The 288,358-nt window shown below is 43.1% G+C and overlaps 2 protein-coding genes and 2 pseudogenes across 5 annotated transcripts; 1 reads left to right on the top strand and 3 right to left on the bottom strand.

Annotated features, from left to right (window-relative positions):
- The first annotated feature begins 97,392 nt into the window (after window positions 1–97,392).
- On the top strand, window positions 97,393–98,367 carry LOC114498995 (annotated as a pseudogene).
- A 19,628-nt stretch (window positions 98,368–117,995) lies between these two features.
- Window positions 117,996–215,657, bottom strand: TTC17 (tetratricopeptide repeat domain 17). Of its 3 annotated transcripts, XM_028515204.2 has the most exons (25): window positions 215,467–215,656; window positions 196,851–196,940; window positions 191,836–192,005; window positions 191,068–191,179; window positions 190,730–190,861; window positions 187,325–187,434; window positions 186,592–186,736; window positions 186,055–186,194; window positions 184,074–184,234; window positions 182,318–182,430; window positions 181,411–181,557; window positions 179,989–180,104; window positions 179,667–179,832; window positions 178,431–178,508; window positions 178,069–178,293; window positions 171,996–172,182; window positions 156,730–156,900; window positions 146,501–146,760; window positions 145,873–146,026; window positions 139,910–140,030; window positions 137,674–137,833; window positions 135,318–135,401; window positions 121,782–121,901; window positions 119,987–120,130; window positions 117,996–118,171 (listed from the first exon to the last, which is right to left on the bottom strand). In XM_028515204.2, exons 1-25 carry the CDS (start codon window positions 215,623–215,625, stop codon window positions 118,040–118,042), a joined length of 3,597 nt encoding a protein of 1,198 aa, XP_028371005.1. In that variant the 5' UTR covers window positions 215,626–215,656; the 3' UTR covers window positions 117,996–118,039. The 3 variants fall into 3 exon arrangements, with proteins under 3 accessions (XP_028371005.1, XP_028371006.1, XP_035885158.1); XM_028515205.2 differs by lacking the exon at window positions 156,730–156,900 and having other exon boundaries at window positions 215,467–215,657; XM_036029265.1 differs by lacking the exons at window positions 119,987–120,130; window positions 121,782–121,901 and having other exon boundaries at window positions 215,467–215,657.
- An 8,345-nt stretch (window positions 215,658–224,002) lies between these two features.
- On the bottom strand, window positions 224,003–247,638 carry API5 (apoptosis inhibitor 5). Of its 2 annotated transcripts, none has more exons than XM_028514705.2 (14): window positions 247,393–247,638; window positions 242,452–242,613; window positions 241,266–241,359; window positions 240,741–240,806; window positions 240,029–240,180; window positions 238,710–238,916; window positions 237,902–238,006; window positions 235,831–235,920; window positions 234,687–234,868; window positions 233,168–233,261; window positions 232,266–232,322; window positions 231,870–231,946; window positions 231,232–231,368; window positions 224,003–226,121 (listed from the first exon to the last, which is right to left on the bottom strand). In XM_028514705.2, exons 1-14 carry the CDS (start codon window positions 247,459–247,461, stop codon window positions 226,039–226,041), a joined length of 1,575 nt encoding a protein of 524 aa, XP_028370506.1. In that variant the 5' UTR covers window positions 247,462–247,638; the 3' UTR covers window positions 224,003–226,038. The 2 variants fall into 2 exon arrangements, with proteins under 2 accessions (XP_028370506.1, XP_028370507.1); XM_028514706.1 differs by having other exon boundaries at window positions 224,003–226,116; window positions 247,393–247,636.
- Window positions 233,268–234,680, bottom strand: LOC118501330 (annotated as a pseudogene).
- Window positions 247,639–288,358: the final 40,720 nt, after the last annotated feature.

Genomic DNA, 288,358 nt, shown 5'->3' with positions numbered 1-288,358 from the left:
GTACTAATGTATTTAAAATTAGAAAAAATCTTGTTTACTCTTGAGAATATATATTAATAGAAGACAAACATTGCAATCTATTTCTTTTTCCAAATGTGGTGTTGGTGGCAAAGCTAGAATGTACAAATTTGTATTTAGCTTACAACAGATTTTATGTATAATTTCTATAACTACTTCTTTCAGCCCTTTAACTGCATAAAATACTTCAAAGCATCCCTAAATGTTTGTTTAGACATTTAAGTGCATTTATAGTTTATCTGCTTTAAAACATCTGATTTTCATACATGTAATTTGTACTGTTTATGTAAGTAAAAATGCATTAATAGAATTACTGCCAAAAATTGAATGAGTTGCTAATATTCTAATATGCTCAAAAAGTTGGTCTGTCTTTTTTTCCTCTTGTTACTAGTATGACACAAACAAAAACTGAAAAACAAAAGACAGATTCTTGTCTGATTAAACAACTTGCTTATATTTACATTATGATCCTACAAAGCAATATTTTCCTAGCATGTGAGTATACCCCAGAGTTTAAGCTTCTCTGTCACTGCCCAAATCTTAATTAACTTTAATTCACTGGCCTGCTTATAAAGCAGTGACCAATCTCTCAAATTTTCACAATACTACTTTATTTATTATCACACATGTCCACATTTATGTTTAGGAATATTCTAAGTGTCTGAAAAAATCTCTAGTTCCTGATTTTGCTAAATATAATTTTAATTTTGTCTTGTCTTAAATATTCAGAAAAGACAGAAGATAGGGATCCTATTATCATGTCAGCCTGTTAGAAAGTGCAAAAAAAAGGGTCTTATTTTTTCCCTCAGAAGTTGATCTTTTTAAATGAAAATTTTCCAACTAATTTGTTTTCTTTAATTTAAAAATCTGGCTTTCTATAATCTTCATAATGTTGTATATCAGTTAGGATGAGCAGAGCTTACGTACATGTTTCTTCTTCCCTCTAATTGAAATGCTCTCTTTTCAACAGACACATAAATAATAGAAAATATTTCCTTACCCAAAGATGAAAAGTTTCACCTTTAAAAGAATATCCTCAATTCTTCAGGAGATAAAGCTTTTGGCATTTTCCTACAAAAATGAAGAAGATACAGGTTAATTATTGTAATCACTTTTCTGTGAAAAATCATAATATAGGATGATGGCTATTTGAATTTTTTGAGACTTCCTTTTAGACAGCAAGGCTTAAATATAATGAAATGAAATCCAAACTGCCCATTAAGAAAACCACCCTGTTTTAAATTTTATCACAGAGTCTTATAGGAAGGTTTTAATACTCTTTCAATATATTTGTCATTAACTATCCTTAAATGTTTTAAATGCTTTTTAACACACAATAATGCCTATTTAATACATAGTTTCTATGGCCTAAATTTCTAATAAATATGAAAGAGAAAAATATAACCCCTAAACTTTCTAACTTTCAAAGGCTTTTCTAGCTTCAAGTCAATTTCTCCAAAAAGAAATACTTAAAACACAAAATACTCTAAGATGGAAATATAAAACACTCCTAAGACAGAGTAAGATTTAGGGTAAATATTTTAAAACAGTTACTCTCTTTGCCCCTCTCCCTCTTTCTGCTCATAATTTTCTCTCCATTTTAATGCAGGTTTGCATTCTTAACTCATGTGCCTTCTCTCCAGAGAAAAATTATCTTCTGCTTAGAAATATTTCAGATTCCTTACATTTTCCCTGATTTTACATAAGGATCTACTATTTCAAACTCTAAACGGGGATGTGAGAACTAATTATGGTGTTTCTTCCCTGAATTTCTTTTCCTAGATATGTTTTCTAGTTTTCCCTCTATATAATTGTACTGTACCGCACTTGGCTTTTTTTTTTTTTTTTAACAAACCAACAAAATCTGCCCAGTGTTGCTCCCTGCAACACCCGAGGGCATATTCTGATTTTGTTTCTGTGTTTTGGTGCACATATTACCATCTAGCTAATGTTACCTCTCCGAACCCGAACATAAATATTTGCAACCCCCACCAGGAACCTGTGAGCTTTCATTCACCAGACCCTCGTTATTTTCTGTTCTTCGCCAGAACATCCCATTTGGGGGTCAAACACAGATGAATAAAGTTGGAGCACTTAAGTAAGTTAGACCAACAAGGAAGAATGCCAACCACAGACAGCACCTTTCACACCTTTGAAAGTATCTTGCTCATAACAAATTTTAAAACTTTAGAGCAATACAGAACCTATAAAATTTATATGCATGAGCACTAAAAAGTTCCTCTCCCTTAAGTCACTATCGCCTAGTTTCCATTTCCAAGCCCTGTTTTCAAAGGATGTGACCTTTCTGGTACAGATGATTTTGTAAGAGCAAAGTGCAGGTTTCTTTTGAGGGTAGGAGAGTCGGCCACTCACAGGCCCAACCGATGTCCAAGGCAGCTGCAACATGGCCTACCAGGTCTCCACCCAGACTCCAAGTCTGAGTTCTGCCTCTCCTTTCTCCTTGTCATGTGCCCCTGAAGGACTGAAGGTAAGTATGTAACTACGCTGTGCCTCAGTTTCTTCGTCTCTAACTCGATTCCAACACCCAACAACAAGCAGATGCTAAGTGGAAGCAGCCAGGGCAGTCAGGACCAAAAGGCAAAAAGAAGACAGACTTGAACTAGCATAGCATCCATCCCCGAGCCCTGGCCCTTTTCCTGAAGCCTTTCTCCCACAAGGGAGGTAGGTGGCCTGTGACCTCGGCCAAGGCAGAGGGGCACCGTACGGAGAGCCTCCGAAGTCCTCAACCCCTATGACAGTGCAGACAATAACACAGGCAGAAATAATAGCAATGCTTTTCTTTTTTAATAAAAAAAATGACAAACTAAAAGCCTCTTTCTAAAATACTGACATGGTAGGTAAATGCTTTTTTATAAAGAATAATACACAAGTGGGCTCAGAGCCATAACAACCTTCTCTTTGCTTCAGCCTCTGTGCTGTTGGCTTTTTTTTTCTCCACACAAACAGACAATCTAGTCCTCATTCAGTAACCCGATGCTATTGTTACTGGGGAGCAGGCACAGTGGGGAGCCTTTAACCCCCTGGGAGAAACTCCCTCCAACCCAACTCTGGCTGGGAGAATTGTACCGGAAACTCTGCAAAGCGTTTTTTAGTGTTCCAAATGAGGGTTCCTGCCCTCTCCCTTGCTCAGAACGCCACATCAAATTAACCTGACTCATTAGTTCCTATTAAGACCCTTGGTTATTTAAAAGAATGCCCTAAGCAGAAACTTAGTCGAAAGCCACTTTTTAAAAAGCCAAGATATAGTCATCCCAAACTGTCACAGATTAACAGATGAACATTAACTGCTTACTAGTTTCAACACCAGCTGCAAATGGCTTGAGTCTTCATGTGCTGGAACCATCAATGCTGCCAAACTCCCCCAAACTTCCTTTCCATTTTAGGAAACCAAGTTCCTAGAAATAATGAAAAAAAAAAAAAAGAATTTTCTTTGTCATGGGCTTTTTAAACAGTAGCTGCAAACCCCATCTGACTTTATTTAGCATAAAGTTAGTGTCCTCTCTCTCTCTCTCTCTCCCTCCCTCCCTCCCCCTACCCCCTTTCCCCTCTCTTCCTCTTTTAATTAATTTGGGAAAATCCACTGTTGTATCTACACTGCTTTCCTAGTAGGGCATCACTCTGAAGGTTAAGGAACTTCTCTCTTTCCCTTCATCCTTACTTGAAATCCCCCTTTCAGCACACCACACATTTCCCCGCTTCACTGTACTGTGCTACTGGCCAAATTTCACCAAATGCTGTGCTCATAAGAAATGTAAAAAGTAAAAGGAGAGGGTTGTACTGGAGGCCCCAGTACACATTTCCAAGGCCCCATTCACTCTATATGTGTCTGTGATGATCCAGAGGAACTGCAATAACTCCATATCAGCACCTGAATTTCGGTCCCATTTCCATGTGGGACTGACCGCGTTCCTCTGAACTTTTCGCCAAATTATAATATAACACGCATTTTCCTGCCTGTGTAGGCCAACAATCCTTCTCTTTGCTTTGCTTCTTCCACCGAATTCCTTCCTTTCTCTGAGAAACCATCCTGTATCACTAATAATAACTCCATTCTTTCCATCAAGACCACCACTACAACCAGCAGGCTTTTTCCAACCTTATCTCTTAATACTGTCAGATGTTCCTCTAAGTAAAACGATAGTGTCTACTGACCCAGTCCCTATCATCACCCTCATCCTCATCTTCACCTGTAACATTTACTGAGAACTTCCTGGTTGACGACAGACACTGCACATTGCATCCTAACAGCCTTACAATGCAGACGCCACTACCAGCCCCATGTTACCGATGAGGACACTGAGGCAAACCAAGGTTAGTCGGTTGCCCTGCAGGTGACCCTAACGAGTGAAGGATCCAAGTCCGAAAGCTACATATTTAGGGTACAGAGTTTGCACCCTTACCCACCCTGCTGCACTGCCTCTCTGATGAAATGCCTTCCCCAGGCCCTCCCACCGCTAAAACCCCTTGATTACCCAGCACTTGATCACCTCAGAATGTGGACTTTCCTAACAGATGAATTAGGCATAATCAGAATATCTACTTTATGGAGCTGTAAGAATTTAAAAAATTAATGTAAAGCACTCAAAACAGTGCCTGGCACAGAGTAGTTTGAAGAAATGTTAGCAGTTATTTAATGAGAGATCTCTTAAATTTGCAGATGAGGACCCTGAGGTCAGTACTTAGTAGGAAAACTAGACTTTGAAGTAATGCACCCTGTTCTTTTTAAAAAATTTGTTAATGCAGTGCTAACTTCAGAGACACACTTAAATTTTAAGACGTTAGAATAGCCTTCATCTTTTGTTTCTTGGTCTACGGTTTGATCTGTTGAACCATACTCCTCTGGCTAAAAAGCAAATTCCAAGGAATCAAGGACTCGGATTTGCCCATCCCCTCCTCCTACCACACAGCTGCACCTTGTCCTGGTTAATCAGCAGCACCTACTTTTTGGAAGGCCAAGTGTACCAGAGGTTTCATATGTAGTAAAAGTCATGTCCACCCTAAGTATAGGTTTAAAGTCATTTCAAATGGCGATATTGATTTGGTGAAACATATTTCTCACCAGGGGTCCCCTCCTTCACATCAAGCCCATTTTATATTTATTAATTGGAAAATAAATTGGTGTTGCAAAGGAAAGAGTTTCTTCCCCGTATGAACAAAACTGGCCCTGACCAGTGTGGTTCACTTGGTTGGGCGTTGTCCTGCAGAGCAAAGGGTCGCTAGTTTGATTCCAGGTCAGACACATGCCTGATTTGCGAGTTCCGTCCCCTGAAGGGGTGTGAGAAGGAGGCAGCCAATCATTGTTTCTCTCCCTCTCTTGCTCCCTCCCTTCCCCTCTCTCTAAAGGTAAATAAATAAAATTTAAAGCACTGGGGCTCGCAAATGTTGTATAGGTAACATTTACATTTTTAAATCAACGTGATGTATTAAATGTGATAACAGTATATTTAGGTCTGCATTTGTGTACAGCAAGAATTAAAGGACCTGAAGTCGACCCAATTGAACCTGGGCTCTCCCAGAATTTTATAATAAAAGGATCCCTTCACTATTAGAGGTATATTTTCTTTCTGTGGCTTTATGGTAATAAATGAATAAACACATGTTTATGATGAACAGGTGTTTTGCTAACATATCAAAAAGTATTACATTACTTGGGTAGAACACAGATACTGTAGTAATAACTGTTCAAAAGACAAAATAAAGCATTTTTAAGAGGCACATTAATCTGGTAATTCCAAAGACTAAAACAAAATCATCTTGGTCCAGTTTACATTCTCATAATTTATGTCATTAGCTTCAGACTTTCAGTTAGTTTATACCACAATCCTGACTACTCCAATTTCCTCTCAGATTCTTATCCAAGAATCCAATTTCTCAAACTTTTATATTTCTGTGACTTTCTTCAAGGAACATTTTACCTCACCCTGAGGTCAAAGCCCAAACTTTTCAGCATTTAGCTTAGGTAAATAAAAATGGATATGTCTTCATTTCTAAATGTCTATCATGCTTTCATTGTAGTTTCAGTTCTGCAATTTTCAATGCATTTTAAAAAATAAAATAAGTAGTATTTTTGCACAGGAATTTCATTTTATACTGGTTTATAAGTTACTGACCATACTCCAAAAACTAAACCCCCACTTCAGGACACTGAATTTGCCTATTAGTCCAGAGAAATTCTAATCCATGTGCCCCTTTTGTGCATGCACAGACGTATTATCTCCGTTAGTTTATTACAGAGATTTTCAAACAAAGAAAAGTGGAAAAAGTATAACAAACATCCATGCATACATCGTCTCTATTTAACAGTTATTAACATTTAATCATATTTGAAAATCTTTTTTTTTTGCTAAACTATCCTAAAAAATACAGATGTAGCATTTCACTCCCAAATACTTCGCTGTGCATGTATAAAAAGTAAGGACATTTTCTTACACAACCAGAATGCCATTATCACTCCCACAAAATGAACAATAATTTCCTACTACCCAGGCCATACTCTAATTTCTCTCCTTGCGATCCAATTTTCTTGATAATATCCTTAAATCTCTATTCTGTCATCAGTGACAGTACACATGTGTCCTTAGACAAAGCCACCTCTAAAGTGGCTAATTCTAACCAGTTCTGCAAAGGAAGCAATGCCCTCTCTGAACAGCTCCAAGCCCATTATCGGATGGATCATCAGACATCTTCTAATCTTGCCCTCATGCCTATTGGAGATGTCACATTAAATCAAACACCGATGAGAACTGTGATAAAAGATCCTGTGGAATTGCAAATAGATATTTTCCCTCAATAATCAGTGTGCATTGGAGAGCAAAAAAAGTGGAATAAGGAACCACAAAACCCTAAATACAGCCACTGCTTAAAATACGATTGTTTTCGGTCCTGACTGGTGTGGCTCAGTGGATTGAGTGCCAGCTGGGAAACCACAGGGTCGCAGGTTCATTACCAGTCGGGGCACATGCCTGGGTGGCAGGCCAGGTCCCCAGTAGGGGGTGTGCAAGGCTCAACCACGTATTGACCTTTCTCTTTCTCCCTCCCTTCCCCTCTCAAAAAATAAAGTGTTTAAAATAACATTGTTTTGTCTACTCATCCAGTACATGTCTATATAGCTCAATCTACACAGGCACAAAAGTTGTGATTTTCTATAGAATAAATTCACAGAAACTCAGGAAAAAATTACTTTTCCTCTGATTATTTAGTTAATTCAGTAAAAGTGAAATTATAATAACCCATGGAATAACTGGATTATTTAGATTTTTCTTGTAGTAAGAAGTGAAGAGGCAGGGGATCCAAGCTGGCAGTGGAGTACGTGCATGTTGCACTCACCTCCTTCCAGGACCAAACTGCAATTACAACTAAAATATAGACCAATCAACCTGAGTTACTGACTGAAAAACAGCTGATCAGAAGTCTTATAACCAAGGATTTACAGAGGAAGTCACATCAAGACTGGTAGGAAGGGCTGAGATGCAAATAGAGGGAATATACTGCAACATAATAAAGGCCATATACAACAAACCCACAGCCAACGTCATACTCAATGGGGAAAAACTAAAGTGTTTCCCTTAAGGCCAGGAGCAAGATAGGGATGTCCACTTTCAACAATCTTATTCAACATAATACTAGAAGTTCTAGCCACAGCAACTGGACAACAAGAAGGCATCCAAATTGAATAAAAAGAAGTGAAACTGTCATTATTTTCAGATGACATGATACTGTGTATAGAGAACCCTAAAGATTCCACCCATGCCCTGGCTGGCGTAGCTCAGTGGATTGAGTGCGGGCTGCAAACCAAAGTGTCGCAGGTTCGATTCCCAGTCAGGGCACATGCCTGGGTTGCAGGCCACAGCCTCCAGCAACCACACATTGATGTTTCTCTCTCTCTCTCTCCCCCTCCCTTCCCTCTCTAAAAATAAATAAATAAAATCTTTAAAAAAACTTAAAAAAAAAAGATTCCACCCAATAACTGCTAGAATTGACAAATGAATTCAGTAAAGTAGCAGAATAGAAAATAAATATCCAGAAATCAGTTGCATTTTTATACACCAAAAATGAACTATTAGAAAGAGAAACTTTAAAAAAGTATATTTACAGTTGCAACAAAAATAAATAAATAAAATACCTAGGAATAAATTTAACCAAAGATGTAAAAGACCTGTACTCAGAAAATTATAAGACACTGAAGAAAGAAATTGAAGAAGATACAAATAAATGGAAGCATATACCGTGTTCATGGACAGGAAAAATTAACATCATTAAAATACCCATACTACCCAAAGCAATCTTGCAATTCCTATCAACATACTAATTGTGTATTTCACAGAACTAGAACAAATATTCCATAAATTTATGGAACTACAAAAGACTCTGAATAGCCACAGCAATACTGAGAAAGGAGAACAAAGTTTGAGGAATCATGCTACCTGATATCAAACTATATTACAATGTCATAGAACTCAAAAAGCATGGTACTGGCATAAAAACAGACATATAAATCAATGGAATAGAATAGAGAGCACAGAAATAAACCCATGCCTTAATGGTCAGCTAATATTTGACAAAGGAGGCAAAAATATGCAATGGGGTAAAGATGGTCTATCCTACAAATGGTGTTGGGGAAATGGGACAGATATATGCAAAAAAAAATGAAACTAGACCATCTTCTTATGCCACACACAAAAATAAACTCAAAATGGATTAAAGATGTAAATGTAACACTTGAAACCATAAAAATCCCAGGAGAAAACAAAGACAGTAAATTCTCAGACATTTCTCATAGAACATTTTTTTTCTGATGTCTCTCATCAGGCAAAGGACACACAACAACAACAAAAACAAATGGGACGGCACCAAGTGAAAAAGTTTTTGCACAGCAAAGGAAACCATCGACAAAATGAAAAGACACCCCACTGAATGGGAGATCATATTCACCAAAGACACATCTGATAAGGTGTTAATGTCCAAAATTTATGAAGAACTTATAAAACTCAACACCAAAAAAACAAACAGTCCAAATAAAAAATGGGCAAAGAACCTGAATAGAAACTTCTTCAAAGAGGACATACAGATGGCCAATAGACATATGAAAAGATGCTCAATGTCAGTAATCATCAGAGAAATGCACATTAGAACCACAGTGAGATATCACCTCACACCTTTCCACATGAATATCATCAACCCATCAGCAAACAACAAGTGTTGATGAGGATGTGGAGAAAGGGAACCCTTATTTGCTGTTGGTGGGAATGCAGTTTAGTGCAACCACTGTGAAAAGCAGTATGGAGTTACCTCGAAAAATTAAAAAATGGAATTGCCTGATGACCCAGCAATTCCACTTTTTGGAATATATCTAAGAAGAACCTGAAACATTAATTTGAAAGAATATATGCACCCGTGTGTTCATAGCAGTGCAATTTACAATAGCCAAGATTTGAAAGCAGCCCAACTGCCATAAGTAGATGAGTGGATACAAAAGCAGTGGTACATTTACACAATGGAATACTACTCAGATATAAAAAAGAAGGGAATCCTACTTTTTTGTGACAGCATGGAGGGACCTATAGAGTAATATACTAAGTGATATAAGCCAGTCAGAGAAATACAAGTACTATATGTTTTCACTTATACGTGGAATCTAATGAACAAAATAGAAACAGACTCATAGGTACAGAGAACAGACTGAAAGCTGTCAGAGGGGGAGGGTTTGAGGGGATGAGTGAAAAATGTAAAGGGATTCAGAAAAAAAAAACACAAAAAAACAAAAACCAACCCTCATAGACAAGGACAACAGTATGGTGATGACCAGAGGGAAAGGGATGTGGGGGGAGGTAGAAAGGGTAAAGGGGGGATAAATGGTGACAGAAGGAGACTTGGCTTTGGGTGGTAAAGACACAGTACAATACGCAGAGGATATAGAATTATACGCCTGATAGCTATGTTATTTTCACCCCAATAAATTCAATAAAAATTGATACAAAACAAAAAAGAAGAAGAGATGTGCTGGGGGCGGAGAAGGAGACTGGGCATTGTTGCCCTGACAAAAAATTTTAAATCTTACCAGGGTGATAGATCTCTCTGGTCCTTTAATAGGAAATAATCGGAAGGATAGAGAAAGCAGGTAACCTAACCAAGATAATACTTTCTGTTTTATTTCGTCTGGAAGTGACTTGTTTTTTCTAGAAATGACCGAGCCTCCTCTATCTGTCTTTCAGAAACCGATGCAAACAAAGGGAGGTGGTCAAGGGTTTCGCAAACCACACACTTGAAACCGTCTCGAGGGCTGTTCTTCCATGCCTTTTAGAGCGAGAATGCAGCTTAGAACAGCTCGACGCTTTTTCTTAACCTTTACCTTTCTTACCTCCTCCTGCTTCCCAGAGCAACCTTAAAAATAGGTGCTATGTTATTATTTTTTAAATTATTATTTGTATTGTGTTGCAGATGACTAAATTAGTTAAAGAAATACAAATTTTTGTTTTTTCATTGAGGTAAAACTATATGAGGAAAAGATAAAGATAACTCCTCTTTCCATTGTAACCAAAGCGTACCACATTATGCTTTTCTATGCTGCTTTTTTCTTCTTTAATAAGGACAGGATAACAAAAGTATGAGGTAAAAATATTTACAGCTATTATCAGGATTGAATGAAGCACGCCCATCCGCACTCAGCTATGTGCCACCCCTTTAAGATCCTCGTCCTCAGAGACATGCCAAAATGCCTACATGCACATTTACAAAAATATATGCATAGAAATGGCTACATTTGATACGATAACTTATGGAGAGAAAGGCTAAGTGAACTTCTATTAAAATGAGACCAAAGGACAGCTTGGGAAAGCAGAATCCAAGCCAGCTCAGGACACACACACACACATACACTATAGAACTTTAAATGCCTCACAAGAAACGGATTTTTTTTCCTCTAAAAGTGTTTGAGGAACATGTATAAGGAATCCACGGGCAAAGCCAAAGAGGGATAGGGTGGGAGGGAGGAGGGGGTAGTTGGGGGTGGGAAAAGTGGTGGTGGGAAAATGGAGACAACTAGAACAACAACAACAAAATAAATAAATTTTAAAAAGTGTTTTCTAAATGAAATTTACAGTATAAGCAGTTCTGCATTATGCCACCCTTTACAAGCATTTAACTGTCCAAGAGTCAGAATGTCGGCATCACTGACCTAGTAAGTACTGATTGGTTACCCCTCCATGACTGGTAATAGAAACACTGGTCTTTGAAGTTGGAAGGTTCCTCGGGCATCATCTAATTCAATTTATTTGCTCTAGAGATGAAGATAAGAGAGGTAAAATGACTAATCAGGGCCATGCGGCTTGCTGAACTGTTTACCTGCTCAAACAGATGGCAAAGAGCTTGAAAAAGGAACTGCCGGATAGAAAGCAAGCCCCGGACGTGAGAGAGAACAACTACTGAAACTAAAAGATGATGAATTGTTCTTCCCGATACCTTTTCAGAAGGAGAAAAGGTTGCTTTAGAAAAGGTTGTTTCCTGTAACATTGCACCGAGTGGGGGCAGGAAGGCGTCGGCAGGGATGGGTATGTGGGAACGAACGCACGCACAGCCTGGCTGTCCATCTGGGCACACGCTGAGTGGTCTGCAGCCACTGCCACGGTCAGTGATGGATTTCCGAGTTTTTAAATCACCATAGTTTCCCTACACTCTTTACTTCTTCTATTTGCCATTTTTCTTGCTTTAAAGGCTTTATTTGGAAGAGTGGTAAGGGGAGGTAGCCAATGACTACCTTATTTATTGATTTTTCTGGAAAATTTTGGTGACGAAAGGAAAAGACTGTCTTTGTTTCAGAGGATGCTAAAAGGCAATCAGTCAAACCAGAAAAGAAGCTGCAGTCACTAGAAATTCTAATGAAACCGGTTCTAAATGCCATCGAGCTGGTGGCTGACACAGTATGTCCTTCCACACAGACCTAGAGAGAAGTGGTACCTGAGGCAGGGAACCTTGCTGGGCAGGCTCAGTAAACTCAGAGAATGGGACCACCAAGGGGTTTGAACCACCTACCACTGATCTCTTCTAGACCAAAAAAAACACATCACCTCTGTTGATTAGAATTGCCCAATACATTTAAATCTTAGAAACAGAGAAAATTGAACAAATACTAAGGACAAATGAAAATTATAGTAGTAACCTTCTCAAAGTTCATTTCGAGAAATGAACCAGACAATCCTATCACAAACAAAAATACTGCAGGTGACCACAACTTAAATACCAAGTCATTGGAGGACCCCATTAGAATCCTTTGACACAGCTTATTTGAGAAATTGTAATATTATAAAAATTATTATATTTTGTTAAAAAATCTGGATAATTTGTTCAATGCAAGGGGCTTACAAATACGCCTTGTCAGAACTGGCAGTTAACTAGATCTCTCCATCCACATTTCCCTAGAAAAATACGTCTAGGAAAATCAACTTCCAAATCCATCAACATTGAAAAAAAACTGGTTGGGTCGTGGGGTCATCTTTGGCCAAGTACCAGTTATAAACATAGACTCAGATATTGGGTGAAATGTGGTGGGGAGATGAACAGTGTGGGTTAGCCACAAAGCTGGATGACATTCTGAAATGATCAGATTGTATAGCCTGTAATACTTTTAATTAAGCCAGTCAAATAATGTTGAAAAGTCAACACTACTTGTTTGAAAATTACTTAGATGAACCTCAGAGCTTTATAAAAGAGGTTTGGGATACCTCTACCAATGGTTCACTACATGCAGTGTCACAGTTTAGTTAGAGCCGTAATTATGATAAATATGTAAAACCAGGTTCCCTGGTCCCAAGTAGCTCAGGCGGTTAGAGTGTCGCCTTAACACACTGAAGTTTCAGGTTTAATCCCTGGTCAGGGCACATACAAAAAAACCCAATAGATGCGTAAATAAGTGGAACAACAAATCAGTGATTCTCTCTGTCTCTCAATAATGCGTATAGGTATATTTGTGTGTGTGTGTGTGTGTGTGTGTGTGTGTGTATTCTCCAAAAGAATGTAAGTACATGCATTCATTCATTTCTCTGGCCACAGCTATGCTGCAGGTTGAGGAAGTTTAGAAAGCTAACACAGCTCTGAAGACTCGCTCTAACCCAGCCAAATTTGTACCGGGACACAATGTTTTTAAGTCAAAGTAACTTGAAAATTTGTTTGGAGGTAAAGTGGTCTTCTTGTCCATTTTCATTAACATTTATACAAGGTGGGGGAAAAGTAGGTTTACAGCTGTGAGTATGCAAAACAAAGAGTTTATGATTGTATTAATATTTATTAATTATTGTATTATTTTCTGCACGACAACTGTAAACCTCCTTTTACCCCACCCTGTATTTAAGCAACAACCTTTTTGTGTAGCTCATTCTATCTCTAACTTGTGAGTAGTGCTCATCTGAATACTCACCAACACTTAAGGACTAAAAATGCTTTTAAAATTCTAGTCAATAGTGAAGTGAAAAGTGATCAGGGCCAGGAGGTTGGTTTTGTTGTTTTTGTGGGTGGGGTTTTTTTTTCTTTTCTTTTTTCTTTTCGTATCGTTTGGATAGCAGAAGAGCCATAGTCATAGCTGCCAAGCACGAACCAATAACGATGTCATTCAGAATGCTTAAATGTTTTTTATTGGGGGTAAATCTCAACAGAAAGTTCTTCAGCAAAATGGGATTTCACTATAAAAACAAGACATGGGAAGCTGACAAAAATATTTAAGGAAAAATTTTTGTTTATGAGAGAAAAGAAAGTTTCATTGAGATGGGATCCAATTTCCCTGGTAACTTACAAAAAAGCATTAATTTGCAATATTTATTTTATTTGCCATGTTGCAAACATTTTAAACTATAATTATATATTTCTTTTTATATAGTGTTTTGTAAAAAAAATGTCATGAAGACAGAAACTTTTGACCAACATTAAGAGTTTTCAAACATTACTACTTGTGTTAGGTTAACAAAAGGAAAATTTTGCCAGTGCTTTTCAATTTTTTTCTAATAATACTTTTAAAATACAGATTTAAAAATTTTAAACAGTAGGCAAGATCAAAATTTCTTTTGGATTTATTATTTATCATGAGAAAGATTGTAAAGATTAGCATTACATCAAAATTATATCAAAACCTGAAGAAAAGAATATCATTTAGAATATCTAAAATATATTTTAGAAATAAACACAATTTACTTGTTAAGCTTTTAGTAATTTTTGCAACTGCTTGAAAAGACCAGAATATACATTTCTAATACTATGACATTTTAAAAAGTTAATGAAAAATTACATGCCAACAGATATACTATCACTAATGTTTTTAGTATCATAATGCATAACAGATAAATAGTAATAAAACAGTAAAATGCCTTTTTTGTTTGTATCTGTGGCTCTTATTTAATAAGATATCACTATAAAATTTTTTTGTTAAATTGCCACTTTATTTTAACTGAAATATATATATATTTTCTTAAATGCAGTTTTTTTGTAATCAAGTTAATTTTTTTTTTAATTAAGGACTAATACTTAGTCCTTTAGGGACAGGATTTATCCCTAAATTTATGTTAATGTTGCTACAGTTCTATATAGTCACTATGAACACAATTACTCTGCTTTTATAATGTCAATACATCTGTTTGAAAATCAGAAATCTGCACAGGGCTGTGTTGCCTTGGTGAGGCCTGACAACTGAATGTTTGTAAATACCAGGTAGCTAGAACTGAGTCATGTGCACGTTTTATACTCTCTAACACCAAGCCATCCCTCTTTGCCTTTCAAAACTGTGAGATTAATTAATTTATCAAGTAAATTGAAGTAAATGTAACTGGCTAGCCATGGGTTTGAAGGTTCTAACACTGCATTACAATTTCCCTCTCTATTGATTCTTTCTATGGTAGTTTTTATGTTCTCTGTAATAGCCATTATTATTACTACTATTATTATCATCATCATCCATAGAACATATAACATTTATTACTATGTCAATGCAAATACTTAGTTTCGTAAGAGATAATTATAAACCATATTGAGTTACATTTTACATCAAAATTGAAATCTGCTGCAGCTTTTTTATTTAAGTCTAAGAGCTAGTAAAATAGAAAATTAAAGAGTATTATTACCCTTTGAAAACGTTAGTTATGATACTACAAGTTTCAGATAAAATAAAAATAATCTGTCCTGAAGTCATTGTTTTAGAAACTCCTAAAAACTAAAATGCAAGAAAATTTCAGTATGCCATATACTTTCTGTTTCTTGCTTCTTGTTCATGTATTTGCATATAAAACAAAAAGGTATGATTTTATATGCATTTTATAAGCTAATAAAGGAATATCTGACTAGTTCTAGAATGTATACTCTATCTTTAGAATTTATAAGCAAATTGAAATAAATGGAAGGTTTATATTCTAACTATAGGATACAAAAATCTGAGTAATAAAATACCAACTTATTTAAATGCCTGCCATTCAAGGTAAGCATTTAAATAAGTTCGTATTGCTTTATGACTCTAAAAGGAGCTTAACTAAAGTAATTTAAAATTTTTTCATATTTAGTTAAGATTGCTTTTAGTTTTTAGAAAATATTTTGAAATAGAATTTCTCTCCAGAATCTATACAGCTCCATTGTTTTACAAATAGATACAATAGTTTTCTAATTCAATTTTTTAAAAATTTAAATTAAAAAAATCTTAAGCAATTAATAATTTCATAGTAATTCCTTGCTTTTCTTGGAAATAAAACTTCTAGCTAATGAAATTAGCTCATCTTTCTTTCCTTCAGTGTTTCAAATATTAGTATTTCAGGCATTGAGAGTTTAAGCTGTTTTTGAAAGCAAAAGAAGAGTTTTAAATATTTATAATAATTTTATTGCTAAGTAAAAATATTTGTAAATTAGAAAAAATTCATATTAAAATTTTGACATTGCCAGCGATTCCTTATGGGAGAAAATAAAGAATTACATTGTTTTATACTATCATATGTGAATTATTAATCCAAAATTATTTACTTTGGTCTTTTTAATACTTTTTGAATCTTGAAGGACAGATTTCAGAACCAAATTGACCATGAACTTCTATAGTTATCAATTTGTCTTCATCAAAATGTCCCTGCATGGCAAAATTTAAACATTATTTATAAGGCTAACATCTTCTTTTCCTAATGTGGTTGTTTCTTTTAAAATAAGGTTTGCATAAACATGTGGTACAATTTCCTGCATGCTTACAACATATGTATATGATTCCTAAAAAAATATTTTAGTCATATCTCCTTTTTTTCCTGAACTACAGATCAATTGCCAAATTGATTATTTGGTAATAATCAAAATTTAGTTTTTCAGATTATTTTAGAATGACCTATTTTTACTTTAACTCTGAAAATACATTAGGTGAAAAAAAGTATAGTTACAGCATTTTAAACAGTAACCATTAGCCTAACATTTAGTGATTAAGGCCAGTATTTTGTCACAGGCTTTATAAAAGCTTTATGTGAAGAGTTTACAATATTTAATTATGCCATCCTGAAAAAATCTTCAAGTATACAAAACTGTAATTTAAAAAATCTTAGAAGTTAAATTTGGAAAAATGTTAAGTTTCAGTTTTGTTTTCTTTTTATATTTCAGCAATCTAGTTTCATAGAGTTTAGGCTTTTTGTAAACAGTAGCCATATCATTTCTGATACTGGGAAACCTTGTTTTGATAAATTTTTATTTGTAGAGCTGTCTTAAATTTTGTGTGTACCTGAACTAGCCTTTAAAGCAGTAATAAAATTAATGTGATTCTGTTGAATCTATTGCTCAAGTCTATATGTGAAGAACAAGTGAGATAAATTATAAGCTTCTTTTTTATATTCACTTAACTAATCCTGGTTTACATATTGTGCTTCTTATTTTCTAATGGGCAAAGGTCTCACATATGACAGACCTTGGCAGCAGTAATTTCTGTCAATGATTTTTCAAATTTTGCTTTAATTTAAATATCTGCTATAATTCATGGACTATTACTCTATGCAATTTTTTATCTTGAAATTGGCAGGTTAGTTTTATGTGAATATTTACTTTAAATTTTAAAAAAATATATTCATAATGGGTTTTACAAATATTTTCAAAAGATCATGTATCTTTAGCAATGGGATCAATGTAATTACTTTTGAATTTCTGAACCTTTATAATTTCCTAGTCTGGCTGTTACTTTAGCATCTATCAATAACTACTCTAGTGTTACTTTAGCATCTATCAATAACTACTCTAGCGTGTACTACACATACTGGTAATAATTCCTTTATTTAAATTGTGTAATTCACAAGGATATACCACGTGAACAGAACCATAGGGGCATCACATCCAACTGAGAGCTTAATGAGTTTCTGTTATCTTCTGTTAAATTTGTAATCTCATCTGAAAAAGAAAGGTACCTTGAAAATTAGTCTTGAGAAAACTTGTTTAGGGGGACAGGAGAGTCATTACTACAATTCTCTATTCCTCAGAAAAATAACTTTAGATTTTCTTGAAGGAGGATTCTCCAAGGGTCTTACTTTCTTTTCCTTTAAAGGATAACTCGTACACATTTCATGGAGGTTGGATGCATAGGGGGGAAAAAAAAGAAAGAAATGTTCATGAAATTTCTTCCTGACTCAAATCCTAGAGCCCTCTTCAAACTCCTAGGGTGAAGTTTAATTATCAGGCGAGCTGATCAGTGAGAACAAACAATCCACGTAGTTCAGACTCCTCCAATCTCCATTTTTTAGTGAAAAAAAATTTTTTTCTTTTGAATTATCTGAATAACTGCTTCAACTCTTCAGTTCAATTTGCATGTCTAGACAGGAAACTAGACTGAATAAGACTTGGAAGGACCGTGATTTCTAAAACTGCTTAAAAAAAAAAAAAAGCCCACTGCATTTTGAATTGTAATTCTTACTATCTTCCATGTGTAACCTCCCGGACTGCTTGCATCTGAGGCCTTCCAGAAATCTCGTGTCATTTTAGGCAGTCGTTATGCAGAAATAAATCACATTTTAAAACTTACCAGGGTCTGGTTCACTTTTTGTCTTTTAAAAACCCACCACAGATCTTAATTTGGCACTTATATGTAACTTATGTGACTTATTTTCCCCCGAAACCCAGTTTTTGTGAACAAATAAAAATGTTTTACCTCTTTATAGAAAAAGAAAAAAAGGAATTTGGGTTTTTTAAATGCATTGCTCTTTAGCATTGTCAGGTAACTCTTAAACCTAATTACTTAGAGGCGACTCTTTTCAGAGGAGAAAAGGAATGCAGGAATGGTTTCACTTGTTAAATATAAGATTTTTTCACTTACGTTTTGCCGAAACCCTTTTTAAAAAAGTTACAAATCATTTCATAAGACAAAAAAATAGGCAATTAAAAAAAACATGTTTTCTGAGGAATATGCAAAAAATAAATCGAACGGTTTCTTTGTCATTCTTTCAAACGGCGAATGGCAGACTGGAAAGAGTTAAAAACATGATTGAATGAAGGTGGCGAAAAGATGCAGACTTCCAGTTATACGGTGAGCAATTACCGGGGATGTGGAGTCCGGCATGATGGCCACAGTGAACACGCTGTGTACGTGGTGTGTCTGAAAGTGGCTAAGAGGGTAAGTGCTACAAGTTCTCATCACAAGGGAAAAATTTTGTTTTGTAACTATGTGAGGTGGTGGATGTGAACTTATTGTGGTAATCATTTTGTAATATATGTCTGTCAAGGCATTATGCTATGTCCCTTCACTGACATAGTGCTGCATGCCCATTACATCTCAATAAAACTGAAAAATAAAAAAGAGAAAAATATATTATTTCTTTTCTTTTTTAAAAAGATTTTATTTATTCATTTTTAGAGAGAGGGAAGGGAGGGAGAAAGAGAGAGAAACATCAGTGTGTGGTTGGCTCTCACGTGGCCCACACTGGGGACCTGGTCCGCAACCCAGGCATGTGCCCTGACAGGGAATGGAACCGGCGACCCTCTGGTTTGCAGCCTGTGCTCAATCCACTGAGCCACACCAGCCAGGGCAGAAAAATATATTATTGACTCAAAAGCGCTAATAAATAAATGTCAGTTGACTGCTCCAACAATTGCTATTGCTATATGGATAATGCAAGACCTTGTCTGGAATCTTTCATTTTCAATGATTTTAAATAAATTACTCTCCCTCCAGATTAAAACCTGGAAAGTAAAGCTTTAGTGACAAGATCCAGGAAACCATATACCTCCTTGCATTTTGTGAATCAACTGGGCTTAAAACATTCCTCGAGCGGCATTATTTTCCCTTCTTGTAGTTACTGTCGAGACCCACAAAACAACTGCTGGAAAACACACTCTTTGGATCACGCGTGGGACCCATTCACCATGAATCATGTTGAGCTAACCAAAAGAAAAACAAAATTCAAAACAAAAAAAGGTTTTGGTTGTAAACCTTGTAGAACTGTTAAACCCAGTGTTGACATTCACGAGATGGCCTTTTAAAAAGGGTCCTTTCTTAAGCCATTTTGGTTTGGGCTCACCTCGATAAATTCTTACAGGCCTTCCTCTTTCCCCTACCCCCACTACCTGCCAGCAAAAAAATTTCCCAGCAAGAATCAATTTTCTAATAGAGATCAAAACAGTAAAAGAGTAAAGCCCCCTGTTCCCTAAACATCGTGGAGTTCATTCATTCTGCTATTTCACCCGATATCTCCCTTCCTGAAATAACCCACCTCTCTCCAAGGACGGAGCTCACGCAACGTCATAAAACCACGTGGGATCAGTCAGGGTGCACACCCTTTCCTGTGCAGGGGCAAAGGGGCAACACTGGAGCGCCAGCTGCAAAGCTGGTTCCGTGACTCAACCGGGGACAGCTGCTGTTTTCCGGAAGAGTAGCCTTTACAACTAGCTCCGCAGATGGAGATCCGCTAAGGTTACCCGTGAGTATGGAGACCATTCGGTGTGGATTTTCTAGCACAGCCCCAACTTCAGAAAACATTCTTCTTTTCAGTAAGAACAACTTGTTAAACTTGCACTAAATGTGATGCAAGTTTATAACTCTGAAAGGCTTCTCCTATCGACAGACAAATAATTTGGGGAAAAGAGATATTCATCAGATAAAAGATCCCCATTTCCAGCTGGGAATCGAGTTGTCATCATCAAGCCTCAGAATTTTGAAAATATTTCTTTTTAAGGAATAGAAGCATGAATTCTAAAATTTCAGTGTTCAGGCTCCCCACAGGGTACAGTGTCTGGTAATCAGAGTATGTGTTTACTTTTCCATTTTGAGGCATAGCGGTGACCACAGTCCCTTTACTCTTGATCTACCTATTATTATATATTCCTATCTGTCTACCTAATCCTACGGGACCCAATCACTTTAATCAATACCATCTGTACTATGGTGCCCAGAACAAGGAAAGCCAGTAGTTTGACTCTGTTAAGGAGCTGTTTGCACAAGAGATTCCATGTGGTTGGTCCATGTAGCCATGGCCTTCCTGCTGATGACGGAAGGGTTCTTGTTGACTCCCTGACGCAGCCAGCAGAAGGAAGGGAAGGAATGACCTCAGCCTTCTCCTCTGCTTCTCGGACCACCTGCCAACAGAGCTCTGACGGTGGAAGACAGACCCAGACAGCAGAAGCAGAGTGCTCACGGTGAGCTCAGCAGATCTGAGGAACCTACAGACCCAGCGGAAGGGAAAAAGTGTGATTTGGCTTTGGGGCTCGAACCCTTGGGTCTCGTACATTTCAGAGAAAAAGTGTATGGAACTGGAATGAGATCTTTTGAAAATCCTTGTAGGGTTTTGTGTGTGTGTGTGTGTGTGTGTGTGTGTGTGTTGTTGTTTGGGTTGTTTTTAACTGTAAATCTACAAAGCATTCTGATCACCATGTTTCTAAATTTACTATCTGTAAGGGTATGTTTAAATTTCTACTTGAAAATAGGAAAACTTGGACTTGTGTATATTTCATTGTGGTGGTAATTTAAGGAACATTATGTCTCCGTTTCATAGACTCTGATCTTCTTTTGTCCTACCAGCAAACAAATAACACTTTCTAGATTATTGGTAACCTACATCATTGTTCCCGGGGTTTTTGAGCTGAATTTCTGTGCAGATGTCTTCACAGCTTAAACAAATAAGCAAACCAATGCAGCTTGGCTCGGAGGCAACAAATACACCGGAGTTGCTTCTCTTTATCTTTTCTCTTTGTCCAGCCTTCTAAACACTGACACGATCTAAAGTGGAATGTTCATCCATCCTATCTGATTTATGTAACATATCCTATTTAATATGTTGATGGGGTGCTGTCAAGAAAAATACTGTATTCGGGAAATACTAAGTCGGTTGACATAGAGCAAGTAAGTGGTGGTGTGTCGGCACGTGAGAGCACTTTTCCACGACCGTGTCATGAAATTACTTGTCACTCTTCCCTTCTCTTAAATGATCTCATTATAACAATTGTGACACTTTACATGTGTATATAGTGTTGGTGTTTTCACAGTCATTATCTCTTTTGATATATGTTATTGATGATGTTATTATTAGTCCCACTTCAGAGAAATTAAAAGCTCAGTGTCTGAATTGAGAATGATGAGTAATCGAATCTTGATCCCCTTAATTTTCTGGCTCTATAACCTTGAGCATGCCTCAGAGCCTTTCTGAGCCTCAGTTTACTTATCTGTAAAGTGGGGATGTAATATGATTGTTGTGAGGTTTAAATGAATAAAAGTGCTGAGTATAGTGGTTGGTACATAGTAAGTACTCAATAAATGCCAGCCTTTAAAGAGAAGGTAAATGAAGCTTAGAGACATCGAGTGGTGTGCCCTTGATGTAGCAAAAGCCACGACCCAGGTTAGCAGACTTCGGAGCCAAGGATGAAGCCCTCTCACTTTGCTGGCAATGCAGCTGTTCCAAAGTGTGACTCAGCATTGCTTCTAACTACCTTCTGCCTACATATCGAACACAAAAGCACTTTCTCCTCTTAACCAGTGGACTTCAAAACCTTCCACAGATGGCTTCATGCAAGTTAATGGACACCTGGGCCTTGTCCTGGTACAGGAAAATGCAACAAGGTTAACTTATAAAAGCAAATCACTAAGAAAAAAAATATTCCACGAAGGGAGCTTCAGTAGTAGCTCAGTGCCCCAACAGGAAGCTGTTCCAAGCAGCAAGCTGGTGAGTGAGAAGGAGGAAAGCCTCAAGGTCTGCACATTGACATATTTTTGTCTATCATTCTAAACAGATATTCTTAGTGCACACGATCGGGCTATCGTGTTGGTTTAAAAGGGAAAATGCCTTGGCTTTCATGTATGGTAAGTGCCCAGAACTTCCGAATGTAGACACCAGTGCCCTTAAATCACCATAGATATATTCTTTTCCATCTTTGTTAAGAAAGCTTAGAAGTGCAACATTTCGGTACTATGGCTCTTTGAGTTTTCTAATGAGGCTCTCTCCCTTGGGTTCTAAGTGGGGCCATTGTCCAGAACGAAGTTCCTTGTTATTGCTGCACATCTCAGCTCCCTAGGCACTTTCTGAGTCACTTCAGTTTCATTTATTTACCCTTTGGCTGACAGCCTCTGATGCGTGTTTGAGCCCAGCTGATGTTCGAGTACGTCATAACCATAGGCAACGCAACTCGGGTCCTCCGCTTATAACCTCGCAGCCAGTGCCACTCCGTCTCGGAAGTCAATGTTCTAGGTTCTTTAGCTCTAACTTCCTAGTTATGTTCTAATCCTGGAATCCTCAGAAACTGATGGTGAGGTTTCAAAATTTCAAGCTCAATGTTTTCTTACATGGAACTTTGCCAGAAGTTTGCTGAGGGGGGATACGCTGTTTTGTTTCTGGAAGGACTAAAAGATGAAGAAAGATGGGGTATAAATGTAGACATAGAGCCAACATTTAACTTACCCTTCGGTAGGACATTTTTTGAGTTGGCTATTATTATACGGTTGACTTTCGAAACAATAGCTCTCAAATATTTAACCCAAAGTGCACAGGGCAACATGGCTCATTATCTTTGTTTGGTGAAGTGTCAGTCGGAAGATATCTTTAATATACACAGTGTAAAAGATATTTCTTAGTTTTATAGGAGGCATAAGTTGTCAAGCACCATCTGAAATTCTTCATGAAATAAACGAAAAACAGCACCAGGGTTTGAGATTCTTCTTCAATCAGCACAAGGGAAAACTAAACATTCTAACCCAGGATCTCTGAAGATGACATTTTTTTTTCATGTGGGAAAAATAATGACATTAATAAAATCAAAACTATCTTGATGTTATTAGTCTTAGAGGAAAATTCCCTGGAACTTAGGCATCTCTTTAGATTCTTTCTTCAGCAGGAGACTCCTTCCAAAAAGAAAAGAAAAATAACAATTATATAGAATAATTACAGAACTGTGGTTGACAAGAGAAAAGAAACACTGGTTTTCTGGTTTTAAACTGGGCCCAGGGTAAACCTGTCCACATTCAGGTCTTCCTAGTAGATAAGACGTTACCATTGCAAATGCAAACACCACCTATTTTGTTTCATAAACTGCAATGGCTAATTCGGTTCCCTTAGACATTACAAATAAAATATGATCACCCTAGTACACGGTTCACTTCATGTAAACAGATACTTAAGGAGCTGATTCACTAATTAGGAACCTTGCAAACAGCAGAGAGAATGGACAACGGCGCCTCCTGTCTGTGAGGACACAAGATTTTGTGACAGGGAAAGATGTCTGTGGAATGGGCACCGGAAGGCCCACACTAGCTGCAAGACGTGGGCCCTGGCGCTGCTTCCAGCCCCATTCATTGCTGTCTTCCTGCTGGGTGCCGGGTGACTCAGGGGCTCAGCTTTGGCACACACAGACTTTCTCCTCTGGATTTCAAAAGCGGTTTCATTAGACAGTCACTGAACAGAGTGGTTCATGACTCAGGGAGAAACTGCTTGGTGGCCAAAGAGAAATGATCTTGCCGTAAGAACAGCCTGTAGTCTATGATCTCCTTCCTTCCCGAGGTCTCCAAGATCACAGGAAGGACTCAGCCCAGGGAGACATCAGCGCTCAAGTAGAGAAGTGGAAACAAAATCCTAGAGAGACCCAGCGCCTCTAGTTTGGATCAGAATCCCTCCCCACCCTCCCAGCCTCCCCACCCCTAAGTCAGAAGCAGAACTAGTCTGAAAGTCTCGTAGTATGGATTGCTGATAACTTAGGGAAGTGATTTTTTTCCCAACAACTTCCTGTATCTCAAGGGAGATGGGTCATCACAATCACCACCTGGTTTCTCAGGTAGTCCAGATCAGGTGCTGAAAATCTCCCTGAGTCACTCGGCAAGTTTTGCCCATACTGGAAGGTCACTTGAATAGAAAAAAAGGTACTGGTGGCTGAAGTCAATGAAATGGAAGGTGCTAACGGAGTCCAGTGTGAAAAATCTGTGGGCTGACGGTACATCTCTCTCGTCGATGGTCAAGCATCTCCCACCAGCCCCAAATCCCAGCGAGGCTTTCGTAGCTCACCAAAATTTAACACTGGAATTGTTTTTAGTGGATGGAGGAGTGAGGGATGGAATAAAGAAGAGACTAACAAAATCCTTCCATGATATGAAAGCTGTGTAAAGATTTAAAATGTAGAGTTTGGGATGCAGACTGTCTGGAATGAAATCCCAGCTCCTACTATTAGCATGGCAACCTTGGGCAAGTTATCCTTTGTCCTTATTTCACGGTTTTCTAATTCGTAAAATGGGGGTAATACATGCACGTACCACAATGGGTTGTTGTGAAGAACAAATGCGTTAAAATATGTGAAACACGTAGAACAATGCCTGACACATGGTAAGCACTCAAAAAATTAGCTAATGTTTCAAGAAGAGTTTATTTTTTTCTTTTAAATTACTTTTATGCTGCACACTATCTTTTAAAATTAAATACTTGGACCTTTCAGTGTGTCTTCCCTACTCTTATATTTACTTGGCCTCCCTTTTTCCCCTGCTAGTACCCATTTGCTCTCACTGTCACTCTCACACACAGATACACAGAAGCACACAACCACTCTCACAGGAAAACCATTGAACCAGAGTGTGCAAACAACACCTTGAATTCCGATAGCACCGTTGACCATGCTCTTTGCCTAGAAAAAGTCATTTCTTTCCCATGCCTTTTCAAATATATTCCACTTCTCCAAGGTAACACTACAGTCATCCAGAAGGGACGGTTGTGAACAACTGGATGTGAATCAATCAACAGTGCTAGAGACTTACACTTCCAGCCACGATGGCATAATTAGTACCAGACTCCTCCTCCTGTTATAAACACGTATAAAACTGAAACAGAAGTTCTCACACTTTAGACAACAATCAAAAAAGGAACTCGATCCTGAAAAAGGAAAACACCTGATGCCAGCCTTGTAACCACCTTCAGTCTTCTGCCTAGAAGCACCTTCTAGACTGTGGTGCATAAAGGGGTAGCAGAGGCAGAGCTCAGTGATCTCACTGAGCTGATGGGGTAAAGAATGGAGTCCAGGGTTGCTTTAGGCAGCTGATATTTGTGCATTCGGTGCCAGAGAGAAAGAGGCTGAACACACACACACACACAGAGGAAGAGAGAGAGAGAGCTCTCGAAATATGCATAAACGTCTCCCTGAACCCTTCACTGCACACTCAGTTGTGCATACATAGGATAGAGCTCTGTGAGTCATGGCAGAGAATAATTACTGAGACACTGTCAGCTAAACAAGGATTCCAAAGATCGCACGGGGCTTGGAGACACTGGAGCACTGACCAGCCAGATTTGAGAGACCTCACTGTGCATACTGGACATTCAGTTGAGATCTCAAAAAGGAAAGGCTTAGGAGTAGGGCTGTTCTGGAGTAAGGGTTAGTTTATACTGTCCCTAAAAACTTCAAAAACAAGCCTCAAGAGGATCAAGCTGGCCTGTGAGCAAACTAAACATCTGACAGAACAAAAGTCAAGACTCTTTCAAAGGCAGACAAATCCAGTTTTGCAACAAGGTAAAATCCACAATGTCCAGTGTACACTGAAAAAAATCACTACATGTAAGGAGACAGAAAAATATGACCTATAAGCAAGGAGAAAAAAACAATTAAGAGAAAAAGACCCAGAGATAGCTCAGATGTTGAAATTAGTATACAGGACTTTAAAACATATCAAGAATTTGATGCAAACTAGACAGCCCTGGCCAGTGTAGCTCAGTGGGTTAAGCATAGTCCCACAAAGCAAAAGGTCGCTGGTTTGATTCCCGGTCAGGGCACACGTCTGGGTTGTAGGTCTGGTCCCTGGTTGGGGCGTGTGCAAGAGGCAACTGATTGCTGTGTTTGTCACACATCGATGATATTCTCCCTCTCTAAAAATAAATTAAAAAATATTTTTAAAATAAAGCAAATGACATAATAGGTGAACAGATAAAGAATTAGTACAAAAAACAGAAACTATAAAAAGGACCAAATAAAACTTATAAAAGCAAAAATTATTATACCTGAAATAAAACTTTACTCAGTGAGTTTAATAGCAAATTGGACACTACAGAAGAAGAAATCAAAGAACCTGAAGCACAGTGTTATAAAGACTAAAAAAAAAAAAAAGGAATAGATCCCAGAGACAATACAAAATGGTTTAATGCAGGTTTATAACTGAAGTCCCAGAAGGAGACGAAAGAGATATTGAGTCAGAAAAAGTATTTGAAGACCCAATGACCAACTTTCCTCCAACATTTGATGAAAAATATTACTGGGAGATATCAGAAAGTTAACAAAATTCAACAAGCAAAGATACAAACAAAATCACACCTAGATACATAGCTGAAGCTGAAGATATATAGAAGAATCTCTAAAATGGCCAATCACATATAGAAGAATAAAGTTTTAAATACTGATTTCTCATCAGAAATAATGAAAACCAAAATCCAATGGAATGACATTTTTTAAAGTACTAAAATAAAAGAAAAACTTGCCAACTGAGAATTCTATGTCCAGTGAAAATATCTTTGAAAAAATTGAAAGCAAAATAACAGCTGTTTTCAGATAAAAAAAGATTAAGCTTATCAATTACTAGCAGACCTGTGCTATAAGAAATGTTAAAGGAAGTTTTTCAGGCTGAAGGAAAATTACATACACCAAAGGCACCGAGAGCATCATATACATATGTGGGTGAATATAAGAATTTTGTTCCCCAATTTTATAATTCCTTAGAGGTAATTGCGTAAAAGTGTGGTTTATAAAAATACATAAAAATGTCACCTTATAAAATTCTCAAAATATGCATAAAATGGCACCATAATAATTCACAGGAAGTTATGGTAAGTTAAGAATGCAAATAATAATTCTTAGAGCAATCAGAAAAAAATGCAAGTCAAATAGATACAGTTAAAGCTCAAAGGGAAGATAAAATGGTCATAACAAATTCTAAATTATTAAAAAGAAGACAGCAAAAAGGAGCAAACACAGAGGGACACGTCAAACACAAGTAACAAGATGGTAGACTTACATCCAACTCCACTAACAATTGTGTCTAATGTAGATTGATTAAACACTCCAATAAAAAAGCAGTTATTGTCAGCCTGGAAACAGAAGCAAGCCTTAAACATATGCTAAAGAGTTTTGCTTTCAACATAAACAAACAGATTAGTTAAAAGGAAAAAGAATGGGTAAAGATATAATGCACAGACACTAATCATAAAGCTGGAGTTTGATATTAAAGTTAGATGATGTTAATGTCAGACAATATGAACAAAGATAAAAGAGAATATTTCAAAATGATAAGTTTATTCATTAGGAAAAAATAATAATCCTAAATGAGTATGTGTCTAATAGGAGTGCCTCAAAAATACATGAAGCACAAACGCACAGAACTAAAAGGAGAGATGGACAAATCCACAATTATTGCTGGATTTTAACTCTCCTGTCTCAGCAATTGATAGAACAAATATACAGAAGATTAGTGAGATATAAAATTTGAACAATACTATCAACAGACTTAGTCTAGTAAACACTTAGTGAACACTAAACCCAAGAACTTCAGAATACCTTTTTTTCAAGTGCTCAGGGAATATTCGCTAAGACAAAACACATATGGAGCCATAAAACAAATTTCAATAAATTTCCAAAAATTAAAGCCATATAGCCCTGGCTGGCATAGCTCAGTGGATTGAGTGCATGCTGTGAACCAAAGCATTGCAGGTTCGATTCCCAGTCAGGGCACATGCCTGGGTTGCAGGCCACGGCCCCCAGCAATCGTACATTGATGCTTCTCTCTCTCTCTCTTTCTCCCTCCCTTCCCTCTCTAAAAATAAATAAATAAAATCTCTTTAAAAAATCATATGTAGTATATTATCTGACCACAAAAGAATTAAGTTATAAATCACCAGCAAAAAGAGATCTAAAATATCCCCAAATTCATTCTATTTGAAATAAGTAAACATCTTAAAAATCATAGATGGAAAGCATATTTAAAATCACATGTAGGACACAGCTAAAGCAGTGCTGAGAGGGAAGTTTAGAGCTTTACTTAATTATGCTAGAAGAGAAAAAAATTAAAAAAAAATTTGAGAAGCTGGAAAAAGAAGAGACAATTAAAGCCAAAATAAAGGGAATAAAAATAATATTAATAAAGAACATGTATTTATAAAATAAAAGACATAAAATCAAGAAAATCAAATATTGGTTCTTCGAGAAAGGTCAACAAAAATGAATATGTTCTTTGCTAGACTGGTGAAAAAATAAACAGGAAAAAAATAACAATATAAAGAATGAAAGAGGGGCATCAGTATAGATCTCTCAAACATTAAAAGGACAATAAAAAATCCTTACGAATGACTTTATGCCAATAAATTTGAAATTTAGTTTGAAATAGAATTTGCGTTGTAGACACTGATACACAAAGAAATGGAAAACCCAAATAACCCTATACTCGTACCCATGTGGGAAAAATTAAAAACCTTCCCCAAGGAAAACTCCACGCTGAGACGGGCTCATTGGTTAATTATACCCAACATTTAAATATATAATAATACCAATCTTATATGAATTCTCTCGGAAAATAGAGGAGGAGAGACTATTTCCCAATTAACTTTATGAAGCTAGCATAACCCTTATAATAGCCAAGGACATGACAGGAAAGGGAAATTCTAGTAACTCTCTTAAACACAGACAGAAATATTTAATAAAATATTAGCAAACTAAATTCCACAATATGTAAGATTGATAACATACTTAAGGACCGAATAGAGCTTATTCGGAATGCAGTATTGGTTTCATATTTGAAAATCAATGTAATTCCCTATATTTACAAAATAAAGGAGAACAGTCATATGATCATTTCAATATATGCAGAGAAAGAACTTAACAAAATTCAATGACAGCCCTGGCTGGCATAGCTCAGTGGATTGAGCGCGGGCTGCAAACCAAAGTGTCGCAGGTTCGATTCCCAGCCAGGGTACATGCCTGGGTCGCAGGCCATCACCCCCAGCAACCGCACATTGATGTTTCTCTCTCTCTTTCTCCCCCACTTCCCTCTCTAAAAATAAATAAATAAAATCTCAAAAAAAGAAAAAAAAATTAAAAAATTCAATGACTGTTCATGAAAAAACAACAACAACCAGTTTTAGTAAACTAGAATTGAAGGGAACTTCCCTAGCCCCAAAAATAGCACTTATGAATAATCTACAACTAGCTGCCCTCACCCAGCTAAATTCTGAACAAGGCAAGCATGTCTGCTCTCACCATCTCTCAACGTTGTCCTGAATGTCCTAGTCAGGGCAATAAAGGCAAAAAAATGAAAGAATCAAAAGCCACAGAGTTTAAGGAGGAAAAAAAAGAGCAACCTGTTTTTATTTACGGATGAAACCAGTACTGGAAACAAGGGTCAGATCCAGTCACCTTAGTCACCATGCCATTGGTCACCAAACCACACAGCCACGTGGACAACTGCCGGGAAATCCCCCCGACATTCTGAGCCCGGCGTTTTGGAATTTAGGCCAAAACAAGGGCAAAGAGCACAGCTCTGAAGGAACCGTTTTCTGCCAGGGAAACGCCCGATGGCTGGGTTGCCTGGAAGAAAGTCGGTGACTTCGATCAGTCACATAAGCTCATCTGTGCCTCCATCATTTTCTCTGTAAAATGGGAAAGTTAGTCATTCCCAACCCTAAGATTCCAATTTTGACCCTGAATAGGCAAATATTTGTGCCCTAGACAAAATTACGGTGGCGAGAGGAATGCCCCGTCATTCCCAGGGCCCTGAAAGCACAGAGGACCTAGACCCCATGGGCTGTATCTCAGAAACATGCCCATGACACACCTGCTTCTCACCATCCCCCACTGTCATCTCTCGTTTGCCTTTCAGTTGGTCTCCCTGTTTACCTTCTTGTTTTCTTCAATCCATCCCCCACCATTAGTCAAAGAGATATTTTTCTTTGATAATGATTTTTAATTTTTCAATGACAGTTGATGTATAATATTAGTTTTAAGTGTACAACCCAGTGATTCGACATTTATATAACTTACGAGGTGATCGCCCTGACAAATCTAGTGCCTGCCTGGCAGCACACATAGTTACTCCACTATTATTGACCACATTCCCTATGCTGTGCTTCACATCCCCGTGACTGTTCTGTAACCACCAATCTGTACTTTCTAATCCCTTCACCTTTTTCGCCCATTCCCCTAACCCCACTCCTAAAGCCAAAGAGATATTTTTTTAAGACTAGGTCGGAGCATATCATTCTCCTTAAACCCTCCAATGGCTTGCTCATTGATCTTGGAATTAAAACCAAATTCTTCACCAAGGCTAATAAGGCCTAAAAACGTGGCTCTCCACCCAGGTTTCAGAGAGACCACTCTCAACCTCCCTGTCTGATGTGGACACACATACTCTGCCTTACTTAACTCTCACTTTAGCCGTTTTCATTTTCTTCATTCCTCGATGCAATTGGTAGTTTTCCTGTTTATGCATTCCTTACTGCCTTTGCCAGACCTGATCTCTCTATATCTTGCCTAAGTTGCCACTGGACCAGTCTGCCTCTGGATCAGCCCAGACCAAACGCTAACATTTCCCAGTGTACCTCTTAAAGCAAGTAAGTGCAACGGTGCCTTGCACAATCTATTTATTAAGCACCACCTAAGTCCTTGCTCTGTGGGTGCAAGAAAGTAGGACAAGATTCATACCCTGTTGGACTCACAACCCACTGATGAAGGCAGACTAATAGTAATAATTATTGTTACAATATTATAACATTCGAATGCCTAACATTTCACGAGTACTTTCTAGTCTTCAAGGTAATTTCCCGTGAACCATAACATTTGATACCAACAAAGAAGCTGTCTTTTTGTGTTATTATTTTTAACCAGAAAGGAGTCAGACAAAAGATAGAGGCGCTCTGATACCGAGGAAGGAACAGGGGTTTGGAATTCCCTAGAAGATCTACACTCATCACTTTAAAATATATAATAATAATAACAGTAATAACATAAAAGTAACTTTTTACTAAGAGCCGACTATGAACTCAAGCAGGACTAAGTTATGCCATACCATGAACTCAGAGTCGGTATATAACGGGCCACCGTGAGAAAGTAGCCCAGCCCCTTGAAATCTTAGTTTCTCATCCCTAAAATGGTAAAAAAAAAATTTACATGGCTCTTGTCAGAGTTCAAAATGATATACAATGGGTATGGCAAACGAGAGGAACTGGAAATATGAATTACTGTGTTTAATAAGTATCCCCCATCAGATACCTTAGAGACGCCTGTGGGCAGCAAAGGCACGTGGTGGCCGCAGCCCAGCTGTCACTTGCTCCTGGCCGGAGCCGCTGGGGTCCCTGGGGAGACCTGTATCCTGGCCAGCCCTGAATCAGGGAGGCTCCACACCCCACCCAGGAGTCTGCACTGCTAAAGGATTAAAACAAAGCAAAATGAAAGCACTGACAACTCTGCTAAACAGAAATTTTACACGGCAAACTCTTAGGAATATTTTTTTCACTTGTTAAACCAATGGATGTTGCTGAGCTGCCGCAAAACCGGCCCTAATCAAGAACTCACGGAGCAGTGCGGAGTTGGGGCAAGGGAGGGCCTCATAAAAGAAGTCATTTTCGCTGGCCTGGAGGGAGCGGCGGCCTGTGGGGTAATGAGATTACCCCTATGGGATGACGAATTCAAAAGCACAAGAAAACACGAAATATTTGGGATCCCATCTACATACAAAGTGGATTTACTTTTCTGGCACTGTTTGTGGTTGTTGCTCTTTCTTTTTTAATGATATTAAAATAACTTGTGTTCCCTGACCAAGTCCATTAAAGATATCAAAGGTTTTTCTGGAGTGGTTTCATGTGTCAGCAGAAGACAGGCTGGACGTTGTGGTCTGACATATTACGGATCAAATAGGCCGTCAGCATGCAGACAACAGGAAATCAAATACACTGGGTTTTAGGAAGGACCCAATTTCAAACTCTTAGAACACTGGACTTCTCTAATGAATTTCCAAGAAAACGTGCTCATTGTCTGCCTTGTGGCAATCTCTAAAGTGCTAAAACTATGCCCATGGGAGCAGAAAGACCATGTTCCTCTAGAAGCCCTTATATATTCCTGAGGTATCATTTATCAGTGAGTGATGAAGAGCAGGTAGACACAGCCTCGTATTGGTGCAGATCCATGTATACATTCCACTGTGGACTTCACTAGAATGAGAATAATAACCACTTTTAGGTACCATTAACCTGAAGATGTCCAGGAACAAAATTTTCCAAAGATCTACCCTACTGCTCATGGTCCTCCAAAAGCATCTAATAATGTCTTATGTGTCTTATTTCCTCAGGAGGAACTCTGTAAGGAGCCCCTATCATATACTAGGAGATATATAGATATAGATACACACACACACACACACACACACATAGACATATAGACAACGAGGGAGGCTTTATCTCCATTTCACACATGAGAAAATGGAGGTACAGACCACTCAGCAACTAAGTGTCAGAGGCGAATTTCAACCCACATCTGTCTCCACCAGCCTTCCTCCCAAGTGCTCTTCACCTTCTAAGTACGTCCTAAGACTCCTACTGAGCTAGTTGTCTGAAACCAATGGACTACAGGTCAGATACCTTATGCTCTGTGGAGCCCTGTCTGTGTGCCACCTTGCCTTGAATAACAGCAGTCATTGGTCACCAGTTACATGCCAAACATTACGTTGGATGCTGGAGATATGTAGATGCATAAGATACCCCCGGTTTCAAAGATCTCATCACAAAGTAAGGAACTCGGTCTTATGTCGGGTCTCTGCAACTCCCAATTGTTTTTTTAATCACTTATAGCTGAATCAACGCACCCAAACAAGAAGTGAGCAACCCGAGTGGCTGAAAGAGAAAAATCCATTGAGAAAGGAATCCTTTAAAGGAAAAGGGGTGGAAAAACCATATTTTGAATTTTTCTTTCTAGTAACAATTAGGAAATATGACCCTTATTTCATCCCACGCTACCAGTCCTGCAGACAGAAACAGATAAAAACATGTGGCCACAGGTAATGGACTTAAACTTTCCAGATAATTCCCATTCTGAGTCTATCTAAGGGTTGCTAATAAGGACCATACCAGAATCTTGATGATGGAAGTCATATGGTACAACCCTTTCATTTTACAAATGGGGAAATAGTTATACAGAGAGAAAATGGCTTGCTTGAACTGTCAGGGATGGTTAGTAGCAGACCTAAGATCAGAATCTATGCCTCCTTGTTGAGTTGGGGGCTGCCTCCCCTGACCAGGGCTGCGGGGTCTATAAGAGATTAAGTATATACTGAATTATAGTCATCATAGCTTCCATGCGTAAAGGCTTCCCCTGTTCTAAAAAGCTGTTGTACATATATGATCTCTACTATTCTGAGAGTCTAAACTTCCGAGGGCCCCTATGAGGCAGTAAGGGGAAATACTATTATTCCCATTTAATGATGAGGACAAGCGAGACTCAAAGGAGTCATAGGATTTTCCCAATGTCACCCAGCATGCAGCAGAGACGGAACATGGACTCGGGTTTTTATCTCCAATCCACTGCTCTCAGCACTCCTACACACTGAGTGGGGAGTAGGCAGAGAGAGGAAATAAAACACAAAAACCAGCTCTTTGGGGCCTTGGTGAATTGGCAGGACACGGTGCACGTCTGGCTTCCTTTGGAAGAAGGACCCTTCAGCAGAGGGGCTTTCTTAGGGAACTGCAGCAGACCCACTTGGGGAGCCTCCCCAACCTCTCGCCCTCTTGCTTTAACTCCCATTGCAGCTGCTTTTAATGTAAGGCCTTGCAAAGTGCTGCATGATTCGGAACAACTTTTCTGAAAAGCAATTTGGCGATAATTTAGTCTCAGAAGTAATTAGAGATTTTCACAAAGATTTAGCTACAAATATTTTCATTGCTGCATTACCAACAATAGCCAAAAATACTTTTTCTAAGTTGAAAATTTTCCAACAATAAGGGACTGGTTAAATATATCATGAGACATGCATGCATTATAGTTCTACTGAACTTCTTCAAATGATATTGTAGTGAATACATACTACGTGAAAAACTGTTCTTAATATGTTATGTGAAAATGCATATTTGAGGTGGTTTTTGTAAAACAAACAAACTATACATAGATACACACACTAAGGTATTATCTCTGAGTGGTAAGATTCTGGGCATTTTTTTTTCTTTTTCATTAAATGTGCTTTCCAACTTTTTCCAAAGAAAAAACATTGCTCTTTGAATTAAGAAAATGTTATTTTTACTTTTTTAAAAATGCGTATGTAGCTCTGGCTGGTGTAGCTCAGTGGATTGAGCACGGGCTGCGAACCAAAGTGTCGCAGGTTCAATTCCCACTCAGGGCGCATGCCTGGGTTGTAGGCCATGACCCCCAGCAACCACACATTGATGTTTCTTTCTCCCTCCCTTCCCCCTCTAAAAATAAATAAATAAAATCTTTTTAAAAAATGTGTATGTCATGCAACTCAATAACAAAGACACCCAAACAGTTCAACTAAAAAAATGGACACACGATCTCAGTAGACATTTTTCCAAAGAAGACATACAGGTGGCCAACAGGCCCACGAGGAGGTGCTCAACATCACTAGTCATCGGGAAAACACAAATCAAAGCCACCGTGAGACACCACCTCACACCTGTTAGAGTGGTTATTATTGACAAGAAATAATGTGTTGGTGAGAATGTAGAGGCAAAAAGAACCCATAGTAAAGAATTTGTGCACCGCTGGTCAGAGTGTAAGTTGATGCAGCCACCATGAAAAACAGTGTGACATTTCCTCAAAAAATTAAATGTAGAACTACTATATGATCCAGCAATTCCGCTTCTGGGTATTTATTCAAAGGAAAGGAAGACACTACTATATAAAGATATCTGCACCCTCATACTTATTGGAGCATTCTTTACCACAGCCAAGATCTGGAAGGGACCTAAATGCCCATTGATAGGTGAATGGATCAAGACAATGCGGGATATATGTATACATTGGAATATTAGTGAGCCATAAGCAAGAGTAAATCCTGCCATTGCAACACCATGAATGGGCCTTGAGGACATTACACTGAGTGAAAGAAGTCGGAAGAGAAAGACATAACTGTATAATCTCACTTATTGGTAGCATCTTAAAAAACCCCAGCCAACTCATAGAGGTGGGAGTAGGTGGACAGGCAAAATGGGCCACGGTGGCTGAAAGGTACAAACTTCCAATTATAAAATCAACAAATCCTAGGGATGTACAGCATGGTGACTGTAAATTATAATGCTGTATTTTGCACTTGAAAGTTGCTAGGTAGGACTTCCGGCAAGATGGAGGAGGTGGACTCACCGTACCTCCTCGTACAACCAAGATTAGAAAACCAATAATTTACAACAATAATTTACTATCAGAATAACACCCAGATCCGGCAGAGGATTTATCTGAATGGAAGTCGGGCAGCCAAGAAGCTGAAGTAGATGCGTTCATCCGGACTGGTAGGAGAATACGAGCCAGGCAGGCATGGGGCTGGCTCGGGTCGGCGGCGCGCAGAGGTTGGGGGAAGGTTTGGCGCGAAATCGGCGCAAAAGCCATCCGGGGGTGCAAGAAGGCAGCGGTGATCCCTGAGTATGCAGGCTGCGGCTGGCAGACCCAGAGGGGTAGCGATTGTGGACCAGGGCAGAACTCGCGGCCCAGAAGCCCAGACAAGGGTCTGAGTCCAGGGGAACGGAACTACTGCCATTGTTTTCTCCCGCCCTGCTCCCGCTCCCGCCCCACCCCCACATATAACGTCACAATCTAGTGACTGGGGTGCCCAGCCCTGGTGAGCACCTAAGGCTCTGCCCCCCACCGTAACAAGACCAACCAGACCGGAAAAAAAAAAAAAGGAGAGATAGGGGAAAAAAAATATGTTTTCAACAGAGCAGATCAGTCCCCCAGGACTCATCCTTTTGAGCGACCAAGAATTAGCCAATCTATCAGATGCACAGTTCAAAACACTGGTGATCAGAAAGCTCACAGAACTGGTTGATTTTGGACGAAATTTAGATGAAAGAATGCAGATTACCATAAAACAGATGCAGGAAGACACGCGGAGGAGAGCCAATAGTGAAAGGAAGGAATATGAGTCTCAAAACAATACAGTGGACCAGAAGGAAGATAGAATCAACCAAGCAGGAAACCATGATAAAATAAGAATTCAAAAAATTGAGGAAAAGATTAAGAGCATCCAAGACACCTTTAAACGTTCCAATATCCGAATTATAGGGGTACCAGAATCGGAAGGGGAAAAGCAACAGATTGAGCACGTATTTGAACAAATAATAAAGGAGAACTTCCCCAATCTGGCAAAGGGAACAGTCTTCCAAGAAATCCAAGAAGCTCAGAGAGCCCCAAAGAAGTTGGACCCAAGAAGAAACACACCAAGGCACATCATAATTACATTAGCCAAGGTAAAAATGAAGGAGAGAATCCTAGAAGCAGCAAGAGGTAAGGGGACAGTCACCTACAAAGGAGTTCCCATCAGACTGTCAGCTGATTTCTCCAAAGAGACCTTACAGGCAAGAAGGGGCTGGAAAGAAATATTCCAAGTCATGAAAGACAAGGACCTACATCCCAGATTGCTCTATCCAGCAAAGCTCTCATTTAGAATGGAAGGGCAGATAAAGTGCTTCTCAGATAAGGTCAAGTTAAAGGAGTTCATCATCACCAAGCCCTTATTTTATGAAATGCTAAAGGGACTTATCTAAGAAAAGAAGATAAAGAAAAGACATGTATAGTAAAAGGACAGCAAACTCACAAATATTAACAACCACACCTAAAGCAAAACCAAAAGAAACTAAGTAAACAATTAGAACAGGAACAGAACCACAGAAATGGAGGGCACATGGAGGGTTAGCAGCAGGGGGGTGGGAGGAGGAGAGAGGGGGAAAAGGTATAGAGAATAAGTAGCATAGAATGTAGGTTGAAAATAGATAGGGGGAGGGCAAGAATAGTACGGGAAATGTAGAAACTAAAGAACTCATAAGTATGACACATGGACATGAACTAAAGGGGGAAATGTGGGTGGGAGGGGGGTACAGGGTGGAGGGGAGAGAAGGGGGGAAATGGGACAACTGTAATAGCATAATCAATAAAATATATTAAAAAAAAAAGAAAGTTGCTAGGTAAGTAGATCTTAAAAGTTCTCATCACAAGAAAAAAATGTAAAACGATGTGAAATGATGGATGTTACTGTGGTAATCATTTCACGATACATGTTGTACATACACAAAATCACGCTGTACACCTGAAGCTGACATCACCTCATCTTTCCAATGGCCTAGTCATCAGCGTGAACCTGAGCCGCCGAATCCAAGCTGCCGAAGGCAAATGGTACGAAAAGGTGCTGAGTAGATGCTGTGTGTTGGGGTGGTGGAGCAGGGGGAGGGACTTAAATCCCTGCTGTCAGGGAGCTTACTACTGTCGGCCTCAAGTTATTATCTCCCAAAACCACCCTGGGAACATCCCACCAAATTACTTGCACAAAAGGACCACACTTACATGTGTGCATTGTAGTACAATGGGTTCATGTTGCTCCTCGATTCGAAAGGGTTCTTGTGTGTTTAAAGACACGACATCTCACACCCAAGATGTTACCTCACAAAAATGGCAATGGGGCACTTGCTGGGAGGCAAATGTGAACTTTGTAATTATATATCCTTTTACTATTGAACTTGTTACAATGGGCAGGTGTTAATTTTATAACTAAATATAATTCCATAAAAGTTTTTTAATTGTACTATCAGCTCCTCAATACAGGGGTGGGAAAATGTTGTTTTACAGTTGTGAGTACATGAAAATTTATTCTTGTATTGTTATGAATTATTGCATTCTTTTTCATACGAACACCTGTAGACCTACTTTTGCACAGCCCTGTCTTCCTGAGAGACTGAAACAAGAGAGATGGAATTGAAGTCCAGAGGAAGACCCTGAGTTAAGAGGAAGGAAGAAAGGTGGCATACAGAAACTTCTCCCCAATACTTAATGAAATAACAAAGCTCTCTAGTAGCAACTCACAAGGAAAGGGGCACAGCCCATGCTATAAGTAAGGCTCAGAAAGTGAGACGTGGCTAAAAGAGAGATGTCAGTAAGTCCTGGGGTGGAGTCGGTCCACGGAATGGTAGGTCTCCCAACTACATCCTGATTTCTCCAAAACTCTGGTGATCAGTCCAGCCAATCACGAAAATCCTCTTTCAAATTCCAAACCTGGTAAGAATCACACTGAGGATACCCCAGTGCTTTTCTTCTTCTCGGGGAAGTAGTGGAGACAGCTGCAAAGAGCAGACAAGGAGGCTGCCTCTGGCCAAGGGGAGGCCTCAGGGCTGTGCCCTGAACAGGAACTGAGAGGTTATCTGTCCATCAAATGGAGATCCACTCCCCACCCAAGCCAGAGGGTGTGAACTCCCATGCAAGACAACTAACAAAATCTCTGAAGGAAGACTACAGCTAAGCTGTCTAACAAAGCCTGCCTCAGGCGGGTCCTCCCTGCCTCCCGGCCTCCCTGTTCTCAGGCTACAGAAAACATCACAAAGCTCTTAAAGGTAGACTGTAAGGACCAACAAATGATACTGTGAGATGACAGTCAACACATCACTAATACTAGAAGAGTAAACAGATAGAAAACATAACATGGATATATATGTTCAAGGTAAAAATAAATAATATACCAATATCAATCAGCATATGAAACTAATATAATGTTACATGTCAATTATATCTCAATTTTAAAAAATTAATGGAATGGCACCGATGCTAAATATAATATCCAAGACACACACACAAACACAGCATGAAAAAGACTCTCGAACAGCCGGCCTAGAAACTGTAACTCCAGAAAGAGAAGAAAAACCCTTCACATGTGCATATAACTAAAGGAAACACCTAATTAAAAACTAGTACTTCGCCCTGGCTGGTGTGGCTCAGTGAATTGAGCATGGGCTGCGAACCAAAGCAATGCAGTTTCGATTCCCAGTCAGGGCACATGCCTGGGTTGCAGGCCATGGCCCCCAGCAACCACACATTGATGTTTCTCTCTCTCTCTCTCTCTCTCCCTCCCCTGCTTTCCTCTCTAAAAATAAATAAATAAGTAATCTTAAAAAAAAAAAAACTAGTACTTCATAAGAGGATAAAAACAACAAAAAGAGATGAGAAAAGAAATAGCAAATCTAGGAAACAATGCCAAAACAATAGTGTTAAAAATTAACATGTAAATAAAAATACCAAGGGACAGAAGAGACACAGCTAAAAATAAATTACAGTTGCAGAAAAAAGGAATCAAGTAATCAATGTGTACACATATTAAAAAGAAAAGCAAATCCAGAAAGCAAAGCCAATAGACATAGAGGATAAAGTTAATCAATAATAACAATAATAATAGATATTTTTAAAGCAGCAAACTCAACCAATAAAGCAGAAAAAAAATATGAAAAGACCTCACACAAGAAAATTTTCCTAAAAAAAAGCAACCTTTAAAATAGTGCTTATTATGTATCAGGCTCTGTTCCACACACTTTACGTAGGCTAACTCCAGTTATCCCAACCATTCTACGAGGTAGATATAATTATTTACATGTTACAGGTAAAGAAACTGAGGCACAAAGAGATTAGGTGACTTGGTAAGGTCTTGCAGCTAATAATACTAAGCCAGGTAGAACTGTTTCTGTCTATTGAAAAGCACATGCTAGGTTCTAGAAAAAATTGAACGTAAAACTCACAATGCAAAAATATAACATCCAGGATTAAAAAATAACTTTTCAAACATTCAGTCAGAAAATGTAAATCACCTATAATAGGAAATAATCATGCTGACAGCCTTCTCCACAATAATATTCAATGTCAGAAAGAAAGGCGAATAACCACAGAGATTTTTAGACATAAAGTGTGACCCAAGAATAGTATGCTTATTCAAATATAAAGGCAACATGTATAAAAGAATTCAATGAAACAGTATCAATGAATTATTCAGAAGAAAAAAATGTTTACAATAAAATCCAGCCAATTAAACAATAAATCCAAATAAAGAACCCAAGGATGGAGAAGTTGTGGTAAAAAGAATACAATAAAAAAAATACATATTAGACAATAGCTATGAATTATGGCTCCAGAAATAATGCAAAACTTGATAATGTGCAAATAATGTAACTAACAATAACAAAATAATGTAAGCGATATAACAATAAGAGTCAGAATAAGGGAGAAAGGGTGGGAGGAACAGAAAGAGCGCTTGTGTAGCAGGGAAGGAATCAATACTGCCAAAAACGGAATCATTGGGGCTAAAAAAACGTGACTACCACCTGTTAAGGTACTTCGTCATCTCTTTCCAACATTAGAAGGGATATGTTTTTTTTTTAAAGTGACAGTTCTATTGAGAAAGAAATGTTTACTTGAAGTTAACAATTCCTTTCATTTTGTCCTTTTAGTTTCATACAATGACATGCATTAATCGTGTTTAAAAGCATCAGTACGCTCTCGTGTTACACGTAATCGTATCTTGAGTGTCTATCTTCATCGATCCACCCACTGTTCTATTTATATGTGCTTAGGAAAAATCTTTTAAATCACGCAGTATTTTTTAAAAGCCTAAATTATCTTTAAAAGCAAAAACAATTAAGTGATTTTCATGTAAAGAAACAAAGTTATAATCACGGAATTGGGGAAGCTGGGTGAGACTTTGAAAGCCTCTGCCCCTGAACCAGTGCAGGTGAGGGGGTGGGTGGGTTAAGGGATGTTGTTTTTAACCAGCACGTTAGGTGTATGTGCTTGGGTGGGAGGGTTGTTAGTATTTTGTTTTAATGAATCTCATTTAATACTGTCCATTAGCTGTCATGCCTGGTCAGCAAAATCCTTTAAGTGTAGAAAATGACTGAGTTGAGTTTCTTTTTTTTCTTTTCTTTATTTGTGTGTGTGTGTGTGTGAGAAAGGTAAATGCAGAATTGGAGAAAATAACACAGGCATGCTGCCTGGTGTTAGACTAAGTATTTTATTTTTTTAAAAAATTTTCCAAGGCAGACACGGGATAAGGAACATGCACCCCTAGAATAACTCTCCAGGCCACAGAACCCATCTGCAAGCCCATCCCGGGTGCTGACTGCCTCCGGACACTGTTGAAAGTGGGCACTGCTGTGGTGGTGCTGATCCCACCTATTAAGTGAAAAATGGAGAAGCAAAGGTTTTCCCTAAAACCTTCAAAGTGGGTTTTGACTTCCGGTCAAGATAGCGGCGTAGGCAGACATGACTCACCCCTTCGCACAAGCACATCAAAATTACAACTAAAATATAGAACATCCATCACTCAGAAGCATCAGAAATTGAGTTGAATGGATGTCTGACAACTACCGAATTCAAGACACCATATCCATCCAGTCTGGTAGGAGGGGTGCAGATGCCGAATGGGCTCTTGCACACCCATGCAAGGTAGATACAAATTTGGGAGGGATATTCTGGGAGTGAGAAGTCCCAGGCCCACCAGCCCAGGGTTCCAGTGCCAGGAAGATAAGTCCCCACAACTTCTGGCTGCAAAAATCAGCGGGGATTGAGTCGGTGGAAGAAACTGCTGGAGCCCCAAGCAGTTTCCTCTTAAAGAACCCACATATGGACCCACAGACTCAGACTCACTCCCTCTGAGCGTCAGCACTGGGAAAGCAGCTTGAAAGGCACCAGTGGCACACAGGGAGACACTGAAGTGCCTGACATCAAGGCAAGACGAGGCCATTATAAACTCTCTAACCTCACTGGAACCTTTTCTAAACTCTCCCCCAGCAGAGCCACAAGCTGGTGCCACATCTGAGACTCCATCAACCTGGCTAACACTGTTGGGACCGCCCTGGAGATCCCCAGAAATTCCACCCTACCCAATTTACAGGCCCACCTGGGCTGCTTTTCCATATGAATGGCTGGTCTTGGCTCATGCTTCACAACTTACTAAATCCTCTCAAACAAGCAACACCTGGCCTCAGTGAGCCCCAGGCCCAGCACTAGCAGCAGCCAGCCTGGGTTCACAGCTTGGCTTTGCCTGGGAATCGCCAAGCCCAGCACAAGTAGCAGCCATCTCAGATTGCTTTATAGTTCAGGCAGGGTGGCCCTGGACAAATCACAGGTTGGAACTGACCTTGGCCTGCACCACATGGGAAACCCCAGGGCCAATGTACCCAGTGGACAGCTGCAGACCACATCGGAGCACCGCCACCCTGCCCCTGAACAGCTGATCCTCCACGGAAGGTGGAGGTTGGTGATAAGTGACCACAGCCAATCCTTGCAGCTGACTGGCCTGGGTAAATCCCTCCCATTGACCTGCCAACAGCAACCAAGGCTCAGTTATAAGAGGAGGGTGTACTCAGCCCACACAAAGGATGCACCTCAAGTATCCAGCTCAGGTGATAGGGAAGGCTGTGCTACTGGAACCTACAGGACACCTACTGCATTAGGCCACACTGCAAAGGCACAGAGTCAAAGCAGCTCTATCTAATACATAGAAACAAATACAGGGAGGCTGCCAAAATGAGGAGACAAAGAAACATGGCCCAAATGAAAGAACAGATCAAAAGTCCAGAAAAAGAGCTAAACAAAATGGAGATAAGCAGCCTATCAGGTACAGAGTTCAAAATACTGGTTATGAGAATGCTCAAGGAACTTAGTGATGACCTCAACAGGATAAAAAAGATCCTGTCAGAAACGAAGGAAACACAGACTGAAATAAAGAACAATTTACAGGGAAACTGTAGAGTTGATAAAGCTGAGAATCAATTCAACGATTTGGAAGATAAAGAAACAAAAAACAACCAATCAGAACAACAAGAAGGAAAAAAGAATCCAAAAGCAATGAGGATAGTATAAGCAGCCTCTGAGATAACTTCGAGTGGTCCAACATTCACATCATAGTGATGCCAGAAGGAGAAGAGAAAGAGCAAGAAATTGGATATCTATTTGAAAAAAATAATGAAAGGAATCTTCCCTAATTTGGTGAATGAAATAGACACCCAAGTCCAGAAAGCACAGAATCCCTAACAAGATGGATGCAAAGAAGCCCACTCCAAGACACATCATAATTAAAGTGCCAAAGGTTAAAGATAGAGAATCTTAAAAGCAGCAAGAGAAAAGAAGGTAGTTACCTACAGGGGAGTTCCCATAAGACTGTCAGCTAATTTCTCAAAAGAAACTTTGCAGGCTAAAAGGGATTGACAAGACATACTCAAAGTCATGAAAAGCAGGGACCCACAGCCAAGATTGCTCTACCCAGCAAAGATATCATCATTTATAATCGAAGGACAGATAAGGAGATTCCCAGACAGGAAAAAACTAATGGAGTTCATCATCACCAAACCATTATTATAAGAAATGTTAACAGGACTTATTGAAGAAAAAGAAGACCAAAGCTATGAACAATAAAATGGCAAAAATACATATCTATCAACAATTGAATCTAAAAAACTAAGCAAACAAGAAGAACACAGACAGAATCATGGGTGCAGTGAGCGTGTTGTTGGTTACATTATGGCAGAGGGGTGTGTTGGGATGGGTGAAGAGGTGTGGGGATTAAGAAGCACAAATAAGTAGTTACGGAACAGCCACAGAGATGTGACGTACAGCGTAGGAAATGGAGTAGCCAAAGAACTTAACACGCCTGAGCCTGAGGGAGTGGGGGGTGCTGGGTGGAGGGGGGCAAAGGGAAAAAAATCAGGACAACTGTAATAACATAATCAATAAAATACAAAAATATAAAATGGATGTTTGTTAAACATGGGGTTCTTTTTTCCCTGTGGGTTTTTACTTTTAAATCTTAAATGTTATACTGCGGGCCACAGGCATGGCAGGCAACGAATGGGTGAATAGCCAATGGAAAAGGGTTCAAAAACTCCTGCTTAGCTAACGGGCTTCTGAATGTATCGCTGTGGTCCACAGAGGAGGCGGGAGAAGGGAGCAAGGGAATGCTGGACCAGCTACTGCAGCTATAAAACAAAGTTGGTGTCCCTTTGTACTTTAAAATTGTTCCTGGGCAGCTTATTTTACCTTTGTTTCATCAAATAAACAAGAGGATTTTTCCGTGGGAAAAAATAAAATAAAATAAAATAAAATCTCCTCCGTTATTTGGCAAAAAATATGCCGGAAAAAGAAAGAGATTAAGTCCTGAGAGACGTGTAGGCTGTTGTGACCTGAGCCATCATTCATTCCATTCTGGTATTCTGATTTCCTGTTAAGACCTTAAGTAGTCCATAAAAGCTTCCGAGAGAAAGTTTCTAGAAAATCACACTGAGTCTTACGATCTAGAAAAGAACATCATTACCATTAGGTGGACAGCATCACAAAGAATTTTTATCCACAGCGGACTTATGTGTAATGACCAGAGAAACAATATTATAAAAAAATAAAATGAGATTATATGTGCTATTTACTACCAAAGAGAGTCCATTCCCAAAACCATCAAATTGTCCAAAGTGATATTAGAAATCAGATCCAGATTTTTAAACGTCCAGTTTTGGGGTCTAAGCCGTGACGTATACCTCCTTCTCTAGATACATATGCCAGTGGGCGGGGGGGGGGGGGGGCAGTAGATGTGACATCACAGTCCCACCTCCACACACACACACACACACACACACACACACACACACACACTACCTACTCGCCTGGTGACCCTGCATCATTCCACAGTCCTGCTGGGTCTTGTCCGCACACCCTGAAGGGGTTCCCGGGGTTCCCTTGCCTGACTTGTCACGCCTCAGCCTGACAGGGAAGGCACGACGCAGGGACATCAGAGCAGAGACCTGAGGTGCACGTGTGGGAAAAGTTTAAAAAGGAAGGGCAAGAGGACTGAGAGGAAGGGGACTGAGGGACTAGGATGTCCCTAAGGACTAAGAATACTAAAGAGCAGAAGGGGAGACTAGGTGGGCACGGGGTGCAAGAAAATGGAGCCAGAAGGGAAGAGAGCTGCAGGGTGGGGCAAAGCAGAATGGAGGTCCGGTTCCCACAGAAAGACATTTTCCTGCTGGCATGGACAGACATGGAGGTTTGAGAGGAGCAAATCAAATGCACTGAGGTCAGGTTTGGAGGGGAAAGGACCCCAGCTCAAGAAACTCGTCCACCCCTAGAGGGAGAATCTTGGGGGAAGGGGTGCCAGTCTATCGTCAGATGCAGTGCAGAAGGAGCATGGGTGACCCAGGAGATCAGACACATGGTGCACGTAACATACCTCTGGGACATTCGGACACCCAAGCCATGAGCCTTTTCCACCCAGGACGGACACTGGATCTCTCTCTCTCTCTCTCTCTATCTCTCTCTCTCAGTCTCTCTCTCTCTCTCTCTCTCTCTCTCTCTCTCTCTCTCTCTCTCTCTCTCTCACACACACACACACACACACACACATGCCCAGTAACTTGACTGCTTCTTGGAGAGACTTGACCGGTACTGGGTGCTCTAAATTCTACCGGGAAGCCCCACTGCGGCCCATGGAGCCCCTCAGACCACCAGGCTCCCAGTCACATAAATGGTGTCACCCTACTCGAGTTTGCATCCAGCACTGCCACAGACAAGGCCCTGGCTTCCTCTGAAGCAATACCAAAAAGGCAGGTCTTTCCTAATGACCAGAACTCCCTGGAGCCGGCTCGGCGTCCATGTTCTTGCTCTTCCAAACCACTCCCTAATACTGTCGCCACAGACCAACCCCCTAGAGGAAAGCCTTCAGTGGCTCTGCAATGCCTTCAACACCTAGTACAAAATCCTCTGCATTCAACGTCCTCTACCATCTGGCCCCTCTCATCACAGTTTTCTTTTCCTTGTCATCATCGCAACCACCCAGCGACCTGATCTATGGCCTGACATTTCCAGAATACGCCATGCACCCACCACTGCAGACCTTGGTTATGACGTGCCCACAGCCAGACAGGCCTTTACTCATGATCTTTCAAGCAAAACCCTCCTCATCTTACCAGGCACAGCTCCCATCAGAGTTAGCATCCCTTCCCGTCCACGCCACAGCGATTCGTGTTGCCCTTAGTTAGACTCCCTTCATTTTGCCTTGTCTACGCTGCTGTTTAGATCTGTCTTGATTGAAATCGGTCCTTACAGGCAGGAAGGAAGTGGACATTTACTGAACACCTGCTGTGGAGCCAGGCACCTGCATAGACATCGTCTAGCTCGTCCCCCTGTTGCTAACACGCAGCAGCGTGCTCACGCAGTTCAGGTGTTCATAAATGTTGGTTGTGTTACTCTACGTATGAAAAGATCACTGCGTCTCCTTCCAGAGACGTGAAAGAAATGAGAAAAAGAGTTAGACTGATCCACTCAGTTGGATGGCCTAGAGAAAGGGTGACAGGTATTTAAATATTGATAAGGCTGTCTTACAAAAATGCCCTAGCCAGAGAAGGACACCAGTTTTTTTCATACTTGTTTTTCTCTGCCCCACCCAGGAACTCGGAATCCCATCTCTTTTTGGCCCAGAGCCAGACCTCATCAGCCTAGATGGTTCTAATTCCAAACCTATGACTAATTGTCTGTGGACTTGTAGCAAAATGGTACCCCTCACTCTGCCTCATTTTTAACTTGCATAAAATGAGGAGTTTGAGGAATTTGGGCTGTGTGACCTCAAGGGTCCCTAACAGTTCCATACAAGGCTAAGATTCTACGCTGATCAGCCTACACAAAATGTCCTGGGAATCGGCTCCTTATTCAGGCCAAACTGAAAACACCAAAATATATGGGACGTTATGTAAAGAGGGAGATAGATCTCTTTTTCTCTCTCCTTCTGTGTGTGTGTGCGTGTGTGTGTGTGTGTGTGTGCTCTATGAATGTTTCCTCTGTGTGGGCATCTGAAGGAGAAGTGGAAAGCTATCAATCCATTCCATGAAAGTATATTTTCAAGAAATTTTTAAATGTATCCAAACAAATACCTAAATAGTAAAAACATCACTTGGATATACCCCCCTGGGGGGTTGCCATTTTTGCCATTGTTGTTGTTGTTCATTAGACACTAAAAGGGTTAATTTTAAACACGTTTCTGTTACAGTGGAGAATCTGGTAAAAAAAAAATCCACAGACCAATGGAACATTCACAAGGAAGTTCTCTTCATTTACATCAAACATCTGACTAATCATCCAGAAGAATCTTGTCGAATAAATGAATAAATAAATCAACAGTGTTGCATCAACTTCGGCAGGGGGAGAGGAAGCCTGTAACAGCTGATTTTTGTCAGATAATCGATGAAAGCTATCACTTCCCTCCTTCATCACCAGTTGATCTGAATTCAACTATTGTTTTCAAAACCATCCACTAGACTGGACTGTACCTCCCCTCAGGCATGTTTGGGTGAAAAGATGCAGTTTACAGACAAGGCCTGTGCACAGACAAACAGCAACCACCTTCAGCTTGATTTTGGTGAGGCCCACCACAGCCCTCGGCTTCCCCAAGGACACGCAGAGTCCTTTCTCCTCCGTCAGAGAAAACCACAAACAAACTCTTTGGCATTGCCAGGGCCAGGGTCAGACTCACCCCTCTGTTAACAGCAAATATTTACTTTCTGCAGTTCTGATATTTCCACCCAGATTGTTTCACCCAAAGCTGCCTAATGTCGGGTCTCACACGTGGAAATGCCACAGAGGCCCCAGTAAAAAGGCCCTGACTATATCAGTACATCAGTTTGCTGTAAGGGAAAGGTATTGGTTCTGCAAGGGGGGGAAATCTTAAAAAATAAGACAAAGGAAAAAAAAGGAGATCAAAACAAAAAAAAATTTATTGAGTATTTTGGAGAAAGGGGGGGTAGTATGATGTGAAATTCTGAAGAAAAAGAAAATATGCAGAAAGGAAAGGGAAAGGAAAAACAAGGAGTAATGTATATTCCCCAGTAAAATATATTTTCAGAGCAAACTTGGGACATGAAGAGAGCCCTTAGAAAGCAGGGGGCTCCCAGTTAAATGCAGCCAGTTCTCAGCTGTGGGAAGGCCAAGCCGCGCCAGTCTCCCAGGAGGGGCGCAGTTGAGAGATCAAGGTTGTTCAATCAGCACAGTTTTCAAAAAAGAAAACCAAATCAGTTATTAGAATTTTCAGCAAAAAATTCAGTAAAATATTTTTGAGATTCAACTTCCTCCTATATTTTAGTATCTTTTTAAGACTATTTTTTTCACTACATTAAATGCCTTTCTAAAGTATTTTATTTACTGAAGATTTCCCCCAAAGGAACATTTTCCTCCAAATCTATATTTTTAACATATTAATAAAATAGTCAACTTTCTTGTTTGGTTTTGTATAAACTGTTAGCATTTTTTCCCTGAAAGATCCTTTCCCAAAGTTGCATTTTTTTTTAAATTCAGGGTATTTAAAAATGATTACTACTTTTTCAAGGATTGTGCCATTATGGAGTAATTAAGATTTTAAAAATTTAACCATCTTTATGACTCAGGAAGCCCTTAATCCAATTACCAGGGTGAAGGATAAATCGACCTTTCTCCCTTTCAATACTGGTTCTAGTTTGGAAAAAAAAGAAATCTCCTTCAGAGAATACTGATTTCTATATTTACCAAAATACAGTGGGCAAATTTAATAGCATTCAAGTTTTAAATAAGCTCGCTATATCAGTTTAAAAAATACCTCTTGTACATAAATGTGGGGTTTATGTGTGTGAGCTGCTGAAGGAAGAGAGGGGCACAGAGAAAAATCTCCCTTGATATTTATATCATGGGTTTAAACCTACCTTTAATAGTCCTCTAAATTTAATTTGCTGTGGGCAGATTTTTCTTTCCTTTTTCTTTTCACATTTTACCTTTCCTTTCTTTAATCATCCTATTCCATATATTATTTTCTTTTTGGTCACTAGCAATGTTTTGGTAAAAAAATCATTAGCAAATCATGGCAGTACAGCAACACTGAGGCTATAAGTATATTAGCTATTGCTTTCCTTCTGAAGATCTCATGGCAGCTGACAAAGAGAAAAGAAAGTCAGTGCTTTTCCTCTCTTCACAGGATTTAGAAATTTGACAATTGTCATTTTATCTTATAGGATGCTGATGCTACACTATTCTAGAGAGTGCCTCTGCTGTATCATTACTGGGATTCCCCCATACTGAAGGCTGGAGACAAGGATCCTGTTTAAAGATGTTCTTACTGAGGGCTGCCAGGCCCTGAGACTGCTCAGGTCCACAGTCAGTCTTTTTAAGAAGGCAAAGAGGGCTCCAGCTTTATTTCAGACTCGAGGGTAACCTACTTTTGAAAAAAAAAAAAACTATCCTATGTCAAAACTCATGTCAATATTTAGTTTGTTTATGTGGCAGGCGCCACTGTAATTCTAAATGAAACAGAGGACTTTGTATCTCCCAGGGTACTAGTCAGCAGGCACGACTATGCTTTAACGCCAGGCTACCTTCGGATGCGAAAGGTTACGTCCTACCTTCCAGGTGAGAAAGATGGGCTAGCGTATCTGTTTGTGATAGTGTCAATATGTGCATGCGTGTGCACACACCCGCACACAAAAAACAACAACAATGAAGTTGCCAACATGTGGACGGACGTGGAGGATACAATTTCAGGGTTTTGATAACATCACTCGGCTGAGATATGGGAACAAACTCCCTGTATCTCTTTTTACCCTGGCCCCTCCGAGTCACTTCCTTGCTGTGACGTATTTCTCCCTCATCCTCTGAGGATATTTTAAGATCACAGCTGCCCTTCCCTACCTTCAGTAAATATATATTAGCCTCCAAGAGAGCATGACATCAAACTATAACTCTGACCCCCTTGAAGAGAAAGAAGAATTAGCAGGCATCAACCTCCCTGCCCGAGTACCAGAAAACCTCCATTTTAATAAAAGATAGCTCTATAAGCCATATTCCACCCCTCAAAGTTGCATATTATTAACAAGCAACAGAAAGGATGAAAAAAAACTTGTGAAGATGGACGTACATATGTATAATCATTTTAATCACCTCCTGCCTCATCTTCTCTTTTCTATGGCAGACACAGTACATTTAAATGCAACAGGTTGGTGGTTATAATGTAAGGTATGAGAAACAAAGATTTGTAAAATTTTGAAAAAAATGTAATTTGGAGCAATTCTGGGACCTGGGATTTCATACCTTTTTTAGATATATGATTTTTTGAATTATAATAATTTCTGGAGATTTTCACAAACTCTATTTCATTTTATTATGTCTCCTCAAGCAGCTGTAAGAATCTACCACTTTAACTTATTATAAAGCTCTCCTACATTTAAAGAAAAAAACCAGTAAAAATATTTTGCCAAAAAGCAAAGCAGTAAATAAACAACAGTCCTTATTTAGTGTCATGTTTAATCTATTCTTTTATAACTATTATAAATAAAACAATCTATTTTGATGTGTTATAAGATCTAAAATGTTATAATCCTTGAGCATATACAGAAAGAAAAAGAGATAAGAAAAAGAGATAAGAAAAAGAGATAAAACCAAGTACTAAAACATAAACTCTTGAAATTAATGTTAGTTAAAAAAAATGCTTTCAGTTTGAACTTGTGTCTGGAAAGATCTTTTGACCAAAATGATATTTCTCAGTAAAAAAGAGGTCTTATTTTCAGATTAAGAAATGAATGTATGAAGGGTAGAAGACAGTGGCACACCTCCCCCAAATAAACATATTAATAAAATTACATATCTCTGTAGAAAGTTCTATTTTATGCCACATGAAAAATGAATATTTTGTATGCATAAGTAAAATAGATATTGAGCTTTGGTGAAATGATCATCTTTACTGGAATAAAGTATCTTTAGTGCTATAGGCTCTACAGAAAATAAACAAAAAGAAACAAAATCTCATGTTAAATCTCTGAGTAGCTGAGGGGTAGCTTTCTGAGAAAGATTTTCAATCCTAAAATGAAAAACAAGTATAGTATTTTTAAAGGGTTCCCTCTTTTAAAAAGATTTTCCCTTCTCTCAGAATTCTAAATCATCATGAAAAAATAAATTCAAAAGCTAATAGTCCTCAATGATGCAAGAAGCTTGTATCTGTTTTTTAAAAATGTTTGTTATTTGAAGAGATAGCAACTGTTTTTCATGACTGCTTTATATTTAAATGCAAATATTTCTTGTGAAACAGGCTTTTTTCTAGGTAAACTTCGTAAAGGGTAACTTTGAGAGGGAAATATCTATGAATTGGGGGTTTTATAAGCCTACAAATATATGAAAATACTAGATTAATATTACAGGCTAAAGTGTTTTTTTCTTAACATTTTCATCTTAATTCTTTAACACCTTAATGAGCAAATTTTAATTCAGAAAGCTATCAATAAAAAAATTTCTTTCTTTTTAAAATTTTCTTATAAATGACAGCTTTTGTACTCCCTTACATATATATTATATGTATATATACATATAACTATATATATATAATGCATTTAATTAAAAAAGAAAGTTAGGCATAAGGAAATTCACTAGGGGCAATCTGTAGTCCTCTTTTATATAAATATTATTTCATTAACAGTGGTGCTAACGCTCAGAGGCGGTGGAAATCTAAAGGATAAATTTGTGATGATTATATCTGATTCACTCTTCCTTTTTAATTAATTTACAGCCTGCCAATTTACTTACTGCCCTTCAACCAGCTAAGAAGGAAAGAATTTTCCAGACAATCCCTTCTGGTTTATAGAACCCCCACTTCTAGTAAGTACGTTTTCTGCTCTTTTTCTTATCCCTGACCCAGTGCTCTTGCCACAAATGCAAAAGGTGAAAAAGAAGATTCCTTAATCAAAAAACAAAAACAAAAAACCTCCTCATTCTACCTTGAGAGAAAGATTAAAACTATGTGTTTACTTTTTTTTTTTCTTTCTACTAAGCTGAGATCTGGGCCTTAAAGATGCTTTGACCTGGGGAGCATGACTCCCTTACGGGTTAAGGCATTTGCCTGTTGAGGCATTTAAGGGTCAATGTGGAGTCAGTCATTACGGTTTGAATGCCCAGCTCTCCTGGGAGGCCAGGGAGCCCCGAGTAAGCGCCCTCGCTTCTCACTATTTGCTCAGCTCCGGACTGGTTCCCTGCCCACTTCACAGCCACCAGAAAATCTCAGTATGACCCCCTGCCCACTTCACAGCCACCAGAAAATCTCGGTATGACCCCCTGCCCACTTCACAGCCACCAGAAAATCTCAGTACGACCAACACTCCTTGACTTTAGACTCATATTTGACCTTACGACTCCTAGCGACTTAACCTTTCTACTTCTCTTATTCCTATTTCAACTCTCCCAACTAATCCAGGACTATTTCTATTCCCGGGTCTGCATGGACCTGTCTTAATAATAACAGTTAATATCAGTTGAGCTCATACTACAATACCTGCCTCAAGTAACTTACTGATATTTCATCTTCCCAACAATCCTACCAAACAGGTACTTGATTATCCCCATTTTGCAGATGAGGAAATTGATTCGGAGACAGAGTCCGCTCGGGGGTATTCAGCTGAAAAGAGTAGAACCGCAAAGTAAACTCAGGTCTCACTGGCCTCGAAGTCCAGGGCTCTCGGCCATTAGGTGTGACTGCCCCCTTTAACTAAGTGGCTTTTATCCTCCCCTTAAGAGGCTGCAAAAGAAGAGACGGCAAGGACCACTCTGTAACTGTGCTTGACATGCCCCCGAGCTTTCATGACTATTTTTTAAAAAGAGAGACAGAAGTCACTGAATAGAAGCAATGGGTAGGCTCTGGGTTAAAAGTTGAAATGTCTGTGAAGAAGGCTCCAGTTTCTATAAAAATTAAATAGAATAAATAAACAAAAACATCTTTTCTTTTCCCTTTGGAAAGGCCTTGAACGTGCTCAACAGGCTCGAGGGTACAAACGTGGCCCCTTGTTCCCAGTGTCACCCAGAAAACAGAGAGACCACAGCAGAGTCCTCCTGTGACCACCCCTGCAGTGTGCAGCCAAGGCTCAAAGGAAATGCGTGATGGGACAAATGAAGTGGATCAAAGGGAGGAGAATGAAGATTGGGGTTTTTTTGGGGGTGGACGGTGGAAGAGAAGCCAAAATAATTTAAAAGACTGTGAAAAGTGAAGCTGGAAGAAGGAAAGAAGGAAGATAAAATGCAGGGTGGGGCAAAAGTAGCTTTACAGTTGTTTGTATGGAAAATAATACAATAATGAATACATAATAATACCAGAATAAACTGTTTCCTGTACTCACAATTGTAAACCTACTTTTGCCCCACCCCGTAGGTACGAAAAGGAAAGAGAAAATATCATTGATGACAGCAAATAGCGTTGTCTCCTCTTGCCCTCCTATTTTGCCTTGCCCTTGCCCTTGGAGGGAGTCACACAAGCTCTGAGAATTTAGGATGGGACAGAAGCTGAAAGTCAAAAGGAAACGGCAAGTACCCTAAATGAATGGCTTTTTCTCCCCTCGAAAACCTTTTTTTTTAAAGTATAAAGAGAGTGATTTGCAAAAACAATTGTGATTAAATTCAACAGATTTTAAAGGGAATTTGAAAAGAAAGAATTACAGGGCAATGAAACTGCAAAGAGATAATCTTTGTGTAGGGATGCATAAAGTAGAGAAAAAGATTTTCCTATCAGTGATTCTGATTTGCTCCCAGCCGGGTAATCCTGGCCACTGGCAGACTATGGGGCAAATGGACAGATGCTTCCAGAAAAGATGATCTTCTGTCTGTCACTCAGGGACCAGCTCTGGACCTATGACTGCCGATTGTACAATCTGAGCCTCGTATGGCATGGCTATATGTGTCAAACAGGAAAAAACCTATCATAATAATAGTAATAATAATGACAACTAAGATTGATAGAGCACTGACAAGATACAAAGCACTTTTTAAGCCTAATCTCATTTAATCCTCACCAGAACCGATGGTTGCTATTATTATCCCCATTTTACAGATGAGGACATTGAGAAAACAAAAAGGACCAGTCTGTGTTTAGATGGATTTTTCTATACTTCAGCCTCAGCAGCAGCAATCTGCTGCTTTCTCACTGAAGTAGAAATTCATACACTTCACCCTCTCCTCCCACAACCTACTACAAAATCTTTGCAAACTCAGATCCTACTCTGGGCTTTTCACTTCTAGGGTCATTTCCCAGCTGTGACTTCCACTGGCTATGCGCCCTGGGTGGGCATCCACCTCTCGCCGAGAATGAAGTTTGCAGCCATACCGGATCAGTGCCACAGCTAGTAAATGCCCTTTGCCCTAACCGATAAAGCTCAGGCCTTCGCCATTGCAAGGAGGAATTTGGAGAGCCCTGCAGGAAGGGAAGAAAGAGGCTCTGCAAGACTGGGAACGAGGAAGAAGCCTTTGCACATTGACCTCTTCACGTCCGTGTTGGGCCTTGAAGACTCCCAATTCCTCCTTCCCCGAAGACCTCAGCAGCATCGCTTGCCATAAAGCCAGCCCCTTGCGGTGCTCTGTAGAAGCAGCCTACCACCCCGACAGGGCCAACCCCATTGGACCAGTCTACCAAAACTAGCAATCAAACAAGTGGACTGTTCCATTCCTTCTCAAGGAACCCCCGCCTGTCCAGCTGTGGTTTCCCCTGGTGCCCCATAGCACCAGAGGAAATCTGACTTTGCTACAAGCCCTGACATTGAGACCTCACACTGTGCGGCTCCAACACAAACCTCTCTTCCCTCCACGGAGTCACCCGACTTTGCCAAGAGCACTTAGCCTAAAAGATAAATCACATCTTCAAAACTCTGCAGCACCAGGCTAGGCTTGGTCATTGAAACCTTTTCATCTGCTTCTGTCCCTCAGCTCCATGCCTGCTTCACCTTTCAGTTACTCATTTTCTGTTTGACATTTATTTTCCCCATTTGCTAAGTTCCAAATATTTGCTCTCCAAAAAAGAGGGACTAAAATGCATGCAATAGAATGCTACTGATGGGGGGGGTGGGGGGGGGAGTGAGGAGCAGCTAGAAATCAAGATATGATGATGCAATCTAAGTTTCAAACCTTAATATTCTAAACTGTAGGTCTTCGAGACTAAATGGATTAGCATTTCTATTTGGGGTTCATGGAACCTAGGGAGCTCATGAACTCCTTAAAATGAATGTAAAACATCTGTGGGTATCTATGGGTTTTTTTTTTTTTTCCTTTTCTTCTTTTGTTTTTCTGGGATGAAGGACCATATCTTCATTAGGTTACCAAAGGGAGAAAAATGTATTTATATCTCCAATGCCTAAAATAAGGCCTTCTACATAGTAAGGACCCAATACACATTTGTTGAAAAAACATTCAACATTTGTTGAGTAAATGAATGGTTGAAGGGTTCAAGCTTTAATATACTTAATTTTACAGATGGAGAAACTGAGGCCTAGAAAGGATCATCTGCAACACGATGAACTTAAGTAGGCACGACCAGACAGAAGTAACTCTTTTAACTCTTTCCACTGCTAGCTAGTCCTGTTTTGCTTTTTGCCTTTTTGCCTGAATCGTATCTTTCACTCCATTTCATTTTCTTCCTCCCAATCCATTTCTTTCTGCGCAGAGAAACGAACCTTATTTCCTAGTCAGAAGCTGCCGGCTAGTACATGTCCCAAAGAGGAGGTGGGGGGGCAAACAGCGGGCAAGTCTATGAAAAAGGCCACTAGAATCATTTGTTTGCGACAGCACACACAGAATGGCTACCATGCCTGAGTACTGAGGACATGATTAATACACAACGAAATGGCTGTTATTGATGGAAATATGTAAAGCTGAAACAGTGAAGTTAGATCAGGCTATGGAGCAAATGGACAGAAGCTTCCAGAAAAGATGATCTTTTTTTTTTATCTGTCACTCGGGGACCAGCTCTGGTCCTATGACTGCCTATTGTACGATCGGAGCCTCGTATGACATTGCTATATATGTCAAACAGGAAAAGAAAAACCTATAATAATAGTAATAACAATGCCAACTAACATTGATTGAGCACTGGCAATATAAAAAAAGATTTTTAAGCCTAATCTCATTTAATCCTCATCAGAACCTATGGTTGCTACTATTGTCCCCATTTTACAGGTGAGGACATCTTAAGCTTAACACTGATCAGGCCAAGCAGCTGTCCTACGAGCAGGTGACCTGCAGCATTCTAAAAGCTATCTGCAGGACAGGGATCACACGGACTCCCCTAGTGCTTTGAAAGCTCTTTCTGAGGGCCTTCCTTGCTTGCAAAGTCATTAGGAAACCCTGGAAGAAGTCAAAGCAGACCTTTTCCTGCTGTCCTAACAGTTCACAATCAAACCCAGCAGGCCAGAAGGAGGAGACTCTTACTGCCTGCCGCCCAGAGAACAGAAATAGGGAGAGGGGCCTAGACTTCCCGGAGCTGCTCCTGGGAGAGGCTTTGAAAGAGACCAGATTCTGTGACACAGCAAATTTCTTGTGCTGATCACTCCCTCGGCACACTGAAGCCAGCGTGAAGGCTCTGAGGGCTAAGCCGTGTCAGAGGCAGGGACAGGGGCTGGTCTTCACCCAACGGTACCCCCAGAACGCTACTTGCTCACAGAAGAAACGTTCTGTCAACTCTTCTTCAAACCCTGGCATCGTAAACACAGGTCGTTTTGGAAGGGAATCCGTTCAAATGCCCTGGGTTGTGTTTATGGGTTCTCTGTACTGTTGGGTAGTGGTATAAAATATTTAGTGAAAAAGAAAGAATCCAGAGTGGACAATACACAACCTGGGTTCAAGCCCAGCTGTGTGACCTCGATAAAGCACTTAACCTCTCTGAACCTCTGGGGTTTAATTTTTTTTATAAAACAAAGGTTTCGGTTTATATATCCTGCCTAGCTCTGTTCAGCTTTTGCCTGCCACGTATTATACCTAGGTTTGAGATCCAGCCCAGTGACAGATTTTTTCCAAACATGACCAGAAGAGGTTACACCTCAGCCAAAATAAACGCCCCCCCCCATATTATTTTCTGAAATTTCTCTTGCCATTACAATATCAACTAAAGGGGGGAAAGGGTGAGATGTTAATCTCTTAGAATGAACAGCAACCCTATTGCTCTAAGACAGATTCTTATATTCAAAAGGGGAATGAAAAAAAAAGATAGGTTCAGCCAATGATTTGAAGACCTTGCCTTCACGTTCCATGGTGGGATTAGAGAGGATTCCGGTCAATTTATTAGTTGAGTTCCACTCTCACTATGGAAACATTTCACAAAACCCACGTGGCGGTCAGTGAGTGAGCAGAGCCAGCAGGTCTGCTTTGTCATGCTCTGAAGGTCTTCCACGCAACGTGCTTCGGGTGCGCACGAGCCTCGAGTTCTCCTCTAAGACTGCTAACAGCTCCCCGGGTTTTGCTCACATAATAGCCAAGGCTTAGCCACGTAGCTCTGTTTCTCCCTTCCTCACAACTCGAACAGCCCTGGGGGTTCAAACTTCCCTGCCAAGCGTTGAACTGAATTCCCCAACAAGAATCACAGTATGACACTGAAGCTCAGAAAGGCAGCTAAACAAAAGCTCTGTCACAAAGGACTTCACCGGTTAATAGAAAAAGTAAACGTATTTCGAGTTCAATGTGTTATCCTTATAAAAAAAAAAAAAAAAAAAAAAAAAAACAAAAAACGACAAACAAACCCCATGACCTGAAACTTCTATCTGTCCTACACGGAACTCCAGTTCAGGAGACATAACTCAATGTTTCAGTTTCCTCAGAGAAACTGAGCTTAGCAAACGACCAACTCTGCACCTCTCCTGGGCCCCTGAGAGGCCCGAAACAGCCCCCGACGTGGGCTTTGAGAGCGAACTGTGAGGCCCACTGAGTAAGGCCTGCACCCCTTAGTACTGGGGGCTTGGGAGCCTCCAGACACCAAGGCCCAAGTCCTGCTAGTGAGTAAGACAGGAAGGGGACCTGCCTCACGGGGTACTGTGTCTTTCTATATGACATCTATGATAGGTGCCTTCTTTTCCCAAAGACTAAGTCACTGAGGACAGTCCCCAGTGTTGGATCCCTGGCAGCTACAGTCCCCAAGTGGGGGCTGTCCAGACCGAGGGGCTGAGGTCTGAGGTATCTGCACTCACCTGCGACTCCAGAGCTCATTTGTCCAGACCCTTCAGCTCCTCTGACCTCTGAGACCCCCTCCTCCAGTGGCCACCCCACATGCAGGCCTCCAGGTGCGGAGACAGGTTTGACCATCTGAAAGGACAAATAGACGGGTAAGGTTACTCTGCTGGGTACTCTGGGGGCTGGGGCGTTATGCAGGAAATCGAGGAGAGGGGATGCTAAAGGGGAAGGAAAGGACAGAAAGACACATCTGGGCCAAGGGCTCCAAGGCAGGGACGCTGGTGCAGGGGAGTTTTCCAGGGGTACGCACCAAGCCTCCCGGTCTGAGAGGTCTCTGGGACAGAGGAGAGGGCCCTGGTCTGAGACTGCAGCAAGTGCTCCCCCCCAGCCTTTGACTCCACCCCTGCCTTTGACTCCAGCCTCAGGCAGAGAGACTCAAAGCAACCACAGGCCTTGGAGTGAGGAGAGAAGGGAAGAAAAGGCCAGGCGAAGGGAGGAACCCTGGTTCTAACCGTGGGTGAGGGGGGTACCCAGAGGGAGAGCAGTGCAGAAGCAGAGCCGCGGAAAGTGAGCCTGCGGGGGCAGCATGCAGAAGCCCCCAGCCTGGCCCAGCCACTAGAGGGCAGGTGGCAGAGAGGGGGCTCTGGGGTGCCTTCACCCCTTCCTTCGCTGCAGAGGCAGTCTGGTTTTCTACCACGAGCAAAAGCTGAGCTAGTCGACTGGGCTCCAGGGACCACGTTGTCCCAGCAGCTTCCAGGACACTGCCCGCTCCCCAGGGAGAAGCAGACTGGGGTGGGGAGGGGCCTCAGCTGCTCCCCCCAACCCCTTCCCTATAGGGACTCCAGGGGTTGCCATCAGATGCAAATGTTTGGAAGTTTCCATCAGGCTCCTGGTTACGTGACATAGCTTTTTTTTTTTTTCAAAAGGGATGTATTAGCAGTTTGAGGGGTCAAAAAGATTCACAACCCCCCCCTCCTTGGCGACCTTCTCCAGCAAAGGCCAAGTGGGGAGAATGGGGTGGATCAGCTCCCACTGGCCTCAGGCTAAGGCAACCGCCCTAAGGAGGGAAGGAAAGATACACAGAAAGCCACAGACTTTCACTCATTGTGAAGGGGGAGGGGTGGTGGGGGTCCTTTCCTCCGACCCCACCCACCCGGAATGAGACACCCCTCTGGGCAAGCCCTGGGGCCCGGAGGGAAAGTGGGCCGCCCCAGCTCGGCGCGGCCACTCCAGCCGCTGTGCCGCAGCAGCGGCTCCTCAAGGCAGCAACAGTTGTCTGGCGAGGCGAGGCGAGGACTCGCTCCAGGCGCACGACGCCGGCTTGGGCCGGCCGGGAGCTCCTGGGCTCTGCAGCCCTGGCCCCAAACCTAGCCTCTGTGGGGAACGTGAGGGCACCCGCGGTGCAGGACCCCCCACTGCCTGCCTGTCTGCTTGCTCAAGCCCCTCTGCCCAAGTTCACTTCTCTTCGGTCACCTCTCTCCCAAACCTGGTGGAGGTTCAGGCTTTTGGAGAGAGGAGGGCTTTCTCGCTGGGGAAAGGAGGGGGGTATAAGAAGCAAAAGACAAAAGCAAAACTGGAGGGACACAGGGTGAGGCTATTTTTAACCCAACGTGGCTCTTCTGCCTCTCCCTCCGCGAAGTTATCGCTCCACAGACGGCCCCAGGTGAGAGGCAGGGAGGAACCCCCCCCGGGGCTTTTGCTTCTGCTCCGTCTCCTTTGGCGGGTCGTAGAGACCCTTTTACTCTTTCAGAACACGCAATCAGGGAGGGGAAATCTCCTTTATCTGGGGAGGAGGACTCGGATTTAGCCCTAGAGCTTGGAGTCCTCGTCTTCTGTGCCTTCTCGCAGGCTGAGCTGGAAAGCGTGACTCTGTCCAGCACTGTCGGACTCCGTAGTCCCTTCCTGGCTCGGGAGAGGGTCGAGTCTGGGTGCTCAGCTAGCCGAGTGGGGAATGACGGTGGGCATTGAGTTTGCTGGAAGGACGGTGGTTGGGGTGCGGGGGAATTCAGGCCCTCCCCGAAAACGAGTAGCTTCGCAGCCCTCGGGTCTTGGACTCTCACATCCCTAGACGCATTCTCTACCCCTGTACATCCCTCTGGGCGCCCTTGTGTGTCTGGGTGTCCCTCTGGTCCAGTCCCTAAGGACGTCCCCAGTGTTTCTAGCTGGCGAAGGGCACAGGGCACAGAGCATGGCGAAGGCCTGATTTGTGCCACTTGTAACCAGAGTGGTCACGACTGCAGGGAGTGGACAGGAGGAGGGGGCCCGCAAACGGTCCCCGAGCCTGCAGGCTGGCCTTCCTCCCCAGGACGGGGTGCCTGGAGAGGCCAGACCGCCCAGCTGATGGGTCCAGTGCCACCGCATCTCTACAATCTCCTTCCTGCTGGGGTTTCCCCCCAGTTTTTTTTACTGTTTTGCCCCCTTCAGTGCTACTTAGTTTTGAAAAAGACTAGATGGGGAGGGACCCGAGGCTGCAAAATGCCCTAAATTAGGCTGGAAGCAGGTGCGGGGGGGAAGAAGGGACTCCGGGGATCGGGCGGTGCCTGGATTTTCCTTTTCGGAGCCACCTAATTCGCCGCGGCTCTCCTCACCTCCGGGTCCCCGGCGCTAGGACAGAGGGGGCCGAGGGCCTCCTGCTCCTCCCGCAAGGGCTTCCCCACCCCCACGGCACAGGGTTGGATCACTGGGGTCCAACAGGGCCAGAAAATGTCCTCAGCTGATTCACGTTCCAGGTACTGACTTGGTCCTAAGACCAGATCCTTTTCTTTTTTTTTTTTTCCTTTTTCTTTTCTTTCTTTCTTTTTTTAATTTTATTATTTATTTATTTATTTATTTATTTATTTTGCAGTGGGTGGATGGGGTTATTCGGGGCGTGGACAGGGGCAGGGGGGAAGACACAACTTCTGTAAACTTTTATTGCATTTTAGCTTCTTCCCACGTCTCCGAAAACACACGCACACTGCCTGCTCCGATTCCCCCTGTGATACAAAGTCGATTAAAAAGTTGGGGGCGGGGGACCTGCGCGAAGGACAGGCGGGTGACCAAAGAGCCTCGGGCGAGAGCGCTGGAAGGACAGAAGGGAAAGGATTAATTTTTCCGTGGAAAACGGGGACAGGGCTAGGGCAGGCTCGGACTGAGCCGCTTCGGGAAGCGGTGTGGGCTCCGGCGATGGCTTGCCGTCTTCTCGACGAGTGCGCCCTCCGCGAATGCTTTTTGGGGTAAGGGCTTCCGGCTATTGAGTTATGTACAGCAAGCCCAGACCGCAAAAAGATTCGCGAAGGGCAGAGTCTGCCGGCTTCTTCCGTCCGCCGCCGCCGCCGTCTTCAGCCCAGGATGTCTCCGAACCCCGGAGCCGAGGCGGCTGGGTCTCCCCAGCGCGCTCCAGCGCGGCTCAGCCTTCCCACCCTGCGCGCCGCCCGCCCTCGGCTGCCCCTCTCCGCGCCCCCGACCCAGCCCTGCATTTCTCCACACCGTCAGCGGTCCCCCAACTCAGCTCTCACGGCCTCGAGCGAGGTATGTGGAGGGCGAGAAGAGGAGCGCCGAGGGGGGATCAGGAATCCCGCCGCCCAGCCTCCACCCCTCTCCCGTCGCTCTGGCTCCCCGAGCTTCCCCGCCTATCTGTTCTATCACCCCCATTCCCTTATCAGGGCTCCGCCAGCCCAGCTGCAAGGTCGCGGATCTCTAAACAGGTACAGTTCGGATTCCCCCCGAAACCCCCTCCTGTCCTTCCTAGTCCCCCAGCCGAGGTTCCAGCCGTGACTACAGGCGCTGCGTAAAGAGAAAAACTCCCCCAGAGCACTAAATAAATACAGACGAAGCTGCCAGCTCATTGGTACGGACTAAAATCGTCACCCACCAATCAGGAGAGAGCTCACATTTTCTTTTTTTTTTTTTCCTTTCTTTTTTTTTTTTTTTTCCAGAACGGGGAGGGAGGAAAAAAAATATTTCCATTTCTAATTATTCAACAAAACCCAGACTGGAACACGTTATAATATTATTGTTGCAAAAAAAAAAAAAAAAAAAAAACTGGCCGTGACCCCTATTGCAGCCCAGGGAAGGGGAAGGGCGCAAGATACCGGGCAAGCGGGGTTCAAGAGAGCGACCTCTCCCAACGGGACCCAAGCCAGAAGATTCAGACAGAAAAAGATGAACATAAAATAAACCTAAAGTCCACGCTAGTCAGCCTGTTTCTAGAAATATGAGACTATCTCAATCCCACCCTCCAAAGTTCTGAGTGCTCAATAGGAAGGGTGAATATTCTCCCTCCCCACCCTCCCCCAAACCTGTCTAGATATCGGGCGTCCAATAGCCCACTCGCCTCAGGTGCCCTTGCATTGCTGCAGCCCCTCCCCCCACTCCCTACCCATTCTGCAGAATGTTGGAGGAACAACAAGGCTCGAACCCGTCACAGCCCGCTGACTCCCGTAAAGACAGGAGATTCCAGCATCTGCAGGGCAGGAAGGGGAGTAGGGGAAGGGAGGCTAGGGTGGAAGGAGGAGAGAGGACATCTCTTTCCTACGTTCACCCCCCTTCCCTCTTCCTTCTCTCCCTGCAGGCACCACCCCCCCCCCCCGCCACCTCCAAACCCAGACTTCAAGGGGGTGCCCTCCTACTTCCCAGGTAGCGCCCCTCTTCCCGTGGCCTCTTTTGCCCCGCCCACCCCTCGCCCCCCAGCCCCATTCGTGTCCAAGAACAGTGTGACCCTCTCCCTCCCCGGCCGTAGTCCTGGGAAAGGAAGAACACAGCCAAGGTGGGAAGCTGCAAACATTGCAATAACTTAGGGGGAAAGTTGCCATATTTGTTCTTTGCCACCCTGGAATCGACGTGCGGGCAGGCGCGGGCGCGCGCGCACACACACACTCTTGCTCAGCACGCCCGGGGAAAACGTAGCGAGACCGAGTAGTCACCGTCTCCTGTCGACCCACCCCCTTTGCCCATCCATCACCCTCCTGCCGCTCTGCGACCCACCCACCCTCCCACGGCCTCCCCTCTGCTCGGCGACCAACAGACGCACGCACACACCCTCCGAGCGTCGGCGCGCCGGCCGCGCCAGAGGGGGCTCCACAGGCCGCGCCTGCCGCCGCTGCGGCGCGGGGCAACAGGGAAAAAAGTTCTGCCTACCCGACCACTGAGCATACCGACCACCAGCCGACCCTTGAACCAATCCCCTTCCTCTTACCTGGGTCCGGAGGCCCGGGGAGTGCGCCGCTCCCGTCCGCACTGCAGCCGCTGGAAGGAGGCCCTCTTCAATGGGCCCCTCTCGCGCCCCTCCCCGCCCCCCACGAGTGTTTGCCCAGCGGCAAAGCGGGCTCTTCCAGGTAAGCATATAAGTTACTGTACTGTGTGGGAGGGTCACGATCTTGGTAATTGCGGCTTTCCGAGCTTAACCCCTGCGTTCCTGCCTTCCTCCAACTTGTTGAGGACTGTCGGGTCGCCGGCAGAGCGAGCGAGCGAGCGCACGAGCGAGCGCGCGGGCCGGGAGGGGATAGAGGTGCACCGGCCAGCGAGGGGAGAGCGAGGCAGCCAGCAGCGGAGTTCAAATGCCCCCCTGGCAGCGGTTTTCATTGGATAGGTCTTTCCCCCCACCCCCGGCCCCCCTGGTTTGGTGCCCCCCCCATCTCCCTTGTAGGGGACGTCTCCTGGCGAAGTCACGATTCCTTCTCAGTTCGGAATGAACTGTGACTAGAGCCATGACGAAGCCAGAGCGCATTACTCACTTTTTGCAGTCACGACTTGGGAATCCGTGCTGGTTCCAACCAAAATTACACCGCTACCATTGAATTATTTAATAGGTTCCAGTTCGGAGGGGTGAACTTGTGCATTGTGTCAAGCGACGGAGGAGAGGGACGGCGGCGAGGGGGGTGGTAATTAGGGCCCGGGACGTCCTTCTCCCCCCCGCCCCTTTCATGACACTTGGACACCCCCCAACCGCTCCACGTGTTGCAAGTGATTTATTGCGCTCCCACCCCTCCCGGCCCAACCGCTCCCACCCCGCAACCACGGCTATTTTCTGTGCAAATGTGGCAGAATTTGTAAACACGACCACGCAACTTGCGGGGCTGAGGAGCAAGGCTTGGGAAAGGCAACGAGTAGGTCTGGATGAATGACGAGGAAGCCGAGGGGTTGCGAGCAGCTTTGGTTTGAGCTGAATTGTCAAGACAAAGTGTGGGATGCAGCGTTATTTGTGTTATTCTCCACAACATCAGTAACAGCCCTTGTTACTATTATGAGTTGGCGAATACTCAGTCTCAGCCAGGGAATCTTCCCAGAGAGGGACAGTTTCTGAACTAAAAATAAATCAACCCACCCTTCCCCCCAACCCCCAGGGCTGCTCCTCGATGTCCTATATGGGGGTCAGGTCACTAAAGCCAGGGGCTGTTGCAGGATTAGGATGGGGCCGAGAGAGCAGAGTACCTGGGCTCTTCTCTCGCCTGAAGGCTAGCCCCCTCAGATACTTACCTCCCAGTCCTGAGTTTATTTTTTTTTTAATTGCATAGAAAATGTCCCTGCATGCACACAAGCTTACTGCAGATCCGTAAGACTGCCTCGTTTCCCCCACCGTCTACAGCCCACCCTGTGGCCAGTTTGAGGATACATTTTTATTCTTTCTCCACCTGGAGTTAATCAGTGTGGTTGTCTTTGTGTGTGCACGATAGTCACCCCCCAACCCCTGACCTCTGATAGCCTTCCTCCCTCTTCACCTGTCTAGCTACAGGTTTGGCCAAGGTGCCTGGAGCTGACTGTAATGAGCCTCACTCTAGGTGGAGCCCATAATCCCAAGGAGTTGATGGTCTCCCTGGTAACATTTGGCAACTAGGAGAGACCCCCTCCTCCCCGGTTTCCCTCAGAGCCAGTTTTCAGAAATCCTTTGGCTTTTGGTTTTAAGGCACCACGTGATGTTCCCAAGCCTGGCTTCTCTGCGCATCGCACCAGCAACTCCTGTGCCTTGGATTCTAATTCATTCATCCCACCAACTCATTTGGGGCTTCTGTGACTAGGGTGCGAAGGGGGAATAGTTAGAAAAGTGCCACAATGCACAGACACATCCTTACACACCTCAAAGGAATTACAGAGTGTGGGAGCGTGGGGTCATGAAGTGGGAGGGGACGAGAGTCCGAATAAAGCAACCTATAGCCTCTTATTTTGAGAGTCACCATCACAGGAGAGAAATCTTTCAAACCCACTGGCGGGAAGGTGTGGGAGCCTGGGAATGGAGACCCAGATAGTGCCTGGCCTCTGCGGTGAAAGCCGGTGAGGCACCGCTCTCCGTTCCTGGAGCGCTGGGCCTTGGCTCATCTTCATCTAACATTTGGCTCCCCCTCCTTAATTTTTTTTCCCTTCCTTCCCACTCACCCCTCCTTTTCCCCAAAGCTCTCACCGAAGTCACGACTATCCCCTTTGAATATCCTTAACTCCCTCCTCTCCGTGTCCTCCTCCCGCATCCAGGGCGGGGCTATCTGCAGCTGGCGCCAACTCGGCCCCCTGGCGCTCGGAGCTGAATTCTCCGAGGACCACGGAATTTTCAGCACCTGCCTTCCATGGACAGCTACCTCGCCCTGAGCCTGCCTGGACTAGGGTCGCTGTCCTCCGGATCCAAGACCGGACCAGAGCGCGCAGGGAAGTTTGTCAAAGGAATAGGGATCTCCCTCGCGTTATCTCTCAACCCCATCCGTGCAATTTTAATCCATATCTATCGTCTCCATTAATCTCGCAGAGAAATGGTCCATTAAGTCGTATCTGGGCACCCTTTAAGACCGAGAAAATGGGGAGGGGAGGGGAGCGGTCGAGATAACCGAGCTCCACAGCGCCGACCCATAAAGAGAGAGGGAGTTGCAGCAGCTATTGATTCAGAGATTCGTCAGGGTGATTCCCCGCTCTGCAAGAATTTCCCATCCCAGTTCCTATGCATGCAGCCCAAAATTCCTTGTGCACACACTCACAGCTATACCCCTCACCCTCCAGTCTGTTCCACCCCCCCTCTTGAGAAAGGGGTAAAAAAAAAAAAAAGCAGCCAAACAGAACCTCGGGGCATGCACGAAGTAAGCCTCAGCTCATACTCACAGTCTGCGGCATGCACATGACATAATGTTACTTACCCAAACGGGAACTCCTTGAGAGAGAGAAAGAAACATAGAGGGAGGAAAGAGAAAGTGGAGAGAGGGAGACAGGAGAGAGGAGAGGAAAAATCCAACAATTAATTTCCAGACATAGTTGGGGGGGTTGGGAACGCAGTGGTGTCCAGGTTTTCTTCCACCCGCGCTGGCTTTTTATCCCAGTGCAGCCCTCGGTCTATTTCTGGAACACGATCAAACCCTGATGCTATTTTTAGCAAGTGCTGAAAAAAACCTCCACACACAAAGGCATCTCGCTGGAACGTTTCATCCAAAACATTAAATGTGCATTAAGCGCCCCCTCCCCACTTTTTGCTGCACCACTAGGCTCGCTTGCATTACCGCAGATGTTTTTCAAAGCAGAAAAATACCCAAATATTTCTTATATTCTTCCTCCCTCCCATTAACTCCTGTCTGCTTCTGCCTGTTGCAAGCTCCTCGCAGTCTCCCTGAGCAGAAGGCTTTGGAGGGGTTGTATTCTTTTAGAGCCTCATGTCTCCATTGACCAGATTCCCTGTGTGTTGAGGAAGAGGGGGCTGCTTAGGCCCCTTCCCCAGAGGAGCTTCCCAAGAAAGCTCTAGAGTCGCGAATGCAATCCACGATGGAGTTTCCCAAACGAGGGGGGGAAATCCTCTGTACCCTTCCCACGTTTCCCACCCATGCTTTGCAAAAATCGCGCTGTGTTTGCAACACACCGCCTTTGGAGATGTATATTTTGAAAGCTGCATGTGTGTGTGTGTGTTCGCGTGTGAGTGTGTGTGTGTGTGTGTTTTGCGTTCTAGTAATTCACTACGAGGGGGCTGGAGAAAAGAGACTCAGGAAAGCAGCGCAGAGCAGCTGCGTTGAGTCTCCTCTGCCAGCCTGCGTCAGTCGGCAGCTACTGACGTCACGTGCAGATTCTCCTCTTTGGTGGGTCTGGTTCAGCCGGGAAAATGCTTCTGCTCGGAGACAGCGCTTTGTGTTCCGCGCAGCCACTAAGCAGGCGAGGCGGCCGAGGCGGGCGCCACCCCAGGCTTGGGCTGGGCAGCTGCAGAGGAGGCTGCAGCCTTGTCGTGCCGGGCCCCGAGGGCGTGCCTAGCTGGATAGCCCCCTTCCCAAAAGCCCTCCGCCGCCTAGTGCAAACGAGGCTTTGCACAGACTTGGCCGAGCGTCCTTTCCCTGCCTTTCCGCAACTGGCCGCTGTAGCAGACAGCTCTGGCTGTAACTCGATGAATTCTCTGTTTGTCGGGCGGAGAGCCGCGGCTCCTCGAGTGACGCAAATAACAGATTCTATGGCTCTTTCCCCTGCCCCCTTTCTCTCTCCCCCTCCTTCTTTTCCCTCTTCTGTTTCCTGCGCCCACGCATCCTGCTTGGTCTCCCACGGAATCAGCCAGCTACAGCTTCCCAGAGAGCAATAGTAATCCCAGTTACAGACAGACAGACAGACAGGTTCCCAGAGCAGAGAGACAAATAAAACTGCAATTAAACACACAGCCCTTTGCAAATGGCCAGCAGCGTTTAGGAGCTGCCCTGTGTGTGTTGGTGTGTGTGTGTGTGTGTGTGTGCACGCCCGTGTTGGGGTGGGGGTGTGAGGCGAGGGACAGGGAACAGGGCTTGGTGCTGCAGCTTTTCCTTCTCCTTGTCACCCCAAAAGGAAACACACCTCTACAAATACCCAGATGGCAGGGTACTGGTGAATACCTACTTCTGGTGAGTGGTAGAGGAGGAGGACATTCAACAAAGGCTGCAAATGCTTAGTCTGGAGCAACATAATCAGGACTTTTTCAGACTAAATGGTGGTTTACCCTTTCTCCTTTTCAAGACCAGGGGATCCTTTTTCTTCTTCTTAAAAAAAAAAAAAGTCCCTGAAAAATGAGCTCAGTGGATTAGTGCTATTTTTAAACTAGTTTGAATGGAGCTCATTTCCAGAGGGTGACAAAATGCAAGTGCGTGTGCGCCACGCCTGTGTGTCGCATCCAAAGCTGAGGTTTTCAGCAGAAGACATACTACACCTCGGCACGACAAAGGGTTTATTGATGGGTGGAGGGATGGAGGTGGGGAAAATTCCTGCATATTGGAATACCTGAACAAAATCTCATACACAGATCACCCTCCCCAAATCTACACAGCATCCCAGATCCGCCTGGCCCGGCTTCTGAGCCGGAGGTGGGGAGAGGAGAGGCCGAGAGCTATTTACAGTCATGGCTTGATGCACGGTTCATCTCCTTCACTGACCCTAATTATTGACTTTCCCCGACAATGGTTTTCCTTGCTGCCAATAAGCAGCTTTCCAAGGGTCACCACCAGGCTTTGAGGCACGAAGCCTGGGAGCAGTGACCATGGGGTTGTCCCTCAGCAGTGTGATCCTTAATACCCCCTCCTCCTCCTCCCCCTCCTCCTCCTCAGGTGCTCCTGGACCTTGTAACTTGCCTTGGAGATTTCGGGTTTAGTGGAGGCCCGTCTTGTACCCTCAATGCCTGGTTTAAGCCTTGCCTACTCAAGGGAAACTGAGGATGGATGCTTAGCACAGAGGACAGCCTCTGGCAGCCCATCAGCAGCTACCTACTTTTAGCTGCGTGAATGCATGCATGTGTGCATGTGAGAATGTTGCTGCAGTGGGGAGGCATGCAGTCAGGCAGGCAGAAGAAATATCAGTGCAATGTAGGTGGCCCTGGTTCTTCCACTGAAGGTGGCTTATCACATGGGATCATCGGATGAGGCCCAGCAGACAGGACAGCCTCCCCATCATGTGTCAGCAGCATTTCAATGACGTCTTCCGAAATTAATGCAAATGTCAGCCTAAACATGTTTTTTTTTTTTAAAGGCACAGAGTAGGTGTGCTTCTAGAGAGATGAGACTAGATGTGTGTAAGCATGAGTTTGCACTCACAGAAAACACATAACCTACATCAACTATATGGAGAAGACACAATTTAGCATAATGTGACCTGCTTCCTATGGTGCTTGGTTGCTATTGCGTCTGATGTTGAGACCAAGGCAGGTTCATTTAAGATCACTTTGGGGGTTCCCTAACAGCTTTCAGGAATACCTCAATCTAGCCCTAACAAATGAGGTAGAGTAAGAAATACAAGACTTTGCATCTCAAAACCTTGAGGTCAGTAGCCTAAATTATACTAACAGAACCTTGGCCACCTGGTGGACTCAACATCTCTGCCTACCCACCCCACCCCAAGAAGAGGCCCCTCTGCCTTGTCGCCATCTTGCTATCATCATCAAGCTGAGTGGTTAGATGGGAGGAGGGCTGGGGCCGGAGTGCGGGGGAGGAGATACCTAGGACACTCAGCAGAAACACTTGCAGAAAGGCCCACAGAGACAACATCTCTGTTTCTCATACTCATTACTCAGATCCTTTGGCACATGCCTGCACTGGAGCTGGTGACATTGGCTTTCTGAGCTGTCCCACCATTCTTTGCTAAGGGCTGGGATGCTCAATTCTTGTTGCAAGCCGTCAAGCTCAGGGCCAAGGGAATTAACAGACCAACGCAGAACCTGTCCAACTCATCTTCTGCACTGTCAACCGATTTCTGGGCATCCCAAGCATGGAGAGGACTTGCTTCCCCTAATACTCCTGCAGAGGGCCTGTGGGGGTAGGCTGTTGTCCCAAAGCCCTTGAAAAGAACTGAGTCTCTTCTCTTTCAGGAGCAGTGGATCCCAGGAATGTCCCACCCATGTCTCTGTCTCCTCTCCAAGCACCAAGCAAAATGCCAGTAGTTAAAATACTGGGTTTGGAGGAGGAAAAAAAACCTGGCTCCCAGGAAATCAACCAACAGTCTATCAGGGAGGAAGTCCAGGGAAGATTCCTTTTTGCCCAAAGGTATCTCCATCCAGGAGCAGAACTGTCTGATCTCAGTAGGGGATGGGGTAGGAGGAAAATAAACCAATAGTCTCTGAGAACCTACTATGTGCCAGACACTGTGCTTTTACATAAATGACCGATTCTATGGGTGTCATTATAATAATGTCACCTACCCTATTTGAGCTGTAGAGCACAGAGATCACTTCAAAAGATGGTTATGATTTTCCCATTTTAAAGTTAAGGAAGTAGATAACAGTTTAAGTGACTTATCCAAAAGCCTTAGAGCTTAACACTGTACAATTAGGACTCCAATCAAATTCAGGTCTGTGTGGCTTCAATACTTATGTCCATACCACTCCATCACGTTGCCTCTAACTTATCTTTTACATTCCAGTTCTGGGCTCCACCATTTGGGACTGGAGATGTCTGGGACCGTCTCAGTAGTGACCTGAATAATGAGACTGATTTCTTCCTTCTAAGGAGCCCTTTAGCCAATAGACATCCCCTGACTCAAGGTTCTCCACCTGAGAAGAGACACCCTCCATCCTCTACCTAGGAAAGCCCCAGCTCATCCACAACACAAAGGATTTGCCCAAAGCCAGCCAGTGTGGATCGTAGTTGCAGTGAACTTCATGCACATTCGGGCTGCTGCACCCAACCGTGTCTCCATCCTCCCTAAGGAAGCCCCTTAGCCGCACTAAGGAGGAGCTAGGAATTCCCCAGCCCGGCTTCTGAGAAGGTTGTCTCAAGGTGAGAGCAGCAGCAAATCTGCATTTTGTTTGGCTAGTCATGAGCCCTCCTTCAACCCTTTAGAAACTGGCATTCCTGATCATTTTGATTCTGAAAACTTGAGAGGCTAAACCATTAGCACAGTGGGGGGGGGGGGGTGCACCACAGCATGCATAACACAAGCTATCCCACTATCCCCTTCCCCTATTAATTATGTTTTCATCACTTACCCCGATCAAGAGGTATGTTCCATCCTGGGAAACATTTCTTAAAGCCAGCATAGTTATAAGTTTGAGGGTGATATTTTACCGGACCACTTGCATGCTGGAGCAAAGAGACTAGAATTTCATCCCCTCCCTTTTTAGTTGCCATCAGCACTCAAAAGTCTCAACCGTTTATCTACCTGAAAGCAACTACAATGTTCGACTTCAGAATAGTGAAGACAATATCTGCCCTTTGCACACCTCCATCATCAAGGAGCAAGCTCGTTCAAATGCCTTCCTCCCCTCCCTACTACCACTGTTAACTGCTGGACACCTTGGAGAACCAGATGATAGTTTTTCCCTTGCCTTGTGGATGGAAGGCACATTTGGGAGAATGGGGGCCTAGAGGGCCACCCAGGAATATCTAGAGTGGGTTTCATGGTGAGGGTCTAAGCAAAGACAAGGAAGCCAGAGCAAGCACATGATAGAGGGCTGAGGCTGAAGGAGTGGGGGTGGGGTGGGACTCGGGATGCCAGCATGCTTTAGTTTAGCAGAAGCTAAATAATAAAAAAAAAGATCAGAGCTTGAAAAGCATGGCTCACAGGGAGACAAGAACAGTCTGAGGGGTGCTTCAAGATATCTCCATGAGCTTGACCTTAATCTTGCGGTCAGTTGTCTGCCTTTCCTGATTTCAGTGGGCAGGGACAGCTCAATCACAAATTCATGAGGGGAGGTCTAGTGGGTCTGAATTAGGTGAACTTTGTATCCTTTTACTCTTAAAATCAGCCTTGCAAGTAGCCGCTGGTCTGCGAGGCTTGGGCCACTCTGTCTGATAGGCCAACGGTAAAGCATGGGCATTGCACTCCTTTCATCCCTTCTCCAGTAAACACAGGCTGTAGAACAGAGGCAGAAGGAACTAAGGTCTCTGCTTGGGTGGCCAGTGTTTTGTAGTGTAATGTTACTGGCAAGGCTGTGAGTTAAATAACAATTAGGTCTGAATCTTGTCATGAGAAGAGAGAACTTCAGCTCACCTGTGACAACCTGGCATCTTTCATTAGTTCTAGTTTACCTCTAAAAGTGGAAATAGATGTGGGGAGAGAAAATACACTTCCTAGGTGGAGTGGGTCTCCTGAGAACCACACTTTTTTTGTAGTGATTGTCTTTGGGAAAGACAGCACTATGACCTCAACCAATTCCAATTTGGTTAATCCCGGGGGGTCTGTTTCATTTTGTGGAGGCTTAGATTAACACTGTGAGGCTGGCTGGACTGAAAGGCATTTGAGTCAATAAGAACCAACAGAGGGCAGATCTTAGATTCTCACAGGGTGGATCTGGCTCGTCAGCACTGGGCTTCCAAGGTCAATGCAAATCACCCTAGACAGTGCTGCCAAAGGTCACTTACCTCACCATCCAGGAACCTGTGGCTCAGAAACCATGAAGCAAAGCCTTGAGTCTCAAATGAACATGTTTAGAGTGAAGCCATCACAATGTGGTCGAATGAAATGCAAATTTAATTGGAGGAGGGGAAAATTGAGATGATTCCATCCTGTGTTGAGGGGCATTCCAATTCTGAGGGTCATTCTCTTTCTCTCCTCCCTACCCCCACTTTCTCAATCACTCCAGACGGTCAGGAGGAAGCTCTTTCACTACATCTGAGGGGATTAAGGGCTTTCTGCTCTTTCCGTCTGGGTTCAGTTACATCACACTCAGATACCGTGGGTACCTGCACTGAGTGTTACTGCCCTGGCAGAGAGTCTTACAACAGCATTTTGGAAGAGGTAAGATTTGCTGCCCCTTTCCTGACCAGGGTGCTGGGTGCTGGGCGGAGTCTGGCACAAGACACAGGTCGAGAGAGGGAGGTAACGGTAGCCACCTGGGTGTAACTCAAGAGGGGAACTTGCCAAACAGAGAGCAAAGGCACTGCCCACGAGAGGGGCACCTGGGAGGAAGCACTCAGTGGGCAGGCAGTGAGTGGAGGAAGGATGGTGAACAGGAAGGGGGATTATGGCGAGGGTTAATAGGAAGACGAACGTGAGCAGCGACACTGCAGAAAGCACGAGGCAAAGGGTGAGGTGTGTCCTGGGTGTTTGAGGACTGCTTTGAAACCTCATCTGGTCTCCTCTTGGTCGTTGGCTCTCCTACAACAAGCAAGAATGAAAGGGATACGGTGTCAGCAATCTACATGCCATCACTCACAGTTCCCTGTGAGCGCTCAGCGCCAGGCTCTCCCCTCCCCTCCTTCAGAGGCATCCTTTTGGCTTCCCTGGGGGTGTCAGGGAAGAGACACAGATGCTCAAGGCTGCCATTGGGTAGAGACGCTGAGCCTTACCAGCAGGTGGCCAAATAAGAGTCCACTCCAAATTGGCAGGTCTGGACCAACTATTCCTCAAGAAGTCACATTTCTGGCAAAGTAGAGTTTGTGGTATTAACAGGTCAAACCAGAGAGACAGCTGCTTCTGCTGGTAGTTGGGGGCCATCAGGTTACATCATGGACAAATATTTTTAACCCAACCACTCTGTTTAGCATGGTCATGGTCCAGTTGCTCAGGAGGCACTGCAGAAAGCCCCCTCTTGCATCTGCTGTATTACCAACAGCAGGTACCATCCTGACCCCATTATGACATCACCCTGTCTCTAGGGAAAGAGGAAGCTAGTAGGAGATCTTGAGTTGGGGTGGGGTGGGGTGCTAGGTAGCATCTGGAGTGCCTGCTGTCCCATTGTGTAATAGAGACACACAGCAGTGGCTCTCTATTGGGGAGTGGCTCTCCATAGGGGATCCTATGGCTTACCCATATCTCAAATCCTCAGGAAGAATCCTAATTCCCAAATAAACGCCTGCGGGCTCTCGGTGTGAAAAGGAGTACGTCTTTGCACAGTATAGGAGAACTGAGATAATAGAGGGGATTCCCCCAGGGACCTAGGGGGGATCCCACATATTACCTTTAAAATGCGGGCTGCTGAGGGACCAGCCTTAAACCGGTAAAAAGATAAGAGGCTTGTGTGAATTCCTAATTCCCAAGTGACTCAGTATCAAGGGGCCTCAATTGTGAACCAACTTGAAACAGGGAAAGGAGGGACTCGGGACAGGATCTGGATGTAAATCAAGGAGGAGGTTTCACAGTCCTTATCTTCTGCAATTAAAAACAAACAAACAAAACAAAACATCTAGACCTCGATGTGAAGCAACACCAACCAGAAAGTCGGCAGTTAAGCTGAGAGGGGAGATTCTGGACTTGCCCCTGCCATTTGCTCCTAACCAACACCTGGAGCCCATCGCCCGGCATCTTCAGTGCTCCACGGAAAACAAGCGTGTCCGGCTACCTGCCCTACCTCCCTCACGGGATTTTATTTCTAAAAACACGAGTGTGCACATGTCCCACACATTCATTGTGGATTTGTACTGGACATTCTTCTGAGTCTCTGTGGTGGTGACTCTTTCTTCCACCTGGGCATCGCGGCGGAAGCACAGACTGGATGAGCATTTCCATGTCATTTATCTTCCCAGGGGCGGGGTTTTCTGGAGCAATCCCAGAGCCCACACGGTCTACTCCTATCAGGTGATGAGAGCAAGTTTTGCTTCCGATTTCACTTCATCCCTTGGTTCTTGCTTCTCCTGAGTTCTCTCTCAGGAGAATCCTAAGAACAATGAGGGTCGCTGACATGGTCTGCTAGCCTCTGGTGACACCAGGAATGTAATTGCTCCAGGTCTCGGCCGCCTCATGTGTACAGCCCTCGAGGAAGATGCTTAGCACTGTGTTGGCACCCAATCAATGTTAGATGAAATTATGGAGAAGGCAAAATAAACAAACCTCTGGAGTTTCATCTTCCTTGGTGCCTCAGGACACCTGATTTTCGCTTTGGTTCAGGGCACCTAGCTGCTCAGATACCTCAGGTTGATCCCCACAGGACAGGGCAGAATGACTGCTTTGGAATTTCTACCAAAGAGCCAGTAGAGGGAGCTCCGGAGTAGAACTGCTCTGCTGTGGTCCACATTTCCTTAATTTCTCTGCCCAGAGGCCACGGACTTTTTCTCTACGAGAAAACTGGAGACCTCAGCGAAAGACCTGAGCCCAGTCCTGCTTTCAGAGCACCAACGAGTTCTTGAACTTTAGAGGCAGCTTGAGTCCCATGCCAAGGTTCAACTTTTGGGCTCCGGTTCCAAACTGGAACAACACAGGCCCTATCGCGGCTGACCCCAGGAGATGTGGGGCTGAGGCTTCGAAGCGAACTCTTCTCCAGCCCTCGGAATTCTGCACAAGCTCCAGCTTTCTCGTCATCCTCTCCCCACAAATACCTATGTCATAGTCGCTAGAAGACCGTGTTATAAACTTGTTATAAGGCCTGGAGCTTGGCTACTGTTAGGCAGCAGAGTGGAGGAAACAGTCTTAGCCAGCTCCTGGATCCTTGAACCGCATCCGAGAAACCAAACGCTGGACGCTGCATTTCTCTCTGATAAAAGAGCTAAAATGGGTGCCCAATGGTGGCAACGCGGACTCAAAGCTCCGAGCCCCGCGCGGCCACAGCTCCTCCTCTGCTCGGATTCCTCGGTCGACCAGGTGGCTCAAACCTTTTTCTCTCATACTTCTGTTCTGGCTCACCGTTAATCAATGCAATAGTAGGAGCCCCAAGAGATGGTGGGAGATCTTTCCAGGCTTTCTTATAATTAACATTTGCTCCCAGTCTGATTCTGATTAGAAGTGGCCTCGTTTCTTTTAGGGTCCCCAAGGGGCTCTATGCCTCGCCTACTTACAAGGTGATACATAGCTCAGGAGGAACCTCAAATGAGGCAAGGACTTGCTATCAGGAAGGTTTAAAACATATGAGAACTTTTCTCCCCCTCCTTTTGCTGGCATGATAGTATTTATGGAGTATTTACTAACCTTAGGTACTCTGCTAAGAAGTATGTATACATTATTCCACTCAGTCCTTATAGCAGCACACTGAAACAGGTCTAATTGCAATTTCTATTTTAAAGTTGAAAAGCTAGGGCTTGGAGAGCTTAAATAAACTGCCCTAAGTCAGAAAGCTGGTAAGTATGGTAGCTGGTATTCTGAAACACAGAACAGCCCCTCTCTGGGCTGTAAGCTGGGTTCTCCACAACAGACAATGGTGGAGTTCCCTTCAGTATTAGGAGAAGTTTCCAAGGGTGAGGGGAACCTGGGCAGGGCCCACCCCTTGTGAAGCCCCAGCCAGGACCAATGGAGACACCTGACATTCCCTCTCATCCCATTGTCCCAGGAGGATCACCACCACCACCAGGATGAAGCAGTTTACCTTCCTTTTCTTCTCTCAGATGATCCCCTGGGACACCTGGCCAAGCCACAGAGAACAAAAGGGACTCATCCCATCTTTGGAAGATGTATTGGACTTTCATAATTTGGGGATGAGCTGGAAGACAAACAGCTGGGGACCTAGTTCAAAAGTAAAATTATTTAGGTCTCCTGTCTGAAACATAAGACTCTTTGGGAACTGCCATTAAAAATAATCAGTGGTGGGGAAGAGTAGGTAATGGATTTTACCAGCAGATCTCAAGCCATGGCTGCATTTGCCCTGATAGGTGCCTTTGCTGGGCTGTCTACGTCTACATCTGGTTAAGTCGGCCCCTTTGACACAGGGGATGCGACCAGGTAGGGAAGGCAGAGGCTGCGCAGCTAACATCACAGGAGGCGCTCCTCTTTCGCCAGAGATGGCAGGGACCCTGCCTTCAATCACCCTATGAGCTGGGCTGCTCCTAATCATCCTCCACTTCCTGAAGTCAAGAGAGGGAGGCTGCCCGTGAGAAGGTGGGGTTCTGATGACGGAGAGGAAAACACAAAGGAGCCACTGAACGCTGCGTGAAGAGCTGGGGAAACACTGGCTATAGGGAGAAGAGAGGACTCAGACCCAGGCCTGCCCTGGCTTGTCCTCTCATCCCCTCATCTCTAGGGCTGACACCAAATGGTGTGATTTATGGAATACCTTGCTGCTCTGAGCCGCCAGCATTAGCACATATACAGGCTCCAATTGGTTTGAAATGGTATGTGTGGTTACAAAGCAAAACACAACTTTGGTCTGGACAGTAAGTCAGGAGAATCACTAATGTTTGGATTGGCTCTGGGGCTCATGCCTGTGAGGAGTTCCTTCTGATTAGGGATTTGTGGTCTGGTTTACTTCCAGGCCCTGATGGGGATGCGCCAAGCCCTGGGCGAGGACAACCTTCATCCTGCTGCAACTTGCTTCATTTGCATCCTGCTAAAAGCCCTCCAGAGCCAAACTAGTTACAGAGCATGTTTTTCCTGAAATCCCCTGCAAATCAATGGCAGTCTCCCAAGAGGGTAGGGTATTAGGGACAGAGATGCCTGAAGAATGGGGAAATACTCATAATAATAGCAAGCATTTACTGAGCATTTGTATGTCAGGCAGTGTCCTGAGCACTTTATATGCATTCATTTATTCCTCATCATAACCTTAGGAGGTGAGGACTATTATTATTCCCATCTTACAGTTGAGGAAACAGGTTACTGAACTTGAATGGTTATGAGGTCTCCGAGCTCCTTAAGTAGGCAAGATTTTCATCTAGGCTGTCTGGCTCCTACTCTGAGCTCTATGCTAGATTCTCTTGTCTTAATGGAAGGATCTCTGAAGGCCCTGAATGAAAAGAGATCCACGTTGTGTATTTGATGTGGATGGCCTGTGCATGCTGGACATCCTGGAGGCTAATGGGCCCAGAGCAATCTGTTGTCTGATGCCTGAGCAACCACTGACCACTCCACCCCAAGGCTATAGAAGACGACTGTGATAACAGTACCTTCATCTCAAGTATGCCCACTCCTCCACAAGCCTGAGGAGCTCCTTAATGATGGGAATTATTCAACTTGCTCAGCAGAGCAGTCATGAGATTGCATACATTATGGAGCTGGTTGATGCTGATCCCCTTGTTTTAGGGACGAAGCCAAATGAATCCCCTAAGTTCACTAAGCTAGGGCCGCAGAGCCTGTACTGGCTTATTGGTCAGGCAAGGGTTTTGAAAAACACCCAGAGCTGGAAAGGGCCTTCCCAAAAGAAGAATATGAGTTTCTAAAGGCCACTTTCACCTTCACAGCACTATGAGTGCTATGGTGGCAAGCAGCAGCCATATCTTAGTTATTTCTGGATTTGCAGAACCTAGTATGGCCTGCTATCTAGCGAACCCTCCGTAATTTTTTTCTGAGCTCCCAATGTTGATGAGGCCTTGGGGTATAGGTAAGGGATCCCTTTCTTCTGTTCTCCACTGGGGGACAAGGTCATTGAAACACAAGATCTGGATGAGTAGATAGTCCTAATGGCCTCCAAGGAATCACTGAGGGACTCTCACAATGTCCCATGCGGATCTGGAACATCTGCCCCAGTAGAGAGAAGGAGTCTTGCCTCTAGGCCCCAGTGAGTCAAGATGCAGGTGATCTTCTCACCTTGAAGTCTTGAGGTCCAGACTGTGATAAACCTTGACCTGGCCCCTTTCTCATTACCAGGATGCATCCTCTTTCAGGACTGGAGGCTGCTGGGGCAGCGGGGGGAGGGTATAAGGGCTTTGAGCTGAAGTTGGAGCTCCAGGAGTTTCCCAGACCTGTTCCTGGCTGAGCAGGGTCAATAGAGAACAGTTCCTCTGGCTTGTAGTAGGGTATGGAGGAGAAAGATAGGTTTTACTTAGCATCTCCCAAGAAGAGTGTGAAAAAGTCTACGGGTGACTCTATCAGCTTCAGAAAAGGCAGAATCCGTCCGGGAAAGAAAGGCATATGGTGGAAACTCCACTCCTCAATATGCTGTTAAAAGATGCTCCCTGTCACGTTTCTGATGCTTCCTCTGGCCCGTGAATGGCCAGAGGTATAACAATAATAAAATACCAATAAAAGTAGCAATACATCAGACATTTGGTACGTGGCAGGCACTGTGTCAAGCCCTTTGCAAATGACTCAATGAATCATCGTAAGTCTTTGAGGTAGGTGCTATTATTACGCTCATTTTTAAGTTTCAAGAAACTGAGGCTTCAAGAACTGAAATAACTTGTCCAAAGGCACATAACCAACCAAATGCAGGAGCTAAGAGTTGACTTCAGGCCTCTTTGGTTGCAAAGCCTGGATGATTCACCATCAAACTGCACTCAGAACATTGTGAAAGTCCAGACTATGAAAGACCTAGGTCCACCTGTATTGCTGAGTGACATGGGAAATTTTAAAATGTTAACATTGCCTCTGTGCACACACATACACACAAACACGTGAATCACGTATGTAGAGCACTCCAGCGTGCCTTTGGATAAGTCACCTCACTTCTTATTTCATTCTCAAAGGGCTAAATACTCCAATTGTGCGGGTGAAGCAAGCAGGTCACAAAGAAGCTGAATAATTTGCCCCAAATCATATCTTCACTTGGTTGCCTGAATCTATGTGGTTTGATGCCAAATCCATGGCTCTTAATAACATGTTGCCACAATAATGAGGCATGCTCAGTCAGCTAGCACTTATGAACCACCCACCGCAAGTCAAGCACTGTGCTAGGTCACTCACAAACAGTAAATAGTTATTCATTGCTCGGTCTTCCAGTCCACTGACTGGGCTGTCACTGCATCACCTTCCATGTCTCGTAAAAGTTACACTCAAAAGTAAGAGTAATTCCTTTCCCTCATTTCTCTAGGTATTCTCAGTAGCTTGGTTCAAGCTGAATATTTAAAAAGGTGTTGCTGTCCTCTTCAGGACAAGGCAAGAATGAAAAACTAGATTAAGTCTAAAAAAATGCAACTCTCAAACTCCCTGAACCAAGCATAGAGGGTTAACAGTGTCTTCATCCTCTAGGTTGGATGCATTTGCAATGCCACCCTATTTCCACGGTAGCCCACCTCACATTTTGGAGGTGTCCTTTAGCTTTAGTCTTGAGAAGGTAGCTGATGAAGACAGGAAAGAGCCCCTTCCCATGGGGTCTATCGGGGACATAGGACTGTCTTCTTCTTGACCCTCTGAGCCTCGGGTGCAACTTCTCCCATATCAACATCAGTTGAATTTCCTGCCAAAGTCATTTCTCACCAAGAGATTCCTGGGCAGACATCAGAGCAGTGGCGAGACAAATGATACCTGATAGCAGTAAGTGCTAAATAATTAATACAATTATTCATGAAGCAAGTTAAACATTATTTTCTTCATTTGTAGATGGCGGAGCCTAAGTACACATCAAGCAGAGGATCTGCTTCGTGGAGCCATGCTCGGCAGCGACGGGTAGGGATTGGATGCATAATTTCTAAGACCTGGGCTCTAACCCAAGGCTTCAGCAGGCCCAGAGGAGATAAACAGATGAATTATTTCTTCCAAGCTGTGACACCATCACCAGGAGGTGGTAGACTGTTCACAGAGTGGGACTTAGAGAAAAAGAAAACACCAGTGGGTCAAAAATGGAGGCCTGCTGAAGTTTTTGGCTGCAGATGGATGATGATTCTCTTGATGAAGGAAGATGAGCAACAGGTTTCTTCTGAGTCTGGGATCTGGGTTGCTTCTTAACTCCTCCTGCCCAGGCATGTTACCTGTGTAGTACACATGACCCTGTGCACAGAAGGGCCTTGCACTTGGTTTAATATTCTGCTGTCATTGTCTTGAGATTCTTAATAACTTTGTCTTTGAACTTGTGTTCTTTAAGTGAAGTCTGTGGGTAGCGAAGACATGCATGCTATGCATGTTCGCCATTCCTTGCTGCCCGTAGCACCCAAAGAACAGAGAATTTCAGTGGAGCTCAGTGAGACTCAAAGCAAGTAAAAGGTAAGTCCATGACTCAGTAAGTGGCAGCACTGACCATACCTAGAGGTCATGCTGTTTGAATCAGAACCTACTTTGAAAGCAGAAAGGCGGCTATGGGATTCTATCAAAGACTAATGACCAAGGAGCCCTATCATATCATTTCCGACTAGTCTTTCTCCCCTGCATTTGCCAACCATCTGTGCTGAAAATGACGACGTAGAAGGAAAGGGAAAGATAAAGCCACCCATATACTTCCTTTTCCTTTCAGTCCTTCCTTATTCATCAGCGAGTTGAAGTCAGAGAGTGCTGGTAGGACGTGCGCATTGAGACGTGAAGTACCGTAAAGGCAGCTGGAGTTCATTTTGTTCAATGTTCCCATTGTTCTGGTAAGAACAAAATACATAGGCACGTACAATCTATGAAATACCAGTTGTGTAGTTTCAGTGATTCTGCAAATGAATTAATATTTGCACTTGAAACTATCACTGCACAACATAGAGTGGTAAAATTCATGCTAATAATTAAAAATTTTTACCTAGCATGGTATTACACAGCACATTTTTTTAAAAGAAAAAAATCACAAGTTGAGAGAGATGGTCAAAGAAAAAACTTTAGTACCTTTAATGGCACTTTTTCCTGTGTTTTGAGCAAGGGGGCCTACATTTTCGTTTTATACTAGGCCCTATGAATCATGTAGCTGGCCCTGGTCTTGTCCTTATTTTTCTGCTGAGAAAGGAAGGGGTAGCATTGGAGCTCATCCAAGGGAGGAAGGGACAAGGCAGACTCCATTCTTCTCATAGGTGGGGAGCCATCAGCTTGCGGTAATGCTTTCCAATGCTGAGTGAAGGGGGAACTGATACTCCTGAATGAATATGAGGAAACCCAAGGCAAATTCAGGTTCACCACATACACTCAGGGACATCAGATCCACCCCTAAACTGGATGTGGCATTTGTCCACTGGCACCTTCAGACTTCACCGATGGAAGAGGGTCCGCTCTTGCTTGCAGCTCGTGAGCTCACAAGTGGAGAGAATTCTGCACACACACACACACATATGTGTTGTGGTCTTGCCATACACATATGTGTGTACCCTGCATATGTGCATTTGCATGTGATGTGGGCTTGGGCACCTGGGTGAACCTGAGAGAGGTGTTTTTATGTGGACCTCAGGGGGCTGGCAGACGGACGAGAGACACAGTCAAAGTGAGTGTGGAAACGGTGTCCTGGAACTTGGTTCCTCAGGAGACCACAGCTAGGAGTAGAGAGGGAGACCGATGGGTTGGGGGGACTATGGAGGTCTATTTCCAGGACCCGATTTTTCCTGTAACCACTTTCCTCTCCTTTCTTATCAAAAGGAGACAAACACTTGTTGACTTAGGTAAAGAGCAGAAACAACTTCTTTCTGAGGGCCGCGACATGTGACCCTATCACCTCCTAGGCTGCGAAAGACTGCCCCCTGGCCCCCACTGCATACAAAACTGAGGGTGCCATCCCCGGAACTAGGACCGTTACGTGATGTGGACAGGACATGCCAGCCGTGCTGTCCTGGCTTTACTCCACACCAGCCGGTCCGCAAGGATGGAGCTGCCAGCCACTCCGCTGTTTTTAGTGGGACGGCGCGTTACAACGGCAGCAGGCTTTGTGCCAGGCTGTGCCCATCCTGCCTCCGATCCCATTCTGTGTAATCCTTGCCTTTGGGTTACTCCAGCTCTGGAACCATGACAACAGCATGTTGATTCTAATTCCCAAGCACCCTCCCAAATTCTCCCACCACCACCCCTGCTGAAAAGGATTCATGTCAATTTGATAACCCCATTGGGGGGAAAAGCTGCAACTTACTCCTTCAGAATCACATCCCCATCCAGGTGGTCTTCACTACCACCTGCCCAGTCCAAAGAATCACTGCCTTTACCTTCTCTGTATTTCCAAATGCATTTTAACCAGGCATGCAAATGATGCCCCCACCTATATCTTTAAAGACCCATTGGAAGGGGGGGGTATTCCCCCTCTAAAGACTTGTATTCTACCTTCCAGAAGTGGCTGCTCTTCAGAGTGGATGTGATTCAGCTTTCCTAGAGATCATTTGCAGGGGAAAAATACAGTACTACAGCTGAGAGTGCTGCCTGCTTCCGTAGATTAAAAAAAAAAAAAATCCTGCTCTCATACACGGAATTCCCAATGACGAAATCTGGCCAACACTGGGGGTAAATTTTCCCCATTAAACAGAAAGCTCAGGATGAAGAATGCAGGGCAAGAGAAGGGGGTGGGGACAATACCTTTTCAACCCTCTAGAGGATTTGAACTCTGGCCCCCAAGGTCAAATGGCTGATGTTCAAAATTCCCCTCTTTCCATCCCTCCACCTCTCTTCCCCAAGCTCCTTGCTAACAAAGGAGGACTCTCTTTGCTACACAACAATAAAGCCCTGGTGGATTTGCCCAGATTAAAGAACCCCTTGAAGTCTCTGTCAAAACTAATCTTCTCGGGAGAAACACTTGTTGATAACCACCTTGCGTTGTGCGGCAACAGAGAAACCAGGGCCCTGCTGGAAAAACTGGCCTCTGACCTCCCCATCTCCACATGGCACCAGGCACCATGCAATCCCTGGCCTCACAGAATGCGCCCCCGACATACCCTGCAAGCTCCTGCACCCATTTAGCTTCTCCTCTTAGCTGAGCCATCTTCATACCAGCCTCCTAAAGCAAGGAGGCCCGCCCCACAGCTCCCCAGACCGTGAGAGCCCCTGGCTGGCCTCCTGCCTTTCCCTCCTGCTCTGCTGCCCGCCCCCGTGATTTTAACCCTCCACCCTGCGGAGTTCAGCTTCTCTTCATGCTGCAAAGTTTGCGAGGCGCCTGTTCAGGCGGTTTTCTCTATGCAACCAGCCCTAAAGAAATCATGCATAAAGATTTCCCTCTACAGGTGGTTGTGAGCTGTAGCAGTTTTTGCTCTTGCAATGGAAATGTGGGGTTTTTTTCCTTTAATTTCATTTTACCCACTAATAGGGATTTTTTAAAAAATTGTTTTGCTTGCCCCCCCCAAAGACTTGGCATTTCCTCCAAATAGTGGGAAGAGAGATTAAATTCTTTATGCAAGAAATGCTACCACTACTATCACCACCACCGTGCTCTGCCTCTTTATAGCTGCTCACACTCCCCCACTTTGCTTTGACTTCACAAAGCCAAATAATTACAAGAATGAAGGCACTTGGTGAATGAGAATCAATCCAAAATACGATAAAGTGGAAGAAACACTTGCCCACCACAGAATACCCCTCCACCCTCCCACCACCACCACACCACAGTACATTGCGGGGGACACAGCACCCCCACCCCGGTTTACTGCCCAGGATTGCCTTCCAACTGGCATGCCTCCTGCAAAGCCCTCTCACACACAGCCCCGGGAAAGCCTGCTCAAGAAGTCTAGGCAATTTGTACAAATATAAGTGTTCAATGAAAAAGACAGTAATCATGGCCAGTCACACACATCTACTCCTCCAAACATTCACCAACTGACATCATAAACTTTGCAAAAGCCAAACACAAGACCGTGCATGGTAGAACCTACCTTGGCGAGCTCCTTCACTTTTTGTGCAAATGTTTTCCCCTCCGCACGCTTTACACAGATTACGAGGGAAATTTGGAAGGACTGGTGAGGGGGTGGAAGAGGTGAGGGAACGAGGGTAATATAAATAAGGAAGCGTTTTCAATGCACCACGCAAAAAGCTCGGGATTTCACGTTATGTCTGCACTCTTCCCGGAGCAAAGCAAAACAGTTCGCGTTCAGTGCCAGACTTGGTGGGAGAGGGAGGAGAGAGGGGGGGAGAGGGAGGAGAGGGGGGAGGGAGGGGGGGAGAAAGGGGGTAGGGAAGGCTGAGAGAGGGAGAAGAGAGAAAGAGAGGAAACGAGAAAGGGATAGAGGCAGAAGAGCGGGGAGGTGAGCGGGAAGGGAGAAGGAGAGAGACAGAGAAGGAGGGGGAGAGGCGGAGGGGAGGAGGAGAGCGAGGCGGCAGCCCCCTCCCACGCTCCCACCCCCACACGTTCAGGCACCTCCTGAGTAACCGATCGGAGCAAAGAACTCCTCACCCACGTTCGAAAACCCCGTTTGGGGACTAAGTCCCGAAGCACTCACTCTCAGGGTCTATTTATAGACAAACCCTAATGATATGCATTGCATTCTGAACGTAAATGTGTGTGTGTGTGCGCGCGCGCGCGCGCGGATCACATATGGTTCCTTTGACAGGTATGATTTTTATCTGTATTTTTTTTTAAACTGCGGTGCGTTTGATTCTATCTGCTTGGATTTTCTTCTTTTGCATCAGGAAAACATGCACCAATTTGGAAGGTTTTGTCAGGGGGGATTGTGGGGAGGGGTCTCAAAGCTTACAAAACCCGGACACCCCCCTCCCCCCCACAGCAAAGCCGGGATATTTGCAGAGTTGGGGCTGTTTGAAAAGGCTCCAGCTCTGGCTCGGTGTAGCACGCCCAGTTCCAGCAGTGTGTGCTATTGACCTGCATTGACGTCAGTGCGTCATTAGGTCTCCCTTAGAAACACTGACTTTCAAAAATAGTATCAAATTAATTCAGTTGGAGCCTGGTGAAGAAAGGCTACTAGCTGGAATCAACCATAAAACTCCAGAATTTTCAGCCCTACATCTCATCTTTTTCTAGGAGCCAAATAGAAATCAGATTGTATGGAAAATGCCATTGATGGGATTTTTTTTTCTCCTTAAGAAAAGGGACCAAATTAGATTGCAAACCCAGAACTGCTTCTTTTTTTTTTCTTTCCCTTCTTTTTTCTGATCTAAAAATAACCCCTGCTTGAGCTGACTGCGGTATCTTTTGTGTTGCAGCTCTCTGGTTTTAGCAGTGTGGTCTGGTGAAGGGTGGAACACAAGTACAGATATTGATCTATTGATATTTGCAAAGCCAAGAATTAATTTTAATAAAACAAGCACGCCTGATGTTGGTAGGTAATGAAGGCGAGGAGGTGCCAGAATGAGATTTATGCCATTCACACTTTTCTGTTTCATGTTTTCCCAATTCATCTTTTTAGGCTGTAATTCCCACCCCACGTGTCTCACGTGGCCTCTGACCAGCACAAGCAACCCCCATTCATACAAACACAAAGCACCAGCACATTCACACTTAGCAGAGACAGTACATTCATGAGCGAAGGCTCTGGATCTTTCTTCCTCTCATGGCTGCTTGGCAGAAAAGGCATAGCAGCCCACTGAAATGGGATTAGGTTTAATCTGGGGGATTTAAATATGCCATCTGATAATTAGATTGCATTGTTAACATCTGCATTTATTTAAAAATCTGCTTTTTATAGAGGAGCAACCACCCCCTTCACCTAACAATACAGTTTTAATCAATATGTTTTACAACCATATATATATATATATATATGGTATATATATTCAAAAGTGTATATACATATATTCAAAGGTGTGTGTGTGTGTGTGTGTGTGTGTGTATTTGCAAAGTGCATCCCCCATGGAAGCCAGGTGGGTGATATCCTCCACTCTCAAAGCGTTCAGGAAGTGGGGGATCGTTCTCTTTCCAGAGGAGGCAGTTTATAATAATTTTGTATAGTCTTTCTTTCTTACATTCCTGCTTCCCACCCTTTCTCCCTTACCCACTCTTCTCAATGTGCTGAACTTGTGCCTCTGGGAGACAAAAGAATTTGGTTTCTCTGACCCATTCAGTCTTTGGCCTCTGCTGAGACTATTAATGAGGGGACTAATTAGGGCCATTGTGCACAGGGGCCCTCTTGGAGGCCGCTAGGATGACAAGGGGTGTGGGGGGCCTTGGGTGGAGGCATGGAGGGCCCAAGATATATTTAAATCATGACTCAAAATCAAGAGGGCCTGAATTTTTCTTTTCTGGATGCACCTACAAGGTCAGGTTCATAATCGCCCAGTGATTTGTGCTTATCACTGTTTCCTACAAGAATGAGCCTTTTGTTTCATTCCCTGAAATGGAGTTGAGAGAGAGACCTGGTGAAGATCTTGTTGACCTCAACATTTTCAGACAAGGACAGAACATGCAAGATTCTACCCTGCCAGGCTAGCAGGTCAGGGGCACGGAAGGCAGAGAAAATCACACCTCAGCTCCTACCCATCTGCCCCTTGCTCAGTCCCAAGGAGGAGCACTGAGGGTAAAAACAGGAGGCTGTGGGGCAAGTTTATCTAAGGACAATGTCTGGTGTTTGGAGGAAAGTTCAACTGATGACAGACTGACCACGTGGTTTCCCCTGTCTGCTACCCCTTCTTCTCTGAGGGGTCAGGGAGGACAAGGCGATGGCCAACAGTTCCTGCTGCCACAGCGGCAGCAGCAAAGGGAGGTGTGGTGGGAAAGCTGAGTGCCCGCCCCCCCACAACCCAGCACTGACAGATTTTGGCAAAACACTGATCAGTGGATGCTTCCAGCCAGCCAGACACCTGCAAACCAGCACCCAGGCTTGCAGGGGCTTCCATACACCCTTCATCACAAATGCATTCATTCACAGAAACCTAAAGAGTCATTCACGCACCTGCATCCAACCACACTCATTCATGTTTTAGCCACAGTTGCAGCCACGCATTCGCCTGCAAAGGCTGGGCGAGTGTGCACAGCAGTAACACGCCTTTAGAAGGCTGCATTCTCCCCCTTCCTTCTTACACACACTCCCCCTCACTGTTTGTCCTGCTTCCTTGCTTCCTTCCCCCAGGGGCTTTCGGCTCTGAAGTGCGCAAAATCCTGGCAGGAATAAATTTCTGCCATTCATACGGTCACATCCCCAGCCTATATAAAGACCCACTGACCTGGTCCATGATTAGATCATGGAAAAAGATGCCCAAGAGCTGGCAGAGCTGCAGATGCCTAGGTGTACGAGGGGGGGCCAGTTCTTTTCCTGGCCTGGTTTTCCTCACTTGGCAGCCACTGAATAGAGAGGGCCAAGGGAGGGGCTTGCAACGTGGCCCAAGACTACGTAATGTCCCACTTGGCCTGTTCGGATCTTGTCCTTCGCGGAGAGGTGAGACCTGTGGAGAGCTGTCAAGTACCGAAGGAGCCAAGGCTTGGCATTCCCAGGCCCTGGCAATCCTTGTCCATCAGCACACGGAGTGCAGGGAGCTGCGGAGTCTCCCTTTGCCCCTCCAGATCCGCTTTACACTCTCGCCTCTCTCTTCTGTGCTCGGAGAGGCCGACCTCTGTGGACTGCATTAACACACTCTTCATCCCTGGTTCAGCCTATGGAGGACCCTGGCAGGGAAACTGAGGACAGGGGAGGGCGAGGTAGGCTGCTTAGTCCCTCATCTCCCTCCCTGACAAGCTATGGGCCGTCTATGGCTGTGTCCCTCTTCTGAAAGCCACAGCTGCTGTCAGCGGCCCTCTGGCAACGGCTCCAGTTCCAGCCTTCTCTGAGTTCTGTGTGTGAGTGTGCATGCACCCAGGCCGGCAAATCTCAGAGTCTCTTGGAGTATGAAACTCTTCACCAGGACAAAAGTCCCTGGATGCACATGTTTCTTTAGCTCCTACTGGCTACCTAAAAAAGTCTTCCATCGGAATGCTGGGCAAGTAGTGTTTATTTTACTTATGGAAAACAAGGTGAGGTTTTGCCAGTCGAGTCCATGAAATCAAAGAATAGATGCTGCAGAGATATTGCAGAGTAGTGGTTAAGGAGAACTCTGAAAGTGGACCGGCAGCTCAGCTGTTTCCCAGCTTTGTGATCATGGGCAAGTTACTTCATGTCTCTAAGCCTCAGTTTGCGCCTCTGTAAAATGGGAATGATAACAATAGCACCTTACTCTTAAAACTGTTACAAGGACTGTACTAGATAACGTATGTGAATGTGTGTAACACAATGCCTAGGACAGAATTAACGAATGGTTAGCTATTTAACTATTAATGGTATAAGCATGCAGTCTACAGGGGACCACCTATGATGTCCCTAGAACCTTTCAAAGTTTTCGAAGCATGGCCAAAAATAAAATATTCATTTTATATCATGACCTGAAGATACACACACACACATAAACTGAAAGACAATAATACTTAACTTTACAACTTGCAATGCACTTCGATATTTCATTTGTTCTATTTTATTTAAAAAAATGTGTCGCAACAATTAATGGTGAAACAGTGATCTGGTGAGCCTTCTGGGGACCAATGTAGTGGGGACATCCTTGAAGAACAGGTACGAACCGTTTCCTGATGTCTTCTAAACGGGTGTAGTCACCTTAATGGGGGGAAAAAATTGGAGATACTCTCTCCAGAATCGGAAATCCACTCATCAAGCATTTTTGTGGACTTACGTGCAAGTAACTAGGAGTTGGGGACCCACGTGTATATAACATGGTGACTGACCTCAAGGAGCTTATGGGTGAATGACAGAATTAAGACTCATTCACTCATTTATTCATTGAACAAATTGCGCCCCTACTGTGTGTGAGAAAGCACTGTTCTACATCAGAGTTTCCTGCTCTCACAAAGCATACTGTTTCGTGCCAGTGACAGGCAATAAATAAATACCCAAACTGCCCTGACTGGTGTAGTTCAGTTGACTGGGTGTCACACTGCAAAGCAAAAGGTCACCGGTTTGATTCCCCATCAGGGCACACGCCTGGGTTGCAGTTTTGGCTCCGGTTAGGCACATATGAGAGGCAACCGATTGATGTTTCTTTCTCGAATCCATATTTCTTTCTCTTTCTCTTTCTCCCTCCCTTCCCCTTGCTCTAAAAATAAATAAAACCTTAAAAATAAATAACCAACTAATCAAATAAACATAATATGGTTCAGGTAAGTGAGGACATGGAGAGTGACTGGTAGGAGACCCCGTCCTGGATCAGGTAGTCAGGGAACATTCCGCCAAGGAGAAGGTATTCACCGAGAGACACGAAGTGAAGGTGTGAACAGTGCAAATTCTACGGGACCACCAAGAGCAAAGGCTCTGAGGCAAAAATGGAATATCCTAGAAATAGGAAGAGAGCCAGAGTGGCAAGAGCTTAGTGAGCATAGGAGAGGCTGATGGGGCCAGATGACCGAGGTTGCTAATCATCATGGTCATCTCGAATTACATTTGAATATGATGGGGGAACCAGTGCAGGGCGGTTGGATCTGACTGACGTTTCTACAGGACCACTCTTGCTGCTGTGCGGAGAACTGACTGAAGACAGCAAGAGCAACGAAATGGGACTGGCCAGGAGGCCACCACTGCAGTCCAGGCAAGAGATGTCAGTGGCTGGGACTAGGCTGTCCGTGATGGAGGTGGCAAGAAGTGGTTGAATTAGCGGTACCTACTCTGAAAGTTGATGCCACTACATATCCAGAATATGACATAGAATGTAAGGGGGAAAAAACATAGAATGTGAAGTGCCAAGATGTTGTGGGAACTCAGGTGAAAACTACACCTGGCTGAAGGATGAGCTGGCACTGGAGCTGTGAGTGTCTTCAGGGATGAGTGGGCAGAAAGGGTGAGGGAGGAGAGGGCACTCCAAAGAAAGGGAAGAGCATGGGAGTGAAGACACGAAAAAGAGGGAAAGCGGACAGCATGTCAGGGGTAATCCTGTGGATCCCGGGAGGCTTGAAAGGGTAGACCGGAGGTCGGGCTGGACGGGTAGGTTTGGGATCAGTCACAAAGGGCCTGGGGGGGGCCACGGCAGTTTTGGGGCCACTATCCCAATGCAGAGCCACCGCAGGTTTCTAAGGAGGGTTTTCTAAGATCAGAGCTCAGCCGCAGAGAGTACTGGGCCATGTAGGGCTGCGGGGGAATCCAGAAGCTTCTGCTTCGGGCTCAGTAGATTCATTCATCGTGGAGATCTTTGACCTTCCCTGCTCCTGAGTCTTTTGTTCCAGCCAAACCAGCCTTCTCCACGACCCGTGGGCTGGCCTCAACCACACCTTCCCTCCTGCCTTTGTTCCCATAGTTCCCAGCACCTAGGTGCCTTCCCCAGCTCCTGCCCATTCATTCAAATCCTCCTCATTCTTCTCTGGCTCCTTGGCTTCTATTGCTCTCTCTGTTCTAGCAAAGCACTTATCTATACCACTCACGTTGGCTCTTAATCTCATATACCCACTCACATTTCCTTAAGTATGTAGTTCAAGAATATAGGATGTCCCCCATGAGATGGAAACCCGATCCCGTCAAGGACCTTACCTGGCAGTGCCTTTGTCTCCTCCAGCATCTGGCACTCAATAGCCATTCACTTATATTGCCCATCCTCACGCATACCTAATCAAGTGAGTGTTAAGAGGCAACGGGCCTCCTGAAGAGCCAACGGTAGAAAGGGACACGTAATCAAAGGGGACGCATCTCCCAGGCTCCATCCCTCTTCCCATTCCTTGGCCATCCCAGAAACGAACACGCTGAGATCTGGACACACTTAGGTTTTGCCTTTCATAGCACTGTCTTAGGGAATTAATTACCTTTGCTCTAGGGAAAGGGTGTCAAACTCATTTTCACAAGGGGGCCACATCAGCCTCTAGGTTGCCTTCAAAGGGCCGAATGTAACTTTAGGACTGTATAAATGTAACTACTCCTTAACAGTTCACCGAGAGCTCGGAGCTGCCCACTGGGTAGAAACAAGGTGCTGGGCCGGATACATCAAGGTGCTGGGCCGGATTCACCCCACAGGCCTTGTGTTTGCCGCCTGTGCTCTAGGGAATACAATCGATGTTCCAGAGAACACAGCAAGCCCATGGTTTCCAACAGGGAGACAGGAAAGGGGGCCTGAGTTAAAATCAGTGTCCTCCCCCTGGCCAACTCACACCCCTGCCCCTCCTCCAGCGTGGACCTGGCTTCCCTGGCCCCTTGCTCCCAGGCTCTGCACCACACCGGATTTGTCACTTTCCCTGAAGACATTTTACTCACTTTAGGGGCTTCGACTCTACAGTGCTTCCCTTCCGCAGTGTCCGCTTCCTTTCACCAGCCATTGGAAACGTCAACCAGTGAGACATGAGTTTCAAGATAGCAACAGGGCTGTGTGGACGCTCTCGGCACCTGTCACCTTGCAAGGACATGGGTCACTTAAGGACACAATGCGAAGGCACTGATGACAGGTTTCCTTCTCTGTTGCTGTGGACACTCAATGTGGAGCCTGTCCTGTCTTTGGCCTCCATTGCTCACTGATTCTTTCCAGACGCTCCCCCTACCATGCCTAGGAAGAGGGCGGGGCGGTGGTGCGGGGAGTCAGCGAGGTCTCTGACCTGGGAAGGAGGATGTCAGGTCCTTGCTCCGCGTGGAGCATGGAGCTGGGCCCAGGCTCAGTACAACAGGGCCCCTGACTCAAACAGACTCAGAGTATGGTGGTCACGCAATATGGCAGAGGAGACCCACCGAGCCAGGAAGCCCGGGGGGGGGGGGGGGTGCAGTAATGGAGACTGAGCAGTGTTGTGGGGACCCTCCCCCTTTCCCACCCAAGCCAAGCTTGGGTTCAACTTCCAGTACCACCTCTTCCCTGGGGGAGGAGTCCCTTCTCTGCCTCCCGCTTCTACCTCTGAGACACAGGGGCAGACGGGGTTATGGAAGGGAGAACTCCAGCCTTGGCTGGAGTCCCACGCTCCCGTCCCACACTCGGGCCAGCACCGACCTCAGCAACCCACACCCTGAGTCCGGGGCAGAAGCGGCCAGGGGTGCCCAATGCCTGGGGGGCCGCGATGGGATGAGGGGTGTGTGCCTGCAGAAGCAGCCTTTCCTGCAGCCTTGCCACGCCGCCCGCCCCCACCGCCGCCGCGGTCTCCCACCCACGCGCATGGAAGCCGGCGGCCGCAGAGGCGGTGGTCCGGCGGGGCCTGCCGGTCACGCGGACGGCACGCGGCCCCGCGCTGCGGACACGTGAGGGGGCGGGGCCTGCGCCCAGGATCCCCTCTTGCGCTGTTTGCGTAGGAGCGCGGCGCTGGTCCAAGCCCGCAAGCCTCCTCCCCTCTCCCTCCTTCCCGCGCCGCGCCGCCCCGCCCGGCCCTGCCGCCCCCGCACCGCTGCGCTCGCCGCCTCCTCCCTGAGAGCTCCCGCGCGGGGGCGGGCCGCGGAGCCTGAGGAGCCAGAGCTGGCGAGGGGAAGGAAGGGGGGGGGGGACGGTGGTGTGGTGGGCTGGAGGGGCGGGCGCCGGGCCTTTGCGGACCCCCCCCCCCCCTTGCCCCAGGAAGCCCCCTCCCAGCTTCCCTAAAGGCTCTCCGGGACACTCGATTTTGTTTTTCTAGATTTGGAGCGAGGAGAAGCAGGGGTGCGGGATAGAGCTGCAGGGTGGTGGAGGCGCGGGGTGCAGTCGGATGCGAGCACACCTCCCCCCATTCATCCACCCACGCGCGCGTGCTCTCCCGGCGCTGATGATGTCCTGCCCGCTCCGCTGCTCGGGCTCTGCTCGTGACTCTGCTTCGTGCTGGCAGAAATCCGCAGCGTGCGTTTGGGGGTGGGGGTGGGGATGGGGGCAGTGGGGGCAGAGGGTTAGCTCTTAGCGTTGCCCCCTTGGGCATGCCCACAGCTGGACATACCAAGCCACCCCACATACCCACCTCCGCCCACGATGACCGAAGCCTCCCACACTAAGTTATTGCCAGGTCCGGCCCCCGTGTCCTCGTCCACACTGCCCGACCCTGTCTCCATCCTGCTCCTGGTTGCCCCACCCTAACCCCCAGGGCATTGAAAGTGCCCGTCACTTTCAATGGGCACTTTCCTCTGGGCGCCCACACTCCACCTCTAGAGTCTACATGGGTGCTGGTAGCTGAGGGAAATGGTGAGGGCACTGGGGCAACAGACAGGCTGTCCACAGGGCCCCTTCCGCGTGCACCCTCTTGGAACAGGGCAGTGGAAAAACAAACAGGAACTCTGCAGAAGAAGTCAAAACACCAGCTCCTTTCCACCTTCCTGGGGCTGATTACCCTGCACGTGTGTCCGCCCCCGGGGATAAATATTGTGGTTTGGTTCCGCTCAGCACCCAGAAGACGCAATTGCTGCCCCTGGTAACTGGGCAGCAAGGCTTGGCCCGGGGCTCTCACGTGGAGGATGCAGTGCTTCTGACGTAGGGTCCAAGATAAGGCGGTGTGAGTTGGACACAGAGAGGGAGGAAGGGTGAGAAAATAAATATTATGAAAAGCAAGAGGTACTCAGAAATCACACTAGGTGCCCTCCTGTTGGTAACGCCCCGCACTGGAGGGGGTGGGCTCACTCTGAGGGAGGGACAGTGTGAGAGCTGTTTGGTCCCTCCCCAGCTGGAGGTTGATTCTGGATGCAGCCCTCTCACCAGGCCAGAGGCGACAGGGCTAGACTTCTGGGCGTTGAGCATTCCAGGTTCCAGCGACACCCACTGTGTGAGAGCTTGACCTGCACAGGCTTTTCAGCGCCGCCTCGCAGACGCACTGTATCGTCCCCCAAAGAGAAGTGAGAGCGGCTAGTTCAGTTTCCCCCGCACTCTGTGCTGCGGCCTCCCAGAGGTATTGAATCTGGTTCCCTCAGCATTAGAAACTTGAGGACATCCTTTAGAAAGCTCTCTGCCTTCCGGGCCACTCTCAGAAGTCCTGTTCCTCAGGACAGTCATTTCATACAGTTTAGCAGCAGCGTATTGTTTGATGAGAGTTGGTTTTGTCAGGCGCCGTCACTTCGAAGACAGAGACAGATGCACAGGTGTGCAAAGAGCCCCAGGAGAGGGCTACCATCCTTGGGGAGGAAAGGACAGTGCAGGGCATTAGGATCCTTTGACCGTTTATTTATTCATTTGTGGTTTTTGAGGTTTCCCTGCGTTCCATGCCTTGTGTGAGGCCCTGGAGAAACTCAGTTACAATGACACGGTCTCTGACGGTGGGAAGTTGGGGGACCACTGAGAAGACAGTGAATGATTATGTCACGGAGAGGGAACTGCAATGAGGGAAGAAGCTGCGGGAATCTGCCCTGGGGACCCTGTCGATCAGCTTGGGCTCCATTGTGCTGCAGTAACCAGCAACTCCCAACGTGTTCCTCAAGGAGCTGAAACCATCAGTGCACCAGAAGCCTGTGGCCCCACACCATGCTCTCTTGGTTCTGAAGCCAAAGGCGAAGGTGGAGTCCCTCTGAGGGACTGGTGGGTCTCAGTAGCAGAGGGAAAACAGAGGCAGCAGAGTCCTGTAAGAGCTCTGCTCCCAAGTGCCCTAGTCACGCTCACTCATGCTTCATTGGCCGGAGAGAGTCGTGTGATTGAGCTGGCCATCTATGTAGCAGGAAGTATAATCTTTCCACAGGGTCAGTCCAGTGGGGAAGGACAGTGAACATCTAGACGAATAATACAACCTACCACAGCCTCCCAGAGTTGCTGAGGCTGGGGCAGATGCACTGCGGCCAGGTGGGCATTCAAGGCCAGGCGGATGGGCCTGCAGCCTTCTGGGCCGCAGGCGTGGGGGCATGAAACAGCTTGGGGCATTCAGACAAGCCAGCCACCTCCCTTTCAACGCCTTTTCCTCTGTGGCTGCATAGCATTGGGTAGTGTTCTTTGCTCACCCTGCCCTCCCAGGTGGGCATCTCTTCTAAGGGGCTAGCCCCCGTCCCTGTTTCCAGGTTTGTCACGGGGGAAGGACACTGATTGATTGTTACATGTCTTCCCAAAGAAAATGAATGCAAGTTACCTAAACATTCTTGTTTTCCATAAATACTGGGAAAACAGACCAAAAACCCAGCAGATTGCCATAATGTGCTGGACGCCTTAGAGACCGGACGGGGATGGCTGCGCGTGGGGGCTGAAGGCTACCGCAGTGACCGCTGCAGGTGCCGAGCCTTCTAGAGTTTCAGCGTGTGTTCGTGGAGCTATTTCAGGGGGCGCCTCTAGATGATTCTGATGGCCACCTGGGTCTGAGCACTTAGCTGCTCTCTCCTGCTGACCCTGGTCAATAAAGGCCCCATTTCCACCCTCTTCCTCTGTCGCCTTCTATCCCACTTTAGGTGTTTAAAGAGGAACACCTCTTGGCCAAGATGCCTAGTTGGCAGCCCCCACCCACTGCCCCCCCTCAATGCTGCTAAGCAAGACCAAATGGGTCCTGAACTATTAGCGAAACATTGTAGAGTGGTTAGTCATTCGCTCAGAAGTGGCTGGCTATTAACCAGCCAATTTCTTTGCTTAAAACAAGCCTGAAGGCCAAGTTCAACATCAGTGGGGTGGGGAAACACATTCTAAAAAAATAATCTAGCTTATCACAATGTCACAGAAAGTGAGATCAGCAATAGGATTAGAATGCCGTCTATGGCTTTAGTCACACTTGTCCTGTGTTCACGTGGACGTGCGTGAAAAGCGCTGCTGAGAAAACCACATCTCGAGTGCTTTCCTCCTCACCAACTTGCCCTGGAAGTTTAAACATTGAAAGGAAAACACTTGTTTCCTCTCCTCACCGTTTACTGGGCACTTCTTACACTAAGTATGTGGGGGTTTCCAACTGTCCAGACACCGGCTGGCTGTCCCTCAGTTCAACTCAGTTCTCGCAATAACTGCCCGTAGTCAGCTCAGACCCCACCGGTCACGGGCTCAGTCCCCCAGGACTGTCCTTTCTACCCCCGGGCCCTGCCCCCTTTAGGTGTCAATCACAAGTCCAGGTTGTCTGTCACCTGTACATCTTCTGGCTATAAATCAACTCTCCTAGGGTTTGATACTTTACTAGAATGGCTCACAGAACCCAGGAAAACAGTTTACCTCCCAGATAATGGATTTATTATAAAGAGATATAACTCCAAATAGCCAGATGGATGAGATGCATAGGTCAAGGGATGCAGGAAGGGATGTGGAACTTCACACCCAGTCCAGGCACCCAGCCCTCCCAGCACCTCCAGCTGTCCAGAAATCTCAAAGCTCCCAGAACCACCTAATGTTGGGTTTTTATAGAGGCTTTGTTACCTAGCTATGAACGATTAAACCATGGCCCATTGATGATTAACCCAACCTGCTAATGCTTCTTCCCTAGGTCAGGTCAGAGGCTGAAAGTTCCAACCCTTTAATCACAAGATTGGTTTCCTTGGCAACCAGCGTCCATCCTGAGGGGCTTCTCAAAAGTCACCTCATTAACAAACTCAGGTGTAATTGCTAGGAGCTTGTTTAGACTAACAAAAGATGCCCCTTGTACTCTTATTCCTCCTGAAACTTAGGAAATTTCATAGACTATATATGTCTTATTATATATCACATTATCACATATATATTTGAGTTTTGGGTGGTGAAATACAGTAACATAAATTTGATCATTTGCTGTACAACCATCAGCACTACCTATTTCCAGAATTTTTTCGTCCCAAACAAACCCCGTGCCCATTAAACGATAACTCCCCATCTTCCTTCCCCTTCAGCTCCTGGTAACCTTCACTCTACTTTCTGTTTCTATGAATTTGCCTATTTTCGGAACTTCGTAGAAGAGGAATCACACAAAATTGTCCTTTTATGTTTGACTTATTTCATTTAGCATAATGTCTTCAAGGTTCATCCACGTTGTAGCATCTATCAGAATTTCATTCCTTTTCTTGGCTGAATAATATTCCATTGTGCATATAAACATTTTTTCCCCCATTCATCTGTTGATGGACACTTGGCTTGCTTCCTTCCACCTTTTGGCCGTTGTGAATCACGCTGCTGTGAACACTGGGGCACAAGTATCTGCTCTCAGTTCTTTGGTGCATGTATGGCCTTGCTGCATTTTAATTCAAATTGAACAACAGGCCCATGGCAGCCACGGCTGAAGAACAACCGCAGGCTGACTTGTTCGTGAAGGCTGGCAATGATGGGGCCAAGACTGGGAACTGCCCCCTCTCCCAGAGCCACGGTGCTCTGGCTCTCCGGCATCACCACTGTTGACACCAAAAGGCGAACCAAGACTGTGCTGAGCTGTGCGGGGGGGGGGGGGGGGGAACAGCTCCCCTTTCTGTTGTGTGGCACCAAAGTACACTCAACAGCCAACAAGTGCACCAACAAGACAGGAATTTTTGGAGGCAGGGATGTGACCCCCACGCCAGGTGCCCCACACTGGCAGCTCTGAACCTTGAATCAGACACAACCAACCAGGACATATTTGCTAAATTTCCTGTGTACATCAGGAATTCAAACCCAGCACTCAGTGATAATCCAGAAGAGGGGCTCCTGAAAGTCCTGAATGTTTCAGACAATCACGTGACATGCCCCCTCCCAGAAGAAGTGGATGAGACCGGTGCTAAGCAGGGTATCTCTCAGAGGAAGGTCCTGGAAGGCATTGAGTTCAGTCTGGCTGACTGTAGCCTGTTGCCAAAGCTCCACACAGTACAGGTGCCGTGGGAGAAGTGCCGTGGACTCTCCACCCCTGAGCTGTGTCAGGGGTGCATGGGTGCTTGCACGATGCCTGTGCTGGGAAGAGTTCGCCTCCACCTGTCCAGATGATGGCCTGTGAGCACGTGGCCAAGGCCCTCAAAGAAGCTCCCCCAGTGGTTTCCATCTGGCTACGCAGTGGACATACTCCAAGATGTCCAGTGGGAAGGAATTCTGGAGCCCCGTGCAGGCCTACCTGGGGGGTGAGTGGGGGGAGCGGGGGATCTGTGGGTGGGAAGGGTAGGACGAAGCATTGCAGTAATAAAATACAGAATGAAAAAAATAAATTAAACAATAGGCTAATATATGTGTGTGTGTGTGTGTGTGTGTGTATTATTTCAAATTACATGTCCAGCTCCTTCTTATTCTCTGTGTGTCGTAAAGCAGTGAGGAGCATCATTTTACGGATGCGGAAACCGAGCAGGAGGCCGGGGCTGCAGGTCAGGACTGGAAGCTAGCTCCTCGTCGGCGTGCAGTGTCTGCACTAGACCAACGTCCCCGAGGGCAAGGGTTGCAGTCTGCCCTCGTCACTGATGCATCTCCGGGGCACGGGACTGTGGTGTAGGCGATGTATTTTGAAAGAATAAATGAATGTGTGTGTGTGTGTGTGTGCTTTACACTCTTGCAGAGCCTCTCAAATAAAGGCCTGGTGTCCGACACATATTTCTCTCCTTCTCCAAATCTCCCTCTCCATCTATGAGACACTTCCCCTCCAGAGGGACTTGCTTGTCCAGACAAGGTCTTAAATGCTAACAACTTCAGCCTCAGGCCTGAGGAAGGTTCTTCCCCAAGCGTTTCTGTGTACAGCCTGGGGAGGGTGTCCTTCCCCCCAGCCCCTGTGGGGCTCCCTCTGAGCTCACCCGGGAGTTCTCCGCAGTTCAGGGAGCAGCTGGCTCCCTGCTGGGGCAGGAGACCCTCCGGGGGTGCCTCTGGCATGGGGGCGAGCGGGTCTGAACGCCTTCAAACCAGCTTTTACTAGAGAGCTCTAGCCTGCTGCCTCACTGCAGGTCCTGTTTTCTCACAGTGCCGCCCTGGGGTTCGGGAACCTCACCCCCAAGTCCCTTGTGTTTAAAAATGCAGAGAGGTGTCATCTGGATGGAGTGGTGAAAATGCTGCTCTTGACAAGCTGCACTGTGGACCTAGCACCTGCTTTAGAAAATGGGGGCTCTGTTAGGAATCCTCGCGCTCTGCTCCCCGCAGGAGCCTGCCTCGGGCTCTCCGTGGAGGTGAGGGGTGTGGCTTCAGTCATCTGGGGTCCTTTGTCCACCGCTTCCTGCCTACATGACAGCAGAAGCTGTCATGAATGGCACCGAGACGGGATGCACCGGGTGCCGCCGTGACTGGTTCTGCCGGCGGAGTCTGTGAGAAAGGAGGCCAGTGACGACGAGAGGCACACACGAGGCATCCATGTCGTGTCCCCAAAGAACCTGGCTTGTGGCTAAGTTTCACCGGGGGAGAGTTCTTTGATTGAGGAGGGGCTGAGACAAAAGGTTTGGGGGTGGGGGTGGGGTGGGGCGCTGGAGAGGAGCTCCTGCCGGTCTGGCGAAAACGGAGAACTGAAGCCATCTGCCTAGAGCCCGACGGAAGGAGACCGGCGCCCCTGTCCTCTCCGCTGCAAGGGAGCGGGGCGGGGCGAGGCGGGCGCGGGGAGGGAGGCGGCTTCCCGCGGGCTGCAGAGGGTTAACCCCTCCGGGCGCCCAAGGACGTCAGAGCGGGTTCTGTCTGCAGCTGGGACTGAGAGCTGTTATCCCTCGTTATTTTTTCCTCCTGTCTCTGCTTTTTATTGTGCTTGGAGTTCGGGGTTTGCCTTTTTCTTTTCAATGTTTAAGTGATTTAGAGGGGGAAAAAAAAAGGTCATCCCAGTGAAAGACTGGGAACCCCAGCTGGCAGGACTGCAGGGTGTTGGGAGGGGCCGTGGAGAGGCCCAGGTTCAAAAGAGCAGGGCTGCCACCCTTACTTGGCCCTCCACCCCGTCCCTACACTCTCCTGGACCCCAAAACCTCCACCTGGGCAAAAAGGCTTCCTGCTTTGGAGACCCACCCATTTGCTAGTCTGCTAGGAGGACAGCTGTTGGCAGGGTCCACCTCCCCACGCTGCCCCTCCCAGACACACCGAACTCCTGGGCCTCGGTGGGGCTGGGAAGCAAGGAAATCCCAGCCCCCCACCCACCCCACCCCTCAGTCCTTCTCCTCCACTGACCCAGTGGGGAATCTCCTGGAGGAGAAGGACGCTTCTCTCAAAGCTCAGGAAGAGGAGTGCAGCTGCCCCTGAGGAGCATGGAGGAGAGCAGGTTCCAGACACGAAGGGAGGGGTGGCGTGGGTTCCTCTGGGGCAATGGGGAACTTAGATGTTCATATGATCTTTATAAAAGGAGATGCTAAAACTCAGGGAGGGAGGGCACGCTCAGCTATGGCCATAGGGGTCAGAATTGTTTGTAGCGAGTAGCTTCCCGTCCAAGTCCATGGTCTGAGGGAAAATGCACGGAGCACAAGGTTGGGGGAGAAAGATCAGGTGGCCCGGGTGTGGCCACGTGGAGCCAGAAGTTGAGAGAGAGAGAGAGAGAGAGAGAGGGAGATGAGACAGAGCCTTTGAAGCCCAGAATTGCAGGGTTGGAAAAGGATGTGTAAGGGTGTCCACGGACCTGCTCTCCAGAGCCAGACCCGTGTGGGCCCACGTCCCTGAGGTGGAAGTGTCCACTTGGCTTGTGTACCTCAGACCCCAGGGAGATGACCAGGGAATGGAGAATAGCTACGTCCCAACGGAGCCTCACAACTTGGGAGCCCTGGGAAGCTGCAGAAACTACAGCGGGTGAGGCGGGCGGTCAAGAGGCATTTGCGTCTCTCTCATTCGTGCACGTGGGAAGTCCGACAGAGAGAGCGAGCCCCGGGTGATGGTCCCCTGGTGTCAAAGATCAGAACTGGGTCTTCTGAACTAAGGCTTACGTTATAGAAACGGACTTCTACCAAGGATAGGGAACATCCCAAGGGGATCGTGACAATGGCATGTGCAGGAAAATTTTCCGCTTGATGAACATAACTTAAAACCAAAATTTGAGAGAAAGATGGGGGGGCTGGAAATATCCGTCTGCAATGGGTATTATGGAGAACAGGCCTGGCATAAGTAAAAAACTAGAAAGCAAAGAGGTTCTCAGTTAAGTTGATGTGGCTCAGACTGGGGCTGGATATGTCTATTTTCTCCTCTCGTTCCTCTCTCCATCTCTTTGCGATGATGCCCGAGACCTATCTTTACGTAGCAGTGGGCTTTCAGGCCCCTTCGGCTCCTATGGGGTCCAGCCAACAAGAGTCAACCAGCAGGAGACTGGAAGGTGGAAGGAGAATGAAGTTGGGACATTTATTCTGTGGCTTCCTCCCAGCTGAGTTGCTGTGGGTGGGCTGCGCCCCTCTTTTGAAGGCCACAGCCCTGGTGAGGTGGCAACGGGCTACAGCGCCTTTCTCTGGGCCCTGGTGTCTCCCCCTCCCTCTGCCCCCGCAGGGCTGCCGATGGCGCCTGGGCCCCACCGGGCTAGCTCCAGTCCTTGCTGGCTCCCCTTCACCCCGCCCGAACGATTAACCAGCCCCTTTATTAAACTTCCGGTTACCCATCTGAGAGTGTCTCCCACTTCCTGCCGGGACCCTGACCAGTACCATCATCGAATAAATGACACAAAATTGAAACTGTAACCTGAGGTTAACCTAAGCTCAAAGCCATCACCAAGTCTTGGTTGGATGAGACTTATGACATGAATTCTATGTGGGTAAGGATTCCCTTCACCCAGATAGCGGTCTCATGGCAATGGGTCAAGAAGTAGGACTCAGTGCATCCCCTTATTTAAAGAAATGTGTATTGAGTTTCTTCTGTATGCCATTTACTCCATGAGGGGCTCCCCCAATCAGGGGTGGGTAAAACAGACACACCTCCAACTCGCACGGTCTTCAGTCTAGTGGGGGAGAGAGATATTAATCACATAGCCACAAATATAAACTTGTAGGTAGAAACTAAGATCAATGCTTAGCCACAAATATAAACATGTAGGTAGAAACTAAGACAAATCCTTGGCAAAATAACTGCAACTTTCTAGGATGGCACAACTAGGATGCTGATAAGGTGTGGAACTTTAGAGAATCTCCTCTGAGGAGGTGACACTAAGTTTAGCCGGGCAGGACACTAAAACTTAAAATGCTCTTTTTTTTTTACAGAATTTATTTATTTATTTTTAGACAGAGGGGAAAGGAGGGAGAAAGAGAGGGAGAGAAACATCAGTGTGTGGTTTCCTCTCGTGCTCCCCACACCCGGGAACCTGGCCTGCAACCCAGGCATGTGCCCTGACTGGGAATCAAACCAGCGACCCTCTGCTTTGTAGTCTGGTGCTCAGTCCACTGAACCACACCAACCAGGGTTACACTGCTCTTTTACACATATAATTTCATTTAATTATCACATCGTTTTGTGAGCTGGACATATAGAGGGGTTACTGTTTTCATTTTATAGCCGACAGAACTACCAATTAGTACAGTAGCATATATATTTTAGTAATATTTATATTAGTTCTTTACATATTATATATAAAGAACTTTAGTATCCAAATGTATTTACAGCCCATCAAAGAGAATGAGGTTGTGCATTACATTCAATAATAATACATGATAAATAATACAGGTTATGGGTGAATTAATTTCCATTGGACAGTCTGTTAATCTGTCAATATAAGACTGGGAGCAATTACCTTCACCTTGTTAATAATTTCCTCAATTTATTAAGGTACAAGTGAGAAAGAAGACTTGTGTTTCTTTCAGGTACGCAACGTGATGCTTTGATACATGTACACATTGTGCAGCGGTCACCGCAGTCAAGATAATAGTGTATCTATCACCTCACGGAGTTATAATTTCCCTCCTTTCCTTTGCCTCCCTCCCTCGCTCGCTCCCTCCCTCCTCCATGTGTGAGAACACAGTATCGACACACTCTCAGTAAATGTCAAGTATACAGTGCGGTATGTTGACTGTAGCACCACGCTGTACTTCAGATCCCCAGACTTAATCACGTTGCAGGACTGAAACTGTATTCTTTAACCAACGTCTCCTCATCGAAGCCCCGCCCCCCACCAGCTGGACAAACTCATTCTGTGAGTGTGACTATCTCAGACCCCACATGTGAGTGACGTCACGTGGTGGTTGTCTTTCTGTGTCTGGCTTATTTCACTCCGCATCGGGCCCTGCGGGGTCTTCCATGTCATCGTCAATGGCAGGACTGCTTTCTTTTCTTAGGGCTACGAGGGGGAGACCCCCAAAACCGGAATTTATTTATAAAACATTGTGTGTTTATTCTTACATGTTTAAACTCCAGTCGCCTTCGGAGTATTCTCCATTTGATGTGATACACATATCGTGACATTTTTTTCCACTGCTCAAAACAGGTTTTGAACTTGTCAGTTTTGATGTCTTTTAGCACTTCTGCCTTTTTTTGGTTTGTTTGCTTCACCTCTTCCACATCAGTGAAGTGTTTCCCTTTCCTTTGAGGACTTTTTTCATTGGGGAAACAAAAAAAGTCGTTCAGGGTGAGAAGGAGGGGGGAGTAGGGAGGGTGGGGCTTGGGGGTCATGGTGGTTTTGGTCAGAAACTGCTGAACACTCAGCACGGTGGGGGCAGGTGTGCTGTAAATCACCTATCATGACATAGGCACACATGTTGAAAGAGTCTCTAAAAACAATTCACTGAAACCGAACACGGCCTCTCACAACAACACCAGCAGGTACACTGAGAGATGGGTTCCTAGAACGCTCACCTGGCAGGGGAAGCCTGTACAAGGGGCCCGCCTTCCAGAAGATATCTCTGGTTTTTCTGGGGGGGGGCCCATTGTGTGTATATACCATATTTTCTTTATTCGTTTATCCATAGACAGACATTTAGGCTGTCTCTGTATCTGAGCTAGTGTGAGTAGCATGCAGGAACCCATTCATCTATCCATCCACTGCAGACGTCAGAGGCTCTGTTTATATGGCACAGTAAACACAGCAGGTCTCAAACAGCAGAGCAACTGGAGTCACAGTCTGATGGCTCTCACGTTACCCCCCATCATTCTCTAAATCCAAGATACATTCGCCCAAGCCAAACAGGGAAGTTTGATGGGGACCTAATAGGGATCGACAGTGGTTTGCTGGGAAACTGGCTCTTTAAAGGGAAAAAAAAATCCTTATTTGTAGCGTTTGCCAATTTTCATGGTTTAAATAGTCCCACTGTGGCCAGTTTCAAGCTACCAAAGTGACGTCACCGAAGAGGAAGTTGCAAGGTAGTGTTAACAATCTCGTAACAATCCTAGTGAATAAATGATAACAACGCTCGCGAGCCTGTCCAGGCTGATTCCAACACACCCCTGCGTCACCAAACCTGCAGTTTCCAAGTCTTCTGTGACAGCACTGCTCTCTGGGAGTCTCCTAGAGACGTGGCGACGATTTTGATTTACTGTTTTGTTAGAAAAGCTCACCAGGAGTTTTCACTTGATCCTTCCTTTCACGACAGTCCTTCATCCATAGGTCAGGCAGGTGGCTGGGCTTGTTCCAAGTGTACATTCAGGACCTAGGGGAATAACGACAAGGTGGGTGCGACTCTATTTGACTCACCGTGAAATGGTTTGGGCCAAACTCCGCTCATTTCTTGACTCCCATTGACTCCCACTCACACCATGACCAGAAATAAGCATTATTCCGGAACCCGTCCTAAGCCCTGAAAAGTCTTGTTTTTCTCTTTTCCCAGTGAGCACTCACTCCACTGAATTTCCTTGGGGGGAAATTAGGAGGGAGATTTACAGTGTGTATGTGCAATGTCTGTGGCACAGAGTACACCTTGTTTTCTGTTCACCTGACAGGTCTGGAAGTCGAGCGAAAACCTATCACCCTCTAATATCCCCTGAGTCTCTGATGTCCTGAGACTTCATTTGTCAGATCTCCTCTAGATCTCTAGTTTTTTTCTCCCCTCAATTCTACACATCCGGTGGGACCTCAATGCAACACTCCGTGTATTTCAGTCCTTGGTATCCAGAATCAGTTAGCCATCGCCATAGGTCCCTGCGTGTTAGTTTGTTCTGACCATCGCTCTGGTTCTTCTGCCTTCTTTGCTTCTGGTCACTAAGTGTCCCTACATAGCCAACGCTAGGATCTCACCGTCCCCATTGAAACCCAGGGACACAGTTCAATGGCAGCATCTTGCATCATCAGCCCCAGCAGAGAGAGGACTGTGACTATCGTCCTTACGAAGGCCGTGGCTGCTCTCTCCTCATCAACGTGTTTCTCTGCACCTGGATGACGGGGGCGTCCTGTGGTCCCTCTCCAGGGATACTCCCTTTCCACGTGATAAATTCATTTCCATGTACCTAGCTCCCTAAGTCCATGCAGTTCTCCTGCATTATACCTGATTTTTTTTTTTTTTTTTTGCATCTCAGTTTCATTTGACGATTGCTGAGTCCAGTCTTCAGCTCACCAACTGAAATAACAGAACTTTCACCAGATTCTTGAGCTGGTACACCAACTTTGGAGTCTCTGGTAACCACAGCCACACCAAAAAAAATCCGGCCAGATTTAAAACGACATTCTTTCTCTGTCTTCAGAGACAGAGAAAGCTGGCTCCTATGAATATTCCCCAGGCAATACTCACAGGAATATTGACATGTAAACTTGGAAATTTTGACATCGAAGCATTTTTAGGCCCACCTTATCATGGGCAAGCTGGGCATATCGGGATTGGACCTGGGGGTGAGTGAGGCATGGAGGGGGCGGGGCAAATAGCAGTAGAGCCTTCAAGTGAGGCAGGTCCAGCCTCCTCTACTGGCACAGAAGGGGCCGCTTTCGCTGGTGAGAGAAGGCTGGTGCAGTGCTGAAGCTCAGGGTCTTCCGATTGAACTGGGTTCTCCTAATTATCACCGTTCTAATTTTGGAGATTCTGATCTTTCCTCATTATGGCCTTAACTTAAATCTGGTGAGGCTGTGAATTTAATCAATTCTGCCAATCAGCAACCTACAGGCTAAGAGTCATTACCTGATTTTTGGCTCCATCGACTTACTAGCTCTGAGAGATAAGCCCCTGGTTTAGGGCCATCCTGAGATGCTCCCGCCGTTACAGGAAGTCCTTGGTTCTCTGACAGTATCCTGAGCCGTAAAGTTAAAGTTTTGAACTTGTTATTCCATTTCTTTAAACTCTCCTCAGTGGTTAGAATCAGCCAGCCGTCTTCGCAGTCCTTGTATTCCTCATGACAACCCAAGTGTGCTATGGCATCTGCCATTCATTCTGCCAAAACCATATCTTAAAAAACAACTTTATTCCATGTGACACCTCTCTCTGTCTCTCTCTCCTTTATCGAGATATATAATTCACACACCCCACAATTCACTCATTTAAATTGTAATTTAATGATTTTTAGTATATTCCCATGGTTGGGCAACTATCACTACAAACAGTTATAGAACATTTTCATTGCTTCAAAAAACCCCACTACTTTCGAGATCACCCGCAGGTCCCCACCACCTCTGGCCCCTGTAAAACCCGACTCTGCGTTCTGTCTGTACATACTCGCCTCTTCTGTGCGTTTCGTATAAATGGAATCAGAATGGACGATAAGCAAATTGCCACCTTAAATTGTTTTCTTTTTATTTGAACTGGAGTCATTTTCAGTGCAAAGGAATGAATGAAGCTCTAATGATAGACTCTCAGCATGGGCAGCAGAGGGGTGTGTGCATGTGTGTGTGGGAGAGGAGGAAGAATTTGGACATTCAGATCCTACTTCCCGTGTGCATAATGCTAGCCCATTTGTTTTTTCTCCCACAACCTGCTTGGAAAGGAAAATGTCAGAAGCCAATCAGCTGCGGCACCCAGGAGCAGGCCAGTGAACGCTGCAGTGGCTGAGGCCCTGCTGAGCATTGCACGGAGGACGGAGGAGATTTCTGCTCTTGGGACGTCCCTCTCAAGGGGGAGACCAGCTGCCTGTGCGGAGGTCCTAGAGGAAAGAGACCACACGTCACGGATCCGGAGGTGGCAGGTGGGGCCAGGATGGTGGACCACACTGCATTGCCCCGGAGGACCGGAAGAGGTCATCCAGAAGCGCCCCAGCTCTCCTACAGTCCACACAGCCCTCATGCACGAACATGGGGCTTAGTGACCTTTGCAGGACGGGGCAGGGATCGTCAGTGTTTGTCAGACTAGGGGATAGACGGTCTGACCAGCATAGCTGACATCCGTAGTTCACCTGAACCACTTTGAGGGCATGTCAGCCCCTGAATAACTTTCAATCGCCCACTACAGTTCCTCCCTTTTTAGTTCTCTTTTAAGGCTTTTTAAGTCCATGGGTGGGAACTGCTCGGTGCTCACGCTTTGAACACCTTCCTGAATATCCCTCTAAGTAAGAGATGGGGCCGTAGAATCAGGGCTTATCCCAGCAACATTTGCTCCCTCGAATTTAATAACATTGTTTTGATTACAATGAGTTAATTTTACCCATGATGTTGACCTTCCATGTCTGGTAGTGACACAAAGTTTCTAAGTCATGCACATCTTTTCAGAGCTTAACAAGTAAGTCGGTTTGAAGAAACAACAGAAAGCGGTATATGGAGACGGCAAAAGTGGTGATGGTGATGAATGAGCAGAGCCGGTGAAAACTGCACTAGGACCCGTTTCGGCTGAGAGGGTCTGTGTCTCAGTGGCTGAGGAGGCGAGAAGTGCCACTGGGGACTTGACCGTCATAGCGCTCACCACCCCGCATTGTGATGGCCAGGTGACTTGCCTGCTTCTCTCCCCAGACATGGAACCAGATCTCTGTCTTGTCTTCATCACGTCCCCAGTGCCCAGCACGGTGCCTGGCGACAGGAGTCCTCAGTAATTATTTAGTGAATGAATGTGCAAATGAATAAATAAATGAGTGGATGGTTGTCTTCTATGTTATTGGCCTTAATACCCTGAGAAGTTACCCTAATTATGTCTGTCTGTCCATCTGTCCATCCATCCACCCATCCATCCATCCATCATCCATCCATCCATCCATCCATCCATCCATCCATCCATCCATCCATCCATCATTCTATCCATCCATCTTATCAAAACGTACGATAGCCCTGGCTGGCGTGACTCAGTGGACTGAGCATGGGCTTCAAACCAAAGGGTCGCCAGTTTGATTCCCAATCAGGACAGGAGCCTGGTTTGCGGCGGCCAGGCCCCCAGTAGGGGGCGTGCGAGAGGCAACCACACATTGATATTTCTCTCCCTCTCTTCCTCCTTCCCTTCACCTCTCTAAAAATAAATAAAACCTAAAAAAACAATTGAAAAGACCTAATATGTTCAAGACGCCCTGCGCTTACACTCCTTATAATGGCTTTATTTTCCGTCCACAAGCAATCTATTCATTAGGCACGGGGTAGTCAAGACTCAGTGGTTGGGAGAACATGATCTCTTCTTGACCTGAGAGCCTTGATGTTGGAGCCAGGTGGACCTGCACCTGCGAGTGAATCCTGCCTCTGACAATCCTTTGAGCACCTCGGGCCGTTTGTCCCTTTCTCCTGCAAGGTGGTCTTAGTGCTAAGTAACTTGCGGGACGGTCCTGAGTCCGCCTCAGCGATTGTCCTTGAATGAACGAGACAGAGGGAGTGGATGAGTGAGCGGGGCAGGGCCCATGGCGCCCCCGCGCGGGCAGGGTGGCCGCACGCAGCCCGGCTCCTGTCCCACAGCCAGGCCTCAGCCTGCTGCCTGAAAATTCCGGGTGGGTCAGGGAAGAGCTAAGCCCCAAGCCTCGCTTCACCAAGCAAAAATGGAGCAAGCTGTGTGTGAATACAGAGAGCGAGCGAGCTCCTGTCCCACAGTGGGCTCTGGGGCTTGTGGCTGTGGCGACGGCGGGAGCCCCCGGACAGGTGAGCCGAGAGGTAGAGCAACTCGCCAACTCGACTCTGACTGTCTGGCTGCCCCGGCCCCTCCTCTGCTCTCCCCCGAGGACGTGGGCAATTCGGTGTTGGCATGGTGACCGCTCAGCCTGTCTCCCCCTCCTCTGCATCCTGACCTGACAAAGAGGCCCTTCGGAGTGCGGAATGGGGCCCCGCGGGCTCCGCTGCCTCAAGAATGGCGGGGAGAGAGGGTCCGGGAACCGAGGGGGCCTGGTTGCTAAACTCCCGCAGTGGGAACAATGGAGCCGTTGCCCTGGCAACCAGGGGAGGCCTCTCCCTGGGCCTCAAGGCTGAGTCTGGGAAGAGGTGTCCTAAGAAAGGGAGGTTGGGAACCGAGGGGGTGGGCTGGGGGGTGGGGGGTGGGGGGGCCTGTTCTCAGAGCTGTCTGACCCCCCCACCAAGGGAGGGCAGCCGGGGGCCCCTTTCCGGAGAAGAGGGTCGGAGTCTCTGTGGACCCATTCCGCAGAGCCACCGAGGGAGACCCCGCAAGAGCGGAGAACAGTTCCCACCGAGCGCAGGGAAGGCCTGCTGAGCGGCCGCGGTCTCTCCACCGCAGCGTCTGGTGAGGACCTCTCCCCAGTGCACGCACACACTCTTCCCGCACTCGGGCCTGCGGAGGGCAGGTTTTCGCAGGGGCCCGCTCCCTGGGGCTGTCCTGCCGACTCCGGGGTGTGCTTTGATGCCGTGGGCGCAGGCAGGAGTGGGAGCTGGGGCGTTGGGGTGCGGCTGCGTTCTCCAAGCCTGAGCGCAGACCCCTGAGACGCCCGGGGGTTTTTGTAACAGCGTCAGCTTCTGGAGCGACGCAGTCTCTCCGAGGTCCCGTTTCTCTGGCTCTAAGGCAGACATGACTCAGGCCTCGGCATGTGCGGACTGCATGGAGCAGTGGCCCCTGGGAGCGCCCAGCGGGCACCACAGAGCTCCCCGTGGGTCGGCTCCCCTTCCCTCCCCAGTCACTGGTCTCCTTCCGTGCTCCTGGGGCCCAGAACGCAGGAGGTGTCTCCCAGCTCCACACAAACTGCCGAGACGCCCCCCACACACAAACACACGCCCACTCCCCCTAAAAGCCTGCTGAGGAGCTCAGTCTGTGAGGCTGCAGCGGGGCAGGATGGGGCCCTGGGGTGGTGGCCCAGGTCGTCTTTGGGAAGGCCTGGTTACAGGTGTAACCTTTGCCTGTCTGCATTTCCTCACGTTCTCCTCTGAACTGGGGTTGCTTTTGCCTTCAAGAAAAGAGGACGTTGAGAGGGGGTGAAGCACACTTTACCAAAGACCCGAGAGCCCGGAGGCATTTGGAGTGGGCAGCGGCCTAGAGGATGTCCTGGGCCATCCGCCCACTGCGCCGGCCTGGGTAGAAGCAGGTGCTGGGGGAGAGCCTGCCTCAGCTGGTGGCCGCATGAGCCAGGGTCCCAGAGCAGAGGCGCAGCCCCGACTTCGTGGTCAGCACCCAACAGGAGCGGGAGCCTACGTGGGTGTTGGATGAAGGCGGGAGTCACGATCTCAGCCAGACGTCTAGTCCTTTCAGGACAAATGGGTCCCTCTTGTGGCCGCCAGGCCTCATAGCCGTTGCTTCCCACTCCTGTGCCCTTGGGGGCTGCTCAGAGAACTCCGACCAGGGCCTGAAGGGAGGGGCCCTCAGGAGAGCTGGGTCGGGGAACTACTGGGATCTGGTCAGGCCCGGCCCTTCTGCGCCCAAAGTAAAATCATTCCTGGCCTGTCCTCCACTCCTCCCCCCGCCTCAAGTCTAAATGGAGCAGCATGGCCTTCTCCTGCCTTCCCAAGCAAGAACCTTGTGGAGGAGGAAGTGCAGCCACTCTGAGAACCTCACCACACTCAGATGGGGCTGGCAAGCTGCAGAAGGGGGCGGGGGGGGGGGGGGGGGGCTGAGGGGCCCGCTGGCGATGTCGCAGCGGTGTCGCCCACAGAGGTGTAATCTCAGCGTGGAGAAGATCCTACACATCTTTCACGCACTGTTTCTAGAGACTGTTGAGTTCGGGCTCTGGGCTGGGCTCCTGGCGGGGTGCGTGGCAGAGACGGAGAAACCAAGGGCACCCTACTGCTGCTCTCTCGGGCTTTCAGTCTAGTAGTTGGTGTGTTCATTCCAAACAGAGATCCTTACCTGAGGTCCTTGGGGGGGTCCAGGGACCCCCTGAAATGATATGCAAAATACGGCCTCAGGAGGATTTTTCCAGAGCTTTCACTGGATTCTCAAAGGATTTAAAACAGCAGGAACCACAGCGAAGGTGAATGAGAGCTCCACTCCCACGTCCAGTGCTGCCTGGGCCTTCTAACAGCAGCCACCTGGCCAGGGAGCCCCTTGTCCAGGTGGGACTCCCTGCTTCCATCAGAGGCTCCTGTGGGCTGTGCCCAGGGGGCACTGGAAACTGTGAAAGAATCTCAGACTCACTTTTCCCTGACCACGTCTCATTTTTGTCCCCAGAAGGACCCAGCTGCATCTCCCACTTCAGTCACCAGCTTTGAATTCCAAACCGTTGACTGGTAGTGGTTCCAAAAACTCCATCCACGCTGTCAGGGCACAGATTCGTCACGCTCAGGGGTTTTCAGGGGAATGGGACAGCGGCGTTGTGGGGATTCCTGACACTCCCTTCAGAATTCAGAGTGGGACAGGAGCAGATAAAGTTTTGAGGTGACTATGTTAATGGCTCTGAAAGATCAGTGAAAAGTCAGCCATGGGGTGTCATAATGACTTGTAAGCCGAATAGATGTGGGACAACATCCAGACGAGGTAAGAAGTCACAGGAATGTGTGTGGGAAGTCGGAGAACAGGGAAGTGGCCATGACCAGGGATTCGCCATCATCCATACAGCATTCAGGCTGGTTATGGATGTCCAGTCTGGGCCCTCGAGAAATAAGACAGGCGCTCTCAGCGACACAGAGAGACAGGCATGCAAAGAACCGGCTCTGAAACTATGTGGGAAATGTTATAAGAGGGAAAATGGAGGAAGCAACACCCCAAACGTTCACCCAAAGTGACAGTTCACTCAAAGTGACAAATCCTTCCGGAGCTGCGGAGTGGACAGAGAGCGCAAAGCAGGCGTGCTGGGCATCTGGCCCATGGAAGGCAGCATCGGAAGAGGCTGTGGCAGACTGGGTTCACGGCCCCCGCTCCTCATGCCTCCCTGCGTCCAGCCTATGGCCATGGGACTTTGCAGGGCTCCCCCACTGAGGGCCACTTGTCATTCCCTGCCCCTGGACAGTGGCTATTAGCAGGCGTGACACAGGCAGGGTATCCAAAAATGCTTGCGTGGTTGGGCTTATTCAGGGACACTTCTGGGCTAGCTTGCTGGTCCCGGGAAGAGGGTGAGGGACATGGAGCGGAGTTACCCTGGCACTGGTGCCACCCCCCCCAGCCTAAAAAACAACACCTAAACCAACCCCCAGAAGCAGACGTGACCCCAGTGAGGCCAGCAGACCCCTGACTCCTGCCTGGCCCCAGCCTTGGCCAGCCCAATGGTAAGATAGGATCATAAATGACCGTGGTTTTAAGTCACTGAGCTTTGGGATAGTTTGTCACACAGTGATAGCTGACTGATACAAAGTCCCTTTTATCAGAGATTTCATTAAATGTTTCCTTGTCTAGCTATCTGAAAGGCTGGGCACTGCTCATAAAGGCAGTTCATTTATCCTCCTAGAAATATTACCGAGCACCTGACACCTACTGCCTTCACAGGGCTGAGGCAGGTAAAACGCCCTCAAGAGGCCTGAAGTCTCCTTGAGCCTTTGTGGCTTAGTGATCACCAGGTCCTGGCAGCTCTCCATCAACCCTCCGCCGATCCCTCACCTTCTGCCGGCCCCCAGGGCTGGGGCCCCACCCAGTCCCGGCTCCACCTCTCCTGTCCACTCCCACCCCAGCCTCCCCCGGGACCTGCTCTGGTCTGTTGTCACATCACTCCCTGTGTGGCCCTGGTGGGGAGGCCAAACCCCTCGACCCCTCCCAGCCCGGAGGGTATAGAGGGCTCCTCATCCACTGTCTCCAGGAGTGCTCTGTCTGGGGTTCCTGCCCCTCCCTCTTTCGACTGAACTCAGCTGAGCTCCTTACCCTTTCCCCACCCATCCTTGAGAACGGGATCTCAAACTCTAGGAGCGGCCTGGGCTCCTGTCCGGCCTGTTTAGGAAGTCAGTGGGTGGGGAGGGTGTGGCTGGGCCTTACCATGAACAAGGGTCTGGGCTTTGTTTTCCTGTAGTGAACTGGAAGATAGGATAGAAGAAATCCTCCCAAGTGAAAAACAGAAAGGTAAGAATATCCTCAGGTATTTCTATTAAATGCCGTTGTGGGGAAGCTCCTTACCTCCCAGACCAGGAACCACTGTCCTGAACAGTAAATCTTTTAAAACAGGGCCCTGCTGTGGCCGGTGTGGCTCAGTGGGTTGAGTGCTGGGCTTCGACCTGAAAGGTTGCTGGTTGGATTCCTAGTCAGGGCGCATGCCTGGGTTGCAGGCCAGGTCCCCAATAGGGGGCGCATGAGAGGCAACTGCACTCTGCTCACCCACTCTGTAGGATTCCCTGCTGCGGCCAGCACCATGCCTGGCACAGAGTAGGTGTTCGATCTGTGTTTTCTTCTTAATTTTAGTTTTTATCACTTTCAATTACCATTGACATTCAATATTATATTACTTTCAGGTGTCTAGCATAGTGGTTAGACATTTATATAACTCATGAAGTGATACCCTGATAAACCCTGGTACCCACCTGGCACCATACACAGTTATTACAACATTATTGACTACATTCCCCATGCTGTGCTTTACATCCTTGTGACCGTTTAGTAACTGCCAATTTGTACATCTCACTCCTTCACCTTTCTCACCTGTCCCCCCAAAGCCCTGCCCCCCGCAACCTTCAGTCAGTTTATGCTCTGTATCTGTGAGTCTGTTTGTTTTGTTTACTTAGTTTGTTTTTTAGATCCCACAAATACGTGAAATCATATGGCATTTGTTTTTCTCTGTCTGACTTATTTTACTTAGCATAACACCTCCTAGGTCCGTTTATGCTGTCACAAACAGATTTCATTCTTCTTTATGACCAAGTAATATTCCACTGCACATACGTACCACATCTTCTGTGTCCAGTCATCTATGGACGGACACCTTGGCCGCTCCCATATCTTAGCTATTGTAAATAAAGCTGCAGTGAACATTGGGGGGCATCTGTCTCATCCGATTAGTGTTTTGTTTATGTTTACTAAATGAAAACAGTGGCAAAAGAAAAGCGTGGAAAGGCAGGTTGGGGATGAGACACGGAGGGCTCTGCTTGGGGTGTCCAAACGAAGGCAGGTGCCCCTGGAAAGGCCCGCACTGTCCCAGGGGACTCGTGTAGTAGATCCAGCAGAGAACTCCATTTCACTATTCAGGCTTCTGCTGGAGTGGACACTGCGTCTTTCAATTCGCTCAGCCTCATCTCTTCCACTAGATGTGACTCTTGGGGGCAGAAACCACGTCTAACGGCTCATCCACAGTGTTGAACATCAACAGGTGCGGGCCTTAAAATTCTATGTTTGTAGGTAGAGCTGGCCTTGCCTGGTTGCATCTTCACAGAGAGGAGAAATGTGGGATTCGATGTAGGGAAGGCACGTCTGGCCAGCAGAAGTCTGACCGTTGGAATAACCACATAAAGCCGAAGCTGGGAGCAGCCTGCCCAGCTGCTGGCTCAGCCACTGGCTGGGAGACGGCAGCAGCCATAGCCGTCAGCGTGGAGTGGCTGGAGGCCCCGGAAGGGGAATTCTCTGCACAAGGCTGGCCCCACCTTCTCCTTAACCAGTGGTGCAGGGCCCATGGGCAGTGAAGGGTAGACTGTAGACCGTTTCCTCTCTTAGCCAGATTGAGGACGGAGAGCCAGAAAGATGGGTGTGTGTGTGTATGTGTGTGTGTGTGTGCGTGTGCAAGTTCTGTTGTAGAGAAGCAAGACATTTCATTTCGCTGAGATTGGTTTTCTAAAAGACCGTGAGATGTGGGCGGAAAGCCCTCAGAACTCCAACAGCAGGAAGAGGAACATATTAATCGCGTTGTCTGTCAATCATTCAGCATTTATTATTTACTATATAATATAGTGCAGTTAGTGCTAGGAGACACAGACATGTGACATATGAACACGTGTGAGAGAGACAAGATCAACACGCCTGAAAGTAAATAAGGAACGATTAAGAATGAAGTAGTCACTAGAAACAGTTTACACAGCGAGGACTGCAGAGCAGTTAAGGGAAGGAATGCGGTGCACTGAGACAAGCCTGAGCTTGGTGTGGGTCTGAACCCCACTACCTGCTGTGCCATTATGAAGCAGTTTTCACCTCTGAGCGTGGTCCTCTCATCTGTGAAATGGGGGTAATGCCATCTACCTCATTGTGTAGTTTCGAGGGTTCACTTAGTGGGTGCAGAGAGCCCGGTGTGCAGGTCTGCTTGTGCTCAGACCTGGACTCCACCACTCCCCACCTGTGGTCTTGGGCAAGTTACGTAATCTGTTTTCCCATTTTTTAAATCGAGTAACAACAGTGCCTGTACTTGTGGTTTGGTGTGAGGCTTACATGAGCTTTGTTGTGTGAAAACTTCTGGATACTTTTGGAGTGTAGCAAGAACGCCATACATCTGCAACAGGAAAACCGCCGCTGAATTGCTTACACAAGAGAAATGAAAACCTGTGTGCACACAAAAACCTGTATGTGAGTGTTTATTGCAGCTTTAGTCATAACTTCCCAAAGCTGGAGGCATCCCAATGTCTTCCACCAGGTGAATAAAAACGATGGAACACTATTCAGCAATAAAGAGTAATGAACTGATTCATGCAACCACAGGGATGAATCTCGAGTGCCTTCTGGTAAGTGGAAGAAGCCAGACTCAGAAGGCTATACACTGTGTAATTCCGCTCCACGACAATATGGTGAAGGGAGAGTAGGGAGAGCAGATCAGCAGCTGTCAAGTGCTAGGGGCGTGTCTGACAGCAAACGGGCAGCGTGAGGGCATCTCTGGGGGGTGATGGCAGCTGTGTCCTGCAGGGGCTGCATGACTGTGCATTTTTCAAAAGTCATAGAACTGTCCACCCAAGGGTGATCCTCATTCTATGTAAATTTTTTTAAAACCTCCAAAAAACAACTATGGAGCATTTCAGGGAACTAAACACCAAGTTGTGAAGAAGTGGGGAAGCACGTTAATTCATAAATATCCTGCTAGTGATTAAAGGCTCACTTTACTCAGCAATGAATGAACTCGTTCTCAAAGCACATCTGATCGAACCGTTTGGAATTAGCTGGACTCTAGCTGCATCAAGGGCAGAGTTCACAGGGAGGGCCAACCGCTCACCTGCCAGTGGGTACTTGCGGTGTCCGTGCAAGAACCAAATGCTCCCAGACCTCTGACCCAGCCAGCATCTGAGACGACCGGTGTCCGGTGCAGTTCTTGGAAAGTCTACACAACTCCTGTCCTCGGTGGCAGTCCCATCCCAAAGGGGAGGCTCAGTTTTACACCCACGCAACCCTCACCCAAGCCCGCCGTGGCTCCTACTGGGGTGAACGTCCGAATCAGGGCTCGCCTGAGGTGACGTTGTGGCTCACGTCACTCTTCCTTTTCTGGGGAGGCCAGGTCGGCTGCAGACCCACCTCCGAACACCTGCTCACTGTGCTTCCTTCCTGGTCAGAGGTCTCCCGCTAATACTATGAAGCCAACTATGTCAACTATGTCCACTTTGTCAACTACGAAGCCTTAGTGAGGCACTGCCTCTCCACTGCCCTTGCCCTTACGGAAGGAGAGGGAAAGGCAGCCTAGGATTGAGAAGATCAGATCCAGGGCCATCGGCGGGCTTCCCAGCTGTCCGAGTCAGCCTGGTTCTAACGAATAACCACACCACAGACCTGTCTTGTTCATAAACAGCTTTAATTTTGTTCTCAGTATGTGTGTGTGCCCTTGAAGATTCCAAAACGGCTGGAGTTTCTGGTTCTCCTGGGACCGGAGGTAACAGTTTTGCACCGAGACGCTCGACCCCGGCTCCCCGCTCTCCGGAGCCGCTCAGCCCGAGGGCCTCAGGGAGAGGGCGCAGCGCTCACGCCCGATTCCGAGGTGGGTGACACAGCGGACAGAGAATTAGTACACCGCAGACTCAGTCTGCAGAGGGCTTCAAATATACATATTCTATATATATAAACCTGTTATATAGGATTTCGGTTTATTGGTGTCCTTGTGATTCGCAATTAAAGTACAAATGGTATAGATGTCGTACACTGCCGATTTCCCCTTCTCGGCCCCCCTCCCTCCCCAACATAAATAACGTCACAAAGGTCAGGTGATCCTAAGGGATTTTGCTGTTGTAAATATTTTGTTTTAAAAATCATTTTCCCCTTCCTCCCCCGCAAGCTACCTCTGAGCGTCTGTGACATAGCGGCAGGGAATGGGCAAGACCAGGACGGCGCAGGGAGCCAGAGAGAGGGCAAGGGGCGCTGCTTCTCCCCGGGGGGCACCGGGTGGGCGTCTGCAGTTCCGCCGACCGACCGTGGAGGCTGGACGGGAAGCAGAGGGTGTGCGTGTGGTTCGTCCTCGCCACAGAGGAGGAGGAGGCTGGCTGGGCCCCTGAGAGGAGCCCCGAGGGCCTCGAGGTTTTGGACACAGAGCACAGCTCCAGGAATGTCTTGGCTCAGTATTCACACAATGTATGCAGCTGCATTTTCCTGTAAGAAATCTGTGTTTCTGAGGTTGGCTGGGGGAAGGAGGAGCTTACAAACAAAAACAAACTGATTCCCACATACGTAAAAGTCCTGTTGTAAGTCTTACTCAGTTATTTTCACACATCATTAAAAGTAGATACTGACAATGATTGGTTTCTTATTCTTTCTTTTTTTTTTTTTTTAAAGCAGGAGAAGAGGAAGAGGAAGAGGAAGAAAAAGGAGGGTGGCTAAGGAGAGCGCCGTCCCTTCTTGAGCATTAAGTGGCACTGGATGGTCTGGATCCGGTTCTTGGCCGGGACGAACTCAGGCTGCAGCTTCAGAGTCGACTCGTACCACACCAGCGCCTTTTCAAACTCCTCCTGCGAGGGGCAAAGGGGCAGGCGTGAGGGGGCACAGCCGCCAGACCAGAGATACATTCAGACCCTCCCCACCACCGCCCCCCATCAGAAAGCACCTCTGTGCCAGTGAGAATCTCCAGTGCCTTCTCAATGGATCTAAACTGCTGAGAAAAACTCTGAGGCCCGGGGAGAAACAGCTACCTCCATCCCCAACTACAGCTCACAAAGAATATACCACAGCGGGGCCCAGGAAGCAGAGGGAGAGGGGAGACCACTTTACGGAGGAGGTCTGACCAACCAGGGGAGCACTCGTGGCGGTGACAGGGAGAGCTAACGCTACCGAGTGCCTGCTGTGTGCCAGCGCGGTGCGGGGTGCTCTGTGAAACCCTCCCACTCACCCTCACAGGAACCGCTAGAAGTCTGCCTGACAAATGCTTACTATTTCTCGGCCTGAACATTCTACTGTAGCTGGAAACGTGGAAGTGAAGTCAGGTATCTCAGTTAGACTTGTACACTCTGAATCAGTTGTTTATTCTCCCTAACATTGGAAAATCTGCAGAGGGCCCTGGCTGGTGTTGCTCAGCTGGCTGGAGCATCGTCCTGTAAACTGAAGGGTCGCAGGGTTGATTCCCTGTCAGGTTGTGGGTTCAGTCCCAGATGGGGCACATGAGAGAACCAATCAATGTTTCCCACATGGATGTTTCTCTCCCGCCCTCTCTCCCCCCACCCCTGGGTGTGTGACCGTGGCCTCAGCTGAGGGTTGAAAACACCTAGATGTGGTTTGGGACCGATCACTGCTACACTGAGGGGCTTGTCTTTCCCTCAGACCTCTTCTCTCAAAGAAGAGCTCAGACCAATTGGCTGAATGACTCCTTCGAGCCAAGTGAGAGAAAGAAATCCTCATCCAGGGTAGAAATTTTCACACTGGCTGGGGACGAAAACAGAGTCTTCGGTCTTAAGAAGCAGAGAGGGAAGTCTCACATTCAGCAGCACCTCCCTGGCCAAATTACACTCCCTACCTTTGAAGTAAAGGAGGACCCATGGGACTCGGCCCGCAGCTGCTCTTTTTGTGACCCTTCACGAGTGCACCCTGGGAACAGCCCTCGGATGGGGCACCAGGTTTTAGATGGGAGTGGGTGGCACGATTCTCATGTTAAATTCGGTTATGACAGCTTCTGGGGGACCCCTAGAATTTTAAGCTCTGAAATCAGTCCTTGTTTCTGACCAGAACTAGCGTTCTGGATGATGGGTGTGCCATTTTCTGTCAGCGTTGTCCCATGGAATCAGTGGTGTTTTTATCACTCACTGAGCATCTGGTGAGCACCTACTGTGTGCCAAACCCTGTCCGTGTTGGGAGCAGGGAGATGAAGAGCAGTGCTTTCTCTAAGGAGCTCCTACTCGAGGGGGAAGAGACAAAAGCTTAACCCCAAAACATAAAACGAGGTGAAAACACGGCGAGAAACACAACACACAAGGCACAGAGACCGCACTCACTGGGCGGTGCGGCCCACCCTGCAGGGGGCAGGAGTGCGTCATCGCCCGAGGGGACCGCTGGGTGGTGCCTCCAGGAAACCGGAGCTGCACCTGACTCTGCTGTTAGTGTTCAACTCACAGTGAACCACACAGTTGCAAATACTTTGATGAATTTACTTACTATTTTTAAAGGCTCACAAACCCCTTATCTGTAAAATATACCTTTGGTGGAGTAAGCGACTTTGGACACAAAACTCACAAGAAACCGAGGATAATGACATAGGGAAATGAGCTTTGAAACCAGAGAGGTGCCCCGAGAGAAAGCGGCAGAGCCGGGGCTCTCCGCTGCCGCACCAGCCTCACCATGGCCACGTAGACGTTGCCCAGGGTGAAGTGGTTCACGGCGAAGTGCGGCGCGATCTCCACCGCCATGGTGGCCACGATGACGGCGTCGTTCCAGAGCTTGGCGTTGTGCAGGATGTTGGCCAGGCTGATCAGGGGCACGTCCTGGGGGAGGAGGGAGAAAGCGGGAAGGGAAGAACACAGGTGTGTGAGCCTTCGTTCCTGGGTTTGTGACCATACACAACGCAGGAGACGTTTCCTGGTGAGCGAGGGAGGGCAACTGGAGGACGTGCCAGGCTGCTGGTGCTGCTGGCCTGTGCCGGGGGAGGAGCTCGCACGGGAATGCGAGTCTAGACCAGTGCATTACCACTCTCACGCAGGGTTTCGCCTCAAAGCACAAGCGGAACAAAAAACGTTAGCTGAGCAAACCACCTGCTAGTAGTTCCAATGACTCCGAAGTCATTGGTTTACATCCTGGTACAAGCATCTCACCTCATTTCAGGTGGGTAACAGTCAGTTAATGGGCTGACACCAGTCCACAGGTCACACTTTGGTCATGCTGTCACAGAGCAGAAGTATTTTCTGCAACGAACACTGTACCGCCTGAAGCAGGGACTGGAAAACTGGCCCACGGGCCATATCCAGCCTGCTGCCTGTTTTGGTAATGTTTTACCAAAACACGATCATTCTCATTCCTTTATGTATTTCTGTGGCTGTTGCACGTTGCCATGGCAGAACTGAGTAGTGGCAACAGAGGTCGTCAGCCCTGCCACTGCTAAATTCCTTACCATCTGACCCTTTGCAGAAAGTTTTCTGATCCCTGATCTAGAGCCTTAGCCCTTCCCTGCTGCCTGACAGTACAGAGCACAGGATGATGGGTTGAAACAGTAGCAACATGATCATCACAAAATATTTATTGAGCAACTATATCGCACTGTACTGGGTTCTAGAGGAGATACAGAAGAAACAGGAAAGATGGACCCGTCTTTGTCCTAAGTGGACACCCATGCAGGTGCACAACAGTGTGAGAGGTCACAGAGGTGGAATAACTGGCCTAAGGGCGCAGAGCTAGTGAGAGGCGGAGCTGCCGTGAGCACTCGGCAATGGCCGGGCGGGAAGCCCGTGCCTGTCCATCGCTCCCTACGCTGCCCGCCCTTGTGAACAAGACCTCAGCTGTGCTTAGGAAGGATAAGGTCTGGAGACTAACGCAGCTCTCAGCACACGTGGGTACAAATGTTCTGTTAAAAAATGGTCAATTCCCAGTTATAAAAATAACTAACTTTTTGGAAAAGTTTGACATTAAACTCCCTACAGGGCGTTAGCCGCCTTATGTTTGTGTGTGGAGGGTGTGTGCAGGTGTGTGTGTAAAAGGTGAAGTCAGACAAAGAACAGGAACTAGCTGATGTATGCGAAGGAATGGAAGTTTGCTTGTTTCTGAGTCTGGAAGCAAGCTTAAGTCAGGAGTATAAGCAAATAATGTACAACAGGCCTCCAGGCCCAGGAGGTTAGCTAGATGCAGAACGACTTCTGGAGTGGTGGCCTGCCTGCAGTAGAAGGGGCACTGCAGGGTGTGATCTCTCAGGGCCATCTTGAGGCCCTTCCTGCACGTTCCAGCGTGCTGGGGCAGAGGGCATGCCAGTGGGCATAACTCCGGGCTTGCGGCCCCAGCATAAGGGCGATCACACGTTCTTCTGCCCTGTCCTAGGCAGAAGTGAGTTTTTGCCATTCTACTGGCTAGGCTGAAACCTCTGAATAACCCACCAGGCAATGGGAAGGACCCAGGGACAGAAATTCGCACCGTCGCAGTCCCACTCACCTTCATCTGGTGTGGCGCGTAGTGGAGGGCCTGGCGCAGACAGTCGATGGCCTTCTTGCCTTGGCCTTTCACCCTCCAGTAGAGGGCAGCCATGCTGGAGAGGACCCAGGACGTCTGGTTCTGCAGAGGAATGGCCAACTACAGCTGAGGTCTTAACACACTAATTTTCTACCAAGGTCAAGAACAATAACATGAGGCCCTGGCCCTTGGTGTCCTGATACGCCAAGGTTGCGGGTTCGATCCCTGGTCAGGGCACGTACAAGAATCAACCAATGAATACACAAAGTGGAATAATAAATCAATGTTTCTCTCTCTCTCTAAAATGAAAAAAAAAAAAACCCCACAAAAAAACAACCCACGAGTTAATAACCATTTAACTGAGTATTTACTACGTGTTGGCACCCTGCATGTAACTCTGCATTTTCACGATACATTTTTGGTGTTCATCCTCTCATTAATCCTAATAACAATCTTATGAGCTTGATTCTACTATTTCGGCCTTTTTAGAGATGAGAAAACTATGAATCAGAGAGGTTGAGTATCTTGTCCAAATACACTCCACTACTAAACTGCAGACGTATAGTTCATGTCCATGTTCTTTTCTTTTTAAAGATTTACTGTTTTGGGGTTTTTTTTTGTTTGTTTGTTTTAGAGAGAGAGAGGAAGGGAAGGAGAAAGAGAGGGAGAGAAACACTGATGTGTGAGAGACATATAGATCAGTTGTGTTTCGCACGCCCCCAACTGGGGACCTGGCCAGGAACCCAAGCATGTGCCCTGACTGGGAATCTAACCAGTGACCCTTTGGTTTGCAGGCTGGCGCTCAATCCACTGAGCCACACCAGCCAGGGCTTTATGTTCTTTGTAATTTAAATTCACTTAACTTTTTGAACAGCTGACTCATTACATATTTCCAAACCTGGAAATTATACAAAGTTATGCTGTGAAAAGTCTCCCACCCTTGTCTCTATTGTGCGTTAGTAAAAACTAGTTTTAGTTTCTTATGCCACCTTCTAGGGTTTTCTGTTTTATACAAGAAATTATGAATACAGACTTATGCCCCCACTCTTTTCTTACATTCCTTACTACATATATAAGAGGCAACAGTCACCTGCATTTTAAATACCCCTTAGAGATCTTCCTCCATCATTCTCTTTTCAACTGTATAGTACTTCATTGTACAGGTGCACCATTATTTACTAAACTAGATCCTTATTAACGAATATTCCTCTCCCCAGTTTTTACTATTGTAATGCTGTATCAACGACCCATCCAGGTGTAACTCTGCATTTGTGCAGGTGCATTTGCAGGACACATTTCCAGTGTGGGATGCTACAACAAGGGACATCCCACGTAGTCCCCCACAGGACTGTGACACGTTATCCTCCCACCAGAAATGCACCCCTGCTTCCTGTAGCCTCCCTGGTGTCACCAAACCCTCGGACCTTTGACAGTGACAATTGACAGTAACAAAGGGGGTTTAAATCTGCATTTCCTCTTATGAGCAGAGCTGGTCATTTCATACTGGACATCCTTTTGTATTTTTCTGTGAAGTGTCTGTTCTTACATTTTGTTAATTTTCTGTGAGGTTTTCACCTTATCTGTTTGAGAAAGCTCTTTGTACATTAGGAAGATTAGTCCAGGGCCTGTGATATGACTCACAGGTACATTCCTTCAGTTTTCTGGGGTCCACCTTTGGACTTACGATGCTTGTGTGATGTAGGTTTTGACTCCTACACAGTCCAGTTTATTAATTTATCTCCGATGACTCCTGGAATTTCAGTTGTAGTTAGAAAGGTCTTGCTTACTTCAAGATTATCAAGGAATTTTACATAACTTTTGTAGTTTAATTTTTCACACTTGTATTTTTGATCCATTTGAAATTTAACTTGGTGTAAATAACAGGGCTCCATTTTTTTCTTTCCAGTTGGCTACTAAGTTGTCCCAATATTTAATGAACAATTCATCTCTCCCCACACTAAGATGCTGCCTTTACTGTAGACAACATCCTAGCATTTAATTCAGGTCTAATTTTGGACTTTCCTATTTCATGTGCCCTTTTTAATGGATGGTTTCTAACTCCCAGCAATTACAGATGAGGCAATCAGAAAACTTTCCATGCTTCCTAGCTTACTTCTCTTCTCCAGTCTAATTTTTTCATTCTTCGTTGTCAGGGCATTTAGAATTTATTTTGTCTAGGCATCTTATTTCCCAGCTTTGTTTCTGTGTTAGTTTTACAGTTAAGTATGTTCACTGATCACTGACACAAGCTTTTCTGTGGTTTTCCCAGTCATCTCCTGGTTGGCTGATGTTCAAATTCTTTTTTAAAAAAGATTGTATTTATTTACATATTTAGAGAGAGGGGAAGGGAAGGGGAGACACATCAATGTGTGGTTGCCTCTCACACGCCCCCTACTGGGGACCTGGCCTGCAACCCAGGCATGTGCCCTGACTGGGAATCAAACCAGCAACCCTTTGGTTTGCAGGCCCAGCTCAATCCACAGAGCCACACCAGCCAGGGCTGACGTTCATTTTTAAAGTAGTCTCCTCAACAAGAATCCACAGGAATGAGACTGTTATGGGCTGATATGTGTTCCCCCCAAAATTCCTACTTGAGGTCTCAACCTCTAGTACTAGTACCTCAGAATGTAACTTGTATTTGGAGATAAGATTTTAAACGACGTGATTAAGTTGAAATGAGACCATTTCCATGGCACCCTAATGCAATCTGAGTGGATGTGTGTGAAGGATGCACAGAAAAGACACACGCCGGGGTTGCGTGTACAAGGGATGACACGTGAAGAGGCGTCAAGCAGACAGTTGTTTACAGGCCAAAGAGAGGACTCAGAGGACAACAACCCTCCTGGTGCCTGGATCTCGTCTTGCAGCCTCCAGAACTGTGGGAAGATGAATTTCTACTGTTGAAGCCACCCGGTCTGTGGTATTTTCGTTACGGCAGCCCTAGCAAACTAATACAATCGTGTGTGTTCAAAACTCTGTCTGCAGCCTTCAACCCTGAAGGACTGCTGACTGGGTACAAAATCGCGGCTCGTCCCCTCCGGGAATGACGCGTCAGCACTGCTCTACCGCCTCTTGGCAAGGACGCTGCGGCGGAGAGATCTGAAGCCAGCCTCACTTGCTCCTCCTTCTTAGTGGCTGGACCCCTGACTGGCTTCCCCAAAGGGTTCTTTATTAAAAAATAAAATTACCTTTCTTTACTGCCAGTATTTGACACATACAAAAGAACGTATTTGTGTAATTACACACATAGCGCGTAATTACATAAAACATACTTATGCTGCAAAGCACAAAAGGACGAACATCCCCCAAACTGCCACCCTATCCAAGAATGAGCTTGCATCTCCCTTGTGTTCTCATGCCACTGCAGCCCCTGGCCTTCCTCCAGGGCACACACGCCCCAAACGCCATGTTTACCAGTCCGCTGTATAAACACCAGTCTATCACTTACACACATTTGCTTCAACAGTGTAATACTTCGTTTACTTCTTCCTGTGCATTATAGAAACGGTGCAATACATTCAAGCAGTCTACTGGGTCTTGGGATTTCTACTCAATACACCATTTCAAAGATTCATCCATGTTGTACGTAGCTTTAGCTCAATTTCCTTGCCACACAATTAAACGTCCATCAAGGGAATATACTATAATGTATTTACTCATATCCTGTAGATAGGGGCTTAAGTCCTTTCCTGTTTTTAAATCTGCTGTTGCAAACAGATGTACAATTTCTTAGCCTAGAGTACCTCAGAGTGAAACTGCTGGGTCACAGGGTATGCAAACATCCAACCTAACGAGATAATGCCAAGGTTTCTGAAAGGTGCTATTTGCCATCCCATCAGCAGTGCTTAAAAGCACCCCTTAATCAACTTCCTTTCTAATCCTTGGTTATCAGTAGGGGTTTTAGTTTGCATTTCCTGATTATTAATGAAATTGAGAATTGTTTTTTGTGTACTTTGATCATATATACCTTTTCTGCTAAGAAATATCTGCTAATATTTTTATGCATTTTTATCATTTACCTTTCTCATAATTTTATTTCTTATGTTCTACATATTAATCCTTGTAGGTTAAGTGTGTTACGTATATTTTCTTCCACCCAGGCTTACCTCTTTAATTTAAAAACATCTTAAACAAGATTTTATTTCTTCATTTTTAGAGAGGGGATGGTAGGGAGAAAGAGAGGGAGGGGAACACTGATGCAGGAAAGAAACATCAATCTGATGCCCCTCGTGCATGCCCCAGCCAGGGACTGGACCCACAACCCAGCCATGCACCCCAACCGGAACTGAACTGGCGACCTTTCGCTCTGCAGGACTACGCCCCACCAAGTCGCACGTGTCAGGGCAAAACATCTTTAATTTAAAAAACTTAAACTCCAGTGTAGTTGAACTTATTAACATTTTCTTTAAATGTAATGTTTTCATTATCTTCTTTAAAAAACCTTTTTGTACTGTAAGGCCAGAGAGAGTATCTCCCACATTTTACTCTAATTTGTAGAGCTGAGTTTTTGATACCTGAGTTTTTGATAATTAATTCACACGGAATTGATTTTTTGTGTGAGATGCGAGGTAAGGACTGAGATTAAGTAATCACGCCAGCACAGCTTCCTAAACAGTCCTCTTCTTCCCACTGATCTTTCACAGTTGTGCGTATGAGCCTGTTCTGGTCTTTCCACGTAGTTCTGCTAGTGTCTTCAGTTTATTCTTGATCTAATGGCATAATGTTTTATAATTTTTATAACAGGCAATTCTCACCTTATTCTTTTCAAGGGTATCATGACTATTTCTTACCCTTCCGTGTAAATGTAAAGATATGCTTTTCGAATGCCATAAAGATACTGTTGGTTTTTAAAATAATAGCAGCAATGACTCCATACTAATCACACGGGAGAAGGCTGACGTGCTTATGACGTGTGTCCTCTTATCCATGAACACCATCCACCTGCTTACCGAGGTCTCTGAAAATGCCTTTCAATAAGCTTTTAATCGCTTCCTGCATAAAATCTTACAAAATTTTTGTTCAATTTATTATTGGGAACTTACAATTTTTGATGCTGTACAGAAGTGCACATTTACTTTTATTTATTGACTTTGCGGGCAGCCATCTTGGTAAAAATGTTATTGCTAACAATTTGTAGATTCTTTTGGGTTTGCCATGTAGATAATTATGTTATTTCTGAATATTCTTTGTCTTGATTGTACTTGCTAGGACCTAACATCAGTGCAAGGCTGAAAAGAAGTGGTGATGGTTGGTGTACAATCTTTTTCCTTATTTCAAATAATTATTTTAAATATTTCCTCCGTTAAGAATCATCTTTGATGTAGATGTTTTGCTGATTATTCTAATCAGATTAAGGAATTTGTCTCTTCTAACTTGCATGAGCTTTACATCATGAATAGTATTCTATCAAGTGTAATCTAATGAAATGACTTCATAATTTTTCCTCTTTAATTTGGCAAATGTAAGATTTTTCAAAAGTTAAATCATTTTTATATTTCTCAGATAAACCCAAATTGGTCAAGTTGCACCTTAAAATAATGCCATTGGATTCAGTCTGTTAGTATTCTGCTAATGGTTTTGATACCTAAAAAATTCACGAATGAGATTAACCTATAATTTTGTTTCTCCTGATGCCTTTGTCTAACTGTGTTTTCAAGGCCACACTTGTTTAGGGAGGTACGCACCTGGTCCTGTTCTGGCTTCCTCCCCACGGTCCTTCTGAGTGCAAGCCCCGGGGGCGTGGAGTGCCTGCCCGACACAAGGCTCCCTGAGGTGATCAGTGCGGCTCCCTTCCGCCTTGTGAGTTACTGTTGTCATGGATTTTAACCTCAGAAGACACCACTGCTATTATTTTGTATAGTCATACTACTTTGTATTTAATATTTACCCGTCCTGTTGGTCTTCGCTCTTGCGTGTATTTCTGAATTTCCGTCTCAGAAGGGATAGTTTTCCCTCTGCCTAAAATAATCTCCTTAGTGATTTTTAGTGCAAGCCTGTTGGTAATATGCATCTTTCAGTTTTGGGTGGTCTGAAATACTTATTTAAACTTCATTAAAAAGAAAACAGGTGCAATTTACACAGAGAGAAATACTCAGCTCTTAAGTGTAACATTTAGTTTTGACTATTATTTGAAGAGAGAAAATTTCCAATACTCCAGAAAGTCCTTTCAAACTGCCTCCCAGGCCACCTGTTCCGCCCATGAAGCAATCGCTGATCTGATTTCTATAACTGTAGGTTACTTTTGCCTGTGCTACAATTTCAGAGCGGGGATCATTCACTGTGCACTGTTTTTTTGTGCCCAATGTCTACTATTAGCATATTTTTACCATCACTAACATTTACCATTATCAACCTTTCATTTTAGCCCTTCTGACTCTAGTAATGCTTGTTGCTTCCAAGTTTATTTTTTCTAACAAGAGTGTAGCCATACCAGCTTTTCAAAAAAAAATTGTATGCATGGAATTATTTTCTGTCTTTGTACTTTCAACCCACTGTACCTAATATTTAAAATGTTTCTCTTATAAGCAGTACATAGTTGGATTAAAAAATCTATTCTATACTAAATTATATAATCTTTTTTCTTTTTAAATTATATTTTATTGATTATGCTATTATAGTTGTCCTAACTTTTCTCCCATTGCCCCTCTCCACCAAGTACCCCCATTCCCTCCGGCAATCCCCCTGCCACTGTGCACGTCCACAGGTCATGTGCATAAATCCTTTGGGTACTCCATTTCCTACACTGTACTTTACATCCCCACGGCTATTCCACAGCTACCTCTTTGTACTTCTTAACCCCCTCACCTCTTCACCCATTCCCCCACACCCTCTTCCCATCTCGGAACCATCAAAGGGCTATCCATACCCATGATTCTGTCTCTTTTCTTGTTTCCTTAGTTTGTCTTTTAGATTCAATTGTTGATAGATATGTATTTTTTTGCCATTTTATTGTTCATAATTCTTATCCTCTTTTTAAGTATTTTTTTATTATGCTATTACAGTTGTCCCATTTAGTTTTCTCTCCTTTATCACCGTCCACGCTGTACCCCTCTCCCTCCAGCACTTCTCCCGACCTTAGTTCACGACCATGGGTTCTACATAAGTTCTTTGGCTTCTCCACTTCCTATAGTATTCCTAACTTCCCCTTGTCTATTTTGTACCTACCAATTATGCTAAAAAAAAAAAAGATTTTTATTTGTATTTAGAGAGAAGGGAAAGGAGGAAGGGGGTAGTGAAATATCAATATGTGGTTGCCTCTCACATGCCCCCTACTGGGGACATGGCCTGTTACCCAGGCATGTGCCCTGACTGGGAACTGAAACGGTGACCCTTTGGGTCGAACGCCCACACTCAACGATTATGCTTCAATCCCTGTACCTTGTCTCCCATTCTTCCCCTCCTCTCCCACACTGATAACCCTCCATGTGATCTTCGTTTATGTGATTCTATTCCTGTTCTAATTGTTTGCTTAGTTTGTTTTTTTTTAGGTTCATTTGTTGATAGTTGTGAGTTTGTTTCATTCTATTGTTCATATTTTTTATCTTCTTTTTCTTAGATAAGTCCCTTTAACATTTTATATAACAAAGGCTTGGTGATAATGAACTCCTTTAACCTAACCTTATCTGGAAAACACTTTATCTGCCCTTCCTTATTCTTTTTCTTAAATAAGTCCCTTTAACATTTCATATACCACATTCTGCCATGTATCATGTGATCCCATGTATAATGTGCACTTCAGGTTCTAGTACTACCCATGGATAATGAACACCCTTATTTTTCTTCAAAAATTTGGGCAAACAGTGCTCGTTATACAAGGTAAAATGCAGTAATAATGCAGTGATGGTGAACTTCTTTAGTTTTTCCTGTCTGGGAATTTCTTTAACTGCCCTTTGATTCTAAATGATAACTTCAAAGAGTAGAGCAATCTTGGCTGTAGGTCCCTGCTTTTCATGACTTTGCATATTTCTTGCCAATCTCCTCTAGCCTGCAAAGTTTCTTTTGGGAAGTCAGCTGACAGTCTTATGGGAGCTCCCTTGTAGGTAACTAGCTGCTTTTCTTTTGCTGCTTTTAAAATTCTCTCTTTAGCTTTAATCTCTGGCATTTTGATTATGATGTGTCTTGGAGTGGGCTTCTTTGCATCCATCTTGTGTGGGACTCTCTGTGACCCTGCACTTGCCTGTCTATTTCTTGTGTCAACTTAGGGAAGTTTCCTTTCATTATTTTCTCAGATAGATATCCAATTTCTTGCTCTTTCTCTTTTCCTTCTGGAACCCCTATGATTCGAATGTTGGACCACTTGAAGTTGCCTCAGAGGCTGCATATACTACCCTTCATTTTTTTGGATTCTTTTTTCCTTCTTGTTGTTCTGATTGGGTTTTTTTTTTTTTTTGCTTCCTTATGTTCCAAATCATTGATTTGATTCTCAGCTTCATCAACTCTACAGTTGTTTCCCTGTAAATTGTTCTTTATTTCAGTCTGTTTCCTTCATTTCTGACGGGATCTTTTTTATCCTGTTGAGGTTGTCACTAAGTTCCTTGAGCATTCTCATAACCAGTATTTTGAACTCTGTACCTGATAGATTGCTTATCTCCATTTTGTTTAGTTCTTTTTCTGGAGTTTTGATCTGTTCTTTCATCTGGGCCATGTTTTTCTTTGTCTCCTCATTTTCACAGCCTCCTTGTGTTTGTTTCATGTATTAAGTGGAGCTGCTTTGACTCTGTAGTGTGGCCTAATGTAGGAGGTGTCCTGCAGGGTCCAGTGGCACAGCCTCCTCTACCACCCAAGCTGGGAACGTGAGGTGTGCCCTCCATGTTGACTGAGTAGTTGAACCTCTGTAGTTGAACCTCCTCTTGTAGTTGAACCTCGGTTGCTGTTGGCACATCAATGAGTGGGATTTACCCAGGCCAGTCAGCTGCAAGGATTGGCTGTGACTACATACCACCAACCATCGCCCTCCATGGAGGATCAGCTGTGCAGGGACAGGGTGGTAGTGCTCCAATGTGGTCTGTAGCTGTCCACTGGGCACTGGCCCTCACGTTTCCCAGGTGATGCAGACCAAGGTCAGTCCCCACTTGTGTTTTGTATGGGGCCACTGAACTATAAAGCAATCTGAGATGGCTGCTACTTGTGCTGAGCTTGGAGATTCCTGGGTGAAGCCAAGCTGTGAACCCAGGCTGGCTGCTGCTAGTGCTGGGCCTGGGGCTCACTGAGGCCAGGCGGTGCTTATTTGAGAGGATTTAGGAAGTTGTGAAGCAGGGGCCAAGACCAGCCATTCGTATGGAAAAGCAGCTTGGGTGGGCCCATAAATTGGATGGGATAGAGTCTCTGGGGCTCTCCAAGGTGGGTCCAACAGTGCTGGCCAGGTTGATGGAATCTCAGATATAGCACTAGCTCTCAGGGTCAGTGGCTTTGTGGGAGAAGGGCTAAGAAAAGAGACAATGGCCTCTGCTCACCTGGATGCCAGACGCTGCTATTTCTCCCAGTATGCCACTGGTTTCTTTCAAGCTTCTACCTCAGTGTCGGAGCCTAGAGGAAGTGAGTCTGAGTAGTTGAGTCTGTGTGGGTTCTTAAGAGGAACTGCCTGGGGCTCTAGAAGTTTCTTCCACTGACTCAATCCCGGCTGGTTTTTACAGCCAGAAGTTATAGGGATTTATCTTCCTGGCACTGGAACCCTGGGCTGGGAGGCCTGGTGCAGGGCTGGGCTCCTCACTCCTGGGACATCCTTCCCAAATTTTCATCCACCACATGCGGGTGTGGGACCAGCCCATTCCACGTCTGCACCATATCTGAATGGGTGTAGTTTAATTAAGCAGTTGTCAGACTCATTCAATTAAATTTCTGATGGTTCTGAGTGATGGTTGTTTTACATTTTAGTTGTAATTTTGATGTGATGTACTTTTGATGAGACAGGTCTGCCTACACTGCCATCTTGACCAAAGTCCCAAATCCTTATTCTATATAATCTTTTCTTCTTAACTACTGACAAACTTGGCTTTATATTTACTATATTTTTTACTTTTTAAATCCATAAGGTTTTCTTTTATTGTTGTTCAATTACATTTGTCCCCATTTTTTCCCCTATTGCTCTTCCCTATCCCATCTAACACCCGCTCCCAGAGAAAATCTCCACCCCATTGTCCTTGACCATGGCCCTTTGTACACGTCCTTGACTGACGCTTTCTCTTCTTATCCTGTTATCACCCTCCCCTCTGGTCACTGTCAGATTTTTCTTTATTTCCATGTGTCTTTTTGTTTGTTTGTTTGTTTTTTTGCTCATTTGTTTGTTTTGTTGATTAGGTTCCACTCAAAGGTGAGATCAAATGGTATGTGTCTTTCACTGCCTGGCTTATTTCACTTAGCATAATGCCCTCCAGTTCCATTCATGCTGTTGCAAAGGACAGGAGTTCCTTCTTTTTTTATTCTGCTGCATAGAATTCCATTGTGTAAATGTATCATAGTTTTTTGATCAACTCATTTACTGATGGGCACTTAGACTGTTTCCAGCACTTGGCTATTATAAATAATGCTGCTATGAACATCGGGTGCATACGTTCTTAGGGTATAATCCCAGCAGTGGAATCACTGGATCAAAAGGCAATTCCATTTTTAGTTTTTTGAGAAAACTCTATACTGTTTTCCCATGTGGCTGCACCAGTCTGCATTCCCACCAACAGTGTACTAGGGTTCCCTTTTCTCTACAAATGCGCCAGCACTTGTTGTTTGTTGATGATGGCCATTCTCATCAGTGTGAAGTGGTACCTCATTGTGGTTTTAATTTGCATCTCTCTGGTGGCCAGTTATGTTGAACATCCTTTCATTTGTCCATGTGAACTCTGTGTGTCCGCCTTAGAAGCGTCTGTTCAGGTCTTTTGTCCATTTTTTAATTGAATTGTTTGTCTTCCTGGTGCTGAGTCATCTGAATTCTTTATATATTTTGGAGATCAAACCCTTGTCCAAGGTATCATTGGTAAATATATTTTCCCATATAGTTGGTTCCCTTTCCATTTTGCTGATGTTTTCTTTAGCTGTGCAGAAGCTTTTTAATTTGATGCAGTCCCATTTGTTTATTCTTTCCTTTATATTCCTTGCCCTAGGGGACATATCGGTGAGAATACTGCTGCGTGGGATATCTGAAATTTTCCTACGTTCTCCTCTAGGACTTTTATGCCATCATGATTTACATTTAAGTCTTTTATCCATGTTGAGTTTATTTTTGTGTATGATGTAAGTTGGTGGTCTAATTGCATTTATTTGTGTTCTATTTTTATGTTCTTTTGCACTTCTTTGAATTAATCAAATGTTTTTTACATTGCTCCATTTCCCTTCAATTAAATTACATTTTAAAACCATTTTTAGTAGTTAGACTATACCTTAAAACATGCAGATTATCACTTAACTACTTGGCTGATACCAATTAAAGCTTAGGACTTTAAAATCCATTTACTTCCCTCCCATCATTTGTTGCTGTTACCATGAATTTCACCATCTATGAAACTGAAGCTCTACAGTTAACTGTTGTATATCATCACTGTTCACTTATATTTTCCTTGCCAGTGCTCTTTATTCCCTCTCGCATGTTCATATTTCTGTCTGGGACTATTTTCCTGAAAAACTGCCTTTAAGTCTTATTTCAGTGCAGGTCTACTGGTGCCAAATCCTCTGATTTCCTGTTTGTTTGAATACATCTGTATTTCACTTTTAGTATTTGGAGGGTGTTTTGGCTGCTATAGAATCCTAGGCTTGTTGTTTTCTTCTAGCTTTAAAGATGTCGTTACATTGGCTTCTGCTTTCCATAATTTCTGTTAAGAAGCTGTCAGCCTTGGTCCTCCTTTGAAGGGAACTGTGACAGATTAAAGATGGGCCCCATAATTTCTGTCACCACTGCTCTCCCTCTCGCAGAGCCCGCAGCCACCATGCACAAAGGGCCAGCTGCACAGCTGGAGAGACTACATGGAGAGAGAACATTCCCAGCTGTGCTCCAGCTACTCCAGCCACTTTGGGTAAGGCACCGGACCTGTGGGCAAAGCCTGCTTTCGTGGACAGTGTCAGAGGAGTCGCCACATGTCTGCAGGTGCATAAATGATGCCAAGTGAGACCATCAGAAACGTCCAGCTGAGCTCCACTCAGACTGCAGAATCTTGAGCTAATGGTTTTAAGTCAGTAAATTTTGGGGGTGGTTTTTAAGGAAGAAATAGATAACTGAAATAGTATTTGGTATCAAGAATGAAGGGTGGCCATAACAGAGAACTAAAACATGTGGCATCAGTTTTGGAAAGGGGCTGCAGACATTTGCTCAAGGAGCAGCCACGAGACCATCAAAGGAGGCTGGGTGAGCCCCGAGGACCTCACTGTTGGAGGCTGGCAAAATGGTCTTGTTGTCCATGGGCAAAACAAATAGTGTGGCTGTGTCTTGCATCATAGAAAAAATACCTAACAAAGTTGTGGGCCTGGTGAAGAAGACTTGAGGAAGAAACGCTTGAGGACAGAAATTATGGGGCCTATCTTTAATCTGTCACAGTTCCCTTCAAAGGAGGACCAAGGCTGACAGCTTCTCAACAGAATGCTGAAAGCTGACAAACAGTTTTTAAAAAATCATTTATAATATGGCATTAAAAAAGAGAACTAAATGGGGAGCTGTGTAGTTTTTAAGCAGAATTTGGAAAAAATATTTTCAAGCTACTTGTAGAGTTAGAAAATGAAACTTTCTCAACTGCCCAGAATAGTCCCTACTCTGGGACTGGGGTGACATAGGTCCTGATGGATTTCAGAACTGACAACAAACAGTGACTACGTTGTGTTTCCTTTCCACTTCCTCACTTTTAAACTGATGGGGTTATCCTATCCCTACCATACTGCCAGGTGTCAGATTGGAAGCTGAGTTGATTCTCTTAATCACTATATTCTTCAGTATTATACAGCAATCAAGTGGAGAAATATGGAACCATAAAGTAATTAATTTTAATATAAAAAACCTTCCTCTTTACATAAATATCACATAGAGGCAGATCAATTGTATTAGAAACTCTTAGTTATATTTTCTGTTTAGTTAGTAGGCTGTATGAAAATGAAGTTTTATAAATATTTTGTTTCACGACTTTAAGAGAGAAAGGTGTTTAAAAATGTATTTCCCATCCAACAATCTGAAATACCAAATATTCTTCACCATGAGAAGAACATCTGGCTTATTTCATATACCTAGATTCCACGGTTCCCAGGACCACCACCTCTGTACACCCACGCTGGAGTAAAGAAGAGAAAACTGATCAGGTGGCTTTCATCACAGAAAGTAAGTAAAGAAGAAAAACCTATTCAATACTAAGACAATACTAAGAAAGGGATGGGAAAAGTAACGGAGAAGTGATCGGGATACGCCGTGTGGGGTTATCGGTTTCACATTATCTGTTTAGTTACCAAGTGCTAAGTGCCTAACAGGAGAGGTTAGAGCCATGTCATGACAAATAAATTTGGAAAAGTTAGAAGGCAGGAAACAGTTCCCAGCTTTCCTACAGGGTGACTTACCTTTTCCAAAACTTTGGCAATTCGGGTGCCAATCTGTTCAAGTGACTGCTGTGGATATTGGTTTTTGCCAAGGTTTTGTAACACCTGGTACAGGGAGGAAGGCGGCAGATTAGAGGAGTGGACGTGAGGCAGAGTCCAGACAGCACTGCTGACACCGAGCTGGGCTCTTCCCACAAAAGCAAGTTGCTTCTCTGGGGTAAGTCTGGTGGTCCCATTGGTCAGACTTGTTTAAGGCTAGTATATCATCCCTTTAGTCTTTTCCCAGTTAACAAAAACTACAGACATGTAAATCACATTCATTACAGCAACATGAAAAAATAGAATAAAGAAAATAGAAACTGATTGTAATCTTGTCACCCAGATACAACCAGTAATATCTTTCCATATACAAGGTCTGTCCAGAAAGAGTCCAGCCACTGTTCATGTAAGGTGAATGGTTTGGTTCTTATATTTGCTCCTGTTAATGTAAGGAGAACATGGATGTAACCTGGCAGCCAAGGAGAGTGGACTGGAATGCTCATGTGTGAACAACAATGACTTCGCTGTACTAGTCCGTGGGGGCCGGTGACACCGTTGAGTGAGCATGTGTACTGTGTGCTCACGACATTCAAAATCACTGAGTGAGTGGAGCAATGAATCTGCATCAAATTTTGCGTTAAGCTTCTACATTCCTCTACAGAAGCTATTCGGATGATTCAGAAGGCTTTTGGGAGAATGCAATGAGTGCAGTGCAAATAAAAGTGTGGCACAAACGTTCCGAAGATGGTTGAGAATCTGTTGAAAGCAATCCATGTTCTGGAAGGTCTGCAGCAAGCAGAATAGCTGAGCACGTCGAACATGTACAGGCTGCAATCAATAAAGATTGGCAAGTGACAGTGCGAGAACGAGAAGCTGACCTGGGGATTCCAAAAACTACTGTGTCCGAGCTTTTGATGCAGGATCTTGGCGTGAAATGTGTCATGGCAAATTTCATTCCACAGCTCTTGCTACCAGAGCAGAAAGAATAATGTGCTGCACTTGCTAATGACTTGATTCAAACTGCTACCAATGAACCAGATTTCCTCAAGAAGGTCATAACCAGAGATGAACTGTGGGTCTATGGCTATGGTCTGGAAATGGAGGTTCAGTTGTCCCAGTGGAAGTCGCCTGGTTCTCCACGCCTGAAGAAATTGTGGCAAAGTCACAACACGATCAACACCATGTTAACTGTGCTTTCCCATTGGGAAGGTGTTGTCCATCATAAGTATGTCCCTCCAGGCCAAAAATTTATTAAGGAGGACTACCTCAGTGTTTTTTGTTGGTCGAGAGATGCAATATGATGAAAACGGCCGCAGCTATGGGCAACTGGTGACTGGCAGCTTTATTAGGACAATGTGCCCGCTTATGCATCACGTCTCATGCAGAGGTTTTTCGTGAAACATCAAATCCCCCAGGTGACTCAGTTCCCCTATATCCCAGATTTGAGGTCTTGTGACTTCTGGCTCTTCCCCAAACTAAAATCACCTTTGAAAGGGAAGATATTTCAAACCATTGACAACATTTATGAAAATATGACAGGGCAGCTGATGGTGATTCCAACAAAGGATTTTGCAGAGTGTTTTGAACAGTGGAAGGGATGCTGCGAGAACTGTGTGAGGTCCCCAGGTGCCTACTTTGAAGGGGACTGAGGTATCATTGTATCTTGTATCACCGCACCTTGTATCTTCTTCAATAAATGTCTATTTTTCCACATTTCGTGGCTGGATACTTTCTGGACACACCTCGTATATCTTTCAGATTTTTATACATGTATACATTATTTCTCTCACAAAATATGGGATCACGCTGCATACTGTCACCATTTTCACATAATATATTCTGAAAACTTCTTCAGCCACTAAATGTATTCCCACATATCTTTCTTAATGACTCCACGGTGTAATACCTTATATCTGTACCAACATTTATGTAACAAATCCTGCATTGTTGGACATTTGTGGCAGGTTTTCCCAATTCTTCTTGATATATTCTTTGCTTGGTATATTCTGGGTCTGTCCTCCTTTCTTTCCTTTTTTGGAATGCTAACAGGGGAATTAAACTGTCCCAAATATTTCTCATAAGAGCCTCTGTCTGATAGCAAGCAGAATGCTACCTACCTCAAGGAGTGAATCAGAATTAAAATTTCCTGGACATATAAAGAAAGCAAGCTCAGTCCCAGGGCCTGAAAGAAATTAGGCTTAGCCTAAAGCCACTGAAGCGACAGCCAACCACAGAAAGACAAAAACACATGGCCTGGCCACCGTGCTTTCTGCTATCGGTTGCACCCAAACTGTTGGGCTAAAAACCGCAGACGAGCTGAATAAAAGTGAGCACTGACCTCTGTCAACTGACTCTCGCCTGTGTAGTGTAGGCTGGCTCGGTTGGAAACCCCATGCAGGTGGTCCAGGGTGTGCATGCTGGTGGGGAGATTGCCATTGCAAACAGGCTCCATCGCTGGCTGCTGGATTGGAGTGGCAAAGTCTATGTGTTCTGTGATGCTGAAACATGGAGATGCCCACATTAGCCACGGGAGAGCTGAATGGGTGGGGAGAAAGTATTAGTGATCGGCTGATCATAACTTCAACAGGTTATGAGGATTGCGTGGAACCACAGACTCAGACAGGGAGACCTCAGAAGTTACTCAGACTGATCTTTCATCATACAGGTGCGAGGACTCCAGTGCCCGGCAATGACTACGTGCTGAATGCGTGAGTTAAGATCGTGTCCCAGATCAAAGGAGCAGTTGGGCTCTGAGTGACCCGAACTCAGTGATTTCCCAACCACCTAAGCTGCCTTCTTTCTATGCACCATGGCATCTGATTTGCTCACTCCCACTGGCCGCTTCCTCTCATTTTAAACCAGCTGGGTTTTCTGGTAGGATCTCTCTTTCCAGAGTATACATAGTGACAAATACCCACAAGTTGTTCCTATTTTACTTTCCCTTTTAGACAGAAACATACTTGTCTCCACAGAAAGTTTAGATAGTAAATTTTATACAAAACAGCTATCCACTGTATCTACATGAAAGTATTTTCTGCATGGTCCCAAAGTGGTCACTTTCCTGCTAGACACAGGCTAAGTATTATGTACCACCATACATACCGACATGGCAAACTGGCACTGACAAATTTTGTCTCCAGCTATTTAATACCAGGGCTACCATAATTAACATAACATACCCAGTCCCTGCTGTTATGGTGCTCACAGACTTGTGAGTGACAACTATTACAGATGTGACAAATAATAAAAGATAAAAACGTGGTAAAACGTCAGTGCTACACTACAGGAGGGTATCTGTCCCCTTTACGCTGATGGAGGAGGGAGACGGACAGTGAGGAATTGCACAAGGAAGTAAGATTTAAGTTGCGGCCAGGAGGAAGAGCGTGCATTAACCAGGCAGAAGATGATGAAAAGAACACAGGGAAAGAGACGCCCTGACGGGGGAGAGGGCAGAGTCAGAGATGGAAAGACACGCACGAGCAGACTGACAATGTGAACACTGTAAACAGCAGTAAGAAGTTATTAGAGCATTTTAAGAATTATCTGACTTACAACTGAGGAATATTTCTGAGCACCATGGAGAGAATGGACTGAATAGCGCCAAGAGTAAATAAAGCACGAGGACCAGCTAGGGGGCCACTGAATGAATGTAAGGGGAGATGATGGTGACCTGATTTAAGAAAGCAGCAATGGAGATGGAGAAAAGCGGCTGGATTTGAAGAATACTCAAGAGAGTTAAAATGACAAGACGTGGTGACAGGCCAGATTCAAGGGGTAAGGAAGAGGATTGTTAAGGATGACTCCCACACTTCTGGCCTAAGCACTGCTGGAGCTTTGACTAAGAATAAGAAACAGAAAACAAACACGATGATAATTTTTTTGGAAGGTGAGTGCACAAGAAAATTATGAGTTTAGCCTTCCTGAACGTGGGACACCTGCGAACTGTCTAGGCAGAGCGGCCAGGCAGATACCTGGAGAGGGGGGCCGAGGGCGCGAATCAGGGTCTGGTCTGGAGACTGACGACTGGGAGTTAGCAACGTATCGGTGGTGCTGTCAGTGCTGGGAGTAGATCGGTCTGACGAGAGTGAGTCTAAAGAAGGCTGATTGGTAAATCTTGGGGAACTCCAACCCTTAAAGACTAGGCAAGGGGCCAGCAAAAGAGGAGTGTCCGAGAAGGAAAAAAGCAGTCATCAGAGAGGCAACCTTGTGTTTTGGAAGGTGTCTGTAAATCGAACTTGCCCCGACTGCTTTTCTGAGTGTGTGGTGTCAGTGAGAGACCACAGGGTTTATGCTTCTCAAGAAGAGGGATCCAGTCTTCGAGTTAAACTAAGTACACCCGGGTAAATCACGCAAGTGTGGGCGAAGGCACTGAGATGGGGCCGCTGTTCAGTGCACCTGGCCGGGTCCGTGTGTGGGCCGTGGTCAGCAGCGGTCGTCCTCTGAACCACCAGCTCTAGAAAGGACAACTCTCCTGATCACTGCTGCTGGAAGAGGGCACCCCTGACGCCAGCTCAGGCCCCGTGCGCTCACTGGCACACGGGTGCCAGGGGGAGGGAGATGTTTAAGATACTCACTCGATGTTTTTTGAAGAAACTGCAAGCCAGGTACTCACGATGGCAGTCAGCTCTACCCAGCGGAGTTTGACGCACTCATCTGGGCTGGGCCACCCCAGACTCTGGTAGTCACGCTTCTTTCCTGGGGGGAAAACCATGCCAACAATGACGCAATTGCAAAGGAACAGCATCCACAGTGTCTCATGCCCAGGTGATTACTTCACCCAGGTTGGTGTATTTAAAGGTGCTAGTGATCCTTCTAGTCTTCAGAATTGGTACCACATAGAGAACGACAATCCTGTCATTCACAGCAATGAGAATAAAGATCGTCTCTGAATGAAGCTGTGTTCTTGGAGGTAGATAGTAATTTAAGTACAAATACTTGAGTCCTTCACTAGATTTAAGACTAATCAACATGAGATAAGGGTTAAGATGTCCTTCAATGTTAACATTCCTACCAAACTTCATTTTCAACCATCTACATTCTGATTTTATAGACCACGAGAAACGTGTCTCTAAAGCAGGCTTCTCGACCTGGCCCTCCGACTCTGCAGGCTGAATCGTGCTTTGCGGTGGGGGCTGTCCTGTGCACTGGAGGAAGCTCAGCAGCATCCCAGGCCTCTACCCACTAGATGTCGGGAGCACCCTCCCCCAGATGTGACAACCAAAAGTATCTCCAGATACTGCTGCGTGTCCCCGGGGAGGGCAACGTCGCTCCTGGTGGAGAACCGCTGCTGTGACAACGATGGTAACGAGCGGCTGTTGATTTCCAGAGCACTTACCGTGCACTTGGGCCATGTGCTGAGTGCTCTAATTCACCATGTCGTGAGAAGGGTTTTACCCCTCACTTCTCAGGGAGAAAATGGGGGCTCAGATATCTCAAGTGACTCGCCCAAGGCCACCCGGCTAGCAGGAGGCAGGGCTGGGATGAACACCCAGGTCCACTGACTAACGTGCAGGCCCCCAGCTACCCTGCTATTTAAAGGTACACAGGGTTTTTAAAGTTCCGTTTGCTGATCCCCTTCCCAAGTGCTCCCTTTTGGGTCTAGGCCCTTTACTTAGGTTCAGTTCCCAAGAAAAGAGCAGAACAAGTTTGGTCTGGGAAGGGTTCTTCTGAAGGAATTATAACTAAAGGGGCAGGAAGGAGAACTCTGCTTCTGTATAGCTCTTGTTTACTGCAGGAATTCACCAACAGTAGAAAACTGTCTGAGGTACAGGCAGGGTTTTAGATTTAGACTTTAATAAAATAGAAAAGTGTGAAAGAGTTTCAAATGAACACTGTTTAAATTAGTAACTTAAAGAATTAAACCATAAGTTTCACAATTAAGCTTCTTTTTCTTTTACGTTTAGGGAACTCACTTGGAAAATACTTCATGAACACCTGTTACACAGGGCCGGGAATCGTGGTAGGAGACAACAGGAGAGCCTGACCTTGTGCTCACAGTCCAGGGAGGAAGGTAAGTATCAACAAACCATTAGGCTACGGTAGGGTCAGTGTGCGCACCTACGCAGAGTAACTGGAGAGACAGCAACTAATCCCGTCTGAAGGTACCAAGGAAGAGATGGCATTTGAGCTTGAGGTTTAAGGACGGGTGATAGTTTAGCATCTCTGAGGTAGCTTAAGGGCATTCCAGGCAGAGGGAGCAGCATGAACCAACCTCTCTCTGCTGGCTTCTGACTTTCCTCCTGCAGCTGCTTCCTCTCTCGGCTTTCACAGAACCGAAGGGTTAGGGCCTTGCTCTGGATTAGGCTTTGGCACAAGGGAATGCTGTGGCTGGTTTGGCCTTCTATCCAGACCACTGAAACCTTCTCCATATCAGCAATAAGGCTGTTTTACTTTCTCATCATTCGTTTACTGGAGCAACACTCTTAATTTCACTCAAAACCTTTTTCTCGACTTCCGGCAAGATGGAGGAATAGGTGGACGCACCGTACCTCCTCACACAACCAAGAATAGAACAACAATAATTTACAGACAATAACACTCAGAACTGACAGAGGATTTATCTGAATGGAAGTCGGACAGCCAAGAAGTTGAAGTAGGCCCATACATCCAGACTGGTAGGGGACGACGAGCCGGGTGGGCGCAGGGCTGGCGCAGGTCATCAACGCGAGGAGGTCGGGGAAAATTTGGCGCGAAATCGGTGCAACAGCCATCTGGGGCGCAAGAACGCAGCGGCGATCCCTGAGTACGCAAGCTGTGGCTGGGGGACCCAGTGAGGCAGCGATTGTGCACCAGGGCAGAACTCGCAGCCCAGGGTCCCAGAGAAGGGTCTGAGCCCAGAGAACGGAACTACCGCCATTGTTCCCTCCCATCCCCATTCCTGCCCCCGCCCCCACATATAACATCACAATCTAGTGACTGGGGTGCCCAGCCCCAGTGAACACCTAAGGCTCTGCCCGCCACCATAACAAGAGCGACCAGACCAAAAAAAAAAAAAAAAAGGTAGAGACAGGGAAAGACATAAGACATGTTTCCAACAGAACAGATCAGTCCCCCAGGACTCATCCTTTTAAGCGACCAAGAAATAGCCAATCTATCAGATGCACAGTTCAAAACACTGGTGATCAGAAAGCTCACGGAATTGGTTGACTTTGGGCGCAATTTAGATGAAAGGATGCAGGTTACCATAAAAGAGATGCAGGAAGATATGCGGAGGAGAGCCAATAGTGAAAGGAAGGAATCTGAGTCTCAAAACAATACAGTGGACCAGAAGAAAGATAGAATCAACCAAGCAGGAAAGCATGATGAAATAAGAATTCAAAAAATCGAGGAAAAGCTTGAGAGCATCCAGGACACCTTTAAACGTTCCAACATCCGAATTATAGGGGTACCAGAAGGGGAGGACCAACAAGTGGAAAAGTTATTTGAACAAATAATAAAGGAGAACTTCCCCATTCTGGCAAAGGGAACAGTCTTCCAAGAAATCCAAGAAGCTCAAAGAGCCCCAAAGAAGTTGGACCCAAGAAGAAACACACCAAGGCACATCATAATTACATTAGCCAAGGTAAAAACAAAGGAGAGAATTCTAGAAGCAGCAAGAGATAAAGGGACAGTAACCTACAAAGGAGTTCCCATCAGACTGTCAGCTGATTTCTCAAAAGAGACCTTACAGGCAAGAAGGGGATGGAAAGAAATATTCCAAGTCATGAAAGACAAGGACCTACATCCCAGATTCCTCTATCCAACAAAGCTCTCATTTAGAATGGAAGGGCAGATAAAGTGCTTTTCAAATAAGGTCAAATTAAAGGAGTTCATCATCACCAAGCCCTTATTTTATGAAATGCTAAAGGGACTTATCTAAGAAAAGAAGATAAAGAAAAGACATGTATAGTAAAAGGACAGCAAACTCACAAGTATCAACAACCACACCTAAAGCAAAACCAAAAGAAACTAAGTAAATAACTAGAACAGGAACAGAACCACAGAAATGGAGGGCACATAGAGGGCTAGCAGCAGGGGGGTGGGAGGAGGAGAGAGCGGGAAAAGGTATAGAGAATAAGTAGCATAGAATGTAGGTTGAAAATAGATAGGGGGAGGGCAAGAATAGTATGGGAAATGTAGAAGCTAAAGAACTCTTAAGTATGACACATGGACATGAACTAAAGGGGGGGAACATGGGTGGGAGAGGGGGTACAGGGTGGAGGGGAGAGAAGGGGGGAATGGGACAACTGTAATAGCATAATCAATAAAATATATTTTAAAAAAAGGAAAAAAAAAAACCCTTTTTCTCTGCATTCCCACTGGCTAACTGTTTAGCACAAGAGGTCTAACTTTTGACCTATCTTGGCTGTTGACATTACTTCCTCACTAAGTTTAGCTTTTGATTTAAAGTGGCTCTTCCTTTCACGTGAACGCTTGGAGGCCACCACAGGGTTACTAACTGACCTGATCTCAGTCTTGTTGTGTCTCAGGGGACGGAAGGCCCGAGTGGGAAAGTGCAATGGGGGATGGCTGGTTGGTGGCAGTCAGACACACACGACATTTACTGGTTAAGTTTCCAGTCTCATATGTGTGTGGTTCGTGATGCCTCAAAACAATTACAGCAGAACTTCACAGACCACTATGACATTTATAATAAAGAAAAAGTTTGAAATATCTAGAGAGTCACTAAAATGTGACAGAGAAACAAAGTCAGCAAATGCTGTTGGAAAGAATGGCACCACCAGATTTGCTCAGTGAGGGGTTGCTACAAACCTTCAATTTGTGGCAAATTAAAAAACAAAACAAAACACACACTGTCTACAAAGTGCAATAAAGTGTTAAAAAGAAGTATATCTGCATGCTGCTTACTAAACTGCTTTTGTTCACTTACTGAGTGACAAACCTCTTGCCTGCACAGAACACATGCTGTAATTTATTTAGGGAATTACCAACCTTTAGGTTGTTTCCAAATTTTTATTATAAGCAAGCCTGTGATCAGTAACTTTGTACTTGTAAAATGATTCACTCGGGGTAAGGTACTGGAAGTAGAACTGTTGGTATATTTTTAAATTTTCTGGACATCTAGCCAAACTGTCCCAGAACTCATAATTCATTTTACTAATTCTCATTGTTTATTACACATTTAAAGAATTCGATAAGCACAAATGAACATCACTGTTGATGGTTGCACTTTTTTGTTTGCTACACACTGTCTCACGTTTAGGGCCACTTGCATGTGTGTGTACACGTGTGTGTCTTTGGCGAACTGCCTATCTATGTACTTGAACATATTTTGCTGAAATGCTGTATTTTTCTTATTGATTTGTAGGTGCTCTTTAAATATTACTATCCTTTGTGTATCGTATATCCTATAAATATTCCACAAAAAATACTTTGTATCAGCCCTTTGTCTTTTTATTTCATGGTATTTTCTGATGCTAGAATTACTTGTTCTTTCAACCTTAGAAATTTCCTTTTCACCTTAAATGCATATAAATAACTATCTAAATTTTCTTCTTTTATCATTTTATTACGTGTACTGTTTAATCCAACGCAGTGCTCATTTCCATAATAATGCTTTACAGTTTGAGCGCTGTTCCCTTGCTACAGAAGACAGACCTAACAAAGGAAATGTTGCTTTCTTTTGTCACCTGTTAACACATGCTATGTTCCTTAAATAGGAAAGCTACTTCGTGCTTTTAGCTCCAGTCATGACAAAATGTCCTTTTTGGTGTCCTTACTATTTTTCACAAGTCACAGTTCATTCTGGGACTTAGTACTTTACTGTGAGCTCTTTGCTTTGAGCTTTGGTAAGTACAGCAAGTGAAATAAGACATTTTCAGGAAGTTACCTTGAATATCCAAAGTCCAAGACAGGGAATATATCCTTTTAAGGATAAAGAAATTCTAACGTCCTGATTGCTGGAAAAGGAAGTCAGCGAGACTTACAGGAAGGGCCCTGAGCCTGGAGTCCAGAGATGGGTTTTGGAACAACTACGAGCCTTGAAAGTACAGGTCTGAGTTTGCCGTACACGCATTTGTCCTGGGGAGCGGCTCTAGAGCATTCACCCGATAGGTAACGAAAGAGGTACCTGACACACGAAGATGTTACTGGATAGTTAACATGTACTGAGCCCCTTGTGCCCAGTTCATTTAAAGCACCATCAACTCACAGAACCCTCCCAGTCACCATATAAGACAGGAGCAATTATTAGTCCCATTTGATAGATCGGGAAAGTGAGGCATGGGGAACTGAATGGCAAAACTGGAGTTTAAGGCCAGGGAGTTGTCTCAAACCCCCGTTTTAATATATTAACCCAGACTTTCAAGGTAAGAATCAATAGGATATTGAAGCTCAAGATAATAAGAATACATGCCAAATAACCTATGGTAAAAAAGTGAACTGTCAAAACAAACTTTGTATCAATGACTGGCTTCTTGTTCACTTAGCCAACTTACCTCGTCATCTACTTTAAGTCACAAACATATCTTTTGTGAGAACTGGGAAGGTCAAGTCTGAAAAAAAAAAAAAAAACTGGCGTATTAAACATTCAAATCACCTTGTGGCCCAGGAGATGCCACCTTCGGGCCCGTGATCTCCAGGTTGGCTTGGTAGCGATGTGCATTTTCTGCTTGATTTGATTCTATCTTCTTCCCCGGGGTTTTTTTATGCTCTCCTTTGGGTTTCTTCACCCGTTTGACCTGGAATGTGATCTAGGAAACAGAAACATGTTAGGGACAAATGAGACCAGAGATCAAATCTGTCAGTGGCTGTGGGTATTGGTGGCCTTAAGAAAAACCAGTCCTGGGCTAAGGTTGAGTTTTCTCCTTCAGTTCAATTCTTAAAGCTCTAAATCAGACATTTTTAGTAAAATAAAAACAGTCACCTAGCCCTGAAGAGTAAGTATACGGAGGAAACTGAAAACGAAGATGTCTGAACCGGGTGGCCCCAAATGCACGGGCTCCGAATGCGGCCACACCCCCACCCTGTTGCCTCCACTTCCCAGAAAAGCCAGGGGCACACAAGTCACACGAAACGCTTCCTGCACTTCAATTCCAGTGCGAGGGCCGCCTGGGGTATGCAGTCAAGTCGGGCCACACGTCCAACAGAGACATCACACTTTGAAAACCTAGCCCCACAAAAGACCTGGGCTGCAATTTGGGAGGAACTGAGTTGGCAACTCTTACCCATTCTGTTGCTTCGTCATCTTCACTTCTGCAGTCTCCATAGCAAGAGCTTTTGGCCATTCCGTCCTGGGGACCTTTCTTCAGTACCCGAATCCCCTGAAGGTCCAGACGCCGCCCTTTCATCTCCAGTGGTCCCCCAAAGCCTTCCAGGGGCCATGCCTGTTGAAATTCATCCACTAAAGCCAAGATCTCTTCTGACATTTTTGTTTCGTCTGAGTTCTCTATCTCGTCAGAACCATTGCTTTCTTCCACCACCGTACCTGAAATTCAAGTTCCAGCATGTTATTCAAAATCACATAGTACTCTTTCAAGTACTTGAGTGACTCCAACCTTGCTTTTTGAGAAAAATTTTGGCTCTGGTTAGAGGCACTTCTCTGGCCCACTGGCATAAAAATACCATTCGGCATCTTCAAAACTCCTAATAAAATACCATCTCCGTCATGTGCCTTTTGTCAAAAGCCCGGCTGAGAACACGGCAGCAGCTCCACGGCAGGCACGCATGGCGCATGTCCCTACTGAGCACGAGGATGGCTATTGTATGTATTTTTGCAAAAAAGACCAACTTGCTCGAGATAGAAGACACAGATGGCAAAGATGAGGTTCACTTATTTAATGTGGGATTCTTCAAGCTTTATTCAAATAGCACATAAAATACCATAGCTGCAGGTCCAGGCCATATAATCTAATTGCCTTAAGTGAATAATGTTTTGTTTAATGAGAAATTATCCTGTTTCCACACGAAGGCTCCCATTCTCACTAATGGCTGATGTTAAGAACTAGCAATATGCTAGCAATAAAACAGTAATTTTTCTCTAAAATGGTTATCAAGATATTATTCATTATGTTGCTCAAGCTTCTCATGTAAAGACTCCCATGGAAGCTCCTCGGCACAATGGCCTGGTAAAGAGTCCGCTGAGAAGTAGGTATGTTCCCCGTATCATACAGTGAAGACTGCACGACCTCACACATTCTCCTCTATGCTTAGGTAACTAGGAAGCTTAGGGAAAAATTACTCCAAGTTTCTTAATAGAATGCCTTCCTTTAAAAAAATTCTTTACTACTTCGCTTATTTTGAATTAATGGCTGAACCCTATATTGTGTGTTCGATGAAAGTCATCTCCAACCCTTTTTGGAAGTAGAGAGGGTATAAAAACAAGTAACAAAATGAAATGCCTGTTTTTGTAATGTGTATCCACCGGACAACCTGAGAGCTTGGGGCTGCTGCTCACAGAATGCTAGCCTGCGTTGTCCCAATTATCCCAGTGATATTCAACCGGTAATTCTGGCCTTTTCGGTGATTGGGAACACGGTGTTACAAAAGCCAGGGGCAGGAATCTCCTATCCATATTGACCTGTGTGGCCACTGTGAGTGATCTATCTTAGAGAAGGACAGCATTGGTCTCTGAGGAGGCTTGGGGTGAGAAAGATCCCCAACTACCATGGCTAAAAATAACCTAAAGCTCTGAAACCTACTCACAGAAGATGCAGTGTCACCCTTAACCCAGGTGACACCTGTCTCCTATCCCCCACTCCATTCCAGGGAGCGGGAAGGTCTGTTGTCAGTACCACCAGAAATCCCTGTTACTCTTCTTTGGAAAAGCTATAGGACTCTTCTATTTGTCACAAGTGACTACAGAATGTACTACCATCTTTTTAAGGAAGTTTCTTTTACGTTTTCTGAATGAATCTGCTGGTTTCTACCGATGACAATGACAATGAATGAGATCTGAAACAAGTTTAAAGTAAAACAGGGGTTTGCAAAAGCTTTTCTTCAGAATATTCAGACAAAAATGGTTGGTTACTTGCCTCAATTATGTGGCCAGTGGTATAAGTGTAGGGTTGACAAAGAGTTTTAATTTTCAATTTCTATCTTGCTACTATGTTCTGAATGTCTAGCATTTTACCTGGCACATAGCAGGCACAGACTGAATTAATGGGAACGCAGAAATAATTTGGTTTGCGAGGTCCTAGAGAATCTGCTGCTCCTTCCTTTTCCTTGTCCTGCTGACATTTCCAACTCTAAAGTCTACCTTGTCATGAGTTAAAGTATGGTCAGCTTGGCTGGATGAATTGGAAGCGACAGAAAGGTAGGCATGGCTTTAGCACAATCAGTAGCTCTTTATGCCATTTACTATGGCATACTATGCCATTGACAAATTTCTCAGTAGCTAACCTAGGAAAGCAGCTGGACAGGGTTTCTACAGGGATCCCTAACAGCAACTTAGAGAAATTCCAGGCATCTGACTTGCGGCAACACTGCCGTCTCTAAGTATTATGTTATTCAGCTTCCTCTCCTTGCCTCTCCTATGGATACCACGGGAGTCCTTGCACCTTGTCCTGAAACAGGAAAGGATTTTCTCAAAACTCAGCCACAGTGAAGAATATGGGTTTAAGCAAAAGTGGCTTTTGGCCAAAGAGAGACCGCAAGTAACTAATGCCCCAGCGCACAGCTGGGGCTGCACACAGATGCCGTGTTGGGGAGCCTTATTCACTATTGAGGGAGCATTTATGTGGTTCAGCTGCAAAGAGTTCCCCACGGTTAATGCTTCCCTGTGCCCTCACCACTAAGTAATACAAATCATTAAAGAGTTCACAGAGAAAGGGACTTCACTGAGGAAAATCAATATTCAAATAAAGAGAGACCACGGAGCCTGCTGCAGGCTGCTGGGGTGGGTGAGAGCGAGTCCTACAGAACCACACTGAACAAAAGTGAGGGAGAGGGAGATCACACACATGCTGAGTTGGAAGAAAAATAAACCACACTTTATTTATTTAGAGCCTGCTATGGGCCCATCTACACGTATAAGCTGTACAGGTGGGAACAAGAGCAACAGGAACCTGAGGAATCTGAGGAATTCAATACATTTACAATCAAGCTGAAGACACAAAACTGTACACATTAAACAATGAGAGAACAAGAACATTTAAGAGTTTTGGAAGGAAAAAAGTACTTGATGGGAGCCACAAAACTCTTCCTAAAGGCAGGCAGACCACCTGAGGCAGGGTTCAGACAGAACAGACAGCAGGCAGGGCACTCACTACAGTGACGACACTGAAGAGCATGCGTGCACACACACACAGGCTGACACAGGCGCGAGGAATACGTGTGCAAAGGCAGTGATTCCAAATTAGCTAGAATGAAACTGCATACAGAGGAGACCAGCAAGTAACAGACACACCGAGGGAAGGCGGGTGACCCTGCGAATGTCTGGGACAGTCAGGAAGACTGGCTGCAAAGAGAGCCCTGTTTGCCCAGCAGAAGAGTACCACGGTGACAGCCATACTGACGGAAGTCAGTGCAGTAAGTCCGCTGGTGTATCTGGGGTTGGGGAGGAGGAGAGCAGGGCAGAGGATAAGGAGACCAATTAGAAAGGTATTTCAATAATCTATATACAAGTTCTATGAAGGGAGGCTGACTTAGGGTGAGGATAAGAGGAATTTTTTAAAAGGGAGGGGAAGATGTATGTGAGAAAATGTCAGTGGAGGAAAAATAGAATTTGGTGATTAAAGTGAACTTAGGACAAAGATTAGGGTAGGTTCCAAGATGATTTTGAGATTTTAAAGCCCAAGTGGGCTTTTTACTATGTGAATGTAGTTTGGAATCTGAGTATGACGACAGAATGTGGGAGTCAGCAAGGGGCAATGGGAGAGCATTGGGATTTGTGGCCCCTGAGAAAGAAGATGCCGACCAAGGAGGGCTCCTGGTGGCTAAATGGGTTCAAATGAAAACAAAACGAAACGAAACAAAACAAAATGAAACGAAAGCAGCCTAGGAACTCTGTCTACACAGGGGCCTCAGTTGCAAGCTGCACTTCACGGAGCAGCTCCGACTGAATGCTCCGCCTGCTCTGTTTCTACCACCCAAGACAGCCCTTCCAGGGAGTTCCTGGAATCCTAGTTCAATCCATAGGGTGGCGGTCCCCTTCCAATTGGAGTTGTGATGCTCTGATCAATCAGAATGGCTCTATTCTGACCAATTAGGACAGTGCCTTTTGGACCAATCCAACAGCAAGGATTTGGATTCCTCACTTGCATGAGGACAGACTAATCAAGGACCCGGGGCAGGGACTTCGGTTCACGTAAACCAGCCCTGCTCTGGCCCGGAGAGCACATTTTCCCTTTCCACCAAGAGTGAAGACTGTATTTCTCTGCCAGAGCTGAGCACATCAGATCACAGCAGACTGGCTTTAAAGTCTTGAAATCATCTTTGAATCTACCCTGTTCTTTGCAGTTGGTTTCAGTACAATATTGCAATATTTGAGACACACCTGGAGATGCGTGGTTAAGCCTGAGCACCTCAGTTGAAGAGATTTTGAAGGCAGAGCACATTTACAGAAAAGTGACTTGGCGAAAGGACTCAAAAGCACGTTACATGAAGAAGGACCGAAGAAACCGAGGGTCACCCCCACGGCAGGAAGAGTGCACAAAAAAATCAAGCCTGACAAACATTTTGCTAGAAAGGTTTTATAAAATTCTAGAGAGAGTACTTCAGGGCTGGGGAAGGGACTACAAGCCCCACATAAGAGGAGCTGTTCAAGAAAATGAGAACACTTAGTGAAAGGAAGCAAAAATATGAGGCGGGGGGAGGAAAGGTAGCAACAATCATCATCTTCAAATATTTAAGGAAATGCGACATGAATGAGAGAAGGACCAACTCCATTAGCCTCAGAGAACAGGACTGGAAACGAGACGTCCTGTTTCAGCTCAGCATTAGGAACGGCTTCTGAACTGTCATAAAGTGGAGTGGGCTGGCTACTCAGGGGGAGAGACTGAGCCCAAGGCCTGGGGAGGGAGCAAAAGCCAGACAATGACAGAAGGTGACAATATCTGGTAAGCATCAGTACTGATAATCACGGAAGTGAGGTTTCAGGGGTTTCAGGAGCAGAGCACAGAGAGATGAGTGCTACTTCCTAGACAAAACGGACAGTAGACGGGGGTAAACATCAGAGGTAGGGATCATGCATTCAAAGAAATGGCAGAAGAAAGTCTTTCCTTCAAAATCTGACTCAAAACGTCGCCTCCATCAAGTCTTACATGATTAGTAACAGCAGGTCTGAGTACTAACTCGACTGTGGTTTCTGAAGACAGGCAGGCGCAGTCCACCTTAAGAATGATACCACGGAGGGACATGTCCCTTTCACAAAATGGAAAAAAATATACGAAGGAATTGGATGAATTTGGTTTCTAATTAGGACTCCTCCACCATAGGACCCTGGCAGTTCTGTCTTGAATTTTAGTGTCTTCTTTAAAAGGCAGTGATCTGGTTTTGAAGGCAAGTGTCAAGCTTATACAATTCAATGCATAAACAATAGGATAAAAGTTCACGCTGGCAATTAGAAAGCTTGAAAGGTGTAACCCAGAACAAAGTAGGTATGGGAACGATGAACTTCTGAGAAGAAAACAAACTTGAATTTTCATTTGTACCAACGGTGTTCTTCCTTCTTTTAGGTGGGTCTAGATAGCAAGAAAAAATAGAATTCCACGAAGATAACCTAAAAAAGCAAGTAGGGAATCTTTCCTCTTACAACACCTGTGTAAATATGTCAGGGCTCCCTTTAATCAAACAGATGTGTACTTAGAAGATACTACACGCACATGCTTGTGAGGACTTGGGCTTGTAAGCAGCCCGAGTCCAGAAGCGGCAGAGTCTCATGCCTGTGTTTGCAGAAGTGACATTTACTTAGTTCCCACTATGTACCAGGTGCTAAAATAAATGTTTCCCTAAGTTATTTCATTTAAATACTTAAAAACACTCTGGCATTTCTTTGATTATTTATGTTTTTTTAAGATTTTATTTATTTATTTTTTAGAGATACGGGGAAGAGAAGGAGAAAGAGAGGAAGAGAAACATTAATGTGTGGTTGTCCCTCATGTGCCCCCAACTGGGGACCTGGCCTGCAACCCAGGCATGTGCCCTGACTGGGAATGCAACCTGCGATGTTTTGGTTTGCAGGCTCACGCTCAATCCACTGAGCTACACCAGCCAGGGCTGACTATTTTTGAATTAAGAACATAAGGAAGGCTCAGGAAGGCCAAGTAAGTTGCCCAAGATTCAATAACTAGTATGTGGGAGAGCCAGGACATGACAATATTTCTGACTATAAAATCAGAAAAATCACCATTCCTTCCAACGTCTAAGGTTTACTGTGGAGGAATTCTGTACTAGATAATGACAAATTAAAGCAGTGGTTTTCAAATATTGCTCAGACACAAAATTTCTAGCAATCCTTAATGGTGAGAAAGAAAACAAAGGTACATATATAAAGTTATACACACACACACGAACACTTATGTCCAGATACACTTCTGTTGCTGTGAGGCTGCCAAATGTCATTTCTGAGGAAGACTCACCTTCACTCTGAGATTGTCTTTGTACCTTTATGACATTAAAATGTTTTTTGCTTTATATAATGGTGATAACAGATTTTAGTTTTCTTTTGAAAGATTTTACTTATCTATTTATCTATCTATTAGAGAGAGGGGAAGAGAGGGAGACAGAGAGGGAGAGAAACACTGACACAAGAGAGAAACATCAATTGGCTGCCTCCTGCACACACCCTGACTGGGGACCGAACCCACAACCCAGGCACGTGCCCTGGCTGGGAACTGAACTGGCAACCTTTTGCTTTGCAGAATAATGCCCAACCAACTGAGCCACACCGGTCAGGGTAGATTCTAGTTTTCTTTTAAAATGACCTTGCCAATTAAAAAATAAAGTTATGACTCAAACCTCTACTTCTGAGAACTACAGGCAAAAAAACAGTTTATGGATCAGAAGGCCTGAGAATAATTTAAATTATGTCACCAACTGAATAATTTGGGCAAGGTCACTGGGCCCAATTTCCTCATCCATCAGATGGGCTCAGTAATAAAATCCACGAGGTTAATACATAATTCATAATCCTGTGTAAATTATAAGTACCACAAAAAGGTAGTGATTATCGTGATGTTTTTATAGTTACTAGAGAGGGTATTAACTTGCTCCCCCCATGCCTAAACTCTGGGAGCACCTTCTTCTGAATTTCCCTGCACACTGACACGTCCGAGAGGACTGCACTGTGCGTGTTAGCATGTGCACACCAGCAGGCTTCCTAAGGTGAGGTTATCAGAGACAGAGAGATATTCCTTTTTAATATAAATAGTGTGCTCTAATAAAAGCCAAAGCACAGACATAAAAGAATTTTTGTATTGTATTTTTGGAGGAAATTTAAAAAAATCACAAGTAGTAAAGCCAGTAAGAGTCGTCATCATATTGCAGATTCAATGAGCTCTCTGGAAAGGAACCCGCCCCGGGAGACAGTCTGCATGGTGCTGCAGGGACCGGAAACACCTGGCCTCTGCCACGGAGACTACACTGCATCCTCAGTAGGGCGATGGAACAGAACTATGTGAGGGACACGGGACCAAAGAATGTGAGCACTAGGTCACAGTCTGTCTTCACCAATGCTGTATTCAGAAATCCGGGACACAAACAGCAAGACTTTGCTTGGGTTGTATTCTGAGTTATGCAAGGAACAAAGACCCTAATTTGGTCGTCATGTGTATTCTGGTCACTAGGGAGTTGTATTGCACTGGAATAGGGACAGTTTCTATAAACCGAATAAACCACCCCTAACACTACCCAGTTTCATTTGTATCAATTGTGAATTCATCAAGCAACCTCACCATGTCCATTTGGTAGTGTGGGTGCCTGATGCCAGAAAGAGACGTGAGTCTGTCAGGTACCAGACAGGAGTAGCTTCCTCATAAAGGAACAACTGGCCATCTGGTTTAAGATCCAATCTCTTTTGAGCTGGTAAATGGGAATCAGTTTCCTTAAAAGCCCAATAGTTTCTGGTAGAACTGATAAACTAAATTTCTAAACCTGCAAAGGTGAAGGTCACAACTTCTCCTTTGAGGTCTAGCTTGCCTCTCTTAGGCATCATTTTTATATACAATTCTACTTAGAAAGAAGCAAGATTCTGTAATTGTTAAATATTGGGTTGGCCAAAAAGTCTGCATGGTTTTTTCTGTAAAATAAAGGCACATATTTCATTTTCACCAATAACTTTACTGATTTGGATATTCTGAGTACGCTGGCAATCTCCCACGTGGTACAACACTGATTGTTCTCAATATCTAGATTTGATCGCTATCAACTTCAACTGGTCTACCTGACTGTGGAGCATCGTCCAGTGAGAAACTGCCAGCATGAAAACTTCACAAACCACTTTTGACATGACTGATCAGTCACACACACCACATAAATCTTTTTTTGCATCTCAGTTGTTTTTTACCTTTCTTGAAATAATAAAGCATGATATGCTGAAAATGTTGCATATTTTCTTCCATTTTAACATTAAAATGGCTTCACAAAAACTCACTGATTTTGATTTTTTTTTAATGCACACTGATATGACAGCTGTCACAACACACTCTAACAAAATTGTTTTGAATGAAGTTAAGGACAACTAATGCGACTAGAGCTATCTTACGGAAAATACCAAATGAACTTTTTGGCCAACCCAATAGGTTAATCCAACCTATATATAGGAAGGCAAGTGCCATGCTTTATTACTTTAAAAAATATTTACTGTGCACAGGAAGACAGTAACGTAAGACATAGTATATAAGAAGCTCATAGTCTCATGGGAGAGAAGACATACAAGTGACTAACACTACATGACTTGGCCTGGATAGAAAGCGGGAGTACAACGGCAAATGCAACAACTAAATGCTTAGAGTCCTTTGTGAAGGTTTCACAGAGGAGGCGACATTGGAGCCGCATCTTGGAGCAGCACAGGAGCTGTCCGAGTAAAACAGGGAGTACAGACGGCCACTCCCAGCCTGCGCACGGACCCGGAGGCCCGAAGCAGCACTGCACGTGAGGGCAATGCGCAGTGGCTGTCCTCTCCGTCATGTACGGTACGGATGTTCGGTCAAACACGAAAGCGAGGGGCAAACTGTCACGTATCCCATTCTAAGACATTTGGACTCCCACTATAAATAATAGAGAGCTGTTAAAAAATGTAAACATAGGCAACTTACCTGATCAGATCTGATTTTAGAAACAACTCTTTGGATACACAAAAAACTGGTGACAGGGGTTGCTTCTGCTTTTTAACTTTTGTACCATTACATGTATCATCGCTCTCTCTTACTCTCATCCTCCCTCCCTCCCTCCCTCCCTCTCTCCTCACACAGACTGAAGGAAAAGCCTAGATAGTAGGGAACCTACTTATGAGGCCCCTGCAATAGCCCAGGCAGAAACAAAGAACATCTGAATTTAGGCAGGGGGGAAGGAATAGACGAAGGTAAGATCCAACCAGTGTTAGGAAGTGACTGGATATGGCGGTGCCTGAGTGAGTTGCGATGCCGTTAACAGAAAGAGGAATGCAGACTTTAGAAGCAGTTCAGGCAACAGGGTGAAAGTGAGGACAAGTTCAAGTTCGGATATATTAAGTTTGAAGTGCATGTGGCACATCCCGATAAAGAGAGCACTGAAAAAGGGAAGTGAGATCTGGAGTTGTGGAAACTCTCTCTGCTGAAAACAGAGAGCTGGAGTCACCGGTACACTCACAGGCGTGTGAGACACCGAGTGAGAACACAGAGAGGGATAAGAAAAAGAAGGTGAAGGTTAAAATCCTGGGTAACTCAACAGATCGGGGCAAAGTAACGAGGTGAAGGAAATTGAAAAGGATGTTCTGAAGACAGGAAGAGAGCCAAGAGCAAGCGATAGGGGAGAATTTTAAGGAGCTGCGCGCAGTTCCAAATGCAGTAAACTGTGGTTAAGTGGGATGAGTATTAAAATCAAGTCATTCATTTTGACAGTTATGGAACTGACTGAAAATGTGGTCATAAAAATGTGAGTGGGGGAGCTGGTAGGTAGCCCCCATTATTCCAAATCTTTAAATTTCACTGGGTTAGCATAAATATAACTTATCTTGCTTTGTTTTCAAGGACTTCCTCAGTAGACTAATACTACTAAAAAGAGTAGTACATAACCAAATCAAGTTTGTTCTAGCAAAAGACAGGGAGGCAGAGAAAAAAGAGGATGAAAAGCATTTCCACAGTACAGCTCATCTTCTGCCTCACCATTTGAGGCCCCCCCGCCCCATCATGAAACTACCACGTAAGAAATGAGTAACTGCTAAAAAAAGGAAACAGATTCTTGAGTAGAGAAAAGCCTACGCTTAAAACCTGGAGTTGATTTTACCCCAGAAGCACAGCTCAGGTCAACATCAACTTACTTTCCAGTCTAAGGACAGCTGAGTCCCCCCCTGAATTCTCAACAGAGAGTACAGGGTCCTCCTCTGTTCCTGTCTCAGAGGACTCTTCTTCGGCAGCATCCAGTGACTGTGAGTTGTCAAAATATTTCTGTTTGTCATGGCTGTTGTCCAGGGTTTTCTCATGACAATTACCTCAATGACAAGAGACACAATACAGCACATTAGAAACATCTCTCTTCTGTAGTCCCACGGCTCAAGGTCCCCAAGCATCAAGAAGAGCGAAAAGGCAACTATGTAGGTTTTCTTCCAGCAGAACATACACAATCAGTGAGCAGGAGAGCCCAAAGGCAGATCATTACTGTGACTCAAGTTTAGCACTGAAGTCCAAGTTTTACCTGCCAGGCTATTATAAGGAGCAAGTATTTGAGGGGAGAAACGGGAACAACAAAGATCACGTCCTAAGATCTCATTCCATTCATAATGAATGTGGAACGGTTCTTTGAAAGTCAAAGACATCATTAAAATTTTGCCTTCTCCCTAAATCAATCTGGAGATAGATGAATTATAGCAGAGAAATGTAGCATTTTTTTCATCCTAATTTAAAATGAAACATATATCAAATGATAAAGGATTATGAATGAAAAACCAAGGATTTAAAAGGGGACAGTGGTAGCGGAGAATCCATGTTTAAGACTGCAGTTATCACAAAGGATACCTTTTCTTTTGGAAACCAAGTTCTGGTCATGGACATAAATATTTGCCTAGGCATAAAATGTTAGATCTTGAATGTAATCATAGTCTTCTTTGATACTTTGATATGTATAGGTGAGCCTGACTTCTTACAATTTCTCCAGAGCCCAGGAGCTCTGGCCCTACTAGGGACTATGTGTTAATGTGGATAAAGAGCAAGCATCCAGCTCCACCCAACAGTCATTCTCTGGGTAGAGGTTGAGTCTGATGTGGCAGTGACTTGACTAGCTGAACAGGGCTTCTCTCCCTTGCTTACATCCCGTGAGTATGTTGGCTGAGGAGACATGTTCAGGAGAAGCCTACCCCTTTCCCATTACAGGATGCTTCTTTGGGTGAAAGTGTATAAGTAACTTCCCTTCCTTACTAGAACACTTAAAAATGCTCTAAAAGTTCATTAGAGAATGCTGTCTCAAAGACATGCATGCTCCCAATCAAGCGCTCTCTGCAGCTGCGGAAGTGCAGGAAGTCTCTTTCTGGACTTGATGGTTGCCTTACAGATTCCACAACTTAGGAAAGCACTTCTCAAGCCATTTCCCTTATTGTGCCAGGGAAACCTAATGGACTCAAACCCTTGCCCAATCCACTGAGTTCACAGAAACGGGACAACGGGCATGCAAAGTCACCTTCCATTTTCCAATTCTAAACTATCTGCATGTAAGTGGTGGTTCTGGGATTTTATCACATATCTGAAACCGTTTTATCACATATCTGAGGTCACCGTATTCAACAAGGCTAGAAACAGAATTCTGTTTGAAGAGAGCTTCGGCTCTCAAGAAACTTGGAAGCAACTTGGGGGGACAGTAAACACAAAATAAACAACCGCGAGATAGCATTCTGTGCCAAATAAGACCTTCAGAGAATAAGCTTTGAGCAGGCAGATCTTGAACAGGAAGGACTTAAGAAAGGGAAACGTATAAGGAAGCCAATATTTGTTGAGCCCTTTGCCGCCTTCTTCCACTTACTCCTCAAAAACACCTTGTGAAATATTTTCACTTTTACAGATAAGGAAACTGATTCTCGGTGAAATTAAGTAACTTATCAGTAAGTGACAGATCTGGGATCTGAATTAGTTCTATCTCATTGCAAAGCCTCTTGAGTTTCCCCTAGTCAACGTTCCTGCTGTAGCAGAAAAAGTGCGGGTGGCGTTCTAGGCAGGGAGGAACGACGTGTTCAGCAAAGCAAAAGGAGCAGGAATTCTCCCTTGTGTCTGGCAGCCCATGAGGAGGGAGGTGCGTGTGTATGTGTTTGCATGTGCCCCAAAAGGGCTAACAGAAAAGCAGCCCCGACCAATAGTAGTTGCTTTCTTTCTCCAGATTCTCCTGTGGGAGGACAGGGGTTGCTAATTTGCTTCCACTTCTGTTTTCTCCATCTAATATGCGCAGATAAGTGTGGGGAAACTAGACGTAGCTTATTAAAATAAACAGAGCAACGACATCAACTCTACACACCCAGCTGCATGAAGCCGACTGTGAAGAACATTGTACTTCTCAGAGACAACTCTTGAGATACAGATAAGCATGACTACTGAAAGCAGAGACGGAACAATGACAATGATGCTGAGAATTTTAAAATGTATGTCATTCCCAGCGACTATCCTCTGCTTTCAGCCTGGGTGGTTTTGCTTCTAAAGCATTTTCACCATGACACAGGTAGAATAAAACTTAATGTTACAAAAGCGAAGGTCAAATCTTTTAACACTGGAACCCAGTGAAATCCTGGCTGTTTTCTGCAGCTGACTTCCTCTTTCAACTTTTGTGTCTGTTTTTTTCCCTCTCCCACCCTCTCCCCATTATAAAAATTGAATTGGTTTCTTCTTTTTAAATATCTGCAGTATTTTAAAATGCTTTCTAAGTAATTTATAAGATATGATGGGCTTAAGTTCCCAAAGCTAAATAACCCTCTTGCACAACGCTCAAAACCCAGAAACCCTCTTGAGACAAACCTTGTACATTCTAAGAATGTCTTGTCCTCCAACTCAGGAAATTTGGGCCAAAATCTCTGATGGAGAGGGCAGAAGTGGGGAATCAAGGCAAACTAGGGCAGTAAAAAGAATAAGAGGTTTACGTTCAGATATTTCTTGGAAGTAGGCAGTATCAAAATGAAGAAGTGAAAACTATATGCCTTAAGATTAGAACTGTTAATGATTTTCTTAGGATCGTTAAAAAAGACTGCTCTGGCATTCTGATATGATTTACATAATTATCTCAACTAATAATAGAAAGCCAAATTGCCTAATTTTAAATTACTCCTTCCAGTTGTCTGAGGAAGAACGGAACCATTTCAGAAAAGACGAAAGTTTCCATTTTTTGGACTACAGTACAGGTCTACTCTAGCTCAAAGGGGAATTTAAAAAGCTGCTTACATGGAAAAATATTACTTGTCTTCCGCAGAGCTGCAGATGACGTTTGCATGAAAGAAACACATGAAAACGTTGGCGAAGTAAAAATGGAAAGGCACCTATCTACAAAGTAACATGTCATCTTCTGTGCATATGACTATTCTTTTTTGCTGATGCAAAAATGAGGAGATTCTATAGCTTAAACTGACATTGAGAGGTATGATTTTTTAAGGGTTTAAATGAAATACTTTAGATAACAAGGTCCCAGGTGAAAATAGGAACACTTTTCTGTGCTTAATGCTTTATACTTGCTTGCAAAGCATTTAGCATCTAATTCAAATCCTGGTGGTTTGGTTTTTCTTAGAATTAAGAGACTCCAAGACAATACCAACTAAGCACACTCCAAAGGGGCATTTCTGATTCTGGAACTGCTGTGAGATCTTAAGACAGATCAACAACTTTTTCTGTGGTTAGAATATATATGCATAAACTCAGTTATTAATAATAACTTATCCTAAAAGGATGTTCTGGAAAACAACTAAATATTTAATACACTTGTCAAAGCATAAGTCTCTTGGAGATAAAAGCACAATTTATTCTGTGGCTACAGGTTTTCAGAGTAAACTAACTTCTCAGAAACTCCTATCATTTCTAAGGTTAAGGAAGTCGCCTATCTTCTCATATTAATTCTATTTACAAAGGTTCAAGATCTATTTTCTAACTAGAGCAGCTGGATAAGCATACTTACCTTCTGAATCTCAAGTTAGTACGAGATTCCTGGTTGGGTAATTTAGGATCCTTTAGGATTAGTTGTACTAAAGAAAGGCCACAAATAAAAAGAAAGGCATCAGAAACTGGAAGAGCCCAGGGCACAGAAGCACACACTGGAAGCAGGTCAGTCAGTTCAGTCCTGCCTCTCCTTTCTAGCTGTGCAAAGCAGGGCACATTCTTCTTAACCTCTTTGTGTACCAGCTTCCTCATCTGAAAACTGAGTGTACAAGTAGTACCCATTTCACTGGGCTGTTGAGATTAAATCAGACCTCTGCCTGGCACATGGCAAGCTGCTATTATTATTTACTTATCCCTGAAAACAAAGGAATGAGAAGTTATCCCCACATAATCTCTATTCACAAAGGCCTTTTAGATATAGCCCACTCAGAATCTCTAGGATGAGCAACTAGCTCTTGGAAGTTATCAAGGTATTTGCCTAATTTCAGCTTCCAGTGTGTGTGTGTATGTAGAAGATGCTGGAGGCAATACAAGAGTTCATTTCTACCAGTCTCTTAGAAGAAAACGGCAATTATTTCTGATTAAACCGTTTAGCACATCTAAATTTTAAATTACTTAATACTTTTAGAAATTAGCCTCACTGTCCTCTATGTGCTGTTTAAAGGACCTTTTAGTAGATGGTGTGAAACCACTGTCTTACAACACAGAAACAGACTCTAGATACTACATTCAGTGAAGTCAACAGCTACCTCTGCTACTCAACAGAGCCCATTAGACTGCTACCGTTTGCTCCCGTCTTCTGCCAGACCTTACTCCCCCACCATCCTTTCCCCCAAAACAGAACAAGTAAGTGTGATACTCCCGTGCTCCCTACTATACAATGAATTTCTACGACATAAATAATAATTGAACTGACTTGTAATGAGAACTAGAATTCAAATTTTATGTTGTTGAAGGCAATGTAACAAATGCTAAAACAGTGACTATCATAAAAATATTCCTACTGTCCCTGTTTAACAGGATTACTTGTATATTATACTCTAAAGTCTCCTTTTTTTCTGCCTACAGGCAAAGTTACTTTACGGGAGGCATTCTTTCAATTAAATATGAGGTACTTGGGTGAAAGACACAGACAACACTGTCCTCTAAACAGACACGAGCGACGTTTCATGGTATGTCTTTCTCCCTGCCTTTCCCCTCGGCTGCACTCAAATCATGCAGCTCTAAAACCACTGTTTTTTATGCAGCTAACTCAGAAACATAATGTGTATGTTTTATTTTATTATAATTTCAGCGACCTCATAATTTCATATTTATTTCTCTAGTGAAATAATCTTTTACAAAAGGTAGTAAAAGAAATCATGAAGTGAACAAAAGTGTATCTCTTAATTGCTCACCACTGCTCACAAAATTACTTTAAAATGTTACCAGGAAACTTTAATTGTGGGTGGCGTGTGGGGCTTAGTACCACGAGTAACAGGAAAAAAGAAACTTTTCTGGGGGCAGACACCTTTATGATTTCCATCTCTAGAGGTGGTGACAGAGTCCTGTATACCTCCTCCCAAGAGGAACACTCCACGGAATAAATTTAAAATCTGCCTCAACTGCAGCCTGACCATCTGAACTGGGGCAAATCAACGTACATCTCTGTGTCTAGGTTCTTTATCAGAAGTTTTGAAATGCACAGGTAAACTACTGCCCCACAGGAGGATCCTTGGGAGACAACATTAATGAACCCACTGGGAACACAACTCCAGTGACGGAATCCTTGCATCTGGGTGAGACCTGGCTGCTGAGGACTGCGCCGGAAACAAATGAAGCTGTCCCGCCTCCTCTGCCCTGCGCTGTCTGTGCTTAGGAAAGACGAGAAATAATGGCTCCTTAGACTTGTTCTCATTCAGCACTTACTGCTCAATGAAATTCTTTGCAGGTTTTAAAGAAATGGTTGTGCATTAACTGACCTTAAAAGTGCAATGCCAGGTAGGAAACAGACCATACTGAAGACCTGAAATCAGCAACCTCAGGATTACACAGGCATTTCCTCCTAGTGAGGTGAAGAGTCAGAAGCAAGTTTAAAAAAGAAAACTAAGATAGAAAAGTATGATCTCAAATACAAGTAAGTGTGTGTACTTCCCTTCTACTGTATACCCTGGAGTTGAAATCTACCCTGGGAACACTCAGTTCACACGTGGTAGGGGAACCTGCTTTGCCTAAAAATTGAGGGCTGCATCTGTCCTGGTTTCTGCAGACCAGTATTCCTGCCTCCTTTAAGAGAAGAAGAACTGGCTGTAAATCTGACCTCTCTGTCATGCCATGTGGTCAGCATCAGTTGAGACACACAGACACCATGAAACACAGGCTGTGGAAGAAACAACTCCAGTGACGGAATCCAGGCTCTTGGCAGCTACATACCTTCCTCTAGAAACATGAAAGGTCGGATTATATCTCTAAACAAGGGAATTTAAACACTTGCTGGAAGTTTACTGTGAAAGATGTTCCCATGCAAAAAAATAAAATAATAAAATAACTACCACAGCTGCTATTGTTATTATTAAATTTAAATCTCTGGCTTACGTCATCCTAGAGAAATTTATCTCAAGCAAGAATGCTGGGGAAACTAATCCAAAAGGTTTTCTCAGACTCACTGGTGCACCCATAAAGGTTTTTATGAGGATCAACAAGGGCATTTGTTTGTAACTGTTATTAAAAACTGTGTGGACAGAAGGTGGAAGATTACAAGCTATCTATTAGATGTGTCAGTGTCTAGTGGACAAGTGAGACAACAAAATTCCTTTTCTCTTCTGCCTCCTGTGCTATTGCAGCTATAGACCTCAACAGCTCTATATTCATATGTGAATGTTGAGTGGTGGTTTGGTAAAAGCATTCTGGGTAAACAGTGGGTAGATAAAATTAATTACTCTTTGTTATTAGGTATTTTTAGTAGTTCATACTTGAAATATCATCAGCTAATATGCCATTTACTTAATCCTATGTGCTAAACTTTGGGGCCAGGGTATGAAGATGAAAAAAGGATCAGTCCCCGTTCACAGGGAGCTGGAGAAGTCATGTATACAGGAGACCTGTGTCTCATACATCAGTAACTATAATAGCACGTCACAGGGGCTGGAGGAGAGGCACAGGTAGGTAGACTGATTGGTTACACGTTACCTGTAGTTAAGAGACCAGGAGCGGCATATGGCAGAAGTGGGCCCTGAAAAATGGGTAAGATCAGGAATTTTACGGCGGGGAAAGGGGTGGAGTTACAGAGAACTGCTGCAGAAAACCTGAGCAAACATGTGGAACCAGGAGAGCAGGACACATGTGGTAAAGGAAACAGGCTGTTCACAACAGCACTACCAAAAATCACAGTTCGGTACAGTTCCCATTGACTCTGCAAAAGGCAGAATGAGATTATAGTTCTTATGCAGTAAGTGAGCTTGAGTTCACCACATCTACTCGAGTCAACCACACACTCTTGCAGTGAATCAGCTTCACTCAGTTCTTAATACTTAGTTGTAAGATGCACCTCCATTTCAGGACTTTGAAGCTAGTTTTAATTCTTTTCACAAAAATAAATGGCAGTAAGCTGCCTAGTAACATATAAAATGCTATAAAAACTGAGTCTTTAAGACTGTGTGTGTGTGTGTGTGTGTGTGTGTGTGTGTGTGTGTGTGTTTAAAGCAGGCATCTTCATTAATTCTTACGAAGAAGGCGGTAAAGCCAAGTCCTAACTGCAAGCAGCGCATGCTGGACCCTCCACAGGAGGGCAGCAGAACGCAGGCCTTCCTTTCCTCCAAAACCTGAACCACATGAAAATTGCTTTAAGTTACAACTTATAAATCTACAGAAATTTTGGTTGAAGAACACAGACTAAACAAGTTATAAAAGGGAATAAGATTTAGGCAAACAGAAGCTACAAAAATACAAACATGGGGAAGACAACACAGGTTAATTCTTCTGTAGACTAGAAAAGATGATAGCTCATGAAAATGGTTTGGAAATTCTCCCATTTTTTTTTTCCTATAGTGGAGAAAGCTTTCAAACACGTATTATAGAGAAACTTGCATAAAATTCTAAGCATACCTAGATATTAAATTCTGACTTCTATATAACATTTATTCATTATTTCTAAAATTCTGGGCCAGCAATTTTAGCGGGCACGTGTCTCAGTGAATTAAGACCAGAGTCGAGAAATCCTGGGTCTGATGCTCAGTTACATTCGGTCAATACCAGCACCCGTTAGTGGCATACCTGTAAACACCTCATCAAGGGAAGTCTGATAAATACAAACTACCATTGATCTTGTTTTCTAATGTAATAAAAGTAATACTGAATGAAGACTAAAAAGCTAGTGAAGTTGAAGAATGAAAGTATTTAGAAAAGATTTTAAAGTAATAAATGCCTGGCAAAACCCACTGTCATGAATGTTACAGATGCAATATCTACTATTTTGCTTATACCTATTGTTAAAATTTATTATCCAATTTGGTCATTAGGGAAGATACTAATTATTACCTCATGAAGTTTCATTTCTGTGACTTCATTTTTTCTAATTACAAAAGTCCTTTTGTAAAATGTTGAGCATTTCAGCGACCTTAGACTTAAAAACATAAGTTTATTAAACAGATTCCATTTACTTCAAAAAGGGCCAGATGCGTTGTTACTGAAGTATGAGTTTGTCAAAGCAACTCATTCAGCTGTATTTAGGTTAAATCAAGTTGTAAAATAACAAACCAGTAAATGTAAAAAAACAGTGTATATGAGGTCTGTCCGGAAAAAAGTACAGCCATTGTTAATATTAGAAGAACAGATTACATGACACAGATGTAACCTAGCAGCCCAGGAGAGTGGACTAAAATGTGCAAGTGTGAACAATGACAACTTCACTGTACTAGTCAGTGGGGGCCATAGACACCATTGAGTGAGCATGGGTACTGTGTGGCCGTCGCATTCAATGAGTGAGTGAGTACAGCAATGAATCTGCATCAGATTTTGCGTTAAGCTTGAATATTCCTCCATGGAAACTATCTGGGTGATTCAGAAGGCTTTTGGGAACAATGCAATGAGTACAGTGCAAATAAAAGCTGGCACAAATGCTTCAAAGATGGTCGAGGATCTGTTGAAAGTGATCCATGTTCTGGGAGGCCTGCAGCAAGCAAAACACCTGAGCATGTTGAACAATCAACAAAGATTGGCAACGACAGTGTGAGAACCAGAAGTTGATCTGGGGATTCCAAAGACTACAGTGTCTGAGATACTGACGCAGGGTGTTGGCATGAAATGTGTCATGGCAAAATTTGTTCTGCAGCTCCTGCTACCAGAGCAGAAGGAACATCGTGCTGCACTTGCTAATGATCGGATTCAAACTGCCACCAATGAACCAGATTTCCTCAAGAAGGTCATAACCGGAGATGAATCCTGGGTCGATGACTATGCATACATTCTCGAAATGAAGGCCCAGTTGTTCCAGTAGAAGTCGCCTGGTTCTCCACACCCAAAGGTGTGGCAAAGCTGCAGCAAGATCAAGACCACGTTAAGTGTGTTTTCCCATTGGGAAGGTGTTGTCCATCACAAGTATGCCTCTCCAGGTCAAACAATTAATAAGGAGGACTACCTCAGTGTTCTTCGTCAGTTGAGAGATGCAATATGACGAAAATGGCCACAGTTATGGGCAATCGGTGACTGGCAGCTTCATCATGACAATGGGTCTGTGCTTGCATCACATCTTGTACAGTTTTTTGGCAAACATGAAATCACCCAGGTGACTCAGTCCCCCTACAACCCAGACTTGGCGCTCTGCAACTTCTGGGTTTTCCCAAAACTAAAATCACCTTTGAAAGGGAAGAAATTTCAGACCATCGATGACATTCAGGAAAGTACGATGGGGCAACTGATGGCGATTTAGGAGAACTGTGTGAGGTCCCCAGGTGCCTACTTTGAAGGGGACTGAGGTGTCATTGTCCTGTGTACAATGTTCCTTGTATCTTCTTCAGTAAATGCCTCTATTTTCATAATGCATTGCTGGATATTTTCTGGACAGACCTCATATTTCAAAACTGGTGAAATAAAATATTTAATCAAAACTATAAGCACTAGCTCTCTTTTGCAGTTCAACTTGAGAGTGGGCAATTAAAAAAATCAATCTATTAACTTTTCCTTCCCAGTCCTTGAAATGGTAGTGGCAATATAAAACTTCCTATAAAAGAGAAGGCTTTGGCCCTGGCTGGTGTGGCTCAGTGGATTGATTGCCTGAAAGCCAAGTGGTCACTGGTTCGATTCCCAGTCAGGACTCATGCCTGGGTTGTGGGCTGGGTCCCTAGTGGGTGGCACATATGAAAGACAACCACACATTGATGTTCTCATTCTCTTTCTCTCTCCCTTGCCCTCTAAAAATAAATAAATAAAATCTTTAAAAAAATTTAAAAAAGAGATAAGGCTTTATTAAATGGTAATCAAGGGAGAGAGATGATAAGCAGCTGCTATAAGAACTTATGTACTTAACAAATGGCAGTCAATAAAATGATTCCTACATTAATAAAAGTGTGGAAAAACTATGAGCTAAGTAATTCAGTACTAATTGACACATTTTACCTATTACGTCTTTATAAGTAGAAAAACTTTGAGTATAGTGATTATTTATTTTTAAGCTGAATTAATCAGTATTCAAAGGTAACAGAATACATTACCTCTGCAGATAATTCCAAAACACATAAACTGAAAATCTATGTGAAAAATTCCATGATTATACATGAAAAGCAACAAAATACTTGCTGATGTTAACATACTGACTATAATTTTACCATTAAGTTCATATTACCCAAGACATTATATTATACTATAGTTCCTGTAAAAATAGCTACTAGTATGAATCTTTAAAGAAAATAATTTGTGAGAGATTAACAACAGTGGTCACAAAAATTATTTTAAAAAGGGTTTCCCAAGAGTACTTAAGTATTTTCAATCTTGAAAAGCTTATGTAAAAAGTTTTAAATTGGTAGCTTTTCAAAAAAGGGAGGATAAAAGCAGTTTAAAACCTTGTCTAACTGAAACCAATATGAATTCCTTGATCATTATATGGAGAAGGAATCATGAGCCTTGCCCATCCTCCTGAAACCTTACACTGTCTTAATAAAAACTCCAGACAATGATATGTCAGACAAGTAAAATAACTTGTGACGCTTATTTCAATATTGCAAAAATGAAAAAGCAAAAGCAGACAGATCATCTAAAGGCATAAAAATGTTATCATTATCCAGAGAGTTTTATTCATTTTTGTTCATTGAGTAGCTGCAATTGCCTAGGTATTCAAATATAAATTCATGGTTTTTATAGTTTATTTCTTTCAAGTTCCAGCTTTCAAAGCTGGAACTCAGCAAAGCAACTGTGAATGAACAACATTACTATGGAAACAAGTACGAAAAACACTATCAAAGAAAAATTCAATACTGAAATTAATTCTGTACCATCAATGATTTTTTAAACCTAGAAAATGCTATATAACACATTTTATTAGGGGCTAGTAGATGTTAGATTCTTTTCTAAACTAGTTAATTACAATGTGAAAAGGGCTACATTTTAAAAATTATTAATTAAGGAGTTCTTTCTAAAAGAACTAAAAAAGTATTCCCACTTCCCAATTATGTTCTTTTAATGTCATTGTACTGGATCCAATAATACTCTTTGGATAATCTGGACTATCAGACACTGCAACTTTAAGGAAGGTTTGCTTCAAGTTAGTAGTACCTTGGGCTAGTTGAGGTTATATTCTGAGAAAAAATTTCAAGACAAATGAACTTTCTATCTTGACATGAGTAACATAAAATAGGAACCAATTTCAAGAAACAAATACTGATGGCATTTTTATATACCAACAATGAACTATGAGAAAGAGAAACTAAGAAAAAAATCCCATTTACTATATCAACAAAAAAATAAAGCACCTTGGAATAAATTTAACCAAGGAGGTAAAAGACCTGTACTTGGAAAACTATAAACACTTAAAGAAATGGAATGAAGGTACAAATAAATAAATGCATATATCCTGTTAATAGAATAGAAGAATTAACATCATTAAAATGTCCATACTACCCAAAGAAATCTATAGAGTCAATGCAATTCCTATTAAAATACCAATGGCATATTTCACAGATCTAGAACAAATACTTCAAAAATTTGTACGGAACCAAAAAAGACCCTGAATAGCCTCAGCAATCTTGAGAAAGAAGAGTAAAATTGGATGGATCACAATACCTGATATCAAACTATACTACAAGGTCACTGCAATCAAAACAGTCTGGTACTGGCATAAGAGCAGACACATAGACCAATGGAACAAAATAGAGAGCCCAGAAATAAATCCATGTCTCTGTGGTCAATTAATATTTGACAAAGGGGGCACGAGCATACAATGAAGTAAAGGCAGCCTCTTCAATAAATAGTGTTGGAAGAACTGGACTGATACATGCGAAAGAAAGAACTAGCCACCAACTTACACCATACACCAGAATAAACCCAAAATAGGTAAAAGACTTAAATTTAAGTCATGATACCATAAAAGTCCTAATGGAAACATAGGCAGTAAAATTATAGATATCCCATGTAGCAATATTTTTGCCAATATATCTCCTAGAGCAAGGGAAATAAAGGAAAAAAGAAACCAATGGGATTTCATCAAAATAAAAAGCTTCTGCACATAGAAACCATCATGAAAATAAAAAGAGAACCAACTATGGGAGAACATATTTGCTGATGATACAACAGACAACGGTTTAATCTCCAAAATATATACAGAACTCACTTGACTCAACACCAGAAACACAGACAAGCCAATTAAAAAATGGGCAAAGGACCTGAATACACACTTCTCCAAAGAGGACATACAGATGGCCCACAGACGTATGAAAAGATGCTCAACATCACTAGCCACCAGAGAGATGCAAATTAAAACCACAATGCAATATCATTTCACACTGCTCAGAATGGCCATCATTAATGGATCAACAAACAAGTGCTGGCAAGGATGTGGAGAAAAGGGAACCCCAGTACACTGCTGGCGGGAATGCAGACTGGTGCAGGCACTGTGGAAAACAGTATAGAAATTCCTTAAAAAACTACAAACGGATCTGCCTTTTGACCCAGCGGTTCCACTGCTATGAATATACCCCAAGAATCTAGAAACACCAATTCAAAAGAACCTATGCCCCTCTGTTCATAGCATTGCTACTGACAATGGCCAAGTGTTGGAAACAGCCTACACTCCCATCAGTAGATGAACAGATCAAATAACTGCAGCACATGTACACAATGGAATACTATGCAGCAGAAAGAAAGAAGAAGGAATTCCTACCTTTTTCGACAGCATGGATGGAACTGGAGACTATTATATTAAGTGAAATAAGTCAGTTGATGAAAGATAAATACCATATGATCTAACTTATAGGAGGAATCTAATGAGCAAAATAAGCTAACAAGCAAAATAGAACCAGAGGCATGGAAAGAAGGGAAAGGGATTAATTAAAGAGCCATAGCAGTGACCCAGGGACATGGACAATGGAGTGGGGATGGACTGTGGGAGTGGTGGTGGGCTGGGTGGAGGAGGGCAAAGGGTGAAAAATTGGGATAACTATAATAGAATAAATAAAAATTAAAAAAAATAAAAGTGCATCTTAATTAAAAAAAATAAACAAATACTAAACAAAAGCATATAACACTAATGCTAAGGAAAAGGCTTTTTAGAAAAGAAACATTATATACTTTCAAACCCTCTTTCCCAGCAACGGAAACAAATCAAGAGAGGAGGAAGATGACAGTAGGTAAAGAGAATAAAACACTGTTACTATATAAGCAGCTCAAGGGAAAAAGTTAAACTTGTTTACAAGGCTGTGCTTAGGTAACCTACAAAACATTCTCTAGGATTCAACAAGAAAATAAAGATCTGCCCTGGCTGGTGTGGCTCAGTGGATTAAGTGCCAGCCTGCGAACCAAAGGGTTGCTGGCTTGATTCCCAGTCAGGGCACCTGCCTGGGTTGCAGGCCAGGTCCCCAGTAGGGGCTATGCGAGAAGCAACCACAATGATGTTTCTCTCCCTCTCTTCCTCCCTTCCCTTCTCTCTCAAAATAAATGTATAAAGTCTTTAAAAAAGAAAGAAAATAAAGATCCATAACTTGCACTGTGAAAGCTCTGAATACTTTGTATACATTATGCATTTCTACTTACTTTTACCTAATACTTATAAGAATCTCATCCAATCCTCCCAATAGGTATATGAGACAGACTTTTATTGTCTTTCCTTTTACAGATGAGGACACAAGTTACTTTACTGGGACTGACTCTAGCATCAGGGACTCCACTGCCCTGCTTTGCTAAAGCGCGGTCTTGGACCATCAGAATTCTCGCAAGACCTCCACTTTACACTGTGCTCAGCACTGCTCCTCAACTGAGTTATAGAGTTATGTCGCTGGGAGATTTTTGGTTTCTTCACTAAAAAACTAGGCTCTGATATTTTTTGAAAATGTAAGCACTACAAACTGCTTGTGATGGCACTGCAATCCTGAGGCACTCTAGAATAGGGAGTCAGGAAAACCAGTTTTGGGTGCCAAAACTACTAGTAATTACTGATTATCTTTTAGACAAGTCACTTAGCCAAGCGGGTGTCACTTTCTGTTCCTTAACATCTGAAGTGAAGGAGCTGAACAGATAGCCCTGTGCTTGAATATTACAATCAAATTCGAACATTAATGGAGCGCCACTGTGTGCTCTACAATGGTGAGCTACTGAGGATCCACACAACTGTAAACTGTACCTCTAGTAATTCAAGCGAAACTCATTTTTTCTCTTGCAGTAAAGGTTAAACAAACATTGTGGAACTCTTAGAGAGTTCTAACTGATGAATTTACAGTAGTTTAGACATTAACTCAAATATTCTGACCCAGGTGGACACACCTTTGTACATGCATATGTACACACTGCAGAGTAGCTCTGGAAGAGAGTGCATGAATGCAAAGAGACACCACTAATGCCAGGGGGCTCTTTAAAGGTGAGGAAAGGTCTGGGTCCCCTCCACTGAAAGGCAAAGGGCTGCATTTCCGTGCATGAGCACAGAGAAACTGTTTCAAATCTCACCACACAGTCTGAATTCATGGACAGAAAAAATATCCCTGACCATAAACACCAGTTGCTATAAAAACATCAGAGACTGGAGAAAAGAAAAAAAAAATCTCACAGCCTACCAATCCCAGTTGAATTGCACTTCAGTTAGCCTTTCTCAACTAGGGTTCTAAGAGAGAATTAAGCCTAACACCCTGCAGCACCTGTACAGTAAGAAATAAATAACTTCTTTCCTATGTATCTAGAATTATACTAGTTACGTAATATCCTTTGGAAAAATTGAGAAAGCCATTTTCTGTGTTGTTGATGAGGAGAAGAACTCTGGTTGAACTCATTATTTTGCCAGCACTTAATAGCTGCTTACCACTGCAAACAGAAGAGGTGATGTTGTACAGAAAAGGATAAAACTGCATACAGCGAATCAACTTCAGGCTGCTTTCACACTCTGGGCATTTGGTAGTTAATTTCAAAGCCTGTCTAAAGGCCTCAAGTGCCCCACTGATATTCTTCAGAGCAAGGTAAGCATTTCCCAGGCTCAAAAAGGTCAGGGGCTGAAAAAAAAATCAGCAAAATGTTAATGAATTAATATTATCTGAGAATTACCAAACCTTTACATTATAGGTCTTTTGGCTTTTTTTTTAAGGTACCCCATAAAAGTTAATGGCTAACAGCCCACTTTACTTTTACCAGCTATTTCTAAACTGTGTAACGCAAATATAAATTTATCTTTTACCTTTTTCCTAAGATAAAAAGTACATATATAAAGTGTGTAATGTATACTAGTATTAAGTGTATAGATCAATGAATTTATATATATATATGTATAGAGGTCTCTTAACCACCACTCAAGATATAAAAACAAAACATTCAGAATGTTCCCAGTGCCCCAAGAGGCAAAGTCAACCCCAATCCCAGAGGTAACCACTGTTGTGACTTCTATAGATTAGCTCTGCCTGTTCTTGAACTTCACATAAATGAAATCAGATGGCATGTTTTCTTATGTGTATATACAATATGTATCCTTTTGTAGCTTCTTTAACTTAACACAAAACTAAGATTCAAGAAATTGAGTGTTTTTGTGTATCAGTAGTCAATTCTTTGTAAAAAAAAATGTGTAATGTTGCATCATGTGAATATAGTACCACAGTGTGTTCATCTATTCTCTCACTGACACAGGTATCCGCACTGGCTCCAGTTGCTGGCTAGTATGAATAAAGCCACTACCAATATTCTTGTGAAGGTCTTTTGACAGCGTTATGTACTCATTTGCCTTGGGTATCCACTTAGCAGTGGCTCCTAAGGAGGGGCATATACTCAGTTGTAGGAGATATAACCAAATAATTTTCCGAAGTGGATGTACAGATTTATACTCCTATCCGCTGGTTTGAGAATTTGCTCACTGGGTCAGTCTTTTTAAATCAGCTGTTTTAGTAAGATGGAGTAGCATCTCACTGTGGTTTTAATCTGCATTTTCTTAATTAGTAATGATGCTGAATATTTTTTCATGTGTTTATTGGCCATTTAGATATCCTCATTTCTGAAGTGCCTGGTGTTTTCCCCATTTGAAAAAATGGTTTGTCTTTTCCTTATTGATTTGAAGAACTACACACACACACACACACACACTCATACATACAAGATACAAGACCTTTGTTGGAAATATTTAGCACAAGTATTTTCTCCCAGTCTGTGGTTTTCCTTTTCACTCTCTTAATCGTGTGTTTCGATGAAGAGAAATTCATAATTTTAATGAAGCTTAGTTTATATATTTTTCTTTAATTATAGCTAGTGCTTTTTGAAATCTTTGCCTAATGTAAGGTCATGAAGACTTTCTCCTATTTTTTTTTATCAAGAAGTTTTATCTTTTACATTTTGGTACATGATCCACCTTAAATTAATTTTGTATACAATGTGAGGTAGGAATAAAGGTTCGTTTTTTTCCCTAGGGGTTACCCAAGTATTCCAGCTCTACTTATTAAAGAACCAAAAGCCTCCCCCGCTGACATACACACGGAACTCCAGATGTGCCTTTGTCATAAATCAGGTGACCACATACATGGGGGCTTATTTCTGATTTCTCTATTGTTGTTGCTTAATATATTTGAGTATATCTGTGCCAATACCACATGTACTTCACAACCAGTCTTCAAATCTAGTAATATAAGCCTTCCAACTGTGTTTTTCTCCATCTTACACCAAATTTTTTTTGGCTATTCTAGATCCATTTTTATTTAGATTTTAGAATGAACTACCAATTCACACACATGTGTACATGCAACTGCTAAGAGCAAAATAATACCCATGAAGTGAATCTATAAATCAATTTGGAGAGAACTTATATCTTAATATTGAATCTTCCAATCCACGAACACAATGTGTATCTCTACTTACTTAGATCTTTTTCCTCTTATCAATGATTTGTAATCAGTATGGAAGCTGATTGTATCTTCCTTTAGATTTATTTCTCGATATCAGATTTGGACGCTGTCATAAACAGTTTTCCAAGTGTTTTCCAACGGTTTGGTGGGACTCGGTTTTTAAAAGCGGCCCAAAGCCTTTAGTTTGGGATGTTTTAGCTGAAATACACCTATGCTTAGTGTTTCTGTAATTTGCTTGTATACACACCATTCATTCTACACTTACTTTGTGATTAAAAATATTTTAAAAGATCTAAGGATGTTTTATTCTCAAATTGCACTATATATGCTTATGAAACACAACACTTATGACTTACCCAACTACTTGCTTTTGATTCAAGCGTTTAGGTCATCCAAAATGTCTCATATAACAAAGCCAAGGTGTGCAAAATATCCCAAATTACAGAGGCCTAATCCAAGTAGGTTTCGAATTACACGTAAAGTACTACTTAGTGGTTCACCCTCAGATTCAAAATGAAATCCCACACCTTGATTTCAAAACTGTCTTTGTACTCTGCATAAGAAAGCAGTGTTGTGATAACTGTTATGCCGAGTGACGGCGGTGTAAATACCCTGTATTGAGAAGAACTAGTAAGCATTGTGGAAAAAATGATAAATTTTCATCAACGCTTCCAGAAAATAATGACTGAATATTTACTAGCATTTCAGACACTGTTCTAGATACTGGGGATCCAACGGAGAGGAAGAAAGATAAATCCCTGCCCTTGTGGATCATACAGTCTAGTGTCACACAACTGTGAAGAGAATGTGACGGAGGAAGAAAGTATAGCAGGAAAAAGATACAAGCAATACCAGAGCGGGGGAGGGCTGTTTTAAATAGAGTAATAAGGGAAGGACTTACTGAGAGGTTAGTATTTGTAAAATGTTTTAAGGATATGCAGGAGCATGCTATGAAGAAATCTTGGTGGGAGGGTGAAGTATTCCAAGCAGAGAGAACAGTGCAAAGACCCTGAGGTGGGGGCATGGCCAGCACGTTCAAGGCAATGCAAGGCAGCAAGTGAGGCCAAACAGAACGAGCGAAGGACTGATCTCATGGAGATGAGGTCAAAAAAGGAACAAGGTAATGCAGGATTTTTACACCATTATAAATTCTTGTCTTTTACTGTACGTTACACGGAGAACCGTTGCAGAGATTTGATGACACAAATGACATTTATTTCTTTTTTTTACTAAGGATCTGACTGTTGCTGTATTGTGAATAGACTGTAGGGGGACAAATGCCAAAAGCAGAGAAGCAAGGTAACAGGCTGCTGAAATAATCCAGATAAAGATAATGGTGGTTTAGATTAGACAGCAGTAGAGACAATTGATAAACAGTGAAATTCTAGGTATATTTTGAAAATAGAATCAGCAAGGTTAGCTAATGGATTGACTTTGCCCTGAGAGAAGGAGAAAGGTTATAAACGAGGCTCCGAGTTTCTGTCCTGAGCAACAGGCTTTACTTAAGTGGGGAAGACAGAGAACAAACTGGAACAGTGTTAAGAAGCTTAGTTTTTTGAGTGTGTTGTAGACACTGAGGTGGAGATGTCAGGCGAGCAAGCTGCTGCATAAAGGAGCCCGGAGTTCAGAGCAAAGGTGACAGGTGATTCAACAGGGAAAGGACGGTGCTCTCGAGATACGGCACTGGTACAACTGGCTATCAGTGTGGGCATGAGCTTTGACGAACAACCTTTGATCCCTACCTCACATCATAAAGAACATTTAACTTGAAACGGATCATAAACCTAAATGTACCACCTAAAACTATAAAACACCTAGAAGACAATACAGGAAAAGGTCTTTGTATATTTGAGAGTTAACTATTTACAGACCAATCATAGAAAACACAAACAAAACAGAACTAATTTTTTCAAACTTCTTATGAAGAAGTTAAATCAAACAGTAGAAATAAAAAGAGAAAAGACAGACAAATGTAAGGGTAATTTTGAAAAACTAAGACAAAAAAGCAAAGAAAATATTTTTAACATAACAGATGGTGTTTAAAACTATTGTATAAGTTCACATGAAATTAAAAAACTAAATTTAAACAAAATGAACAAAATATACACAAGAACTTTTACTTTAAAAATGAAAAGATAAATTTATATTACAACAGAGAAGTGAAAACTTTAAAAGTAAACTTGTTTTACACACATAAATCCAGAGGCAGTATGACACAGCCAAAGGTGTGCGCCCGCCCTGTGGCCTCTCTCCCTGAGTTCACAACTGAGCTCTGACTGTCGGTAAATCTCTTGGAGTTTCTTCATCTATCAAATGGGGAAATCCTATCTCGTAGGGCTGTTGTGAGAATTAGATAAGTTATTACATGTAAAGTGCTCACTATCATAGCTGGTTCTAGAACAAAATCAACCAAAGTTAGCGTTTATTTTAAGTGCCCAATTCTGGTGAAGATACAGATGAAATGAGTAGTTTTAGACCTTGGCAATGGTAATGTATATTGGTCCAAATTTGTTGGTGGATTTTTTGGTATTTTGTGTCATAGTCATTAAAATATTCATTTTCTTCTTAGTAATTCCAGTGCTAGCCATCTTTACTAAGAAAATTATCTGGAATACAGAAAAGGCCTTACGGAGAAAACCATACTGATAATAGCTAAGAACTGTCAGTAACCTAAACATCCAACAACAGAGCAGTAAGCTGTGATATTCCAATCCATCCAACCTTTAAACAGCCATTTAAGTTGATGGCTATAAAAACTGTGAGGTAGTACGTTATTTTTACCTAATACATTTTAAAGATCACCAGTACAGCTGAGTTGCAATACTATGAAATATTTACATGGAAGAAAAGCTTAATAAGGAAATACTTCCAAATATTGGCAGCTGTGGATGAGGTACTGAATAAGATTTGCAGTATTTACTCTGAATCACTGATTTATCTTTTTATTCTTGTTTAGTAGACAGTTTTTAACAACTGAAATTTTAGTATAACATTCAAATGTAGAAAGGCAAGTAATCTTTAAGTAAGGCAAGTAAGCTAAAGGAGCTCTTTTCTTCAGAAGAATATCCTAATTGCCTTGGCTTGTAGCAGCAGAAAGCGAAAAGCATCGAGGAGAACACAGCTGTATTCAACCTTCCATCTGGAGACCCGACCTTCCTCACATCCCGCACACAGCACCTGTTCCCATGTTTCCACCACACTGGGCACACAGTGAACATTCAACAAATACTGGATGTGCTTCTTTAGCAACTCAACCTGTTGTAGAGTATAGCAACTGTAAACTTTTGCTTAAAATCCAGCTATGAATTTGTGTATTTTAAAGGCCACTCTTAATAGGAAATATTTTCTCCTCATACTTAAAAAATTAGTTCAGATTATCTCCAATAAACCTACATCATTCATGCACACTTCTTCTAAAAGTTTCTTTGGATAGAAAACTTACAAACTTTTAGATACCAGGTATAAAAGCAATGTAACTGTACATTTATTCTAACTGTATTTCATCAAACCTAAAATGTCATGTCATCAATTGTAACACGTATCCTTATTTCAGAGATGCTGAAATGCGATTTTAAAAAAGGAAGTGACATCTTAGAAACTATGAAATAAAGTAGCGAACTGCAAAGCAGTGATGCACCCCCACGGACTGCACGAGGGAGGTCCCAGCACACACATCAGCCCACCTGTCCTCACCAAAACTGCCTTTAATCTGCACTCTGGCCGGGTTGGTATAAAGACATCTATAAATTCAAGTTGTTAAACAGCATAATATTAAGCAGCATGCATGTTCTGATGAGTAGGATAAAGGAAAACCAGATGTTTCAGAATAACACAAAATAGTGGCAGCACATTTTTAGCAGCTATGTCATTCCTGTTTAAATATAATTTTCTAAAAAATATGTAACTTTATAATCACACATTTCACTCACTTAAAATAAACAAACACATCAAAACTAAAACAAAATATGTTTCATGTGCTCTTGAAATACACACATTCTACTCTGAATCTGAGTTAACCCTGCACGGCATACGTAGCTACAAAGGAGTGTAAAACCTCACCTCAGAGCTATTGATGGCCAGAGCTTGAAGCAGCAGCTTAGCAGCATCAAGGTGAAGGCCGTAGTGAATCAAAAGGTTGGCCAGGTTCACCAGAGGAACGTCCTGGTATTGAAGTGGAGCCAAATTCAAAGCTCTCTGAAGACAAGCAATAGCGAAAGTGCTGTTTCCTACCGCTCTCCAGTAGAGTCCAGCTTCATTGAGTATCAGCCAGACAGGAGCATTTGGCTGAAAAACCCCAAATACTTCACTTAGTACAAGCATGTCGTACTTGTTCTAAAAAGGATTTTCAAAACATGCATTTTTAATTTTTAATTACGGTTACTAATCACTTAAATTTCAGATGTCCGAAGTAGGTGACTCACCTTATTAATAGCGTGAAATAAGAAAGAGCCAATCTCTTCTTCTGGGATAGTATAGTTATTAATACGGGAAAGCAGAATCTGAAAACGACAAAAGGAAGGCTGACTCAATTGAAAGCAGCAGGGAAGACATCTGAAAAGAATTTCTATAGACAGCAGTCTCTACTTGAGCTCCTCAGGAACAGCAAATTTGAATAGGCATTTATAATTACATAGCGCAAGGTCACAGATATACCAACAGGTGTGGACCTGCTCACTTGCATGCCCTAGTTTCCTATAATTAAAAAAGCTGAAAGATATACACTCCGTATACATATTAAGGTGATCTATCATATCCCATTAGAGCCAAGCTAAGTGTCCAGAACCAAATGAGAAATTCTTCAGGAGACAACAGCATGCAATCCCTGATGCAATAAAGGTCTACCTTTTCCAGCTGGGAAAGCATATGACGCTACGTTAGTCTATGGTCTTGCAGCACGTATGTTACTGTGAGCAACTCTAAGACAGGTATCATGGTCTATCTGTCTTTGTATTCCTAGCACTCCAAACAATGCCTAACACATATTTGTTGCCTCAGTAAATGTTTGTTGAATGTAAATAGTAACTGTTCAGTTTTAAAATTAAGTCTAATAGGAGGTTGTTGCAATGGTCTGTTTTCTCTGTAAAAAGGTTATTTTTTCATTTGCACCTATGAAATGGAATGCAGTATAGAATTTATACTCAGTAATAAAATATTCCTAGTTACACATAACTAACAGAATTAAAGAAAACAACATGACAGAACTTGTTTGTAAAAGTGTGTGCAAAGTGGTTATCAAATTTATACAAAATCCTAAGGACCCCATATAAGCCCAAAGCAAGGCTGATAAACCCAGGGAAGAGAATCTTCAAGCTTTCAACTCACACCAGTGTCTGAAGGCTGGGGATGCAGAGCTACACTGAGTGGGCACAAGGGCCCCATCAAGGGACGGGCTGCTGTGTCACCCATCTCGTAGCCCTGTCGGTGGGAGGGAGTGTTTAGGGGGTCTAGGCAAACGGCAGCCCGAGGAACACTTTCCTGGCACTCTTTCAACAGCATCACTGACTTCTTAAGGATTTCAATAGTTCTTTAACTCTATCCTTCAGTCTGATCAAGGGGAAGCTCAACCACTGCCTCCTATCACATTTCTGTTCCACCTAAGGGGCTTGGGAAGTCACCCAGAATGGACGGCAATACACACCAGCCTAAGTGAGCCTTACTTTGCGTGCATGGTCATCTGGCATTTTGGCTTTCAGATCCATGCGGACCTCTAATTCTTTGACTAAGTAGGACAGAGTCTGGCTTTTTCTGAAGTCAGTTATGGAACAGTCAGGGGTTTGGGCCTCTTCTTCTGAAGGATAATCATCACTGTTGAGTTCGTGGATCCTGGCACAAGAAAAAGGAACAAGATTCACATTTTCCAAGTTTGGGTGATGTCAAGATAAAGACTTAACCTTTCAAGTCCAAGGCTGGTGCTCTCAAAGAACTGCCAGATGACAACCATGCAGATTCAAGTGCTTTGCCAAATCCATCAGCACTTGCCTGAGTCCTTTGTTTTCCGGAGGCAGAAAGTACGTTGGCAACTCTTCACCAGCAGGGACTCGTGGGTAGCTTTCTGCACAATCCGCCCTTTTAGGCCAAAGCATATCCTGTTTGTCCTAGTAAGGAAACAACGTTTCTCATCAATGTCTTTGGATTTGATATTTCAACATGCTTAATGAACTTTTAAAAGAACATGGGTATACTAGGATAATTAAACAATAATTTAGTTATTTTAAGACAAATATAGACATTATGGTTGATTGTGTAATATTCCTTCTATTGCAGATTACTAGTCTAAGACAGTAATTCCACCTGCTTTGCCACATACTGGCTCAGGGTTGGGCAGGCCTAAGTCAGGTGAGCCAATGAAACCCAAGGAGAGGCTTGCTTGGGGCTTCTGGGAAAGAAAAGCCAGTCTTAGTTTCTTAGGCCACACAGGAACAAAACACTTTCTGCTCTAGTTGCTGCTGGCTGTCAGGCTTTAGGATGAAAACCAGTACCATGATGGCAAATTTAGAAAGATGAAATAAATGGGTCACTGGTGACGTCTGTGAGCCACCGAATCAACCAAACCAACATTATGCCTTATCTGTGGACTTCCTGTAATGAGAATTTTCTCTTATTGAAGCCAATTTGAGGCAAAGTTTGTGATTTGTACCTGAAAGTATATATGTTCTTATAAAATTGACACAGAAAACTATTTTTCCCTGAACTAAGACCATTTCTTTGCCAATGCCAAAGTTTAACAATTGATTTTGATTTGTAAAATGTTGACTTTTTCTAAATATAAACGCTTGCTAAACTTATATCCTGATGCTATCAAACTATGGTAAATTTATTTCTAAGTGGCTATATTAATTTTGTTAGAATACAAATAAATTCTGAAAATTTAACAGTGAATAAAAAAACTATATGATCTCTGGTATTTCCATTGCCTACCATACAGTTATTTTTAGCTTAGAAGTGCATCTTTATTAACTTGTTTATCCTCTACATCTTCTGCTAGGAGGTCAACTCCAGCAGAACACAGAATTTCCATACTATAGTAACAGTACCAGCCTGGTACACAGTTGGGAGCGCAATAAAAGAATGCTGATCAGAAATGTATATCCAAGTATGGTCAAGTCTAGACACTTGTTAGGGTTGGTAACTGTTCTCAGCGCTCAAAGCCTGAACAGAAATCAGAACGTCAATCTGTCCCATTTGACCGGAAAGAAGTCAAGGCAGACCCAGTGTCTTACCCAGTTACTTATCTGCCTAGCTGAATGCCTGCCCCTTAGTACAAGTTTCATTAAGTCCTGACCTGAGCTGAACTGTACTGTACTGTGACAGGGGCCATAGTGATCAGTGAGGTTGAGAGCCACTGCCTTAAAGGAGCTCGTCTGTTTGAGAACACTCCTTCGTCACCCCCTGTGAACTTACCCTATATGCACCAGAGTCCCTGCCCCAGATCCAGAGAACAGAGTGGGCTACAGGAGAAGCCTTGACCAAATCACTGATGTCACTCTGATTTGCTGGAACATCAAAGTTCACAGACATCATACTGGAGGTCGATGAATCTTCACCAAACTGGAAAATGAAAAGTTCAATCAAACTGAAAGCAGAAAAGGAGTTGTGACTAAGACTTAATCCAAAACATTCAGTGAACACTCAAAATTGGTATGAAATCAGAACTTTTAATTATTCTCAGAGCTATGCTCCAATAGTATTCTCTGATAGATCATGATGCATAGTCAGCAACTTTCTCCATCAACCATGCCACTGGGTTGTTCTCTTGTCCTGTTACTTCCTTTTGACGACTGAGTCTATTTTAGGTTTAACAATGAGCTGATTTAGAGGACTGGTTAATTATTTCACTCCCCTACCTAGACTAAAACGATCACTACTCTATAAAATTAATGCTCTGTGGGTCAAAGCAAGAGTTTAATATAGCTGTCATTCAGGCCTTACAGACTATTGTACAATCAATTCCTAATATACACAGCCTTCCTCCAAACCAAGGTAAAACAATGTTTGATGTTCTTATAAGACTGAGCAGTTCTAAAACTTTGTTAGATAAGAGGAAGGGGCCAGGATGGGAGAGGGTAGGAAAGATGTGGGAAAAAGGAACGAATATGATGAGTATTCTTTGGGAAACAGAAATGTCATTCATGGAGAGTGTACTTTCTGTAAACTCTGACTTCATAATTGTAACAAATAACTCAAAACCTTAAGTGAGAATCAAAAATTTTAGGGATCAAAAATACAAGGAATCAAGGAAGGGGGGGGCAATATTACTCTTAGATATATAAAAGCGTATGTAAGAACTAAAAAAGAACAAGAAAAAGACCTGAACGTAGTCCACGTTTTCAAAGATATCTCCACGATGGTAGCGCACGGGTTGGTCCCACTGGCAATGCAAGCTATGCTGCTGGTTGACCAGACGGCATATCTGATGGTTTCCTGCAACAGGAAAGAAAATTAAAATTGATGAGAAAGACCGGCAATGTCAATATGATTTTCTTAGTCTACATCATTTGTTTCAACTCTGTATTCTTCAGAGTCTGACAGAGTACTTATAAAGGTATTTATACAGAAGAACATTAATTAATGGGTAAATTAAATCCTTCTAGGGAAGACTCACTCCACCTACAATACATAGGGTCTCCTGATAATCACTAAGGTATCTTCTGGCAATTATATTCTATGATTGTAAAAATGTATTAATTACAAGAGACTTCAGCCATCTGTCTGGAAAGAATTTACGTTATATACCTCATAATCCTGTTTTGAATTTATACATAAGAGCTCTGGTTGCATTTCAGTGCAGACAGAGAAGTAAATAATCCCAAGGACTGGACATACTCTTTACACTCAAAATAGCAAAGAAAACTTGTTAGGTGGATTGTAAAATGAATTGTAAATGGTCACAGCTAAGGCTCAAAGATTAAGAGGCTTTCTAGACCAACATATTAATCAAGGCAGAATTGTGTAATATAAGGAATCCTATGAATTTATTCTTTGGTGTCAAGCTGTCAGTTCTGCTCTCTTAGGGTTTAATCAAAAATGAAAATTCTGGATGTAACCAAATCACTGATCTCCTGTCAACCCAAGTTCCCTTACGCCAGTGGTTCTATTTTGGGCCCACAGATTAAGAGATTAATTTGATATGTCTTCTTTCCAGAAAAAATGTTTGCACATACACAATTCTACTTATAATTCTGGGAAAGTTTTCAGAGTTCCCTGAACTTAATCAATTGACCCAGATTAAGACCTCCTTCTTGAGATAAATTCTAATCTAAAATCTTACTTCTAAAATAAACGTTTGTTTTCAAGGGAGCAAGAAAGAAAGGTCATTTATTTAGCCGTATTGCCAATGTTGACTGAAGAGGGTGGGTGCTCTGTTTCTAGGGTGTGTCTGGCTTGCTCTACCTGCTGTAGGCTCTGGGTGCAGTGTGTTCAGACCAGCAGCAACAGGCATCAAGTGGGAGCTTGTTAGAAACACAGAATCACACCTCTCCTCAGACCCACTCAATCAGAATCTGCATTTTAACAAGATCTCCAAGAGACTAACTGGTATATTAAAGTTGGAGAAGTATCGATGTAAGCCATAGAGGGCAAACAACCATTGTTAAGACTAGGATCTAAAAGATTTGACTTTTGCCCTGGCTGGTATAGCTTATTGAGCACAGGCCAGTGAACCAAAGTGTCGCTGGTTCGATTCCCAGCCAGGATACATGCCTGGGTTGCAGGCCAGGTCCCCAATTGGGGACATTCGAGGGGCAACCACACATTGATGTTTCTCTCCCTCTCTTTCTCCTTCCCTTCCCCTCTCTCTGAAAAATAAATAAATAAATTCTTTAAAAAAAATAAAAATAAAAGATTTGACCTTTACCTTACAATATAAATTTTAAAAAAGTCCAGGGATCAAACCAGTACTCCAGGCCCGCAGGTTTACCTGCTGTGATGACCTTGATTTGAAAATCGAAGGAAGTCACAAGCACAACTTTACATTGCTTCACGACTACACGGAAGTTATGACAGTAAAGTATGCTACCAGGGAATTTCCTAACCTGTAGTCTTCAGTGATCTGGATCACTACCTACCTAATTGTGCCTCTTTTGCCATCTGTGTCTCATGGATGATGTTTCTTAAGATTTGCTCCTCTTGAATCAGCTTGTGTTTTTCCAGGATCTCCTGCTGTCTCAGGTAGTGATCATGCTGCTTTTGATATTCTTTCAACTCATTCAGTGTTCGCTGGAGGGACCTTAATATTTTTAACACCAGGGAAAAGTTACAGAGCTTTAAAATTGTGAATTTTAAACCCACTTACATGCACAGATTTTCTGGTTCTGAGCCATAATTGCTAGGTTTTCTTTTTCCCTTTTAACGTATAATCATTATACCACAAGTGCAAGAAAAATGAGGCTAAATAAATGCTATTGTTTTATTAAAACTTGAGGGCAAAAAAAATGGATGCAAAATTCTCCCCTTAAACACAACTACCCTGACGTTAAAGAGCTGGTGTGCAGGGCTACGCATTTAACCACTCTTGTTTCCGTCCATGAAGTCTGTCAGTGCCCCTGACTGTCACAGCCTTTCTAGAATCCTCCTCTGATTTTGCCTAAAGACAAAGTTAAGTGTAAGGGCCACTCTACCTTGTTTTCACTCTAGCTCCCTGATTTTATAGATTTTGGGAAAAACCACAGAAATTTTACTTTAGAGAGGAATATTCTTTACCACCTGGTATCAAATCAGCTGCCTGATTATATTTAATCACAAAAATCTTATTATCTATTACACTATAATAACATACAGAGATTTAGGAGCTGAAAGATTGTATTGAAGAGAACCAATTTGATTCTTAAGAGCATAATGTTGGAAGAAGCTCAGCCAGGGAAAGTTCTGATCAGGTATAACAGAAGCCAGGTATAAACCAGGAAGCTGTCATTCTTTCTTTTCCACTACATAATGCTTTAAACCAGGGGTGTCAAACTCGTTTTCACCGGGGGCCACACCAGCCTTGCGGTTGCCTTCAAAGGGCCGAATGTAGAGCTCCTGGCCCATAGTTAAGGAGTAATTACATTTATACAGTCCTAAAATTACATTTGGCCCTTTGAAGGCAACCTTGAGGCTGATGTGACCCCCGTGAAAATGAGTCTGACACCCCTGCTTTAAACAGACTGGAAAGTAAGCAAATAGGAAAGTTCAGTGAGTTCCAAATCATCACTTAATTCTCCAACAATCCAAGTAGACCTAAAACACTAAGGCTAACTCTATAAGCGATGAACAGTTCATTTCTGAGTTATGTGGTACTTCTTAATTGGCCCTATATCTATGGAATCAAATATTTTTATTAAGTATCCTGCAAGGACCAAGTACAACAAAATTCCATTACTGCACAACTCATACAAATCCGACTAAAATGTGGGCAAAATAATGTCTTATCCTCACTTAACCAACAACAGCGAGGAAGATCAAATATAGCATGCAAGCAATTTTACTGACACTATATTCTATGGATATAAAACCGTAATGAATAGACTTCCTGAGTAACCAGCAGCATACCCCCTCCATCTGACTTCATCGAAGTAACTGATGTTCAAATCATAAAGCTCTAAATGACAGCATTTACTGCAAACATTTTCTAGTTCCTGGAGTCCATGCTATTAAAGAGATGTCTCTGTACCACCACTAACTTGTACTAAGCCTGTGGATATGGAGAAAAGGGATGGGACTAGCAGTAGTGAAAATGTGCATTTTAAAATTCCAATGAACAGCCCTGGCTGGTGTGATTCAGTGGACTGAGTGCTGGCCTTCAAACCAAAGGGTCGCCAGTTTACTTTCCAGTCTAGGGCACATGCCTGGGTTGCGGGCCAGGTCCCTGGTAGGGAGTGCGCAAGAGACAACCTCACATTGATGCTTCTCTCCCTCTCCCTCCCACTCTCTAGAAATAAATAAATAAAAACAAATCTTTAATAAAAAATAAAATTCCAATGAACAAATTAACAATGATGTCACCATCCATAGGTCTAACCTAAGGTTTTATGGTGCTAGTACTGCAGGGACAACTTTTCTCCCAATTACCTATGTTGAGCTTCCAATTTTTGCTCCAGCTTTTGCTGACACAGGACAGCATGCTTCCTCTTTATAGCTTGCTCAAACCCAGGTTTGGCCTGCAAAGCATGGTCGTAACACAGCACCGAGTGGTTATACTCCCCAAGCATCTGAAAGGAGAAAGCAAATACGCACATGGGGAAAATGTTAGCCAGTCTGTCTGCATCTGTCCAAATGCCCTAATAATTCAGGAAATCACACCAGTGTCTCACTCTACAATGAATGTTATTTTGACCAATGGCCAAATCTCCACAACATGCAAACATGCTATAGGACGGCTTACTTGGAAGGTACTGCTCTCTTAAGAGATATACTATGCAGAAATGTAATATGCCTATTAATGTAATTATTCTTCCTTTTTGTCAAGAAGCTAGGAAAATTATGATACATTTACATCCCCTTTCCCTTGTTTGGACCAAAAGAGGAAGGGAAAAAGGTATTTTTTATTGAGGAAAAAACACCCCCAGCAACTAGTGTGGCTCATGAAAAACAAAAAGACTTATTTACTGCATATATATTTCCCAGAGTGTAATAGCTGGTGAAGAAGTCACTGTCGTCCAGGGCTGCGTGGACCACGACAGCAGCGTCAGCAGAGAAGTGCGCTCTGTGCAGAACATTGGCCAAGTTGACCAGGGCGATGTCCTTATTGGGCCTGAAACGGGAGGAGAGAGCAACGAGAGGGGGGAGATGAAGCCTGCGTCCCATGACATGGACAGCTATCTGACAAGGGAAAACCACATTCAGAGTCACTGAGCTCAGGGACGTAACTCTGGGTACACTCAGAGATGGAGAAAATAATTTACAAAAACCATAATGTTTCATTTCTGCATAATTCATGATGCTTAATCTGATAGCTACAAATTCTGCCACAAAAATAAGGGCTGGCAGACATTTTATGATTTTAAAATGTATTTAGGCCTTATATTTGTTTTGAGAAAAATTTAATTTATGATAATGTCTCCAGTCAAGGTCCTTACATTCAAGTCTCAAGTGGATCAGAGGGCACCTACGTTATGTATTTTTCCCCTAACAGAAATCAGAAGTATATTATGCTGTGTTCACTTTCAAGTCTTTGAAATATGTCATTTTTTGTGATGTGACTAATTTCTTTGAACAGGAATGAAGGAGAGTGTGATAAGTACAACATAATGCTTCCTCTTACTGTTTTCTTTTTAAAAATGTGCTGTTTAAAAGCCCAAGCTATACGGAAAATCAGAAGTGTGAGGCGGAGGAAACTTACCTGGAAGAGAAGTGAAGGGCTCGCATGGCACACTCCACTACCTGATACGGCTCATTCTTTATTCTCCAGTAAAACGAAGCCAAGTTGTACAGCACCCACGAGGAAGAGTTCTAGAGATTAAACAAGTAAAACGACAATCAAGCACAGCTCAAGACAGTTTGTTCAACTCAGAATGTTCGAAGTGAGCACCTTCACTAGTCTAGGACTTCGGAAGTTTAAGATGAAGAAGAGAGACTCACAGCAGTGATAAAGCATAAGACAAAGTACTAACTAACGGCACCTGTCAAAAGAGCCGCCTGATCATCAGCTGTGCAGGTGTGTTAAGGTGTGATCTACACAGCAGACCGTCCAACTACAGGCGATCATTCCAAGGGGGAAACAAAGCTGAAAAGCCCCCCATGTGGGCTATAATTTATTGGGCCTTAGTTATTTCAAGATTTTAGAAGTCGGGGCCTCACCTACTTAGAGATGCCAGTTGCTCTAACATGAAGTTTCTGAAATGAACATATTTCCAAGTCTCCTATTTATTTACTATCTGAGTGAAGGTACATACCTTAAGCAAAGGACAGGTTTATGCTTTTGTGACAGATAAATTTTGTCATTTTCCATGTGTGTTCAGAATCTAAGTCAAGCCTTCACACTATACTACATTGATAGAAAGTGTGTTATTTAGTCAACTTAAAAAGGAGTTCACGTAGGTTTGTTCCTTTTGTGCCTTAGATCTTCAGGCCCTCACACACACACGGAGTTTCAACTGCACGGACATCAAAGCGCTAAACAGGGCCGTGTCAAAGCCTCAGTGTAAGTTAGTTGGAACCCAAGCAGAGAACTTTCAAATCCAGCATAGAAAGAAGTCATAAAGTTGAAGGTAAACTGGGAAAACATATATGACATCTAACATTTAATATCTTTACTATATAAGGAGCTCATACAAATGTAAACAGACCAAAATATGTTAAATAAACATATAAACTAGAAAGCATCAATCAAAACCACAGACAATTAAAAAATATAAAATAATGGCTAATTAGCAGGTGAAATGATGCAAAGCTTAACAAAAAAATAGAAATTAAAGAGATACAAGTTGCCTTTTACAAACTGGCAAAGCTTAAAAAGAACGCCGGGCCTGGCTATACTGGGCACCAACTCCAGACACCCACTGTAGAAGGGCTGGGTCAGCACAGGCCAGCAGCTCTGCTGGGGGGCGATCTGACGCATGTATGTAAAAGGCCTTAGAAATATGATTATGCTTTGACCCCTCCAACTCCACCATTAGAAATTTATCCTGAGCCCTGGCTGGAGTAGCTCAGTGGATTGAGTGCAGGCTGCAAACCAAAGCATCGCAGATTCGATTCCCAGTCAGGGCACATGCCTGGGTTGCAGGCCACAGTCCCCAGCAACCACACACTGATGTTTCTCTCTCCCTCTCTCTCTTTCTCCCTCCCTTCCCTCTCTAAAAATAAATAAAATCTAAAAAAAAAAATTCTTTGAATTAAAAAAAAATTTATCCTATAAGAATTAAGTTTTAGATATACAAATGTATAAAAATAAAAATCCAAAAGTATACAAAACAGTAATTAGTCATGTTTCCAAATTTTAATTCTTTCTTTATGTTTTTGTAGATTTTTAAATATAATCTGATTTTCACAAGGACTGATTATTTTATTTTCAAAATAGTTACTTTTAAGATTAAAACTAAGGATAACTCTGCATTAATTAGCCTTATCTACACTATCTTCCAGGAAAGCGTATGATTTTCTTCAAGTGGAGCAATGCAGGACTTGAGCACTATGTGTAGTTGGTTAAGGGTTACTGTGTTCTTTCACGATCCACTCTACTTGAGATTGAATCTCCTTTTTGATAGCCCTTTGAGAAATTTTTCCTTCAAATAAACAGATATTTTAATTTTATCTCTTATTTTCAGACTTCAAATTGTGAACTGGAACAAAAAGAGGAATTAAACATTCTACATGAATGACTAAAAACATCAAGATAAGCAGAATACTCTGGAGTCCACACATATCAGAAGAGAAAAATAAACCTTCAAAAAAATTCCTTCTGTAAAATTTCTCATAAAATCTTCCCCCAAACCTATAAATGCTCTAATGTCACTGTTAACCACTCCCTCCTTTGGAACACATTTTCCCCTTGGCTCTCAGGACCCCATTCTTCTGGACACCCTTTCTGGTCTCTTCTGGGGGCCCTTCCCCCTCTGCTTGCCGGCTAAATGTCGGAGGACCCGGGACTCAGAGAGGCCTCCTCTCACACTCCGGCTGTCCTTCAGGGGACCCTGCCCAGCCCCATGGCTATAAATACTCCCTATTTAACAATTATTCTCTATCTAGACACTCAGCTCTGCCCGCTCCTGAAATTCCAGACTCTCACAGATTTCAGATGCAACATGACCCAAACAGATCTCTGTCCTCTCTTTCCTCACCCAACCCTGTTCTTCCTTCACGTTGCTCAAGTCAAAACTTGGGAATTATCCTTGATTCCCTTTTCCCTCATTCCTCATATCTAATTTATTAGCTTCTAAACAGTTCCCGAAACAGTTTAAGTCCCTCCATTTCCAATACTAACTATTCTAGTCCAAACCATCTTCATCTCTCTCTTGAACTACTAAAGGGTATTTTAAATCCTAGGCCAGTTTTCCCTTGTTACTTATCAAGTTCTGGGGATGCAATGTTTTACACTACCTTCAGGAAAACAAGATGAAGATAACTCAGCAATAAAAATAATCATGTATAATACATACTGTATTTGAATAAACATATAAAGATACAATGTTTTTTAGTAAACAGCATGTACATAAATGTTGTAATTACACATTTTACCTAACACCACTAAAATACTGCTTAGGAACTAGGCTATACACTATGACACTCCTTGGGCACAGGGAAGAACAAAAACCGTTTTTCTAATTCCCACATCGCTCTGCATGATATATTTAAATTCTCAGGCCCTGGTGTATAATTCCCTATTTCATTCTTTTAAAAGTAGATGTTCCCTTGAAATAAAAATTACAGGAATATTTTATCGTTGGTGGTAATTTTTTTGCTTATTTGGAGAACAGTGATAATCTATGTACTGTGTGTAGATATAGCAAAGACACTAATGTTAAATTTTCTTTCATGCTCAAATATATATAATCAAACCTATAATCTCTGTTGCTTATATTAATATATAATTCTTTAATGAATTACTTTAAATAAATCTTTTTAGCATCCCTTCCCAGTTAAGGGAACTGTATCACCAATATTTCTCCTTAGCTTTGAACTATACAGTTTCAATTATCATCATCATAAAATCACTCTCTAGATAGAAACAAGCTAGGAAGGTGTTTCTGAGAGTCAAATATCTCCTGTTCACACAGTCTCCCGACTCTCTAAGTCACCGATGCCTTACCTTCTGTAGGCCTTCATGAATGAGGTGACCTATGTCATCTATATTTCTTCCTAATCGTTTAGATAAATACGTGAAGACTGGATCTTCTTTAGATAGTAGAGGTGTCGAAAGATTAACTCTTTCTTGTACACCCTGAAGAAAAACATACACAAAGGAGATTATAAAAGACCACAAGTAATTCAGTATCTTGTAACATTTATTTTGAAGGAATTTTAAGAAATACGAGATGTTTGTAAAATGACAAAGCTATTGAGGAGAGGTGGAAAAAAGAGGATTCATAAGTAAGAGACTAAATTTTTAAAAATGCACTAAAAAAGAGTTCCATACTCTCTACTTACTCGTAAGTGCTGGAAAGCATGTATACTATAGGGAAGTTCTAGAATTTTAGTGCAATCAGGTTGCTCAGGGTCTGGAGGGACAGGAGATTCTGTGTCTATATAATCTTCAGGGCTAAAATCAAAAAGCAAGAAACAATGAGTGTAGGGCGAAGAAATGTCTAATTTTCCCCCAACTGAACCATATCCTCAGAGCATCTCAACTTTACCACCAACATTAGTTAGCACTCATTAATTTTTTCAAACAGCTGTTGCTAGAGTCAAACATTTTGGGAGTTCAACTTAAAGGAGATAAATCAAGAGTGAGAAAGTAGGCTGGTGACAGAATGTTAAGATCAGGAACTTTTTAAAAATTAATACAACGCTGCTACATTCTTTCTAAAAATGTTGAATCAATTTACACTTCTATTGACAGTCTCTCCACATTTTTGTACTAGTTATTGATTTTACATTTTTTTTCAGTTTGATAGATGAAAATTATCCAAATGTTTTATTTTGTACTTACTTGATCATCACTGAGAAATATGTTGTCTACATGTTTACTATCCACTTGGATTTCTTGTACTCTAATTTCTTCAATTTTACACTGTGGTATTAATATTTTTCATTGATAATGTAAGAATTCTACACGTACTATGTACTTTGAACTTTAAAGTGTTAATAAACTTATCTGTGATTGAAGGTTACTCTCATTAGCGAAGTAATTCCCTGACCTGAGAAAGATCTGCTCAAGAAAACGTAATCTGGGGGGAGGGAAGTGAGCCTCTTTACCTGATGTCTTTGCTTTCCAAAGTTATGTACGTGCCGTCGTACAGATCCAAGTCCCCCAAGGGCACCTTCGCTTTGATGCAGTCTGGATCCTCCTTATTATGTCTTTGCTCCAATCCCGTGTCTCTGTCCTCATTTTCTTCTATGTGAATTTTTTGAGCAACTAATTGCTTCTGTTGAGAAGAAAATAACACAATAGATTTTTCAGTATTTCAGTCTACATACCATGTAAGAGAAAAGAGAATTTAACGTGTTAAAGAAGTCAGAGAATCCTTTATGAAGAAAGACAGGATTCAGAGTATGCCATCAGTTAATTTACTTGATATAAATAAGCTTCTCTAACCCAGTGAGAACAGCATTGAGATTTTGGGGCTATTTGTTGCCAATGCAAAAATTGACTAAAATACTGCAACAGAACTCAGACCACCTTAACTAATCAATCATTAATGAGATTAAAAATATTTCTGATGTGTTTATGAGATATTTTGTGAACTGACTGTTCAAATCTATGTTCTGGTAAGTTTTTTTTTTAAAAAATTGATTTGTAGAAATTTCTGAAAGGAGTAATTCTATGAACTCATTCCCTATCATTTATGTATTACAAATATCTCTTCCCAACTTGCAGCTTTATTTTTAATTTTGTTTATGGTATCATTAGCTAAAATGCTTTTAATTTAAAGATGGACAACTTTATCAATTGTTTTATTTAATTGCTTGTACTTTCTGTGTTATTGAAGGCGTATATCTTAAAAAAGGAAGATTTTATTTATTTATTTATTTATTTTCAGAGAGAGGGGAAATGCGGGATGGGATAAAGGGAGTGAGAGAGACACTGACGGGGGTGCCTCCTTTCCTGACTGGGTCTGCAGGCTGGCACTCAAGCCGCTGCGCCACAGCGGCCACAGCTAAAGTGTATTTCCTGTATGTACCATATGCGCCATACTGTATGTACCTATATGACTAAATAAGAAACCCAATCTGATAATTGGAGTTTAATTTATTTATTGTGATTGCTGATCCATTTGGATTTATTTCAACCATATTATTTTGGGCTTTCTGCTTATCATTCTTTTTCTGTTTCTCTCTTTTCTTGCTTGCCATGTGTGTGATAACACTGTCTAAGTTCCTTCCCTTCCTCCAGTACCTTCTCTTAATTTGTAGCTTTGGAAAGTACCGATTACCTTTCTGTTACTTTAATGCTTGCCCTTACTGTATTTTTGGTTAATTTTTTCATCAGCAAATATTTCAGTACTTTTAAAAAATAAAACCATTATCACATGTAGAACAATTTAATTTCTTAATATCAAGCATCTCATTTGTGTTCAAATTCCCAATTGTTTCTTCCTTCTTAACATATAGTTTGAATTCATTGAAATCAACACACACTGCAATTGGTTAATTTGTCTCTTAAGTTCCTTTTAATCTACTCTCTAGTTCTTTTTTTTTTTTAATCCTTATTACTTATTTGTTAAAGCAACTGGGTCATTTGTCCTGTAGTTTGCCACTTCACAGATTGTGCTGACTGCATCTCCTGGGTTTGCCTTACACCTTCCCCTGCCCTCTGGACTTCCTGAATGCTGACTGCAGGATCCAGAGGTTCTCAGCTTTTCTGTGTCATGGACTTTGGCAGTCTAATGAAAATGAGAGACCTCTTTTACAAAAAGTCTTTTAAAACAAAAAATAAAATATTAAATTGACAAAGGGAACCGATTATATTGAAAAACAAATTATATTGTGGTTTGACTCCACTCTTACTTCTTTTGGCAAGACTGCTTGAAAGGTGGCCACATTCTTCAGTTTTTAATACGTGTGCCCATAAATCTTCCAACAGGGTTTTAATTTATTCAGTTCATTTTACCTTTTCCTGAACATGGCAAAAGTCTAACATGCTTTACCTTCTCATTGATCATACCCCACCTCAGCTACATATTGTTAATTTTATCTAGTTTTATCTTCTAAAACACACAAAAAATTGCTAAATAAATTTAGCAACTTTTCTACCAATGTTTTTACTGACCAATAAAATGTAGCTTTCACTGGGTTTACTTTCCTTCTTGCAAAACCATGCCTTTAACTTTTTAAGTGAGAGTCTGTGGTTAGTAAACTCTACCTTTGTATGTAAGAAAACATCTTTGCTTTGCCCTCACTCTTGAATGATGGTTTAAAAAATATAAACATCTAGTTTGAGTGATTTCCCTTAATACATTGAGGTTATTCCTCCATTGTCTTCTGACATCTAAGAAGTCACTTCTAATATCTAAGTAGTTGTTACTACTTTGTGTATGAATTGCATTATCTAGTCTTATGGCTTTAAGTCTACATGTCAATGATGAGCACATTTCCATCTCCAGCCAGACCTTTACCCCAGATTCCACACTTGAAGAACCAACTCCCTATTCAACGTCTCCACTTAGATGTCTAAGAGATGCCAAACTTAACATTCAGAAGCCAAACTATCACTGATTTCCACAAACTCCCCAGACCTACACATCCTTCAGTCTTCTTTATCTCAGCTAACACCAATTCCTCCTTTCAATCTCTTAGACCAAAAACCTGGAGTCATCCTTCACCCCCCATCATCTCTGTCTCTCTCTCCCCAACCATGCCACGACCTCGGCTCTCTTAACAGTGTTGTGGTTGCTTCCAGGTTATATCTAGTTCCCAAATTCAGAAACAGATCTTATAATTTTGGTGTGGAGTTTCTACCTCATGGTAATATTCTGCCCTGAAATGAATTTCAGAAAATTGAAGATGCAATTAATTGAACCATTGGAGAGTTCAAAACCTGTGATCATCAGGTTTTGTTTTGTCTTCCTGTTCCGGCCCCACCCCCTACCCCTAATTCTTTTCATGAACAGAATGGCTCCATCCCAGTCCTCAAGCAGTTAAGCCTGGTTCTCTTCCCTTATCTCGCATGGAACACTGCCAGTCCCCTTTACTTCTCAGAGCTGCTCGGACACCACAGAGTACACCTGGCCTTTGAGACCAGCAGGTCTGTAGCTTTAGGCACTTTCCCAACTTGGTGTTTCTGTTCCATTTCTGGTCCAGAGAGACATTTATGTTGCTTTTAGGCCTGCTTACATTTTATTTTTATTTCTATTTTATATTTTATCTGTCATTGCTGTGTATATGAAGCAAAAGGGTGTATTAAGTATAAACTTGATACACTACTTTCATCAAAAATTAGTGAACATTTTTCATTTGTATTTCACTGACTTGGTGAATGTCTTTTTCCCCTTGTATATACTCAATTTAAGTCTCCTTCTCTTTACATCTCCTTAAGTCTCCTTCTCTGCCCCCTTAAAAATGGGATAGCATTAAAAATATACAATGTGCCTATACATCTGCAAATTAAAAGTACTTTCTGCACCACTGCATCTTTTTGCACAAGCATAAAGCCTGATAAACACAACTGTTGTCTTATTCCTAGTATCCATAAAAATCAACATTTCCAAATTTGTCAGTGATAAAACCAGCAGAAACAAGGTGAGAGACTATTTTAAAAATGATGTGTTATTCTAAAAGTACTACTACCTGCCCTGGCTGGTGTGGCTCAGTTAACTGGAGAGTTGTCCTGTAAACAGAAGGTTGCAGATTCAATTCCCAATCAGGGCAAATGCCTAGGTAGAAGCAACCGATCAATGTTTCTCTCATACATCCATCTTTCTCTCCCTGTCTCTCTCCCTCCCTTCTCCTATCTCTAAGATCAATAAGCATGCCCTCCAGTGAGGATTAAAAACAAACAAACAAATAAAAGTACTACCACCTACCTACACAGAGCTGGTTAATATGTGCTACAAGCTCCTCCTTCTTAATTAACAGAAATTTTAAAAACATATAATTATAACTATTTCTGTTGATAGGTGTACTAGTTTGACTTTATGTAAGTGAATCTCGGGATTTTTACATAATGAAAAAATGAATGGCTAGCTGGTCTACCAGGTATGTCGGCTTTTAAGCCAAGAGGTACGGTGTTTGCCTCTGGTTCTATTATAACTCGCTATGTGAACTCAGGCAATTCACCATCCTCGGGTCTGTTTCCTTGCCTCTAAAACAAGGATGATCTTCATGATTCCTTAGCTCTCAAGATTCCATGTTTGTCACTCTAAATAATTTTCTAAATCTCATCTTGGAAATTGGTTTATTTTTTTCTACAACTTATAGTTCTCTTAAAATTTGGATTCAATTTACACTATAACTTTTAAGCAGAGCTTTTATGAGGAAAAATCTCCAGTTTTTGAAATAACTAATAGTTTGCTATTAAGTAAAATAAATTTATGGAAATCAATGACAGAAACAAAAAAAGGTCAGATTTTATTAGCACAAGTCAATTTCAAGTTTTCAAGGTGAAAATAAACGATTTTCACCTCAATCATAAAATCACAAAATATCCAGACCCTGATTTTTACTGCTTGGGGATTAAGAAAAATTACATTATTACAGTATATTAAAACCATTCTTCCTTTTCCTATTTTACCCAAGCTCTCCTCCAAGAATATCCCCAAAGACTACATCACGTCATACTTGGTGGAAAAACTTATACATGTGCCCTGGCTGGTATGGCTCAGTGGATTGCATGCTGGTCTGTGAAATGAAAGGTCGCTAGTACCCAGTCAGGGCACATGCCTGGGCTGTGAGCCGGGTCCCTAGCTGGGGGCTTAAGAGAGGTTTCTCTGCCTCTTTCCCCCTTCCTTCTTCTCTCTCTCTTTAAACAACAACAACAACAACAACAACAACAACAACAAAAGGAACACTTATACATGGAAACTTAGTTCAAGGATATATAATGAGTTAAGAACCAGGCATAAAACCTAGAGTAGGGTAGCCTGTTTCTCTTATTATTGCTCAAAAGTTACTCTAATTAGATGTTATTTTTAAAAACATGCCTTAAAAGTAGTAAATTCCTATAAAAGTCAAAGAATCAGGCTTAAGTAATATGTTTAATTTTTCTTTGAATACAGTAGCTCCCATGAAATACACCAAGCTTTAGCTGCATACCACATGCCCAGGTGCCTCACCTCCAATTCTTTGAGGTAGTTAACTGTTGTTTCTTGTCTCATTAGTATGACTAAGTCATGGGGATGCTTCAAGTTCATTGGTGAATCCACCTGCAAGCAAGCATGCAATAAACAAATGAAGCTCAGATTTCATTAACATTTGTTTCGAGTCACAAAGTTTTCTTTAATATACTCTAAACTACTGTTCAATCTCCATTACAATCAGTGTTAGGTGCTCAGTAAAACTCAAGGGGTACTTTAAAACTGATCACATAAGTTTCAGCAAAGAGAATGGCAGGCTCAATAGCTGTCCCTTGAACTCCGACTTGAAAGGGCAAGCTTTTGAAGTAAACATTCTGACTTGACTGGTCATATTAAAAATATTTAACAAGGTAAGTATTTGGCAATGAATGATTAAGTAAATTCTTTAAAAGATATTTCACACCTGTAATAATAAAAAGGGATTATCTTGTCTTAATGGCACATTCCGTATCTCAACGAATTTGCAAGCAGTAAAAGAGAAACACTTACAGGACCGATTTTTGAAAGCTGTAATTGAAAGATAATATAAATAACCTTGAGACTTACTATTTACAACTCATCTTCTCTGGGTCATAAGCAAGCAATTATGTGGTTGAAGTAGAAAAAATGAACCCTTGTATGCTGAGAGCAGGCTTATAAATTTATTCTGTTTTGGAGAGTCATTTGACAACATACATAAAAATGTTAAAAGTGTATACCCTTTGACCTGGAAATAGAAACTCTAGGAAACTCTCCTATTGTCATTCTTAAACAAGCAGGCAGGTATATACAAGGATGCTCTCCATCACACTTTTATCTGGGGGGTGGGGGGAGGAGGAAGCAACCTAAGTCCATAGGGAACAGTGAAATCCATGATCCAATGGAAGGGCGTATAGAAAGCTAGATCTACTGTCATGCAAAGATGTTAACCATGTATCGTTGACTAAAAACAATAAAGAATATTAAGTATACTATGATTTTTAAGAGAAATTATATGTGTATATTTTTATAGATGAAGGCATACATGTCTGTGTATGCACAAAACTAAGCTGGTTTACAATGGTGTCTTTTGGAAAGTGGGATAAAGAGGAAGCATACATTCATGCTTTTACACTACACACTTGTATATTTTTTCATTGTTCGTGATGTACACACAACACATTTATAAAGAAAAACAATTCACACTTACACACACAGAGTTTTTGAATTTCAGAAGAATCTAAGACACAGGCCTTGGTACCTAAGGGATAAAATGAAGTTCCTGCTATCTCATAGTGTCTGATTGCCAAATTACATGCCAGCCCAACAGGAAGTTCCACTTTTCGAAGAAACTACCTTTTTGTAACCTCTAAGAAATTGACATCGGCTCAACTAATTGATTTTACCAGCTAACTTTTTAGGTGCAGACACCTTGACAAATATAAGAGGCCATTAAAAATTATTTTAAAAGGAGGGAATAAGAACAGTATGAAAAAAGGTTAGCTTTAATAATATACACTGAAACACATGGATAATGTTGAGTGACTACAAATAAAACTTAATGTGCCTTTGCTCATTGTACCTTCTTGCGGATGCCAGAGGGAAGAAACGCTAGTCCTGAATAACTTCCACTTAGACTTTCATTGCAATGATCTGAACTACATCATTATCATTATCATTATCTAGTCATATAATTTTCACCTCCCATAGCATTTAAGAGGAGATCACTTCACTGCTCCCTGGCCTTCCCACTATATTGGAATTTACATTAAAACTGGATTCTAAATTTAAAAGGCACTAAAGAGATAACAACAGCAAGGCCTATTCATGGCCACTTGAGCTGTAAATCTCTACCAAACAATCACACCTAGCAAAGGCCTACAAGCAAAATGTTAGGTTTATCTCAGTAAGAGGTGGACAATTTTGCTTCTCTTTTCAATAGTAGTTGAACACATTCCCAAAAGGCATATGTGGGCGGGGCCGGGAAAGCTACTACAGTAAACTGAATATGGACCAGTTTTAACTCAAACCCATCAATCTTTTTTTTACAAGATGATACATCATTTGCGATACAGGACACCAAATTTTTTACAGGAAAAAATGTAAAACCTACAGCCAGTGGCTAGAGTATAAAAGAACTATACATAAGGAAACCAAAGAAAAGTCTGCTTACTTTGCAAATTTGTCCATTTCTCAACAGGTAACTATTTAGTACATGACTTTACGTAAATATTTTTCACTGAGGATTTTTAGAAAAAAATTGGGGGAGGGGAATGAAAGTGGGAGCATGATATTCCACAATACCTAACCAATCTAACTGCCGGACATTTGGAGAACTGCAAGAGGGATGACAGAATAAAACAAGTGAAGGTTTGTGTTAGAGAAATATTTAAAGTATATTAGTTTTAGATTAAAAAGATACTAGGTGACCAGGGCTCTATCATATTTGAAGAGTATGGGTTTGGCCAACATTCAAGGATGAGGAAATACTTTTCATTTCCTTGAAGCTTTTAGTTCAACAAAGACATAGCAGCTACAGGAGGATAGAGTGATGAGCGGAAGGAAGGAAGGGAGCTGACTGACTGACAGCTGTGTTTCTCTCTTTAAATGTCAGCAAACGGCATGGATCTCCGCCAGGTAAGGGTTGGCAGTACACGATTTACAGCGTGACATATATTTTTAATGAGGTATCCTCAAGTTCTTAAGTTTTAGGACAAGATAATTATCCTTGGCAAATGTCAATAAGCTCGAATTGCTCTCCTTTCAAACACCCCTCCTCAGAAGATTATAAATACCACAACATCCACTCAACCAATAAAAGTTTGTTAAGCCTATGAACCAGGCCCATTATGAGTCAACATTTGGGACCTATGTAGTCCTATTTTATATACATTGTGAAAAGGAATGATAATATGCCTTCAAAATCTTCAGAATTTAGAAGAGCTGGCTGTATGTTCAGGAGCAAAAGAGTGAATGAAATTAGAAGAGGTGATGGGAGATGATTTGGCTTTGGGTGGTGGGCATACGACCAATATACAGACCATGTATCATGGAGATGTACACTTAAAACCTATATGATCTTATTAACCAATGTTGCCCCAATAAACCAAGTAAAAAAAAAAAAAGACCATGATGCATACATGAGATCTCATAGCACTTCATGGCTTTTTCACAAGAGACAACCCTACAAACTTCCATTAATGTACAGCACAATAAAAAACACTTGTTATGACCAGAATCATTAAGAAAATGTGGAATTATTTTCAGTTGTTTCCACTTAAGCAGGAGAGACAGTATGAAATATATTTTAGGGCAAAATTTAAACTGCAGGGTAAAACTGACCAAGTATTTGGAACTTCGCTCTATGGAATTCTACTATGCAAAATGATTCATTCTCTAAGAGTTCCAGGTAAATAAAGTTTCCCTGTTACCGTAGCAATTTATTTTAATAGAAAAGTGACAAACCATGTAAGGCAATTCAATTTTATAAGTATATAATCCAATTACATATAACAGCAACAAGTATCTTACTCATATCAAGTTTATTTTCATATATTTCATTTGCTGCTGTCTCTAACCAAGGTAGTATTCATATGCACATCTCAGATGTATCTCTGTAAATGCAGTGGTAGCAGATGGAAATATCACTATAAGAGAGTAGTTACTTCACTGCCAAATTAGATAAAAGGTGAACATTTTAAATTTAAAATAACCAATCTAAGGATATAAACATATTCGAATCATAGAAAAGCAAGTTGTTGTCAATCACTTTCCACTGGTCCTTTATGACAAAAAATTGAACATTTCTATTGTAACATTAATCCCATTCCTCATATGTAACTTATTCTTCACACATGGTGAACGATTCTACATACTATTCTTCAAAAATGTTATTCAAATGAGTACATGAAATCGAATGAGTACATGACAGCAATATTAACGGGGACTCACTCTTTTCCCAACAGCGGTTTGAAACTGATGAGTGAAATCTTACACTGTGCCACACTCATTTAAAAAAATTTCCCTTTAAGTTAGAAACTAGGGATGGAATATTGTACATCTTTTATTCAGAATTTTAGATTATTAAAATTCAATATGATGGAAATATGATGGAAAACATAAATAAAAATCTTCAAAGCAACCAATATTTCACCTCTACCTTCAATGATCCCAACTCAGTAGGCAGGTACAGTTTTTGCTATGCAGTATCTGCAATCCCCATCTTGCGCCAAAAGCACCTGCCTTGCTTGGCTGGAAGCAACATTCCTCAAAGGGAAACCCTGCTCAATGGCAACTATTTCTGAGATGGAACATTACTTAACTAAGTGGTCAGTGGGTACTAAAAAGACTCTAATCCAGAACATTTGTTTGAGCTTTTGGGGACAATTCAGCTTTTATCCTCCGGGGACCTGAGAATGTGGTTAAAGAAGTGGAGGAATGAAGACAGAGAAAAACCTATCCTGGTTGCACTGGTTGAGCTCTTGATCAAACTGTATCTGTAGCACTTAGAATCTGTTCAAACATTCCAATGAAAGTTTTCAATACAGAAGGTCTTTGATACTATTTATTAAGGTCCTCAACCTAATTTTCTTGAGACCCTCTGCCTGGGGTATCTGCTTACCCCGTCGCTCTGTTGAGATCCTCAGTGCCTTTGCACAGGCTAATTCCTCTGCTCAGATTGCCCTTCTGTCCCTGTGCTTTTGGGGAAGGCCAACTGACTTGGCTCATATAACACGAGGCCATATTTTGTGGGGCCATTCTTCTCTTGAAGTCCCGTAGTACTTTATGCACACCTCCTTAACAGCATTATTACACTGTTTAACTACTGTATGTCTGTCTTTCCAAAAATGTTTTTAATTTCTTTTCCAATCCTCAGTACTTAATAAGCTTTCAGGTACATGCTTGGCACTTAATACACTGTTGACTGTTGGATGCAATGTCTGATGTCACAGGCGTTAGATGCTCCATCTCCATCTCTGACGGCATCGCCACTCACTAATGGTTATCTGGAAGGGACGTGAAGTTACTAAGTCCTTGACGGCTCTATGACTAGCTGCAGGTGGCCTTAAGCAAATCACCATTCCTTCCTGAGCCTGCATTTCCTCAACTGTAAACTGAGGGGACCCAGCCCACTGGTTTCTGAAGTTCACTATAATTTTCAAATTCTATCTATATGAGAGTTAAACTCTCATAAAAACATCATGTTTTTACCAGCCTAATCTACACCACTGAAATAATCCGATATTCAAATGAATTAAAATCATTCTTTTAATCTGCCAGATGTTTGTCTTTGCTCAAGGTAGGGGCGATTTCCAAAGCTAGAGTTAAAATTTTCTTTTAAACTGTTGATTTGTTCAATAAACCAAGGCTCCAATTAGCAGTGGTTAGTTATTTCTGAGGAGTTAAATTGTTAATAGTATTTTAGGCAAAGATAGCCCTCCCTGCTTTTATGCCATTTAATTCTAACACAGTTTAACTTAAAAAACCTTTTTTTCTGATCGTAAGCTAAATATAGCTTATTGAAAAACAGACACATTATAGACAATATAAAGAGACTGAGCCCTGGCTGGTGTGGCTCAGTGGATTGAGTGCCAGCCTGTGAACCAGTGGGTCACTGGTTCATTTCCAGGTCAGGCTGCATGCCTGGGTTGCAGGCTGGGTCCCTGGTGGGGGGCACAAAGGAGACAGCCACATGTTGATGTTTCTCTCCCTTTTTTTCTCCCTCCTTTCCCCTGTCTCTAAAAAGAAATAAATAAAATAATTTTTTAAAAAAAGAAACTGAAATTACTTGAAATTTCATTTTCAGAGGTATCTGCTGATACACACACACACACACACACACACACAATGTCAGAATAACTTCTTTGCAGGTATACATATATAACTACCTGTCTAGATAAGTATTTTTACAAAAATGGAATAATATATGTACTATATTGTATCCTTCCCTTCTCCATTATTCTCTAAATTTTATCAGATTTCTTCCCCAGTAAATATAGGTCTGCCGCATCATATTTAGTGGTTAACACTGTATTTATTTACCAGACTCCTCATTTGCCTAAAAATTGGGTTTTTAGTTATTCTCTCTCTTTAACAACATTGTGGTTAATATCCTCATACTTAAATTTTTTGGATAGCTGTGCAATTATTTCCTTTCCAGAAAGAGAATTGTAGGTTAATATACTGCACTGTAAAATTTGTATTTTTTGTTAGCTTTTCTCTGGAATAGTTGAATCAGCTGCAATTCCTAACAACAGTCACTGAGTTTCCACACACTTTCAGGAACAGAGTAGTAAGGGGAAACACATTTTTAATCTCTTCGTTGGCCATATGTATTTTTTCTTTTGTATACCTATAAAAAACCTTCCTCACTGCCTCCCTTTAAACCCATCTGACATTTTATACATCCGTATTTCACGAGTGGTGGCCTGTAGGTAGTTGGACTCTGGGTGACTGTGAAAAAAGTTGAAAGCTCAGTCTCTCGGACCCTGCTCGTTCCAGCCTGTGTGGTTCCCTCCGTACTCAGGCTGACAGCCCTCCCGCTATAGACCAGTCTACTCACCAGAGGAATTCTGCTTGGGGCCTGAGTGTTACAAAACAGCCCCGCCCACCTCCCTTCCCTTGACATAAAAGAAGCCCGAACCTTGTGCTTTCTTAAAATGGATCCGAGGAACCACCAAGGCTCCCATAGTCCTGGCTGGTGCCTTCTTAGTCAATAAACCTTTCTTATCTCCAAACTCTGACATTTTGAATTTTGCAGCATTGAGCACAGGGACTTTGGAGGGTAACAATTATTCTCTTCTTGTGTTTTCTTACTTTTTCTACAGGGGTCATGTTGTCAAAAAGAATCCTTAGAGCACTGTACAACATGTATTTTTTTTTTTTTTATGGAAAAACTGTAATGACAAGTGTAAGCTCAGGCCTGAGGAACAATTTTGTAGCTCTTGCTTGTCTATTCATAGAGAAAAAGTTTCTGTCGCAGATGTGGGGCCAGGCAACACACCTGAAAAAGGCAGTAGCTACTGTATGTTCTTGTTCCTCACGTCCCTCCCCTCAGATTTTTACCTCGAGCTTAAATCTAGTGCACTGCCATTTCCAATCCATGTCCACAGAACCCACACCTCTGTAACCCCCATCGGGCCAATACAGCGGCCAGGAACATGGGTTTTAGGGGGAGGGGATGAGAAACGCAGAAGAGTCTGTTGCCCACTTTGCATGCCACTCTCTCTTCAGGATTCCAGCCTAACCACCGTGGACTTGGACCTTCTTCCAGGTCTGGAGAAGTGCAAGTTCACAAAATACCAGTCCAGCCCCAGCTCTGGAGAGGGAAGTACACAGGCTCCTGCCTGTAACCATCCAAACCTTAACATGAATATAAACAGATCTTTCACTAGAGTCTAATGGTATAAGATCAATAAAACACTATTACAATGAACTGTTGGGATTTGGAAATATTTTTGTTAAAGATGACTTTTTTTTGCTCTTAGATTACTTAAGCAGTATATTAATGAGAAATCAAAAGCCAGTCTCAATGACCATATTTGTCGGACCAAGAGATGCACCCAGGTTTTAGAGGAGGAAAACAGGAAAAAAAATTTTGAAGCAAAAAATGTGGTAAAATATTTAATTACATAAATAACATGATATTTCACCAATGTAAATGTAAACAGAACTCAACAGCAGCATTAACAACCATTATTCCTCCCACATTTGGCGGGGGGGGGGGGGGGGGGGGGGGGGGGGCGGGGGGCCCGCGGGAGGAGAAGTATGTCTTATAGTCTAAAAACTACGGTATATAGGATACCAAGTCATCACAACTAAAAATTAAATAAACAAATGTACTGAATCTTGACCATCACCTTAATTTCTATGGCCTTATATCCCTATTTCTGAAAGTCTTACCCTCAATTAGATTTTACCTTTTTATTTTCATAGCTCATGGAAGACACAGTTGCATGTGCTTAGTCACATAAAACCATCTAGGTGTCTGACATACACAGCTATACTCTGGGGTTGGACATGGAGTGTTCTGGCCAATTTTGGGAGACTATTCATGTCAAATGACCACCATTTTCCTAACTGACAATCAAGTTATTCTTTTTCACTTTCAATATGAACAACTTCTAATAAAAGTGCTATTAGACACTATATTTTTCCCTCCAACCTGAGGCCATTTTTTTCATTGCTTTTAGAGAGAGAGGAAAGGGGAGGGTGGGAGGGAAGGAAACATCAAGTGGGTACACGCCCAGACCAGAGATCAAACCCGCAGCCTAGGTATGTGCCCTGACTGGGAGTCAAATCTGCACCCTTTCAGCAGCCGGGACTACGCCGCAACCAGCTTAAGCTGCACCGGCCACAACTAGATTACATTTTATGATTTATGTAACCAAGAACTATACAAATAACATATGAATACAGTGAACAATTTGCAAGTTTACAAGGAAAGAGAATAAAACACTGAATCAAGACACAAGAGCCATGGACATTTATCATTTGAATAGTCGTTATATTCTTGTAAACATATACAGAAACAATGTGGCTAAACAGTTGTAGTTGTGTTACATGTGACTCAGAAGTGACTCTCATTCCAGCAGCAAATGTTTACTAAATACAGAGTAATGTTCTGATAAATATGTCCATGTCCTAATCACCAGAATTTCTGAATATGTTAGGTTACACGGCAAAAGGAGATTTAGGTAACGGATGGAGTCAAGGTTGCTATTCAGATTATGTTAATTAGGATAGAGAATACAACCTGGATCATCAGCTGAGCCCGATGTAATCACAAGGATCCTTAAAAGTGGAATAGCTATGTCAATTTAAATCTTAAAAATTAAAAGTATTTAAAAAATAAATGAAAGCAGTCAGCTCAATAACAACAGCAAAAGTAGACTAGGGAAGCCAGAGAGAGAGATGTGCTTAGGGAAAAATGGTCAGAGAGATGCCATGTTGCTGGCTTTGAAGATGTAACAGAAAGAGCCAAGAGGCAAGGAATGTGGGTGGCACCCAGAAAAGGCCAGGAAATGGACTCTTCCCAGAATCTCCAGAAAGAAATATAATGCTGCTGTCCCCTTGATTTTTGCCCAGTGAAATACAAGTTGGAGTTCTAACCCACTGACCTGTAAGATAATACATTTGTGTTGTTTTACGCCACTCAGTGAGTGACTTTTAACAGCAGCATTAAAAACTAGTATAAGTACCCACTAAGTATCAGAAATAATACTGGACAGAACGGTGATTAGTAGAATAGGCGACAGCTTTAACATTCTTATTTAGATGGCAGCTGTGGACTGAGCTGAGTCTTCCTGAAGTGTGTACGGTGAAGCTCTAACCCCCAACATGAGGGTAGTGGGGAATGAGCCTTTGGGAGGTAATTCAGTTTGGATGAGGTCCCGAGGTTGGGGCCCTCATGATGGGATTAGTGCCCTTATAAAAGGAGATACCAGAGAGCTTGCTTTCTTGTTCTCGCTGCCATGGGACAGCAAGAATACACCGTCTGCAAGCCAGAAAGAGAGCCTCATGGGAATCTGACTGTGCTGGTCTCGGACTTCCAGCCTCCAAAACTGTAGGAAAATAAACTTCTGTTGCTCAAACCACCCAGTGGATGGGGTTTTGTTATAATAGCCCACTACTGAGGCAGACTTGTTAATCAAATACTAGAATGGGACACGAAAACCAGTGTCAGGTGTTGACGCTTAGTAACTCCATCACTCCTCAGGTGATGGCAAACTCAGCAACTAAGAAATTACTTGTTATTCATGCAAGCAATTGCTGCTCTTGAATAAAGTTCAACTTGATTATTCATCAGATAAAACCGTAGTATCAGCTGTGGGAGGAAAAAACCCATGTTGACTAGTTTCTTTTACTGTAATCCTAACAAGTATGAAATGAGCATTAATTAACAAAGGCTTAAGGTTTGTATGACGGTAACAAATCCAAACTGGAGGCCACAACACTTGAGTGGAGGGCAACGGGTGGAATAAGTGGTCTTCCATGAGAACTGGATTATGAACAAGGGTTTTACATATTCCACACACTGTCAGGCATTTTCAAACACTCCTGATGCTGTCCCTTAGGCGGACAATTTAGCGATATCTCAGGAAATGAAACACAATGCACTGTCAGCAGCAGGGAGCGAGGAGAACAGTGTGGAGGCCACTGCTCAGTCTCAGGAGGGGGATGAAGAGAGTCTGGACCAGGTTTGCAGAAGTAGAGGTAGAAAAACATGGCTTCATTCAGGACACATTTTGGAAATAGAGTTAATCAATTATTGATAGGTTGGGTATGAGATATGAGAGAAAGAAGAGTTGAGGAAAGAGTTTTGGAGCTGAACAATTTAGTTGCAGTATGTTGGGGTGGAAAATCAAGAGTTCAGTTTAGGACATAATGTACTTGGGTTTTTTTGTTTTGTTTTGTTTTTTAAGAGAACCTAATTTTTATTTACTTAAAAAGATTTTATTTTTAGAGATAGGGGAAGGGAGGGAGGAAGAGAGGGAGAGAAACATCAAGATGTAAGAAACACATTGATTGGTTGCCTCTCGCATGCCCCCAACCAGGGACCTAGCCCACAATCCAGGCATGAGCCCTGACTGGGAATCGAACCTGCAACTTTTCAGTTCATAGGCAGGTGCTCAGTCCACTGAACCACACTGGCCAGGCAGGACATAATGTATTTGTGATGTCTATTAGACAGCTAAGTGGAGATGTTGAGCAGACAACTGGATATATGAGCCTGGATTTCAGGGAGACTGCAGGTATGATTTTGGAGTCCTCAGAATAAACAGGGTCTGGCAGAACTAATGCCTGCTGGAGTGTGGCTGGTATGGTAATAATATGGATGTAATAATTTATAGTTTTAATTAGAACATTTCACCTGAAATGTCATATGGTATGCTTGAGTGTGATATTATGATGTTACAGAATTACATGCTTATGATTTTGTAATAAAAGATATTTTGTTATAAAAAAGGGGCATTATTTGTACTGGGCCCTGTATATGGTATTTTACACCATGAGACTGCATAAAATCATCTGGTGAGCAATGTATAGAGGGAAGAGAAGGGGCACACTAATATTTAAGACTTATGAAGAAAAGTGGGGGGGTGGTAATGGGAGGGAAGTGGGGAGGGTTGGTGGGTGGGCTGGGTTAGGAGTAAAAGGGGGAAAACTGTACTTGAACAATGATTAAAATTAAAAAAAAAAGAAAAGAAAAGTGGAATTCAGCAGAACAGAATGATGAGTCATGGCCAGGGACTTGGAAGCAAAAACCAGCAGTGTACATCCTGGAAGCCGTGTAAGAAAACAGTTCAATAAGGTAGGAGGGCAAGTGCTGGCTCGCTAAGAGGCTGAGATGACTCAGAACTGAGCACTGAACTTGGCAGTATGAAAGGCCCAGGTACCTCGACCAGAAATGTGGGGATAAAGACTGACGTGGGCTTAAGAGAGACCTATGCGAAGGCAGGGAAGGGAGTCTGTGCACACAAATAACTCCTTTGAGGTATCTGGCTGTGAAAGAGCCACCCACAGAGGACTTCATCAAGGAGTATAGCCGAGGGGCAGGTAGTGTTCACACCCTGCTCCCGACACTTGAGTGCAACGCTGTTCTGATTTCTGACCCGAGGCGCTGGCAAGCCCTCTGACTCCTCGCCGTCTGACTGTCTGCCTGCCTTCGGTTCACTCCACCAGTGCTTCCAGATGGGAACAACTGCTGAGCCCGAGGATGATCCTAACCCCCCTCAGCAGTGCAGCTGCCATTTCTCATCTTCTAATTCTTTTTTTTTTATACATACTCATTGACTTCAGAGAGAGAGAGAGAGGGAGGAAGGAAGGAAGTGAGGGAGGAAGGGAGAGGCAGAGGGGGAAGGAGTGGGGAGAAGGGGGTAGAGAGTGAAGAAGAGAGATCAACTGGTCGCCTCCCACACACGCCCGGACCAGGGCCTGAACCTGCATCCTAGACACGTGCTCTGGGAATGGAGCTCCCAACCTTCTGGCGTTCAGGACAACACTCCAGCCACCTGGCCAGGGCGCTTCCGGTTCTTATTTTCTGCTTTTCTTCTTTGTCTCTGTTTTCTTGTCTCTTGTTGCTTCTCCTACTTTTCAACATCTGAGCAATAAAGGTAACTTTGGGATACAACATCAGTGGCAAAGTGGATGACTTCTCTTACACACACAGCCTGATCACAGCAGATAGGCAAGAGCAGTCTCTGCAATCAGGGCTCTCCTCTCTGTGTACAGCACCGTTTCTGAAGGCCTCAGGGCTGAGTCCTGGAAGCCTGAGGCTTCCTTTCCACGGGCCTCCATGACTGACACATTCATGAGTATGGGAAGGACTTCATTCCGACAGTGGTAAATTCCTAAAAGGCAGGCACCTCTTCTCTCATGTCCTTACACCGTCCACTCAACAGACTCTATTGTAGCCGATGTAATTAAGCAGTGTGAGAGATGACAGAGCTGCCGAGAAGATGGGTATATCGATTTGCTTCAGGGAGGACAGGGTAGTCTAGTAGGGCTTTAACATAAGCAAACAGACACAACGCGGTATGGTAAAAGCTTTCATAAGGGAATACAGGATGCTCTGAAAGCACATGGAAAGAAAAGCTTGTTCAAATCCGGGCGTTACAGAAGTGTCTCTGTGAAAGTGATGTTTAAGTTGTGAAGAGTGTAAGTCAGCCAACTTGGGACATCCTGTGGGAAGAGTATGTGCAAAGGCCCAGAAGCAGATAGAACGGAGCATATTTGGGGACAAAGACAGAAGTTAAGTATGGCTGAGTGTGTATGTGTGTATACTCTGGAGTGAGGGTGGGGCACTCAAGGACGAGCAGAGAGAAAGCTAGAGAGAAGGAAGGGTCAGCATGAGATATGTTAAGGATTTTGGACCGTGTCCTGGGACAGGCACTGCACGATTAAAGGTAGTTTTCCTCGGGGAGGAAGAATAGGCAGAGGTGGAAGGGCTTCGCTTTATTAAGTTAAATATTCCTACAATGTTAGACATTTATTTTTACAATGCCATGCTTCATTTTTATAATTTCAAATTTTCATTACTGAATTACAGCAACGATAGTGGCTATGGGAAGAAGTGAGATATAATTAGAAAGGTAAAATTGAAAGATGGAAAGGAATAGGGAGAGGGGGAGATTAAAGAAGATGCCTAAATGTCCGATGTGGCAAACGGGTGGATGGTGAATGGTGGTATCTTTCATGAAATTTGGGGAAACAGAGCATGACACAGGTGTAGGAGTAAAACGAGTTAAGATTTGGTCATACGAAGCTTCAAGCACCTAGAGGACATTCACGTGGAATTGAAAGCTAGTATAGGGAGGTCTTGAGTCTATTATAACTGTGAGTTGTTGAAAGAAATGTGGACATTCTCAGCATGTACACGGTGGTAACTTAAGTCCTGAGAAAGGATGAGACGGCCCAGGTACAGGTAAAGAGTAAGAAGAGAAGGCCCGAACAGAAGCTGGAGGATGAGCAATATCGAAAACTAACTGCTCAGAATGGCCTGTGGCCTGTCTGCATCACAATCTCCTGAGCAGTTTGAGAAAAATGCAGACTGTTGGATCCACCACCAGTCTCCTGAATTAGACACTACTCAGGGCCTGGGAATATGCATTTTAGGCAAGAATCCAGATTATTTTTGTGTAAAGTTTGAGAACCACTGATCTAGAAAATAAGTGCAGTAAGAAGGGGGGGAGTTAAGAAGAAGCTGTGCTTTGCTCAGTGCTAAAGAAAAACGAGAATTTTGTGTCACACTACTGAATGGAAAAGAACTGATGAAAAGTAAGCAGTCAGTAAATATTTGTTCAATAAATAATCGGAACAAGTACTTAAAGCTATAATTTACTTCTGTATATTTCCGTTTCTACTAACTACTCTACAATATAAATGAAGCTAATACCTGGGTAATTTATAAGAAAAATAATAGTCGAAATATCTAAAAATAATGGATTATCTAAGAATCATTTTGATGCCCAAATCTAGGGCAAATTACAAGGTGTAGCAAGTGTCTAGCAAGTTAGTGAATAACCACCATGACCTCTCAGGTCCAAGTTAATCCCTGAAGTGTATAAGCAAGAAAACAGCACTCCATGCCAAAAAGATGGGTCCCGTTTTGAAAAGCTCCGAAATAAAGCTGTCAGCTTCGTGGCAGTATATGGATGCTCTCTCCCAGATTAACCAAATTACTTAACATCTGATCAAAATTAAGATACTCCTTCACTTATAAGCTATTAAAAACCAACAGATAAAGATTTAGCCTGTTTGTTCAACTAAATCTGATAGCTCTGCTTTAGACCACAGCTGATGAAGTAGCTGCTTATCAAACAACTGTTCTTTGCCAAGGTTGCTAGGCTTTGCGGCTTCAGTTTTGTCAGAAACCTCATTTGTTCTGAGCAGTTAAAAGGATCTGCACTCCTAAGACTTTTGCTTGGTTAGGAGGTAAACTGATTAGCCCCCAAACTAATTTACACCTGTTTGGGACACTCCCCCAACCCACCAATCTCCAGTTTGAAGTCACCATAAAACATGATGCAGAGGTAAAGCAAACTGGAAAAGAGAAGATATTTACTTCATTATTTCCATGTTTTGCTTTTATTTTTCTTCTATTCTTTCATTTGTAGGTGTTAAGGGGGGATAACATTTCGAACTTAGTAATTACAAAGTGCTCACTTATATGCTACTGCAGATAAATACATGTTTACTGATTGTTATGACTACCATTCATTAGTTGTGTGATTTTGGGTGACTTTCTTACCTATGAGTTATACAATATATTCTTTTTAAGAAAGATTTATTTTTAGAGAGAGGGGAAAGAAGGAAGAAAGAGGGAGACATGATTGATTAGTGAAGACCTAGACTGCAACCCAGGCATGTGCCCTGACCGGGAATTAAACCGTCACCTTTCAATCTGCAGGCCAGTGCTCAATCCACTGAGCCACACCAGCCAGGGCTGTACAATATATTCTTAAAGATTTTTTTCCAAATCTAAAATTCTATTATTCTAAGATTGGAGGAGAGGGAAACAGTAGCCGAGAAAATAAATGTTCTAATGTTTTAAAAGAGTTGGAAAAGATAATATTCTATTTATTTAACATTGTAGAGGATTTATGAAGACTACCCAGAGGCAGTGAATCTAGCACTAGTAGTACAACTTCTTGATTCAGTAAGTCTGCAACAAACCAACTGGTAACATTTCAAGAGTCCATCTGTTAGCTGGTAATTTAGAACAGAGAACATCAATTTGTTCCACAGAAACGATGTGATACATAGTAGCTAGGCTCTTCGGCTAATTCATAAGTTTATTTAAGCTCCAATGCAAGTGAATTGCTAGACTCTTTTGGTAAAAATAGAAAACAGACGCTTCCATACTTGTAATTAAGCAAAAAGAACATCAGAATGAAACAAACAAACAAACAAGCAATGTTTCACTTGAAGACTGTTCCTCACAATAGAGTCAACCAAAAGACCCACTGGCCTGATTACACATGCTGTAGATCCTCCCAGAGACTGGATGATAAGAGCCCACTCCTCAGGTCCACTGGCTCCAAACTACAGAGGGAGCCCTCATTACACAACATTCAAGGGTCTAATTTTTAGCTACGGGGCACTAATGGTTAAGAAGTATCCCAAAGCCAAAAGCTCGGAGAAAAGCACAAAGTTGGAGAAGGTAAGGAGAGGAGGGGGCTTTTTTTTTTTTTTTTTTAAAGACATCCCCTGACCTCAGTGGGTAGTGAACTTATTGAATGAAGCATTCTCTTCACATCCCAGCTCCAGGATTTCCTGGACAATGTTCCTGAGAGTTCAGTGGCAGCTCAGTAAACACGGAGCCTAAAAACAATGAAGACACGCTTCCTAACTGGAGCAGGGACTGTGGAAAGGAACAGTTTTCTGAGCTGCCATGCCAAGTACTAGACACCTGCTACTGCCAGAAGCAGCTCCAGCTTTAATTGTGAGGAGGCTGCTTGGAGGAATGTCTGCTTCCTGGCTCTCACTGAATCCCCATTTCAGCGCCTCTACACATCTAGGGCTTCCAATACGTATGCATACTCACAAGTCTGCGGCGTCTAACTTGTGGGCGCCTATCTTTATCACCTGCTAAGGCTGGAAATAGAAAAAGCAAACGAGCGTTCTCTTCTCCTGAAGAGGACTACTTACTGTACTTTAAGCTTTAACTCTCATGATGACAAATGTCCCTATTTAAGTCTGTATTTTGGGCAATTCAGATGTTTAACTTATAAGTACGTCCCTTCATTTACTATGGAAATGATGACCTATTACATATAATTTAAACAGGTTTAAATATCACATAAAGAGTTTCAAAAGATACTTGTCACTCTCGTTTTCTAAGACCTACTATTTCAATTTTCCCTTAGCCTTTTCCTTGATGTGAAGAAACTAAAACTGAAATCACAGACAGTATAACCAAAAACAAGTAATTTGGCGTGTCAACAGGACACTATATATTTACATATATATAAAGCTTTTAATTAATTGTGTTTCTGAGTGTATGGATAGATGTGCAGTATACTCAAATCTACATACTAAAGCAGTCTTCCAATTCTTTAGTAAGTATATCTAAATGTGATAATCACAATTGTAAATGAGGTTTGGATTTTGCCTGTATTCAAATTATTGCTGGAAGGGCAGCATGGGTAATGTGTGCAGAGCCATCAGAGAACTCAGAGGCTGACATGGTATCCACCTCTATTTATACGTGCTGCATTTTCCTCTGCTTAAATCCAACTTTCCTTCTCTAGCCTCTTACTGTTACAATATAGTCACCGACTTTATTTCTTCTGGTATGATGGTTGCCTGAATTTATGTTAATGTTACATAGCAAAATAGTGGAAAATTCACAGAAAAGGATAACTTAAAAAGGCATGTAGTAAAGAAATCTTGCTTTCAAAACTTGAAGCCTAACTACTTACTGCAATGGTGACTTGGCAGAGATCCAGAAAATCCTTCCCATTTCTCCCTTTCTGAGGCAACCCTTACCTTTCCCCTCTAAGACATATATATCCAATGTGCAAAAAGAAGGAAGTTGTTAAAAAATACAAACCAAATCAGATTCCACTTTCCAACTGGCATGTTTGGCATATAGGTAATACATTTCTACCACCTTTCACTTTTCAGATGGGCTCCTTTCTAAGCCGAGTGGCAGGACACCTAACTGGGAAGGAGAAATCAATGTCACAGGAGTATAAATAGCTGTGGCCAGAAACAATACTGCAGAAGAGCCAATAGGAGAAGGGCTCCCCAAATTGCAGCAAGAGTGAATTAATTTCATGTCTCCATGAAAGCCCCAGGGAAAGCTGAGGAAACAAAAGAAGGGTGGAAGTAATGGGGACTCACATATTTCCAATCTTTCTTTAGAGGTCAACTTGCAGCATTTTCTAGGGTTTCTGAAACCTACATTTATTAAAGCTCAGCTGGTATGGCCAAGAAAAGGACAATTTTTCTAAAGTAAGTTAGGTATAGAGAAAATGCCACCCGGAGAGGAAGTCAGTCTTTTCTCAGATTGCCAAAAACTACTCACCAATTTCAATGCTGACTTTCAAATATTTTGTTTAACTCATTCATTATACTTGAGATAAAGTGTGCATTCCATGGCAACTGTAAATGTGAATGAACCTCACTTTACACAAAAGTAAACCTTGCATTGTGTTCTCATCACCGTTCATGACACACAACCCTAACTCCAGTAATTTCACGCAATGAATACATTTGAGACCACTGGACTAAACTGCTCGGGGTACACACTTCACTTTCTAAATGTTTGCTGAACTTCCCAGGATTGCTTTCAAGTGTTGAAATTCATTAAGTTTATCAAATTTCTGTAGCAGACACACAAAAATATACGGCACTCCGTCAGCATCCACAAAATGCAGGCAATCATAAAGTTATGTAAGAAAAGCAGGAATTAGCTCAGGCACAAGAATCCAGGAAATCGCATATCCCTCTTGCAGGGTCACACAGCAACTAGGTAAAGAATGCAAAGTACACTGAGATACGAGGGCGATTACAGCTGAAAAGATGCAGGCACCGCCACCAGAGGCATCTTCAGGCATTCCTTCGGAAGGAGAGTGCGTGCAGTCTCTAACGGGCCCCTGTTCACCTGGGTTAACTGTACCAGCTAAAACCACCACCGCCAGACACGAATGCCAGCAAGTGGGAGAGGAGATTAGGGGAGCAGCAATAAATGATCCACTGCCCATGGGTGCCGAAGCTGTCACCACTCGGGGACCCCGAGCCGCCACCTGCTTTCTCCTTCCTCGGGGAGCGCTGGTCACGCGTGGGCCCGAGGAGAACCAGAGGGAAAGAAAATGAATCTGTGGTTCCTAAAGCCCGAGCGCGAGAAAATGCCCCCAGGGACCGAATCCCCGCAAACCGGGCGACTCTCCCCCACGCAGCGCGCGGCCCCAGGGGTGGACGCTTAAGAACTTACAGGCGGCCAAGGCGAGGGCCAGGGCATGAGTGGGGAAGGGGCGGCGCGGGGTCATCCGGGCCGGGGCGCAGGGTCTTTGGGAAGGTAGGCTGGGGGCGGGGCCGCGCGGAGCCAAATAGGTAGGGATCTGGCCCCGGGCATCACCCCCAGGGCTGGGGCCAGCGCGGAGACGGGGAGGGGCGCCCTAGCTGTTACCTGCTGCTGGATCTTCCCGTCCTCCGTGACGACCCAGTGCGTGGTGGCGAAGGCCCCTCTGGCCGCCACACTCAGCAAGGCGGAAAGGCTGAGGAGCCAGCTTGGGCCGGAGCACGGCGGCAGCTCACACCGGCCGAGGACTCCTACTGCCGCCGCCATCTTGCCCCCGCCCCCGACCGGGCCGCTCACACCGGAAGAGGAAGCGGGCGTCCGCTGCCCGCCATCTTGGGGAGGTCGGCTTCGGACTAGGAGGAGGAGCCGAGGGGGTGCTACCGGCCCACGACCGGCTTTCTCAACCTCAGTTTGGGCGACTGGGAAGCGCGGCCTCTGGCGGCCGTCCCAGCCAGGTTTCAGGTCGGAGACCGACTTTTTGTTGTTTTCACGTGTGCGGTCCGATCTCTGATGGTGGGAACCGGAGGGAGATAGAAGTAGTGTTTTATGTGGACCCTGCGCCAAAAAGAGCGCACTCAAGAGTGTGTGAGTACACATACACACACATTTTAAAATAAAACCTTGGTTTTTATCTTATTTCTGGTTGTGTAAAACAGTTGAGAAAGAAAAGGCATGCTTTCCAAGTGCAGAAGGGAACAGATGTAGTATCTTTGATTCTTAGAGCCTCACAGGGGTGGAAGCTTCAGAAGCTGGACGGTTGTCAGTCTAAGGCAGCGCTGTCCTGTAGAAATACAATATGAACTACGAGCCACACACGCAATTTAAAAGAAAAAGAGAAATAACTAACATTTTATTTAATCCGTTATGCACCAAATAGCATAAGTTCCATATAAAATTTGTACAAGTTAGTTTTCTTTTTTATGTACGAAGTCTTCGAAATCGGTATATATTTAACGTTTACAGCTCAGCTCAACTGGAACTATCAAGGTTTCCCGGACTTAATTCCGGGACAATAGCCACCTGTGACCAGTGGCGACGTTTGTGGGCTGCATGGGTGTAGCTTGGAGGTCTAGGTCTGGAGACCAGCGGTGTTGGCACCACGTGCGAGCTTATTGGAGCACATTTATGGCTCCTCCCAATCCCCCGTCAGATGCCACCTTTTCACTACCGTTGTAGGTGACTGGTATGCACACTGAAGTTTGAGAAGCACTTCCCTGTGGTGACTCAATACAGTCCAAGCGACTAGCCTAGACTCTAGCTTCTACTTCGATATGTCGGTTTAGGTATTTCAAGGCTGCCTTCTAGCTTTATGTGTTATTTTGTATTTAGGTTCATTATGCTTTTGGTTTTCTCTTTGAGAAAAGGAGGATGGGAATTTTGCCTGACCATTTCCTACACTGGTGTATTGCAGGAAACAGTTGCCAAGTGTTTACAGACCACTTCAGGGTATGGAAGCAACGTGCAGCGTTGTTGTTTTTTGTTCTTTCTGAGAGCAGCTTTTCTTGAGGACAGAAGTAATGAACATTCATTTTATTAAAAATGTATGGTTTACCTGCTTTGGTCTAGTGCTCTGCCAGGCACTGGATATGGAGCTACGACTACTGAGCAGCTGGCAGTCTGGTGGACTGTTGGTAGGTTGACCATTGAAACACAGGGTAACGGGCACACGTGTAGAAGAGAGAGCAACCAAACAGGTGAAAGGCTTGGAGCAAAGGTGCTGATTCAGGCAGAATAAGCAGTAAGTGTGAAAAGGTGAAATTGGTGGCAGATTGTTAAGGGTTTTTTGTATGTGACACCAAGGAGTTTAAACATGGATAGAAATGTTTCAGAGTTTAGAAACAGAAGTGGCGAGTGATGGAGTCCCTTTGTTCTTCACTTCTTTTGTTAAGGTATAGAAGTCAACCCTCTTACCTGTGTATAAAGCTAAGTAATGGCAGTCATCAACATCTAACGTTTGTTGAGTGTTTAATGTTTACTGGGCACTGTACATGCATAGGTCCTATTAATCTTTGCTAATTTACTGGACACAGGCTGGTTAAGTAATTAGGCCAAGATTATATAGGTAAGAAGCAGCAGAACTTAGATTGGGAATCGGATCTATCTGACTTGAGAAACTGAGCCTGGATGAAGGATGGTAAGGAGTTGGAGAGAAGCCCCAACATCACATATTTTGCCCATCGGCAATTTCTTTGACATAAATTAATCTGTCAAGGGGTAGAATCCTAGCTTCTGTAGCTTTAATGTACCGCCCACCTCCAATTTCCCTAAACGATAACTGTTGTCCTTTTGGATCCTTTATTAGTCTTCTATTGTGGTGTAACAAATAACCACACATACAGCAGTTTCACACGCACTCAACTCAGTTTCCATGGGTCAAGTATCAGACATGGCGTGGCTAGGTTCTCTGCTCGGCATCTCACACGACTGGTATGAAGGCAGCAATCTCATCTGAAGCTTGGAGGCCTCTTCCAGGCTCTTCCAAGTTCTTGGAAGAATTTAGTTCTTTGCTGCTATAGGACTAAGGACCCAATTTCTTTCTGGCTGCTGACCGTGGCCACTCTAAACTTCAAGGCCATTCACCATTCTCGCCACATGGACCCCTCAGTATGGCACCTGTTCCTTTCAGGCAAGCAAGAGAACCTCCACTTCTCCAGTCTTCCGACTTCTTTCAGTCTCTGATCTCGAGGCCCAGATTGAAAGGGCTCTTGTAATTAGATAAGGTCCACCTGGATACTCTCTTAACCCCAAGTTAACTAATCATTCTTAATGATATCTGCAAAAGTTTCTTTTGCCATATAACATGATAAATTACAGGAATTATATCATATCCCCATGTTCTCCACACATTCAAGGGAGATTTTATGGGGGCAAGGATCGTTGGGGGTCATGCTGGAATTCTGCCCGCCCAGGCCCTGACTGCCAAGCTCTGCCTCCTCTAGCCTGTTACTGAACAGTTTTAAGCATCACACACGGTAACAGAAGTGATTTTACTGGTCCTTTTCGCTGCCTGAAATCCTTCCCTTGCTCTTCCTTTTCAAATCTGTTATTTAAGGTACAGCTCAAATTCCACATTGTAAAAAGTCTGTCAACTTCTTTTGCCTCTTCTGATTTTTATAACACTAATATTGCAATTAATACCATGCTACTTTGTGAAATTATTTTGCACATTTTGAAGAGCTAAACTTGAGTAATTCTTTGTTCAACTAGTCAGACTAAGAATCTGAGAACAGGAAGCATTTCGTATAAACGTATTTTTATCTTCCATAAAGCTTCCATACATAAGTGGTTAGTTTGCTTAGTTTTTTAGTCCCACCCCCCAATAAAAGGTAGGTTTCTCATTTTATGTAAATAAAACAATTAAAAATCTTAACCAAATAAAGTTGTTGCTACTTATTTTTTACACCCAGATAGACCACCTGTTACAACCTTATTTTATTCTAAGGCTTGATATTTCCTTTTCCTTTTTAATTTTATGTTCTCTTTTAGATGCTTAGATAAAACCTGTAGAAATATAAGATGGTACTTAACAAAATTTCTGATCGCTGAACTGTAATTTAATCCTTAGCTGAATAAGTGATAGAAAAACTCCTAACTGCATTTATTTGGTCTTTCAAGAAAATATTCTGGCAAATAGATCCTTTAATTTATTTACTCTCATTATAAATTAATAGAATTTTTGAAGCTAGGAAATGGACAATGATAAAATGATTTTCCTGGATTATTAATTTCCTCCCTTGGGCCATTTTAGCTGAAAGTTGTGAAAAATCTCTATGCTGTTTATTTCTTAGCAAAAATACTTAAGATATTAATATCCCTGAGAGATATTAATATCCCTGAGAGAGTTAACACTGGTTTTAATTCTGTTAATTGATTATCTTTTGCTTCATAGTCAACTTAAATCTTAGTGGCTTAAGCTTTAAAACATGGTTTATTATTTTTCATAGTTTGTGGCTGGACTCAGCTGGGTGGTTCTCTTCCTGCTTTTGGCTGGAGTCCTTCATTCATAAAGCTGCATTCAGCGGAGACAGCGGCTGGGGCTGGAATGTCTCAGAATGGCTCCACCCACATCCGTAGTGCTTTAGCTGAGTGGCTGAAATGCCAAGGGGTGGCTGGGCTTCTCTCTCCGTCACGGTAATTAATTATAAAGGCTTCTGACACGGCGCCTCAGGGCTCCCGAAGAGGGAAAGTAGAAGCCACCAGGCTCCTTGAGGGCCAGGCCAGAAGTGGCAAAGTGCCCCTTCTGCATTCCGTGGGTCAAAGAAAGTAACAAGGCTAGTCCAGATTCAAGGGGGAAATGGAGACAGACTCACCTTGATAAACGTAGCAGCATGTTCGCGCAGGAATGGAAGGAATCATTGGTAGCCTACTACATATAGCTGATTCCTTTAGATAAATTTTGAATTGATAGGGGTTTGAGAGGGGATGTAGGGAGTGCGTCTGGTTATGGCAGAAGGGGCTGTACAGGTATATCTCCCTAACAGCTATAAGCAAAGTGAAGAGGGTGCTCAAGGGGGAGGCAGAGGACACATACTACATAGCAATTTGATTTAGAAATAATTTGCCAAACATGTCAGGTAGTCCGAAGCATGAGGGAGGCTGTGGATGAGACCCAGGGTTTAATCAGCCCAGGGTTCTAACCCGCAGTGACACTGGGGCCACTCTGAGGATGGTGTGATGGTCAGCCACAGGAGTCTTCCTCCTACGGACTGAACCAGCCATTAATTTATCCAAATCCCTGCAGCTGTTAATACATTTCAGGGGGGCAGTTTCTATGGAGTAATTGTATTGTGACTATTCATTCTGTAATTAGCTAAAAGTCATACCCTTCCCCCCACCTCCAGCTTTTACCCCATCCAAGTTTCAATATCCTGCCTTCATGATGAAATCCAAGTTCATTCTACTTAAACCTTTCATGAGTTTGTGCTTTTTGATCTTATCTGTCACTTATAACATGCTAAATTTTAGTTTTTCCTCACGGGAATACTACTCCATCTTTAGTTCGCTCCTCTCTGCTCCTTTTCTACTTCTTGAGGAATGCAGATGAGAACTGTAGACAGTATTCTATCTAGATTTGTCTCATTTTTTTAAATTCAAAACTTTCATTACATTTGTTTTTAACTCTTTCTTTTTTAAACTTTTTATTGATTATGCTATTATGGTTGTCCTAATTTTTCCTTTACCCCCCACCCTAGTCCCCCAATCCTTCAGCATTCCCCACCACCCCCAAGTTCATGTCCATGGGCTGTACATGTAAGTTCTTTGAGTCCTCTGTTTCCTATACCATTTTTATCTCTCCCCATCTATTTTATACCTACCAATTATGCTTCTTCTTCCCTGAACCTTTTCCCCCTTATTCCTCCCTCCCCTCCCCACTGAAATCCCTCCATGTGATGTCCATTTCTCTGATTCTGTTCCTGTTGTAGTTGTTTGCTTAGTTTGTTTTTGTTGTTTTTTCTTTTCTTTTAGGCTCATTTGTTGATAGTTGTGAGTTTGTTGTCATTTTACTATTCATATTTTGATCTTTTCCTTAGTAAATCCCTTTAACCTTTCATATAAGGCTTGGTGATGATGAACTCCTTTAACTTTGCCTTATCTGGGAAGCACATTATTTGCCCTTCCATTCTAAATGAAGACTTTGCTGGATAGAGTAATCTTGGATGCAGGTCCTTGCCTTTCGTGACTTGGAATACTTCTTTCCAGCCCCTTCTGGCCTACAATGTTTCTTTTGCAAAATCAGCTGATAGCCTTATGGGCACTCCGTTGTAGGCAACTCTCTCCTTTCCCCTTGCTTCTTTTAGGATTTTCTCCTCCTCTTCAATCTTGGGTAACTTAATTATGATGTGTCTTGGTGTGTTCCTCCTTGGGTCCAACTTCTTTGGGACTCTCTGGGCTTCCTGGAAGTCTATTTCCTTTGCTAGATTTGGAGAAGTTTTTCTTCATTTGTTCAAGTTTTCAATTTCTTACTGCTGTTCTTCTCTTTCTGGCACCCCTATAATTCGGGTAGTGGAACGTTTCATTTGTCTCAGAGGTTTGTAAGTCTCTTCACTTTTTTGAATTGTTTCTTCATTCTGTTCTGGTTGGATGTTTATTTTTTCCTTTTGTTCCAAATTATTGCTTTGAATCCTGGCTTCCTTCCTGCCACTGTTGGTTCCCTGAATATTTTGCTTTATTTCACCTTGGGTATCTTTCATTTTTTGACCAAGCACAATCAGATCTGAGCATTTTTATTACCAGGGCTTTAAATTCTCCATCAGATAGGTTCTTGATCTCCTCCTTGCTTAGCTCTCTTTGTGAAGTTTTGCTGTGTTCATTTGGGCCCTATTTCTTTGTCTTGGCCCACCAGTTAAGGTGTAAGGGGGCAGGGCAACCCTCCTTGCTGCACTGGGGCACTGCCTGTGGGGGAGGGGCCAGAGAGGGAACAATGCAGCTCGCCTGCTTGTCTCTAGCGGACTTTCCAATGGACTCTTGTGTGAGACTGGGAGTTTCTCCCACCACAGCAACCCCCTGCTGTAGTCCAGTCAGCTCTGAGGCTCAGTTTCACCTCCAGCCAGCCCCGCCCACTGGGTCTGCCACCTTGCATCGGTTTTTCTGAGCTGGCCTGGCCTGTGCAGTCTGCTGTCTTTCCCGTGTGGTTGTTCTGGTTGATTTCTTCTTTAATTCCTTGGTTGTCAGAGTTTCATGCAGTCTGATTTTCTGGCACTTTTGGTTATTTATTGATTTTAGATGGTTGTTATCCTCCTTCTGGTTATGCAAGAAAGTGAAGGGTTTCTATCTATGCCTCCATCTTGGCCAGAACTCCAGATCTTATTTCTATCAACTCTTTATGACGACTAGGATTTTACTGGGTTCTTACTTGTGGTCACATTAGTTTTAGGGAATAAATGTACAACTTCTAGGAACAAATGTACAATTTCTTAGGTTTTTGATAAATTAGATTTGTTTCCATTACACTTGCTAGGATTAAATCACTTGCTGTTTTCCAACCACCCAGAACTGATTTGAATTCCCCTTATAGTTTCTAAAGTGGGGGGAGGATAGTGATCTGAGTGAGCAAAGAGGTGGTCAGATCTTGTCCAATCTGAAGGATCAGTTAGCTAGATGGAAGGGGCGAGGGGGAGTTGTCAGGGAACAATGATCTTCCAGATGGGAGAGATGCCTTAGTGTCAGAATGAGCACGGTGCTCTTTGAGTTACTGCAAGTAGTTGACAGTCACAGTAGGTGAGGAATTGAGGAGTTCTGGGGTCAAGATGAGGAACCTACAAGCTTTGAGAGAGCCCATTCTTGAGTATAGCCTGGCATCCTTCAAGCCAGGTGTTCTGTAGGTTTTGTCGCCTCCATCTCAATTGCTTTTCCTTGAAATATTCATTAGGTTGGCTCCAAATAATTCTCCAAGTCTCAGCTCAAATGAATTCTTCAGAGGCTTTTCCTCACCATTCTTTTTAGATTAGTTCTCTTACACATTATCACATTAGAATGAGTCAGTGTCCTTGTAATGCTCACTACTCTATGAAACCAGATGCTTTAGCTCTGCATAAAAAAATGTAAACTCTGTGAGTTTGCCTGTCTCAATCACCACTATATGCTTAGAGCCTAAAACACTACCTTGGACTTACTTATCAAAAGCTTACTGTGTACCAAGCAGTTTTTAGACGACTGGGGTTATCAGTGAACAACATGCAAAAATCCTTACCTTTGTGGCATCAAAATACATCGCATTTTACCAGGGGGAGACAGAAAAAACAACAACATGTAAGTAAATTGCATGCTCCAGGGAACACCTGGTAGAGAAGTGGGGCCTGGAGTCTAGGCAGGATAGAAAGGGGACCTGCAACGTGAAACAGGATTCCTTGAAGTGGCCTTTGAGGATGTGAAGGAGGAAGAAGTTAGGCAGGCAGACACAAGGAAGAATGGCTAGAGGGGACTGCAAAGACTCTAGAGTGTGTCTGCATAGCCAAGGGACTTGGGCAGCATAATGGAGGGGAAGAGTAGCAACTGAGGTCAGAAATGAAAAGCCATAGCACTATTTTTGATCTTTATTCTGTAATGAGGAGCCAGTCAACAGCTTCAAGTAGAAGAGTTGGATGTTCCCTTTGCTGCTGTGTTTAGAACAGGCTGTAGAGAGGTGAGTGTGATAGCAGGAAAATCAGTATTAGGAGGTTACTGTGAAATTCCAAGCAAGAACTGATGGACATATATTTGGCAGTCCTCAGCATAAAGCGACAGGATGTGACCACCAAGGGAAATCACCATCTTATGAATGATTTCAACTTTGGCTTCAGGAAGTTCCTAACCATTTCTGGTGCTACTTCAGGAAGACTTATAAAGGCTGGTAGTCCAATTAAGAAGCTCCAATTTGGTCTGCATATGAACTTGAGGATGGCAGTATTTCATGATTTGGCAAGTATATGTTTTGCTTTGATTAAAAGAACCAAATCCTTTTATCACTAACTTCTAAATATAAATCCAAAAGGATGAAAATTAAAGGTAATTTGCAAGACTGAACTCCTTGAAGGGAGAGCAGTAGCTTGTCCATCTTTGTATTTTTGTGGTCTGACACACTGCTTGGCACATGGAAAGTAAAAAATGTTTAATGAATGTCCAAGAACCTGAAACTATCATAATCATAACACATTAAGACACAAAACAAAATTACAAAAGGAAATTTATTTCAAAATGTTCATAAGGGAACATTTACTTTTGAACAAGGTGATAAACAGGTGTCTTGCAAAGAAAAAATCATGACATGAAGTTTTCCATTCAAATTTTTGAAGCGAAAACAACCTAAGTTGTGCACTATTGCCTTAGGAAAGGGAAGGAGAACAATGAAGTGGTTAAGGAAGAAACACAGACAACTCAGTATCAAACCTGAAGTAGTCAATTCTGCTTACCTTTGAGTTTACAAATATTTTTAAAAAAAGAAAGAGAGGAAAAGTTACACTTAATGTTTAAATTTATGTAACTATAATCCCAATGTAGTTCCTATACTTGAAATGGCTTTAGGCTATTGGCTGATCTGCTTCTGAGCTCTGGACTACCTGGTCACAGTTTTCAAATGGCAATTCCACGTTCCTACGTCTGTTCCGATTCCAAGGGAGCTTAGGTTCAGCTCATTGTCTTTTGGAATGTTTAGATTATTGCCACCACTCCACAGTCAAGCTGACCAACTTCTTTTGCTCACTTGTATAATCCTGGTCTTCAAAGAAATATTTTTCCCATAACCATGTGTGGTAATTCTAACAAGGGGGTTTTGCTTTTTCCCCAATGTGAAGGTAATAGTAATGAAGACACCTGCATTGGAATCACAAACTATTCCTCAAAAAATAGGCCAAACTACTACAAAATGTCATTCAGGCATTGGATTTGAATAGCAAACATGGGGAGGGAAGATTAACTGTCAAACAAAAATATATGAAACATTCAAATGCAGAGCAAAGGGCCTATACACTAAAAATGCCCATGACATTAAACACTCCACAAACCCCCCATCTGTTGTTTTAACCTAAAGATTCTATTGGCTAACTTATACAATAATTTTGATTAATAACCTGAGAAGTTAAAATCTTCAAAGTGGCAAAAGCAAACAGAGAGCATCCCTCATTATTGGTACAGCATGTTATCAAGTCATTTTTCTTGGATTGCCCTGGTTATCAAATCCCCAAATTCTAAACTATTCTATGTCATCCTGTAGAAACCTATATGTACATCAGATTCAATATTTTGGCTGTATTTCTCCAACAGGGATTTCCAAACTCATCTTTGAAAATGCAGCCTTTGCTTATTTTTTTTGTTTTAAATAACAATAATCATGTAAGTGCAACTGACTCAGAATCCCTCACTACTTGGAGGAAAACCTAGATAACAAGTTAACAATGGACTCAGCCTCAAAAGGATAATCACCATGTCAAAGATTACCCGTTCCTAGAATTTAAAAAAAAAATGATTTACGTTGTACAGTCAAGTTTCACAGCATGCATATATACACACACACGTATATGCTTATGTATGTATGTATATTATACATACACATTTCTATTCAAATAGTAAGATCCCATATTCAAAAGTTTTTATCACAACATATGGAGAAGAGTTACGTAAGCAGTGCAAAGCAGCTTACTTTCTCCTAAAAATGTAATGTTGTTTGTACATTAAGAAAGCTGATAAATGTTTTGCTCTTAGGACACTAGGTAGGAATGCTGAACCATTACCTAGCAGCTTTATTAAAAAATAATGAAAACAAAATGTTAAGACTGACCATTACTCTTCTCCATATATTGTGGGGAAAAACAAAGGACAGAGGGGAGAAAAAAAAATCAGTAACCTTTCAAAACTGATGATCTCTATCAGAAACAGACTGAATTTCATTATATTTTAGACTTGAAGAACTCTCACCAAATTATTAAGATGTTTAAAAGTAAAAGATTCACAATATGAAGTCTGCATAATGATGATATCGCAAAAACAAGATTGCGCACAAAGCATCCAAAAATATCGCTGTGGTTTTTACCTTAGACACAACCATGGTCTGTTACAAAAGTAGATCATACATACAAAGGTATAAAGAACATTAAGTTTTTAGCTGAAGGCAGCAGTCCGCTTAAAGGGACATCCCCGGCAATCCAATGAGTAGTAGAATTTAAGTGTATGAAGCTCATGACAATGCTGAAGAATGTGACGTTTTACTCAGTAGAGTCTTCCCCGACTGCGATTTCCTCGTGCTCCCCAACCGCGGCCACTTCTACTTCCCCTGAAGGCTCCTCTCTGCTCTACGAAAAAGCGAACAAGGGTTTAGGTCTTGCTCAGGACTTCGTGACACAACAAATGTAGCTCAGAAATCTGAATACAGCAGTAGGCTTTTTAAAAGTAGCACTGGTATCTGCTACACCACCCACAAATTCAATCTGTACATAAAACCAGGGCAACATATACACTGAAGAACATATGGCAAGGTGCAAAATACAATCATAGTGGGTACTCAATTATAACTATTAATTATTTAGTAGTGATAGTGTCTATCACTACCAAAGATAATTAATAAAACTATTAAAGTGTACGTACTTAATATGAAATTAACAAAAAGCCACTGGTTTTCAAGTTTCTGACATAAATGCAAAGTATGTATCAATCACCAACTTTGAAATGCAATGGATAGGCAATTTGTTTTGATCATAATACTTCACCCACAAAGACTCAGAAAAATGTAGATATAAATGCTGACAGCTTTGCTCACTGTTTTATCAGCCACGTGAGCTTCTCAGAGTGCTGCTGAAAGGTGATGATGTGTACACGTACAGTGTTTGGGTTACTGAAAAATCAAGTCACTTGCATCATATGATAGAATAAGTCTTTGATTTATTGGCTAGTCTCTTCTAGCCTCAGAGAAGTATTCCTCAGGGCAGTCTTTCCAGTATAGAAAACTGATTGAAGTGATGAGCAAGGCTGGACTATTAAGTCCTTAGTACATAAATGAACTAAGAGCCTCAAACTCCCAATTCTGGAGATCAAATCTTTTCATTGAACTTTCAAACTTCCTCACTGCAGCAATCTTATTAGTAGCAATGAATGGTGGTGCCATTTTTGGATCCATAATGTTGGACACTTGAAAAGTTCCTATTAAATCAGCACTGCAATCCATTTTTTGCCACTGTGGCTAGAAGTATAGTTACCTTATTTGGGTGATGTTTTCCCCACAGAAATTGAGTTAGAAAACTAACTAGATCTTTCTCCAGCTTAGCCAACATTTATCTGTGCAATAGAATGGGATGTGACTCAAAGTCACCTCTCATATCATGGCACATGTTTCTAAATTGATTGGCATGGATACCACTGAAATGCAGCCGTCACGTTTATTACCCTAGTGAATACATTCAGAATGTTAGAGGTGGTCTGAGGGCAAGGTGCTCCCAGTGATAAATGCAGTGACCGTGGGTGCATTGGGATGGTGGGCTACAACTCCTGCAGTTTTGACTAAGACTCGGCCTCATTTATGGCACACAGCTGCACACTTCCCCCTACCATAGTCATTATAAAACCTTCATTTCTCAGTAAATTTAACATCAACACACTTAATAAATAAACATCCTCGTGGGCATCATTATTATAAGCTGTAATAGTCTACAGAACTCCACCTTTTCTATGGTTTTTCAATCACCTTTAATGTAAAGAACTGGGTTCCTCTCAATTGTTCAGCTAGATCTAATGACAATATTAGATATCCTGTATGAAGGTCTTGTTTAATCCTGTTGTTTTTCTATATTGGCTATTTCTTTTTAATCTGATACAGCCATTGTTACAGCACAGGGAATAACCAAATATTCTTTTTGAAGGGCTTCATCCCGAGGACCATTCTGCACTTCCATGATTTTTTCAGAGATTTCACGCTTTATTACTAACTTAAAAAGCCACTGTTCCAAGTAAAAATATATGCTTTACAAGTTATTTTTGTATTCTGAAAATATAAAAGGTAAGGGCAGAAGTCACAGAATACAGAATGTTTAGAACTCCTGGGTTACTGGGTTTCACAGGAAGAAAAACTAAACATGGATCCGTGTTAGTAAATGATTTGATTGAAAATGCACTAGGAAGCTGAACCCAGCTGTGGGAACTAGTATTATGTTCACACAAGAGAGTAACAGAGACATGGCTGGTGAAGTGACAAACTTGGGTGAGGCACAAAGCCTAAGTGCCTGCACAGACTCAGAGAACAGCCCCAGGTCCTGGCTCCTTCTTCACGGTAAACTTGTCCAGGCCCAGGACACCGGTAGTTCAGTTTGTTTTCTTGACAACAGACCCGTCGTTCACTGTAACAAGGTGGTAATATTAACACTACCTGGTTCCCCAATAACACAAAAAGAATAAATTTCCCAACCCCTCACTGTACATAACTTTAAAACCCCCCATTCAGTCTTCTCTGGAAAAATAAAGCAAAACGTGAGCTTGGCTGACACAGAAATGTGGACTTATGACGATTTTGCCAAATGTGGGAGACAGAATCTATTCTTAAAAAGAACACAAAACATACCCCCCTGCCCACTTCCAACATCTGAGGCAACGTTGACATCTCAGAAAAAAAAAATGAAACATGCTTTTTCTATATTCCTTACACATTCAGTTCCCTAAGGACAGGCATAGAAGAGGTAGAAAAGTTTTGAAGTAGAAAGGCCCACCAATTCTCATCTGTAGTACTGCGAGAATACCTCTAAGGGGATAACATTCTACTCCCAAATATAAAAGCAAGCAAAAAATTTACACCTCTTTTCTAATAAATCACTTTGCCATTTGATTTATGACAAGCACTCCAATTTTAAGTTGATTCTTATAAAAATAGTTGGTTGGGTGTTACCCACAAACTGAAGTGTCGTGGGTTTTGATTCCTAGTCAGGGCACAGTCGCCAGTTGGGGGCACGTGCAAGTGACTGACATTTTTCCTCCCTCTCTTCCTCATCCCCCTGCCCCGAATCAATAAAAAAAAACAAAACTGTTTTTCACATTAATTGTTTAAAAAAATATCACATACAGCCCTGGCTGGTGCGGCTCAGTGGACTGAGTGCTGGCCTGCAAACCAAATGGTTGCTCGTTCTATTCCCAGTCAGGGCACATGCTTGGGTTGCAGGCCAGGTCCCTGGTGTGGGGCGTGTGAGGGGAAACCACACACTGATGCTTCTGTCTCTTTCTTCTTCCCTTGCCCTCTCTAAAAATAAATAAATAAAAAATATCACATGCAATCTAAGGCTTTGCATTTCCCAAATCTCTTTCCATTTGCATTATATCCCCTGATTCAATCAGGCACAGGGCAAAATCCTCATGGAAACTCAAGAGTAGCCCTGGCTGGCATAGCTCAGTGGATTGAGCGCGGGCTGGGAACCAAAGTGTCCCAGGTTCAATTACCAGCCAGGGTACATTCCTGGGTTGCAGGCCATAACCCCCAGCAACCACACATTGATGTTTCTCTCTCTCTCTATCTCCCTCCCTTCCCTCTCTAATAAACAAACAAACAAATAAAATCTTAAAAAAAAAAAAAACCCAAAACAAAACAAAACAAAACAAAAAAACCTCAAGAGTAAATGACTTGCCCAAGTGAAGGAATACAAATCTCTATGTATTGCCATAGTTCTTGAATACTTTCATTAAATCAGATGAAGATAGTATCTAAGATAATAGTTGATTTTAATAATGGTTGATTTTCAGATACCACATTAAATCACACAAGTGACAGAGGACAATATTTGGTGCAATGAAGTAACACAGAATCCTTACCATTTACAAAATGCTTTCACAGTATTATTTGAAATTTATTGCCCTCCTATTTGTTATCCATATTTTTCAGGTAAGGAAAGAAGGCTGAGGCACATTTACATATTATTACGTAAATCAGAGTTCAGTGATCTCTCCCAGACTAGAGTTGCCTCAAAGAAAAAAGGCAAAAAGTGAAAATAGCATTCAGTGTTTGTTCTGCAGCGAGGCATCAGAGAGGCAGTGTGCAATGAGTAGTGAGTGGCTCTACCAAGCTTCTTCCCCGCAACTACATTCAGCATCTCAGTATCAAGCTGACGTAGCTTTGAACCATATATGTGAGTACTTGTGCTTTATCTCTGTTTTGTGCATACCCGAGGAAGACATGTCCTAAAGTATCAGAAAAACCTAAGAGAGTTTGGAAAGGTGTTATGCTTAGTATAAAACTATATGTAATTCAGTGTTTTGATCATGGTGAATGAAATAAAGACATGGTGTGCACTGAATCTCCTTTGTCCACCATTTGTACTGCTTTACACCCAGAGAGATAACCTTGAAGGCTGCCAGTTACTATTGGTTCTGCAGGTGGTAGCAAAGTGATATTTTAGTCAGCATCCAGTAATGGGTAGTATACAGCTTGAGCAGGTTGATGAATGTACAAAGAATGGTGTGTATTTATCCTATCATTCCTGCTTTTACTATATGGCAGTATTACTTGTATTTTGTTTTATGGTAGGGTTTTTTTTAGGTCTGGGAATGCTCACAATTTTTTCCATGTAAATTAATAATGGCTTCACTTCACTCAGTTTCAGCTTATAAAAGGTTTCATAGGAATGCTCTGCTATTGAATAGTGGTGGAACTCTGTACTGCAAATTAATCCTGATTGGTAGTCAAGGCCAATCATAAGCATTTTTGATTGCTAGTGTTATTAAACTTTGTCTTAAACAAGATCTGCTGAGGTCGTGATACTTTCATCCATTCTTCTTTGAAAGGATCTATGAGTCAATGAAAAAAACACTTCACTTCTCATTCAATAGCTCTGGGAGACAATGGACCAGTGGGAAGCTCTTCTGGCGCTAAAAGCTAAAGGTGACAGGAGGACTGCATTCTGGGCAGTGTGGGGTGGGGCGGGGGACTATAATCGGACACATCTTCTTTGCCAGATGATGCTTTAACATCTGACTCCATTTCTATGACCTGTCCTTTGAAACAGTACAGAAGATGGGAGGACAAGCAGTAGGCGGACAAGGTCCAGGAAGGATCGTTAATACCTCATTTGCCAGAAGCTATAGCTCTGTCCCTGAGGGAGAACGCACAGAATGTCTTGCCTTGAAGCCAGAACAGGGAAAACCAGTAATGAATGGCTCATGCCAACTTTCTTTTTTCCTGTTGGCTCCTCTGAATATGAGGCATATTTTTCTTTTTTAAGTGCTTCCTTTTGCATGCTCAATTCAATAAGCCCACAAAAATGGATCAGAAAGTAATGGAATGAACTGTTTCCCTAATAGCTCTAGTTTCCCAAGCTAACTCAGAAAGATCACACAAAAAAGCTATATACTATATATAACTGATAATGAAAATCAAACACAACACAATTCTTGCCTAATCTCTCATATTGCTTATACCCAAACGGAAACGCTCACCATAATTAAAGTTGCTGAGATTGCTGCTGTATTTCCCACTAGGAGGATTATAAATCTGCCTGGCATCCCTTTTTGGTCCTGCTGGAGATTTCTTGGGTGGTGAACCGGAAGTTGTATCTTCAGCGGCTCTCTTTTGCCTTTGACAGTAAAAAGAACAGCAATTAAAAAAATTATACCAGAGGCTACCACTACACTTGTATTTTAGCATTACCAGTTATGAAAGACATCCTAAAGAAGATAGTCACATTAGAATAAAGGAAATAACATTCTGATGTCATCAAATTAACTGTGCCTTAATTACGCAGACATTGTGAGAGAGCATTTACAAGACTTTAATCTAGAATTTATAGCTTCAAAGACTATATCCAAGTAACCCATTTTGCAAAAATTGTCAGAAAATCTAGTTATGCCACTGGAGTACAAACAAGGCTGAAAATCCAGGGATGTATTCCACCAGTTTACAGTTTTACAAGTACTGGAATTAGAGTTAATATTTTAAGTCATGCTTCTAATAGTCATATTTTCACATCTTATTAAGAATTATTTTATATAGTAAATGTTAACATCTAAATTCAGATTTCCATATTATAAATCGTAAATATTAGAACACTTAAATCACTTTTCAATATATCTCTTACCCAATTTCCACCTTCTGCACAGGTTTCCAGGATAACGTTACCGTGCTCTTGTAAGAAGGAGGGATGTGGAAGAGATCCTGAAGAGACAAAATCAGACAAGATTTCTACGTATGGAATGGCATATGTGTGTGTGGGGGGGCAGCGGCAAGGGTAACACACAGGGAGACACTGTCAAGGTTAATTTTAGGAAAGAAAGCTTTAATTTATCTTGTTCTTGTGCTGGTGACTAAGCACTTAAAAAAGGCTATAAGAGAACAGTAAGCAAGGGCAACTTTGTTAAAACACTTTAATAAACAAAATCAACAAGTATTTCTTCTGCACATTTCTAAGTAGTTCAGAACTTGAGCACTGCTTGTCTAGCTAATGGGAGGACTGGGCAAGAAAGGAAGACATTACCTTGATTAAAACATTGATGTTATTTGTTATTTTCAATGCAACAACTTTAATCTTGTTCTGCAAAAGGAAAACAAAAATAAATTAAAATGCCATTAACTTTTATAATGCATAGCTCATTACTATATAGAAATAGAGTAATTACACTTCTCTCTCTGTCTTTTTTTTTTTTTAACTCTAAGCCAGTGTAGAGATGGCAAAGCAAGCAAATAATCTTTCCGTTCTCTTGACAGGTAAGAACATTAAATTGTTAGCTACAATATACCTGAAAAAACAAATGAGGGACAGGAGTTCTAAAAACGATCAGTTTAAGTTGCAGTAAGACATGATGAAAACATAAAACAGTTCAGTAGGACTGGGATGAAGAGTGATCAAAATAGATGAGATTAGAGAACCAAATGTCCCAACACAAACACACATATAGTTTGGTATAAAATTAGCAGTGTAATCTTTTTTCCTAATGTAAATTAATATGTGGGTTTCAAAAGGTGAAATTAAAAATATGACAACCACCAATCAAATATTTAAACAACATGTGCTGCTAAAGACCCCAGTGAAATACTGGTATGTATCTAAGTTTGGTAACAAACACTGTTCATTAGGTTTAATATTTTAAATCATGCTTCTAATAGTCATATTTTCACATCTTATTAAAAATAATAATGTTAAATTAACATTAGACACATAACACTAGACACAGTCAAGATTACTTCAATATTGACAAAAATATAACTTAGCAACTAACTGTGCAGACAACCTTCTAACATCATATATCTCAACATATACTTGTATCATCAATTCAAATAAAGTCAAATGTTACATTAATGTATGAGTTCAGTGTGAATTCATAATAAACGGTGGCTATTATAAATATTTCCTTCTGAGATGTGACCCAGTGTTCTTACCTCGTCTGTTTTTAAGGCCTCGCCTGTTTTTCCCTGGAGAGCCAAGCGGAGTTGTCTGATATAAACCTGCAGGCCCCGTGCAAAGTACTGCAGCCTAAAGGAAGAGTATTTGCTAGTTAGTAAATCATCACTTCACTTGAACAAGTCAGTCTCTGTGTGTTTATCTGCTAACAAGTGACAGTGTTTGACCTGTTTGTACCTCAAGGTCCAGTAAAAATAAACAAAATTATAGATTTGAGGATTTATAATAAACTTACAAATCTCCAAGAGACCTGAGGAATCTTTTTCAGGTCTGTTCCCAATTAATTTGTGAACAAACAGCACCCTAACTCTATCCTACTGACCACTAGGCACACTGCTTAAGAACCTGGTTCCATTTATTTTTTCATTTTTAGAGTCCTTCCTTCCTTTCCTTCCCTTGCTCCCTCCCTCCCTCTTTCTTTCTTAGAATAAAAACAGTCTCAGCATTTATTATCATCTGTTAATAACACAAGGGTAATCAAAACAATATGAATAAATGTCTAAGAACTATACTCCCAACAAAGGACACCTAAAAACACAAGCTGCCTTGCCTTCTTAACAATTCTTCACTTCATTAGTCATTTCTAGTTGGAGACACTTTGGAGCAGAGTAGTATCTCCTTTTAGGATTATCTGACCCAGTTGTTTTTTTGACTTTGTTTTATAATTAATCTCTTCTGCATCATCTAATATGAGGATCATATACTCATCAACACCAATGATGCAGCCCTCTATCAACATACTCACTTGCTTATAAAGCCACACCTGAATTCGAGATCTATCTTGCCAGTATCTGAAAATGAGGCTGATGGACCACCACCCTCTGCACTTTTTGGCTCTGGCCAGGGTATGCCATGGTGGAAGCTGACAAAGACTACACTAATCTGCTATAGTAATTTCTTAAGTTGCCTGTTACTGATCAAATGTTCCACCAATTATTAAACCTGTGCCTTACCAAAGAGTAGAGGACAGTAACAAAAGATACAGTGGCCAAGTATTTTAAACTTTAAGAATTTGTTAATGAAATGATTCAATACAAAGTGACTTCATGTAAACAACTTAGACTTTCTCCAACAGCAGCAGCAGCTGCGGTTGCCTAAGTACCCACCATATCCCGGGCATTGTGCTCAAAGCTTCCCATTCATGGTCTCATTTAGATCTCCCAGCTCTGAGCTGGGTGCTATCATCACTTTACAGCTGAGGGAAACTTGGGGTGTTAGAGAGGTTATGGAACCTGCCCAAATCATCAAGTAAGTGGGGAGAGTCGGAGTATATTTTTGAAAAAGTTCCTTCTCCCCATGGATTTGTTCTATACCACAGGAGTCACATGTGTGCAAATATCCCTGCTTTTTGGCTCTTCTATCTTGTTCTACTAGGGTAAGGCAGTGGCGGGGGGGGGGGGGGGGGGGGATAGCTCTTGTAAAGATGAAAACAAAGCCCAGGAGCATCAGATAGCAACCATCTCTGCCAAGGATTGGACTACTTTGATCACACATCACCTAATTTTAAAATCTTTGAGCTTTTCTGCATTCAGCTTGGCTGTTAGGAAATCTGGAAGTTTTCGTCCCAACTGGTGGAAGCTGTACAACAAACACTCCACATAACTGAACTGCAGCTTAGGTTCTTCATTGCCAGCATTCTCCCCATTTTCTGCTTCTTCAGGAGGGAGAGGCATGTACTCCTAAGAGATAAAAATATCGAGATATTTGCAATCTGCTCTACTTATAAACGTATATTCAACTAATTGTAAGGCATGCTTTTAAGGCATGAAAAACTACCAAGATCAGAAGTTCAGGTAAGATAGCTCGTTTAGACATACTGGATCAATAATCTAGGCTATCATTCTCCATATTAACCTGTTATAGCTGCTGTCACTATTAAGAAGGCTAATGAAAGTAACTAACATTTACTAGGTACTCAATGTAGACGGAATTCTAAAAGCTTAGGTATCTTTCCTATAGTAAAAAAGCTAATAAGCTGAAGAGTCAATCTAGGTTTGACCTCAAGAGTTGATGCTCTTAACCCACTAATAACCCCCCAAATCTTTGAATACTAGTCCATATTCTTTAAGTACTGACTCTCTTTTCATTCAGAGTAGTACCAAAGGCATTCAACATCAGCCCTGTAACACTGGCAGGTACTACAGGTCTGAAAGAGAAACAGATACTGGATGACTAAATTCATACTACGGGTCTAATGCTTACCACTGTGTCATAACTGCTCACATCCAACAAGAAAACCATTTGGCGACTGATGATTTTATCAAATGGCCTATTTTCTCCACAATTATGACTTATATGACCTTATTCTTTGGTTGCTAAAACTACTTGGCCATTGGCAGCAACCTGAATGGTAAACTGCAGCAAATGTAAAAAATATTTTGATAAAGGAATAGCAGAAAAACCTACTATAAATCCTGTATTATACTTTAGTCAAAACATCAAGAACAGAAGAAATACCAAAGATTAAAACATTTTTTTAAAAAAGTAGATAACATGTGGCCTGAGTAGCTAACAACACTTGCTAGAATTACTGGCCAATACTGTAACTTCAAAATCTGGTTCTCCACAATCTAGACATTCATACTATGCTATTAGATTTCGGGGCTATATATATTCCATAGGGAAAGAAAACAGTTCTTACCAATAACTTATCAAACAGTTTTCTTAAATTTGTTTCTAGCTTTTCCATGTCACCACAAAATGAACTCATCTCCGCCAATAGTTTCAATACCTAAAACACACAATCACTGTTATCAGTATTATTTTCTTGAATGAGCAAGGCCTATAAAACAAGAAATGATTCTAGATAACTACTTAAGACTGCTTATTTTATCCTGGCTGGTGTGGCTCAGTGGCCTGAGAATGAGAAGGCTGGTTCGATTCCCAGTCAGGGCACACACCAGGGTTGCAGGCCAGGTCCCCACTTGGAGGCGTGCAACTGGTCAATGTTTCTCTCCCTTCCCTCCCTGCCCCCAATAAATAAATAAAACCTTAAAAAAAAAAAGAGGACCACTCATTTTTTTATTACACTTTCATGAAATCAGAACGTGTGAACTGGAAAGAGAGATGCAGCCCTATATTTTACTGTTGAGGAAACTGAAGGTCAGAGAGATTACGTGACTGGTAAAGTCACAATATGTGGCAGCTGCAGGGCAAGACCTTAAAACCCCACTCCCATGACTTTCAATATATCTGTGAGAAGGAAAAGAATATATGAGGTCTGTCCTGAGCAAGTCCAGCCATTGTTAATATGACGTGATGTAACCTGGCAGCCAAGGAGGGTGGACTGGAATGCACATGTGTGAGCAATGACGACCCACTGTACTAGTCAGTGGGGGTGGTAGATGCCATCTAATTAACATGTGTACTGTGTGGCCATCACATTTAAAATGACTGAGTGAGTGGAGTAATGATTCTGCATCACATTTTGTGTTAAGCTTGAACATTACTCCATGGAAACTATTCAGATGATTCTGAAGCCCACAGCTATGGGCAACTGGTGACTGGCAGCTTCATCACCACAATGTGTCCACTCGTCTATCACGTCTCATGCAGAGTTTTTTGGTGAAACATCCAACCACCCGGGTGACTCAGCCCCCCTAAAGCCCAGACTTGGCAATTGTGACTTCTGGCTTTTCCCCAAACTGAAATCACTTTGGAAAGGGAAGAGATTTCAAAGATGGGGCAGCTGATGGCAACTGGGAGAACTGTGTGAGATCACAAAGGGTCTACTTTCAAGGGGTTGGAAGTGACATTATGTACAGTGTTTCCTGTGTCTTCTTCAATGAATGTCTATTTTTCGTATCACATGGCTGAACACCTTCTGGACAGACCTCGTACATGATACTTTCTGCCACAGGTTAATAATGATAGTGCTAAATAAATGTGAAAATGATAAATGTATTAACTAATTCGACAATTTGTACTATGAAGAAACTGAGGAATAACTCTTAACAGCAAAGAATTATTTACTACCATTTAGAGTAGGTCTCACTTGCTATAAAATTTAGTATCTGGATACCAACTAAAGTATTGGTAATTGCCGCTACTGAGGTTCATCTTTGCTTTACCTGATCCAGTCTAATAAGCCAAATCCCTAACATCTTAAACAAACAACAGTGCAGGGACAGTGAGACACTTCTACAACCCAAAGACCTCTGAGGGAAATACGTTTTCGTAGTTCAGTTCGATTCAACTATCATCAAGTGCCTTTTAGAATCAGGCTCTGCACTAGATCCTGGGAACAGAGATGAATCTGGCTCAATGTGGGGAGACAAATAAATGTAAAGTACTACACATGCTGTGGAAAATTGTATTCTGCACATTACAGTTGAGACACAAAGGAGAGAGGGAGTAGTCAATTCCATCCGAGAAGGGATAAAGGTATTTTGTGTTAATCCAGCTTATACCTGGCTCTACCAGTTGTGGGCAGAGACGGGAACTGTCATCAATTAAACACCTTATTTAAAAGTATTAAGGCTACAAAGCAGAGACTGACTGTGATGAAAGCTGCGGGCAGTGCTTTCCCATTGCAGCAGCTTTTAACCGAATCCATACAGCGTTCCCATGGATACGCTCATCCTGGGATGGGCTACCAGCGAGCCACCACCGGACCTTCACTGCCTTAGAAATCAGGTCTTAATTAGTGGTTTACATCTTTATTAAAACATGAGAACAGCTTCCCAGTACCAAGTATAGAAATTTTCTCTTACCTCCAACTGTATATCAAGACCCTCTACTGGGGTAGTCAAGGAACTGAGATTAGGGAGAACATGCTCACAGAAATAAGTCACAAATCTTGTGGAATGCACATTTTTCTGTAAAAATCCAAAAACACTGAGTTATTAAAAAAATAAAGGAGACGTATTCTCTCAAATCTAATAGCAGAATGCCGTTCCACAAATGCTGCCTGAGCACCACAGCGGCAAGTGCTATGGCCACAATCACAACACACTGCACGCCCCACGGCAGCCCAGGAACGACCTCAACAGATGACACATGTTTGTCTGGGTCACTGGAACATCTACACATCTCTGAACTGCTCTATTCCCAGGTCAAATTTTGGAGAAAATTCTAGTGCTGATTTCAGTGAGTTTTTCACAAAGGACAGATCATTTAAACTGTGTTTCCCAAACTGCGGTATGCACATCCCAGAACACTCTTGGTGAGGGACAGCACAAAGCCGGAGATAATGAGCATATTTACCTAGAACAACATTCCGTTGGACAATTTAAGAAAAATGTTAAATTCCTAAAGAAAGTAGTTTAGAAAATTCAGCCAAACTATAAAGTATGATGCAAAATTCTCAAGATTTAAAAAAGTCTCTTAGCAAGACACGAAAGAAACTTCTTGCTGCCCTTGCCTTGCATCAACCCCACTCGAGCCCGCATAAATGAAATACCAACTCTACTGTGTCAGTACTTTACACAAAGGTTTGAGGAGGGTGCTGACGTCAACATCCACAGAAATACAAGCTAACAGAGTAACCAAAATACCAGCTACGTAAAGCAAAGCACTCACAGAGAAGAGGGGCACTGCCTGCCGAGTGCACTGCAAGAGCCTGTCCACACAGTCGGGATCTGCGGGGTTGAAGGTCTGCTCCAGGTCGGCCTGTTCAGCCACCAGCTCCACGAGCTGCTGTCTTCCGCTCACGGTCTGTAGGCTCTTTAACCCAGACAGTATCTTCATGAACAGCACAAATTCTTCGCCAGTCACATCTTCTAGGACCTGGAAGGAGAGAATTCAAAGTAAGTATCTTTATCCCTTGAATGGGAAAGAAAGACCAATATTAAAATTGTAAAAATTTTATTTCAGCTACTGAAGTCAGTTTGCTGTTCATGTTTCTGAAATACTGATAAGTGTAACTTCTAGCTTCAGTCAATGTAACTTCGGAATAAATCATTACTCTCAATATGGGGCCCAACACTGTCTACAAGGGGGCACAATTTGGTTCTTGGAAAATTTTAGTTTTTAATGTATAAAGCACAGATATATATATATATATATATATATACATAGTATATAAAAAGATATATAGTATATCTGTGGCATTAAAATTTCAAGGAAGGGTGGGTAAGGACAAAAAATTCTAAAAAGGCTCTTTCTGGGGTTGCTAGCAAAATATTGAGAAATTTCGCAGCTTATCAAATGCAGTTTCCTGTACTTAAAAATAGCTTCACTCGCACTAATACGGTAATAACTGTACACGAAACAGGAGCCCACACAGGTCTTGCTGCAAGTGCTCCATGCCAGGGGGGGTCTCAGTCTTTCTGCTCGGTGGCCGGAGGAGCAAGCAATCAGGACCTCTGCCACCAGATTACTCGCTGGGGCGCAGGTGAGAGATGCTGACACTCCCCACTGGACAACTGCTCCCTTCTCTCTCACTGAGGAAATACCACTAAGTGAGTAAAGAGTGCTATCAGGGAAATTGTGAAATCTTCTTAAACATATACAGAAGTAAATTATTCCCAAACTCTGGTGCTTTGTAAGTGAAAGTTAATTGTGATGCATCTTGAGAATCTCGGCAGCATCTGTAATTATGCTAGATCTGGGGGCACACTCTGGAAAAGCTTATAGTTTCATGGGGAAAGGTGGAAAAAATTGGTCATTTCGATGTGATTTCATTTTTATTTCAAAACGATCTAGAATACCGAGAGACTGTCCTAAGATGGAAGACAAGGGTGTAAGTAACCAAAGTGCAAAATACAATGTAAGAAAAGCCTGATGTTCTATGGTGGTTCTAACTGGATATGTCATTTCATACACATTGATGACACTGCTCATTTCAAATATGTACTTTTGCTCTAGGCAAGTTCTCTTAAACGATGACCAAAGCTTACCTTTTTGGATTCAGTTAGTATAAGTTCCTCTACTTCCTTTGTTAAGACTTCATCTGGTAAAGTCTTCAGTTTTGTAGAAAGGAATTTAATTGCTCGCTCTCTGACAATGTCCTCTCCTTGAAGGATTTGGCTGAATAAGCCACCTAAAGTCCCTGCAAAACAAAACAGTCTGTGTGTAGCAAGTCAATTCTATTATCGTAACAAAGTTTTTACATTTAACTCAGTTACAGTACTTCTTTTCAAGTGAGTTATTAACAAACATCCTGAATATTACTGATATTGGTTAAATTAGTTTGAAATTTCTATAGCTCCAGCTGTAAGAGTGATCAGATGCTTGGTTCATGGATTCAGAGTCAGCCCGAGTGTGACTTACCTTTTATATCATTACTAATAAAAAATAAAACTCACGTATTTTGGAAGAATTTTTTATTAGTGGCGGAGGGAGTTTTACCAACAAATTTCTAATGGAAAAGTTTGATCTGTTTTTGCAATTATTTCTGTTGAATTTTTGAGTCACAAAGCTCGAGCTACATAGTTAACTGTCACTCCCCAACAACTGTACTTGAACAATAAAAAAGAAAAGAAGAAAAATTCTAATACTTTTATGAAATAGATCTCTGGGTGAATTTCAGACTTTATCCTTTATGAGTAATACCAAGCTCCTCAATTCCTTAAGACATCAGACACAATTCAGAACAAGAAGTGGCCTTACCTTTTGCGTCCATCTTAAATATACTCAACAGGGCATTGTTCACTAAGTTAAATTCTGCAGAGTCATCTAGATAGAGAAAAAGTGGTACAAAGTATAAAATAAATGAAAGATATCATCTGCTTCATTTTCAAACTTAAGATTCAACATAGATTCTCACAGCTTACATTGAGACACATAACTAGGTATTTCTCTCAAATACTAAGAAAATACATTCCTTAAAAAGGTAGAGAACCTGATGTAGCAAACCTGGAAAAGTTTTATATTAAGATGGCACAATTATGAAACTATAGGAAACTGCAGGGGGTCGGAATCGTGATGTATCAAGATTCCCCCAAAGAATCCAGTAATTTTGCCTTTATAAATAGAATTAAAAAACAAAACAATACTAGGAATTACATAATTAAAAGTCATTAAGTTTCAAACTACTAAAAAAAAAAGAATTTTATTTTTAAAAAGCTAAAAACAGACTCATTATTTCAGAGAGAAGTTCTAGTTATATAAAAGGGTGATGTTCAAATTCTTCACCTGTCTGCAGAAGCTGCGTTAGAATATCTGCCACTCGGGGAAGATTTTCTCCAGTGGCAAACTGAGGAAGCTCTTTAATTGCTTGTCGTCGAATCTGCAAATAATTTCAAGCAAAAATTTGAACAAATACTATCATCAATAAAAACAACAAACCCAACTTTAAAGAAAACTAAAACCACAGAAAAAGCATGATTAGGGTTTTATGAGTCGTAAAAATATAAAACATGAGATTTCTAGCAGTTTTAGAAATAATTTGCTTCAATTTAACATTCAAGCTTCACAGAATTAACTAAAATAAAATGTGGTGTACAGGGACCTTAAATACAATTATCTAACTGGAGTAGACAGATTTGAGATGATAAACCATGGTTTATATACTGATTATATACAACTACTGGGTTTTTACAACTTTTGGGCATACAGCATCCCTTAAGAAAGCCTGTAGTGGCAATGTCATATCTAGTAACCACTTTATAATTTTCAGTGTTGACTACTTAATACACATTTGTGACTATATTGTATACTTAACTCCAAATATGTGGTCTTGGCTTATTTAGTTTAACATAAAAAGGCATAGGACTTCTACCTAGCAAAGTCTGAATGAAATGTTGGTAATTCTCTAATTTCATTGGAAAAGTCATGAATAGTTGAAAATTCTCAGGAACCTAAATCAACAGCCAGAAATGTAAAAGCCTAATTCTTCTTATTCTATGAATCACATACAATTATTACACAAACCAATTATTTTCCTGCTATGCAAAATATTTAGGATTGCTGAAACCATGTTTTATGATGTAATACTACTAGTATTTTAAATATCTAAGGCAAGCATAAATTGACTGAAGACTAACATTAGTCTAATTCCATATATACAATTTACACGAATTTATGAAAAAAGGTGTGAGCCACAATCTGTTTTTAACAGCGGACGACAAATTAAAAAATCAAAGTATTTTATAATTCTACGCATTTTTCACAGTTGAAAGGGGGTGAAAGAGCAAGTGTATTTTCTCGGATGTAGACTAAGCTGTGGTAAGACACTGTGCCAGGCCACACTGCGGTGTTTTATCGGGCGCTGACACAACTGGTACTTCAATTACATTAGCTGCACAAAGAAAATCAGGTGTCTGGAAATAGCAAGAGAAGCATCCGAAAGCTCGATGAAAAGCGTCAACCATAAACTTACTGATACATCTTCATCCTCACAGAGGTCTAACTGTGCATTGATAGCAGAATCGGCCAATTCTGGAAAATGCTTAAAGAATTTTGGAATAAACTGAGCTGCTAATCTTTTTTCCTTGGTACCGCCTTTCACACCATCCAATATCACTTGATAGGCATCTTTATGCTGCAGAAATGAAGCAGAAAGAAACACAATTTTGAACGATGAAAAGCTAAACAAACTTGTATGAATCTAAATTAGTAAAATTTTACAAAGGCTCAGCTAAAAACAGGGCTTATTTTTGCAGTGTTGCTGCTTAAATTGGACACCTACCTTCCTACCATCTGGTCCCCTGCCCCCCACGAGTTATTTGTAAGTTGGGGAAGAGAGGAGGATAACTCTAATTTAAAAAAAAACCTCACTAGAGGATATGTTGATTGATTTTAGAGAGAGAAGAAGAGGGAGAAAGATTGACATGAGACAGAAACATCAACCAGTTATCTGCCATATGCACCTGGACTGGGGATTGAACCTGTAAACAACGGAGCCACCTGGCCGGGTGGATGACTCAAACTTTAAGTGGGAGAAGCAAACAGGCTTGTTGATGTACCAACACTTCTCCATTCTAGTGACCACCGACCCGAGCCTTGTGACTGTACCATGCTTTAAAAACTGCAATGAATAGCATGGAGTTCTCAAAGAATTGTGTTACAGTTACTTAAATATGTTCATCTGTTTCCAATTAGCACCTTAAAGCAGGTGAAGAGAATACATTCCTGATATTAAGCAATACCAGAAAGGTTAGGAAGCTTTTCTTTGCCTCATATTTTAGAGTATGAAAACAGTAATTGATTCTGTATAGCCAGCCAATTTTGGAGTAAGACAGATTTTAATGTCACACATTTAACTTTTTATTGGAATAATACATTCAAAGCTCATCTGTTTCCTTTAAAAAAATCAGAAGTGCTCCCCCTCAGACGCCCAGGATGTGATGAGTCAACTACCCATAGGTGCCAATCCCAATCCCTCATACGCCTTCCTCCGAGTGAGTCCTTTCATTAGGTGACAACGGTCAATCTGGCAAACAACAGTAACAAATACCGAGACAACAGCTACATCTCCTGTTTGGAATACAGATAAAAACCTTCAATTACTAGAACACCTTAACCCTTAAACACTGTAATAACGATACCAAATGTGTACTCAGCATATTGTTTGCTCTGTGTAAGGCAATGCGCTAAAGTGCTCTAGACGTGAGAGCTTGCTTCTGGCCATTGAGAGAGGAATGACTCATAGACATCTGATGGACTGTAGGACTGCCAAAAGTTTAATTAAATCAAGCAGGATGCAAAGTTACTGAGGTACAGTAGGATCTCAATTAAGAATATTCTTTTTTTAATAATCAGAAATAAAGTGTTCTATATAACAAAAGGTTAGGTTATATATTGCCAACCTACCTAAAAAGATTCTAAAAATTAGTTGTAAAAAGCACAAATTTCATTAAAAAAGAAAAAACCCAAAAGAATGGCATTTCATGAACTGTAAGTCAGTCAAGTTTACACTCTTCCACCCTGAAAAGCCAGTGTGCTCCTGTGTAAGAGAACACAGCAAAAATGAGAGTTTGGGTATTATGCTAATCTAATCTTAGATCATGGTTAACAGTCCGTCTCTTAAAGGTGTTTGATATTTTTTTAATTAAAAAAAAATTTCTGCTTACATCAAAATAAGTATCTACATTTTAACAGTAAGTGAATTCATAAAAATTTGAAACACAGTTTAAAACAACGGAGGGCCGCAGCCTGCTCTATTATGGCTGGTCAGGAGCCCTGGGGGAGCCCAGGGGAAAAGGGGGTTAGGGAGCTCCAGGGACTTGCAGCTGCGGGGGGGGGGGGGGGGGGGGGGGGGGGCGCACACCTGACAGAGCAGCAGGGGCAGAGTGGGAGAGAGGGGAGCTGAGTTAGTAGGTGGAACTCAGAGCTGCAGCGGGGAGGTGACAGAGGGATTTGAAGGTCATGAGGTATTAAATAATACTTCATTTAGAATTTGTCAACTACAGTCTATTAGAAAATGCAGTTCATGGTCTCAATATATGTTTTGTGTGTATATAGAGGTCCCCTCTTCATTCCAAACATAACCCTTGTAAGCAGGTTTCTGCATATATATTTCCTTTGAATAGACGGTTGACCCTTGAACAACATCGGGGTTAGGGATGGCAACCAACTGTGGTTCTAAAATAGTACAGATATTTATTGAAAAAGTTCATGTGCAAGTGGACAATCACAGTTCAAACCTGTGTTGCTCAAGGGTCAACTGTAAAAGGATTTAACCCTTAACTCCAAGAGTTTATAACTTAGTAAGGGAAGAAAAGTCCTCACATGAAGTAAAATACAAACCTGAAGTTCCATAAATGAATACACAGTTCAAGGAGGTTCAAAAAAGAGAAAGGTCTGATCTGCTTGAGGAAAATTAGCTGATGAAAACCTCAGAAGACTTGTGTTTAGTGGCGACAGCAGTGAAAGGGCACTGCCCTTGGTGGCAGCACAGTGAGCAACTGTAGTTACTCAACTCTTTGACAAAGGGTGAAAATCAAAATAAAAGACGGAAGTTCCAGGCTAAGGGACTCAAATATGTATTCAGAAGTGTCCAGAGAGGTATTTACTAGGAAACTTAAGTTTTGACTATAAATGTCGTAAGTTAACACAAAAATCAGGCTTTGCTACACCACAAATGAAAACACTTTTTCCTCTCCTAAAAAAAATGAATGGTGTCCCTTCCATCAAGTTGGCTGTTGCTTTTGTCAGTTAAAATTCACAAGCAGGACCCTGAAACTCACTACCTTTTCTGATGAGCAGTTTCAGAGATCTGTTTCTGAGAGGGAACAAGCGCTACGCGCGAGAGCAGACTCCGTAGGCATTAAGGGTCAGTTTGGGTTAGTCCCTCAGAATTCACTGTGCGAGGCCGAGGAAACCACTACACATCATCACACAGAGGTCTTCTTCTTATCAGTGGTTGCTTGACAGCTGACGGCATCATGAAGGTATACTGATCTCTCATCAGCTACAGGGGAACTGGGCTAAAATTTGGTCACCCAACACAGAGTCTGCTACATGGCAGGCACTCAACAAATGTACTGAATACATAAAATCGTGGGCCCTCATTAAAGTCTGCAGGAAAGCATGTTTGGTTTTCACAAACTTACGGCTCCTAAACATGCTTCCTAAATTAAAAGCAGATTTTTTTGCTATGAGAAAGACATTTTTGACCTCTCGAGGGAGATGTCTCAATTTAATCTGGCTTTCTAATTAAAGATGACATAGAGGGGAATGCAAACAATTCTCAATTATTCACAGAATAGGTAAATTCTAGTTTGGCTTTCATCTGCCCTATCAGATTGTGTAAGTAGGTGGCTGTCAACCTTTTGTCTACTCCAGCAAAACATGCGGGTGGGGATACGGGACTGTGTATACTGGTTTCAAAGTTCCCCTAGAAGATTCCCGATGCACCTCTTCCAGAAGGACCAGCTACAGACGGACTGAGAAACACTAGTCCGACTTCTACCCATTCTACAGCAAGTAGAACAACTTACTATAATCGTCCCCAACTCAGTTCACAATGAAAGAGAATACCTTCACTGCTACTTCTTTCTAGGAACAACAAAATCAAACTATGATTGACTGTAGCTTTTCCAACTTTGTCTTAATGGGATCTAACATGCTCCTTATGCACAACAGACTCAGTATATTTCTCACTGATGTCAAAATTCCCTCCTGAAATGGAAGTACTGTAGGGAAGGAAAATCGTGATACTTGCAACTGTATATTTATAATTCTAGATAAGCTAAAATAAGGTTCAGACACCGACATGTTTTTCCCCCTCCAGCTCAAAAAGGTTCTACCTACATGACGCACGTCCAGAAAAGGGAACCGGAGGGGGCAGTACCCCAGCTTTGCTCATGTTATTAGACTCTAGCAGATGCACTTCCCACTCCACGGGATGGGTCTGCAGAAGAATCACATGAAGTTCTAAGCCCTGAAAATATACATGGCATGGGATTTCTACTGAAAACAATTAACATTATACCCCCCATGCCCGGGAAAGCCTGGCTCTTTTCCCAACAAAACACACGAACATGCAGTCATCAACTCCCCAAGTTCAAGGTACTCCAGGGCTTGAAAACTCACAAAGCGGCGACCTACAGACAACACTGCTGAGACCGAGCTGCTGCGAGACCACTCTATTTAAAGCTGCACGCTCACTCCCCCTTCCACTGCGCGGCCCTATTGTATATTTCCATTAAAAAAATAAGAAAAGCAACCAACCTATCTTTCTTATCTATTTACCGCTAGTCTTTCTCTCTAAAAACACTTGCCGATAGAGCGCCGCTCTTCCGTCTTGCAGTTCCAGCGCCCGGCACCGCGTCCGGGTGCTGGTAGGGTCTCCAATCAAGTCATGCAGCCCTGAAATCGGGAGCTCTTGCTAAAGACTGGACGGAAGGCCCCTCTTCTTTGTTTTTTTTTTTCCTTCCACAAACTTGTCTCCCAAAGCACTCTTCCTAAAGTTAATAGACTTTTGTAGCTCGACAAAGACTAATTTTTGACCTCTTGAGAACTCTCGGTCTAATCTGAGCGTCTGAACTCCACTGGAAAGGAGAAAGACTTCAGAGAAATTCACAAGGCAAGGCTCGGGGAGAGAATGAACGGGAGGCTGAGGAGGCTGAGACAGAAAACGCCACGGGGAGGAAAAGCTGCCCAAGGGAGGCGGAGGCGCCTGGGACCCGGGGACCGCGCTCGCCCTGGGGCACGCCGGAGTCTACACTCCCACAGAAGGGCCCACCCCGACGAAGCAGCCGGCGCTCCCGGGAGCTCGCTGGAGAGCAAAGAGCAGTGCCCTCCGCCCTGCCCGGCCCGGGGAGCGCTTCCGAAAGGCCGCGGAGGACCGGGCCCTGCAGGCCGCTGGGGGACTGACCTGGCCCACTTGCTCCGTGGCATCGGCTAGGATACCGTAGTTGCGATAAAGCTCCTCCACAGTCGGCATGGTGAGCGACAAGCCGAGGGCTGGCTGCTGCTGTCCCCGCCGTCGTCGTCCCCGCCGGCGCCACCGCCACCCCTTAAGTTCCCCGAGCCCGCGAGCCGCACTATTAAGCCTTTAGATGCCGCCAGCTCCACCACCAGTCACCGCGCACAACGGAGGCCCCGCCCCCAACGTGTACGTAAAGACGCGCGCGTCGGGAGGGGCCTTTAGCCACAGGCAATGCACAGCCGGGGGTTGCATCGCCCTCTAACGCTGGGAGGTGCAAAAGGCGGCAAGCGGGACCCTGTTTTGAAGGGTTGTGCCCATCTAGGAGATTTTGGTTTAGAGTGGAGCAACATACAAAGATGACTGCGCTTCTGCCCTTGAAAGAGCTCACGTTGGCCGGAAAAGTGATCTTAAAGGCAGAAAAATAGAACGAGGGACGGGAGTTCAAGCTGCATGAGAAGTCATAAACTCTATTTCCTCCTGACTCAAGAAACATAACAAACCTCTAGCAATAGGGGGCAGTAGGTCTAGTTTTTATTTATTTATTATTTTAAAGAAAAAAAAAGATTCAAATGTCGTTTAAAAAAAAATAAAAACTATATCCATAAATCTAAACCAGTCTCGGGGTGAAGTTTAGCCTGCTGGAAAAGTTTGTTTATTTTTGCCTTTTTGCCAGAGTAAAGTTAGGGCCACGTGATTGTATCCAATTCCAAGGTAGTAATAAATAAAGGAAGCCATATGCAGTTACTGGTAAGAGTCTCTAAAATACAAGTTTAAATTAAAAAAAAGGAAGTTGTAAAAAACAGGTATAAAATAATCACATTTACGTAAAAAAAATTGACCTTAAAAATAAGACAGCCAGTTATTTTTTTCCCCAAAATAAAACCAGTAAAATGGGTTTATTTTGGAATCGCTGAGGAATTGCGATTGAAGACAAGCAACTTATAGCAAAAATCATAGGCAAGTCCAACAAACAAAGGAGAGGAACATTATTTTGTACAGAAAAAGGAGGAAGTTGGGGGGGACTATCTTTTAACTAAGAGTGAGCAGAAAATTCATGGGTCTGCTGGAATCGTTCTCCAGGACCAGAAGGAAATTGCTCTACTTGAATAAATTTTAAAGAGATGGTGGAAGACAATAATGAAGTCATATTTCCATCAGATCCCCCAAGTCAGGTATTCAATGTAGTGCTGGGTACATGTGTAAAGATAGAGAGGAGGGTCTGAGGTGGGAAGTGAGGCTATGTATGTTCAGGGGATCTCCGCATTGGCTTAATGTTTTAATTAATTACAATGCCAGTGTGCTAATATATACATATAATATCTTTACATTTAAAAAGAGGAATAAGACTCAACTAGTGTTTCTCTGTTCTAAGATGTAGCTATTCACACAAATTCCTTCAAACCTAATCCTTAGAAGGAACTGGCCAGGCAGTTTCATTCAGCCCTGCGGCCTCTCCTCCCCGAGGCAGTCTATTGTTTAGTTACAATAATCGGCTTGTGAAGTCATTTAAAAAAAAACATATTTATTTATTTTTAGAGATAGGGGAATGTTGGGAACCGCCCTGCCTGGTATCAGAAGCTGTAATCCCCACCTAGGCTAAGGCTAAGGGAACGCCCTTGGAACCGTAAGCCAGCAAGGAGACAAGGGCTTATCTCCCTGACAGGAGCACTGCTTCTGCTCCTTCATACCTCACCCTGCCTGGACCCTAATGCTTGGTCCGTTAGCCAATGACGGGTAAGATTCCCCAAGGGGGGAACGACCTAAGACAGGCACGATCATGTGGGAGGCCCCCAAAAGAAGGACTTTGGGGGCTACGGCAAAAGAGGGTGATGGACTCTTGCCCTTTGGCTTTGACAAAGTCCGAGTCCTCCTGCTCTGCAAGAAAATCTCTTAATCTCTTGGCTGCCTTACTTCCCTTGCTCCACCTAAGCCTGAAACAATGACAGGGTGGTGCCTCCCTGTGCTGGAAAGGGCAGATTCCCCGGGTGATTAGGCCTAAGAAAGAAGATGTAAATTCCTGTGAAACCTTCTTAGTTTAGAATGCTCTCAGTTGAATGAGAAGGATCAAAGGAGGAAGTTAGTTTGTTCCTTAAAGTCTTACAGCTCTTTGACCCTGACTCAAAATAGACCCTCAGAGTTCCTTGTTACCTATTGTTTGATCCTTACTTCCTCACAATGAGTAATGTGCTTTACCTTAATTCTTATGCAAAACCCAATAAAAGCCGGTTTGGACAGTAAATCGGTGCGCTCCCCACTAAAGGGGGTGGCCGTTTCGTCCCTACTTCTCCACAGAAACTGGTCTGTCTCTAGGCATGTTTTTTCTCGCGTTTCGACGAGCCATCTACAACATTCCGTGATCACTACTGGCTGGTGACCCACGCTTCAGGGGAAGGGAGGGAGAAGGGGAGGAGAGAAACATCAATGTGTGGTTGCCTCTTACATGGCCCCCACTGGGGACAACCCAGGCATGTGACCTGACTGGGAATCGAACCAGTGACCCTTTGGTTCACAGCCCGTGCTCAATCCACTGAGCTACACCAGCCAGGGCTGTTTTTGGTTTCTTTATTCTCCTCTGAGTCTCAGTCCTGAAGAATGCTTCAAATCATTTCATGTTTTTCTCTATTTCCAACTGGTCATCTAATGGCCTAGAATTGCTCCTAATGATGATAATGTTAATGGCAGTGACGGTGATGATGATGATGATGATGATAGGAGTCACTCTAATGATAACTGACACATTGAGCAATGACCAAGTTCTAAGCACTTTATGTAAATTTATTCACAAAAACACTATGGGCTAGGAAATAATATTAGCATCTCCACTGACAAATGAGCAAACTGGGACAGAGAGATGTGAACTAACGTGCTCAGTGTTCCTTACTGGTGTATGTCTGAGTTGGGGGCTTTGGGTCTTGGCAGCTGACTTCCAAAGCCCATGCTCTTCACGATGAAAGTATATTGCCTCTCATGTCCGAACACTCTCTCCTCTTCACCACCAGTCTCAGCTCTACACTCTGACTCTGTCACACATGTATCTCTTCCTCACCCCTTCTGCCCCAGCTCGGGTTGCCATCCCCTCCCATGTGAGTGATGTCCATGACTTTGTAAGTGGTTTCCTGGTTTCTGGCCTCAGTCAACTCTACTTCCTATTGAGTATCTTTTCATAATTTGGAATTTTTTTCTTTAATTTAACAAGTTACATAAGAATACAATGTAATCATAATACAAACACTACATAAATATTTTATGCAAAAAGCAAAAGCTCCTCTTTACATCTCTCTTCCCCAGAAGTACGGTTTATATTCTTATAGACTTTTATATTGCAGGTTTAAATAGCATATTGCACAGTTTGTACTGTGTCTTGCTTTTCTTACTTAATAATTTGTTTTGTATTGCTTAGTATACGCCATAATTTATTTATCCATTTATTTTTGGATATGTAGATTGTTTCCTATTTTTCGTTATTACAGACTCTGATAACTGGGTGATTTTATCTCCTTCTTTGTGCTTTTCTGAAGAGCCCAGCTTTTCCATGGTGACTTTTGTAGTTTTATATACATTCTCCGTCTCGTCATTGGATCTGTGAATGAGTTCAGAGGCCATTTTGTCAAATTCCCTCTATTCTTACAAAGGCAAACGTAAGTCCCAGAAAAGGAAATGATAGATTGGCCCAGTTTAGGTCACATGTCTTCTGTGGTCCAGTGAAGACGAGGAAAGCAAGGTTGTACAAAGCACACGTGGCTGCCAGGGGCCCATGCGTACAGGTGGAGGAGGGTGGAGCTGGTCCCAGGAAATGCTTAAGGGTCACCTGGACTCCTTTCTGTCAAGCTGCGTGCTTGCGTAGAGGGTACATTTGGCTCCTTGTTCAGCAAGTATTCACTGAACACCTCCCATGAGCCAGGCACAATTTAGAACGCAGCCAAGCCAAGGAGGCATGATGCTTACATTCTGGTCGGGGGAAAGAAACAATAAACAAAATGCATGAAGTAAAATATATTTGGTTCACAAAAAATTAAGCAAGAATATCAACAGACAGTACAACCGGCTTGTGGAGAGTTTTCACACACTGACACTGCTGTCATGGGTTGGAACCAGCCTCACGGGAATGACAGCGGACTCACTGGGAAGTCCTCTGCGTTAGCACTTTCCCCAGAGATCTGCAGTGAGCATCGCTTCCCTTTACCATCCTTCTGTGACACTAATTTTTGCTGGCCTGTATCATAGTTGTTTTTGGACCCCACCGCTAGCTAATAGAACCCGTTGATCGGGTACTACTTATTAGTGGTCAACAATGCTAAATAAATGAAGGAATGAACTAAGGGATACATAAACAAATCCAATTTTTTTCTGATCAGCTTATTAGAGTGTAGCAAACGTGCCTATAGATTTCTTGGCAGGAGGAATTGATGACCTTGGCTTTATTTTTATTATTTTACTTTATTTTCCGGAAAACCAATCCCTCTTTCTACTTACCTCTTCTGCCCCCAACTACCTAACAATCAGCAGCTTTTGCCACAGCAAATTGTGACATTTCAAGTGCTGTGACTACCTTTGAACCTGTTTATTTTGAAATTTTGAAGTTGGGTTTAACTTCCTTTTTAAAAAACTATATTTTATTGATTATACTGTTACAGTTGTCCCATTTCCCCCCTTCACTCCCCTCCACCCTGTACACCCTCTCCCACCCACATTCCTCCCCTTTAGTTCATGTCCATGTGTCATAAGTTCTTTAGCTTCTACATTTCCCATACTATTCTTACCCTCCTCCTATCTATTTTCTACCTACCATCTATGCTACTTATTCTCTGTACCTTTTCCCCCCCTCTCCTCTTCTCACTCCCCTGTTGCTAACCCTCCATGTGATCTCCATTTCTGTGGTTTTGTTCCTGCTCTATTTGTTTGCTTAGTTAGCTTTTGCTTTTGTTTTAGGTGTGGTTGTTAATAATTGTGAGTTTGCTGTCATTTTACTATACATGTTTTTTTTTTAATCTTCTTTTCTTAGATAAGTCCCTTTAACTTTTCATAAAATAAGGGCTTGGTGATGATGAACTCCTTTAACTTGACCTTATCTGAGAAGCACTTTATCTGCCCTTCCATTCTAAATGAAAGCTTTGCTGGATAGAGCAATCTGGGATATAGGTCCTTGTCTTTCATGACTTGGAATACTTCTTTCTAGCCCCTTCTTGCCTATAAGGTCTCTTTTGAGAAATCAGCTGACAGTCAGATGGGAACTCTTTTGCAGGTTACTTTCCCCTTATCTCTTGCTGCTTCTAGGATTCTCTCCTTCATTTTTACCTTGGCTAGTGTAATTATGATGTGCCGTGGTATGTTCCTTCTTGGGTCCAACTTCTTTGGGACTCTCTGAGCTTCCTGGACTTCCTGGAAGCCTATTTCATTTGCCAGAATGGGGAAGTTCTCCTTTATTATTTGTTCAAATAAGTTTTCAATCTGTTGCTCTTCCTCTTCTCCTTCTGGTACCCCTATGATTCAGATGTTGGAACATTTAAAGATGTCCTGGAGGTTCCTAAGCTTCTCCTCATTTTCTTGAATTCTTATTTCTCCATTCTTTCCTTTTTGGTTGTTTATTTCTTCCTTCTGGTCCACTCTATTGTTTTGAGTCCCAGTTTCCTTCCCATCACTATTGGTTCCCTGTGCATTTACCTTCATTTCTCTTATTGTAACCTGCATTTGTTCATCTAATTTGTGACCAAAATCAATCAATTCTGTGAGCCTCCCAATCACCAGTGCTTTGAGCTGTGCATCTGATAGGTTGGTTATCTCTTGGTTGCTTCAAAGGATGAGTTCTGGGGCATTGATTTGTTCTTCTGTTTGAGCCATCTCTCTCTCTCTCTCTCTCTTTTTTTTTTTTTGGCCTGGTCGAGCCTGTTATGATGAGGGTGGAGCCTTAGGTGTTCACCAGGGCTGGGCACCCCAGTCGCTAGATTGTGACGTTGTATGTGGGGGCGGGGTGGAGAGGGGACAATGGCAGTTGCTCCACTCTCCGTGGGACCTCAGTCCCTTCACTGGGATCCTGGGTTGCTCGCACTGCCTTGCTTTAAAATCGCCACCTCACTGGGTCTGTCAGCTGCCGCCTGCATACTCCGGGCCCACCCTTTGCAATCTTGCGTGCCCCAGATGCCTTTACGCACCCCCGGGTGCCTTATATGCCCAACTGTCTCTGCTCTCTGAGCTGCGACCCACGCCCGGCTGCTCGTCTCTACCCCTCCTACCGGTCTGGATGAATGGGTCTATTTCAACTTCTTGGCTGTCCAACTTCCATTCAGATCAATTTTCTCTCAGTTCTGGATGTTATTCTGCCTCTAAATTGTTGTTGTTCCAATCTTGGTTGTGCGTGGAGATATGGTACGTCCACCTATGCCTCCATCTTGGCTGGAAGTCCCCAGGTTTAACTTTCTATTCCCTACACAGTGAGAGGCTTAACGGGCCATGCCCTCCCCTGTTATTACTTTACACGCTGTGTACTTTGGATCAGTCCGAGAGCCTGCCTTCTGAGACCTTTTATTTTAACCCAATTTCTGCTTTCCAAGGAAGACTTTTAAAAAAAGATTTTACTTATTTACTTTTAGAGGGGGGGAGGGAGGGAGAGAGAGAAAGAGAGAAACATTGATCAGTTGCCCCTCACACACCCCCAGCTGGGGACCTGGCCTGCAACCCAGGCATGTGCCCTGACTGGGACTCAAACCTGTGACTTATTGGTTTGCAGGCTGGTGCTCAGTTCACTGAGCCACACCAGCCAGGGCCCAAAGAAGGCTTTTTAATCCTAGCAGAAAAAAAGATCATGACTTTCTAGAAAAATCAGAGAAAGATTAGGGTCTAGCGGAGTCTTAATTGAACTACCGATGATAATAATAGCAAATACCCATTGAGTGTTTACCGTATGCTTAAAACCACATGCATTAGAATAATAGTTAAATCTTATGGAATGGCTGCCATCTACCAAGCATTTTCTTAAATGCTCTGCATGCTTTAACTCACAACAACCTTATGCAAGGCAGGTTCCATCACTATGTCCATTTAAGAGATAGAAAAACCAAGGCACAGAAAGGTCAAGCTGGTGAGTAGAAGTTTTGGGGTTTATATCCAGGCAGTCTGGCTTGGATGGCTGCACCCATAACTACCACACCCAACTGCCTCTTGGTGCAATGTGTTTATTTCTTAGATGTGTTAAGTCATATCTGGAGTCTCACTGTTCCTTATTCAGGCATATCTAACCTCCTAATTTAATGCGGGCCTTGCCAGAAGAGATTTACATACTTATTAGAAGAATCTACTTTATAAGATTACTGTGAAGATTAAACAAAATAATAGAGGTCAGTGCCTAGGCCAGGGACTGGCCCATAACAAGTACCCAGTCAATGTTAGCTCCCTTCCATTGTACTGTCTTAGGATCTTATTCATATGTTTCAAAATGAATGATCCTTCATCATTGCACGTTGCTTTCTGGAGGTGAGTTTGCTCCCTCTGAACGTATCCCCAATAGTGGAAACAGGGGCTTATTAGTTTCTTGTGGCAGTTGTAACAAATTACCACACATTTGGTGGCTTCAAACAAGAGACACAGCTTTCTGTTGTCTAACTCTTGTGTCTCTCTTATAAGGACAATTGTCATGGGACCTATGATCTACCCAGATAATCCAGGATGATCTCATCTGAAGATCCTTAACTTAATTGCACCTACAAAGACCCTGTTTTCCAAATGAAGTCACATTCACAGGTTCCGGAGATTTGAAGGTAGCTGTATCATTTTGGAGAACACGTTCAACCCACTACAATGGGCTGAGAACAGATGCCTGGGAGTCAGGCAGTCCTGGTTCGGGCTATGCTGCTTAATAAATAGGAGATTCTCAAGGTGCTGGTCTGTAAAAGTATTCCCCGCCCCCCCTGCAAATCAAGGGACAGTGATTTCTCTTTTCTCTGCCCCAATATTGAGAACATCACAATCAAAGCCGGCACCTTTTCCCTAAAGTTGCACTGGGCTTGTATTAGGGTTCTCCAGAGAAACAGACCCACTAGAATGTGAATACGAACAGAAGGAGGTTTATTATAAGAAAAGGACTAGTGATTGTGAAGGCTGGCAAGTTCAAATCTGAAGTGCTAGCCACCAGGAAGGGACTCAGGAGAGCTGAGGGTGCAGTTCCAACCCTGGCGGCTTGGTGGCTCCCCAAAATCTATCCTTCCCAGTATTCAAACCCAAACTTTAAACCCAACCTTCCACATGGACCCTGGGCTTGCTCATGTGACTTGCTCCAGCGGATGAACATCAACAAGCATGATGCAAGAAGAGCCTTGATAAGCACTTGTGTGCTGGGGCTTATGCCACAACCACGACGGGGAATGTGGTCCAGCCTCTGTGATCATGGAAGGCCGCAGAGCCCCAGTTATCCCAGCTGCCTCCACCGAGCACCTCCCCCAGCTCACCCTACAGCTGCAAGAGGTTGCCTGAGTGAGCCCAGGACAGACCAGCAGGAGAACAACCACACAGGCAACCACAGAACTGTGCGACGTGAAACATTGCTGTAGGCCGGTGACCAGCAAGGTTCTTCTGGAAAGGGCCCGGGAGAACATATATCAGGCTTTTCCAGCCATCCAACTGCTGTCGCAGTGACTCAAGTCTGCCATGGTAGTGTGACAGCAGCCATAGATGATATATAAACAAAATAGGTGTGGCTGTCTTCCAAGAAAACTTTATTTTCAAAGCCAGGTGGTGAGCTGAGTTTGGCCCGTGGACTGTGGTTTACTGGCCCCGTTACAGGCCGCTGCGTTTTGGACAGTTTGTTTTGCTGCCGTAAATAATGGGAACACCCTGCCATGGACTTTTCATTATTCCAGGTGTCCTCATTGTTGAGAACATACTTCTGCTATGACTTCATTCCTGATGGCTCCCCAGAGTGGATTGCCCTCATTTCTCAGCCTGGCACTAGGAAAATGAAAAAGTCAGCAGCGTGTTTTCAGCTGCCCTGTGGAGAGGTTCTGGGAGGGCCGAGAAGACACAGCGGCGGCGGGAGGGGGCGCCTTTCGCAGGAAGTGAAAAGTGCCGGCAGCCAACCCCGCAGTCTGGAGCAGAGGCGTCTCTGTCCTCCTGGCCCTGGCCCTGGCCCCCCTGGCTCCGCGAAGTCTGCGCAGGACGCCTGCGAGCTGCATAAGAGGCCGTGCAAGTGAGTGTAATGGAAGTCGTGCAGCCTGGTGGTCTTGTTAGGTCATTAGAAAGACTCCGCCGTCCCCATCAAATGGTGGCTTCTGACCCACTAACCCACGTGTTGCCCAGAATCCTCCGATTTCCCGGAATTTCTACCAGAATTCCTAAAACTCTAAGTCATGGTTTTCAAAAGTCAGAATTACTACCTAATGAAGGGTTAATCGTCCAGGGAATAGAGGGTCCCGCCTGGTGTTATTTCAGCTCTAGCAGAGGTCACCCTGGAGGATGATGGCGCCGACTCTGGGACCGAGCTGCCAGGAGCGCATCCTGCCTCCCGTCCACTTAATCACTACACGACCTTGGGCAAATCATGTAATATTTTAAGACCGAGTTTCCTCAGGTATCAAATGGTGACAATGATGGCATTTACCTTGACAATTTTTGTGATGGTTGCACGACATCATCCATGTGCCTGGCACATTCTAAACACTCAACTAACGTGGCTATTATAGTTATGAACTCACCGGCAGTCAAGTCAATAGTGTCCTCCTTTCTGAGATTTCTATGGAATATTTATTTTATTTCCTGAAGTGTCCCCACCCCTGCATCTCTTTGATTTGCCTACGATATTTTTGGAACAGGCAGCATGGTAGTAATTCATCTCAATGCAAAGGGGAGGAAATTGAGTCTGAGGTCCTAGGGTATTCTTTTTGTCCCCGTTATCTTAATTCCTGTCCAGTGAAGCTGGTAAGAGACAAGAATACTTATTCCATATCCTCCATTTACAGGTTTACAAAAAAGAGGCAGGGATTTGGGGGAGTGCAAGACAGCTCTAACAGTTAAGTGTTGCAGGATGATTTCCCAGGAAGCAGACTCGAGAAGATTTGCATGAAGCAAGTTCATCGAGAAAAGCTCTCTGGACGACAGCTGTGGAGAAGTGCAGGAAGCAGGCCTGGGTGGGGGGTGTGTGTGACTTGTCCTCCGTCCTTCCACGGGGAGCGCTGAAGCTGGAACCACCCTGCAGAGTTGACCCAAATGAGGCAATCCAGTTGGGCTTTTAAACCTACACCTTGACCAGTCATTGGCAACTGGCCTTGGGTAAGGCTGCTGTCTTTAGATTAAAACAATCCCTGGAGGGGACGCTCAGCTGTGAGCTCTCAGCTATCACCACAGGGATTTTGGGGGGATCTGGGTAGTGTCCCACAGTGTCCACAATATGCAGGTTCTACCGTGTGCCCAGCATTGCATAATGATGTACTTTCACGTACATCATTTTATTGCAACCTCACCACAAACCTGCAGAATAACTAATGAAGAGAGCTACAGTATTTTCAGTGCCTTCTGTAAGTCCAGTGGTTTACAAACTGTAGTTCATACAACTTTCTTAACCCATCAGGGTTGGAATGACTTGTAGCATCTGGTGGAAGAGAAACTGGCAGTTCAGAAAAGCCAAGTTGGCACTCAGGGACAGCCACCCAACTTTGTCTCCTACCAGAGTGGAACGCCTCCCACTGGGCGGTACTGATTTACTTTATAGATGGGGACCTTGAGGTTTGGTGGGCTGAAATGACTACCCTGAGGTTCAGAGCTAGTCAGGTCAGAGTGGGGGCTTCGCTCAGGTTTGTGGGATGCCCTTTCCCAGGGACCATGCTGCTTTGCATAAGTGATAAAGTTCTATACTGGGAAACAGGAGGAAGACCATGATGCAGTGGACAAAAAAGGGCAGCTAAGATGTAGCTTGACTTCTCTGAACTCTGTTCACTTCATCCCTGGCGCCTCAAGGGTTTTTTAAGACTTCTGAAAGCTGCCGTTTATGGACTTTGAATATCTTATTAGGGCTGGCCCAGAAGACTTTAGAAAACTACATCTCTGATTTGCTTTTCCCTACTTTCCTCTACTCCTATATCAGCGGTTAGAATTTGCCGATGATTTTGAGGTGGGTAGGGGGAGGCTAGATCTTATTTTGGGATTTATTTTGGGAATATAAAGTTACAAGTGAAGTCTGGCGCCTTTGGCTGTGCTGTTTGCTGCGCTTGGCTTGCAGTTGGGGACCAGCAGATGGCGCTCACCCTCTATGCCCAAGGATGCTGTCTGCCTTGGGCTTGGTAGCCTGCCTCCCTTCTTTCCTCTGTCCTCTATTAACAATGTTAAGAGCTAAAAGTTATTGAGAGTTACTAGGTGCTTGGTAAGTTATTATGCGAAGCAACTATAGCATAATTTACATAAATTGTCTATACATAAATTGTCTCATTTAATTCTTGCCACAATCCTTTAAGGTAGGTATGGCTATTCTGAATTTACAAATGATTTTAAGTAATTTGCCAAGTAATACAGCTAGTTCAGGCCAAACCAAAGTAGAATGTAAAGCAGGTGGTCCAATTTAGAAGTTGGACCTCTATTGTCTGTCCAGTCATTATGTTATCGTGACCATTGGGCTCTGTGGCAGTTTATAAAGTTGTCTTCATTTTAAAATTCATTATGTTCTCACCTAAAAAAAATAAAGTGATGGATGTGTTAATTAACTCAATGGCGAAATTCTTTCACTATATATGTATATCTTCACATTTTACACTTTAAATATCTTAAAATTTTGTGAATTATATCCAAATTTAAAAACCTCCTAATGTTTTTATGAAATAAGTACTTACTATTCTATGTCATTTTAAAAGTGAGAAGATGGAGGGATAGAGAGGCTAAATAATTGCCTAATACTGCTCCTTAGTGGGACCCAGACTGGAATGCAGGTATTTTAGGCCGTGAATCCCAAAAAGGTTTCCCTTCTGAGGGAAAACAACATTGAAAATATTGGTCCACTCAGACTCATTGGGGTTCTAGGATTTGGGAGACACCCTCAAATTCTCTCCTGAAGCACTTTCTGCCTCATGGAAGAGAACTCTTCTCAGCGGGCTCAATGTGTTAGGAGGCAGCCCAGGCTTTGAGTCAAAACCAGGTTCAAATCCTGACCCCTCCCTTTACAGGATCTATGTGACTTCAGCTCAGCTTCCCTCCAATTAAACCTCTCTCAGCTTCTGCTCCCTTGGTTGTAAATATGCTGACATCACAGTCCCAGTATTGTAGTGATTTTCAGCCTTGCTGTGAGTCCAGGGTCCAGGCAGGGAAGGGGCATTTAAACAATGGCGTCCCCTACCCCTCCCTCTCAGAGCCCACAGGGCATAAGGAGGCCCGGGAGGAGTGTTGGACACAACTTTATCTAAAGCATTAGAGTGAAAAAGGACTTTATGTCACAAACTTGGGAGACAGAGTCTCCAGCCAAAAAATGAAAGTGTGCTCCACCAAGACAAAGGGGAGGCCATTTTTTGAATACAAAAATTCCTGCACCCGTTCCTCATTAAGTCTATTTTATGTAAATGAGGTATCCAAATTCATATGGTTCTGATTGGTCAGAATTAGCATTCTAATTGGTTGTTATGAAACAGTTCTGATGGGACAAGGTAGGTCTCAAGTCATTGGTTGAAAAGTCAAACCAGGAACTCCTTTATAATAAATAGCTGATGCATCTGAAGTAAGTAAGCAGCTCATGGTGCGTGCAGGAAGCTGACAATTCAGTTAGAGATTCTTCTCCAGTGTGCATGAGAACATGAGTTGACCTCGAGATTCTCATTTATAAAATTTGGGCCTTTGATTGACCATGGCGAGTCCATATCAGCAGGTAAATTCTTTCTCAGTGTCCACAGACCCTTTAAAATGGTGCCTCCCTTAGAGCGTCATTCGGATACAACAAAATTGTGGGTTTGGTGCCCGGTCAGGGCGTGTGTAGGAATCAACCAGTGAATGCGTAAGTGGGTGGAATAACAAATCTGTGTATGTTCCCCTCCCTCCCTCCCTCCCTCCCTCTATTTGTCGCTCTCTCTCTTAAAAAGAAATAATAATAAATTAAAAAATATTGATGCCGCCCTTTCTGGAGATGCTGAGAGCAGAAATTATTTAATGCATTTATTTGTGAATTTCCCTAATGCCTCTTTCCCCGTCTAGACCAGCACCCTCCAGTAGCACTTTTTCTGCAGTGATGGAAATATTCTAAATCTACAATGGCCGATATGGTGGCCCAGAGTCGCAGGTGGCTTTTGAGAACAGCAGGTTCATAAATAACTTTTTTTTTGGTAATAATATTGGAGAGATGCTTAGTAACTTAACTCTTGTTTATATCAATTAGCCTGTGGTAAAACTGGTTTCGTTACATGTCATTTGGTTTAAAGTTGTAGATGATGATGTAGTTGGTGATACTGAGTGAGGACTTACTGTCCTCGAAATAGGGCTAGTGAAAATGCAGGTCTAAGTTTTCAATTTTATTCAGCTTTCATTACTTTAAAGAAACATGGCCATGTGCAGCTAGGGGCCGCCTTATTTATTGCACAGCAAAGCTCTAGAGGTCCCAGTGATCACTGATGCAGCTTCAGAGTTGGCAGAACGTGCGCCCTTGGAAGGTGCAGATAAATCTGTTTCAGATGAGTTAAGTGCAAACTACAAAGTTTTCTGTCATTTTTCTGAAGATTGGCAAAGTGGTTGAGGGAAGAGGTGGCTTCTTCAGGTCTAGATGGTTTCTGTTCCGGGGCTGCACTTGGTGATCAGAGGGTTGCACCTATACTTTCCGTGGTCTTGTACAGTGCTAGAATCCACCCCCACCTCTCACCACTTTCTAGCCCTTCTCAAGTTTAAGAGCTGGAATCCATGAAATACAGCGTGGGGCAAAAGTAGTTTTACAGTTCATATGGAAAATAAGACAATAATGAATAAATAATAATACAAGAATAAACTCTTTACAGTTGTGTACTCACAACTGTAAACCTACTTTTGCCTCATCCCGTATACTATATTCTTAACTTTTCTTTCTTTATCCAGTAGATGGCGATAAATCTCCATCTTTTTTTGAAACTGCACGTTCAAGCTGCAGTCCTAGCGCAGGCTGTGTTGTGGGGGGAGGGCTTTGGGAGGGGTTGAAACAATTTCCACTGAGGAGCCTCCTTGGGGAGGCGTTAAGCACCTCTCAGGGCACAAATAGGTGTTCATCTCCACCCAGAAGGGCTTCTCTGGAGCTCTTATGATGGTTTTTATCCCCAACACAGCAAGCGCAGATATAAACTTTATATTTGTAACAAAAGACCTTCTATTTTGTTCCCAGAACTAGGACATAGGGACCTAGTCTTCACGGTTAAGGCGTGAACCCCATCTCACAGTACTTTGCAAGGTGGGGACACGTCTTAGTGAATTCTGGACCACACCTAGGAGCTTCTTAGCAAGGCAGACTGTGGAATCAGACCCATGGGATCAGAATCTGCATTTCAACAAGCAACCCAGGTGACTCCTATACGCATTCAAGTTTGAGAAGTTCTGGCCTACGGGGTCTCAGGTGGAAATGATTCCTCCCACCAGCCCATAAATAGTTCTCTTTAATTCAGTGGGAAATTATACGCTAGCATTGTCATCCTGTGTCATGTCTGCAGTATTATTTATTCCTAGAGGACATTCATATATTTTCCTATTTGGTCGCTGTGCCTTTCCAATAATGCTTTGGCTCAATCTCATTTATAGCTGAGGTAAGGCGACTTGGAGGCGTAAGGAGGATTCAGTAGAAATGAGACATGATCTTAGGTTTTCCAAGTCCATAGTGATTGGATTTCAAATTAGTAATAGAAAGAATAGCTAACATTCAGTGCATGCTATGGACAAGGTTATAATGCTAAATGCTAAATATATTATTTCATATAATCCTTATAATTCTAAGGTGGGGGTACTATTGTTGTCACTGTTTCACAAATCAGAAAACTAAGATGCAGAGAGGTCAAAACACTTGCCAAAGGCCATGCAGCTGCTGGATAAATAATTGATTTAGAATTGTAACTCCAGCCAGTGAGACTCCAAGCCCAGGAGCTTAAACATGACAGCTTCCTCTCTCTCCGAGGGCTCTATGAATTCCTCATATGTATGTCATTTTGAAACACTTGAGTATGATTCTAATCTTTGAGTAAATCATTATTTTGAGCTTAAAACTGATAGTTATACCAGGACAGTTTCTTCCCCACTGTTTAGTACTTTTCTTAGTACTTGCATTCGTTTTCTGGGGCAGCTGTCACAAAGTACCACAGATGGAATGGCTTAAAATGATACAAATGTACTCTTCCCCAGTTCCGGAGCTAAGAAGTAGGAAATCGAGGCATCAGCAGGGCTGTGGTTCCTCTGAAATTTCTAGGAGGGAATCCTTCCTGCTTCTTCCTAGCTTCTGGTGGGTTGCTAACAGCTCTTGGCAGTCCTCGACTTGTAGCTGCGTTCCTGTGATCTCTGCCCTTGTTTTCACCTGGCATTCTTCCCTCGTGTTGGATTGAGGGCCCACCCTGCCCTAGCGTGACCCCTGCTTAACTAACTACACCTGTCATTACGCTAGCTCTAAATGAGGGTTCGTTCTGTGGTACTGGGGATTTGGACTTCAACTTTTTTTTTTGATGGAGAGGGTGCACAATTCAAGCTATAACAACATCTCATAAGGTAGAAAATGTGTTCTAGAATCAGAGAGTCAAGGTTCAAATCCTGACTCTGCCACATAAGCTGGGTGACTTAGAGCAAATTGCTTAGACTAACTGACCTTCCCTGTTCTCCTGTCAATTAGGAGAACCTCAGAGGGTCGTCGTGCATGAATACACCTAAAGCACCTACCCAGATCAATGTTGTAGTAGGAACAGCTGGTGCCTCCCCCGATCTCTTTACCAGCTGCTACATCCGTTCCGAGCGATGGCTACGAGCTCATACCAGTGACTTTCTATGTGCAATTGTCCTTGGCTGACAGGACCCACTTTGTTGGAGGTGCCCGGGAGGTTGAGCCCCTTCCCCTTCACCCCAGGTGTACTGACCAAGGCAAGACTTATCTGAGACCACATCCTTGCCCAGTTCTTTCCTGTTGCCGTACTCTCCCAGTCCCTCCTAAGAGCGTGGCCTCAGTAAATTCCGTGCATCTGAATCCCTGCCTCGGGCTCTGCTTCCAGAGGACTCAAGACAAGTGCCAAGGATGAAAGCGTGAGATCGACGTTATCATTTTCAGGGAGCCAGAAATTAACCTACCAATCTTCCTGCCCTTTTCATGATTTGCTACAGCAATTATGTTTTCTTTTTCCTGCTATTAATCTTCAAATGCCAAGAATGGCGAAGTTTTCCCCATACACATCCACTCATTTCTGGGCTGAGGCTGTCCGGTGCACACCCAGGGGAAGCTGCTTCTTCATGCTGCTGGTCACTCTGGGAGTGTGTTCAGACCTGGAGCATTGGTCTTCCCTATACGTACGTCAACTCTGGACTGCTATGAGCGCTTCCTTGCTTCACAGTGTCATCCTGTTTCCTAGTGCTTGCTCCTCTGTCATTTGTATAGAGAGCTGTTGGTTTTGTAACAGAATCAGGGATTAGAAATTGTTGTTGGCCTAGTCAAACACAGTTCCACTTGTCTATCTTCATGTTGGCTGGGTACGCCTTGGCCCTGTCCGTATTGTCACCTTCATAATAGCATAATATTGTCATCGCCATCATCATCCACTCTGAATGACACATATGTGGTAGACAGACAGTAGATGGTATCTGTGATAAGATGGATATTAGTGCAAACTTCCTAAGACACTCTGAAATGGTGAGTGACATCTTCACTTTATTAACAAGGTGCAGAAGGTCAGAGAAGCTAGGTCACTTGAGGCCATGCAATGGCTGAGTCAGACTTGGAACTGCAACTAGCCGGTGGGAAGCCGAGTGTAACTCTCAAGTTCCTTAGGGAAACTGTGTTTTCTGGAGCAATGAAGCCATGAACAACTGATTTTCTTTCCATGAATAGCACTTTTAAGAGCTGGTGTTCTAGGCCCTTCCCAGCAGGGTGAATTGGTAACTCCATGAACATTTCCTTTCCTTTTCTCTCAAGCTTAGGCTTGAAGTTTCCTCAAATCTCTCTACTTGTACCTGGCATCTGATGCTTCATTGAGCTTCTGCCCCACCATCCCCACTCCTGTCTCAGTCCTCAAGCCCCAGGCAAATTCACACATCTTATTCACACTTTTCCTTCTGTCCCCAAGATTTCAGTTTCCCTAGCATTCCACTTATGTCACCCAAGTTCCAAAAATTAATGAAATATGCATTTTCAGACCTACATTTAAGTCAGGGCATATAAGATTCTTGCTTGTCATTGACATTGAGAAGGGGGTATAGCGGTTGTATCCTTTCTCATAGTTTATTCATAAGGATGCCTTGGAAAAACCTTATTAATTAAACTCCTGAACAATGCCTCCTTCTTTCTGCTTCCTCAAAGCCCAACCATTCATTAGGATTAGATTATTCTAAAATTACCATTTGGTAGCAACCTGTAGCAGATATCTGAGTTACTTAACAAATCACAGAGGTTCTAAGAAATTGCAGAGGGAAAGGCTTTGCAGATGAAAACATCCACTAATGAACTCATCACTCACAGCAGTTCCTAGTCAGGCATCTTCCCCGATCAGCCCTTGCCTCTAGCCCCTTGTATCACCCACTGTCTTGGTGGGTGGGTGTCAGGCTCTTGATGACATATCAAGGGTGAATCTCTGATCAAGGCAATGTGAATTCAGTGTAAGTCAACTGTGAAGTAAACCTAGAAATCCTGCAAAAGGTGTAGGATTTCATGAAGTCAATGGAATCGATACTAGGAGGCTGCCTGAGTTCCACGCGTCCTGTTTGGCAAAACAGGTTTGCAGAGGACCTGTAGTTAGTAGTGGAGGCAGTGGACAAAGGAGGGGGATGCCTGAGCTTCTTCAAGAGAAAATGAGTAGAACATAAAATGCGTAAGAGAGCCCCTCAGGAACACTGAGGAAGACTTTAAATGTTTTCCAAAATGCCCCTGATTTCCTCCTGCTGTGAAAGTGAAATATGAAAGCAAGACTGCCCGGTTGTGCAATGACAAAGTTGTGTGGGCAATGATGCCACAGGAATCAATACATGATTTCTTCTATGTTCTGGAATAATAATGACCTAAATTAGGTTAACTATAAGCAAACGTAAATCAGTTTCTGTAACTTCATTTCGGTTTTTAATAGAGGCCCCCTATCCGTAAACCTGTTTGTCACTATTTACTGTGACATTTTGCCTTCCTTTTGCTGGAGACCAACATCAATTACCCTTGGGGACCAGAGAACCTGCCCACAGGAAGCTTATGGTCTCATTGGTGAGGCTTTCCTAACACACTGGGGACAGGACAGTGATGAGAGAGAGAGAGAGAGAGAGAGAAGATCCCTTTGCCAGGCTGTAACTACAGTTTAGCGGGGGGAGGTGTGGGTGGGACAAGGACAAGGAATGTGAAAACGTTACTTGCAGTCCAGACATGCAGAATCCTTAGCCTTGTCCTGGCCTCGCTTTCTGTGGCTCCTGATACGACTCTCGCCTTCTACACAAATCTTCCTGCCTGTCAGTAACTTGTTGACAAGGCTCTTTTCATCGGCTTCCTGAGGGAGCTCATGAAAGGCACGTTGGGAATTCAAGCAAAACACTGGGACTCTAACTGCTCCTGAATGAGACGGAATTAGAAAATGGCTTCAAATTGGAAACTTAATTTTCAATTAGTGTACATTCAGGCAGGAGTGGGAGGGATTAAAGGATGGCAGCTTGTTTGGTTAACACGCATTTTAGAAGACATGCTTGCAAGCTATTAGCGTCCTCCTCCCCTCCCCTTGCACTGCTCCGAGTGCTCCCCGCTCCGAGAAACTGACTCAGGCGCAGATGGCAGCAGCGCAGCCACAGCCACAGGAAGTGGGATGCAGCCTGTCGCCTCTGAGACTGGCTTATGGGTATCACCCTTGCTGTGGACCCTGTGAGGCCACAGGTAAGCTTGTCTCCTGTAAAGATGTGTGCCCTTATGATAGCTTCAAAAAACACATCCAGAAAAAGTTGTTTTCCTCTTCAATGTATCTAATCATAGTATGAGGCTCACTATTGGGCAAACGTACTCAGTGTAGGTTCTAAATTGGGGGTTTGTGATGACAGAGTGGTGTTGACGGTGGCGAGGGTGAACGCTACAAGAGACAGGTGTGAATCTGGGTGTAGGAGACGGCAGAGGCTGCCGCCGATCAGGGACACGAATGGTCTCGTGTGTCCTCTGCTGCCTTCCTTCCTGTTTTCACACAACTCCACCCTTCTCCCCCTTTTCCCCTCTTCCTAATCAGAACACTTCACCAGGCTCAGAGTGTTCTGGCAATCACAGCCTGATCCCCTTGGCTAGCCCTGTTCTCTCCCTACACTCAGGTCCCTGCAATGAGTTAACCGTGGTGATTCAGTGTCTCCAAAGTGCTGCCTCAATTAACATGTGAGCACTTAACTGGTGTGTTTACAAGCACCATAACGGAAAATCATTAATTCAGGCAGCAGAGCAGTAACTTCATCAGGAACTTTGTTCTGTCATTAGCAGGCTGGAGGAATTGTGCTGCGGTGATTGAACACGGCACTTCAGACGTCACAGCGAGGCCACGCTCTTCTTGGCAGGTGCTTTCCATCTTTTCATCCTTCCAACTCTTCTCTGATCCAGCAACGCTGGCTGCGAATGTTGGAAGCAAGTGTTTCACTTTTATAACAGACCTGGCCACTGGCTCCACAGATCTGGCACTAGGGTTTTCCTGACTTCATCCTTGACCTTGGCTCACATCCCGGCCCCAAGCTCCTGGTGACATCTGCTCACTACAGATTGCCCAGAACAAGCTCCAAGGGCCTTTTCTGGAGGCTCTGGGTGAGTGCAATCCTCCGCTAAGGTTTGCAACCCTTTCTCAAAGGCTCAGGTGTCTTCAGTCACCCCCTGGCGGAATCCTTCCCAAGGTCGGACTCCTCTCCAGAGAAGTGATCATCAGACACTGTTTCTTTGTTAGTCTTATCACACCAATGAGCCACTCTCGTTAATCCTCTTTCTCTGCCAACCAAGCTGTAGGCGTTTTCCAAGAAGTGTTGGATTTAACTGAAGAAAGGAGAATGAGAAAATGAGTGGCTTCAATGCTAACACAAGCTTCCAGACTAATGATAAGAGAATGGGAGGAAGTTTTGAAAAATTTCTGCTTCACAAATACCAGTGAATCCTGATAGGCCAGAGGCAACTGACTTACAGAAATGAAACTGAAAACTAGGATTTGGGGTTTGGGGTGTGGTCTTAGAAATCTTGTAATCTTTTTATTATATGAAGGTGAAGAGGCCCAAAGTTATGATCAGTTCTGACTGTTGGGAACTGCCCTGCCTGGTATCAGAAGCTGTAACCCCCGCCAAGGCTAAGACTGAGGGAGTGACCTTGGACTGTAAGCCAGCAAGGAGACAAAAGCTTATCTCCCTGGCAGGAGCGCTGCTTCTGCTGCTTCATTCATAACTGAACCCCAAAGCTTGGTCGGTTAGCCAATGATGGGTAAGATTCCCCAAGGGGGGAACAACCTAAGACAGGCACGATAACCAAGAAAGGACTTTGGGGGCTACAGCAAAAGAGGGTGATGGACCTCCACTCCTCGGCTTTGATATAGCCTGAGTCCTCATCATCTGGGAGAAAATCTCCTTATCTCTTGGTTGCCTTAGTTCCCTTGCTCCACCTAAGCCTGAAACAATGACAGGGTGGTGCAGCTCTGTGCTGAAAAGGGCGGGTTCCCAGGTGATTAGGCCTAAGAAAGAATATGTAAAATCCTGTGAAACCTGCTTTGTTTAGAATGCTTTCAGTTGAATGATAAGGGTCCAAGGAAGAAGTAAGTTTGTTCTTTAAAGTTTTACAGCTCTTTGATCCTGACTCAAAATAGGCCCTCAGACTTCCTTGTTATCTATTGTTTGAGCCTTACTTCCTAGCAATGAGTAATGAGCTTTCACCTGAATTCTTATTCAAACGAACCCAATAAAAGCCTCTCCCGAGGGGAACGGGAGCACTCCCACGTGAGGAGTGGCTCTTCTGTTCCAATCCCCCCACAGGACTTGGTTGTCTCTGTGTATGTTTTTCTCACGTGTTGACGAGCCATCCACAGTGTTCCGCAGTCACTACCGGCCAGTGATCGCGACACTGACTTAAAGAGGCTAAAGAGTGTGCCCAAGTAACTCCCTAGGGAACGGTCGAGAAAGGTCTCCAGCCCAAAGCCTGATGTTCTCCTTGTTTCCTGCTCTGTGCAACACGCCACACAGTCTGCCTCTTCGTTCCCTTTGTGAAAGCAGTTGAGGAGGTTTTTGGTGAAGACGTCAAAGCTCATCTACTTAAGATTTTTTAAAAATGTCAGTAGGGTTCTTCCCAGGATTTAGCGGCATTGATTCTCATAACACCCCCAAGAGTTTAACACAAATATTATTTTTCTTTGTAAATGGAACTAACAACACAGATAGGTTAAATCACTTGCTCAAGTCACATGGCTGGAAAGTGGCAGAGTTGGGACTTGAACCTGCGCCATCAGGATTGGTGGCATGTGCACTAAACCATCATGCTATTTCACTTGTTGCAAGTGGCCAGATGCTATTATGGGGCTTAAGGGATTTTGGGACAAGCCTGTTCAATTTCCTCAAATACTTTACCGACCTGTTGAATAATGACCTAGACTGATGTAATGCAAGGTATTGGTTTTACTGTTAAAAATGGAAATAATCCTGGGGACAATATTCTATTAATATTGACTAGTAAATTCCCCTTCATTTCAACTAACATTTCATAAGCGCCTACTATTTGCTCTAACTTATTTACTTGCTACGCTAGTGCCATGAAATGGGTGGCATAAACTCCATTTGACAGGCGAGGAAACCAAGACTCAGCTAGGCTATGTGATTGCCAAAGTCACAGGGAAATAAAACAGGCAAGCCAGGACCGGGCTGGGCTCTGCCTCCGTATAACCCCAGTGCTCTCTGTAATACTTCAGAATGAAATAAACCTGTCAGGTGTTTGCTGGCTGGCAGAGCGAGTGTTAATAGGGAAGGGAGATGGAAGGGCATGGCACTGTCCTAGCAAGGATAAAAGTGGGGTCCCTTGAAGGAAAAAAGGGCAGATGTGAAAGGCTCTTTTGGAAAGTTTCAGTTTTCTCATTTTGCTGCCCGGAGAAAACGGAAACAGTTACTTAGCTAACATTTTGGGAGGCGCTGGCAGTTAAGGTGTTAATACTCTGTGTAGTTACAATTATGCTGTACCTACCAATTATGGGAAAACTCATCATTTAACGGTAATGTAATTACATTAAATAGCACCAGTCATGTCAGCGCAGAGACTGGGGCAGCCTCTAATTATCCCCCGTACCCAGACACCTCTGCCTGGATCGGGAGTAATTGGTGTAATGCAGTTTTGCATTTCAGGGTTGGCCCCGGTTTTCCTCTGAAAAGACTTGCTTGCTTTCTGATCCTCCCTGGCGTGTGTGATTCAGCTGTGCTTGTGATCTGGAAGCAGATGTGATGTTAACGTGCCCAGTCGAGGTGTGACGGCATTTTCCCAAACAAGAAAGGATTTGGGAGGCCAACTTCTCTTAGAGGTGGCGAACCCTTTGAAGGCCAGACCTATCTTTCTTCTTCTCTTTTCTCACCATTGCATGGGGCAGGGAATGAGGATAGCTCACTTTTCCTGCGTGTGTCCCATGTACCAGGGAGGATGCTGGGTACTTTACGTGTTTTACTATTACTTCTCAAAACAACTCTGTAAAGGAGATATTAAAAAGAACTAAGGGCCACAGAGATGAAACAACTTGCCCACAGCCATAGAATTAACAAGTAGTGCAGATGATTCATTCTTTTTCCAAAGCCTGTGCCCTTTCCACTCCTTCCTAGTAGGTGACTAATAAATATTTATTAAATGAAGATCTGAGGAGACTGCACATACTTGCATGTGGGGATGGTTGTATACTTCCCGGTCTACTTCATCAACTTCTTCAGAATTAGACCTCTAGTTTGGTTAATTTCTAAAAACTCTCCTTTCCTTCTTACCTGAAAATGCAAATTCAATTCTTCCCAGTATTTGGAGAATGCCTCCCAGTGATTGGTGTGTGTATGTATATATGTACATTAAAAGAAAGTCAATCAATTGTTCAGTTAACCCAAATGAATATTCTCAGGGAAGACCCAGGTCTTAGGAGGGAAAACTGAGCTGCTGTGAGGTGAAGAGTTCCAAAGCTCTGATCAAGCTAAAAATGGTCTTATTTTTCTTTGCTCTTTGATGTCTGGATTTGGCAGTGATCTGATTTAAAAATTAGGGGAGCACGGCAGATGGTGTGATTTATATTCACATATAAAATGCTTTTCCCAAGTGATGTGGAGTCCCCAGTGGGGTTTTAAAGTTTGTATAACACCAGTGATGATTTTGTTGTATTTCACAGATGGTGTTTTGGTCATCCCTGATTGATCTCTTCTCACCCGAAAGCAGCCAAAGCAAGAAGAGACACCCCCATTTAAGAGATGGGGAAATGGGAGTGGAGATGATTAAACAGCGGGGTTACCTTGGGAGGCATCGGCATAGCCACTGAGGCCCTGAGAGCCCGGCCTGATGGAATGCAGTTTACCCTCAGCGGAAACAGCCATTATTATTACAGCAGAGGCCAGTAACTGACAGGTACCAGCAGCGGGATTTACAGCTTCCTGCTGACTGATGGGCCTCCCCTTTTTAAAATGAGTTTTCTTTGCTTAAGGAAAGTCTCCTCAGAGAGGCTTTTATGGGTCTCTGTGGAGTCAGAGAAGTTTGGCTCTTCTGTTCAGAATTTAGGATAGTCAGTCAACCTGCACCTGGGCTTCTTAATTAATATCTAGGACAGAGAACTGCTACTTTGGGAAACCCTCAAGATGTTTCACGAAGAGGGTAAAGTGGGTTGCTTTGAAGGGCCTACTCTTCCACCCAGAGAAGCTGGGGGCAGGGTGGGGAGCTGGAACCTGGACGAGAGAGCATTTCTCTCTCAAATGCTCTAAAAGCAGCTCCAGTGGAATGGCCCTGGCGCTGCTGTGGACCCTGGAATAACCAGATATCCAGATAGAGGCATACAATTTTCAGTGTTAACCAGATTTCCTCTATAGTTTGATCATAACTGTACTTTGAATGCACTGTGGTGAAGCAAATGGTGTAGAAGGGCGAATAAGCCTCTCCCAGGGTAGGCTCCCACTCACTCTCCTCTGCCCTTCACCTCCTGCTCTTTAGCCCGTGTGGCATGTAATACACTTTGCTTGCACTGTATCTCATGTACCCGTTGTGTTTATTTTCATATGATTGTTTATTACTTGTACAAACTTGACTTCCCTGTTCAACTGATATATTATTCTATCTGCATAAATTGTTTGGATATCACTGGTCGGAATGAAGTACATTCAAACTTTTTTTCCATAAAATGAATGAAAATATTGTTTTACTTAATAGCAGGACTTGCAGGAGTACATTAGAGTCATTAATCAAGAGATAGGTGTACGGGATCCTGGCCCCTTATAGTCAGGAATCAGTTTTCTCACTTTTATATCAATGGCACTGTATGCTAGCATGTAGTAGGTGCTCAGTAAAAGTTTGTAGAATGAATAGATATATCTTCTTTATGAAATTGCAGGGGAGATATTTGTAGGTAGACTCTGAAGAGGTTGTGCAGTGAAATTTCTCCTTTTTAAAAATGGATATGGCTTTGGGTGTGCTTGTTTAAATTGTCTAGAGCAATGAAGTACATTTACTAAAAATGGAATTTAGCAATGTGAATATTTAGTTTGCATGCAGATGATTTTTATTTTTAAGTATAGTTGGTATACAATCTTATATTGGTTGTATTAGTCTCAGACATATAATATAGTGATTCGACATTTTTCATATGTGATCACTCTGCTAACTCTAGTAATCATCTGTCACTGTGCAAACTTATTGCAATATTATTGACTATATTCCCTTTCCCTTTTTCACCCATCCCACCCTCTCTCTAGTCTGTTTTTATAAGTCTATTTTTGTTTTGTTTATTTGTTCTATTTTTTAATTTCACATAATAAATGGGACCGTATGGTAATTTTCTCTGCCTGACTTATTTTAATTAGCATAATACCCTCTAGATCCATTTATGTTGTCACAAATGGCAAGATTTTATTCTTTTTTACTGCTGTGTAATACTCCATTACATATATTTATACCACATATTCTTTATCCAAAGTCTGTTGATAGGCCCTTAGATTGCTTCTCTATTTTGGCTATTGTAAATAATACTGCAAAAAACACAGGGCATGCATATATCTTTTTAAATTAGTGTTTTGAATTTCTTTGGATAAATACCCAGAAGTGGAATTGCTGGGGGTATGGTGTATCCATTTTTAGTTATCTGAGGAGTCTCCATTCTATTTTCTATAGTGGCTGCACCAACTTGCAGTCCCAGCAACAGTGAGTACACAAGGGTTCCCTCTTTCTATATCCCTGCTAACACATGTTAAATTTGTTGGCTTTTTGATAATGGCCATTGTGCTGCAATGATTTAATGTCACACTATGGTTTGCTTATGAATTTTGGGAAAGAATAATTATTGGATGCTGAGGTGGGTTACTCCATGAGGAAGGTAAAAGAAAGAAATATTGGGGTGATTGTTGAGCAAAAGGAGTGGAAGAAGCATGAGATGCTGGATAATGGCTGTCAGGAGGGGCTGGTCAAGGCTAGGAAGCGACCATCTACGAAAGACTGGAAGGCTATGGAGCTTGAGAAAGGGAGCAAAGGCATGGAGCAGGGAAAAGAGCTGGTTCTGGGAGATTTTCAGGCAGAAGGGAGAGGAGGGGATCAGAAAGCATTAACTTGTGGAGATGTTAGGGAGCTGGTGGAAAGGTGGCTCAGCCTGAAGAGGCTGCAAGGTCTGGGCTTTGCTTTTCCAATGAAAACGAGAAGTGGAAGGAGAGGAAAATAGAGATGCACAGAGACATAGAGACACAGAGGGATGGAGAGAGAGAGAGAGAGAGATACATGGATCAAAAGAGAGAAAGAGAGACAGAAGGAAGGGGGATGGAAAGAGAAGAGGAAGGAAGAGAGGGAGGGAGAGAATGAAGATGAAAAGCAAGACAAGAAGAAACAGAAACATAACAAAGACCAAGACAAAGAGATACTGCTCTGATAAGGCAAGGTTGATGGAACCAAGAAGTGAAGCTTATTAATAACTTGATGAAAGAGCGGGAGTCCACCTTAATGTTATCTCCTCAGGAGGGGTGTGCCCTGGGCCTCTGGCTGCTTCTTGGCTTATGGCTCTCCAAGGGTCGGTTACATGCTCTTATTCTCCATAGAGAATAACTGCATAGACCTCAGGCTAAAGAGGCTCAAGCTAACCAGAGGCACGTTCTAAAGACGTGAGAAGCCAGGGAATTAAGGCCTTGGTCCTGAGAGGAAAAGAGGCAGGCCAGCTAGCCAGCAAACACTTATTTTTCTGATGGAGATTGCAGGAAGGTCACTGCTTTGAAAATATCCCCAGAACCCTGTGTGATGTTTTCCTAGGTCTTTTGTTTTTGTCATTGGTTTTTAAATTAAAACCTATTATTATGACAAAGAGGTTTCTCTTTTCTGGGTATAGGTTGGGACGAGGATCTTCCTGTTAGATGTTGGGAGTCCAGGTCCTTTCTTAAGCTTCAGCTACTAAGTGTCTGCCTTTCTGCCACTCAACAAAGTGATCAATGGAAAACAATGTAAAAGCCTTGACTGTTGTAGCTCAGTGGATTGAGCACGGGCTGAAAACCAGAGAGTCGCAGGTTCGATTCCCAGTCAGGTCACATACCTGGGTTGCAGGCCATGGCCCCCAGCAACTGCACATTGATGTTTCTCTCTCTCCCTCTTTCTCCCTCCCTTCCCTCTCTAAAAATAAATAAATAAAATCTTTAAAAAACACACACACAAAAAACTGCTTTAAAAAAAAAAACAATGTAAAAAGGAAAAATCCAGTGCTTTATCTCATTAAAATGTAGCAGGGCCCTGTGGGATGGGAGACCCTGCTACTCCCAGGTTTGGTGAGTGGGTAGAATATCTTGCCTCAACTCTGTTACTGGTGACTCCATGAGACTAGCCCGCAGCTTCTTCTGTCTCAGCCGGAAACAGAACTGCTCCCAGTATGGGGACAGTGGCACCAATGCTTTCCAAAAAGCTATGGAGAAAGGTATCTTTCATTGCCTTACTTCCTATATCAGAGGAAGAACGGTGAATGTTCGTAAAGTAACCCATTGGTGATTTTGTGAAAGTGAGCACTTTAGATTTGAAAGCTTATGTCATTTAGGTGTATTCCTAAGAGTGGGTACCAACTGTTATGTCTAATCTTTCAAGGCCAGCAGACCCCCAAAAGACCACTAAACATGGGTAAACAGAAAATAAATATATTTTTTGGCCTGGAAGTGGTGAAGGCTATCTTGTTTTCCACGGACCAGAAATCAGCTAAAGAAAGAGGCCTCGTAGCCATTCACATTTTTGTATCTTCAATTTCCATTATCAATTAAAAGACAGTAAACTCTTATCTTGAATAGAAGTGCAATTAGATCCAATAATGAAATCATCAAGTACTACTGAGGTGGAACTTGGCAATAATTAGTTTTTTGATACATAAATACAATTTCCAAATGCAATTTATCCCTAAACCCAGGCTGCTGATTCAATTCCCCGTGTCTGCTATTACCAGGGTATGTGCAGTGAGGTGTGTTCCAATTCCTTGGGGCCGTGTCTCTCCAAGGAGAAGGAAGTGAAATGGCTAACATCCGAAATTTCTAGCTGGACGTGGAGAGGAGATGCTGTGTAGCTCTCCTGGGGAGTAGGAGTGGAGGCCGTCCCCCCAGGATCTGATTGACATGCGAATCACTCAAATCAACCTGTTTTCCAAATGGCCATGGAGAAATGTACCTTCTATTGCCTCACTTCTTATATCCATCAGGAGGCAAGCTGATCCTTTTTTCTTATGTTTTTGCTATGTCTGCCTGTTTCTCTTCCCTTTCTGTTTCTCCCCAACACTCTTTTCATGTATGCATGCATATATGTATGTATTCATTCATTCATTCATTCAATCTTTATTGAGGGTCAACCATACTGTATTAGGTTCTGGGATGCAGAGGTAAAGAAAGTAGACACAGTTGCTGTCTTCAAAGAACTGTTAGTCTAGGATTTGATGTTAAAGAAACACTTGTGCCCTGGCTTGTGTAGCTCAGTGGATCGAGCACAGACCTGTGAACCAAAGGGTCACTGGTTCAATTCCCAGTCAGGGCACATGCCTGGGTTGTTGGCCAGGTCCCCAATGGAGGGCACTCAAGAGGCAACCACACATTGATGTTTCTCTTCCTCTCTTCCTCCTTCCCTTCCCCCCGCTCTAAAAATAAATAAATAAAATCTTTTAAAAATAAAATAAAGAAACACTTGTTCATAGCATGGTTGTGGTGCTACGGAGGGTCCTGTGAGAATGTAAAATGAGGGTTCTACCTAAGTCTGAGCTTCAAGGGGGATTTCCCTGAGGAACTGAGAATGTGGCTTTGATCTGAAATATGAACAGGACTTAGGCAGAGAACTTAAAGAAACCCATCCAGGCAGAGTGAACTCTAGAAGGAAATTTGGTGCAGTGTGGAAATGGAGAAAATGCCAGTGAGGCAGGAACAGAGGAAAAGCAAACAAGGGGCCAGTGGATGAGATGAGGCTGTGTTTAGAGAACAGCCAGATCACTTAGGGCCTCATAGCTCTTTTTCAAGGGTTTAGGTTACGAGGTCTGTGAAGATGATAAGAAATGGAGGAGCGATACGATTCTACCCCTTAGTCACCAGGCTCCCCTAAAGTTCAACAATGATGTAACTCTTCACGTGGAATCTCAAGTTGATCATTTTTCAGGTGAGCTTCCAGCACCTCTCAACATTTCCTGAGACTCCAGCTGGGAGAGAAGTGTAGCCAGTGGCAGATCCTCCAACTGTGCCTTGTGACGTCAGAATTTCAGTGCTCCAGTGTTATGAAGCCCTAGTGATCATGCTCAAAGGCACTTTAGGCAAAGGTTAAAGATATATGATGTGGAGTCATCAAATGAGAAAAAGTCCCAGCTTCCGTGTGAATGAATATATTTAAAAAGTATTGGCAGAGAGATATTTACTCTTCACTGTCTTCCTAACCCAAATCCACCAAAAAAGTACTTGGGTCATTTTTATTTTCTCCTTTTAAGCCATGGTCATTGGAGGGCCATAAGATTGCCTGTGGGTTTTTGGTACAAAATTCCAGAGTGAATGATCTGTTGATCTAGTTTTCTAAATGAATGGAGACTACACCTTCAGTTGTTCCAGTGTGTTGCTTACAAGAGGGTAGGTTGCTGTGAAGGAAAGATCTAACATCATAGCAGTGTAAAGACCAACAACAACAAAAGGCTATTTCTTGTTCATATAACATTCCTGATGTGAGCAATTCAGCTCATGAGAAAGCTCTGCTTGTCTTGGTCACTTGAGATTCCAAGTTCCTCACAAGCTGTTACTCCTCTGTCCTCTGGGACAGTGTCATCAGCAGCATAAACGATGCTAGGTCGTTGCTACTTTGAGATGCCAGCTGATGAGAGGGTGGACTAGATAGAGCTTTGCAGTACACAATCCCAGATAGCTTAAGCAACACACATCACTCTTTTCACATTCCATTGGTGAAACCTTGTTCATAGTGAGAAATTAGTCACCCATGATCATGTCCAATTGCAAAGGAGACTATGAAATGTAATCTATATGACTAGCTACAGTTCTATTACTATGGAAAAAGGGAGAGTGGCTTTTGATGGACAGCTAAGATTCCCCACCACATACAGCATGGGAGATTGATTATAAATGGCCCCAATCCTTTACATCTCCCTGTGCCCACACTCTTTGCAGTGTAATGTTGAAGCTCCTCCCATCAAGGAATGGAGTCTGTTTTCACCCCTTGAATTTGGGTTGGGCTTGTGTTTGCTTTGGTCAACAGAATGTGGTAGAAGTGGCAGTTGGCCAGTCCAAGCCTGAGCCTCAAGAAAGTTTTTGCACCCTCCAAGACCCTTATCTCCACAACTAAGGCTATCTTAGGCAAGCTCAGAAAGCTGGTTGACTCCCAGAATTATGAAAAAGCCAAACCAAGATCCACAGAGCTTCCTACCTAGCCCATAGCAAATCAGGGATACATCAGTGTGTCCAACTGAGACTCAAAGAGCAACTCAGCCCATAGACCCATGAGTAGTAAAAAATGCTTACTCTTTTAAGCCACTGGGTTTTGGATAGCTTAGCTTTAGCTGTTTTCTTAGTATCTTTATGTAGCCTGTGGATCAGTTAGAAATGAAAGGTAATGGACATGATGCCAATATAAAAAGATATAAAACTAGAAGTTTTGATTGAAGTAATGAGATAAGACAGCCCTAGTTACCAAGATAGGTTGTGATATAGACCAACCGGTAAACAGTGTGAAGTAGAAGTCCTAGAAATGTAGCTATTAGCAGATTGAGGGCATAAAAGGATATTGAACAGTGATAGGGAAATAATTTTCAAAAATTATTTTCTTAGAGCTTATTCTCTGAGGGAGAAGCTGCAGTGGAGCATCTGCTTCTTCCCTCAGGTCTAATACAAGAGACTTCAGCTGGATGACTCGGACAGCTGGCCACCTGTTCTCTGCAGCTGGAGGGCACAGTGGGTTAGTGTCTGCCTCCATCTTCCCCTGGAAATCCTGAATGCAAGAGGTAAGTTGTGGGCACTTCGATAAGGTAGTCTGGAGACTTGCTGTATTTTGTGATTGGTACATAATCCCAAAGTTTTTTTTTTTTTTTTAAAGGAAACGTATGTGGGAATGTTTTATTTCCCCAATACACTGGATGTGGACTTCGCATGCAAGAGAAGCAGTATATATAAGGTCACCTGAGATTTCATCAGAAGGGACCCTCTAGAGAGCGAGTGCACCTCAACAGGAAGGCAGCTGGGAGTGGATGCTGGGTGTGTGGGGGAGCGTAGGGAGGAAGTGACTCTGAGATAGAATGTATTGGCCTAGGTCAGTGGTTCTCAACCAGGGGTGATTTTGCCCTGTAGCAGACATTTAGCAATGTCTGGAGACATTTTTGGTTCCAGCCCAGGGAGATGCTGCCGGCATCTAGTAGGTAGAGGATGAAGATGCTGCTAAACATTGTGCCGTGCTTAGGAAAGTTCTTCACATCAGGGAATTACTCACCTCAGATGTCGACAGTGCTAAGGTTGAGAATGCTGGCTTAGGTCAAAGTGATGCTGGGGGCGGGGTGTCTGAAGAATGAACAAAAAGTAGCTACAAGAGAAAGTCAGCTTTAAATACCTGCTTGGCTCAAAGAACACAGAACCATGTGAGGTGTATGCCGGTCATGTAAGAGCATCCCTGACCTGTAACGTCTCCTAACTGCCCCGTTTCCACCTTCCACTTCCCAACCCCCAGCACCACAGCAATGGAGTCAGAAACCTTAGTTATCAGAAGACTAAGTACAGAGAAGTCTTGTGCCTTGGTGGTGAGAAAGACCACAGCCCCCTTTTCACTGACAGTGGCTATTCTGCAGCAGGCCCCAGCTAGGCGAGGGCAGATTTATTGTTAAATTGGGTTTAGAGTTTGAAATATTGCACAGGACAGGACTTTAGAATTATTGAGCTGAGATTGTATTTACAGCTTAATGTAACCCTAGGACTCCCTGGAGTGAGCAGAAAAATCTTGGGATCTACTTGAAATTTTATCCAGAGCGTTCTAAAGGGATTCGGGGATGAAAAATATAATAAAGTTGCCAGTTACATTCCCCGGGCCCTTTTTATATACCCATTACCTTAACAGTTATCGAATAACCACTGTAAAAGCTGGGAGCAGTCATATATATGATCTCATTTGATCACTAGAATTGAGGAGAGGATATAGTTTTCTCTTAGTGATTGAAGCAGAAAGATTATTTGTACTTCACAGGGGGGAAGCCAGGGCTCAGGGATGTGAACTAACTTGAGCACATCGCACATCGAGGGAGGGTTGTTTGGAGGTCCTGGGGGTGGGGTATGCGGCAAGCAGTTCCAGTGACATCTATCTCATCGAAGCATTCATTTTCAGAATCCTGCTACCTTAGGGGTAGAGGGCAGGGGTCCCCAAAGTTAGACTCAGGTGTGTAGCAATATTTTCATGTCAGTGTGGTCAGAGGGCAAGAGTTTTTGATGCACTGCGTGTCAACGGACTCCAAGAAATTGTCTAGAGGCAATATTTCGGAGGTGTGGATGTATGGAGAGAGGGGCTGCAGAGCCGAGTCCCATTCCGAAAGAGTCTCTTTGTAGCTAGCTGAGTCAGTCAAAGGTGTTCCCTCTCCCTCTGCAGGTTGCCTAAAAGGCTTCTTCATGGCACTTTACATAAACCTGTGTAGCAGCAACCTGTGTCACGTTGTTTTATCATAATTATTTCTCGTGTTTTTTTTTTTTTTCTTGTCAGGTAGGTAAGCTCTTTTGATCTGAGGGTTTCCCCCCTTTATTTGTTTTTATATCTGGTAGCACCTAATATATAGTAGATATTGAATAAGTATGGAATGAACAATTTATTGAGCTAAGATTCTTACCTTCGAGGAGTTTACTGTGCACACTGGGGAAGCCTGAGTAAAAGGAAGTTATAACATAGTGTGAATGGTATACTTTGTTTCAATGTACCTTTGTGTGAGTACACGGACCAAAAATAATACCTGAAGAACTCTGCAGCAAGTGGTTAACAGCGATTACCTTTGTGAAGTCAAATTGTTGGAGACTTTTTCTTTCTGTGTAATATATTTCTAGAAGTAAGCAGAAGTGTTTTAGTCAGTATTTAGTCAGGGAAAATAACAAGTTACATAAATAAGAAATGAAATATTGTATATAATGCTAAGTTTTATGGGTTTAGTTTTGTTTTCTCTTTTTTAATACTCATCCAAGGACATGCTCATTGATTTTAGAGAGAAGGAAAGGGAGGAAGAGAGAGGGAGGGAAACATCAATGTAAGAGAGAAACATTAATTGGTGGCCTCTTGTATGCACCCTGACTGGGGACTGAACCCGTGACTTTTTGCCTCACAGGATGACCCTCCAACCAACTGAGTCACACTGGCTAGGGTGTATGAGATTAATTTGAAAATGGGTCCAGCATGCAGCCAGCATAACAGGAGTCCAGAGGGCACTTTAGACTGTGGACTGGGATGGCCATGCAAGTCTCTAGGAGAAAGACTTTGAATCTTACACATTATTCAGGGCTTTGAAATAGATTTCCAAAAAGTATGTGGATCCTGATCTTTCCATTGGATCCCAGGATCTGTTGTTGCTTCTAGGTGAGTCAATGCCATGTGCTTTTTTGGAAGGCGGTGCCTGCATCTGCCTGCTAGTTTGGACTTCGAAACCACTTTAAAATTTAATGGTTTTATAAAAGGTCTGCAACTCCCTCTGAAGACTTTAATGTATTTATAAACTCAGTTTGTATTGCATTCCAGCATATTGCAAATAATTTACAGAGCTGTCCGGCTCAGAGCATAACTAATGTAGAGGCACAGCTGTGCCGACAACTTCTCCTATCAGTGGATGATCAACTCTAAGTGGCCCCATTTGGTTGTGGGGAAATTGTCCAGGTTTTAAAAACTACTTCGGTGCAACTGGGAGGGAAATTCTACAGCAGTGGCTTCTCTTACCTGGAAATCATTGCAATGGTAATAAATACAGCTAGCTTCATTGCTACTAGTTATTATACCTAGAAAGAGTGAGCTGGTCATAAAGTTTATGGCCCTTTGGTCTGCTTGCATGAACACTTTCCTGAGAAGTTGCTAAACAGTGTGGAAAGTGGGTCAGCCAGCCCAGGGGCTCTGAGGTCAAGAAGCAAGATCTGGAATGGCCCAATAGTTGGACTAAAGTTTTGAATCTGGGTCAGTTGCTCGAGAAGGATGAAATGTGTAATGGGTATGTTTATGCCTTTTACTTGTGACTCAACCTCTCTTTAGTAATTTCTTACTCTATCTCCGGATCCTGGAAATCAGCTCTGTTCTTCCCCAACAAACCAGGAGTGATGTTCTTGCTTTCAAGGTCATGTCTCCTGTACAAGATTCAGTCTACCTGCATTTGGAGAGTCCTAATTATATTGACTCCATTGGCATTTTTTGGGGGAATGAAGTGGCAAGGCTGTTTGATGCTAAATTTAATTTAGAAACCCAGATGAAAATTTTACACAGTGCTCTGTTCAGCCAGGTTGAATGTGTCTTCTCTATAATTTTTATTCACTTCTGTCAAACATTAATTAATGAGTACCTACAATGTGCTAAGGATAGTACTTGGTGCTAGGGATAGAATGTTATAAAAAAACCCAACCACCCAGCCAACATATCTTTTGTTTGTCTTGTTCCCTCAGCCTAGAATTCCCATCTCACTCATGAACTTGGTACTTTCCTATCATATCCAGGGAAAATATAAGCACTTGCTTTTCTTTTAAAATTGTGTCCTGCAGGATGCTAGTTTCTGACAGAGTGCCCCAGGAACTGCCTCAGAAGGCAGGAGAAGGAAAACAGGTTCTTAGAGAAGATTTTGGGCTGGCTTATCCCAACCATCAACATGGGCAGCTCCTATTTTGGAGTTGAGATTTCTGATAGGTTAGATTATATTGTCTGGGCAAATGTTTATTCCCTTCCTCCCAGCGCCTCTGTGGAAGAAGAAGAATTACGTACACATTGGTGGTAGACCTGGCTATATGATTTGCTTTGGCCAATGTAATGTAGGTAGAAATGACAAGGTGCTTTTTCTGAGTCTAAACCTCAAAGAGACGTTATTCATTCTCAGCCATAGAAGAAAATGCCCAGGTAGCTTCTGCTCTTCCAGACTGATCTTCAGAATGAGACATGTGAGGGATTTTGCAATAAAATAAACACTTCTTATTGTATGACACTGATATGTTTGTGCTTGTTGATAAGGTGGCAGCAAGTGATTGATACACATGTCTAGCTAAGATCTCATTTGGAGCGAAGGTTTGTTCATTCATCATTCACTCAAAAAATGTTGAGTGCCCTATATGTATCAGCCAGGACACCACTGGCATAGGTAGTTTTAAAAATCTATTGGTTTTGCTCATACTTCTGCTCTTTACATTTGATGTAAGAACTTTGTGGTCATTTACAATATATGTGGTCATTTAAGAACTATGTGGTCGTTTACAATATTACAATAAAAAATACAATTAAAGCCATGAAAAAATAGTACTAAAACATCAATTTGAGAAGTGACACAAAAAACCCGACAACAAATTAATATCAATTATGTGCAAAAATAAACAAGCAAACCATATGTAAATAAAGATAACTGAAAACTACCCTTTGCAGAAGAGGTGTCCGATGATGAGCAGACTGGCTCCCAGCATTCACTGTTCCAGTTCCTGCTCTGGGAATTGTGTGCCAAAGGAACGCAACAGAAGTCCCTGACACTCTCAGAGACAAAGGGGGCTGAAAGGACAAAGCCAGCTTTCCCCTGCCCTGTGTGACTAGAGCCTATCTTTCAGCCTGGAGGAAGGTGCCAGAGCTGATCTGAATGTATTTAGAATGAATCTTCTTAATGATCTGTCAGGTTCAGTGGAATTGCCAAACCTGGCCTTTAATATTTCCTGGTTTTTAGTAGCTGAGCCTATAAAGATGATATACAGGCCACAGAGGATGGAGAATGCCCAGGGTACAGTGAAAAGGTGGGGGCAGGGATTGGAGCTGCCATCAAATAGGTGGCACATGCAAACCCATCCATCTGTGCCTCTTGGTTGCACACCTGTGTTTGCAGCTGGAGACGAGAAGATGGAGAGGACCAAGGTGAAGTAGTGAGGGATGCAATGAAGAACTAGACAAAGCTTGTGTATGTAGGGGGATATTTTTAACTGGGAGAGCCTCCAATTCTGCCTGTTGTGAGAGAGGGGCCATCCTGTAAGAAGTTCAGACGAACACTCCAGCAATGAGGTATTCCAACGTTAGACACCAGCACTACCCAGTAAAAATATAATATGAGCCACAGGTGTAATTTTAAGTTTTCTAACAGCCACTTTAAAAAATGGAAAAAGAGAGAGGTGAATTCGTGTTAATAACACATTTTTATTTAACCCAATATATCCAAAATATTACGAGATTAAGTTTTAACCACTCATTGTAATAGGGCATGAAAATAGAAATGACGTTTAAAAATCACATTTCTAACATGCTTGAGTTTCTGGTTCTCAGTTGATACCAGCTTTCCCTGCTCTTTCATTTGTCCACAACTTCTAGTTTCTGACTTAGTCACTGCTTTCATAGACCTCTCTATTTCCAACCTCAGCGCTAGCAGTTGGCTTTCTTGTCACTGAGCAATATTTTTCTTTTATGACTCCATGAAAGTCACTGCATACAGAGAAGTGGTGGCCTTGAAATGCAGAAGCTGGATGATCAATAAGCTCTGCCACGAAATAACTTGGTCCAGAACACCAGCTTTGTGACCCATGGTTCAAATTCCTGCTGAATGGCCTTAAGAGTTATTCCACATTCTGGACCTTCCATATTGTCCTCAAATATTGAATCCAGAAATGTTCAGAGTCTACTCTGCAATTTTTCTCATTTGAGCCATACCTTAAACTCCCTCCACAGTGAAGAAAGTCAAGGGTAGGTTCAGAAGATTTCAATGAATATTTAAACATAGTTTCATTTTTCCTCCTGAAGAATATTCCCAGGGCTAACACCAACACAGTTACAAATGTTGTTAATATATTCTAATAAAAGAATTAAAAAATTGAAAAATATTTCTTTGCGCATCCTTCATTTTCAACTTTATAAACAAATTATGCTGGAGTTTCACTCTTGGCATTACTAGGGTTGGCTTTTCTGTAACTTGAAATGAAAAAGGTATTGGTTTATTTATACATGGCATCAATTAATATTGGAAGGTAGGTGTGTTTAATAGTTTTCTTTGACATGGCAAAACTCAGGGTAAGTGATAAACAGATAAAAGAAGATGTGAACAATCCAACAGATCTTGTCCCCTTTGTCTATTATCTTATATAAATCTTAAAAAGGCCCTTTTGCCCTGGCTGGCGTAGCTCAGTGGATTGAGTGCGGGCTGCAAACCAAAATGTCGCAGGTTCAGTTCCCAGTCAGGGCACATGCCTAAGTTGCAGGCCATGACCCCCAGCAACCGCACATTGATGTTTCTCTCTCTCTCTTTCTCCCTCCCTTCCCTTTCTAAAAAATAAATAAATAAAAAATCTTAAAAAAAACCTTATTAAAAAAAGACCCTTTTAAGAGAGTTTCGAAGGGGGTCTTAAAAAGACCCTTTTAGGGTAAGGAGGCCTTATCCTCATGTAACAGTGTTGTTTACTAATCATTCTCAGAACTCAGGCAAATTTCCTTTCTAAATAGGTTGGCTGTATTAGAATTGTGTAGGGGGCCACTGACCTGCACAGGTTATGTGGGAAGCCAACAGAGTAAATGCTTGTGGAAATGATCATCCGATATTCTGGTTTTGTGCTAGGTGGGGCAGCTTCCTCCTCCTTAGAGACTGACTTTAATGTGCATACAGCATGCATGCAATGAGTTCTCTGCTGGGGAAGAAGTGAGGCATCTGCCCGGCAAAGATTTCAGTCCGACTTGGCTCCTGGGCTCAGACCACACCCCTTGCATGTGTATTGGAATGGGTAGTGGGAATGGGGAGGGGCTTTCTGAAATGCTCTCCAATGTCAGATCAAGCCACAGCAAACCGCCCCAGACTGAGCGTGTTCCATCTCTCACCTCCCTCCAGGTCCTCACCTTCCCCCTGTAGTAAACACCACGCACACCCTCTCTTTTCCAGTTTCCTGATTAGTCATGAACATCCCAAATCATTAGCATCTGGGGAAAAAAAAACCCCTGAATGTTAAAACAAAACAAAAACCTAGGACCATTCTCATTTCTCCTAGAGGAAAAATATTTATTTCCTTCCAGAGGGAATAGGGAGGAGTTAGAGAGTGAGTGGACTGTTCTTTGCCCCCGACTGGGTTGTGACCCTATTAATGAAATAAATATAAAGGAGGAGAAATCCCCAGAGTTGGGTTTTCATGGTGAAACAGGTTGGGTGATCATATCCTGCTGTGTTTTTAAAATTGTTTATATTTTTATGGAAGGAAAATTGAAGCTTGCTCAGGTTCATTATTTGCCCAAGACTCCATAGGGAGTAAGTGGCAAAATGCAAATTAAAATGGGGGTTTTTCTGATTCTTGCAGTCATGATATTTTTCACTGTACCAGAGCATACAGCTTTTAGGTCAGTGCTAACTAGTAAATACATATGGAGAGTAAAAGAAAAAATGGCCATTTGAATTAAGTGCTGAGACTTGCAGTATGCAGCACGTGGAATGTGCTGTGAAGGGAGAAATGCGTCTGAATCCCCTCTTTGTTCCTCAGAGCTGCCCCTCTCCTCTCATTTGAACGAATGCTCAGCCGAGCTCAGGCAGCTGTTGGATTTGGGGGGTTAAGGGGGGTTGACTAAAATGACCACAGCAGAGATGGATTCCAATTCCATTAGAGCTCAGCCTAAAAGCACTTTCCTCTCTTTGAGGGACGCAAAGATCAAGTGAAAGACAGTTGCTAGACCCTTCACTTGCTTCCTGGAACCTAATGGACCATGAGAAGAAGGATGTTCATGTAACTGTAGATGCAGCCAAAGAAGTTGCTCTTAAATGGTTGCCTGGAGATCACAAATGTCTCTTTCTCTTAAAACACACTTTGTCCACGTGACCAACTCAGGAAGTTCACAAATCAGTTCCATCCTGTTCTTCCAGCTTGATCCAGATTTAGGAATGGAAATGATCAATGAATTGATTCCTTTAATGAGTAGCAATTAATTAGCTCAAGAAAGAATTTCAGAAGTCAGAGACCCTCCATCTCCCAGATGTGTTCTTATGAGAGTCAGGGGTGACGGATTGATTTATTCACTTATTTACCTGTTTTTCCAATTAGCAAGTTTGTGTGCTTAGCAATGTACTAGGTTATTATTTCCAAACATGTGGTTTTTGTAACCTCCTCTTTTTAACATAGCACCAGGCTGAACATTGTTTAACAGGGTATTAGCTGAGTTAGAATAATGTATAACTATCATATCAAACTCATATTTCATAATTATACTATATGAAATGTTGCTAAAATAGATAACTAAAAGCAGGGAAATTTAAAGAGAAAGACTAAGTAAACAATGGTAGAAATGAGACTGGGTGTCCTCCCATTAAACGGTGAGCCTTAGCCATATCTGTACCCTCCGCAGCACCTGGCACAGTGCCTTGCACACGCTAGCTGCTCAGTACATGTTTCTGAGTGGACTGAGTTCCTATGGCTAGCAAGCATAGGAACCGAGCTGGAGGGTCTCTTTGTTTGGTAGATAGAACTTTTCTCTCTGGCTTACCACCAATCTCAGATTTGGAGCTGGGCACATCAGCTTACATTTTCTGCAAGGAGCATCAGAAATTTAAAAATTAATAGCAATAAAAGCATCGTTGATGGCGATAATGATAACAGTAATGGCTACTTATTGAATGTTTCCTATTTTCCAGGCATCGTTCAGGTGAGAACACACATCATTTCTAATTTCTAATCCTCACTAGGACTCAGTGGCATAGGTTTCAATACTCTCTTTTTACCGATGAGAAACTATAGACCCAGAGGGGTTAAGATCACCCAGCTACATGTGCCAGAGCAAGAAAAGGAATCCTTGTATATGACACCTTGTACACGTTCCTCTGTGTTACACTGTCCATTGACCCTTTATTCTCAAAAGTGGCTAACAAAGCCATCCAATGCTAATTTGTGCAACACTTACCTACCTGATTGCCGATCAGGACTGACTGTTTCAGAATGGCATTTCAAAAGGGCGAATTACCTCCTGCCACAGCTGGGAAGACAAGAAATTGTGCCCGTGCAGCCATCAAGCCTTCCAATTATATTTTTTCACTTCACTCCACAGAAAAGAAAAAAGAAAAAAGAAAGCAAAAGGCCAGCCAGCCTTGAGCTCTTTCAAAAAAATCTTTGAACTGTGGATTTTCATTAAAGCTGCATCCAGTATCTTTAGGATGGGACACAGGGAAGCAGGAGCGAGAAAGGCCCACAGAGGTTTGGTAAAACAGGATCATGCGACCATCCGCTTGATTGCAAGACACAAAACAAAAGTAATTTAGAACTCTGTCCTCCAAATTGTACTGACGCTGCGTTTACCTTTCTTTGTTATCCCAAAGAGGGATAGTACAGGCTCAGATCTTTTAATAGGACTCTGCAGGACATCCGTTGTGAATGAACCCCTTGCAATCAGCTGGAGCCTTATAGTCCAGCCCCTGTGTGGCAACCAGTTCGGTGCAGACGTAGACCAGCTCCATGCAAGCAACCCAAGAGCTCCCCTTTCTCACTTATGGTCACAGACCTCTACGACAATGTGACGGCAGCCACCTGTGGGGAGAAATGCAGTCCTCAAGTGCAAAGGAGTTGTTTTTGTATGGTGAATCTCATGAGCAACGGCAGACAGGAACTGCTCAATAAAATGCTCCGTCTTCATTTTCCTAAGTGGATGGTTCTCAGATGCACACTGGTAGGTATCCAGGAAGGTTCTGGGGGATCCAGTAACTAGTAGCCTACCATGGTGGCCAAATCAGTAACACATCCTTGTGTTGGTCTTTCCTTTTATTCTGTTTCACTTCCCCTGTCTCTTACTTCTTTCTGCTGTCAGGGATGATGTTTCTAAATAAACTATGCACACATAATAAACCTTCTCTTAAGGCTTTTTGGGGGACAACTAGGCAAAGAAAGATTCTAAGAGTAGTAATAATGGAGAACTCAAATTTGCATAGCATTTTACAATGTACTAAGATTTTGCAATGATACCCCTTTCATCTGCACAAGCACCAGTTATACA

Source organism: Phyllostomus discolor, chromosome 6 (assembly GCF_004126475.2).
Source record: "Phyllostomus discolor isolate MPI-MPIP mPhyDis1 chromosome 6, mPhyDis1.pri.v3, whole genome shotgun sequence".
NCBI classification, from domain to species: Eukaryota; Metazoa; Chordata; class Mammalia; order Chiroptera; family Phyllostomidae; genus Phyllostomus; species Phyllostomus discolor.
Note: the sequence above shows the minus strand (reverse complement) of the source record. Positions and strands in the feature narration are given on the sequence as shown.

Coding starts and splice junctions, on each gene's coding strand:
- TTC17 (XM_028515204.2), bottom strand. CDS start 215,625: ATGGCGGCGGCAGTAGGAGTCCTCGGCCGGTGTGAGCTGCCGCCGTGC. Junction 179,833..179,988: donor CCGGAAAACAAAGGACTCAG/GCAAGTGCTGAT, acceptor TTCTTGTGCCAG/GATCCACGAACTCAACAGTG. Junction 178,294..178,430: donor TATTTCACGCTATTAATAAG/GTGAGTCACCTA, acceptor GGGGTTTTTCAG/CCAAATGCTCCTGTCTGGCT.
- API5 (XM_028514705.2), bottom strand. CDS start 247,461: ATGCCGACTGTGGAGGAGCTTTATCGCAACTACGGTATCCTAGCCGAT. Junction 241,360..242,451: donor GTGAGGATGAAGATGTATCA/GTAAGTTTATGG, acceptor AATTATTTGCAG/ATTCGACGACAAGCAATTAA. Junction 233,262..234,686: donor CTCAAAGATTTTAAAATTAG/GTGATGTGTGAT, acceptor CTCTTCCTTTAG/GCTGCAGTACTTTGCACGGG.